This window comes from Peromyscus californicus, unplaced genomic scaffold, assembly GCF_007827085.1.
Source record: "Peromyscus californicus insignis strain IS unplaced genomic scaffold, ASM782708v3 Scaffold_17__1_contigs__length_78620276, whole genome shotgun sequence".
NCBI lineage: Eukaryota > Metazoa > Chordata > Mammalia > Rodentia > Cricetidae > Peromyscus > Peromyscus californicus.
Window position 1 is genome coordinate 13,417,070 of NW_026294469.1, and position 277,388 is coordinate 13,694,457.

The 277,388-nt window shown below is 41.9% G+C and overlaps 1 protein-coding gene across 1 annotated transcript; it reads left to right on the top strand.

The window, feature by feature from the left end:
• The first annotated feature begins 26,624 nt into the window (after positions 1-26,624).
• Dtna (dystrobrevin alpha) lies at positions 26,625-197,708 on the top strand. Its single transcript, XM_052741642.1, is given in 21 exon segments — positions 26,625-26,788; positions 69,502-69,569; positions 75,775-75,855; positions 99,974-100,187; positions 113,477-113,562; positions 119,153-119,307; positions 122,180-122,285; positions 124,782-124,948; positions 128,187-128,311; positions 133,312-133,395; positions 157,755-157,839; positions 158,874-158,971; positions 161,664-161,777; positions 169,360-169,456; positions 180,403-180,562; positions 183,766-183,855; positions 184,455-184,620; positions 188,891-188,958; positions 188,961-189,022; positions 191,242-191,290; positions 193,713-197,708. Coding segments are annotated over 19 exon segments (2,043 nt in total). The 5' UTR covers positions 26,625-26,788; position 69,502; the 3' UTR covers positions 191,260-191,290; positions 193,713-197,708.
• The last annotated feature ends 79,680 nt before the right edge of the window (positions 197,709-277,388 follow it).

Below are 277,388 nucleotides of genomic sequence, written 5' to 3' on the forward strand. Positions count from 1 at the left end.
CTCTAAGCACCAACATCGCCTTGAGTTTTAAAGCATCCACAGAGGTCCATTTGACAGAATCCTCCTTGTGTTGAGCAAATTTCCTGCCTTTGTCAATCTTATCTTTACTGTGAAGATACGGTGAATAAATAGTGCATTAGACAAAGGACATGCTACACAGGAGAACATTCAGAGATAAAGAGCAAGAGTATGGTTTTCAGTAGAGACAGCTCAACAGGGCATGGGCATGAGTAACGTGCCTCCATCTCATGCTTGTCTATGTCCTACTAAGGTAGGAGGGGAGCACTTGTTCCAATTTTGTATAATGAACTCATGTCACTTGCCATATTCACCACTGCCAAGGACAATGAAATCCCTGACTGGATTAATACCAAATCTCTGTGTTTTCTTTTAAATGACCTATTCAAATTATACATGCCATGCTCAAATTTGAGATAATTCTCTGAGTAAGCAAAAGTTTGCCTCCTTCAGCTTTCTTTAATACCATATGCCTAAGGCAGGGTATCAAAAGTCAACAAAACTCCTGTTTCTCTTGTGGCAGGCTGTGGGAAGATACCAACTTCTAATTTCAACATGAACCCTGGCTAGAAATTTCCCAGAGAGCTAAATAAAAGAGATAGCATTTATTTTATTTCGTGTGTGTGTGTGTGTGTGTGTGTGTGTGTGTGTGTGTGTGTGTGCCTGAGTGCATGTATGTATACTACACATTTTTTAACCTCCTTTGTGGAGGTCAGAAGAGGGTATGAAATGCCCTGGAACTTGAATTACAGGTGGTTATGAGCTGCCCACTGGGGATGATGGGGATGAAACTCAGGACCTTAACATGACCAGTAAATGCTCTCAACTTCTGCTCCATCTCTCCAGCCCAAGAGATAGTATTTTTATTTGATGTCCAAACACTAAATTTTAGCTTTACTTACACTAGAAATTCTGAGTTTCTGAGTTAGGCAACCTAGAATTTAAGTTAGCGGACCTATAATTTAAATAAAAATAAAAAGAGAGGAAGTTATCATTTTCTATTTCCACCTACCGTTCATGTAGGAATGTTTCTTTTCAATGTCCTGTAAGCTGCAGCATATCAGAGAAGAGGATTGATGACTTTAATTCACAGTCATTTGGGAGCCAGCCACTCTCAGGTTCAAGGGTAAAAAAAATTGTCTGCATTCAGTTCTGGACACGCTGGGCATGCCACAGGGACCAGAAGTCAGTAGTAGTAGAGACGGATCTACCTCTGTGTTAGACAGTGGTGTTTAATCACTGCCCCTGAGATACAGGCTGAAGCAGGGCCACTTCTTGGTGGAAGAGAAGACACTGCAGCCACCCTACCATCGTCAGTATATCACCAAGGTAGAATTTTTATCAAAGCTATGAGTCTTATCAAGGTAAGCTGCCTGTGAAATGCTTCAGCACAGTGACTCTATGTGGTTTGCTGCCTGGTCTCCTGAGTCGGCTGCAAAGTGCTCAAAGACTGACAGGGAAGAGAGAAACAGTCGGAAACAGGACCTAAGAAGTCACTAGTGATTCTATGCTGTCAGTTACAGCTGTATAAACTTATCTGTATATGTATATATATGAAATGTGTGATTGTATAGAAAATACAAGATTGTGTTATAAGTTCCCATTTATTTCCTCATCCTGTGGTTTGGAACAATATTAATGAGATTGGGGATGATATTTTAATATGTAGCTAATTTCCAAATACAGGGGAATTATTAGTCTATCAGAATACCAATTTTCAAAAGAATAGTTATGACATGTACTTTAAAAAAACAATAAACTAGCAAAATAATTCAACCACAATAGTACATTTAATTCAAATAATGCCAGATTATGTGTACCTAGAACGTAACACAAGGTGGAGATGGTGGACTCTAATGGACACAGGGTTAATTGCACTATGAGGAGTTACCTTCTACTGATAAATCTTAAGAAATAATAAGCGAAGTTGAGAGTTCCGATTAGAGGAAAGAAGGATTTTGGTTAGACAGTTTTCAATGTGGATCCAAAATCAAAAGACATCTGAAGCCAGGCCTAAGGCTCAAATCACTATGGTGGGTTTTTTAGGCAGCCCATGTGAAAGAAAGTTGAAGAGGAAAGTACAGGGCTGGCACTGGGGGCAGAGGGCACCCAGCATCCTCTGGGGTCCTTTCTTCCCATCCCGTCCCATCTCCACTCTCATTAGACACCTTCTGCCCTTCTCACTCCCTCACTTTATCTCAGTACATGAATGGCAGAGCTTCAGATTTCTGCTGCTCCAGTCTTCTGGCCCCTGGAACAACAATGCGAGCCACAGGTAGGGAGAAGAGAGCTGTACAGGAGATGAGGTGGAAAAGAGTGTTGGGAAAGAGATATTGATGGAGATGCATGTAATGTACCTGGGTCACTGTTACCGCAAGGGTCAGGGAACCTTCGACACCAAGTGCCCCAGTCACTTAATTATAAGTTCTCTCAGCAGGCAACATCTTTGAAAAACATTCACTTTTAAGAGACGTGAACTGTTTACTATTTATATGAGATTATTCCATAGCACAATCACCATATGGACTATTAAATAACTTTAGGCCGCCTTTGCGATCATCAGCTCCTGTGGGATATCTATTTAAAACTGCTCAAGTTTACTCTCTCAGAGAACATGTTGTTCTGAGGCATCTGACCTCCGCAGTAATTTCCTTGGCTTTAGTAGAAATTATGATGGTGCAATATTCTAGAAAATTGCCTATTCAGAAAACAGAAGAATCCATGTTCTCTCATTTCTCATTCTTAATCAACTGAAAATAAAGGGCTATATTAAGAACTCCTAGACGTTGCTAACCAGCTGCTCCATCCTGCATGGTGACTTCATGCCTCCAGGCCTGGCCATCCTCATCTGTCAAAGGACTTCTGGAATAAAAGTGCATTTGTCTTGGTTAATGAAAGCTGAGTTCCTGGGTATGGTATTCCAAGTTTTTAATAGTGTAGGAGGATTTGTAGGAGGTCATATATTCTAGAACTTCCAACTCAGGCCCCTGTTTCTCTAATAAACAGGTTAGTGTAAATGGCTCAAAACAGGTTTGTTTTTTTTATTACAGATAAACAGGATTTATAAGCCCTGGGGAGCACTTGAGAAGTCTTCAAATGCCACAATCAACTGCTATTTCAAAGAAAACAAAATAGATGGTTCTGGGAAGTCCATGCTGTTTCTTCATTGAATTTTAGGTGAGTGCTTAAGACAAAAATTTCAAGATGGACATTAATCTAATCTCTGAAAATGTGCTTTTCTTTCTTGCATAAAAACTGGGGTTAAATAGTATCAACATTTTTCGTTCAGTTCTGTACTTTCAGTGACTTCCCAGTTAAAGACTACATTTCTTCACTTCTGCTTTCTAATAACAGAAACTATCGGAACTGTTATGTGAGAGATGGTTTATACTGGAGGAATAATCCACAATCCTTTATTCTATTCCAAAAGTTGCCTAATATTTTTAAATATAGAAATATATTTAATATCAGAATAGCAAATCCAAATGAGGCAGCAGATAATCAGATTTTAATGGCATAAACCAAAAGGAAGGTTGATGGTGGTGATGTTGGCTTCCTAGCATGTCAATAACTAATTTCCAAAGCTTCCTGTTCAGGGATTTTATATTCTCTAAATTAAAAATGAGAAACAACAAAGGTCAGGTACACTAAATCTTACAATGTGATGTACAATGAAACATAAACAGCGCATGCACACACAGACACACAGACATACAGACACAGACACACAGACACACACACACACACACACACACACACACACACACACACACACACACACTGAGCTTTGTTTTGCCTGGCTATAAAATAAATCAACAAATCAATGTTGAATTATCAAATGTACTTACCCTTCATTGGTACAAAAGGCAAAGATCGCAAATTAGTTGTATAGAATTTTCCTGAAATTCACTGTTGTTACCCTTGGGCAGAATGAGGGAAAAGAAGAAGTTGAGTGGCAGTCATATTGAGAATTCCTACTTCATCCTAAGAGCAGCTTTCAAAGTAGTCTTATTTCTTTTATTATCTTCGTTAAAGAATGGCCATGCCCGGAACGTCAGAATGGAGTCATGTTCAGTTCTTAACTAAATAACGCAGCTGACAGCACCTACCGTGGTTAAATCTAATCCAAAATGAGCCCATGCTTCCTTTCCACATTAAAAATGATACAAGTGAAAACTGTTGCATCATTTTAAAGCAGTGAAGATACAACACAAGTCAACGTGACATTATTGCATGTTTGAAAACAATTTTGATTAAAATTCAGATTTAGATTCATCATCCACTTTAAGTAAATGAAATAAAGCATCAAAATCATGTGTATGGGGAAATGACTGCTTTCAGAACACCAAGATACCCTTTATTATTTTGATTAAGTTCAAAAGGAAAACAAGAGATTCTCTCATAATCTTAAGTGTGTATAAATTCTCTTTACTGAGATTGAATGTAGAACTAAAGTAATGATTTCCTTTATTTTCAAGAGATTTGTTTGCTGTAATTCCCAAGAGCTAAACTGAGTACATTTCAAAAGTCTTTGTAAATCAATTTGGCTCATGTAGCCATTACTCTAGAAAAGAAAAGGAAAATGAGAAGTGAGTTTCTGAGCTCTTGTCTGTGATGTCTTTATCTTCAGGTCCATTACTGGTTTTGCCCAGCTCTAGCTACATTGGGGACTGATCCCTATTGAGCTATATTTTATTCCAGTCATTGCCTCTAGCTTCCCTTCGCAACTTTTAGCCCAGACTTCCAGTGATACCACCTCTTCCTTTGTCCTTAAGAACTCTAAATGTCAGTGTCCCTGGCTTCTTAGGACTACTTAAATACCTTAAGGTTTCTTCACAATCCCCAGCTGTGGTGGTTTGAATGAGAATGGCCCCCAGAAGCTCATGCATTTGAATGTTTGGCCCCTAGTTGATGGAACTGGTTGGGAAGGATTAGGAGGTGTGGCTTGTTGGAGGAGGTGTGTCACTGTCACTTGAGGCAGCCCTGGAAGTTCCAAAATTCCACACCTTCCCAGTTGCTTTCTTGTCATCTCAACGTGTAAGCTCTCAGATGATGCTCCAGCAACACTGCTGCTTGCCTGCTGCCATGCTCCCCACCATGGTGATCACAGACTCTAACACTATGGAACCATGAGCCCCCTAGAAAAGACTTGCTTTTATAAGTTGCCTTGTTCCTGGTGTCTCCCACAGTAATAGAAAGGGAGCTAGGGCACCAGCTTAGTTTCCAATCTTCCAGCCTTTGTGGAACCATTTCTGTAGATTGAATTTTGTTTTAAATACTTAATTTTTCTTTCCGTGGCTAAGTTCTAACTGATCTACCCATGTTTTATTAATTCTTTATAAATTATTGGATGAAAATTTTAGAGAGGTAACTTGCTTCTCCCCCAACCTCAAGAAAACAAGTGATTCCCAGGAAATTAAACTTAAAGGTATAGGTAGGTTTTTTTTCCATTAACTTGCACAGGCTTTATATTAAAAGATTGAAATACATTATAGATTCAAATGATACCAAAAGCATAAGCCCCTGTCAATATTCACAAGGTGCTTATTATCCATCAAATAAAGAAATGGACATTGCCAATATCCTCAGAAGAGCACCTCACAGTCTGTTCTCTCAGCAGAAACCAAATCCTAGTTTGCATCACCACTGGCTGTCTTGTGTATTCATCAATAGAATCACACATTGTATCCTGTGGTTATGAATCATTCCTTTTTAAAGGGAAATAATTGCTATTTTAGAGCAATTTGTGGTTAGCAAAACTGAGAAGAGGGAACAGGCTTTTCCTGTATCCTGCTCGCCCCCACACATGCATGGCCTCCCCAGCTATCAATACCCACCACTATGGTAAGATGTTTATTACAATCAATTGATCGGCATTGACTCACCACCACAGATAATTCTGTGCATTAGTGAACATTATAAATTTTGACAGAATCGTGTGACACATTTCCATCACTGCTGAATCACTTACTTTTTACTGCCCTAAAAATCTTCCCTCCATGCTAGACCCACTGGTAATTTTAGTAGACCCAGAGTTTTACAGTTTCTGAATTGTCATGTCAGAATCACAGGGTGCACGGCCTTTTCAGATTGCCCTACTTCACTCAGTGACAAGCATTTAAGTTTCTTCCTATATTTTCATGTCTTGAAGACTTGCTTCTGTTTCAGCCTAAATAATGCTTTACTGCTTGGATGTACACATTGTATGCATCCTCTTCACAATTACAAATAAAGTTCATTTAAATCTCCATGTGCAGGATTTTGTGTAATCGTGGCATTTCATTTCATTTGGACAAAGAACAAGGAACAAGATGACTGGGCTGAAAAAGCATATGTTTAGCGCAGTGAGAGGCTGTGCATTTCTACCAGCAATCAACACATACCCTGATGCTTCCTTCTCTTGGGAGCATTTGCTGCTGTCAGTGTTTTGGATCTTGGTCATTCCAATGGCTGTTGTGTAGTTTTGGTTTTAATTAGCAAGTCTCTAATGGCAGATGATAGGGAGCATCCGTGCATGTGCCCACTTGCCATCTGTAGGGTGTCTTCCACGAGGAGAGCATTTGGATCTCTGGCCCACTTTTGAGATGGGTTGTTTGTACTCTTATTATTCTGTCTTACAAATTGATTGTACATTTTACATCTTTTACAGAGACCTTTCCTAAGCTGTGTTTTGTCTTGTCTTGAAGAATGGGAGCAGGGACAAGGAAAAAACAACCTTATATATTTAAAACCATATTCTAAGTTATATAATAGTGTATGAATTTGTTAGTATTAAAAACAAATGTTGTCACCTTTCCCATTTTCCATTCCAAACTAATTGAAAGATTGTTTAAAATTCTTTAAGTATACTCTAAATATGATTTTTATTTCTTTAATGTTTAAATATCATAAGCATCACTATATTTGACATAAGAATGTCTTTATGGGCACAGCCTCATCTAGAACTACAGCTTCGTGTTTGTTTATTCATAGATTTTCATCTATAAGTTGAATCTGACTTCTCCCTCTTAACAATGATTGTTTGCTGCCTTAAGAATTTTTATGATCTGAACGCTTCAGATTTTCTATAATAAAAACTGAATATGTTGAAAATCAAAGTGGTCAGGAGGCCAGTGTCTGTCTGTCTTGCTTAAAAGGTAAATCATCCGCCCCATCCCCACTGTCCTAGCCACTCTTACGGGCTCTTGTGGTGTGAAAGCATCTGCTCACTTGATCAGTTCAGTGCCTCACTTTGTTTTGTGAAATGTAAGGGCCTCGCTGTTCTCATTTCCTTCCCCTTTTTTTGTGTAGACATTTTCTTTTTCTGTCTTATCTTAGAGGGTATCGCAACTGCTCATCCCTCCATTCTAATGTACTGTGCTTATCCTCGAAAGGACACACTGTCCCTTCTACCAGTATTTTTCATCTATTCAACCAATGCTAATGTTGACTCGGAACTCTAATTTAGAATCCTTTCAGACAATGTCATCATGGACAGAACAGAAGTGCTTGGACCCTTTCATGCTCCTGCAGCTGAAAGGCACAAGGCTGAACAATTTTTTGTGTCTTAAAAGGTAGCAAATACCTGATATTCCCAAAACAAATCTTTTCTTTAGTTTGGTACAATACTGAAAATTCTAATCACAAGCATTTATCTCCAGATTATAGAAATGAGATGTTATACAGTTAATTAAAAAAAATCAACTGGGAAAGAAAACACATTCACTAAAATATGATGTTATTATATAATATATAAGATATTATATAACTGTTATATGTGAGTTTAAAGAATTGGCCAGGAAGACACAACTGGGCAATGGAGTAGACGCTTGGCTTTGGAATGCTGGGTACTCACACATGAGAGAGGGCTCCAAAAGTATCATTGCTGACATCGTCATGTTCCTGAGACTGATGGGAAACACCCATCATCGAAGATCACCTGCGCCAACCAGGTGGTAGTGAAGTCGTGGAAGAGAGGAGTACAGAGAGCAAAGGTCCTGGTTCTTAGACTGATGAACCACTTTCAGTGGAGGTTCTTCAATCACTGTTTCCAAAACCAGTTCATGAAAATGTTCTAACAATGACATAGTCCAGAGTCTAACGATGTTGAAGCGAAAACTGTGACCTTCGGGTGGGTAGGTGGCATTTCAAGGTAGAAATCTGCCTTTATCTATCTTTGTAACCCTATGAACTAGCATGGTAAGTGGCACACTAGAGGTAGTTTCTGTATAAATACCTGATGATTGATGAAGAAGACAGAACAGTACTGGACAATTCATGTCATATAATCAACTTCATGCTTGGTCACCTTATATGATAGGCAGTCTTTTCTCCTTTCCTAAATTTGAAAATACTGGGCCCAGAAAGATGTAATAACCTAGCCACGCTTCAGTGAGCTGGATATGAACATTCAAACCCAGACATCCTGGCTCCTAAGCCTGTGGACTTCATAGGGTCCACTTCCTCCTGTGTGACATAACCCACAGATAGTTTTAAACCACAAAAGCAATGTGCTTATGATTTTTTAAGTGATATCATTTTTACAGTACACCAATATCACAAGAGCATGACTGCATCTTACGTTTGTGTGCATTAAACACAAATTCGCTTCTCAATGTCTTTTCTCCATTTTCCTTTTAAAACTACCAAAACCAGCTCTTGAATTCACATTCAGGTCTCATCATTTCTATTCTTCAATGCTTTACCCTTAAGTTAATATTTTAAAAATATCACTGCTGCTTTTATGCCACTTAAAAAATGTGAAATTTTGACCAAGTTATCGAACTTCTGTGCCTAAGGAGATGCATTTGTTCCATTTTAGGAGCTAGGAAATCATACCCATGAATCAACAGAGCATCACTCCTGGCACATAATTAGTAGCTAACGAATAATAGATGGCGTGATCCAGCCACCCTTGCTGACTCCTGACTTCCGCCTTATGGCCACTCTCAGCTGCTCCATCAACCCAAGAACAGTATCTATGTCCTGTGTTCTTTAGAATTCCATTATGTGGGCACAGTAGACTTTTGTGGAGCTCATGACCTTTGCTGGCTAACAGCTGATCATTTCATTGCTAGGAGAAGAACATCTTCACCTTTTCTAAACTGTGTTCTTCAAGCCTTCACTTTTACACACACAGGTTCTTCTGTGCAGACTCTGCTCCTATCCGTACTTCTCTCCAAATGTCCCTTCACCTAAATGCACTCTTCAGTGACTTGCAACATCAAGATCCTGAAGAGCTGTGGCTGCTACTCTTTCACAGAGACTGTTGAGGAATCCCCTTGGGCCAACAGTTGGCCAGTCTCACCTGTGAGTTCCAAGTCTCTGGAGGCATCATGAGTAGATCTCAATGAGTCTAGTGTAGACAACAGAAAGAAAAGCAACCTTCTTCCTGTCATTCACAGAATCATATTCTAATTGCTCATATCATCTGTCTTTCTTCTTAGTTTTTCAGAAAAGATGAATGCCAGCTCTTTTCAGTCTCTGTGGCACTCCTGTGCCAAGGTCAATGTGATCTTGCTTTCTAGTTTATTGACAGAGTGGGAAAGTCTCTTATTTGAGGATGGGCTTGTGTATTCCCAAATTAGTTGATTATAATGTTTTATCTAGCCCTGGTAAGGGAAGAGGAGAGCTTCATCCTGTGAAGGAGACCTCCCAGAGAGGACTGCAGCCATCTGCCAAGACCAAAGCAGATGCTCCACGAACCTCCTAACTTTTCATCTTCATAATGATCCTCTGATTAGCTGCTGTTGTTTTGGCTGTTTTGATGTAATAACTAAGGTTCCGGTAAATTGAGTAACTTGTCAAGGATATATTTCTGATAAAGATGCTCTCTTTCTCCTATAGAAAAATCTCACCCTAAATCAGCTTTCCCATTGAGTCCTGTAAGCCCAATAAGCATGGTAGACACTTTTATTTATTACCCAGGACTATGCTATTTATAAGCCTACAAATACTTTCTTATTAGCAAGTACACATACATTCAAGTTGATGTCAAAATTAACACCATGTCTGTTTAATGGTTCTGAGAGCTCTTTGTGTAAAATCCTCCTCTACTGCTATACATATATGTATGTAAATGACATTGTCTGAAGCCGTAGACTGATAAGAACTTGGACTAACTTCCCTGGAACCACCCCTTGGGCCAGGGTCTTTAACATCAAGAATTTCTATCTTTCCCCTTTCTCCAGAAGAAACTGTATAAAGTAAATATGTATGACTAATTGTGGAAGATTTGTAAAGATGGAAAGCAAAATGTACCCTGGATTTAATGATACCATCAGCACTTCTTAAAGGAGTGTGCAGGGCAAGGGCTGTAGCATTGGATCAGCAGTTAAGAGCACTGACTGTTCTTACAGGGGACACAGGTATAATTCTCAGCACCACCAGCATGGCAGCTTATACTCCAGCTCTGGGCCAGAGCCTATGCAGACGCCAGGCACACATGCACTGCACAGAAATACATACAGGCAAAACTCTCATGCATGCAGAATAAAAACAAATAAGTCTTAAATGAATGCATAAATGTGTTGAATAAAGCATGTTTGTAGTACAATTCTCAGTACTGGGGATTTCTAACAATTTTCTCACAATGGGCTACGGATTGAACTCTGTTTGCTTTCAGATGACTCAAATAAATAGGTGCAGAATCTTTCTCAGTGAATTTGTATAAATGAGTAGGAGGGCTGTCTTTTTCCTATGAAAACATTTTCTGATTATCCCATGTCTTCTTAGTATGTATGCAACTCCAGGGTTACATGGCTTCTGTTCTGAAGTTGAAATTCTGAGGGAAGTAGCACCCATAAAAGGTCCATTCGGAGACAACAGCATCACTGAAGTCAACACAAGGTCACATTCTTCTTAACTGGACTCATCAGACTTCTCATGAGTTAACTAGGCTGTGTTTCATCTTGCAACACATTGAGCCACATTTAATCCATAGACTTTGTTTGAATTCATAGACTTTACATGTGGTACCACCACATGTAAGATACAGCCCACACCCCTGCAGCCCCTGGCACGTTCCCACTGTTCTTTCCTTTCCCAAGAAAGCTTTCTCGGGAAAAGTTTTCAGACACTAAGTACAATGTTTAAAACAGCCTAATGTAAAAGCTTTCCCATGCACTCCCAGATTCTCCTGTCTTTTCTCGTGGTACCTGAATAAGGTACCTATAAATGAGAGCTTATGTCTTCCTGTAACTCAGGTCTGAATAGGAACTCTTCTCTGTTGTAGACAGGACTTCTCCATCCTCTAGCTCTAGGGCTACAGTGTGCATGGCGGTAACCCGCAAGCACACAGGGCTTTTGAAGCATACAAAGCCCTCAGATTTTGATGCTTCTAAGGTCATTCTAGACAGCTCATGATCACCTTCTCGTGAAAATATGCAGAATCCCTTTTGTGTCCGTACCCAGAGGTCATGCTTAATGTATACTATCTGCAATAATCTACGGTTGCCAGGTAACCAGTAGAGGGATGTCAGGGTCCGCCAGTGCATCAGTGAATAACTGAAATGCTGATGATCTTTTCAGCTGGGTGACCTTAGCCTTACGTCTACACTCAGCCATGCCAGGTGTTTGTAACAGCAGGTGAAGCAGTAGCTCCCTCAGAAGTAGCTCATCAAATCATAAAAACGAAGAAAACTTACAATAATAAAGTCCTTCTCTTATCTGGTAGATTTCTAAGAATAGCTACAGTAGCAAAGTGACTCTAGTCTACCCTGTCTAAATGCTTTGTATTAAAAAGCTATTGCTTTAAAAAGCAATGTGGAAGGAAACAAGGAAAATAGGAGTAGAGAAAGGTGATAAGGAAGCAGCCATACACACCTAAGAGTGATGGTGGACATGAGGAAGTCCCAGCCATTATTTTCAGTCTGGGGTAGCACATGGAGATGGTGGCTTTCAAAGCCCAGGAGGGAATATCACCTCTTCTCTAGATGTTTTACATTTTAAAGGTTGAGAGTGTTATATTTTTATGAAAACAGTAACAAACTATTGAGCTGAAATCAAAATGACAATTCATTTTGAAGGGCAAAAATAAGATATCAAAGAAATGTTAGCATGGAGACATAGTTCGACCCTCAGACTCCACTCCTCTGACCTTTAGAGGTTTCCCTTCTTCAGGACAGACATGGCGAGATTGGAAGAGCAGCCAAGGGCCAGCCTTTCCATTCTTGAAGAGGATACTATTTTTCTTTAAGTAAGAAACTGCTCCTCACTGTGTACATTTTCCCATACAGATGTGAACAAGCATCTCTTCACCCAAGTAGTCACAAACAACAAGACAAAGATAGGATTTCTCTCAAGTCTTAGTGAGCTGGTGAGTTTACTGGGATTATTTCTGGGAGATTGGGTAAGGGATTATTTAAGGATCATGTGTGACTGAGAGGTAAGTGCCTCCCCCAAAACCTATCCAAGTGTAAGCAACAACTCATGAAAGGTACATCTCTGGCACTCCTGGCTCAACTTGCAGGTATCTCTGCCAATCCAAGAGTCCCCTCCCACCAGATGTTGTTATCACATCTATAGCCCAAGAGAGGGGCTTTGCCAGGCTGAAAAGTTTTAGGAACTTCCTTGGCTTTATTTACTTCATGAGTCCAATGAATCTCTCTCCTATATTCACAAAAGAATGTTCCAATTTCTATGAAATGGCTGTACAACATTGCCTATTCATAACAAAATTATTTGTGTGAACTCAGAGAGAGAGAGAGAGAGAGAGAGAGAGAGAGAGAGAGAGAGAGAGAGATGAGAAAACCATCTACCACTACTTCTTGGGCAGTGTTGGGAGACTTTCCCTCTCTACTCCAGGCAGGGGACATAAACTGCATGCACCCACCTCAGGGAACACTAGGCAATATCTGTTGATGTTTTTATTGTTGAACTTAGGGGCAGGAAAGCTACAAGCATTTAGAGGGCATAGACTGGAGTGCTGATAAGTGTCCAGCAATGCTTTGAAGTGTCCAGATCATTGACAGTGCCAGCGTTGAGAAATTTTGCTCAAAAATATTAAGAGCTGCAGTTGCTGTGTGCCAGGCACAGAAGCACCAGGTGCATTCCACAGGTTTCTCATGGAACCCTCAGCTCCAGTCCGTTAAGTATGTCATCCTGCATTGATTTGAGGATGCTGAATTGGGTGCTCAGGAGGTTAAATGGCTTACTTAAGGCCATGCAATCAACAAGCAGAGGACTCAGTCTGAAAGCAAGGAAGACACAAAGTCGGCTTCTGTCAGGTCAGATGTCCCTCCCTTCATCTGGGGTCCCTAAACGCTTTGTCTCCAAGGCATTCCTCTTAGCACGTGTGAGTGTGTGTGTGTGTGTGTGTGTGTGTGTGTGTGTGTGTGTGTGTGTGTGTGACCTCAGCATCCTGACATTGTGGTACACTGTGGCCCCACGATTCCATTCCTGGAGTGAATGACTGGCTTACAAACCTGGGCTAGGGAAGAGATCATGAGGTTAAAAGCAAAGACAAAGAAAGAGTTCTTTAAAAGAGAAAAACATGTAAAGCCCGTTTCATAAGATAACATCAGGGAAAATGAAGTTTCAGGACAAGAATTAAGAATCTAACCAAAGACAAATCAGCCACATGTGGAGATGTATGTCTGCAATCCCAGTTCATGGGAGCTACAGGCAGGAGACGCAGCAGCCTAGTCTACATGAGATCCTGTCTCTAACACAAAAGACAAAACAAAAGGCCAAATCTTGCACGAGAGGTTTGATGTATGCATGTGGCGATCCTGTGGTAATGGGTCGTAGGAGCTGCAGGGCGTGGGTGTGGGATGCAGCACCCTGGAAGGGTGACAAGTTACTTCTTCCTGTCATGGGCGTTTACTCCACTGCTGGTCACATGAGCAAAGAACCCAGGAAGTGTCTGTCATCACCAATCAGGAAGGCAGACAACTCAGTTTAGACAGCACGTGCCAAAACATAATAAATGGCTACCCACCTCAGCCCCATTGACAGCAAGGGGAAAGAGGTGTTTTCAGAGAATGACTTTATTGAGTCAAGTTCCCTTGACCTGCTTCGCGTGGTCTAGCATTCACCTTTCAACACTCATGTGGTAACTAGCTGAGCGCCAGCTCTTTGCGGACTCCTGCTGGGCTCAGCCTGTGCCCCAGTGTCACGTAGTAGTTATTCACCATTCTTCCAAAATGTCAACAACTTCATTTCTTCCTGCGGGGCTTTTGAGTGAAGAAATGTTTCCCAGAAGCCCCCTTTGAGTTTTCTGAGACAAGTTGCTGCACATTTGGTGAGATTAATCAACAAAAGTTTTATTTTACCACAGTCAGGAGCCTGGAATCAAGGTGTTAGCTGGGTGAGGCTCCCTCTGAAAGCTCCGGGCAAGAGTCTGCCTGGTTCTTCCAAGGTTCTGACATCCCCAGGCCTTCTCTAGGCCTGCATCATTCAGATCTAGGCCTACATATTCACATGGCTTTCTGACCTCTGCATGTCTGTGTCTTCACACCCTCACTATGATCCTTTCTGCTCCTTGAAGACTATTCTTAATGAGTTCTGAGTTTTCTCGTAGATAAGAACTATTTTAAAGATTTGTTTTATTTTATTCATGTGTATGTGTGCTCACTTAGGCACACGTGCATGGGCACAAGTGGGTGCCTATGAGCCAGAAGAGGATGTGAGATAGCTGGAATTGCAGGCAGGTGTGAACCACCTGACATGGGTACTGGGAACCAAACATGGGTCCTCTGCACCAGCAAACACTCCTAATCTCTGAGCCGTCTCTCCAGATCTGGATGTGACTTTTCTAGGGACATTGCTTGTATATTATTCAAGGTTCTACAAGAAGCAGAAATAATACACACATGGGTACAGTTGTACAAACACACACATAAAGAACGATATGTTAATAAGAATGCCTCAGATGATTGCGGAAACAAAGGTATCTCCAAATGTGTAACCTAAGAGCCTGAGCAAACAGGAGAGCTTGTAGTGTGAGTTAAATCTATGTTCAAAGGGAGGTGGAGACAGATGTCCCCACTTACAAGCAAACTGTCAGGCAGAGGTCTGTTTGCTTTTGTTCAGCCTTTTATTCTGCTCAGGTTCTCAAGGGATTAGATGAGAAAAGTCAACCTTGGCAAAAAAAATAAAAATAAAAACTTATTTTTACCTAATTCAAGTGTTTGTCTCATTCATAAATGTCCTCAACATGTACTCAGAATAGTGAAATGTCACACATTCATCTCACTCTACCTCCTCCAGCAGTTTTTCCTCGTGGTCCATTGACACAGCACTGTCAGGGGATGCCAGTGATTGACACAGATGCTTCCCTGAGGTCTACACTGGAAGACAGAAGAGAAAACTCTTAGTGTTCTGCCAGCCAAGGAAACAAGAGATGCTAGGCGGTGGTGGTGCATGCCTTTAATCCCAGCACTTGGGAGGCAGAGCCAGGTGGATCTCTGTGAGTTCAAAGCCAGGCTGGTCTACAGAGTGAGATCCAGGCCAAGCACCAAAACTACACAGAGAAACCCTGTCTCAAAAAAACAAAATAAAAAGAAAAGAAAAGAAAAGAAAAGAAAAGAAAAGAAAAGAAAAGAAAAGAAAAGAAAAGAAAAGAAAAACAGGAGAATGCATATTGGGTACATAACCAGCATATGCATTATGGATATATCTATTATTTATATGCTTTTCTTGGTAAAGAGTCTCATTTTATAGTCCAGGTTGGCCTCAAACTTATAGAAATCTTTTATCGGCCTCATCATCAAATGCCAGGGTTCCAGGCATGTATGCCATGGCTGACTGACTCATCATCAAATGCCAGGATTACAGGCATATGTACCATGTCTGACTGATGTATTTCTTTCTCATTATAACCACGTGTTTGTGCTTTTTCTTTTGCGTTTTTAACTTAGCCTGCAAGATAACAAGTTTCATTATGGAATTTTCATACCATTAGTTGTGGCTTCCCACCCCCCCACCCCAATTCCTTTCCACTTTCCATTGCCCCATCCATGATGGCCTCCTTCCTCCCCCACCCAGTATCCGCCATTCCACAATCCTGTCGAATGTATTCTAAAATGCATTCTTCTGCTTGGTGTCATCTACAGACTCTTCTCGTGGTGCTTTGGTGTCTGATTGGTTGATTCTTCCATTTCCAGAATTCATATTTGTTTCTTCTTTTTGGTCTCTGCACCCTTGCTCAGTCTTCCTTCCTGAGGAAGGAATTTTATTTTATTTTATTTTCTCCTCCAAATCAGAGGCTGTTCCATCCAGTTTAGTGACCTTCTCATCAGGGTCCTGAATTGACTTCTTTGCTTCATTCATTTGCTTATTTGAGTTCTTTATATGGTCGCAGACCCTCCTGAGAAGTGGGTCTCTGAAATACATGTCCTGCATATAAGTTGTCTCCTGAGCTTTGGTTTCTGTTGTTGCGGAGCTGTGAGCCTATGGAGGCATCCTGGTGGATTGTGATCTCGCAGTTTCCCGGTTCGATTTTGTTTTGTTTGGTACACCTTTCTTGTGGACCTCCTCCAGCTCCCTTCCACTACCCCTTACATGGTGTCTTCCAGTCTTTATTTCCCTTACCCTTTGGTTTGTGTGTTTTATTTTATATGCATCCTCCTGATGAGTTGTCTTTCCTTGGATTTATATCCCCCACTGGTAGTTAGGGGTAAGTCAATGGCAGTAACAGATGCAATGATTTGACAGGAATTCTAGTGGTAAATTGCAGCAGAGGACACTTGTGCCCTTCACTTGTGTCCTCTGTGTGGTTCAGAGGCAGAAGCTCTAGAGTCCTGGTGAGAGACTATAGTTTATAGAGTTGTTTTAGTGCCAAGAGTGTGACTATTTAACAAAGGAAGGGGGGGGGGCGTGTAGAATAAAGAAACATATATGGGCTACAATAACAAGAAACCGTAGAGAAACTATTGTCAGTATAGATAGAATATTACAGTTTTAGAAAGAAAAAGAACTATCATAAAAGCCGTTTCTGGTGAGATACAAGCTAAATACCACAGCTTAACAAAGGACACAGATTCTCAGTTATAGTACAAGATCAATTTTTTTTAAAAAAGCAATTTCATGAAATGTAAGGTACTATGTCCACTATCAAAATTTCTTCCTCACTAATATGATGTGGTTTCTCTTTCCTCTTGGTTTGCCTTTTCTGTTCCTTTCCACAGGTAGACAGGATGGCTGCTAGTCTTGGTAATTCAAACAAGTAAGTCATTGTCCTTGCAGATAGTTCTGGTTGCTGTGCCCAAGCCTTCTCTCTGCCACATGTGACTGGTCTGAGACTCCCCTGCTGTAAGCTGTAAGCTTCTCTACAGCCTGAGGATTCTCCTTGCCCTTTCTATAACTGGTATTTGGAGTGGAGGTGAGGAGGGGTGAAAGCCTGCCTTCTGAGTTTCACTGGAACTTCACTAACAATGTGGTTCTGGTTCTCCAGCACATTTCTCTTCCTCCTGTATGTCAACCTGGTAATGTCAGGTTAAGGGGCCAGCATCCGCACGTCCGTTTCATTCTTCGTAATACCACCCTTTCCCTCTTTCTCCAGTGCCTGCTCTGCTGTGGCCCACTCTCCGTGCAAACCTTCTCTAGCATTTGTGTGGTTTCCTCTGAGGTCCTTCTCTCTCTGGTTCTCAAGGCCCCTCCCTGCCTATGATAACAGCTATAGTTCACATTAGCCAATAAGAGCAGTTTATGGCTGCTGAGCCCCAGTAGTTTAGCTGCCTCATTATGGAGAAATCTCATCCCAAATTTTTCTCTGCTTACTTTGGTTCTTTCTCTTATATCACTAGGATTCGTCATACTTTTGTCTTAACTTTTATTTGTCTGACCACACAGGTGTGGTCTCTTACCCACTATCTCACCTGGAAGTCCTGTTGATATCTTACAGGACCGCCTGTCCTAGTCTGGAGTTTATATTTGCAAGTGATAAAACATATCAAAACAAAATAGAAAATCTCAGGTTAGTTTGAAAAAAAGAGACATTGATCTTCAACAAAGACTCAAAAGTTGTGCTCAATAGTGCCACTCTCCACCCCCCATATTTCCCTTTGGTTATAGATTTCTACTGAAGGAGGCTATAGTTCTGCATGGCTCCTCCCTTTCTCATTATTACTTCCTCTTCTCTCCACAGTAATTAGTCATTGTTTTTCCACTTACGTCAAGCCATACTTTCCTATTCTTCATTTAAGTGTGTGTACATCCCACTGTAACCACAGCTTATAGTCTGCCATCATCAGTCAACCTCCATTCCGGTGTGTCCACTTCCTACCATGTCCATTGTCTAAAGTCCACCGTCACCCATCACCACTTATTCCAATGTGCCCACTTCACTCCAAACTGCCTTCGTATTTTCCACTCTTGATAGACTCCTATCTGTTCTCCCTACCTTAGCCAGGGTGTTTTTAAAAGATGAAAATTAGATTACATTATTCTTATGTTTTAAATCCTTCAAAAGCATCTTGCTCCACTTGGAAAATGTTTTGGAATCCCTTGCATGGCCCACAAAATGCTGGTTTCTGTGGATTTGCAGATTCAAACCTGGCCCACTGCCTCCCTTAATGATCCATTCACATTGGACTGGCATTTCTACATCATACCAGGATCTCTCACTCCCCATGGACCTTTCATATGCTCTCCCCGCCCCCCCGCCCCCGCAGAAGTGACCACTCCCCAACCTTCATAGGTGCCATCTTAATGATATTTCCCCAAATGGAGGTCCAAGCTTCTACCAAATCAACTTAGAGAGGACATTCTTTCATCAGACCTCACTCTAAGCATAACATTGGCTTAATTATCAACCATGAACCTTAGACCACCAGCTCTCAAAGCCTTCCTAAAATCTTGATGGTGTTAGAGAGGTATTACAAGTCCAAATGTTTGAAATCAGCCATCTGCATGATTATCCTAAAATACAAACCATGCCCTTCAGGAGGGCGCCTGATTTCTCCATTTGCTCCCAGGGCATGTATTTTAAAGCCTAGTCTCCAGTCAGAGGGGCTTTCCTTGTTCTCTGTCTTATTCCCAGAACCAGAACATCAATACACACTATCCCCTCCCTGGACCTACTCATTAATCCTTTCTTCCTTTCAACTGATAATGTGCAAACCACAATAGGCACATCTTTACAGTCTTTTACAGAGAATGGCTTCATTCTCTTCCCACAGGAGTCCAACCAACAGCCCATTCAAGTTTATTGTGGAGAGAGGAGAGAGAAGAGGGGAAGAAAAGGGAGAGAAAGAGAGAGGGGGGAGGAGAGAGGAAGGGGGAGGGAGGGAGGGTAGGAACAAAGAAAGGAGGGATGGAGAGAGAGCAACATTTACTCAAAAATAACAAGTTGTACCTTCCTTAGACTGTGAGAAATCATTTGATTTCACAATTAACCATCCTTTTTACAATCAAGCTATGTGTTTATATAAGGAAAGATAATAGCAAATTAATTTCTAATGTTAACTCTGGTTAGTGGGGTTCTAAATTATTGTAAATATTTTTGACAATTTTATTTTCTAATTGGCCTGCAATGTTTAGAAACTGCTACTAGATTTAGAGAGAGCTCAATCAGTGAAGGGCTGGCCTTGCAGACACAAAGACCTGGCTCAAACCCTAGATTCCATGCTTATGATAAAGGAAGATATGATGGTGTAAGTTTGGGACCCTAGTACTCGGGAATGGAGACAAACATCCCTCAAACTCACTGACTCACTGACTAGATACTTTTACCTCACTTTGTCGATTCTGTGCTGGTAAGAGACTCTGCCTCAAAAATCGACAATGGACAGCACCTGAGGAACATCTGAAGTTGTCCTCTGGCCTCAAGAGATGTGTATGCATATACATGCACACCCCCATACACACAGGTATACCTCCAAACATGTGTGCACTTACACACACACATACACATACTATACGTATATAATACACACACAAAGGGGATATCAAAAAGCTTGAAACCAACAAAGCAAACAATATCTGTGAATATGACACTACAGAGCATGGAACACAGGGTTTCTCTATCTGCCTTTGCTAAGATGGATAATTCTGTGATATGTATGGCAAAAACAACTGACCAGTATCCTCTGAAACCTTTTCATGTTAATGTACATCAGTGTCTTTCCACCTGCACAATTGTTTATAAGCCAGAGTTCTAACGTTACATCAGGATGTTCTTTCCAGTATCCAACCTGGCCAAAGTAGGTTGTGTCAGCTTCAATAAGAAATGACGAACACCTGTTCACCATTGTTTACTCGTTGGTATCCTTTCCGAAGCTGAAGTCCCTCCCTGACAGGCTCCTATTCCAGTTCCCTTCCTGTTTATTGTTCGTTCACCTCTCTACCTTCTCCAGTTTCCCCACTGAACATGTTACTGTGAGGTTCTAAAAAGAAAGCACCGACTTCCTGAGAACTTGACCAGGCTGACCTGTGGAGCAAGCGTCCTGTCTCCCAATTGACCCCCATGAACCCTTCAGCATCAGGAACCGGCCTCTGAACTATCAGATGACTGTGGCTTCTGATGGTTGCCATGGATACACAGAAGTGTTTAAAGTGCCCCATATTCAGAATATGGGTCAAATTATACAAAGCATTTAACTCACAGAAAAGGGGCCTCCACATTCATTCTAATAATAGAATTCATTTAAGTGTATTAAGCAAATTTTCACTTATTAGTTTGTCAGTAATTTCAATTCGTACAATTTTCTCCATCGTGTACATTTCTTTCAGAACTCTTTTCTAGTCTCCTTGGGTAATTTTGCTATGTGTGCTCTTAAGCATATATGTTTGATTTTTTTTTTTTTTTGCTTTCCCTATAAACCACCATATTGTTTTGGTTAATCTCTTTTTTTGTAATAATTTATTATCCTGTAATATTGACCTCTTTTTTCTCACTTGCCTCATTTTCTGAAATCTTATTTTTATCATAGTTGTCATTAACAATTAATTTTTGCTGAGCCCACAACCTTGCATTGGCTTCCTAGTCTCCTCCAATGTCAGGTACAGGCACACATAGTTCTTGATTAACAAATAGAGTCCACTCCTCCTGCCCACTGACCAATAAGTGACTTGTCATTTAATAGCATAGCTTTGGAAAGAAGAAGCTTAGTAGCTTCTGCCATTCCTCTACAGAATATTGGGAACCAACGATGATGTGAGGGACCAATAGCATCCTCCTCCCAAGTGCAGTGGACTCTATGAGGCTGCATTCCAAGTCACTAGACACAAAGTAAAGCAATATGGGAAAACACACCTAAAACTACAATAACAAATGTTTCCCAAGCCTGATGGGGGAACTATATGTGTGGTTTCCTATCTAAATATTCTGCCCAGTTTGACCTAATTAAATTATCTAGCCATTCTCTAATCTATTGACTATAATCTTTCTTATGTATTGATAGCTGTCTTAGGGTTTCTCTTGCCATGAAAAGACACCATGACCATTGCAACTCTTATGAGGAAACAATTAATTGAGGGGGGGCTCTCTTACAGTTTCAGAGGTTCAGTCCATTATCATCATGTCGGGGAGCATGGCAGCATGCAGACAGACATGATGCTGGCTATATCTTGGCTTGGAGGCAACAGGAAGTCGACTGAGACACTGGAAGGTATCCTGAGCATAGGAGACCTCAAAACCCGCCCCCACAATGACACACTTCCTCTAACAAGGCCATACCCACTCCAACAAAGCCACACCTTTTAATAGTGCCAATCTTTAGATTATGGCGGGCCAATTACATTCAAACAACCACAATATCTAAAGCCCTATTTTCCCTATCTATATTCTTACTTCAACATCTAGATCTTAGGACCATTTATATTTCTTTGTGTCTAGTACAGAAAGTACTTTCAGGATGCATTTAATTAATATTCATTGAATTAGAGGAGGGCCTCTCATTCCGTATAAGCCACACAGAGGCAACCGTGAAGCAGTGATCCGTAGCACTGTGCAATCAGAATAAGAGAAAGAATTCTTCCAAGAAGGAGGTTTCAACTTGCTCAGTCAGTAACGTGCTCCCCTTGACACGTGAAGACTTGAGTTTGATTCCCAGAACCACGTTGAGGAAAACAAAATAACCACAAAAAGAAGATGTGGTAATGCTAACCCACATCTGTCATCCCCGTGCTGGGGAAGATGGACAGAGATCTCTGGGGGTCCGTGATGGACCCTGGTGGATCCAGAAGCCAGTATCAGCCCTTGCTCCCTTCAGCTGCTTCTCATCCAGTGTGTGGTTAGAGCAAGGAACAAGGTAACCAATGCAATCGCTCTTGATGTGGATTAAACCCAATTGGAAAACAAACAACAAAATGCAGTCACTTTCAAATAATTCCTTAGTCCTGATCCAGAACTCATATTATCCCAGGTAACACCTAAGGCACTACCCACATGCACAGGAAAAACAAATAGTGACAATATTGGTTACATCTGATAACTGAATTATGAGTGTTCTTAATGTTATTTCACAATTTTTCTTTTGTTTTTTTTTTTTTTTCACATACTGCTCTCCTCAGTGAGAAAATGGATGAGAAGCACAACTTTTCATGACTGAGTTTAAAGGCTGAGTGTGTTATTTCCACTTCTGGGTGAACACAGAAGTAACTATAGAATCAGAAGTTTGGAGGTCAGTTCCCATAAATAAGTACAATAAATTGGTTCAGAGCCCACGCAGGCTTTCTGTAGGATTCAAAACCATCAAGTTCACAGTCTTATTCAAGAATAGTTGTTTCTGTGACATGTCCATAAGTGGGGAAATAAACCTTTTTTTTATAAACCTATTAATAAAACTCAAAAGAAAATAGTATATTTTTAAAACACATGAAGTACTATTCATATAAATTGAGACTGTCAGCAACAGCCCCAGTCTTTCATTTATATATTCAGTCATGAATAATAGATCTTAATATCCAAAGAATACTTTAGGTCAGCTGCTCAATGTGGCCCAAGAAACTATGTGCTTGCAAAAACTGTTCAGTAGATCGCAATCTTCTTGCATTATAGTTAAGAAGTTTTCTCACTTAATATAAATCAGTACCCTAACAATAAAGGACTTTGTGGCATTCAAAAGGAAAGGGCAGTTTTAGAATGTGACCTGAAAAAAAATGGCATTTTCAGGGACCCAAACTGTTTTGTCTTGCTTTAGTCTTAGTAGCTTCAACAGTCAGTGTTTCTGTGGCCGCACAGCTTAGTTCAAACATGTGACCTCCAGAGGCAGGGTCTTTACCTTAGGTACATGAGAAATTGCAACCTTTCCCTCCAAGGAGGAGCAGTGAAGCATGTGACCTCCTAGGCTTTCTCCTACCTCTGTGGAACCAGAGCTTGATGAAAAGACTTCCTGGAGGCCCTTTCCTAATCATCATCCATGTCACCAAACATGGTGTCTGGCCAAGTGATTGGATTCTTGATGAGCAATTAATTGAGCCATACCGGCATCGATAAGTTATCTTACAAGTTCTGTTCCCACGGAGAGGTAAATTAGTCTTAACATGCATGAGAAGAGATTTGAAACAAGGCTTGTGAGCCAAGTACACTGATGTTGTATTTCCTACTGTTTAAAAAAGAACTAAGCAAGATGCTTTCACATTTGAGGAAGATTATGCAGCTGATTGAATGCTCTGTGTTCAGTGCTTATGGACTAGGTAAATGATGGACCATTTTAGGTCTGCAAAATGAAGAACAGTGAGACACCCACACGCTATGTATAGAAGAAAACACCAGGTAAAGACTCCTGGAAAAGATGGACACAGGCCCTGAAAGGGCCTCTTTTCAGCCCGAGCACATGGGAAATGTGATGAATTATTCAGAGCGTACTTCTATTAGCCTCTCCTCCAGCCATGACTCTGAAGAGGATTAGATGATGCTGACTCCCAGTGTGGCTGCCGTTGCCTCCTTCATGTTCTGTCCCATACATTTCATAGCACTGTGTCTTCCTGTGTCGCCACACTGGAGGAGTGTTCAGGGTTGTAGTAGAGCCAATCTATTTTGATAATCTCAACTGACATGTTGTGGGGCTTTTCTTCTCTTTCTTCGGTTTTAATGATAGAGGAATCTTACAAGGCATAATATTTTATTCCTTCTGGAAGCTTTCCTGTGGTATAAAGTTGTGGATTTGTTTTTGTTGTTATTATTTACCCTCTACTCTATGGCTCTTCTAACACTAGCTGCTGTTTTACCATTTTCAGTTTTTTTCCAAAAGATTTCCACACTAGTTTTTCTATGCATTTGAATTTGCTGCCCAATAATTTCCTGAGTTCTAGGATGGCAGAGAAATGTAGCCAAGAGTCTTGCTGGTGAGCAGTTCAAAGTACTTGTTACAGCTCAAGAGGAACTTGTAACGGCAACTACTAATCTAACTTGTTTAAATGCAGACAACATGGATAGTTTCTGTTTTGAAATCTTTTAGAGTGAATATCTTTTATGTTCCACTTAATTTGCAAAACTGTCACCAAATAAATGGCATGGCCACAACAATTATTTTCAGTGTTTATTTGTTTATTGTATGGGGCGGGGGGACACGTGCACCAAAGCGATGTTTGGAGGTCAGAGGACAACGTGCAAGAATCTGTGCTCTCCTTGCATCATGTGGCTTCCAAGTGGTTGAACTCAGGTTGTTAACCTTAATGGCAAGCTCCTTCACCCACTAAGCCATATTGCCAGCCTAACATGACCAGTTGTAAAGAATCCAATATGCAGATTGCAATAACCTTTGTTTTAAATGTTTTTTCATAGTTATAGTTTGAAAAATGTCAACTCCTAAATGGACCCTCTTTGCCCAGTCCATTTCTGACCTCCCACTGTTCAGTTGCTCCTGTTTGACAGGCATTGGGTAGGAGCAAGCTGCCCTCACTATTTACCCAAAATTGTTCATTATATTCACAGTGTTGTATCCCAAGCCCATATTATAAAGTATGTGAGTGGTATTGTGTATTGGGTTGAAAATGGCTGTTTTATCAGCAAGGGAAAGTCCTGTCTGGTCAGCTCTCGCATTGTTCCTCTTGTTCAAGAACATAAACTCACAAATTCATAAACGTCCTAAATAGTACTAGCCTTGAGGACTTAATGTGTTTTCAGCTTTGTGTTTAGCACTTTCCTTTAAATAACTGCAGAATTTTGCAGAGGAGTAAACTGAGGTTTGAAGAGGTCCCGTGAGGTATCCATGACCACAAACATGGAATAAGCAAGAGACAGATTTTTATTGGCTTTTTAAGAAATTGTCACAATACATTTTATCATATGCTTTGCCCTTCCCAAATTCTTCCAGACCTCTCTTCATCCCCATCCAATTTCATGTTCATGTTTTCTTTCTCCCTCCCTCCCTCCCTCTCTTTCTCTCTCTGTGTCTCTGACTCTGTCTCTCTGTCTCTGTCTCTTTCTCTCTCTCTCTGTCTCTCTGTCTCTGTCTCTCTCTCTCTCTCTCTCTCTCTCTCTCTCTCTCTCTCTCTCTCTCTCTCTCTCTCTCTGTGTGTGTGTGTGTGTGTGTGTGTGTGTGTGTGTGTGTGTGTGTGATTTCTAGCCCACATCTCCTGGACCCGATAGCTGCCCTTAGCACTCCTCCCCGCAGCCTCTAAGGGGGACTGTTAAGGACAAGCCTGCAAAGCCCTCGAGGATCTAGAGCAGAAATGCTGGACACAAAGTCCTGGAGAGCTGTTTCGTCCAAGGCACTGAGAAGTAAAACACACTGGCCACCCTCCCTGCTTTGGGCCATGTATTTCGATGTCTGGTAGGCATGGAGAAAAGCCCACATCCGGTGAGGGGAGACAGGTACGCGGACCAAATATCATGAAATACAAGTGACACTGAGAAATTAAATAAGGCTGTAAAGCAACAAGGAAACACCAGAGGGACAGAGTTACAGCCCCAGGGGACAGCTTCAACTGGGGGTGGCAGAGGAGGGGGCAGGGAGGACAGAACTGACCCTGACTTGGAGGATCTCCATCAACTTCCCTTAAAGGACAAGGTTCCACTGAAGGTAACCCCTTCACTGTGCCCTCGTGGACAGTGGTTTGGGCGTCCGCAGAGGTGCTTAGAATCGCTGTTGCCCCAACTCTACAATACAACCTCACCAGTAATCTAGAGCACCCAGGTTTTGTTTGGTCCATTCTGGCCCCCAAGCTGCGCCACCACACATCGGTTGAAATAGAAACTGATAGGAAGGAAAGAGGATTTTCCTCTCACATCTAAGTTGGTATCAAACTTGGCATTAGAAAAAAAAATATGCTTTGAAACTAGCATTCTCTGTACTGGTGTATATTTTCAGCCTGTTTACCGAATAAATGGATTTATTTTTAATGTTATAAAAGGGGCTGTGGGAATATTTCCTACTGTGTTAGTAACTGGTGTTTAAAAATATCTAGTAGGCTGAAATGAGGGGTCAGGGTTAGTATTTGGAGACTTTAGTGGCAATTTTAAAAATGAATATAGTTATTTCATTCATTTAAATGCTTTGGGAAACCTTGTATTTTTATACCTGTTATTCGTTTCCATCTCTCTTTCTCCTTGTTCATGGAGTTGAGTCAGCAAGAGAGAAATATTCAAATTAGGCTTGTCATACAGGGGGAGAAGAATCTGACTCTGTCGGGGTGGGCGGAGGGGGAAAAGCAACTTTTTGTGAGTCTTTTGTATCTCAGCAGCTGGATTCATTGCTGCCATGGCAACAGACCACATGATGAGGTGTATTAGATTGCTGTGTGGAGCACAAGGGGAGAATGAACACAGCTTTTTATTGAAGTTAAAGGTTACTTTGGAGTTTCTTCTGTGAAGTGTGTGAGGTCCGGTATCGGAGCAGTCAGCAGATGTAGCACTTTCGAAGAAGAATTAGGGGCGTGTTGGTGCGTTAAACTACAAAACCAGGTAAGGTGCAATCGGAGCTGCGGATCGGAACTCTCTTGCCTCTGAGGCGGTAGCATAACTTGCTGGTTGGAATTTCATTGTTGGCTTTACTCCCACCCCACCCCCACATGGGCACAGGAGAAATTTCTGCCGTCCCCCTCCCAAGTTCTCCACCTCCGATTTCACCTGGTTTTAGCTGGGAAGTCTCATGTTCTAATGCACTGTGCATTTATAAAGTTCTGTGGCTCTGTGTGTGTGTGTGTGTGTGTGTGTGTGTGTGTGTGTGTGTGTGTGTGTGTGTATGTGTGTGTGTGTGTGTGTGTGTGTAAGAGAGACATGTAGAAAGGAACCAGAAAGAGCAGTCGTTAGTGCCTTCAGATCAACGTGTGGCTGAGTGAAGCGTTTCCTTGTTTTGTCCTTTGCAAAGCTCTGCTTTCCCTCAGAGGCATTGGTCCAAAGCTACTTGTCTCCTGCTAAATTAAGCAGGACGACCACGTTCTCCAGCAGGTTGCGCAGAGAATTCACTGTGTACAGTCTTTTCTTCCCTTTTGCGTCATACCGACTTCCAGCCCTGTCCAGTATCAGAGTTCCATTTTACCTACAGTTTTTACCGTGTGTGTCAATTTATCGGCATTCTTTTCGTTCACATATTGCAACTGCATGTGTACTAGGAGAATAAAAACAGAAGTAAATACAATATGGGTGAGTGCAAAACGAACTGTTTTGCTTAGAGAGGAACTGCAAGAACTGAACGTAAACAGTGCAATGTGGTTTGGTACACCCTCGACTCCCGGAGTGAACACAGAAGCCTCCTACTTACTGATTGGCTCACGTGTCACCCTGGCTGTGTGCATCGAGGGGGAGGCTTTGAGATGCTCCGAGAAAGCCCTTGAACAAGAGAAAAACGTCCTTATTAATAACTTATTCTGGTTCCTTGTTCACATAGTTTACTGACGTTTTATGTTTTATTCCTTCAAAAGCGTAGGATTCCATGCAACTTCTCTCTCGTTTGTGAAAAGTTGTCTCGGCAGCTTGCAAAGACAAGATCTAACTAAATAATTGTAAAGTTTACAATTATTATAGCCTATTCACCATCAACTAAGGGCAATCTTTGAAAAATACTCTTGGTAAGGTAAAATTAATTATTTGCCACTGGTGACATTTAGAACAAAAACCGATACATTATTCCAAGTTGGGCCACGAGTTATGCTTTCTTCAAAGAGAGAAGTTTGGATTTTGTTAGAGTCATTTATCCTCTCTTTTTATTGTTTTTTCCTTATTTTACAATTCTATTGGATCTGAACTAACTCCCAAATTTCACCTTGGAGTTACAATCATTATTCTGAACACACTTGGCCATGATTTTTAAGAAAGTGGACTATTTTCCACGATAACAAATATCAAAAGTATTATAATCACAGCTCACACTTGCAAAAGATTGGTGCTCTCAGAATTCGTTCTTTTCTTTTTCCGTTTGCTGTTTAGCACGCTGAATAATTCTCTCAACAGGTCCTTCCAGACATGAAATATTTTCACAGCCATAGGTTGTTATTACTAGAGGATGAGGAGTTTCCCCAAAATCAGTGAAAAAATCATACCTCATAAAATATTTTAAAATGTGAAATTCTCAAAGCTGGTAGTATCTTAGGTTTAAGAAAGAATGCTTGGTGGAGGGCGGGGGAGGGGAGATAGAATGATCTGTCTTTATTGAAAGAAAAAATAAAAGATGGAGGAAAAGGAAAGGAAAGGGGACATGGGGAGAAGGTGTGACTGGAATGGCAAAGATCAAAGTCCCAGTGGTCCACACTTCTTATTTCTCACTGAAAATGGTCATTCTGTGTCTTTCTTAAGATTCCTATTGCTGTGCTAAGATGTCTGGGTAAAAGCAACTTCTGGAGAACAGGGTTTATTTTAGCAAACAGTTGTAGTCCAGCATGAACAGAAGTCAGGCAGACATCAAGGCAGGAACCTGGAGGCAGGAGATGAAGCAGGCCATGGAAGAAAGCTGTTCACTGCCTCACTCAGCCCCCTAGGGCCAGGGATGGCACCACCCACAGTGAGTGGGACCCTACCACATCAATCATTAAACAAGAAAATTTTCTAGAGACTTGCCTACAGGTCAATATTACAGAGGCATTTTTTTCAATTATCAAATATCTTCCCAGATATGTCTAGGTTTGTGTCAAGTTGACAAAAACCAATCAGTACAGTATGTATTAAAGAAAAGCACAGAGTTGTACAGACAAGGTTGAATTACTAAAAAGCTCTCACCTAAACTCTTCCAAGTTTAAAATACATGTACTACACAGCTCATCTTTTTTATTTCTTTTGTGTTTTTTGGTTTTGTTTGTTTGTTTTGTTTTGTTTATTTGGGTTTTTGTTTTTTTTGTTGTTTGTTTGTTTTTGAGACAGGGTTTCTCTGTGTAGCCCTGGCTATCTTGGAACTCTCTCTCTGTAAAATAGAGTGACCTTGAACTCAGGGATCCATTTGCTTCTGCTTTTCAAGTGCTGGGACTAAAGGTGTGCTCCACCACCACCTGGCTCAATATACAGTTCATTCTATTAGCTGAGATACACACATATACATATATGTGATATATTATATACATATATATAATATACATATGTGTAGCATACATATATATACATGTATATGCATGTATATCAGCTAATGGTGTCAGCCCTGCTATAAGCTAAGATTTAGCAAGAAATGTGCGCAGTAAACAATCCATATCCAAATGTCGGGTTATTATGTCATCTGACACTAGACTACATATGAGCATCTGTCTCTGCAGCCATTGTCACAGGGGTCAGAAGACAGAAGTTTCTTCTAGGTGGCCGAGTGGGTAGAGGCACTTGCCACATACACCTGGCTACTTGAATTTGAAGGGAATAATCAACACCACAAAGTTGTCCTCCAACCTCCATCCTGTCATGGCACTCATGCCTGCGTCCACACACAAATAGAAACTAAAAATGAAGACTATGTTTAAAAAGAAGCTTCCTCTCCAGAGCCACTTTGGTGCCTACATTCTGAAGACTCAGAATCACTCTTGATGCACTCACCACCCTCAGAAATACTGTCAAACTGCTTTAAAGGAGTATTTTCACACACATTAGACACTGTGTCTAACTTGGGCATCATCTTCATGTGCATGGTTGGCAGTGCTTTTTTACCATTTTGTCTCTAGTTTCTGGTACTTCATAGATGCTCAAATAGCTAACTATCTGAAAACTTTTGAGTATATATGAAGGATATATATTCAGCAGAGCCATGGTGGCGAATCAAAGAGACTCATATAGAGTCTTCTGAAAGTTAAAGATATGTTCTGAACCCCAAGACAACGTTCTTAAGATAGTTGAAGATTAAGCCAATGAGTGAAGAGTCAATATCAGCTCTTGCACCATGGTTGAGGGTTATTTTTAACATTCTTTCATGAAAATGTGTTTTATTAATGACCACTGTACTTTTTGTATGAAAGATTTGGAGTTCTGGCTTTTGTTCAATGGTTCTTAAACTTTCTGAATAAAAGTAATGATGCCATGATCATAATGCTGGTGAGGATGACATTGGTAATGTAGTGACTAAATTGGAGAGTGCAACAGACTTAGAAAATATGTCTTTATATCTCATAAAAGGGCAATATTTTCTATTAAGAAAATAGAAATTTCTAATGCATTTTGTGATTCTCAGAAATGTGCTTCCAAATTTAATTAATTCTATTTATAGCATTTATAAATCACTAATAATAGGTGTGCTTTGTTGTGTTCTTCAAAGACTGTATTATAAGATGATGCTGGCTTTGTTAGGTAAACACTAGAGGCTTTCATAAAAAAAATGATGAAGCTTATCAGGAATTGTACAATCAGTATCTGTTCAGAAAAGAATAAACTCATTTCTAGGAAAACGTCACTTGTTATAGTGTGTAAGGAGCATTCACCTGGTTTCCTTTGCGTGATAATTTCAGTCATATTACAGTTATTGACTCTAGTAAAAATTCTGTGAAATGTTCACAATATATACCCTTTTAATAATTTTTGCATTTAAAACTTTTAGCTTTAAACAGTATTTTTGTCTGAAACCTCTTGATTCTGGATTATTTGAGGAAAGATTATACTCAGAAAAAAAGCTTCTCACCTCTCTGCCTGTTTTACACAGGAGAGGCCATGCGAGGTGGATTATCCATTCCCAGGATTCAGTGAGGATCCATGCAAGTAATAGAGAAAATATAGAACTTGAGGTAGAAGAGCATGCCCTCAAAGGCAGAAACATTAGAAGACTGATGCTATGAGATGGGATTACTTCTGGGAAACGTTTTAAGGAAACTAAAAAGACCAATGACCATCTAGAAGTAGCATTCATAACATACATGAGAAAAGATGGCTCTCACCCAAGTGTTGTGCTGAGGGTCTGCAACCTCAGCACTTAATGAACTGAAGCAGAGAGATTGTCGGCTACTTAGCAAGACGTTGTCTCAAGGAAACAAAAACAAAACAAACAACAACAAAAAAAAATGGAAGGGAGGCAGTGGGAAGGGAAGAAGGAAAGGAACTAGAAAGGATAAGAGAGGAGGAGAAGAAGGGAGAAAGGGAAAGGGAAGGAGGGGGAGAGATTCATGATGAGGTCTCGAAAACCAGTAGATAAAAGAAACCTGTCAATTATTGTTTTCAAATAGCTACAATTTAAACAAGTGGTCACCAGCGCCACCGCCACCACCACCGTCACTATCATCGCCACAATAACCATACACTGGCAACTTGGCATCAGGCATTCATCATGCACCACTTAATTCTTACCACAACCTAAGAAGTCAACACGGTGCCAGTTTCCTAATGAGGTGAGTACCAGTAATTGCAGGCCTGGGATGTCAGAGCAGAGTCGGCTCTGTCAGCCATGCTGAGTCTCCACCCACCTGCTCTTCTATCCAGTTTAAACTAATTTACCCCAAATGCTCTGAAGCTGGGGGCACTTGATGAGTTTCAGAAGGCAGCAGTGTAGGCAGTGGACCAGAGGAGGTCATGCTGGAGGGGCAGAAATGAATCACCTTGTCAATGTCACCGTCCAAAACAAAGGCGAGAATAATTGGGAGTTCAACCGACTTTGTAAAGGGCAGATCTGAGAAAAGTTTTTTATCAGTTGTTTGTCTTTACAATCAGATAGGAAACATCTGACTTGGCTTTTTAAGCCCCCTTAAAAATTGTCAGTTACTGGATATGGCATTTGAACAAGATCATTATGGGCAAGGAAAGTGAGTGTGTCCTATTATATACAAGCTTTTCTAACAAGAATAGCCATAGTCATCCTGTTAGAAGGAAGTACCACTACATCATCTACATCCTCCAACTGTATAGCACATCACACATCTGCGGATGTCATATAAATGAGATGAGGTCTTTATGAAATTTTTTCTGTCATTAAAATCTTTTTTTAATTTTTACAAATAGTAGGGGTTTTTTGTTTTGTTTTTGTTTTTTGTTTTTTGTTTTTTTTTCTTCATAGGAATGTTCTCCTTACAAGTTGAAGGAACTCCTTTCTATTGAAATTCTGTCAGTCAGTTTGACTGACATAGTTAGGTCTTTACATCAAAGAATGTGCTTCATTGAAATAACCTACAAAGACACCTGCAGGGCTCTGACCTTCTGACGGCGATGTCTGTTGCTCATGGGAGTAATGAGAGAAAATGAAATCCCTCCCATGCTTGGGATTTGAATAATACATCACTTTGTTCATTGTCATCTTGCTAGGAACTAAATGCTCTGACATTTTTGTAACCTACGGGAGCAATGGAAAAGTTGGAATACCAAGTCAGAGACTGGACAAAGCCTAATCCTGAATGGCTAGGTAGTGGCCATCAGATCAAGTAGGTGATTCCAGGCAGAACTCAGTCAGACCCAAGTACAAACTTGGACTCTGGTCCCTTTCCTGATGCTGCAGATTGCTGGGTGTGGGTAGATTATCGGCCTCTGTACTAGAGGAATTCCATGGACAGTTCGCTGGCTTGAAATCTGACTGAAATGTGCATGCTGACAGATGCAGAATTGAAGATAGGGAAACATACAGACACGAAGCAAGGCAGCAACAACGCCTCTGTTGTCCTGGGTTTCCAGGGAGGGTGCTGCTGCTGTGGGCTGGGAGTGATGAATAAGCCACATATGGAGGCAGAGGAGATTTGAGGACACTGCGGCTTGGGAGAGCAGGAATGTGGGGGGTTCTGGAGGTGTACAGAAGACGACGGAATAGAGAGTAAGGGGAGGCCTAAGTCTGAGCAGCTAGCAGTTGCCTTGACACCCCTGTCTATGACTCCTCTGCCTTTATGCATGGCTTGAGAATGCAATGTGTTGACCAATGATGTCAACACCCAACAAGTGTGCTAGCCAACTTCCCCAGGAGGGATTTAAGAGCCGCCTGTCCTCTCACCCTGATTACCGGGGAAGGACTCTCTAGGGGTACAGGAGCGAAGAACATCTCTAGAAGCCTGTCTTCCTCATCAAGCATCTCAATGGATGTTTCTCTATGACCAAGTGGCTACTCTATATTATTTTGCCTTAGCTATTAGGGAATCTGTAGTTTACAGACCTCTGAAAGTATCTCTACAAATCTGTTTGTATGTGTGCGCATGCATATGTATGTGTGTGTGAATATGGAGGCCAGAGGTCGGCCTTGGGTATTGGTCCTCTGGCACTATGTCCTAATTAATATTAACTGTCAACTTGACACAGCCTAGAATCATCACCTGGGGGAAGAAAAAAGAATATCTATGAATAATTTTCTTTATCAGGATGACCTGTGGGCATGTCTGTAAGGAATTGTCTTCATTATTAATTAATGTAGGAGGATCCAGCCCAGTGTGGGCAATACTATTTCCTATAGAGATGGTCCTGGACTGTATAAGAAACCTGGCTACGCATGAACACAGAGCAAGCCAGCAAGCAGAGTTCCTCCACAGTTTCTGCTTAAGATTCCTGCTTGGGTTCCTTCCCTGGCTTCCCTCAGAGATGGACTGTGGCCAAAACTTAAGCCAAATAAGCCCTTGGCTCCCTTAAGTTGCTTTGAATCAGAATGTTTTATTGCAGAAAGAGAGACAACACCAGAATACGCCATCCGCTGTTTGGTTTGGTTTGGTTTGGTTTGGTTTGGTTTGGTTTGGTTTGGTTTGGTTTGGTTTGGTTTGAGATAGGGCCTCTCACTGAGACCTGAGTCGATTAAGCTAGGGTAAGCAGTTGAGCCCAGGGATGTGCCCGCCGCGCGTCACAGACAGCGAGCAGGCACCGCCATGCACAGCTTTTTACATGGCTCCAGGGACTGAACTCAAGCCCTCGTGCTTGAGAGAAAAGCACTTTCCATGCACAGCCACCAGCCCAGCTCCTGACACAAGCACTTTCCACGCACAGCCACCAGCCCAGCTCCTGACACAAGCACTTTGCACACACAGCCACCAGCCCAGCTCCTGACACACTTTCCACTCACAGCCACCAGCCCAGCTCCTGACACAAGCACTTTCCACACACAGCCACCAGCCCAGCTCCTGAAACACTTTCCACTCACAGCCATCAGCCCAGCTCCTGACACAAGCACTTTCCACGCACAAGTATTTTATGTGGTTTGTTGCTAGAGACACAGCAGATTTTCAGCAGCAGTGATAGCGAACATTTCTGTGCTTATTCACAGGTCACGAAGTATTTTCATTACATTAGAGCTGAATCTCCTATAGTCCTGGAGGAGACAGCACCACCACTTCCTTTTTTTAACTTATTTATTCATTTGCTGGTTTTCTTATTTAATTACAATAAAATCGTGGCATCTCCTCCTCTATTTCTCTCCTCCCTCTTGTCACTCCATTCCCAACACCCCCCCCCCAACTCATGGCTTTCTATTTTTTTATCCACTGTTATCACATATACTTCAATTCAAATAAACATATAAATACAACCTGAGTCCATCCAGTGTTGCCTGAATGTAAATGTTTCTCTTGCTGACCACTTGGTGCTGGACAACCAATCAGGGGGACTCACCCTGGGGAAGACTCATTCTCCTGTCAGCCTTTACTAATTGCTTTTATCTATTTCCTTTTTAAAGACGAAGGAAAACAGCCAGGCATGGTGGCACACTCCTTTAATCCCAGCACTCAGGAGGCAGAGGCAGGCAGATTACCTGTGAGTTCAAGGCCAGCCTGGTCTACATAGTGAGTTCCAACCCAGCTAGAGCTATGCAGTGAGACCCTGTCTCAAACAGAAAAAAAAAAAAAATAAAGGAAAGCAAGCTTGGTGATCTCAGCAGTTTAGATAACAAAGCATAGGTTCGAGTTAACCGATTTACTACTCAGGACCTTCTCCCCTGGCTATTTACCTCTAGAACTTGCAATTACTCGGCTAGAGCAATGACTCTCCATTGGTAAAGTGCTTGCCTTGCAAACTTGAGGACCTGAATTCAGTCACTAGAATCCATGTAAAAACCAAACATGACGGCATGCTTGAAAACTCAGTGCTGGCGAGATGGGAGATGGAGACAGGCAGAGCTTTGAGTTTGCTAGCCAGAGAGGCTGGCCTCCTTCATGAATTTCCAGGCCAGTGAGAGATCCTCTCAAACCAAAAGTAGAAAGCATCTCTGACATCATGTACACACAGACATATGCACACCACAGACATATGCACACCACACACATGGACAGATGTATATGTACATCACACACACACACACACACACACACACACACACACACACACACACACTAGTTACAAATAAACAGCACTTTTTATCTTTTCAGAATATTATTCAAGTTAATTCTTCTTTTCTTTTTTAATGATTTATTTATCTTTATTTTATGTGCATTGGTGTTTTGCCTGTGTATATGTCTGTGTGAAGGTGTGGAATCCCCTGGAGGTAGGGTTACAGGCAGTTGTAGGCTGCCATGTGGGTGCTGGGAATTGAACCCAGGTCCTTTGGAAGAACACCCAGTGCTCTTAACCGCTGAACCATCTCTCCAGCCCCTAAATCTTCTTTTCAAAGACATTTCCAAGCTACCCTGTGTACACATAGGTATTTTAAAAGTGTCAACTGCCCGACCATTGGTGCTCTGGACCCTTCTACATTTACATATTTGCTGGAAAGTTTGATTATTTGGGAATAGAAAAGACTAGTCATCAATGACAATTCCTGATATGGGGCAGGAATTTGGAAGCATGGGAAATTCTAGATGGGTGAACTGAAAATCAAATGGGCAAAACCAGGTAATGGGGCAGACATGTTAAACTTACACTAAACTAATAAAAAGACGTTTTACTGCCCCAAACCACTCTCTTGCCCACATACATGCAATCAGCAGACAATGTGCAACCTTATCCTGCCTATGAAATGCTTATTATCTTCCTAGATGTACGTTTATTACCTTTGCATCACACACCCTGTGAAGTCTTTACACCTGTCTTTTACCCAATGCTGCCCTTGAACTTAGACATCGGTTTTTTGTTTTTTTTTTTGTTTTTTTTTTTTGCCTCCCAGAGAGTTCAGAAATGCTCCTACCTCTGCTCGCTCTCCATGAGAACCAGGTATTAAAATCTGAGCAGGAGAAAGAAAAAGAGCACGTGACTGTCGGTAATAAAGTTGTTCCAGTTTAGTTAACTCAGGCTTCAGCCAGTGTGGCACGCTACAGTTTATTTCTTCTGATGCTCTTCTTTAAAGTGCAAATAGCCAGGCGGTGGTGGCGCACGCCTTTAATCCCAGCACTTGGGAGGCAGAGCCAGGCGGATCTCTGTGAGTTCGAGGCCAGCCTGGGCTACCAAGTGAGTCCCAGGAAAGGCACAAAGCTACACAGAGAAACCCTGTCTCGAAAAAAAAAAAAGTGCAAATAAAGTTTTAAATTTCAACCTGTATCCCTTTCAGTATTTAGCATTCTATTAAACCAATGCTTTGGATTTAAATATTGTCTTCTGATGTAATCCTTTGATTAGGGCAGGCTTGAGCAAGAGGGGAGGACTAACCTTACCAGCTATTGAGTATTTCATACAGTTACAGACAGATGAGCTAAACCGGGGCTGGAGAGATGGCTCAGCGGCTAAGAGCACTGGCTGCTCTTCCAGAGGACCCCGGTTCAGTTCCCAGCAACTCCGTGGCAGCTCACAACCATCTTTAACTCCAGTTCCAAGGGATCTGACACCCTCACACAGACATACATGCAAGAAAAAAAAAAACAATGCACATAAAAATAAATAAATAAGTATGAAAACATTGAAGTTGCACTATAACTAGAGAAGGCATTAATAGAGACAAAATCCTGAAGATAGTATGGACAATATGAGTAATACTTGCATGTAAACTACTGTATGCTGAGTAAGACAAAACTTATCAATAAGAAAGAAATTTATTGTGCAGTTAGAGTTTTGGGAAGGTGTAAAATAAGTGAAACTAACTCATTGTTGATGAGGTGTAATCAGGCAAACATAAGAATTAATAGGAAAAAACGGGAATTTTTAAACAGTTTTATTGTTCTATCATTGGTAATAAACTATATTACTTACATTACACAAATAAAAAAGTTGGTATATTGTACACAGACCAAGACACCTCTAGAATCCACACACTGGAAATATAAATTATCCCACACCGTCTCCTCAAGCCCCTTAGTAACGCCTCCCACTCACTCTTCCCTGCTCCAGGCAGACACAGATCCGCTCCAAGTCACCACTGTTCGTTTGGATTTTTCTAAAATTTATGTACACAAACCTATGCAGTGAATACATTTTTGTCTTATTTCTTTTATTTGGTACAAACATTTTGCGACCCATCCACATTGTTCTGTGTATCAAACATGATCATTTTTATTACTTTAATCATTTCTTGTTTGCCTATTCACCTGTTAATTGACATCAGGTTGTTTATAGTTTGTGACTAGGCAAATAAAGGTGCTTTGGAAATTCACGTAAATATCTTTAAGCAGATAGTTTGTTTCCTTCAGAGCAAATACCTAGAAGAATTTTTATTAATCATTGAGAGAAAAGGGGTTTATGATGTAAAAATTCAAGTTACAGTTCACAACATTAACATTTAAGCATTCCCATGCCAAAGAAATGGCTTTAGGAACATTCAAAAATGTGTAAGTCATAGGCAACAATGGCAGGAAGTTTCTTAAAAAGACATCCAGAAATGGGTGTATCAGTTAAGCCCCAGGACAATCCTAAAAGACAGATGCTATCGTGCTTTTTCAAGCTGGTCCAGTGCCACAGACTGTTCTGGACCACTGCTCTGTGCTGTCTCCCCATGTGAAGAGGAGATACAGTATGTAAAGGGATGGGTGTCAATGGCCTAACGTGCATGTGTAAACTAATAGAAATAATTTGTAAATGTATGTCTAACATACATATGTGAAATGATAGGCCAATAACCTTATATAAAGAATTTGTGGAAAAACATTAAAACTTGTAAAATCGGACTAGGATATAGACACTAGTTCATAAGCACATGACAAGAAAACCACTAAACTTCACTTTAATCAAAGAAATTAGAAATGAGCTCCCAGCCGACACCTAGCAAATCAGTGGGACTTTTACATATGTTGCTGTTGACTGGCTTTTGTTCCATGTGAATGCCAGTCATATACAGCGTGGTAGAGGCTGGAAGCCTCTCTCACAGCTTACTGCTGGGCGCAGACACGGATGCAGTGGTTCCAGGAAGTACGTCATACCCGTGTGTAGCAATGACTTGAGATAATTACGGTCTTTGATTAAAAAATGAGTTTGGGGCCCTCCTGAAGAAATCATCTGAAATGGATCCAAAAACTTACGCACAAGCAATCTTTTGATAGCATCCCTTATAATGGTGAAAGATGGTAAAAGGAAATGCTTCATAAGAGAGGAATGCATAAATAAATTCACTCCATGGATAATAAATACTTTGCCACCACGAAATGGGAGTTTATTAAGCATATTTTACCATAATGAGATTTACTACAAATTTCCTGAAGACGAGTTTTATAATATTTTTTAATTCATTTAAAATGTTTATGACCACTGACCCAATAATTCTACTTCTAGGAATTTCTGAAAAGGAAATATTTTTACCCCAAATTCATAAACAATGACTTTGATGGCAGTATTATTTAAAACAATAAAATTTTTAAGAAAAACTGAATACCCAAAAATGGGAAATGGTTAAATAAATTGTCATCTATCCATATAATGAAAAACTGTTCAAAGAACCTTATTAAAAAAGGGTTTCTCGAGAGACGATCTGCTTTTTATAAAATAACATGTGGCGTGCAACACTGTCCCAGGGGGAAAAGGCCAGGAAGAGGCACAAGGAGACTGAGCAAGATGTTAGAAATGACTGTGCACAGTGGATTGTAGTGCTGGCCTTTCCTGCTGTGATGGAATCCCTGGTGTGAGCAGAGCTGCATGAGCTACTTCTCCCATTGCTATGAGAAGATGCCTGGCAAGAATCAAACTTAAGGGAAAGAAGGTTTATTTGGGTTCACAATTCGAGGGTGCAGTCTATCATGATGGGGAAGTTGTGTTGGCTGGAGCTTGAGACAACCTGGCAAGTTTCCTGGCCTTCAGTCAGGAAACAGAAAACAAAGAAAGTGCATGCTCACCAGATTTCTCCTTTTCTGAGATGTCCAGAAACCAGGTGCGGTGGTTTGAAAGAAAATGGCCCCAAAGGGAGTGGCAGTAATGGGAGGGGTGGCCTTGTTGGAGAAGGTGTGTCCTTGTTGGAAGAAGTGGGTTTCTGAGGTGGGTGGGCTTTGAGGTCTCATATATGCTCAAGATACTGCCCAGTGTCTCAGTTCACATCCTGTTGCCTTTGGATCAATATGTAAGAATTCTCAGCTCCTTCTCCAGCACCATGTCTGCCTGCATGCCGCCATGCTCGCAGCCACCATGCTGCCTTAAAATGCCCAGGCATTTCTGAAACCAGCCAAACTGACAATGTAAGTTAACCATAGTGCCGGTGGTTTTTCCTGTTTACCTCCCTATGTTTTATACATAGACCCCGGAATATAACGTTTGCAATGCTGTGATATGAATTCGGTTAAAAAGTCAGAATTTGAAGCTGAGTGTTCAGTGTGGCACATCTGTGAGAACAAACAAGGCCAGAAGCCTTTCAGAAATAGTGTGGATTTTATCCTCTTTTCAGTAGCTTTTGGAATGTTGTTGTTTCTTTCTTTCTTTGAGACAGGGTCCCAACTATGCAGCCTTAGCTGGCCTGGAACTCACTATGAAAACCAGGCTGGCCAAGAGCTCATAGAGATCTGCCTGACTCTGCTTCTCAGTGTTGGGATTAAAGGTGTGGGTCACCATGGCTGGCTTAGAACTTTCCTAAATAGTAAGGAATCAGAGCAGAAGTTCTTCTTAGCATGACGTGGCCATTGCAATCACAATTCTGAACTCACGGCAGCTGCCGTTACCTGCTCTAGGTCTGCACAAGACTGGCATTGTCAACCATCAGTTACAGACGGGACTCTTGGGACCCTGCTGAACTCTCAGCTACTGAAGATTCTGGCAAAAGAGGAGTCATTGTCTTTAGTTGTGTGCCCACTGGTGTGTCCACTGAGCTCCAATGGACAGTTCCAAACCTGTAGTCATATATGTGAGTGAGTCTCAAAACACAGGAAATGAGTGTGGGGAAGAAGGGAGATTGACAGGGATGGGGTGGAAGAGTAATTAGAATGCATTTCACATGTGTAAATATGTCAAAGAAGAAATTTAATTCTTTTTTTAGAAAGTGATACAAACAAGTTACTTCGTGAAAAAGAAAAAAATAAGGCCTTTTTTGTGATAAGCAATAAAGGATAACAGAAAGAATTCAACACGCTTTTCCTAATGCAGGCTCCAGAAACACCCCTATAAGGGCTGGGATGTAGCCAAGGCTTTAGAGCACCTGTCTACCTTGTGGGGGCCCTGGGTTTGGTTCCTGGTATGATGGTGATGGTGGTAATGGTGGTGGTGGTGGTGGTGGTGGTGGTGGTGGTGGTGGTGGTGGTGGTGGTGGTGATGATGGTGCCATCATTATCATCCCACTCTAGTCATGTTAAGGGAGAAATTGGCTTATATAAATAAGAGGAGCCTTCATACTGATGACTTCAGCCTTGTTTAGATCCAGAGTACAAGGACATTCCCAAATCATTCCCTCTCCCTGTTTCTAGGCTCTGATTGTCTCTGCCTGGGCCTTACTCGGTACTATTCAAACAGCAAAACCAGACCCTGTGTCATTCTCTAGCTCCCAGAGAGGAGCTTTCCGACTAACAGGGAGTGATGCCCTTGCAGCCCATCATACTGCCAGACTTATACCCCTGCAGGGGCTTTTCCTGAATTACCAAAGACCCCAGCAAGCAAGTGGAAAAGCCTGGCTTAGGTTATGTGTTAGCCCTGGGCACCTAGCATGGCCAGGTCAGGGCATTCTGTCCCCAAGGCCCGGCTCATTTGTCCACCTTTCATCTGAAGGGAAAGGAAGTCAGTGTACAGCTGCCAAACGCACAGCTGCTCCGTGGGAATACTGGAAGGAGAGTCTGACAGATGTCAAGTGACAAAAACTGACATGTACAACACCAAGCATGGTTTATGACCGTCTTCTTCAGCCATTGTGGATGTTTATCGATGGTTGTATCTACTTTCAAATAAGGGAACTGAAAGTCAGGAAAACTCACTTGTGGGAACCTGATAACAGTACACAGCAGAGAGATTTTAGACAAATGTGTCTGACTCCCTGGCCAAACACTCTCTCTAGAATGTTTACCTTTCTTAACCTCCTAGGGTTAATATTGTTCAAACAAAGGAAATGCGGAGGGGCTCTCTGGTTTGTTTTGAGTGAGAAATACAAAGAAAGCATGCACTAGTTTTAATCCATTCCAAATTAAGCCCCTGGGTGACACATTGCTTCTTTGTCCCCAGGGAACAATGCTCGAGAACAGTTAACAAAGCCAATGTTGAAGTATATCCCTTAGGTAAAGCATTTATTCCTGCCCATACGTTAAAATCAAAGGCTGTGAGATAACTGGGTAAAGTTCTTGCCATTCAAGCACAAGGACCTGAGTTTTATCCCCAAAACACACAGGAGAAAACAAAACCAAAACCTGAGTGTGGTGCTGTGAGTCTGTAATCCCAGCACAGGGGAGGCGGACAGGGGCAGATCTCTGGGGCTCCCAGGCCAGCCTAGCCTAGCCTACGGGATGAGTTTTGGGTCAATGAGAGACCCTGTCTCTAGGAACAAGGTGAACAGCAACTGTGGAACAACACCTGAAGTTGTCCTCTAATATGTGTATGAATGCACGTACACACACACACACACACACACACACACACACACACACACACACATGCACACACACAGACACGCACACAGACACGCACAAACTTGCATGAGCACACACGGTGGGGAGGTAGTGTCACACTCTGACACTGATTTTTTTTTTTAATGTTTTTAAAGAGATTGAACACAACCCATGCTTGGTCTTTAAAGAATGTCTTTGCGAGCACACTAGGTAGTCTGAAAAACATAAAGTGAAGCACAGCTTAAGTTAGGGCACAAAGGGGAGGGGGGCAATCGGACGGTCAATGTGAAGGAAGACTAAATGACAGCCAGAAACAATGGCCTCTGTAGGTCTGGCCGCTCCCCAACCACAGCAGACAACCTAAAAGAGGCCTTGGGTTATTTATACCTGCTGAGAGTTCACCATACCTAGTGATTAAGACTCCAGGACACACTAGCTACGTTTATTGGAACCTTGAGATTTCAAGGTTTGTGGGTTTTTTTTTTTTAACCTTTTTGTTTCCTGTCCTTGGTTCTGAATGAAAATAAAAAGCAGAATCCTCACTTCTTCAGGGTTCCAAGGGGTAATTCTAAAAATAAATAGAAGCATTTGCTACTGCCAGGACATTATGTCCCCAGCTTTCTTCCCAGAACCCACAGGACACACGCACATGTTGCTCCTGAAGTCTGTCCACAGCACACCAAATGCAAGTCCTGCACTTGTGCCCGCTGAGTGGCTGCTCTTGCCAAAGCTGCATTTTGTAGATAATTCCTGAGGAACAGCTGCTGGATGAATGATTCATAGTCTAAGCGCTGGCAGAGCCTTGAGGTTTAGTTAGTACCATGCATTGAGTTCTTCACTCAAAAGGAGTAAAATTCCATACATTGGGTGAGATGGTAAAGGTGTCTTCAACTGTCAGTGTGGAAGCAGAACACAGTTAGTTGCATGGGGCTCTGGTGTGAGAGAATGGTGATATCTGGTACTCTTGCCAGGCAGGAACTAAGTAAGCTCTTTAGAACCAGAAAAAAATAAGTAAGTAAGTAAATAACTAAATAAATAAATGAGAAAAGTGTTACCTTAGAGCTCCCGTGCCTTCTTTAAAGAATGTTTTTTTAATGTCTTGTTATTTTTAATTATGTATACGTATGTGACCACAGTGCTCATGGAGTCCAGGGAGGCCACAGGATTACCTGAAGCAGGAGTGCCATTCAGTTGTAAACTGGAGTATGTGGGTGCTGGTAACCAAACATAGGTTCTCTGCAGGAATATCATTTGCTCTCAAGTGCTGCTCCATCTCTTAATCCTTGTGCCTTCATGACAAAACCTGATGAAGCGCAGCAAATAAGAATATTGTAAGCATCGATGTTGGACTGGGATGCAAATATCATTTTGACACTAGAACCGGCTTAGATCCTCGTATCTGCATCTGGATAAATGCCTCTGTCACCTGGAACTGCCTGGTCTCTTAAGACTCATATAAAGTTGAACTATCCCCACAACGAATGAGGCAATTCCACGGAATCTGTCTGATAGTCAAAAGGGTTTATTTTGGGTTACCTTACAACAAGCAAAAGGGAGTTAGTCACGGGGTCCAGGAGAGGTGAGGCGCGGTCCGATGCGGTTCTCTGGAGAGCTCTGCCTTGGTCCGCAGTAGCAGCATCCAGCATCCGAGATCACGAGGTAGCCAAGAGAGTGAGCACGTATGCATTTCAGGTCTTAAAGGGTCCCTGCTCAGCCACGTGCTGGGCTGAGAAGGCGGTGTTCTAGTACCTAGCAGTTATCTGCTGCCTACTAGGGGCAAGTAGGCACTCAGGAGTAAGGCACAGACAGCCATCCCTACACACAACCCTTGGGTGCTCTCAGGGTTACTATTCCCCCAATGCCTGTTGTCCCTTTGGCCCTAATATCTGTGTGTGTTGTGGTCTCTTCTTCCACTGTTCCAGACTCCAAGGGAAAGGTCTGCCTCTTGCCTGTATCCGTCCACCAAAACCTCTACTCATGCTGGTACATCCAACAACATCCCTGGAGGTTGGAGGTCAGCAAGGGTGAGAAGACCGGAGGAGTCACAACCGACTTGATTATCTCACCAACCTGTCTCCTCTATGTTCATTTGTTTGGCCTCAGTCACTAGTTAGGGATACGAACGTTCTTCATCATATCATTCGGAGAAACATGGCTCTCTTCTGTGCTTGTTCCTAACATTTCTTTCCAGTGTACCAAGATACTAGTACACAAAGGGTCTTTCAGGGGTCTCTTTGGAAGAGAGTGGAGGCTATACCCACAGAAAAGGAAGTCTCCCGTATCTCAAAATACTGTTTGCCATTTTTCCAAGATTAATTAATTGAGCTAAAATTGCTAAATTTTACTGCTAGAATTTTTTACTAAATAAAAGATTCACAGAACTCTCCATAGTGTCTGATATATAGAACATAATGATGGAGATGATGTTGGCAGTGGTGATGATGATGATGTGATGGTGGCCATTCTTATTGAATAATTAGTGTATGTAGTAACTGTACTTCCCTGAGTAATAGAGCAATTACAAAGAATTATTTTTGTAATCATTTTTAATGTCTGGCTTCTCCGTTGTGACTGTTAAGATCCCCGAGGGCAGCAACTATTTCTGTCTTGTTTACCACTGTGTGTCACCAATGTGTCATCTTGAGTCTGGCCAACATATTTAACTCTTTGCGGCCCTGAGGAACAGGTGAGTGGACAAACGGACAGCTATTAGTTACAGGGGGGTTTTCCTCTCTTTCAAGTTGTAGTTTTATAGAAATGAGCATGGGGCAGATGAGGAAGGCCTCAATACACGCCAGATGCTCTTGGGACCTTGTCAGTTCTGTTAGATTTGGGAACAGTCAGCAGGCAATTTCATTATTCACTTCTTCTTGTATGTATTTTCTGTGACATTAGCCTCCTCCTTATTTGTCTTAGGTTTATCAGAATGCTAAAAGCTTTCTAAAAATACACAGCAGAGCATTCATCTCAGTGTCTCATTAATATAAACGTTGGCTGTTAGGTTTTCAAGGTAATCCAGAAAACCTGGGATGGCCATAATTGGTTTGAAATAGTTGTAAACTTTCCCTACTGTTTTTCAATAACAGGTGTTTAGGTTTTATCTGCTTTGTTGAGTTACTTGTGGATCTGAGTCTGATGTTGCAGTATTTTCTGAATAGGAAGATGTGCTCTGTGCAGTGATGAATTTGTGAATTAGCTCAGAATAGAATGTGTAATGCAGTCACTTGTGTGTACCTGTGGAAACCCTCCCCCGTGATGGATGCTCCCTTTCTTGGCTAAAATCAGAATACTGGGTTAATACCAAACACACTAACAGCTGAAAGGGGATGATGTGTGTATAACAGAGTTCTGCCCGCCTTCCCTGACCAGAGCAGCTCTTGCTGACTCAGCCTGAGGAATTCATCTGAATAAAAAAAAAAAAAAATGTGTTGCAGAAATAATGGCTAGAAGGCTGGAGGGAAAACTTTTATTTTGTCCCAAACAAAGAAAATGAAATCACAACAAATATTTTCCAAGTCTAATGTGTTGTTAAATACATAATGTCCAGTGCATGTGTGTGTGTGTGTGTGTGTGTGTGTGTGTGTGTGTGTGTGTGCGCGTGTTGAAGACTGTATCCAGGACTTTGTGCGTGGTGCCAAACACTCAGACACTGAGCTACAGCCTTGGTCCTTTTTGTATTTTTTATTTTGAGACAAGGGCTCACTAAGTTGCCTAAGTAGGGATCGCCCTTGCTGTCCTCCTGCCCCAGCCTCCCAGTAGTCTGTATTATAGACTGTAACACCAGGTCCTCCTTAAGTTTCAATTTCAGATAGATAATGAGTAATTTTTCTTCATGTCTTTGGCTTAGAATTTAAAATATATTTGCTAAGTCTTGAATGCTTGCTGGGCTTTTGGAGAATAAAACATAGACATCATACACCAAGAAAACCACAAAGGCATTGTAAGGCTGAAATGTCTGCTATTATTTTTATCTGTCTGTCGTCTATGTATTTATTGTGCTGAGGGTGGAACTCGGTCCTTGTGCAGTCCTAAGTAAGCACCTGACAACAGTCCCAGCCCGATGTTCTTTTGTTACTGTGATCCTTCTTTCTAACTGGTTGGACTCTTGGAGACTCATTGCAGTACTTCCTTGTCCTGTTTCACGTGGCAACCCACGGTCACGTGGGAACTCGGCAGCCGAAAGCAGCAGCTGCCCTGGACCTCACATTTAAGATGTGCTCTTGTAGACCAATTTCTTATTAGTCTTATTAAATAGTCTTATTAAATGAAAAACACGGAGCCAAATATAGGGGTGAAAGTCTTAGATCAGGGAAACAGGGAAAGCCACTAGCCAACCTTACCTCACCAACTCTGTAGCTCCCAAATACGAGTTACTTCCTGTCTACCCATGCCTTTATTGCCCTGCTGTTCTGCCCTCTCATTGGCTCTCTTAGCCCAGCTACCTCACTTCCTCTTCCTACACAGCTCTGTCATTTTCTGTCTGTCTGTACAGACCTCCAGGCCTCTATGGTTGGTAATGGGATTAAAGGCGTGTGTCACCACGCTTGGCTGTGTTCCCTAGTGTGGCCTTGAACACAGAGAGACCCTGCCTGACTTCTTGTTTACTTAAAATGGCTGGCCTCTTCCCCCTCATCTCTAGGCAAGCTTTATTTATGAACACACAAATAAAATATCACCTCATTTCAGGACAAATAAAGTATCACCACATGCTATAAAGGAGACCAGTAAAATATCTTCCTCTTTAGCACTTCATTTTCTCTCAGGCAGGATCCTCACCTCACCCAACCACAAAGATACAATTCTCTGAGGCTTTAATCCCTTTGGAATTTACTTCTCATTTAAAAAGTGAAGTCAATGAGAAAAGAAGTGATCATCTCTAGAGCAGCAAAGACTCCCAGAAGACATCTGTGACAAGGGGTGGGAGGTGGCAGCCCAATGTCCTGCATGTAGAGAGTTCTCACAAATACACATCCATGTGTCCTGTGGTTCGTGGTTCTATCTCCTGGTTGGCTTACACTGGTAAAAAAAAAAAAAAAAAAAAAAAAAAAAAACTGTTATCTCTAATGCATGCCTACACAATATGGACATAGACATGCACTACTGATTGTGTTCATTTCCACTGCTCAGAGACTTAGTTTCTGATGAATTATACATGAGCCTTAATTAATATGAATAAGTCTGTCCAATAAGATACTTTATAATGTGTGTTTTCCATTGATATTATTGTAATTGTCATCCAATAGGGAACATAATGATTTCCTATAACATTAGGATCATGTGCTTACTTTGAAGTTGCAGGCAAGGGGGGAAGCACAGCCAATGAATTGTACAGACAGAACTGAATTTAGGTCCTGTATCACTAGAGTGGACAGAGAAAACCAGTCAAGATTATAAAGGGGGGAATGTCAGTATTTTGAAGTTTCAGACAATATTTTCATGCCTTGAGATACATCTTTCAAAATCATGCATTCATAATAGGAATGAAATTATTAACTGTCAGAACATATTCTTAGTACATTTTTGCCCTAAACAGTGTGAATCCACCAAGTCATTTGAATTCAATTTGAAAATGGGGATAGGAAATTCAGTAGTGACTTTTGAAAAAGTTGAGAGTTAGCTGGATGCGGCAGTGTGACTGGGACACTTGTGACTAGGAGGCAGAGGAAGAAGGATTGCTGACAGTTTGTGGCAAGCCTGGGCTACAATAGTGAGTTTAAGGCCATAGCCTGGGCTACATAGCAAGACTTTGACTCAAAAACAAATCAACAAATAAAAAGAAAAATTATCTATCTTGTTGCAGAAATGACAGAATCTGAGGGAGAACTCCATTATGTTCCTCGTGCGATTTTATCATCCTGCCTTGCTGTATAGACAGCCCCCATTTTGTCAGAAAAGCAGAGGATTCCACAAGAACAAAAGGACATGTGGGAACTAACTGGGGAGAAGAGACTGGGTAGGAGGCAACAGGCAGGAACCAGGGTGTATCGTCATAGTGTGTCATCTAACACTATATACTGGTTTAAACTTTTTCCATTAAAAAAAAAAAGTGAAAAAAAACTTTTTTGTATAGGTTTATTTACTTCACAAAATGTACTTATAAAATTTTCATTTTAATTAAAAGTATTATATGCACTTAAGCAAAGATACTGCAACACCATGTTCCTTCCTTTCTATGAGTTAAAGAGAAAGTGCTTTCATTCAAAATTCAGAATCTAAGCTGGGAAGCAAAAAGTAATGCGTTCATTTCTAAGCAGTGCTGTGGTGGAATTATCAGTATCTCCTGGACATTTGGCCTCTTTGAGGTTCTTCACAGTTATCCAAAATGAGGCTTAAACAGAACTGAATATCCCTGTTGTTTGTTAAACAAATAAACCAAAACCAAAACCTCTCCCTAAGGAAGAGATCACACCACAGGTGTGAAGAAACAGAGCCTGGTTTTTTGTGTGGTGGCTATGGTATGAGTCCACACCCACAAACAACAGAGTTTACATTTTTAAATGTTAGATGTCCCCAAAATTATTTTGTAAAACGATGGTGTAACCTCATTTATTTAAGTGAAATCTTCATTATTTCTTCTAAGAGAGTCTTTCTTCATTTCCCATCTCTTCAAAATAAGAAGAAGCTGTAAGGACAGGCGTGAGAAAGTCCTCTCTTCTTTTTAAGTATTAATCTGGTGTCACCTGAGTTCCTGGTACAGTTTTCTTCTCTCTTATGTGGAATGCCTCCAACCAAGAGCTGCTCAGAGATAGGAGCCTTTCCAGTTCCCACCTGAGTTCTCAAGGCTCCCTCTCTCTAAGGTTGGAGTCTTTCCCCATCGGGACTCCCTCCCAGATTAATACCCCCCAATCAGTGCTCTTACTATCTGCTACCCACAGAAATCTCTTCTCACCTTTTCCTATGATGCATCAGCCACTCTGACAGTCTGAGGTCACTGCCACGCTCTAATCTGACTGGTGTTCACTCCAGGTGTTTGTGGTACTGTGAAACTGACAGTCCTCTCAGTAGTAGGAAATAAGATAAAAGTAAAACCTTCATGTGGGCATTAGGGTAGTGCTTTTGGAAGACACAGTAGAAGTGTTGTGGAAGTGTGCAAACCGTTAGCGAGGGAATATCAGATAATTAGGAAATACTGTCCAGGAGCAGAGATGCTAATTTGAACTGAAATCTGGGACTGAATATTCCAGGCAAATGAACCAGCAGAAGGGAGGGCCCTGAGGCACATGTGACCACAGTACATTTTGTGAACAGAGACCCTGCCTAACAATAAACCTAAAAGGCAGGTGGCTCAGGGCCACAAAGCTGTTTTAAGGATCTGGGACTTTAAATTAAAGGCAGTAGGCAGTCCGTCCTGCTTTTACTTGCTGTTCTCTGAGAAGCATGTTAATTGACCACCGAGGCCATTTAGACACAACAGGCAGAGCAGCTAGATTAGATCATGTAAGACAAGCTGCAATAACAGAAGCCATGCGTCTTAACAAAGGAGGGCACTTACAGCGCAGTCCAGCTAGAGAGGAGAATCCCCAAGACATCAGAAATGGAATCACACAGCCTGGCTAAGAGCAAAGGCGGCCACGCTGGGTTTTTGCAGTTCAGAAGATGGAATTCACTGAGTGCAGCAGGCTCGCATGGACACTTTTCTAAAGCTGAGCTGCTGTCAGGGTCCTCTGAGTTCCTGTCTTCCTTCTCTTCCGCCTACTGTTTGGGCCTTTCTATTCTCCTTCTCCCTGCTGTCCTCCGGGGACATCCTCCACTGTTTTATGACTGTAGTCTGTTAGAAGAAATCTCCTGTTCTCAAACTCTTTACACTGCACTTCTGTGGGTTATTAAGAGCCCTGGAATAAACTTGTGTCTAAGAACTTGACAAAGCACAAAGCGTCAGCCGAGAATGCTACCTGCCTAGAGAACATTTCCAAGATCATGTTGCAAATAATTCCCAATAGCTTCATGAAGAAAAATGTTGTTTGTGTGCATATGGTTTCAAACAACAAAAACAGACTCAACAGGATGTATTTGTATATTTATGCATATATACATATAAATGCAACAATAATAAATTAAAGGAGACTGTCAAATTGAAAATGAGGGGAGACATGGAAAGAATTAGATGGAGAGAACCTAGGAGGGGCTGGAAGAAGGAAAGGGAGGTAATTATATTTTAATTTAAAATGTATAGATAAAAAGAAAAGTGTTTAGTTAGCTTGAAATTTTCAAATGAGAAAACACCACACTTAATATACATATGCCTGTGTTTCATATTAAATCTATTTCTTATGCTCACTGACGTATTTAAAACTAAAAAGGACTATCCATTTTTCTCTGTGTTCTCATTCCTCTTTGCATTATTACAAATAGTCTCCCTTTACAGGATACAAATATTGACATACGCCAAAGGTCCTTTGAAGCCAGTGCATAGGCCTTGGAAAATAATAACACAATTTTGAAATATTTTCCATCAGATGGCACACAAGAGCAGCGACTTTCTTGCTTGAAAGGATGTCTTCGGACCTTGGTGTGGGTAGTAATCACTTGCCAATATCAGGAGTCTGGGGCCTCAGAACCCCTGTTCCTGAAACCCCATTTCTATTTCCTCCTCAAAATTCTAGAAAGTGTTCATGAGAGGGGCTGGCTCTGTGGAGCGGAGCTCTAAATCTGAGAAGGAAAAGCCATCTCTACCCAGGAGCCTCGAGCTCAGGTCCTGGTGTTGACCTTTCCACTCCCCAGACAGCTTTGCCTCTAGACCTTGGAGATTCTTTGACCTTAGCAGGTAAGATGCAAAGTTGAGAAAGGTAGTTTACAGCCATGACTGACTGGAATGGGCTGCAAAGGAGCTTCTTGGAGGGACTCTCAATTTGCCTCATTCTTGTTTGTTCCCAAAACATGATACAGGTTCTGAGATTTGCTGTAATGACCTGACCTTATGTGCCCAAATAAGACATGAGACTCAATTCACATAGCAAGCCTAATAATGTAACAGCTCACAGCTGGAAAGAGACCACTCTGAAACTGATTTCTAGATGATCTAAGTTCAAAAGATACTGTGTTTCACATATAGGAACCTTCTCAAGTCCCAGAATCCCTTTCACTGGCCCTTTGGAGCCTGTAAATACCAGATTTAGTAGTCCTTTCTCTCCATGCCTAATTATTTCCAGGCATTAGTTTGGACTCATTCAGGCTTTGAAGTCACTAGGTGCAATTAAATTCATCCATGCATTGAGTAACAGTGGAGTGGTGGCCACTTGTCTGTATGCCCAGCACCTCCAGGAAATGGCTTGAGTAAGTACCCTTAGGGAAAAGGCTTTGTTAAAACAAAAAAAAAAACTGCTTGTTCAGTCTGGGACACAGCCTCAAGCTTATTAGCCGGGTTTGTGTTCTCACTAGGTCCAGGGACACTTGTCTCCCTGAATTCACAATTCTCAAACAAAGAAAGAATCTAGAATTTCAGAGTCCCAGAGTGTGCATGTGTTGATGTGTGGATTTTTTTTTTAACTCTAAAAAGTGTACCCAGGATGCTTTTAGGGATGGTTGGTTACAAATAGCTTCGTATTTTTCCAAAAAGTGTACCCATGATTAAAGCATGGTCACCGTGAATCAGAGCAACTGTGTGTGTGTGTGTGTGTGTGTGTGTGTGTGTGTGTGTGTGTGTGTGTGTGCATGCATATCTGTGTGTATCTGTGTCTGTGTATCTGGGTGTGTCAGTGTGCATATCTGGGTGTGTCTGTGTGCACATCTGTGTGCACCTGTGTCTGTTTGTATATGTGTCAGTGTGTATCTGGGTGTGCCTGTGTGTATCTGTGTCTGTGTGTATGTGTGTGTGTGTGTGTGTGTGTGTGTGTGTGTGTGTGTGTGTGTGTGTGTGTGTGTAGCTGTAAGTATAGCTGTGTGTATCTGTACGTATTTGTCTTTGGTTCATTTATAAGCTCTAACTTCGAGGAGACTATAATTCAAAAATTAGATTTGTTTTCTGAGTCTCTGTGTTGGTCCATTTCTACACAAATGTATTACATATTATTTTGTCCTTTAGAGCATGGTAACAAAACATACCATATGAAAAGATTTGCTATATTAGTTGGGATAATGCAGTCCACCGTGGTTCTGGTTTTGTGGATCATAAATCCCATGGTCATGATCTTCATTTACACATGCTTCAGTTAGAATATTTATCCTCCCATTCAGGTAGTCTGATATGTAGAATATTCACATATAAATAACTTTATCGTTATTTCTTGTGAACTGAAGTTCACAGAAAAACAGCCATGCTTTTGCTAAAGCTTCTACCAGACTGTCTGACTGATTGGAACTTTGATTATGGAAAGTCAGAATGTTGCAGATCCTGAACTAAATTGTCGTGTGCTATCTTTAGTCCCCTTCATAGGAAGTCACTGCCACATCTGCTACCTAACACCCTTGTTACTGTCATGTGAAACTGTGGGGGAATGTACTAACAGACTACTAGCTCCCAACAACCCAGAGGATAGAAAACCCTCAGATAGCATCTGGAGCCTATAGCAGAGATTTCCCCACTTTGCCGCAACCCACCTGCCTGATCTTCCCACCAGTGCATCTGAAAAGTGCCTTGATTCACAACTTTCTTTCATTCTGTCACTATAAAAATTCCACAAAACCATCGCTATATTTGAGCAAGGTATTTGGGGTAAAAGGAAACCCATGTTCTCAGGCTGTGACATCTCAGATTTGGCTCCAGAATCAGTAACCACAACCTATTAAGGATATTGTTAAGAAATGGTATTGGATCATATATACCCTGTTTTTAATCAAGAGGCCCCTAAGATTGGAAGAGCTTATGTCAATGATGACTTTGACCGTGACCATTTGGGGTGAGCTATACTTGGAGCATAGTTGGTATAGTGACATTTGTTTTACCTGTCTGGGTGTCTTCAAGAATATTCAACTTTGAGTTTGTTTTATGCTAGCTTTAGCATATACTGTAGTCAATAAATACTGATCAAGCATACGAGGTAATAGGATGAAGGAATAAAATGATGGCCTAGAGGTCATTTAAACTGTCCTAAGCCCAAATTTCAGTACTTTAACATCTGTGTACCTTCTTTCCCCATCTGCAAATTAGAGATGCTAGTACCATGTGCCCTGAGAACTGAATAAGATCATGACGGTTAGGGATTGGCATATAACATCTCAGAGTCTGGGCAGAAATAGGGAGATGGCCCAGCAGGGTGATCAATTAAGTGTGCTGCCTCTGGAGAGACTCCTTAGGGGCACACCCTGGTTCTGGGGCTCCCAGTGGTATGAGCCTGTGAATGCTTCTTAGCTTCTTGCAACTTCAGTGACTTAACTCCAAGCATAGGTACTATCTTATAGTTTTATAGGCCCAGAAGTCAGAAAGGAGTCACAGCATGCAGAACCAGAGTGTCCGCAGGGCTACCATAAAGCCACCTGTATTCCTGGGTGTGAGGGTCCTTTCTCCAGTCTGTAAAGACTTCTTGATTTTGTGGGCTGTCATAATTACTAGAGCTCAGTAATTAGTTAAAAGATAATGTCCTTACCTCAGTGTCTTTACATTTTTATCACATTTATTTTAGTGTGTGTCTCTGTTGTGTGTGTGAGCACACGCACATGTGTGTGCTCACGTGCACACACACACACACACACACACACACACACACACACACACACACACGGGCACATGCCAAGGTGCCTTCATGATCAGAGGACAAGATGTGCGGCTTGGTTCTCTTTTTACACCATGTGGGACCCAGGATTAGAACTCAGGTCATCAGCCTTGATGGCAAGCACCTTTACCAACTGAGCCAACTCGCTGGCCCTTAAATTCTTTAAAATAGTTAAATCTATTAGATCCTTTCTGCCACAAAAAAAAAAGCCATAATCACAAATTTGGAGAATTAAGATGTGAGTGCCTCCGGGGCTGAGGGCTCTGTTCCAACTACCTTATCACCTTCATCTTCTCGGCTGTAAAACGTGGTGATGGCTGGGGACCTGGCTCGCAGTTTAGAGCACATACTGCTCGTTCAGAGGACTGGAGTGGCATTCCCAGCACCTCTGTCAGGTACCGGTCACTCCAGCTGCGGTGGGTCTGACTCCATCTTCTGAACTCTTTGGGCACCTGCCCTCACAAGTGCATACATACCAATACATAGACACACACACACAGACACATAATGTCAATTTTTTAGTTAATCCTAAAGTGTGGTGATGAAATATGAGCTATCAGTTCAGATAATATATATAAATATATCACAGTTCAGATAGGAAACATATAAAACATTGTGCTCAACCCTTAGTTTTGAACCTAGTCATACAAAGGAGGCATTTAAACGCCGGTCATTATTACTACACGAAGTCCAGAAGCTTGAGAGGCCCTTCCTGCTACATAATCCTGGCCATTCATGTCTCTGCTGCAGCAGGATGACTCCGGAGGCCTGCACAGCCCCTACTGAAGAGAGAGCCATATTCCCAGCAGTTCTTCTGCTGCCTTCGGATTCTTGGCAGCCACCAACCGAGAGCCATGGCTCTCCAGTGAACGGACTGTTTGAAGTCCCCCCCACTTAATTTCAGATTGAATTGTCCTCAGTGGAAAGGCTGGAACTAAGGGTTTCTAACTCAGAGACCAGACCCAGAGGCGACAAATAAGGGCTGCTTCTGTTTCTTCTCTTCCCGTCCTCACTGCTTTCAGGACAGTCAACCCTCGTCCAGAAGAAAGGAGCATGGTGTGCAAAATGCCCCTGTTTACCGCTGCCGATCTTGGGCATGACTCTTGGCTGCACATGCCCTCGGCCTGTTTCTGCTCTGGGTGACCTATTTACTGCTGGCATCCGAACTCATTAACCCTCTGTGTCTAGCAATAGTTTCACTGGGTTGCAGTCGCCAATGTCCCTGAAACGCCTCTGCTGTCTTCTCCGTTGTTTCCTGGTGTACCAGCCTTGGATATTCGCCGTGACCAGGATTCAAACAGGCAGAAGAAAAAGTGGTATAATATTAACTAGTGTGATATTTAACTGCGTTGAACTATTACGTATTCTGTTGATGAAGTAAGATAGATTGAAAAATTGTTAAACCCAGCCTGGCATCTCAGGCATGTTAACTCCAGCATTTCAAAATCTGAGGGACAGGGATTGCCATGAGTTCCAGACCAGCCTGAGCTAAAGAGTAAAGCTGTCTCAAAGAAACAAACAAACAAAAATATTGTTAAGTGTATATTTGCTTGTGTCCTAAATCTAAATGTGTTTTTAAAGGTTAAAATGTATGTCTCTTTGTCTGTGTGTGTGTGTGTGTGTGTGCGCGTGCGTCTGTGTCTGTGTATGTCTCTGTCTCTGTGTGTGTATGCATGTATGTCTCTGTCTCTCTGTCTCTTTGCCTGTCTGTCTCTCCTCTGTGTCTCTCTCTCTTTCTCTCTCTCTCTCTACCCCCATCTCTGTATGTGAGTGTATGTCTGTGTGTCTGTGTGTCTGTGTCTGTGTCTCTCTCTGTCTGTGTGTGTGTGTGTATGTGTGTGTGTATGTGTGTCTCTGTCTCTCTGTCTCTTTGCCTATCTGTCTGTGTGTCTCCCCCACCATGCCCCCCCCTGTGTGTGTGTGTGTGTGTGTGTGTGTGTGTGTGTGTGTGTGTGTAGGTCAGAGGACAGCTTCATAGAGTCAACCCTCTCCTTTCACCTTTGAATGAGTTCTGAGGATGAAATTCAGTTTGCCAGGTTTGCCTGGTGAGCACCATACATGCTGAGCCGTTCCCGACGTCTTAAATGCATGTTTTTTAAGAATCGAAATTGGAGCCAAGGCTGCAGGTGCGTGCCTTTCATCCCAGCACTCAGAACGGAAAGGCCAGTGGATGTCTGTGAGTTCCAGGGCAGCCAGAGCTACATAGTGAGACTCTGGCTCATCTGGTAGATGGCGGTGCTTGCCGGTCCTGAGACCCACAGGGTAGAAGACGAGAACAGTTCCTGAAAGCTGTCCTCTGACTTCTGCATGCAAACTGCAGCATGCACCCCATCTTCCTCCCCCGTTCCCTCCTCCCTTCCCCTTTCTGTCTCCCCCACCTTCTCACCCTCTCTCAAGCACATATAATAAATAAGTAAATAAAATATAATCCTAAGAAATAACGCCTTCTATACTCTAGGATTTGTAAAACTTACACTTGAAAAATAATTACTCTAACCGAAGTAGATTTTTAGAGACATGTAGCTGGATTAATATGCAATAGGGAAGGGGATTTAAAAAAATCGGTAGGCACCCCTACTACGTGTACTACTCTTCTTATCCCTAGAGGGGAGCCTGTGTCCTTCCTTCGGTAATGGTTCTGGGTCTGTCACTACACTCCGGTGGGCTGACTGATCATCCCCGCCAGGCTTGTGCCTCATCTTCCATTTCCCTCCCCACTGCTCTTCCCTCGCACCCAGCTCTCTGTGCAGCCTCTGAGGGGCACTGTCCACACCAGCCTCCCCGGCAAGCACACAAGAACATTCTCTCTTCCTTCTTCCAGTGACTCACAGTCACCATCTGTTCCCTGCACGTGTCTGGGCCAGGAATGAAGAAGGAAGCAGCTAAATTCGTTATATGGTGAACTTCCTCATTTTCCCAAGGAGACTTGTACTTTAGAGAGCATGGGGTACATTTACCATAATGAAATTTTAATATAGCTCAATGACAAGTACAAAGTGCAGTCATTTGAGAGTTTTCTACTTCCACGAAATGACCCTCATACAAGGGACTACTCCCTCTCTCTTTGTGTATCCAAGGTCCCCGTGGGGATGCGGGCAGCTCCGTGCTCTGATAAATGCCCGTGGGCTTCTGCATGGGACTGTGGGAGTCACAGGTGCCTCCACGGTGTCTTGTCCCTCTTATTCTCTTTTCTCTCTGCTTGCTTCTCAGGATGAAAATCATCAAGTCTGGAGAGGATTTGGCTTGTATTCCCCAACACACACACACACACACACACACACACACACACACACACACACACACACAAGCAAGGGTGGATGCAGGAGAGAAGGAAAGGAATAAAAGGAATATATTAAGAATTAAATAAAAGAATAAGCAGAAAGGAGAGAAAGGTTGGCTTAGAACATGAAATTAAAGTGCAGAGAAATGGAAGGTGAAGGGGAGAGATGCCGAGGAGACACTTATCTGTGATCACGGGTCTTTCTCCTCCGCAAACATGCATCATACACAACCCACAAACACAGTCCTATCCACCCTCCTCTGGCCTCCACCAGCACACACTTTAGGTTTTACGTCAGCTCATTTCAATGTGTACTACTGGTAATGCCCCTGCACCACTAGGTTTGAGGAAGCAAAGGTATCTCTCTGAGCCTTATTTCACCCAATTCCAAATTGAAATCTTAAGAAGCTTGATGTGCCTGTAGTCTGACATACGGTGTTAAGTTGTGAATTGCCCCTTAGGCCAACTGCTAACTCTCTAAACCTTTCACATTGGCAAAGTGGGACTAATAAAACCATCAGAATTGGGTGAGCTTGTTGCCACTACTATGGACCATTGTTTGGTTAGCTGTGTTTGTGAAGTGACAATTATTTTAAGTAGTAGTACCTGTTGGTTATGCCGCCGAGCTGCCCCTCGTGGCTGGTCACCGCCCGCGGCGGCCATGCCCTCGGAGGAGCGTGCTGATTGAAAGAATCATAGCCATGATTACCTTTTTAGAGCTTTATTGGGGCCGGGGGGGGGGGGGGGGGGGGGGGGGGGGGGGAGACAGAGAAAGACAGAGAGAGAGAGAGAGAGAGAGAGAGAGACAAGGGGGAGAGAGGGAGAGAGGGGGACCGACGGGGGGGGGGGGGGGGGGGGGGGAAGGAGCGCAAAGGAGAGGGGACAGAGAGAGCCCACAGAGGGCCCGCCCCCTTTTTAGGCTGGGAAGCCGGCAAAGGCTGATGACGTAATTAAGGACGTAAATAAGGACCAAAACCCTACAGTACCTACTATTGTTGTTTCTTCTCCCAGTAGAAGTCTGACTTTAGTGCCCTCCTGGAGGAAACGTACACTTTCCTGCTTCCTCCCTTTGCTGCTGCTCACACTCAGTGCACCTCCACCATAAAAAAAGAACGGAACAGGAGCTGGGAACCTATCTCGGTCATACAGTGCTTGCTGAGCGTGCATAAAGCCCTGTTTGAATGCACAGACCAGACATAGTGATGCATGCCTGTCATCTTTGGGAGTGAGAGATGAGATGATCAAAACTCCAGGTCATCTTCAGTTATTTAGAGAGGTTGAGGCTAGCCTGGCTACAAGAGCCTCTGTCTCAAACAACAAAAGAACAAAACATGTAAAGACCACCGGCCTCCCTGGGCTGCATGTGCGAACCCAGCTCTGCCCGAGAGTCTTTTATTTCACCCACTTTTTACTCCATCTCCTGCAGGAAGAAGTCCAGATAACAATTAGCCCAGAGCAACCCTGGCATTTTGTTTATATTTCTTCAGCATATTAGAATTGATCAAGGGAAGACCTGTTTTTTTCCCCATACCCTTTCTAGTATTTTCTTAACAAAAGAAAAAAAATCCTATGAGTATCAAGAGTCGTGTTGATAACATAAATCATTTTGCATCTTCCAGATATTCACTTCTGCCTAACACGTGACTGTTGGGCTTATACATCCAAGGACTCTGATCCTTATGACATGAGAAGCTCCTTGGTACTTTTTGCATGAGTTTTAGATTACCTTGGCCCTAGCAGCCTCTTGCAGGCCTCAAGAATATATTATAGAGATTCAGCTGTGTATTAAAGCTACACTTTCACTGGCCAAGGGTCTGTCAAAAAGCAAGCCATTTATTATGGGATATTTGGTGTTACCCAGTTTTTAGTATTTCAGCTGTCTTCTGCTATGAAATTCTTGTGTGCCCAAGTACTATAGACCATTTGGCAAACAGCTAAGCTTCCAGACCTGCTGAACATCTAGGTAACTAACTACCATTCCCCCCCCACTCCACCCCCAGCCCCACCCCACCCCTTCTGAGCCTGGGAGATGAGCTGGCTTCTAGATGCACAGCTTTGTTTCTTGTGCAAATGAAGCTCAGACCAACCCCTTCCCTCAGGCTAGGGGCATGGCAGAGAGATTGACAGAGGACAATAGGGCTTTTTGCATAACCAGGTGCCGTAAGGACTGGAGCAGAATTCCAGAGACAGAACCGAGGGTCCAGAGAGAGAGAAGGAGACAGAGGTTCTGTAGAGGGTAAAGCAGACCTTAGGTAGAGTTTTCTGAGAGCCAGGAGTAAGGAGCTAGGAAGGCAAGATGGAGGGACAGAGGACATAGATAGGTCAAAAGCATAGGAGCTTACTAAAACTATGAGGACAGGAAAAACTGGGCACAGAGAGGAGCTGAGTGTGAGGACAGGGCTGAAATGGTGTGGATAGAATTGACCTAGAAGAATAAAGTGAATGGACTAAAGAACTCAGTGTGCTTAGATTCATTTGCTATCCCTCAGATTAGTGTCCTTAGCCGCTTGTAGCATCTGTTCTGGGCCTGATAGAAATCTCCTCAAGGCAGGCAGTTGGGGGGAATTCGTTACCTCACTTCCATATTCCCACAGGCAGGCACTCATCATAGGCTCAGTAGAGTTGGCTATATCACTTCATCGCTAGTTGGTATTCACATAAAATAAAAAGTGCCTTTAATCCTCATCAAATCCTGGCCTTCTCACCCTAAAGCAGTCCCTACAAGGATCTGCTTCATTGGTCTATGGATGTGAACAGTGGGGTGAGAGCCTGTACACTTTATCATTTCATTAAAAAGACTAAGTCTTCAGAGAAATTAAGAGACAAGATTATATAACATCTCCAGCTAAAGTCATTGGTTCTCTTGCCGCCACTTTGCCAGAAAACTAAATTTAGCCTAGTCACTTGAAAAAAAATAATTATAGTTCTGAAAGCTTTTCAGAATATTTTACTTCTAGATTATGTATAAATGTAATATATTCCCATTATGGTGAGATAAATGGAGTTTGAAAATTCAATTGCAAAATTTGAAATTGGCTTATTGCTAGACTAATGAAAAAGAATCTAATTTCACTTGTTTATTTTCATTCATTAGATATTTAGGAAAAGTAATCAGAGGTATGTTTAAGAGTAGGGACAGTGACTACTAAGTTGAGAAAGGAGCAGGTAATTTGAAGGCCATCATTTCCTAGTTCCTGCACAGAAAGTAAAGACTGAACAACCCATGCTGTGGATACAGCTGAAGGTTGTCACCTACCGTCTGAAAACCACTAGATTCAATTCCCTGCACTGACTTTTTCTTTAAAGCTGGAAGCAGAGAGCAGGGTCTGCTGGCACAGGTCTGTAATCCCAATCCTCAGAAGACAAAGGTGTGAGAAGAACAAGCTTGAGATCAGCCCGAGCTAGACAGCATGGCCCTGGCTCTAAAATAAATAAATACATAAATACTTCAAAATAGTTAGCAGCCCCACAGAAAGACAAGGCAATCTCCATCATTAGGTTCATCCATCAGGACAAAATAGGTCAATTCCTATGACATCTTCACCAAGAAAACATAGACACAGATCACAATCATTGTCCAAGGCACATGTCATCTGAAAAGGATCTAAGGTTCCAATGCCAGATGCACAGCAGCAGTCAGAGGACTTCTTCCTTATAATCATCTCCCCTTGGGGAGCCTTGAATTCCCTCCTGATTAACCTCACCCATGACTCTTGGGTCCTTCAGAGACGTCAGAGTTTTATCATTCTTCAAAAAACTTCCTCTTGACCTATGCCAATTTGTACCCAGCTCCATTCTACAGCCTGTCCTAGTAAAGGGAACAGGCATCCTCTCTGGCCAAATAAAATTAAATGAAACCAAACAAAAGCTCTCCTGAAACATCTTGTGCACCCTGAGTACAGAAGGTTCCTTCCTGACTCAAAAGAAAAATGGAAGTAGCTCTTTCTAGAATAAAAATGGTCTTCTTGCTTTTAAGTGGCATTTTCTAGCTTGTAAAGCCGGCCTCTTTAGGTGCCTGCATCAATATATGTATTATGTTTATGCATAGTCACATTCCCCAAAGGAATTAATTATCTTCTCCATTGACTCCAGGTACTTTTCACAAACTCTTATGAAGTACAGTAAAAGACTGCAAAGTAACCTGAGAATGCCACTCTTGTATACAAATAAGTTCATACTCAAACTCAACTAGCATCATATGTCTAGTTCAGCTTGTTACTAGGATTTTTAAGGTGAAAGCTCAGGCTCCAGTAGTCCCAGTAGGATATGCTCAATCACTGTCCCCAAATGGCCAATTAAACAGACTAGTAATAGTGAAAATCAGACGGAGATTTATGCAGTATGGCTACATAGGAACATATAATAGGCTCAAGTGACTCCAAGCCTAATTTTTCAGGGTACTGAAATGAGGTTTAGGTTTAAATCAAAAGCAAAAAATATGAGCTGACCCTCAGGGCATGAAAACAGGAGAACTGGCCCTGTCCCCTGCTCATTACTCCAAGAAGAGAACTAGCTGGGGCAATGCTGGAGAGCTCACCCTGGTGGTGAGAACAAGGGAAAGCTGGCAGGCTGACCAACCCTGCAACTACCCAGGCCCAGAAGCAGAGTTATGAGTTGGCCACCCCAACATCTACCCTATCTATAATCTGCTGGAGCACATGAAAGGGGCTGGTCCTGCAGACCCAAAGCTGCAGGATCTCCATGACACAGGGCAACAGCAGGATAACCAAGAGGAGTTCCAGAGAGGGCCCAGGATCAATAGTATACCAGAAACCAGAGGCCTCGAACTAGACCAATGACTCTTTGCAATGAACACTTGCAAGTAAAGATATATGGATAAAAGGGTTTATTGTGTGATTCACTGTGTCACACTACAGCATCCATGACAAGATTGATTTTTTTTTCCTTTTTTTTCTCTTAAATTTTATTTTAAGGGGGTTGCAAGGGCAGAAAGCGGTTAAGAAGGGATGGGGAAATGAGTGGGATCGAGATGCATGATGTGAAAGACACAGAGAATAAATAAAAAGAAAGTTAAAAGTAAATAAAAAGAAAAAAATAATCATGATTACAGAACCTGGCCAAAGCCAAGTCCCACCCATCATTGTCTTAGTCTTGTCTGTCTCACAAAGTGGCCCCTAGAATTGTTAATCTGTCAGTGGCTAAGAGTACACCCTTGCTCTTGTGAACAACTGTCCTCATATGGGGTCATGGGCTCTGCACTATGAGGCCTGGCTTTTCTTGAAATTCAAAGTGACTTGAGTAGAGGTTAAGGACAGTGGCTTATCTCTGTGTTTTCAGCTAACTACATCCAGAAGGAGAACAGAGGCCTGTGGACTTTACCCTACTTTCAGTATCTTATGAGGCATAGATGCTTTTTAGCAAGTGCAGTTTCTAAACATCTCTTTCAAATTCTAGCTGTGTACCAAAACCATCTGAAAGGCCCAAGTGTCCACCATGTCCACATCACATAGACAAAAGATTGGTACTCTGGATAAAGTCTCTGGACTTGGCTGATGGGCAGCAGAGCTGAGAAGCGCTACATTGGATACTTCTGATAAAACAAATTGCTGGGAACCCACCTGGCTGGCCATTACACTAAAGGAGTGTATCTGCCCCTCCTAAGTAGATAGGTAGGTAGACAGGTAGGCAGGCAGATGGAGAAATTATAAATGAATAGATAATAGATATAAGATAGATGATAGAAAATAGATAACAGATTGCAGACAAGTAGATAATTGATGAATGAATGATAGAAAATGATAGATGGTAGATGATAGATAGATAGATAGATAGGTAGATAGATAGATAGATAGATCCATCAAACAAACATTTATATAAACCACAGTATTTTCCAACTGCCATAGGCTCCTGTAGGAAGGAAAGGGAAACACGATTACACTTGGACTAAAAGTTCTGAATCCTTCTTTATACTGGTAAAAGTTAGGACTGGAACATAAATATGGAAAGGTCATATGAGAAGCCTTCCTTCATTACAAAAGTAGCAACAGGTGTTTCTATGGCACCAATAAACCAATCAAAGGAGGAAAGGAACTTGAGATGGGTTTCATTGTTATGAACTCCTGGAGTGCAATAAGGCGTGATTGCTGACCCCAGCATTTCTTTTCGCCCACCTGGAGCAAAAGGGAAGGAAGTGAACTGCTGGACGAGTGTCACCGTATTAAACACAGTCTGCAAGCACTTGCTAACGAGGAGCAAGAGCAGAGGCGAGCCAGACAGCTCTACAAACATTGCAGGCTCATGCAGCTTTCGATTGTGAATGTGAATTCATGTGTGACCTGGCATGTTCACATGTGTCTGGGGTTACACAAACCTGGACACCCCGGATTGTTTCACTCTTCTCAATGATTTCCAGTATAACAATACTTTCACACAGGAGGCAGCCATTAAGAAATGACACACAAAGGCATTTCCCAGCAGATTTGGGAGGTCTGGGATTCTTTTCCGTTAAGTCACCCAGTCTTATTACATTTGCTTCAGCTTCCCAATTTCAGGAAATCTTAATCTGCACCATGCAGAAACATCAAGAATGTTGTTACTGGCAGTTGGACCCATGCAAGTCTAGGAATTTAAAAACTAAAAACAAAATATACATGGAGTTAATGATGTGCCCTGAGAGAAAACTGCTGTTTAACTTTACCTGCCCGAGTCTTCAGATGTTCGGTTATAACTCAGGAACCATATTGTTCCCCAATTTCCTCTCAAGGTTGAGGTATTTTAGGAAGTTATGCAAGTGTAGGACACCATGAGTTTAAGTTGTTCCTTTCAAACTTCTTCTATATCATGCGTAATAAACTAAACATTTATTGTAGATGGTGTTGAATTAAAGCAAGGCCACTCCAGAAATAGCTTGAGGGTGTGGCATTTCAGTGTGAACTTATTCCCACTACTGCTAAACCATAATTGATACTTCTTCTACCATTCTGCATCTACATGTATTATTTTTATACCTTTTTCAGTTAAATTTGTTCTTTGATAGTTTCATACATGTACAGAATACATTCTGTTTACGTTCCCCCCCACTTGAGTCCCCCTCCACCTGTCACCCCCTCTTTTCCATAAGGGCTTCTGCTGTCTTTTTGTTTTGTGACCCACTGATTGTAACCAGGGCCATCTGTGTGACCATGGCTTTGGAACTGGCCCTAGGTGCATGGTAGGTTCACTGTTTGGTGCACAACTAAAGACAATGGCTGTCCTTCTCTGAGAATCCATCAGTTGTCAATAGATCAGCAAGGAAATGTGGGGCCCCTTGAGCCCCTCTGTGATTGATTGGCTGTTGACAGGCAGGGTCTTGGGCAGGCCCGGTCAGTTCAGGCATCCAGAACTGCTGTGAGACCACGTATACACGGGCTGTGTCTTGCCTAGAAAATAGCATTTTGCAACCCTTTTCTTTATGTAGCCTCTGTGGATTTATTCTTTATTTCTTGCTGGGTCTCAAGCTGTTTGATACTTCATTTCAAAGCTCCCCACAGTTACAGACAGTTGGGGCCCTTCTTAACACATTGTAGTTTTCTCATCTTTAAAAAAATAATTAGCATAGATTAATTTAATAAAAAAAATATGTTTGTTTTGACATACCATGCCTGTATATAATATACTTTAACAATATTTAGCCTTCTAGTACCCAATCTTGTCCCTCTTACCAACTTCCATTATCCTCCTTTTATTTACATGTCTTTAAAAACCCAAGTCTAAGTTCCATATCTGAGAGAAAACACACAGTATTTGTCCCTCTAAGTCTGGCTTCTTTTGCTTAATGTAACAGTCTCCAATTCATCCATTCTCCTGAAAATGACCTAACACAATCTTCCTTATAGATGGTTAACACTCCATCATTTATCTACGGCACATTTTCTTTATCTGTTCATCTGTTGATGGGCACTGTCTTAGGGTTTCTATTGCTGCAATGAAACACTATGATCAAAAAGCAAGTCAGGAGGAAAAGGTTTTTTGAGCTTACACTTCCGCATCACAGTTCATCACCAAAGGAGTCAGCACAGGAACGCAAGCAGGGCAGGAACCTGGATGCAGGAGCTGATGCAGAAGCCATGAAGGAGTGCTGCTTACTTGCTTGCTCTCCATGGCTTGCTCGGCCAGCTTTCTTATAGAACCCAGGACCACCAGCCCTGGGATGGCATCACCCACAATGGACTAGACCCTCTCTCATCAATCACTAATCAAGAAATTGCCTTAGCCGTATCTCATGGGAGAAGTCTTCTTTTCTTTTTTTTTTTTCCAATAGAGGTTCCTTCCCTTCAGATAACTCTAGCTGTGTCAACTTGACATTAGACTATCCAGCAGAGGCACCAACGTGAAGAATGACTATGTACATACAAGTCTTGTTCTAAGACACTGGAGCATGCAGCTAATTGAACATCTCCTGTAACCACAGGATCCCACACCGCTCTCCTGACTATCCAGGCTTTCTCCCACTTCACCTGATAGTTGCCTTGCCAAAATCTAAATCTCTGTATGTGAACTCTCTGCTTAGATCTTGGGTGGTACCCTGGCTCTCTCCTGTAGGAAGAAGGCCCCTATATGGTCTAGACATCAGGCTTGCCAAATTGGATGTTGCTTCGTTTCTCCACATCTCCACTAACACTTACACACAGAGACGCTGGCTAATTCTCAGTTCCCCAGTGGGCAATACCCTCTTGAAATCTATGTGCTTTCCCAGGATTCCTCCTGACTGTAATTACTTTTTCCTGCACTCTTCCGTCTTAAAAAAGAGAAGTGCTGTTTGTTCTTTATCGTGCTATGCTAGAGTCGCCCTTTCTTTGATGTCCTTCTCAGATCTCATAAATAAGCCACGACTTCTAGCAGTGCATGCTTTCACATGGTATGTGTTACACTAAGCTATAAATACTTACCAGAATTTTTTTCCATTTCTCAACTGAGATCTTAGAAAGCACAGAGCTCCATAAGGTCATGTCTTTTTAATCTTTGGATCTTAGGAAACTATGAAAGTGTCTGAATACTTACAGCTCCATTTCAAATGTTTATTTTTTTAAGGAAGGGGAGTTTTAGTGGGGCTCATAGTTCATAGGGGAAGTCATCTATCGTGGTTGGAAGACATGATGGTAGGAGCGTGGGACGGCTGTTCACACCATATGCAGTCAGGAAGCAGAGAGAGATGAATGCTGGAATTCCTACTTTATGGGTTTTTTCTTAAATTATTGGGTGAGGGTTAGTGAGTAAAGACAGCAGGTACTCTGTATAATCCTGGGAACTGAGCTTTAAGCAGGAGATGGCAGAAGGAGCTTATCATTCACTTATCACTGCTCTTTCCTTCCACACTGGCAACACTTATGTAAGAGCCTAAGTTTGCAAGTGTCCTTTCTACAAGGGGAGACATATATTGAACAAATGAGATGTATAGGTGAGCTACCCTTGTGACAAACAATAATACTGTCCCTTCCCTCTGCTATATGACTTTGGACAACTGTTGTTCTACTAAAATTCATGAAAACTAGAGATCCTTGCCAAGTTCCATTGCTCTCCAAGTAGAACTGCAGGCCTATAGAAGTACTCAGTGCATCCTCTATCGAGGGCCTTGCTGTTCTGTTTCTAAGGTGACAAAATGTGGTAGAGTATTACAGTGTCATTTTCATTGATAAGTTAGACTAGAAGCCACAGAGCCCACAATGGTGGTACTCACCTGTCTGATTCTGGAACACACTTCAAGAGCTGTCCCTGTTGAGGGGCTGGGGAGATGGCTCAACCAATAGAGTGCTTGCTACATGAGGACCTGAGATCCTTGTACTGATGTAAAATGGCTGGGCATGTGGTGGCCCCTGTGTCTCCAGCACTGGAAGGGAAGAGACAGGGGTCTCTGGAGCCCACTGGTCATCATTCTAGACCCATAGGCCCACTCCAGGTTCAGTGAGGGAGCCTGTCTCAAAGGATATTGTGGAGAGTGACCAAGGAAGACAGCATGAGACAGAGACAGAGACAGAGAAAGTCCCACACACCACCCACTCAATCAGTTTGAGATGGAAGCTAGTTAGCATGTCCATTCTTTCCTTGGCTGTAATGACTGAAGAAAGTAAGGATATCAGTTTTATCTGGCTTGGTGTGTCCCAGGAACTCTGGAGATAATGAGAAGCACATCATTTTCCTTTTTATCTGATTCTGTGTTTTCTATGCCTCCTAAGATTTAACACCAATGAATTTTCCCTCATAAGATATATACTTTATTCCAAAGTGAAAATAATTATCGTGTAGCTTATGGTTCTTTTATGAGTGAATTAATAACAGTAACAACCAACGTATTGATAAACCAGAAGCTGACACTCATGGAGTTTGCAACCTTTTCAACTTCTACTTCATGAGACATGATTTTGCTTAGACATTTATAGTCCTGGATTTTGATAAACATAAATAAACTTGTTTTCTCATTTTTCACATAATGAACCTCTGAAATGAGTACAATTTGAATTTCATATTTCTGTGTCAGGTTGTGGAAGTATAATTTGAAAGTCCATTTTATATAAAAAAAACATAGCTATCGTTTTTTCTCACCTCTATTTCTACTTTTTGTATTCCTTGTTCATTCATTTCTTCAATAAATACAATGTGAAGAATCTTAAATGAATGAAGTACTATCCTCAACTACCTTCAGAAAGGCATTAGCTTAGAAATGAGACATTTCAGTGCAAGTGAGGGGTCCAGACAAAGTGATGACCTCAGATGCCACCCTTCACCTCACAGTCCCAGCCTGCATTCCTTCATGTTTATTCTAAGGGTTCTTTCCATCCTGCCCCAGCACATAGACAGATACAGGAACGCAGGCTGGCTCTGTTCCCTGTCTCTCCCACTGCTTCTCTTCTGTTTCTGAGCCCTTGAAATAAAAACTGGAAGCTCTTTCCAGATGACTTCGTGGATGTCAGGTGTAATCTACCCACTTCCTCTGCAGTGAAGGAGGTGGGATGTGAGCCAGAAAGGGAAGGTTTTTCTCCAGATCACTATATGTCAACTCTACCTGCTCCTTTTGCTCTAGAGTAAGCAGTCTGCAAGGAGGAGCTGATTCAGCACCTGTTTCATCCAGGGCCTAGTACACGTCCTGGTGGTTGTTTTAGTTACATTTTTATTGCTGTGGGAAGACACCAGGACCAAGGAAACTTATAAAAGAAGACATTTATTTGGGCTCACAGTTCTGAGGAGTGAGATTCCAAGCTCGTGAGGCAGGAAGCATGGCTGCAGGCAGGCGGACACGATACCAGAGCTGTCGCTGAGAACTAACATCTGATCCACAAGTAGGCAGCAGAGAGAGAAAAAGCTAACCAGGAGTGCTGTGGGCTTTTGAAACCTCAAAACTCATCTCTCCCACCCCCACCCCCGGCCCTTGTGACACAACACACCTCCTCCAACAAGGCCACACCTCCTACTCCTTCCCCCCAAATTCCACCAACTAGAGACCAAATATTCAAATGTATGAGCCTGTGAGGGGGCCATTCTCACTCAAACCACAATGGTTGTGTTTACTTATAATATTTGGGTCATATGCTACTCAGTAATTTTAATATTAGTATAAACACCAGCACTTACTTACCAAACCTGAGTTACCTGGTTGTAGTCAGAGATAATGTCAACCAGGCTGAGTCAGAGGGGTCACCGGAAGACTGAGGCTGAGACAAGTTTATCGGAAACAATCAGACTTCTTATCCCCTTATCAGAAACAGAATATCATGGCGGTTGCCAGGAAGAATACAATTATAGTCGCCAGGATACAATGACGTGTGCAAGCCATACAGGGTCCACAAGGTTAATGTCTAAGACTAATTGTCCAGGCAAGCTTCTACATGCTTCGCTGACTTCTAGGGAACGCAGGATACACAGGAACCCTGAGTGCTGCTCTGCCTGAGGGAGAGCCTCGGGTTCTTAGAAAATATGAAAGGCACACAGTGCCATGGAGCCACAGACTCTAACCTGAAAAACCTATGACCCATGCCTCTCAAGGCAGCTAGACCAGGTCAATGCCATGATTCCCTGTATGTTAGGAAATGAAAACATTTATATCCCTTCCAACAACCGTATGACATATGGGAATTTTGCACAGTAGTCTAAAGGAATGGTATATCTCGTTTATAAATGTATAAAAGTATAACAGATATACTTTCGTGTGTGGATTATGTATTAAGCAGTCTGTATGGAGGCCCTAAGTTGGCATCAAGTGTCTTCCTCAGTTAGTCCTCACTTTATTTATTGAAGTGGGGTCTCTTGTTAAACCTGGGGTACTCCAGTGAGGCTCCCGCTGTCTCTATTTCCCAAGGAATGGGAATAGAGGCAGCAGCCAGGCCTGTCCTGTTTCCACTTCGGTTCTGAAGGTCCAGACTCTTGGTCTTCGTACCTGCAGGCCACGTGCCTTATCTACTGAGCCCTCTCCCCAGCACCCTGGGCTTTTGAAGAAACAAGTCCAACAGCTGATTCTTGTCTGTGGCACAAGTCCGTTTAATGTGCTTACATAGAAATGGCTGTTTGCCTGCTTAGCATCAGAGTAACACATGTTGTCACAATTTTGTCCCACAGAATGATTGAAGATAGTGGGAAAAGAGGAAATACCATGGCAGAGAGAAGACAGCTGTTTGCAGAGATGAGTAAGTATGGAACTTTTAAGGGAACTCCCCTCAGTGTGCATTGAATATTCATGAAAAGGCCAGAAATAACCATGTAGTCTCCTTAGTGCATCTGGGCTTCTCCATAAAATCCTCAGTGCCTTGCATAAACTATGCACTTGGCCATTTCAGCCTCTCATTAGGTGAGAATTGAATTAGTCAGAGATTTCTTATAATTTGCTTCTCCACTCTCATTTCATAGGTTGAAAACAATGTTTCTAGGCCTGTGTACTTGCAGGCCAGCGGACACACTGGATAGCACTGCTTAATGTTGACTTTAGTGCAATCCACTAATATCTGAAGTCTACACTCACCTGTCTGCACTATCATGTGGCTGCCATAGGATAAAACTGCTGAAACACATCTTTGAATATCTTCCCAGGAAAATGATATAATACATTCAAACGCTAAGTGGAAATACTGGTCAAACTGAACCGAAGTAATGTAACATTGTAAGCTGTCGTTTGGACCACCTTTAGATGGCAGTCTGTCCCAAAAACCATTTTTTTAAAAAAGCAAAGGCTAACAAAAGATAAAAGCAGTTGGGGTGACATCTTTAAGGGACCACAAACACTGATGGTATTTTCTGGTGGTTGGTCTATGAAGGTGCATGACTTCTATGTAACTGATGCTGGTGACATCTCCTCCCGTGTAGACCAGTTTGATCCTTCATAAAAAGAGGAGACACATCCTTCTCAAATTAAATGTTATAAAGAAAAACATTTTGGCTCTCTTGTTCTGTGAGTTTTAGTTTTTGAGAGCGCTCTGGAGTGACTTGTAAGCTCCTTCCCCCAGGAAGGTAAAGTGATAGAAAAGAAATTTTTATTGAAAATGGGATTGATAATATTGGCAGGCATAGGGGTTGGAAAGTAAAAGAAAAATTCCCTGATAATAAGGAGGGTTAAATAATTTTCCAATCATCTGCTGGCACTTGTGCAGTGTTAAAATTAACAGAAGAAACAGAGTTAGAATTGACATGGGGACTCCCAGACATCTGTTAGCCTTTTGTACTTACAGAGTCGTTTTGTTTTGTTTTGTTTCAAGACAGGGTTTCTCTGTGTAGCTCTGGCTGTCCTGGATCTCACTCTGTAGCCCAGGCTGGCCTCGAACTCACAGAGATCCGCCTGCCTCTGCCTCTCGAGTGTTGGGATGAGAGACATGCACTACAACCGTCCAGATGGCACTCACCGAGTCTTAAGCGTCTGTGAGAGCTTCAGCTGAGACGTCTCAGCATCCCCTGCTGTGTTTAATGCTGCCATCTTTACTTCTGGAATGACTGATCCCCCTGGAATTGTGGCTTTTTTGTAGGCACACATCTAGTTATGATCTGCCAAGATCTTGGTTAGACCAGAGGAATAAATTTTAATAAACTACCGCACTGCTGTTAATGATGTATTGCATCTTTCAAATTTTCTATAAGGAATAGATATATTATCCCCACCAAAAAAATTAATTAATTAAATAAGTGATGGAACATTAGTTAGCTAGACTATGTGGCTCACAAAAGTAAAGTGTGTACCATAAATATACAGAATTATTTTTCATTAAAGACAAAGTTTTTAAAGGAAAAATGCAATTTACATAATTAAAATACAAGGAGAAAATGTTAAAGAGCAATGTATTTGATGGAGAAAACCTGTTTTAATATCTGAGCAAACTCCATCATGGGCTAGACACAGAACAATTATTAATATTGTCTATACAAAAGAAAACCTGTCAAATCTTTTACCTTGCCTTTGAAATACTAAATATTGATCAGCTGGCACACTCTAATGTTTACGGAAGTGTGCTTTCTTAATGGTTTTAGCAATACTTATCTAAGTTTAGGTGTCTAGTTTCTTCCCTATCTGGTGCAGTTTCTGGCACAAGTAAAAAGCAATGTTACACACGTCCACTAAATTGAAGCCAGCAGACTCAAGGAATGCCTGACACAAATCTCATGTTCATACAAACAGAACAACCAGCAGCCAGACATGCTGACACCCATCTGTAATCTTAGCACCAGGGAGGTAGAGGCAGGAGGATCAGGAACACAAAGTCATCCTTGGCTATATAATGGGTGGGAGGCCAGCCTGGGCTACCTGAGACTCTGTCAAGGGAGTAGAGAACAGGGAGACTTAGGAGAACTGTGACTCTTTTATAAGTTTCCCCTTCCCTAAGAATGCCACAGGACTGCCATGAGCCCTTGTTAGATAGCTTTGTGAGCTCTACTGATAAATAATCAGAATAACAGGCAAGCCAAATACATAGGTATCATTCTTCCCAACAGGCTGAAGACTCAGGTATCGGCCAAGGCCTGTGAAAGGCAGCTGGCTGCCTTTAATGGTCCGTTGGTTCCGCCGGCCTGTTCAGCTCATCACTGAGACACCTCCTCAGTAGAAGGAAACAGTTGCTGGGGTGCAAAGGAAAGAAACACTGTTGATGGGTGGACTGTCACACAGCCTAAGATCTTCTTGACAATGTGTTAAAATAGCCAAGAATAAACATCTTCCAGGAATCTGTGATCTCCAAAGAGCAAAACCAGGACTAGGAATCCATAAGTGTGACTAATTATATTTTATCTAGAAATGATTTGTTTTTTTAAAAAGGAAAAAAACAGTGAAAGGGAGGCATATTTGTTGTTCTGAATATTATGGATGTGAAAGAATATTCTCACCTCACGATCACACAAGCTAAATGGGCAACTAAAGACTTATTAAAGTAGTAAGAACAAGAGATTACCTCCTACATCTGAAAGGTTTGTGCTAGGAGGCTGGTCATCGTGATTAGGTCACCTGATTGCTAGTGATGACAATTAAGAAGTTGGGCTCTTCTTCCAGGGAGACTGAGAGACAGTCCCGTCTCTCTCAATGATTAATTCCCTGGGGCTGACAGCCAGGTCCTTAGAAAGACACTCTGGTATCCACTTATGAGTGAGTACATACCATTTTTATCTTTCTGAGTCTGGGTTATCTCACTCAGGATGATATTTTCTAGTTCCATCCATTTGCCTGCAAACCTCATGATGTCATTGTTTTTCTCTGCTGAGTAGTACTCCATTGTGTAAATGCACCACATTTTCTTAATCCATTCTTCAGTTGATGGGCATCTAGATTGTTTCCAGGTTCTGGCTGTTACAAATAATGCTGCTATGAACATAGTTGAGCAAGTGTCCTTGTGGTATGGTTCAGCATCTCTTGGGTATTTATTTAAGAGTGGTATCATTGGGTCTTGAGGTAGATTGATTACCAATTTTCTGAGAAGTCACCATACTGATTTCCAAAGTAGCTGTACAAGTTTGCACTCCCACCAACACTGAAGGAGTGTTCCCCTTGCTCCACATCCTCTCCAACATAAGCTGTCATCAGTGTTTTTGATGTTAGCCATTGTGACAGGTGTAAGATGGTATCTCAGAGTCGTTTTGTTTGCATTACCCTGATGACTAAGGATGCTGAGCAATTCCTTAAATGTCTTCAGCCATCTGAGATTCTGAATTAGTGACTGATGGAGAAGGGCTCAGCCTATTGTGGATGGTGTCATCCCTGGACTGGTGGTCCCGGGTTCTATAAGCAATCAGGCTGAGCAAGCCATGGGGAGCAAGCCAGTGAGCAGCACTCCTCTAGGGTCTCTGCATCAGCTCCTACCTCCAGGATCCTGTCCTATTTGAGTTCCTTGTCCTGGCTTCCCTCAGTGATGAACAGCAGTATGGAAGTGTAAGCTAAATAAACCCTTTCCTCCCCAACTTGCCTTTTGGTCATGGTGTTTTGTTGCAGCAATAGAAACCTGAGCCAGATGGAATAAAAGAAGAAACACGGAACTTGAAACTGATAACTGTGAACACACACATTTTCTTATATACATCTTTGCTCCTGTTTTCATCACACCTTCCAACCATGAAATGGGCAGGAAAGATTTGAGGAGACAGAGCAGGAGCATCTTTCCTTAGACACGTGCACCTTATGGGGTTTATTATGAAAATATATATACAGATATAGAAGAAATATATACAGATATATACAGATATATATATATATATACAGATATAGAAGAAATTGTGTCTATCACTGCCTTTAATTATGTATCTCCCACTGTATATTAGTGTGAAGCAAGTCTGATAAATCATTTATGTGAGCTGAATTTTCAAGTTTTAAAGAATTATATACCACTGATGTAATTTAAAAAGAAACCAACACCATTAGTGGATAATGAAATATAATTTTAAAAAAAGGCACTACCCTCCCCAGAAAAGAATTCAATGGGAGAATGCTCACTCTGCTTGGTTCCTTTTATCATGTATTTAAATTCCATATTTTAATAAAGAAAACAAATAAACAATTTCCCTTTTTAATAAGATCACCAGAATCATAGATCAGGAAAATATCATTACATAAATATTAACCTTAATTTCAGCCAAGTATTAACAAAGGCTCTTAGACTGTACATTTGTTGGACAAATGTGAGCAGGGCCACAGTAAAGTAGACTTACAGGTAGTGTCATGATCACGCCTAGAGCAACAATTAATGGTTCAGTCAGCCTTGGAGGAAGGCTGACCTCCAGGAGCACAGGGCCTCTATTTGTGGCTCTGTGCAGGTCACTAGTTTTAATCAATGACTTGGACAAAGACATAGAGAACACTCATAGACATTCAACAAAAGACCACACAAGTAAAATTAAATAAGTTCATAATTTATTAAGTCGTAGATTTTTTCAGAGGTTAAAAAAAATGAACTCTATGCAGCATGCCTCAGTGTCTGGTCTCCAGATCCAACATGGCTCCCATAGCACTGTCCCCAGTGTCTGTGGGAAGCAGTGTGCTGTTGGACCTGCAAAGCTATATTTTGTTGCTTGTTTACCAAAAGCCCTTTAATATTAGAGTTTAATACCATCAGTCAAGAAGAATGTGCATGAATAGGAACTATTTACAGACATATAAGTCCGTTTGTTTTGTTAGGCCTAGAAAATAGTGATAAGGAAGAAGAGAGCTATCGGTGATTCTGTATCCCCACGCATCATTGTATCCTTCTTTACCACATCCTGTAGAAATGTACTTTGTAAAAATGCCCCAGGACCTCTACATGGGGGAGAGGCACAGAAGTACAATGGTTACCATTCTCAGACTCCGACTAAGGTCTTGCTGAAATTAGGAAACATCATTGTGTGATACATCACAATCTTGGTGTACTAACTGGTGTTTAACTCATTGCTCTTTGTTCATTTTGTTTGTTTGTTTGTTGTTGCTATTTTGATACAGGGTCTTTTGTTGGCCAGCCCAGGCTGGCCTCAGAATTGCTATGTAGCCTAGAATGACCTTGAACTTCTAATGTTCATCCTGCATCCAACTCCATAGAGTTGACTCACAATGCCCAGTGTGTGTGGTACCTAGGGATCAAAGCTAAGGCTTTGCACATGCTAGGCAAGTACCCTACCAACTGAGGTACATTTCCATCTTTGTTTTTGTTTGTTTTGTTTTGTTTTGATATAGGCTCTGTAGCCCAGGCTAGCCTTAAACATGTTCCTCCCACTTCATCCTCTTTAGTAATGGGATGACAGATAGATATAATCCTGACCAGCTTTAATTTATTGTTCTTGAAAAACATATACAAATAATACATACCCCTTATTTTTTTCTTTGAAAGCATTATTTACAGATATGGGGATTCTTTACTGCTAAGCCAACTAGACACCAGTAAAATTTCATGCAACATGAAAGCAGATTCAGCACACAGGAGTTTCTTATACTCTGCCATTGGCATCTTAGAGATCTTGTTTCCAACAGAGCCCTATCAGATTAACCAGACTTTAACCTGGGGAGGATGTTTGACATGCCAGTAGAAGATGATGAATTTTTTTTAAGATATACAGGTTAATTAGAACAGGAAATTAAAATAAAGAAACTACCTAAATAAATACAAAGTCTACCCTTAGTGCAAAGCTAGTTGGTCCAGAGTCTGTGATCTCCTATGAGCCCAGGTTCCCTTGTGATGACTTTGATGGCCCTGGATTGTACTATCCTTCCTCCTTCTCTTCAACAGGATTCCCAGAGCTTGGCCCAGTGCTTAGCTGTGGATCTCTGCATAAATGAAGAATTTTTAACAAAAGTACCAATAAGTGTATGGGTTATATCTACAGTTATATTATTTACAAACATTACAAGCTCCTATCTATACAAATGGCATACCATATGTATACTCTTTTTTCTCATACTAGGGGCTCAAGATCTGGATCGTATCCGACTCTCCACCTACAGAACAGCATGCAAGCTGAGATTTGTGCAGAAGAAATGCAATTGTAAGTGTGCCATTTGTTTGTGCTAATTACCTACATGAGTACTATCATTTATGCTTGTTACTGGGTTTATTAAAGCCTGGTTTTCCTACAAGGATTGATAAACATATGTTTACACAAGAATAAAGAGGAAATTGTGGTCATGAATGGTAAAGAAACTGTTGCTAAGCAACTCTAAGGTCTGGTTTAGTCTTAACTACCACAGTCCTAGAATGGGTGAGCCTCTTGAGATCTATATCTATATGTGTCTATCTCTCTTTCTCTAAATATATATAAATATATCTATAGATAGATATAAATACACATGTGTATATGTATGGGTGGATGTATATGGATATAGATAGATAAATAGATGATGGATGATAATAAATAGATTGATACAGATAGATAGATAGATAGATAGATAGATAGATAGATAGATAGATAGATAGGCAGGTAGACAGACAGACAGATAAAGGATAGATAAATCAATCTAGAAAGAAAGAGAGATATTTCTACACTCTACATGGAGTGTTTTCTCTCTTTACTACCCATGGCATTTTTAATGATATCCAGGTACTTTGTAAACAATCACACATAAAATCCTCTCTACATGCCCATTTATAACTATCAGTGTTTATAAACATCTAGAAAACTTTAGAACTCATTTCTGAAATTATAAAATCAGCCAAAATAATCAATATGTTGATTACATTTGTGGACGAGAGCCGCAGAAGATACAGAGCTTTAAAATACACAGGAACCTGCTCCTGTTGCTGCCAATTGTAAACGACATAGAGCAAGCTGAACGCCAACCACATGAGCAGTTCAATGCTCCCTGTGGGTTAGCATGCCCCTTCGTGCTGCCACAACTGTTTTCTCTGGCAAAATAGTACTTCATGGTTCATTTGTGTCAATTTATTTTGTTCATTTTAAAGAATTGACTCTCATTCAAAATTAATAACTTCTCATTTTCTAATTAGTAAAGAACAGGTTTGTCTTTGTTTTTTTCTGTAAGCCCTAATGTTCTACCCAGAGTGTACATATAGTTCTTGAATAGCTAACATGGGAATTAGACTCTTGGTGAATGCAGAGCTAGTCACTTCCCCAGGTCTACCCTGCCAGAGTCTCCACAGGTATTTCCCAGAGCCCTGGGTGAGCCATACAGCCCCACACTTCTGGGTGTACAGTTGATCATGACTACAAAGACAGCAAGGTGATTCAGTCCCTCAAGGTGCTTAGAGCAGTTCTCCAGCCAGGGGATAAGTAATCGGCCATGATTTGAGACGGGATGAAAGGGGAGAAAACAAACACACACACACATACACACACACACACACACACACACACACACACACACACACACACACACCAAAAAAAATAAAAAAAAATTGTGTGTGTGTGTGTGTGTGTGTGTGTGTGTGTGTGTGTGTGTGTGTGTGTGTAAAAAAGAGCTGTGGCCAATGCTGGAGATATAACTCAGGTAGTAGAGTTCTTGCTTAGCTTACATGAAGTCCCTTTTACCACATTAACCAGGTGGCACATGAGCAGAAGAATCAGAAGTTCAAGGTCATGCTTGGCTACATAGTGATTTTGAGGCTATCCTGCACTAAAGGAGACCCTGTTTTCATTAATTAATTAATTAATTGACCTGGATTTTTTTTTTTAAAAAAAGATGTAGCTATATTTGTATTTGTAGGCATGAATGAGCCAGTAAAAGCCTTTCCAGTGCTGGTGTTAAGGGGTAAGGAAAAGGCTTCCACAGAGAAAAAGCTCCCCTTCCCCCTAGATGCTATCCAAACTAGAGCAGATGAGGAATCTCCCAAGTGAGGAAATTCTCCCACATTCTTGTGACTTCTTTCCACTCCATGGCCTTTCCGATTAGGGAGGAGTGGGGAGAATGGGGTGAGAATTGCAGCCCCCTTCAAGTTTCTCTAGCTTTGCTTAGGCTTCTAGCAGTAAAGGTGGGCCCTTCCAGAAAGACCGCAAAATGGTCAGGAAGAATGAGACAATGAACAGGAGAGAAGAAAGAGAAAGGAAGGGAGGAGGGAGGAAGGAAGATTCATGGTGATTGGCATCCCTACAGACAACATTACAACACGCACACGCTGTGTGATCCCTGGCTGGTGTATGGCATCCTGTCGGTCATGTTCCATTCCTCCTACCCTGAGAAAGCCTATTCTTCTTGCATATTTCCTTTTTTCCTCTTCCTGTTGTTGTTTTTTTTTTTTTGTTTGTTTGTTTTGTTTTGTTTTTCGAGACGGGGTTTCTCTGTGTAGCTTTGCGCCTTTCCTGGAACTCGCTTTGGAGACCAGGCTGGCCTCCAACTCACAAATATCCGCCTGCTTCTGCCTCCCAAGTGTTGGGATTAAAGGCGTGAGCCACCACTGCCCGGCTGTCTGTTGTTTTTAAGTCTCATGTTTATTCTGCATCCAAAATTCATAACCCGGCCACACAGGCCTACTTGGAAAATAGTATGGAAGCGGCGGGGACAATAGTCCATTTAAGGGGAACCTAGGAACCCAAATCCTGTCTAGTGTCTTGTAGTGTCCATTCTCTTTCCTCTTAACTTACATCTGTAAGTTCCTGTTTCATGTCCGGCCCTGGGTCAGGAAGCAGAGCCAGTGTGGCTGACCATGAGATACAGCCTTAAAGTTCCTCAGAGTCTAACTGGGTGATTGGATTGTTGGTGGTGCACAAGTTCACATCAGGAATATGGGCACGGTACTCGGAAGTCCTGCAGAGACAGTGCCCTGATGTGAGGGAGACACTTTCTTAGAGAAAACTCTGGACTGGATATGACGGACTCAGTAGTTGAGCCAACAGGATAAGAAAAAAAAAATTGTATGTTCTTTGCAACCTGGTAGGCTTCATGCATTTTAGGATGAAAATTTTAAAAATTTAAATATTTATGTATTTATAAAAATATCATTTTAAAAAATTAGTCTAAAATAACCAGTTAAAGTTAAAGCTCGGAAGAGAAAAGCAGTCATGACTGGAATGCTGCACTAAAATTAAGCTTTTTAAAATGCTTTCAACATTGATTAGGGAATCAAATTCATAGCTACCTGTTTGCTCCAATTTCTTTCCTAACGATAAATGAAACAATGTGATGTTCAGAGTTGCTTGTGAAATGTTAACACAATTGATCTTGGCTTATCTTAATCAATGTTGGAGTTTTCGAGAAAAGTAGCTGAAAGGGGTGGTCATTTTGGCAGCATAACATTCCTCAACGGTGCATTTACAGCCTTGCATTAGGGGAAAGTCATTCTAGTCTCCAATTAAAGCTAACATGATGAATTATGGTGGAGTTTGACTCCACAACAAAGAGAATGCACCAGAATGTATTGGGTTGGCCTCTCCTGAGCACCAAGACTCTGGTCACCTCTGGGAGCCTAGAGGAGGAGCAGAGATTCACAACTTGCAGCAGGGACCACAAAGGAGATACGAGCTGGCCTGCCCTGTAACACACAGCAACTCCATGCTTGCTTGCAGTCAATAAAGGGGCAAAGAAGTGCTTGTCCCAGGAGCAGCTGCCTGACACCTGCTAACAGAGTTACTGAGGTATCTTGGCCATAATCTCGATAGTTTGTAAACAGTAGAAACATATTTGTTTTCATAGCTACAGTGGTTGGGAAGTCCAAGATGAAGGCCCCCATTTACTTGGTGTCTGCTGTGGGCCCAATTTCTGATTCCTAGATAACATCTTCCATTCCAGGAGACCTCATATGATTGAGACGGCAGAGTCACACACTAGGGCCTCTTTCAAAAGGGCCTTAGTCCCCATTATGAGGCTCCAGTTTAAGGGCTTAATCACTTTCCTAAAGGTCCCAACTCCTACCACTGTCACATTGGAGACTAAGTTTCCATGTGGAGTTGGAGGAGGGGAGCTAGGTATAAACAATTAGGCCATGCATAGGACAACTCCTTATAGCATTTATTTCATAGAAATCAATGGACTGTAGCCAAGAACAGGTTGTTTATTTTTAGGTACAAAACTTCTTTAGAGGTAAAATTTATTCTGCATATTAGGAAAACTAAATTTAAAACCCACATTATAGAAGAAAAGCATATAAAATTGGCTCTTATGAAATCATCCCATAGCGGAAAAATTGCCCAAATACAGCAGGAGTGTATGGATTTTTTTATTTCCTGAAATCAAAGACCACACATGTTAGTTAATTATCCATCCTACCCACACAGAGCACAGATTCCCATTACAGATGCCAAGTCCATCTCCTGATACAAATCTTGACAAATACTGAGAATAAAACTCCCAATACTGTAAAATGTTACTTAAAGACAGGCTAGTGCCTCTCTTTGTATAGACCAAGAACAAAGAATAGTTTTTAGAGATAGATATTTATAATAAATTTGGTAACAGGGAACAATAATATGTACCCCCAATTAAATAAATTGTGCCCCTCCCCCCAAAAAAGAATTTAATCCTCATTAGAAGCCAGCATTTGGGAGAAAATTTCTACTCACTCATTTAATGTTTGATTTCATAGATAAAAATGTTGTGACATTCTTTCTCTCTTACATGTGTCTGTGTAACATCCTTTCTTCTTCCTAGAATATAAAGTAGCTTGGCATCCCTCAGGCTTAGAGAAACCCTTCCTTGCCCAGGTCTCTTCATCCATCAAAGACATTCACCACTCTTGCTTATAAAAGAATAGCTGTAAGGAATCCATCTCCTTTTTTATGGGCAGAACTTCCAGCTTTTCTCCATTGGAATTGTTTTCCACATCACTACTTCCACTAATTGTTCATTCTTGTATTCTGCTGTAACTTCCCTCCCCGTGATATAATAACACACTCCTTAATAGAATAAAAAAGGATGTCTCTAAAACCTCAGGCACATCAAACTGGCTAGTTTATGTCCTGGAAAGAAGGGGACAGAATGCAGAAAATGAGATTCCTTACACACTCTGCTCATTCATAATCTTTTTTTTAGTTTCCAGATTATTTAAATGTCTGCAAAAACTAAACAGCCTGTAAACCATTGATAAGCTCTGTGAAATGACAACCTCGCCATCTTCATTTTAAGCAAATAAATGCTTCCGTCTAGACCAGTGTTTCTGTGGTCAGCCATGGCAAGCTTAATGACCCAGGTACCCTGCAACGTCAGCACATTTTTCTCCTTCAGAAATTACTTCGGAGTCAGTGAAAAGAAAGGCAACATGAGAAACAATTCAGAACCCTGGGGCCACTCCTGTTTAACAAAGAAAATAAAACAGGGCCACGGGATGCTCCCTCCCCCACCCACAGCAAGAGCGGCCCATCCCCCATCCCACCCACCTCAGCTCTGCTTTGCTTTCTCTCAGTAGCAACAATTAAATTTTTCTTTTAAAGTAAAAGAGGTGAAAGTGTCTATAATTGCATCTGGTCTTTCATAGTTACTCATATTATTATCTTTTCTTACCATGTGAAATGCCGTTTGAAAATACCCTCCATTCAGAAGGAGTCTGTGGGAACATACGCTTCTGTCTACATTAAGGTCTGTAAATGTTTGTCGGGATTTGTAGGCACCACTACCTGTTGATCTGTTTCTCTGTCACAGCAAAATCAACCTAAGAATATCACATCTCAAGTAGTTCCTAATAAAATGTCTTAGATGAGTGAGTGGATATGACGCAGTTTTGTTATTTCCCTAGCCAAGCAACCAGTCTTACACAGTTAAGAGAAATTCAAAGCTGTGTTCTTAGTACTTAGTACTAAGTACTCCTGCTCGTCTTCTTCAAAGGAGTGCGCTAGTGTATCCTGTCCCCCTATTTCACTGTTCCGTGTATCTACTTGTGACTCTCCGCATCAGTTTTCTGTTGCTACACACTCAGTTCTTAGCAGCACCTTGGGCTGAAATCTGTAGCTCACATCTGGGACCTGAGGTCCTCTTCCAAGTGCATTGGCGGTTGACGCCATTCTTGTCCTTGTGGTTGTGCGCGAGTGATGTCCTGTTTCCTCGCTGGGTGCCAGCCGAGAACTGTCTTCCGTTCTTAGAGCTTTCTTGACCGTTGGGGAACTACTCAGATGATTATGCTGGCGCTCGGTCTCTGATTTCCTCTTCTGTGAATGAACGGCCTTTGTGTTTGAAGGGGCAGGTTAGTCATTTATGCCAGGACTAACCGGATGATCTTCAGATTTTAAGGTTACCCAAAATCTGTCTGTAAATTTCCCTGGGATGAGTATCGGGATTAAGGTTCCACTGAAGAGCTGAGAGGCGGCCAGTGACACCAAGGGACCGGCAATCTTAGGGAGCTCATCTTAGGAGTCGACTCACCGTAACGCCCAAGAACATAGACTTTTCTTGTTTCCAGATAATTGCCTTGAGTGTGAAAATACATGAAGTTAAAGAAGAGAAGAGGAGAAGGAAAACAGAGGTCTCCCCTGGTCTAGGGAGGAAGGGCAGGGAGCATCACAATTAGGCACACAAAGGGCGGGGGACGATCTAGGGAGGAAGGGCAGGGAGCATCACAATTAGGCACACGAAGGGCGGGGGACGAACATGGAGCAGAGTCATTTTTGTGTTGTTTCAAATGTTTTCTGGGTATTTTTTTTATTACTGGTGTTCAGTGTTCTAGACACTTGTTTAGAATAAAGAAAAGTGCATTGTGCAAGAATACAGTGCTCTCAAAAATTCCCTGTGGGAGCAGTTGGTGGCAGCAGAGTATAAACAAACTTATTAATGACACCAATTTAAGATGAGTGTGGGGGAGGGGAAAGCTCTGAGAGCCCTGCACCTATAGGGAAGTGGTGTTCCCTTCATCAGAAAAAACCTCTGACAGAATAGAATGTAGCTATGACTTTAATGTTCTGACAGTTTAGATGTGGGTTTCAATGTAGTTGATTGTATTTCTTTATTTTTTATTTATTTGATACAGGAAATGGAGGGTTTGTTTTCCTGGTACTATTTTTAGTTTTAGAGAATATTGGCTGTTTTTCTCAGGGTCTCACTGCAGAGTCTGTGGACTAAACCAGGACCTGTGTTCTTCTTTCTGGAGGTGGGATGCTGCGGACAACAGCTCCCTTGCCTCTTGGCTGCTCCTGGGTGATACCTGAATACTGTGCGACAAGGCATGTCATCTTTAATGATCTTGTAGTTGGAGGAAAATGATGCATCTCTAGCATTTTAAACTTCCCCAACTGTATTTAACAGGTGCCAAGGCAAGATTTAGTGGCCTTCCCCTTGAGATTTCCTAGTGTTCTTTCTGGAAGTTGCTGCCACACACCCAAAGTCAGTCAACAGAATGGTGAAGGGGTGCTCGGAAACTGTTCTCTCACAAAGATCATAGATCAGAGCTCCGGAGTACACCGAAAGAAAGCAGAGATTCTCAGAAGGTCTGAGATACAGGTGGTCCCTCCCATGATGCCACATCAGTTGTTTAATGGAAATTCAATCCTAATGTCACCCGGGTTTGCTCTCCACCAAGGTTTCCTTAATGCTTATTATTGTTAACAAACAATTACTTATGCATTCACCAAATAGGGACTAAACATTTGCTGCACACCAAGCCTGACACCAGACCAAAATGTGTGGATGAAAAGTAGAGAATTCAGAATTCCTGTCCTTTGCATATTTCCCTTCCAATCTATTATGGTCATCTGCTAAAAATTAGAGGAAAAACGAGTTGGAAGTTGGTAATAGGACAGTGAGAGGTCATTTGCCCAGGTCATGAATTAGGGAATCATCTTTAAACTCTTCTCCCACCTCAAAATGTAAACATCATAATATCTCACCAGCTGCTGGGCTACACGCCTAAGTTCCTCATCACGTTTCTGAGTTGACACTATACCTCTGAGCAAAAATACTTCACAGTGTGAAATGACCCTCAAACTTTCCTATCCACTGGATAATCCCAGACAGGATCCTGAGGACTGTGAGTGTGAGAGAATTTACTACTGTTCCTCCATTATTTTATTGTACAGTTGACCTTAAAGTAGAGGAATTATCTGGCTTGTCCTGTCCTAACTATATAAGCCATTTAAAAGCAGAGAGTTTTCCCAGGCAGAGTAAAGCTATGATTTTAACACCCTGATAATTTAAATATGGGCATAAGTGCAATTACTTTTAGTTTTAAGATTACCTGGATTGTAGTCTGAAATGGCCCTCAAGACATCGTATCCCCTGAGAAATAATGCCCCAGGAAAGCCAAAGACTTCAAAGTTTGGACATGCCGCTGCTGTCTTGAAGATAAAGTGGAACTCATGCTTAATTCCTAACTGTTGATAGGTGCCTAGCAAGAAAGGCTGTAAGACACTGAACCCTGATAACAGAAAGAATAAATATTTGGAACACATTTTCTCCAAGGTATTTAAATGAGAATTCAGCTCATCCCCTGGTCCTACTGTTTACCTTTTCTTTTCTCCCTAAAATACTTACCACATTCTAATATACTCTGTGTTCTAGAATTTACTTAGTTGTTATATTTATTGTGTCTTACCCAGCTCAAATGTGAGCTTTTCAAGGACAGAGAGCAGTGTGTGTTTTATATATTGATGCATCAACAGTCCCTGGCACACAAGGATTTACAGATACTTATTCAGATGAATGAAGCTTTGAGACATTGAAGAGAATCCTACCATCAAGTAAATGCTAGCAATAGTATGCATGGTTTTATGCCTATTAATTTAAATGAGTGAAATACCACTGATAGTCTGCTCAGTAGTCATTAATACTGGTGTTTAGAGATGAAAAGTATTTATTGAAGCTAAGAGATGGTTCAAATGGTTATGAGTGAGTACTGTGCTTCCAGAGACCCCACACCTGATCTCAACACACACATCCAGTGTAACCTCCTGTAACTCCAGCTCCAGGAGATCCAACACCCTCTTCTGGCCTCCACTGGTACTGCACTCGTGCACAAATTCACATACAGACACATACATACACACATCGTTAAAACCTAAAAATAAAATCTGAAGAAAAATATTTGCCAATATCCTCTAGGCTTACCTCTGTGCTTGGTACCTCAAATTCTGTTTTCTTCTTAAACCACCCTAAGCTTTTCATGTGAATTTCCTTGTGACAAGGGTTTTCAAACATGTAACCTTTATCTCCGTGTTTGTAAGGAAGCCGTGATAGTTATGTGAAGGCATGAATGGAAGAGTGTGTTGCAAAGTCCTTGTAGAGAGAGGCTTTTTTTAATGAATTTCTGTTAAAGATTCTACAGCAGGCTGCTATTCCTTTTCCATGATTAGAGAATTGTCAGACTGTGACTGAATCTTAAGTGTATTCTAAAGCTTGATGTACACATTTTACTATAGGAAATATGGATGGATATAGTGGGAAAAAAACAAAAGTGTAAATACCCGTAAAACAAGCTACTTTATCGCCTTAAAAGTAATAGCTAATGTGTTCAGGCATATTATTGAATTTTTTTTGTTTGTGAAGGTCAGTGGAGTATGATACTAATTATCTCCACCTCGTTCTTACTTTAACATAGTCCTAAATATATCCATGGCTTTCTCAAAATTGTTTTAAAATATGTAACATAAAATTCATCATTTATGCCATTTTTTTAGTTTATACATTACTTCCATTAAATACATTCACAAAGTTGTTCAAACATAACCATCCATGCCCAGAACTTTTGCACATGCCAAATAAAACATAATGACCATTAATTAAAAAATAATTGAATTAACTTTTTAAAGATTTATTCTTTTTATTTTATGTGCATGAGTGTCTGTCTGCATGTGTATTATACACCATGTGCCTGGTGCCTGAAGAGGCCGGAAGACAGCATCAGACCACCTGGAACAGGAGTTACAGGGAGTTGTGAGCCACCCTGTGGGTGCTAGAGAACCGAACCTAGATCTTGTATGAGAACAGCAGGTGCTTTTAACCTCTGAGCCATCTCTCTAGCTCATTCTTTCACGTGTTTTTCTATTTGTGTCTGTGTGTGTGCAGGGGCTTGCATAAGAGTGCATGCATGCACGTGTGCATGTGCATGCTCACATGTGCATTCCACAGCACACATGTAGAGGTCAAAGGGACTAGTGGAAGTCAGTTCTCTCCTTCCACCTTGTGGGTCCTAGAGCCTGAACTCAGGCTGCCAGTTTTCATGGCAAGTACCTGGTACCTGCTGTGCCATTTCACATCCTGCGTATTTTTAAATGTCATAGAAATGTTGTCCTGAGTGGTGGGCACCCAACATGCTCTGCTGAAGTAGGTAAAGTAAGGCACCCCAGAGTCAAGGACATGTTTAAGTGCTATTGGATGTACTAGGAAGAAGATGTCCCTTAAGCTATTGCTAAACTCATTCAGGAAACATGTCTATCAGACCGCCATGCCGAAGCCTGGCGTTCTGCACATAGAGCAATAATAAAACAGAAAAAAAGAACACCTCCCATTACAAAGTCTGGCAAAGAGAATTATTTTGGATAGAAGTAAATAATCTATGGAAAACAGGCAAGAACAGAAAGACTTCTTCTCACCGCTTGTGTCCTCTGTGGTACACAGCAAACACTGAATCCATACTCACCAGCATGTAGGTTTATAACATGTCTACTGAGGGACCGCTCTGTATAAGACATCTTGCTTGGTACCTTGAAGGACATGAAGGTAATTCATATTTAAAGATTCGCCTTTAAGGAACTTGCAGGTGATCTTAAGAACCTGGTAGGAATGACACATTGCTAGCATTTAAAAGATAGCTGCTTGGTAACTTACCCAGCATTCTCTTTGGCCTAAGTTTTCTTCTTAATTTTTTACCTTTTTTTCAATTATATTCCCAGGCCTTTCCCAAATCTCTACTTGGCACATTCTGCACAATTTACTTGCAAAGCTTCTAAACGCTCAACAGAGCAGGCAAGCTGAAAACATGGAGTCCAAAAAAAAACTATTAGTTTGCTTCCCCCTTTAAGGTCTCCCTCCCCCAAAATAACATTCTTGCATCTTCAGGAACACTTAATATGGCCAACATTCATACTGCTACTTCTTGGAATTACCGTCTGCTTTCACAACTGGACAGTGTGATTGAAAACTTCACTGTGAGATGATCCCAGAACTTTAGAATAGCCTCCATAGTTATCTTCCTGAGTGTAAAAATGTAGAAAGAGAGTAACCTTATGGTTATTCAAGGGAAATAACCTAATGATCTGTTCTACTTAGTACCGATCCGGGTTTTATGAACCTCAGACTACTCTCTAAAACTTCACTGCATAAACTGATAGCAAGTCTATCAGTCCTGCATCAACTGGCATGTTTGATTTTTTTTTTACTTACGTGTATGTTTGCGTGTCTGCGTGTGGGTGGGTGCACACGAATGCAGTGCCTGGGAAGGCGACAGCCTCAGCTCGCCCTCGAGGTGGAGTTACAGGTGGTTGTGAACAGCCTGATGTGAGGACCAGGAGCTGAACTCGGGTCCTCTGCAAGAGCAGTAGAAACCCTTAAGTGCAAAGCCGTTGCTCCAGACCCCTCAAATGTCGATGTCACCAGGAAGAGAACTTTGCAAAGGTCAACAGCTCAGTTTGAAACACCAGCTGGAACCTGTCTGACTTTCACTGCTCATCATTATTTCCCAGTGCTATTATTTTTCATTTTATTGTCAATTGACAAATAACGTGCATTTGTAGAGCACCATGTAATGTTATAACTATATGTTTGTCTTGTGAGATTATCGATGATTAATTAACATATAAATTAGTTATCTTTCTTATTGTCATGACCAACTATCTGACAAAAAAAACCTTGAGAAGTGCTTTTTTTGTCTCGTGGTTTGAGGGAAAGCAGTCATCATGGTGGGGAGCATATGATGGTGGGCAGCTCCATGGCGGTAGAGACAAGAGACTCCATGGAGGTAGAGACAAGAGACTGGTTGCCCACATCTCAGCGGACAGCAAGTGGAGAAAGGGAAGCTCTATTGCTCAGCTGCCCTTCTTGTTTTGCATTTTTATTCAGTCTGTTCTGGCTGGGTCTTCTTTCTTAGTTGGTCCTCTCTGGAAAAGTCCTCAAAGATACACCTACAAGTGCATCTTACTAATATCTTAGGTGCTTTTTAATCCAGCCAAATTAATCGTCACACGGACTTCAGATGTAGTTCTGATGAGAACATTTAAAATATACTCTTTTAGCAGTTTTTAACTCTACAGTGCTTATAGTTAACTATGATCATTCCACTTGGCAGTATCTTACTAGAAATTATTCCATGACTTTTTTCAAACCCAGGCCTTGCACTTGGGAGACAAGCACTCTAAGCCATATCCTTTATCTTATGACTTTTGAAGATTTCTTTTCTAATAAAAGATACATTTTTATAGTCTTTATAGTATGTGGGTATATCTGTGACTTCACCAAGATAACCATAAATCCCTATACTGATGATTAACCACTTACAGACCTCCCCATTCCAGTGCTAGCTCCATAACCCAAGCAATTCCACATACACTAGGAAGCTAGACCATAGCTAGTTTCTGGGTAGATAGATGAAGTACTACATGTTTTGTTATTTGCTCTCACTGCACATACAATGATATATTTAAAGGATATAGTTTCAGAGCAGTAAAACTAATACTTCAATTTTTAGATGCTATTTACTTGTGGTTTCCAGTGACCCCAGTACTGTGTCTAGGTTTCATGTTGGCCAGATGGGCACTTCATACAGAGTCAGAAAGATAAAACACTGTAAAGGGAAAGCAGTAGACAATTCCTCATGGGTGCCAGAACTGTGGCTGCTCTTTCTCCCTGAATGTGGCCTCTGGCACCTAGGATTCTGACCATCTCAAGCCATAATGAATAGAGAATAGGAGGTAAACTAGAAGACCATGTTCAACAAAAATCATGGGGTTATGTAGACTACCAAAGTTCATTCAAAGCTTCCAGGAATTTTATATGGTACCTGATTTACCATGGGTGCTCTAATCTACTCAATTCACTAAGCATTATTGAGCATCTTATTTGAACAAGATATTATAAAGATTATGAACATAATCAAGACAGTCCCACAAACGTGTTTATTAGTTGCTGCTCTGGCCCATATGCTACTTATCAGCTATCTTTTAGAGAATCTGATAAAATCCGTACATGTTCCCTTTTCAAAATACATGTAACTACACACATAACATGTGGCTCATAAATCCCTTTCCTCCAAACTCCATCCATGGACTGATCTGAAGAGATAAAGAACAAAATCTACGTATTAATGACTGGAAAATTCAGAATGCTGTAAATGAGCAAATAGATACGTGAAAGTTTCTGGGAACTACAAAAGAAAGAATGCAGAGTTGTCTGAAGAAATCAGAACGGGCTTCCCTGGGGTATGGCATGTGTGTTCTACCTTGAAAGATGATGGATCAAAGGCTGCATCTTCTGGAAGGAACAGACTCAGTGCAGGCATTTATAAAAATAGCAAGGGCATCTTCTGGCATTGTCAAAAGTCTGGTATATATGGAATATAGGATACTTTGAAGAAGCTGAAGAATAGTGACAGGCAAGACTAACAATCAGTAAGCCAGAGTTCAAACACTGTTGTGTAGACAAATTTCTAAATGGTCTTATTAAATAAAAAAGCCAAATATAAGGATGAAAGCCTTAGATCAGGGAAATAGGGAAAGCCACCAGCCAACCTTACCTCACCAACTCTGCAGCTTCCAAATGCGAGCTACTTCCTGTCTTACCTGCGGCTTTATTGCCTTGCTGTTCTGCCCTGTCATTGGCTCTCTTAGCCCAACTACCTCACTTCCTCTTCCTACACAGCTCTGTCACTTTCTGTCTGTCTGTGCAGACCTCCAGGCCTCTAAGGTTGGTACTGGGATTAAAGACATGTGTCACCACACTTGGCTCTGTTCCCTAGTGTGGCTTTGAACACACAAAGATCCTGCCTGCTAAGGGATTAAGGGCATGTGCTGCCTGACTTCTTGTTTACTTAAAATGGCTGGCCTTTCCCCCCTGATCTCCAGGCAAGCTTTATTAAAGCACAAATAAAATATCACCACACTGATCTCATTGTCAGTCTCTTGGGTATTGTTCAATGGACAATGGAGAATGGCCTGGCCATAACTGAGCATCACACTGTTTCTCGGGATTAATAGAAAGGGAAAGAAATTAGATGTGAATGGGGGGCTTGCTTCCAAAAAAGCAGTAAAAACCCAACCTAGGGCATTATAATATACAGAATGGTAAGGCCACATAAAAGAAACATATACATAATTACCCCAAAGTGACCGGCCACAGGATAGTTAGTGTGTTAGGGACTCTTGCTTCTAAAATTATTAAGCATATTCTGTACAAGCTAAACTGGGCAAGGAGAAGTTAGATATTGTTTTTTTTTTCATTTATATTCTCTTACTAATTTTACAATTTTTAGCACAATACTTTGAAAATAATAGGCATAATAAGTGCTTGATTGGACTGAATTTAGTTAAATTTAATTTGTAGTGTGATGGTTACTGAGCCAATAGTTACTATCTCATTTTTAATAATGATGTCAGTCTGTAAACATAATTTAAGAAGCACTGAATATTTTTTCCTGATAGGCAATGTATGTTCTGGCGGGGCCTTTGAGGATTGGCAGGATGCTCAATTTGATTTTACATGAAACTATGTTGTAGACCTCTTTCATGACGCTTTATTACAACACCTTAGCCAGGAAATTAAAATGAAGCTGAGACATTATCTCTGTGAGACGTGATGTTTCTCTCTGAGGACTCTTAGCAAAAAATAAGCTATCTCGGTGATAAAATTGATTTCTAGGAGTAGAGGAGGGGTGGAGATCGGAAGCATAAAATAAAACTTGTAAGCTTGTTAGGGGTTATTTGTTTTCACATCTTATAAGGGCTTACCTCAAGACCACTAATCAAAAGCGAATCTAAACCCTTTGCTCTTACTAATATTTTCTTTCCAAACTAAATGCCCAGATGATCTGAGAGTGGTGTTCAGTACCTGCAATGAAATTACAGAAAATACCTCTGTGGACTCTGCCAAGGCATCCCATTTAACCAGTTCTCCCTTCCCACCAGATTTCTGAACATTATTTTGTGAAGGAGCCTTAGTAAGGCATAGGAATAAATTATTTGAGAAAAATACCAATAACTGGCTAATTATCACGTGGCTTTCTTGATCACAATGCTTCCAAGATTTTATTTTTTAAATAAATTCCTCTTGATCACATGAGCGTCAAGTTCCTGTTCTTTCGTTTCTAACTCCATCCTTTAAGTCATGCCCCATCCCCTTAATTCTCGAATTGTGTCATCCATCACAATCACCTGGAGGGATGCTTGAATGGAGAGATACCCTTGCCACACCAAGGTCATGCAAGACTTTGCCATAGTTTGAAATCTACCCACTGCTCTGAAGAACAGCTCTGGTTTACACCACCAATTCATTGGCTGCAAGTGTGGAAGTTAGTTGACATGACAGACAGAAAAGGAAATTAAGTGTTCAAATGTATAACATGCAAATTCTTAATAAAAGGTACAAATAAATTGCATGAAATTTTAAACGGAGCCATTTGTTTATTAGAATGAGTAGTAGAAGAAACGTCTCAATTACAGAACTTGCTTTAAGTGCCAGGTCCAAGGCCTCTAGCTGGGTCACGTCAGGACAGAATCTGAGGCACGCTCTTCCCTCTGTGATTTATGTGTTTCATCACTGGGTGATCTTCATCCTGGGGCATGACCCCTCCTCATCTCCAACTGTGCTTTCCTGCTGTGGTTTAGGAGTCAAGGTGATGTTTACTTCCTCCTCCAAGTGGTCCCAAGTTTCCAGTCAATGATAGCATCCCTGTATGTAGAGCTCCTCTGGCAGTCTCATTTTTTCATTATGAATATGGATTTATTATAACTCAGAGTTTTGTGTCAACCTTCAGGTGAGTCTGACTGTGATCCTCCCCGTGGGAATTATCACCTCTGTGGTTATGATTTTATGTCAATCACAGATAACATTTACCACAGTGCATTCCATCCCTAAAACTTAACCATTGGATTTTATTTCTTTTTAAACTATTATGGAATCGCATTTCTTTTTCTAACTCTGTAAATATAAGCATATGGCAGTCTTTCTCCATATGCTGCAGCCACAATGTGCAATAGATGTATGGTTAGTAATGATGCATTAAAATTTCCTGTCTTCTCATGAATGAGTTGAACCTGTAAATCTCAAGAGAAATGGTTTTTTAAATGTGTGTTTATTTATTCATTGGAGGGGCATTGCACATGCTTCCGGATATGTGCAGAAGTCAGAGGACAGCTTCACTGAGTTGTTTCTCTCCTTCCACCCTGTGGGTTCCGGAACTGAACTCAGTTAATCTGTCATAGCAGCAAGTGCCTTTGCCTACTGCACCACCTTATTGACCCCAGATAAGTGTGTGACCTGAAGATGAACTTAACCAGTGACCACAGTGACAGGTCTCATATTTACAACACATTTTTGCCTATGAAAAGCAGAACCAAAATGAAGTCATAGGAGAAAACTTACACTACGAGGCAAACATCTTTGTAACTGGAGGAAAGAATTGAAAGTATTTAAGGGAGACGGAGCTTTAATTCTACCAGAGAATGATGATGGTAAATTTCAGTGCTTCTCTGTTTTTTCTCAAAAAATGAGCATGCTGCCTAAATGTAGATAGTGCTTTATAGTTCACTATTTTCCTGTGAAATTTCTCATTGCTCCTCACAACTGAGAGAGGTGTCTATCTTTGTTTCCCTCATAAAATGAAGGTGCACTCTGCTGTCTAAACCCTCTTTTCCTATAGGAGGAAACAGATTTCTGCATAGAGTACTGATTACAGCACACATCAGATCATGTTGTTGTTGTGTTAGTTGGGTTTCCCGTTGCTGTGTTGAAACACCAAGAGCAAAATCAAGGTGAGGAGAAAAGAGTTAATTCTGCTTACCCTGCCACATCACAATTCACCATCAAGGAAGTTGAGGCATGAACCTAGAGGCAGAAGCTGGGGCCATGGAGGAATTCTGATTACTGGCTTACTCCTCATGGCTTGCTGAGCCTGCTTTCCTATGGAACCCAGGACCACCACCCCAGAGGTGGCCCCTCTGCAATGGACCCCCCCACATTAATCACTTATTTTAAAAAATGCCCTACAGGCTTGCCTAGCCTGATCTTACGGAGGCATTTTCTCAATTGAGGCTCCCTCCTCTCAGATAACTCTAGCTTGTTGACGTAAAAGTTGACGTAAAAGCTATCCAGCATGGTTGTATATGAAGTAATTGTATACACTGTGCACAATTAAAATGAAACAGAGAAAATACTTCCTTATTACGTCATCAGTATATTTTTTTGCTTGCTCTCTTTCTCTTTCTTTCTCTCTATCCTTCCTTCCTTCCTTCCCTCTCTCCTTTCCTTACCATACTTGCCATTTTGCACATTGTGGTTCTAGAACCCAGAACATCATCACTAAACAAGGCCTGTATAAATACTTATTAAAAGAAGGAAGGTTTGAGCCCCTGAGCTAGAAGGCTAAGAAGCTCAGGTAACAGCCTGAACTGAAGAGTGTGTGTGTCGGGGGGATGGGGGTGTCTTCATTGGTCCCTGACACACCATTATGACGAGGGGCTGAGCTCCTGTGGCCACCTGACACCCACCTCTATGAGACCTGTAAAGTCATTTTTACTTGATGTCTGCGTGTCTCTTAGAATACTGAATGAAATACTTAATTTGAGAATTGTCGTGTGGAAAAGACAATGCTTATGGTGTGTATGTGTGTGTGTGTGTGTGTGTGTGTGTGTGTGTGTGTGTGTGTGTGTGTGTGTGTGCGCATGCATGAGAGAGAGAGAGAGAGAATCTAAGGATATAAATTTTGTTTTATGGTTGCTTTTTTTCGTTGCTGTGACAGAGTGTCTGTCGGAAGGAAACTGAGGCAGGAAAGGTTGATCTTGGCTACTGACCCCCTTCAGCCAGACAAGTCCTCTACTCATAAAGGCTCCACAGCCTTCAAAATCATGTCACAATTTGGGGACGGAGCATTCAAAGCATGAATCTGTGAAAAATATTTCAATGTCGATCCATAACAGGTAGGAATTAGAATAAGTTGCTGCAGTGAAGTTTTCCACAAACTCACAAACATACTTTGCGGATATGCAGTGTGAGGACTGGAGTGAAGTTCCATTTTTAGAGTATTTGGTGAAGGTGCACAAAGCCCTGAGTTTGATCCCCAGTCGCATATAAACCAGTTTTGGTGGCACCCACCTGTAATCCCAACACTCAAGAGGTAGAGGCAGGAAAGAACACAGTTTGGCATTTCAAATCCAGCCCACAAACTACTCAAAACAATTACCTTAACTTGGTTCTCATACTCTGAAGATGATGGTTGCCATGGAAAATCCCCATGGGCAGAAGTGCACAGATTAGGAAATTAACATCTAAGGAGGGAGAGTTGCGTGGATTTTGAGGGAAGCTATCCCGTAGTTATGGAACCTGATTGGGTGACTTATCAACAGAACTCTCTCTGCATATTCCTGCATATATCAGAGGGGAGAAAGTCAATACAACCTCAGACACCAGTCACCACCACTTTAAGCATGAAGGGCAGGGGTAAGTGTTGAAGAGACAAATTTATTGGCACGTAAACACACTATGTGTTTGGAAGACAAATTGTATACATTCTCAGTATATCTCCAATTTTCTTTTTTCCTAATTAAAAAAAAAATCATACTGCAGTAGATGTCTTGCTTATAGATGTAAACATCAAATCTCTCTTAAATGATATGCACAAAATTATGAGTTGAAAACAATCAGATCCTTACAACAGTTAGCCTGTTAGGACATACCAGGCTCTCTTCATGCCAAAGGACTGAAGAAGACAAGCTGTGGGATGGTCTTTCTGTATGCTATGAATGTGTGTTGCTACCATTGGTTAATAAAGAAGCTGCTATGACCTATGGCAAGACAGGACAGAGGAAAGGCAGGGTCAGAGCAGACACTTCAAGCCACCACCCAGGAAGTAAGATGTAATGGGACACAGGTAATGCCACAAAACACATAGCAAGACATAGGTTAATAGAAAAGGTTGAATTAAGTTGTAAGAACTAGTTAATGATAAGCCTGAGCCATAGGTCAAACAGTTTGTAATTAAGATAAGCCTCTGAGTGTTTACTTGAGACCAAGCAGCTGCAGGACACAAGAAAACTTCCAGCTACAAAGACAGACTTCAGGCAGAGATTCCTATGCTCCAACATGAATATATTTGCCTGGGGATGTTGTTATGAGACAGCTTCTGGATCTCTGAGCATGGAGTGGGGATTTCTGAAAAGTTCTGGCTTTGCTACCTTGGCTGTCATGCAGTACTGTAACAGAAGCATCACCAGAGAGCTATTTTACAACCTTGGATGTGATCCCAGTGTGCCGTCAAAGTTGAGACTCACTACTTCAAAATGGTGGGAATTATGGTAGTCTACAATCGTTGACTTCTTCCATCTCCAGCCTCAGGCCTTTGAGACCCTTCACGGGTTGGACTGGAGAGATGGCTCAGTGGTTGAGAGAATCTTGGAAGGTCTGCAGCTCTGTGGTAGTGAGAGTCGTCTGTGAAGCTTCATCAAATGTTTCCCTACTCTCCTACATCTTAGACTTGAGATGATTCTGAGGAGATCAGCAAGTGCTTTAGAAAGAGGATGGCACTCACTGAGTCAGTGAGATGGACCGAGCCTCTCCATGGCCCGTCAAAGACTGGAACTACATCATGACTCACACTAACTCTCGATGTGTTTATATTCATCTCATTTCTGTCCCTTCTCCCTCGGGTGTTTATGACATTAGGCATCTCTATCTGGGCATAATTGAGCTTCCGCACATTATAAATTATAAGGTTATAAAATTGTTCCTTGGTGATGCTGCTCTGACTGGTCACTACCTCGCCTGATGCAGCAAAGCCAAGGTCTCTCAGAATACAGCATCTCTAACCCCACCTCAGAGGGGCTTTAGATCAGAGCTACTTCATTCCTTCCTTTCTTTCTTCCTTCTTGTGTCTGTCATTGGTAGTTTCCCCACAGATACCCGGATTTAAGTAAGCCTAACTATGGACTTACACTCTATCTCCTGTTTAAAAGGTGTGTGACATCAGCGAACAGCTTACAAACAACTCCATAGCAACACATTCCGCTAATTCTTTCACCCCCAACCTAAAGCTTCTAAATGCAATTGCCTGGATGTATATAAAACCAGTGGACCTGTGTCTGTGTACATTGATTTTTAAGGCCAGACTCTTCAGTTTAATAACTCATCGCTGAAATCAATACTAATAACTTATGATCATATGAAGTAGGATTCCCTTAAGAATACGTTTTTGTTCATTCTTGATATGGTTAATGTGGGGGGGGGGGTGTTAGTCAGAATGCTGCCTCACCCAGTGTAGCAGTATAAAACATATCTAGTTGCGTAGATGAGGAAGCTCGACTTACTCTCCCTTTTGCCAAGTAGCAGGTGCTCTTGAGTCCTTAACGCTTGATAACTATTTAGTAAAACGTGCACAGTGCCATCTAGTGGTCCATTGTCATGACTGCATATTCCTGAATCATTTTTCTGGAAACAACAGTAAGCAACCCATAGGTAAAACTGTTGGGCCTGAAACAGACTTCCGGCTGATTTCTCACTAGATCCCAACTTAACAGTTCTCACTGCTCCTACTTAAACGGGAGAAAGACTGATGAAAATAATTAGTATGGGGCAGTGAAGAGCACTGGGTGCTCTTCCAGATCACCCGGGTTCAATTCCCAGCACCCACGTAGCTGCTCACAACTGACTATACTTCCAGTCCCGAAGGATCCAACGCCCTCTTCTGAACTCTGTGAGTACCAGGCACACACATGGTACACAGACATACATGTAGGCAAAACACCCAGAAACACTGAAAATAAACAGCAATAACCAGAAAATTACAGAACCCTTGTGAGGTGATTAAAAACTAAGAGGAAACACGTAGTCACAGTGTCACAGGCACATATACAATAAAACGGACTGGGTTAGTCTACACATAGCAGCATGAGCCTCGGATCCCAGCAGTCCTTGAGGTGGGTTGATATTTGGGTTTGAGGCCAGTCTGGTCTACACAGTGAGTTCCGGGACAGTGAAAGGTGTTTCCCCACACAGCCATGTCCTGTGTCATTTATTTGGTCTCCAGCAATAGGTTTGGCTGTCCCTGCTTTCCTCCTGTCTGTCTCCGCGTCTTTCTTCCATTAGAAATAATACCTTCAAGCTGGACCTCACCGTGTAGCTCTCCTTACAGCCTGTGTCTTCGTGCTTGGCACAAAAATCAAATCCCGCTCAACGCCACGGTGTGTCCCCACTGCGACCTTGTCCTCCCGGCCACCACAGCTATGTCCTGTTTCTGTCTGTACCTAGTGCCCTGAGCCTTACCATATGAAATTAGTTCTTGCTGCCTGTGTGGCTGAGTGACACTTGTGTCCTCACCAGAGATAGGACCTCATGTGAAGCATAGTCACAATTTTTTGCCATACACCTTTGAGCCTCACAGTACCTTACTCATAATTTTAAACCCAGTTTTACTTAGATCCTTTGTAATTATCTGTCCTTACAATTGGCTAAACCAATTGGCTTTGCTTTTCAGTGTATTGAGGCCTTAGGTGTGGGGAAACACAAATACTAAGCACCTTTACTTCAAATGAGTTCAGTATGACATCTAGATGTTTTATTTGCCTGTAACAAGAAGTCCTTATTTCCTGTGACGTGCCGAGTGTTTTCCAGGGATTGACTCTTTTCATCCACATTGCGATCAAATGAAGATATTAGTAACATTCTGAAAATTGTCTGTACTGAAGGATGGTGATTCAAACCATCACTGTGATTCTTCACAACTGTGCTGTGTTGTCTCTTTTAATTCAAATATGTCCTTTGAAACCCTTGCTTCCATGGTGAGTTACTTTGGAATTTTTCTCACTTACTCGTCAGATGTGTGATTATACTGCCATGATATTAAGTGGCTGTGATGGGTGCTAGAGGGGTGAACATTTATCACAGCACACAGAGACGTACTGTGGCATTTACAGTACAGAAACAGACAGCCGTGTTCAAAGGAGACACACGGCAGAGGTACAAAACCTGGAGGTGAGGCCAGAAAGACAACCTTGAAGATGTGGTGTTGATGCGTAAGTGTGGTGAGTGAGACATAAATGAGAAATACAGAGGCCAAATGTAAACAGACAAAAGCCTTTTCAAGCCATGTTTAGATTTCAAATTAATGAGAAATTATGAAAGGACTTTACATCTCAAGCAAGTGACATGTTATATTGCAATTAAAAAATGAAGTCAGTCCAATCTAATTCCTGTTCTCCTTACATTTTGCAGATACATTCTGAGAAGCAGGCTCACAGAGTGCACAAATAATAATGATAGGAATCACAAATATTACACTCAAGAATAAAAATAAATCCCCCAAAACTTACATTTTTAAATGCTACTTCTCTGGGAGTGCCTCGTAGTGCTAATTAAACTTAGATAGAAGCCAGGCTAGAGAGATCACTCAGAGATTAAGAGCACTCGCTGCTCTTTTGGAGACCAGGATTGGGTTTCCAACACCCACATGGCAGTTCACAACCATCTAAACCTCCAGTTCCAGACAATCGAATGCCCTCTTCTGGCATTCATGGGCATTGCATGCGTGTGGTACACATATATATGTAGGCAAAACACCCACACCCATGAAATAAAAGCAAATAAATCTTTTTAAAAGAATAAGATATAAAATAATTCAGGAAAGACACTGGCTATCAGTCTCTGCCCACTACACACACACACACACACACACACACACACACACACACACACACACACACACACTGGCCTCCATCCAGACTAGCCTCTTAACTTACCAAGAAAACAGAAGCACATGATAATCCAAAGACTTGCACATAATTACTTATAGTGACTTTATTGGTAACAGTTACAACCTGCATCAACTCAAATACCCCTCAACAGAAGAGTTAGGAACCAAACTGTGATGTTTCCAGATAGGAAACATCATGTTACAAAGGAGCGAACTGTCGATACATGTCCAATAATGAGGACACTTAGAATAGTTATGCTAAGCAGAAGCATCCAGGTGAACAAATGGAATTCTAGTTATTTAGGATTCGATAAATTTGTAAGAGAAGGCAAGAAAAGCCGAGTTGCCTGATTGCAAAGAATGGATTGCAGGGGCACGCATGAACACTCTTAGTGGTGATGGCTGCTGGGATGTCATAGTAATACTTCAGTAGACAAACAGAAAAATACTTCCTGAGTATTTCAGGAGAAATAAAATTTTGACCAGGTTGGTTAAGCAGTCTGTGACTTAGTTCTGCTGTTGTGTGGCCTTGTCCTCTCTGCTTCCCTTCTTGCCCCGTCTCTTATCTGTGTGTGTGTGTGTGTGTGTGTGTGTGTGTGTGTGTGTGTGTGTGTGTGTGTGTGTGTAAATATATAGGCACAGAAATAAACTCATTTCAAATACTCAAAGTGAATTCTGATCTCCTTTGGGCACTTAGAACTTAAGTTCTTGTCTTCTTTTCATTTCAAGCAGTCACTGTGTTCAGGGGGGAGTGTTTTTAAAGCCCGGTCGACTTGAATTTGACTACAAATTTTGCTAGTGACTATTCTTATGTTGACAGTTAACTCGCCTGTCCCTCAATCTCCTTGCATGTAACATTGGAATACTGACCACATTTCAAAGGTAGGCTAACACAGAAAATGATGATATTAATCGCCAACTTGACAAGGTCCAGCCTCACCTAGGAAATACACCTGTAGGCATGAAGGCGTTTCCAGACTTGGTTGATTGAGATGGAAGGCCACCCTGTTGTATGGGCAGCACCATTCTGTAGGATGGGGTCCTAGACTGAATAAAATGGAGAAACTGAACTGAACAGCAGCACTGACCTCTCCCTGCTTCCTAATTGTGGGTGCAATGTGACCCGCTATCATGGCTTCCCCATCATCATGGACTTGTACCCTTTCTTCCTAAAGTTGCTCTTGTTGGAGATTTCATCACAACAATGAGAAAGTACCCAATACACTTGGTATTCGGTAAGTCATTTGTTGCTAAGTGCATGGTCTTCAAGTCCTGGAGATGGACTTCGACTCGTGTGCACCCCTGCAGCAGTTGAGCACAGTGCAGAACCTAGAGAACTCAGGGTCGGGTAAAGCAGCATGCTGCCCTCCAGTGTGCTTCAGGCTGATGTCTTCACTCTGCTTCCATTGTAGTGCACCTGGTGGACATCTGGAACGTCATCGAAGCGTTGCGGGAAAATGCTCTGAATAACCTGGACCCAAACATAGAACTCAATGTGGCCCGCCTGGAGGCTGTGCTCTCCACCATTTTCTACCAGCTCAACAAACGGATGCCAACCACTCACCAGATCCATGTGGAGCAGTCCATCAGTCTCCTGCTGAACTTCCTGCTCGCAGCCTTTGACCCGTGAGCCCCCTGTGACTGTCAATTACTCTCTCTGTGTTTGGGTTCTGTTTTCTTTTGTACTTTTCTTGGTCATTTTCCCAAATGATTTTCTAGATTCATTATGTTTTTTTTCTTCATCAGATGTTATGCTCATAAGTAAAACTTTGAAGGCCGCAGAGACTAGAGAGTAAATAACACACAGGAGTGGGAGGCAGCTATATTTTATAAGAAAACCTTTATTTACCTCATCATCCCACATGTTATGGTTTGCATGGGTGCTCCAGAATGCGGCATGATAGCTTGCATGCAGAGGAATTTGATAAAGCACAGAGAGGGAGGATGTGTCTAACTTGGTTCCTTGCAACTTAACCTAAGACCATGGTTTCTGAAGTATCGTGAGAACACCCTAGCTGACAGGAAAGAAATTGAAGTATCTTGGCCAGCCTAGAAACAATGATGGGCGTTACGTGGACTGGTCAGTTGAGTGCCACGATGAAGCAGTACGCCACTGTCATGCACCACGGCTGAAACGTGGCCTCGTTATCCCATAATTCCTCCCTCCTAGAATCAGAGAGCCTCAGAGCTGGCTGACATCTTAAAGAGCATTCATACAAATCTCATTTCACAGATGAAAAGCCTGAAGCACAAAGAGATTGTCACTTATCCAGTTCTCTGTGGCATGTCAGTGGAGGACCGGGGACTCAGGAATTCTGCTAAGGTTTCTCTTTCTCCGGTTACCTGACAGCCATATGACATGTGAAAACACCAGGAATTACCTGATCAGCCTGGCATTTCAAAAGGGCTTTTACCCTCAGCCCCTAGTGTTGGCACGACATCTCCACCTCAGCTTGTACCATGTTTTGAATATTAAAAAAGGGAAGTGCAAAGCTGACCTTTACGCAATCACGTTTTAACTTGGAACACCTTGCTTAGACCCCTGTCCAAGTGCTCCGAAACGTGTACCGCGGCAATGGAGATGCTCCAGCCATGCTAATGGCATTGTCCTGCTCACCCAAGTCACCAGCTGTCACTTTGGAACCTAGAATGGTAGTGGAATTGTCCCCACTGGGTTTGATCAGCATATATTATTGTCTCCGTGATGACTATATTGTGAGAAATTTGCAAGCTGAAAACAAATGCTTTTAAAATCAGCTGCCCAAACAGACAGATTTCTTTCCTTGTGCCTATTTCAGAACCAGACGATCTGCTCTGGTCTGACCACTGTGGAAACTGGGAAGGGACAGTGAGCGAGGGCTGTGGTTCCACGTGGCAGGTGATAAAATGGAACCAGGTCATGGAATTTCTGTCACAGAATTCCCATCCTGACCCCTTAACAAGAACACAATGGAGTCTGAATTTGCCACTAAAGGCTGAGTGGGACCCTTTTGTTTTTAATGTGCACTATCCAGCATCCTATTGCTGAGTCAAACACATGAGATAAATAACTTCCAGGGGTGGGGTGGGAGGGTTGGGAGGGGAGGTAATTTTGGCTCACAGTTTCTGTGGCTTTGGTCCAGGTTCACTTGGCACCACTGCCTTGGGGCCTGTGAGTGAGGCAGGGTACCGGAAGATATCTGTTCACTTGTGAAGTCTGGGAAGCAGAGAGAGGGTGTTGGAGTCCCAGTGTTCCCTTTAAGGGCTTACACTCCATGACCTAACTTCCACTCAATCCTATTTATAAAGATTCCATCATTTCCCAAAAGTGCCACAGTCTGGCAACCAAACCAACCAAGCCCTTAGTATATGAACTGGGGAGTGGGGGGTCTAAATCACAACCAAATGTGTTGATGGAAAATATTAAAATAAATATGGGACTGGAGAGATATCTTAGTGGTTAAAAGAACTTGCTACTTTTGCAGAGGACTCAAATTCCATTCCCAGAACCCACATTGTGGCTCACAACCATCTATAACTGCAGTTTCCAAGATATCGAACATCCTTCATGGGCACCAGGCACACACATGGTACACATACATAAGTACAGGCAAAACACTGACAGACGTAAAATATTTTTAAGGGAAATATTATCCCCTCCTAAGTTCTAAAATATTTCTAGAAATGCATAGAGAATCAAAGTTAAAACATAATTTGTACCCCATTCCATAAATACAGAAACAGGACCAGATTAGCAATAATGAAGGGATCGCCTTATGAAATACGTAGCATAGGGTTAGAAGTTCCCCCATTTGTTTAGAAACATTGGTTAGATTATTTTACAAAGCAAAGTCATAAGTGTTCCCTTGACAGCTACTGATAACATTGCATTTTGAGGCCAGATGAATTTGAAGTCCACTATCCTTTGGTAAGAAGTCATTCACAGAACTGCAGGGAAAAATGCTTGTCACTAGCTCTTCCTATAGATCAGCTGCCCCTGGGTGTTTGCAGCGAAGGAGATTTACAAACATATGCAACTAAAACTCTATTCTGGAAGCATCCGTGCTTTCTCTCCCCTGGAATAGAATAGCTACGTGGGAAGTTTTACTGGCGCCCAGGTTTTTCCATCTGATAGCTTTTGGAATTCCAACAAGAAATGCAAGCCATCAGGAAGTTCTGCTCACTCCAATTGTAACTTAAGTGAGTATAAGAAGAGAAACTAAAGAAGGAAATAAATGTTCATTTCTATTTCTTATAATAGTAAATTTATGCTTACCCAAACAAGCTCCAATATGGAGACATGATGTCACTTCCTGCCACCCACTACAGAGCCTGTGTTTAAAGCAACTTATTCTATTTTGACAGATAAGAATGAGCCTGATACTAGTAAAACAAAAATGTGCTGCTGCTGCTGCTGCTGCTGCTGCTACACACTTGCTGTCATCTCTCAGGGGTTGCCTCCCATTTTAAATGAACATATTTTTAAATTGGGAAATCAAATAAGAAAAATCAAAGGTACCTTAAGACCCTACACTCTAGAGAGGTCATTTAAAAAAAAATAGGTAAGGAAAGACGGGAGAGTGATTACAAGCCATGTACAGTGAGAATCTGCATTTGGAGAAATGTGCTCATTCTTTTGGCAGGGCCTTAAAATTCACCAGACTCAGCCATGTGGACTCTGAAATGATCATTAAAGCCCACTTTAATTGGCTGTATCCTAGGAAACTACATTTACCTTCCTACTATCATAGTTCCCCAAGAATAGCATTTCCCCCATGGCCCCAAAACCTGGTTATGAGTTCTCAGGCAGTGTGCCTCCCACAGACAACAAGCAGCTCTGTGGCCACAGGACATCTCTGCTCTACATCCAGGCCTTCCTCATCCAGACACTGATCCCTATAGAGGACAACTTGAATGTCACTGTCCTATCCCCACACTGGCCACTCTGTCACTGAGGAGATGAGCCCTGAGTCTAAAGAAATTCTATTCTTCTTGACTTTCTATCTCAAAATGCTGTTTCTCTGGGAGGGTCCCAAACACAACTATCCCATGGCCACAATCTTACTTTCCTGGAGTCTCTATTGATGGATCGATAGTCCTGGAGAGAATGGGGAGAGACGTGTCAAAAGATGGAAACTGAGGCTGTGAGGGAAGAGGATATATTAAGATGGAGTCAAAGCTTGAATCAGGTGCTTTCTCTTCTTTCTACAAACCTTCAGGAGGTGGCCTGCCACCTGACCTCTGCTGCCAGAGCCATCACCTGTCACGTTCTCCTTCAGAATTCACCACCAAATGCCAGCCAACTATCACAGTAACCTTTTGTCCCTATCCCAAAGGAGGAAATCCCTTTGAAGAGCTTAAAGGAGATTTGCTGCTGCTATTATGTTTTTATACTAGGATATAGTAAAGCAAAAGAGAAATCATGGGGCATAAAGTTGTAAGATGAAGAGAAGTCTTAGATTGCCACGATGTCCAGCCTTTGTGGAGGGTCACTGGCTCTGTGCAGGCCTTTGCCTTTCCCAGTCAGGTGGATCGTCATTCTCCTGTCCTTCTGTTCGTGCACAAGATTCTCCCACTCTCGTCTAGAGCGTGTTTAACTATTCACTTGGTGTTCTCCCACAAAATACTACAGGGTGGAACTGTAACTCATTCTTCTTCTCATGAATAGCCCCTGAGACCATGCACAAAGTGAGGATGAGTCAAGCAAAAATCAAAGGCTGGCCTCTCTTAGCTCTTGCTATGCCGATCTCCTTTCATCCTTCCTTTCTAGGTTTGATGTCTAATTGTCATGTCCCCCTCTAGAAACTAGCAAATGCTATTAGCGTGAAGTTCATACCCTACGTACCATGTGTTCCTGGCTACCAATATGGATAATTGTGGGTTTTCTTTTTCTTAATGTTTCAGTGTGTTTCTCTTGTTCTCTCCCACTTTCCCTGAAAAATACTAATGGCAACTCAATCATGATGATCTTAACTTTCAATCCAGTCATATCTTCCCCCTTCAGATGCTTCCTCACAAAGTTAGTTATGTGATGACAGTGCCTGGCCTTTGGTTTTTGGTTTTTAGCCAATATCATTCCCATATGTATCTGGCCACTCCAAAGCCCTAGTATCACACTGACCAATATTACAGGGAGTGGTGTTCCCAGTTTGCAAACAAACTTCCTTTTTAATATTGACTCTCAGGAGATAACATAGGGGTTACTTCCGGTAATAACATAGGGATTACTTCCGCTGATAACATGGGGGTTACTTCCGGTGATAACATAGGGGTTACTTCCGGTGATAACATGGGGGTTACTTCCAGTGATAACATGGGGGTTACTTCCGGTGATAGCATAGGGGTTACTTTTCTCATTCTGTGACAAGGCACCTTATAGAAGTGACCTTGGAGAAGGAGAGGTTTCTTTTGACTTGCATCCATCATGGTGGACGGGGTTGCACTGTCTGCAGCTGCAGGGGTTTGCAGCACAGGCGGCTGGATGGTGCTCAGCAGGCACAGGGAGAGCTCCAGAAGCAAGGCTAACCATAGTCCCATAGTCGTCAAGGCCTGTCTTCCCTTCCTCCACCCAGGCACCACCTTCCGTCCCTAACCAGCACCACTGGCTGCCAATCAAATATCCGAACACAGGAACCCGTAGGGACCGTTTCCCAACCACACATAGCTGATAACAATGTAACAGCTGTAATAATAGGTAAGAACCACCCAGCATTCACTGTGGGCCAACAGCGGTACTGATTTGGCACTGTTATCAGAACGTTCCGGGGAGAGGAGGTGATGCTGCCGAGACACACAGAGACTAAATAGTTTCAGGCGATGTAGCATCAGAGTAGATGGTGTGAATGGAAAATAATGATCCTTTTCTTTCAGGAATTGATTTCAGTTAATCTGCCTTTACATTTTCTGTTTCATATTTTACATGTGAAAATTAGTGTTCTTTTCCCCTCTCAGACTTAGTCTGTGTGTTTTTAGAACATTAGGATAATGCTCACAGGTGTAACCTTTCCAGTTATACTGGAAAGAGTGTGTGGGGAAGAAATACCTGAACTGTGTTGTGTATTTCAGCACTAGTCTGTTTTGTGACCACTGTGCGGGACTGCCCATCACATGATGGTCTTCTGTATAGAATACTGAGTCCTGGAAGGCTCTACTCTGTGTCACATGTCACACCTTGCAGAGCCTACTGATGCCCAGTGCTGAGCCCCAGGCACTTTAGAGAAAGGACCAGGGCACCCTCAATTGTTGGGATGTAAAGTTATCCTGAAATTCTACCAAAAGCCTTCTGCCTTTTGAATTTTAAAAGAGATTCTGATGTATACTGCAAATATACAACAAAGTACACAACCGTTCTGTGTACCAGCAAAACGTACTGTTCACTCATGATACTGCAAGGACATGGGACAACAAAGGAACTACAGAGGAGTGTAATACACCCAGTGTTCCTTATTTCTCCTGCTATCCCTATGACCATAACCAGGAGTTGTGAATAATGGTGATTTTTCTTTTCTTAGCACATCCTAAGTTCAAGATAGCCATGGAATGTTCTCTAGTTGACTGCCACTGTTTTTCGTCATAGAAAATCTTTTATTTGAGGTGCAGTAAAGTCACTTCCCAAAGAATATTTATAGTAGTAAGTAAGCCGAATGTACTTACTTGCCCTCATCTTTTGTCAGACTTACACTTTGAATGGAAGGAGATAGAAAGCCACGGGAGTGAAGGAGTCACAGTCATTGGCCCCACCCCAGCTGGAGAACTCCTGGCAAACGCACCTTGCTCAGGACCAAGAGAAGGATTTCCCTGGTGTTTCATTAACTTTGGCCTGGAGAGATGTCAGGGCCAATCAGAGGGCTTGTATTTGTTCATACACTAATACTTTCACTAGCCTCAAAAAAGCAAATATAGATGTCCTCACATCCAATTTTAAGGCATCGAGGGGTATAAAGTCAATCACTTAATTTTTACTCTTCTAACAGTCAGTCAGAAAATTGCCTTTTTTTATGCATTCACTGATTTAGCTAGCATGCTAAGAGCTTCCTATGTGTGCTATAGTAGCTGGGGATGGATAATAACAAGAAGACATGAGATGAGATGCCGTTTATAAAACGTGTGAACCAAACAAACCTTTCTGGTTTCAGAACTCCTAAATGAAGGATAATGTTTTCTGCCTATTCAAGAAAGCATCCGTCAGAATCCAGAGCTCCCTTAGGGAGGTGCAATTTGGCATTGGATTCTGTAACTGTGGAGAGGAAACTCACTTGGTGAGCTGGAGAAAGTGAACACTCTGGGCTGAGCTCAGGCTGCCGGTGCAGATCTATCCAGATCTGTTTGTTGTTTTCCTTCTTCTCAAAATCAGATCTCCCTTGCCAGGAGCTTCCCCTAAAAATACCATCCTAGCTGAAGCCAGGCGGTTCGTCTCTAGGTAAAGTCATGGAGAGCCCAGCCCAGAGGAAAACACTTGCTTATTTTTTATTATAATGAAGTCAACTTTAGCATAATTCATGGTTTTGAATATAGATTCCACAGTTATCTGTATATATTTTAGACAGAGAGTATGTATGCACTCTCCTCTTCCCACTGTTTGGGAAAACTTGCATGATTTCAGAGAGTGGCAACAGAGTATCCAGGAAAGCAAAAAAATTTAAGAAAACATGGATTTATGAAGCAATTTTAGATTGCACCTTGGATAATTTTTCTCAGGTTTAGCCAGCTCTCAAAAATATCTTGTTGGGTGTTAAGTACTAAGAGAACAATTTGATAGGCTACTTTGACATCAAACTGTAACAGAAAAGAACAGTTTGCAATAGACAAAAGTCTGAGAGAGCTGACATAAAACCAGAATATTTTCCATCGCATCTAGACAATAGTGGAGAAATGTGAGCAAGAATGCATCATCAGCTGTGGCCACTGTATATTGAAAAGGAAAAGATTACAACAAGGGCGATTTTGCTGCTTTATTTTAAAAATAAAAGTATTATCTAATGAGAATTGACACACTAGTTCTAATTTCTGTGCCTTTCACACTAGTGAGGAATCAACTGAGTTCAGAGCTTGAATTCACAGAGAAAAGCTTGTGTGGTCAGATCCCAACGTGCATGCCAGGATGCATGTCAGGGTGCATGCAGTGCTTTCAGGACAACCAGCTCTGTTCTGTCCTCACAGCCATGAATGTCTAATAAGATTTTTTTATGATTATTGGGATATAGAATTGACAATTTATTCCAGATGGTATATAGTTTTGCTGGAACACTACACTCCATATACTCCTTGTTATTTTGTGAATGACGTGTTCATTATACTTCCTAAGTCAATGACTTGGCAGCATCTCTGTTAGATTCAGAAGAAATGGAACTGTCCAAGCAGAACTCATACTTTTATGTATGTCAGGGTCATGTATACATGTTCATGCAAGTGTGTGTGTGTATGTGTATATGTGTGGATGAGTGTGAGTGTATGTATGTGTGTATATGTGTGTGTATGTGTGTGAGCATGTGTGTGTATGTATGTATGTATGTGTATATGTATGTATGTATGAGTTGTGTTTGTGTGTGATTGTGTGAGTGTGTATGTGTATATGTGTGTGAGTATATATGTGTGAGTGTGTATGTGTATATGTGTGTGAGTATGTATGTGTGAGTGTGTGTGTAAGGCAGAAGTTGATATTAAGGGCCTTCCGCTTACACTGCACATTCTTTTGAGAATTTTTTTTGTATTTACTCTTTTTAAAAATTTATTTCATGTAATGTATTTTTTATCACATTCTTTCCCCTCCCTCAACTTCTCCCAGATCCTCCTACTTCCCTATCCACCCAACTTCATGCTCTTTCTCTCTCAAAGAAAAAAGGTGAAAATACCAAAACAAAACAAAAAGCATGGAGTCTGTTTGGTGTTGACCAGTAATCCTGATCACACAGCCTACCCTGGGAGGTAAATTGCAAATAGCTTCTTAGGAGTAGAACATCGTGTTTACTTCCCTTCTCTGTGCTGGGATTCTGTCTGGTTTGACCTTGTGCTGGTCTTGCACATGCCATCACAGTCTCTGTGGGTTCACATGGGCATCAGTCCTGTTGTGTCTGGTGACATGTTTTCCTTGGAGTCATCCATCACCTCTGACTTACAATCTTTCTGCCTTCTCTTCCACATAGATCCCTGACACTTCAGGGGAGGATTTGATAAAGACATCCCAGTTAGGGCTCAGTGCTCCAAACTCTCTCACTCTCTGCACATTGTCCAGTTGTGGGTCTCTGTTGATTACCATCTACTGCAAGAGGGTTGAGTGGCACACTGGTGTATAGGTATAGCATTATGTCGTTAGGAGTCATTGTACTGCTGTGTACCTTTAGCAGAGTAGCAGTAGGAGGTGCCCCTAGGGCTCACAGTGTGTCTAGTCTCAGGTTCTTGGCCACTGTAGCAATGTCAGTTTCATCTTATGGAGTGGCCTTCAATCCAGTTAAAGACTAATTGGTGACTCCCACACATTTGTACCACCATTGCACCAGTAGACCTTGCAGGCAAGTGCTGTTGTAGGTCACAGAGTCCTTGGTTATGTGAGACTGGTGGTTACTTTTCATCCATAGCATGCATAGTAACTTCCAGTACCATGGACACTAGGCAGTAGGGATGACAATTCTCGTTGGGCACAAGCTCAATGACATACACCAGTGGTATCTTCAGCAATGAGGCTTTATTGTCATGTTGTTGGGGGTCACCAACAGCATGGACAATAGCCTGTGGTGTTGGGCAGGGTCTGTGGGACTCATTAGGCCAACAGCTCAACAAGATGCTACTCATTCCTGGGGTTGGATGTTTTATCTCATAACGTATGATGTCTAGTCTGGGCATTGTCTTCCCCATTATGTGGTGACTCCATTTAACTTCCTTTCATACATGTATGTGTTTTAGGGGTCTTCCACAGTGCCAGATTTCCATGTGGTTTTTCTAAAGGCCTTTAGTGTTAATTGTGGTGATATTTTATTTGTGCTGAAATGTGGTGATATTTTATTTGTGCTTTAACAAAGCTTGCCTGAAGATTAGGGGGAAAGAAAGACCAGCCATTTTAAGTAAACAAAAAGTCAGGCAGCACACGCCTTTAATCTGATCACTTATCAGGCAGGGTCTGTGTGTGTGTGTGTGTGTGTGTGTGTGTGTGTGTGTGTGTGTGTGTGTGTTCAAGGCCATACTAGGGAACAGAGCCAAGCATGGTGACACATGCCTTTAATCCCAGTACCAACCATAGAGACCTGGAGGTCTGTACAGACAGACAGTGACAAGGAAGTGAGGTAGCTGGGCTAAGAGCCAATGAGAGGACAGAACAGCAAGGCAATAAAGGCACGGGTAGACAGGAAGTAACTCACATTTGAAAGCTGCAGAGTTGGTGAGGTAAGGTTGGCTGGTGGCTTTCCCTATTTCCGTGATCTCTAAGGCTTTCACCCCTATATTTGGCTCCATGTTTTTTATTTAATAAGACTATTTAGAAATTTGACTACAGTTAATTGTCCCCCTCATGATCTCTCCGTGAGTTCGAGGCCAGCCTGGTCTACAGAGCAAGATCCAGGACAGGCACCAAAACTACACAGAGAAACCTTGTCTCGGGGGGGGGGGGGGGGGGAGAGCTAACATATATATGTAAGTAAAAAGCACACAATATTGTCTTTGGAGCTCTGGTATGCCTCACTCAGGATGAGTATTTCTAGCTCCATCCATTTACCTGCAGATTTCACAGTTTCATCTTTTTTAACCATTGAATAATATTCCATTGTGTAAATGTGACCACATTTTCATTATCCATTCATCAGCTGAGGGACATCTAAGCTGTTTCCAATTTCTGGCTATTATGAATAGAGCAGAAATGAACATGGATGAGCAAATATCTCTGTAGTGACGTAGAGTCCTTTGGATATATGCCCAAGAGAGGTGTATCTGAGCTTTGTAGTAGATACATTTTCAGCTTTTTGAGGAACTTCCATGCAGATTTCCATGGGCTGTACCAGTGTTGACTTCTACTAATAGTGAATAAGTTTGCCCCTTTCCTTGCATCCTCGCCAGTATGTGCCAACGTTTGTCTTATTGATCTTGGCCATTCTGATTGGTGTAAGATGAATTCTCAAAATAGTTTCAATTTTCATTTCTCTGGTAGCTAAGGATGTTGAAAAATTTTGACCGTAAGCCATTTGTGCTTCGTCTTTTGAGAACTGAAAACTCTTCAGTACTGTACTGCATTTTCTTTAAATTAAATTACTTTCTTGATGTTCAGGTTTTGTTTTTAGTTTTTTGGTTTTGTGTTTTAATTCTTTGTATATTCTAGAAACAAACCCTCTGTCAGATGTATAAAGTTTTTCCCCGTTCTGTAGGCTTCTGCTTTGCTTGAATGGTGGTGTCCTTTGCTATGCTGAAGCCTTTTAGCTTCACAGGTCCCATTTACTAATGTGGGTCTTTGTGTCCGTGCTTTGGGGGTCCCGGTCAGAAAGGCCTTTCTGGTGCCCATGTAGATCAAGTGAATTCCCTACTCTCTTTTCTTTAAGGTTCAGAGAATTTGGTCTTATGTTAAGATCCTTGATCTATTTGGAGTTGAGGTTTTTGTTCAGGGTGACAAATAGGGGTCTCTTTGTGTTCTTTTACACGCAGACATCCAGTTTGACCACCACAATTTGTTGAAGATATTATTTTTTCTCCAGTGTATATTTTGGCTTCTTTTTAAAACTCAGGTCTTCAGTTATGTTCCATTGATCAATGTGTCTGTTTTTATGCAATACCATACTGATTTTTTGCTATAGCTCTGTAGTACAGTGTGAAATAAGGGATGGTGACAACCCCAGCAGTTCTTTTGTTATTCAGGATTGCTTTAACTATCCTGGCTTTCTTTCTTTCTTTCTTTCTTTCTTTCTTTCTTTCTTTCTTTCTTTCTTTCTTTCTTTCTTTCTTTCTTTCTTTCATTCTTTCTTTCTTTCTTTCCTTCTTTCTTTCTTTCTCTCTTTCTTTTTTCTTTCTTGCTTTCTTTTTTTCTTTCTTGCTTTCTTTTTTTTTGAGTTTCCATATGAAGTTGAAGGTTGTAGGTTGTTTTCAACTGTGAAGAGTTTTGTTGTAATTTTGATGGGGAGTGCATTGAATCTGTAGATTGCTTTTGATAGGATGGCCATTCTCAAAATATTAATCCTACTGGTCCGTGATCATGGGATATCTTTCCATCTCCTGGAGTCTTCTTCAATTTCTTTTTTTTAATATCCTAAAGCTTTTACTATACAAGTCTATCACACCCTTGATCAGAGCTATTCTAAGGTATTTTTGAAACTCTTGTAAAAGGTACTGTTTCCATTATTTCTTTCTCAATACGTTTGTCATTTGTATATAAGAAAGCTACTGATTTCATGTGTTGATTTCACAGACTGCAACTTCGCTAAAAGTGTTTATCAGCTATAGAAGTTTCCTGCTGGAGTCTTTAGGGTCTTAATATAAAACCATATCATCTGCAAATAAGAACATTTTTCCTTCCTTTCCTATTTGTACCCTCTTGGCTTTTTTTCAGATGTCTTATTGCTCTAGCTAAGACTTCAGTACTATATTGAATAGGTATGGACAGAGTGGGCACCCTTATCTTGTTCCTGATTTTAGTGGAAATGTTTTCAGTTTCTTTTTCTATTTAGATTGATGTTGGCTATGGACTTGCTGTGTGTTGCCTTTGTTATGTTGAGGTATATCACTTTTATTCCTAATCTCTCCAGGACTTTTATTATAAAGATATGTTGGAATTTTGTCAAAGGCCTTGTCTGCATCTAATTAGATGAGATATTTTTATCTTTCAGTTTCTGTTTGTGGTGGATTACATTTATCAATTTATGTATGTTGAACCATCCCTGCATCTCTGGGATGAAGCCTACTTGGTCATGGTGGAAAATCTATTGGATGTGTTCCTGGATTCTGTTTGAAGTATTTTATTGAGGAATCCTGTATGTGTGTTCATAAGACATATTGATCTATTTTTTGAGACAGGTTCTCTCACTGATCCTGAGATCATTGGTTTAGCTAGGCTGGTCAGTGATCTGTCTGGCTCTGCTTCTTTGGTGGTGACATTACAAGTATGTGCCACCATACCTAGCCTTTATGTAGGTGTTGGGGATCCAAGCGCAGATCCTCATGCTTCCAGAGCAAGTGCTTCACCGAGCAAGCCCTTCTCTCCAGCTCCTACATTCTGACTTCTTAAGATACCAGCTGTCTTCTTAAAGTAGATATAGCAAACACACAAACAATTGGTTTGTGTTTAGAAAGTGATAGTTGAAAAAAACATGTTCTTAAAAGTTGTCTCTTGGAGGCCTGCTCTTTTCTGAAGGGAAACCGGCAGGGGGAGTGAATCTGGGGACAAGGGAAGTAGGGGGAAGCTAGGGGGAGTGTAGGGAGGGGAAACTGTGGTCAGGATGTATTGTATGAGAGAAGAATATTTTCAATAAAAAATAAAATAAAATGTCAAAAAATAATAAAAAAAAGTTGAACTTGGAATTAAAAAGTCCACATAGTTAGCCTAAGTTAAAATTTTAAAATTCTCTAAGGAAATAAAATATGAAGTTTCTGAAGTCTGTTTGAATAAATTATGGAGACTGGAATCATGCATAAAATTATGTCATGAAACCCAAAGAAAAAAATGCATGATCTGCTATTTAAACCCACAGTTATCTAGGGCATATTTCTCTGGCTTCCAGCCTATATTTTGAGCAAGTGACATGTACAATGAATAAACTAGGAGATTCTGATGTCTCTTGAAAAACAAAAGCATCAAACAGACAGTTCATCAGCAATGTGTGTTGAATTGTATTCACAACCTTTTCTAGAATGTGTCCACATATTGCATGCAGTCGTGTATCCTACAATTTCTACAGAGTAGAAAATGTCAACATTCTTTATTGGAAGTACCTTAAATAACATCATTTTTTTCTGCTATCATTAAACAGGGAAGGCCATGGTAAAATCTCAGTATTTGCTGTCAAAATGGCTTTGGCCACGTTGTGTGGAGGGAAGATCATGGACAAGTTAAGATGTAAGTTATCCTCCCCCACCTCCTTGTTTGTCTCTGCTGTGTGCCCTGCATCCTCTCTCTTAGTCTTGCCATGTCCCCTGTCTGTCTCCGCCTTCCCTCATTCTGTGAGAGCTGTTTCAAATGCAGTCTTCTTTGGCCTTTAGATTTTATAATAAAAATATTTCTGCATTAGATAAATTTTAATGAAATGAACATTTCCCCTCTGCTTTCAAATTACCATTATTTCTAACTGCCTGAGTATCTCCAACTAGAATCTTTCTGATACTCAAGTATTCAATTTTCATTAATTTAAAATGACGTTGGTATTGGCCATTTCACCCCATCTCTTACCCTAAATATTGTGAGTTTGGCATGTAATGCTGTGCGAGAAAGGGCAAGACAATTGGCATTGACAATCCAGGTCATGAGCCCAGCCATGCCCTCGATTTACTAAGTTACACTATGGACATGATTTTACTTCTTTAATCCTTAGTTTCTGTCCACATCTTAATCGGGGGGATTTATTAAGACTGGGGGGTGCCCCCTGGCTCTGACACCATGGAGTACCTTCCATGGTGTTAGAGAAGGGAAAACCCTTTGCTCCTTCAGAATCTAGCCAGACACACTGTATGAACATTTTCTCACTGGCTAACCAGATTAGTGACAGAAAGGCAAAACTGGGGTGCCATCTGCTTCCTTCACATTCGTGATTTCGTGGACCAGCCAATGCAGCCAGAATTCAGAGACTCTTTTCTCTGGTTAGCCTAGGAGATAAAGAAATCGAAAACTATCTACTTTATTGTTTGACTGGAAGACAAGAAATTAGAAGTTCCAGAAACCCAAGGCTTTCTCATCACTAAGTGGCTTCAGAATTATCTAAGAGGCGTTTTCTTCAAGATTGGGCTAAGAAAAGAAAGTTTAACGAAATGAGTGAAACCAACGGGGAAACTCCGAAGAGCCTTCATGTCAGAATCGGCCATTTATGCCGAGGACGTCAGAGAAATGTTCCAAAAATTAAAATCTTTGAAAGCATCTTAGAATACTCATTCAATGTTGTATTCATAGACACATGAATAAAAGAGTCCTATATTAGAATAAGTTTGAGGCAAACTGATGAAGGGTAGTTTTCTAAACATGAGGACCTTCTGAGCCTTTCCTGAAGCCAGTGAGTCCTTGCGCTGGAGGACCCAGGGTCTCCTGCTCGGCTCTCCTGCTTGGCTCTCCTGGTGTCAGACGTTGTTCTCCATTGGAAAATCTCAGCAATCTCCTCTCTCTCTCTGGCCTGTCCAATCTTATCACCCATCTCAAGACAGTTACTAAAGCAGTGACTGGTAAAAGAAAAATACAGCAGACCCATCATTCATCTTCAGATCGTGGGCTGGGAAGAGCCATTCTTCCTTTAAGACGGAGTCAGATTTGAAAGGAAGGCTGGCAAGATGGCAATGGCCAGAGGTGACTGCACACAGGCCTGAAGACCTAAATTAAATCCCAGGATTGCACAAAGTGGATGGAGAGAACCAGCTCCTAGGATTTGTCCTCATCTCTACACACACACAAGATGTACATGCATGCATGCACACACACACACACACATAATAAAAATATTAAATATACAACAAATGCGTAGTTGCTAGGCAAGCAACTAACAACATGAGCATGGCTAACAACAGAAAAATAAAGCAAATTTTATTAAATGCTTAAAATGCAATAAAGGGGATGCTAACTCCATTTTACAACTATTTAGGGCCACCACCAACCAATATGCATGGTGTCACCACATTACTCTGGTGACACCATTGGTACAGCCTATGGAAAGAAGGGCACTTGCTGTAGGCATATGGCAGAGCACTGTAAACATAAAGTGACCTCCTCTTCTGTTTACTTGTTCTCGTCTTGTAATTTACTGCTTTAATGGGTTGGAACACTTGTCTCTTAGACAGTCCTGTTGGGTGGCTTTTCTTAAGTGTATCTGTGTGTGTCTGTATACAAGCATGTGTGTACATATATGCATACGCACATCTGTGTGCAAATGTGCTTCAGTGCATGTGTGATAGAAGACAACCTTAGATGTCACATAGAGGAATTTTGTCCATCTTCTTTGAGACATGGTTTCTCATTGTCCTGGAGCTCATCAATTCAACTAGACTGACTGGCAAGTGAGTTGCAAGGGTCCTCCTGTGTCTGCCTTCCTAGTGCTGAAATAACAAGCGTGCACCACCACACCCAGCATTTTTCCATAGTTCTAGGTGCCAACTAAGGCCTCATGCTTGAAAGGTAAACACTACCAACCTGGGCAACTCTTCAACCCCAACAATCCAGATCTTAAGAAATTCCAAGTCCATGGCCATAAGCCTGGGATGTCTTATTTTGTCTATAGTTGCTGGGTACGTTTTTTTTCTTTAGTTTAGAAGACCCACACTATAGTAAACACCTTGTATTTATCAAATTTCTCTCTCTCTCTCTCTCTCTCTCTCTCTCTCTCTCTCTCTATATATATATATATATATATATATATATATATATATATACACATACATATGGGTTGATCTGCCTCTACAACTCTCTCCAGGGTTGTGATCCTAACTAACTGGCTTGATGTAAAGCCTTCATCATCTCCCTCGATATCTTCCAGACACAATCTGAACTCTGTAGCAGAAGTTTCAAGGCTTTTCTATCTGCTTTCACCATCCACAGTACCCTCTGCCTGTACCCCACTCCGAGGGTACTCAAAGATCCTTGAGTGCATGGTGCTTGCACTCCCCTTTGTCCTGACTCTTGTTTTCTTAAGCCAATTTCCTCCTCTGTGATGACTGCTCAGTGGCCTTTACACTTTGCCCTAACTAGTTCTTCCCTCTGCATCCCATCCACCCTGCTCTTCCAGTATTCTCACCACGGTGTTACAATCTGTGATGTTCTATGAGGCATCCTTCAAGCTTTCCTCAATCCACCAAGCCTCCTGGCGAGCAAGAACTGAATCCTGGTCTTCTGTATACTCATTGATTAGCACAATGCTATCCATTTAGTATGTGTCAGGTTGATTGTAGCTGAATGAACCCAACGAATGAAAATTCATGTTATCGTGCTATAGGAAACACAAAGGGAGTTATGTTATGATCTGGAGCCACAAGGAAAACTCCCACTGGGGATTTTATATGAATGAATGATGTCAGCAACAGAAAAAAATACAGAATGAAATTAATAATGAAAATATCTAAAATGTGTACACTGTGTCCCATATATGAAATGTTATTCTGAATGCTTTACATCTAATTAACTGATTGAATCCTTGAAATAATCCTTTTTATTTGTTATACATGCATTCATCAACTGTCCTAACTCGTATTTCATTACCTCATCACCCTTCTATGAAGGCTCTTTCTCTTGAACTTGTTCCTTAGCTATAACTACATATTCGTTGACGTGTTCGAAACCCTGCCTGTCTTTTAAACACTTCAGGCTCTGGTAATAACCATCCTACACTCTACTTCTGAAATCAACATGCTTATATTCCCTATGAGTCTGAACATGTAATATTTGTCTCTGTGTGTGTGACTCATTTCCCTTAACAGAATGCCCTCTGAGCTCATCGACATTGTTGAAGGTGGTAAGATTTCCTCCTTCTTTGGCTGACCAATGCTCCACTGGGGATGTGCCACTCTTACTAATCCATTTATTTGTTAATGGACACTTAGGTCGATTGTACATCTTCACGGTTGCAGGGATGTTATCATAAACACAGAAGCACAGATATTTCATCAACCAACTAGTTTCATTTAGATGGACCTTTAGATGGATGACCAGGAATAGAATTGCTGGGTCATGTAGTGATTCTGTTTTTCTAATTGTGTTTCTTACCTCCATAATGGCCGAATATTTTATTTCCACAACAGTTTACAACTATTCGCTTTTCCCCAAGTTCTCCCCCACACTCATTCTCTTTTGCACTTTTTTCTTTTTCTTTTTACTAGCGATGGTACCTGGCCATGGCTTTCATTTGCATTTACTAGGCGATCATGAACATTGAATATCTTTATAAACCTCTAACCAATTTGTATGCCTTCCTTCAGGAAATATTTACTTGGCTCCTCTGCCCACTTTCAGTCAGGTTTTTTTTTCTTCTTACTGTTGAGTTGAGTTCCTTGTATATTTTGAATATTAACCTCAAAATTTCTACAATCTCATGATTAATATCAATCGTGAAATGTCATTTTTATCAGGAAGATTTCAAATGAAGAGAGTCAATTCACATCATAAAACCGTAACCCAGTAAAAGTGTGTAATGTGTGACGTAGAATTACAGTGTAAATGTGATAGCCTCAGCTTGTGATAGCCTTGCCTACATTCTGACCTTGAAAAATTAAACTCAAAGTGAGTAGAGGTAGCATAATGAACTTACTGTAGTTTGTCCCAGCAGCTACCCTGGCTGAGTGATGTCTAATTAGCATTAGATAAACTAATGGCAAATCCTTTCTTTCTGATAATTCCCAGGGGGCGAATTAGGAAGCCCCTTGGGAACTGAGCTGTTAGTATTCATTAAGCTCCCATCATGGCGGAATGGAGCTCACAGGCTCAGTGAAGCCAGAGGTACTCCGGGGAATAACCTGAAAGCCTGCCTTTACCTCACAGAGCATCTGTGAGGCCCAGCTCCTCTTCACTACACACACGCCCCTTCTGATGAGTCACAGGCCCTCACCCTGTTGGGCAGCGTGGTTTACAACTCTTTCTGCCTCTGTGGGAACTTACTCAAGGGCTGGCTTTTTCCCTTTCTTCCTTCTCTCTATTGTACCCTTTATTTTTCAAAAACACTAAATCAAACCCTAAAATTTTAATAATGAAACAAATGGATAAATTGCTAATTAGGTAAATGATGCATGTACCTCCCCCAATTCTATAGTGACAATTTCATTCTGCTTCTGAAGATGTTGGCAACTTTGTCTACTTTTCTGTTGCCATGGTAAGATACCCTGACTGAAAGAACCCAAGGGAAAGGGGTTTATTTTGGTCCACAGTTCCTGAGGGATCCAGTTGTGGTGGTAAAGAACACACAGGAACAGGAACAAGAAGCCAGCTGTTACTTTGCATCAGCAGTCCAGTAGCAGAGAAAGAACAGGAAGTGAGACCAGACAACAGAACCTCAATCTGCCCCAACGATAGACTTCCTCCAGCAAGGTTCCACTGCCTGAGGGTTCTACAACCTTCCCAAAGCACCACCCCATGGCAGATAGGGACCAGGGATTCAAACTCATGAGCCTGTGGGGGACATTTCACCTTCAAACCACAACAGGATCTACCACATATACAAAATTTATCTTTACAGCATTATGCGTGAGTTGATAATTGACCTCAAGACAAAATCATGTTCTCTGTCTTATTAAAATATGTTAATATTACCCAAATTGCAACTCATCTTCAAAAAGACACCAGACAGATAGCAAGACTCTGTCTTGAAACAACAACAAGAAAACACTGGATATCATGCTGACTCCATTTCAGATTTCATATTATGTTTTTATAAATAATACACTTATTCTGTATTATTTGCATCAGAAGTGTTGAGATAAAACTTTAGAATGTTTATGTAGTAAATACCTTCATCCTATCTTCCCACCAGATATTTTCTCAATGATCTCTGACTCCAGTGGAGTGATGGTTTATGGAAGATATGACCAGTTCCTTCGGGAAGTTCTCAAACTTCCCACAGCGGTCTTTGAAGGTCCTTCATTTGGTTACACAGAACAGTCAGCCAGATCCTGTTTCTCCCAACAGGTAACATTCTTAAGGAAACCTTCCTAACACTATTAGTCTCTTTCTGTGTGTGCTTTCCATGTTCAGATGCCCAAATTCTTCTTCATGACAGCAAATGAGGTATGTTTTTCTAGCCTTTGACAAATGGCCTTCAACAAAGTGATCCAGCAACTAAATTATAAACTTATATATACCTGATATATAATATACTTATAACTTATACCTGAACAGTAATAATAACTAGTGCTTATCACTGACCAAAAGGCAGAAATCATGCAATTATATCTACTGTCTAATTTAGTCTTTGCAGCTATATATATACACATATACATCCTTAGTATCCTTGTCATTAATATATAAATGACTGAATTGTCACTCAGCCCCAAACGAGGCATACCTGACCCCGCATTAAGCTTTACCAATGTTCATCAAAGGAGAGGAGTCTCTTCACATGCCACATGACTGCTGAGGTGGTCCAATACATGATGAACACTGCTGCCTAAATCTTTCACAATATGGTACAGTGATGCTTTCAACTGACCTTGTTGCTAGGGAAGCACTTAGTTTACCGCATCTCCACCTTATACCTCTATGGAAAGACCATACGTTCATTCCCCAATACAAATTCATGCACATAACATTTGTTTACAATTGTATAGTTTAAACTAACCAAGTGTGCTTTCTCAAGTGGTCTGCCTAATTAAAACAGGAAACAAAGTTTAAAAGGGAAAGAAATGTGCACGGCAGCTACTGGAAATTCTTGCTTTTTTGGCCAAAGATACTGTAAGAGATGTGTCTCTTCTCTTGTCCCAGAACCAAGAGGAAGCCCAAATTCTCTTCCCTGCCCTTTCCTTCCTCTGTGTCTTCTCAATCCAAATTCCTGGCTTCTCTATGGCCAATTCTGGTCAGCTAGTCACTGCCTCCACCCCCTGATTCAAGGTATAACTTTATTGGGCAATCTTGGGACCATTATAGTGCTATCAAAATGTCCCACAACACTGGATCCATTGACTAATCTCTTACTAATAAGAATTTACAGTTTTAGTTTTTCCTCATAACATTAACTAGTTTAAGCTTTCTATTGGGTTGATATGTGTATTGCCTTTAAGATAAACACATTGTATGAAGTGTTAGTAAAGAGACAGTATTTTTAAAAGATATCAGAATTTATATTTCTAAAAGAAAAATTTCCTTCAAAGCTATTACTCTGCATTGTATAGACTTTTCCCCATTGAAATATTTCAAACACATTTGGAATTTCAGTCATTTATTTATTAATATGTGCATGGGTGTAGAGGTGCTTTGACTACGTGTATGCCTGTGGATATACACATGAGTGCCTGGTACCCATGGAGGCTAGAAGAGGGAGTCAGATCCCCTGGGACTGGAGTTACACAACTGGGAGCCTCCATGTGGGTGCTGGGAATTAAACCCGGATCCTCTGAAAGTGCAGCCAGAGCTCTTAACCACTGAGCCATCTCTCCAGTGCACCTCCTCCCTGAATCTCAGCCTTTTAAACTGTGGCTATAAAAACATTAAATCAAAAGTGAAGTGTTTTTGTTTTTATATGTGTCACTTTCTAGATTTTCCAGATGATTGTATCCACTTTGGTTACTCAGTCATATTGGCTAAATTAAAATTGATCCTGAAGTTTCCAAGATATTGCTATAATTTTTATGTGTATAAATTTCTCATCATTAAGAATAAATAAATAAATAAATAAATAATGATGTCATGGGACAATCTTTGGAATATTTTAGAAGGAATTTTTAGCATGAGATTATCTTATTTAATTGTTTTTGAACATACAAGTCCTTTTATGTTTGAAGGTCAGGTATAGAAAGACAAACAGATTTTCACCCCAGCCTTTGACTTCTGAGTGTTATTGATAAATAGAATGATAGAGACTTAATTTAAACCTACACAAAGCATCCGAGGTAGAGCCAGGGCCTAGGGACCTAAAGCCCTGCCAGGCCTCAGCCTGAGTGGCCAGCAGGGCACTGACTGAGGGGCTATGTGTCCACAGACAATAATTGAAACATCAGTAGAGCTGGGCAGTGGTGGAACATGCCTTTAATCTTAGCACTTGGGAGGCAAAAGCAGGCAGATCTCAGTGAGTTCGAGGCCAGCCTGGGCTACCAAGTTGAGTTCCAGAAAAGGCGCAAAGCTACACAGAGAAACCCTGTGTCAAAAAAAAAAAAAAAATCAGTAGATTCATGTGCAGTCAATAAGCCGACAGAAAAACATCAATCCAGAATCAGTTATTAGTGAGACATGAGGTTTATCCCACAATATGGGCCTTAAAAACACTACACCTCTTTGGGATTCATTATTACTAAACCTATTATGGTCCTATCCACCTTGATATCCTGGTTCAAATTTTCAAACAAAATAATTTTAGAATTTGACAACACAATTCTTGCTATTCCCAAATTCCAGTGGAGCCATTCACTTTAGTAACTAAATATGCAGTGTGTAAGCAATTGAGGAAACTCTGAAGGGAAATCATTCACAAACAGCCCAACCAGCAGGGAACTTCACACAGCCTGTGTCATGAGGCACTTGGGAGTTAGAGTCTATGCAGATTACAGCTCTCTACCTTTCCTTGTTTCCACACTGCCCCTAACCTCTGAGAGGGAGGCTCAGACTCTTCTGATTGTCTCCTGACTCAGGCTTGGTGCAGGTGAGCTGGTCTCATGGACATTTGGGCACCAGAAGCAGAGGATGTTCTCAGTTCTAAACGAGTGCAACAACACCCTTTGGCAAGTTCCGTTTCTCCCTAGAGAAGGAGATAACGGGATGCTGTGTGTCTTTCTCAAATGCTATGTGGCTAGCATGTGAGTTCAGATTATTCTCTGACCTACACTTGGGCGTTTTTCTTTTTCTGATACAGAAAAAGGTCACATTAAATGGCTTCTTGGACACGCTCATGTCGGACCCTCCTCCCCAGTGCCTGGTGTGGCTGCCTCTTCTGCATCGACTGGCAAATGTAGAAAATGGTGAGTGGTTACTGCTGAGCCAAAACGGCATTTAAACTGGTCAGCTTAGACCATCAAGTCTGTAGTTATGAAGTCCCTGGCAGTTTCAGGGAAATTTGTTTAGTGGATCATTTAACCAACCTACCTCCTGACCCACCAAACTTTAAACCCTTAAATGCTACAAAATTAGGATTATCAAGGCAAATCAAAATAAACAGACAAACAAACAAGCAAAAAAAAAAAAACCCCTTCAATTGCACTGTAACCTCAGTTAACATGCTGCCTGTGTGTTCAATAGAGAGATCCCAATAAAGGCCACTTTCTACGATTTGTTTCAGAGATGAATTTCCCGTGTTGGTATCTATGACACTGACCATTTTTTTCCAAAGCGATCAACCAGGAATAGGTGAAAGAAATGGCAAGGAAAGCAATAAATGAGCAACTTGTTCACTTTAAGGCCCGTGTTAAAGGTTATGCATGTCCCTTAAGATACAAGTAATGTAAACCTCACTGCATGTTTCTTTCCAAAAGTAGCAAAGCTTTCTAATATTAGAGATGTTTGCCATTGACGTACCCAGATTTAAATATAAAATACAACCTAGGACAGGTTTAAAGAAATTTACACATGGATCAGACTAAAGTCCTATCTATTGTTTGTAGTTTTATTGTCAAACTGCAAAATTTCTCCAATTTGAATAGAAAATAATCTACCCCATGTCTATGTGTTGCTTTAATTAAACATTAGAAATAAAGTTGGCTTCATTTTAAATTCCCATTTGGAATATTTAGCATCTGACTCTGTCTCTCAGGGGTTATAGGTTTATCTTATTTTGCTTTTGGACAAAATTTAAAGAATAAATTTATTAGTTCCTTTTCAATTACTAAGAATCATGTCGATATAAGATCCAAAGCCAGTGAGTGTTTACTGTGACACAGGATGGGTTCAGAGTTCTGGTCAGCATCCCAGAAGGCATCATGGACCAATCCTAATGCTGTGGTTTCAGTTCTGACATCTCAGTGTTTCCTGTCACAGGAGATCTGCTTCTCAGGGCCTGTCCAGAGCAGTTACCCAGACTTACCCTTAGCTTTCCTGGGCGCCAAGAGAGGGGTTCGGGATGCCGCTGAGACAGCAGCACCCAGAACTCATCATGCTCTTTTCTCACGTTTTACTTTGTATCATCATTACTCGCACCTGAAATACTTTCCTAATTGAAAAGGAACTGATAAATTCGTTCTTTAAATTTTGTCCAAAAGCAAAATAGGGTAATCTTATAACCCCCAAAAGACAACAGAGTTGGATGTTAAATACTCCACATGAGAATTGAAAATGAAGCCAACTTTATTCCTAATGTTTAATTAAAGCAACACATAGACATGGGATAGATTATTTTCTATTCAAATTGGAGAAATTTTGCAGTTTGACAATACTTTTCTTGCCCAGTTAATCAAATAACTTTAAAAATAAATAAGAAAGCTGGGCGGTGGTGGCGCACGCCTTTAATCCCAGCACTCGGGAGGCAGAGCCAGGCGGATCTCTGTGAGTTCGAGGCCAGCCTGGGCTACCAAGTGAGTTCCAGGAAAGGCGCAAAGCTACACAGCGAAACCCTGCCTCAAAAAAACCAAATAAATAAATAAATAAATAAATAAATAAATAAATAAATAAATAAGAAGTGCTGTTGTTGTGGTGGTGGTGGTGGTGGTTGTTGTTATAAATGTTGCTGCTGCTGTTTCAGTATCTTTAGCTCATGACATAAAGACAATTTGGATTTGATTATACATTACTTCAAATCTTTGAGATTTGAAGCTCAACAGTTCACATTTCCTGGCTAAACAAGTGAGGTGTCTCTCAAACAGTCTAAGTCGGAGCTGTGTCCAAATAACTTGTTCATCTTTTGGGGACCTGTCCTTCTGCTCCAGAAAAGCGTTTGTGTGCTAGATAAAGGCAATGTCACTATTAAATAAGCCCACTGGCCACGCCGTTTTTTTAAGGAACTCAATTCTCTCATCTAGTTTTTCTATTCCCATATTCCATTTCTTTTTCTTTTTCTTGCTCCAATTTTCTATTTCATTAATGTTTGCCCCTTGCCTACTGAATACTTAATGGTATTCACCATTGTGTCTTCACGTGTCTTCATGACCTCTGCTGGTCTCTGGGAGAAGATACGGGGGAAAGACTAGTCAGTTTGGATAATTTACATTCTTATGACATAAGAAAAAGGGGTCGAAAGAGCAAAAGGCATTACAGAGATTTGTGTGTCCAGAGGACACTTATTCTTCATCCCATTTCATAGCTATTCCTTCCCCCACCCCACCCCACCCCCCCCCTCCACAAACACATACACATGCTTAAAAAGTGCAGATCCAGGAATAAACTAAACACTTCTGGCAGTCAAAATTGATCATGGTCTGAAACCACCACAGGATACAGCTGAAAAATAGAATTCCTTGTAAGTTGTGTTTTTCTTTAGTTTAGTTCACACTTTTCCTGGTTTTCTTCCTCATTTACTTCCTTCCTAGTCTTCCATCCAGTTGAGTGTTCCTACTGTCACAGTGAGAGCATGATGGGATTTCGCTACCGATGCCAACAGTGTCACAACTACCAGCTTTGCCAGGACTGCTTCTGGAGGGGCCATGCAGGAGGTTCCCATAGCAACCAGCACCAAATGAAAGAGTACACATCATGGGTAAGTGAGGTCCAGGCGGTGTTTAAAGTCAGGTGTGAGCATTGCTGTGCCCTGGTTAAGTTTCTCTGCTGCTGTGATGAAGACCTAACAAAAAGCAGCTCATGGAAGAGATTCCCCGGTCACAATTCATCCCTGAGGGAAGTCAGGGCAAGAACTTCAGTAGGAACCTAGAGGCAGGAACTGAAGCAGAGGCCATGGAGGAACCTTGTTTACTGTCTTGTTCTCATGGCTTGCTCATCCTGTTTTCTTATAGCATCCAGGACCACCTCCCCAGGACAGCGTTCTCCGCAGAGGGCTGGACCCTCCCACATGAATCGTTAATGAAGAAAATGCCCCACACACTTAACGATAGGATGACGTGATGGAGGCATTTTCTTGGTTGTGGTTCCCTCTTCCCTGATGACCCTGACTTGTGTCAAGTTGAAAAAAAAAAACTGACCAGAACAGATGATGATGGAATGAAGGGCAAACTTAACTTCTGTCTCAACATTCCTTCCCTCTTCCCTGCATTCCTCCTCCTACTGCGATCACTTACTGTTTTTATTTGAGCGAAGAGTGGTTTTCTGAGTCTAAAATACTGGAAGAACCAAACTCTGAGTCTTCTCAGGATATAGACAGGTCAATACTGATCTACTCAACAGAATGGCAGGAAGCTCTGGGTCAGTCTCATTTTACTGTAAAGTATGTGTTTTACTAAGTTTCACTTTGTTTTATTTCTATGCAAATTGGTAAAAAAAAAAAAAATACTTCAAGGTTTTTTTCCCTAAAATCCCTAACTTCTTTCAAGGCATGACTCGACAGGAATACGAGAATGTGTGCTCAACAAAGCTGGTGCAGTTTGGGATTTCTTTTCCAGGAAATGGAGAGGGAGATTTGTGGTTTTAAATTAGCTTTTCCTAGTGTGAGTGGTTAACTTAGTAAAAATGACCTGTGAGTGCCCATGTAGAGGAGCATGTGGCGCTGGTCTGTGGAGTGAACCCCGTGTGCTTGCTCTTTACATGGCTCACTGTTTTCTGATCTACCTCAATTAAACTCAAAGTTCAGTTCTCACCCTGTCTCCGACATCTACTATTTTGGCCTGCATTGGTTGCTGTTGGCTGTACCATCAGCCAAGCCAATTGAACTGCCTGAAATAGTCCAGTCACAAGAATGCAAAGTTGTCTGAGTTATTATATATTTAAATGTTTCATGTAGGCTTTATGTAAAGGGTAACTTGCTAAATATTTTTATATATACACACACACTGTTTTTTCCTGAGGAGATGTGAACAAATATCTCTACCCAATGGGAATGTGGGTGCCTCCTATTTTCCTCTCTAGAGTCCTCCCACTGCTCTCTCTAGAGTCCCTCCACTGTCCTCTCTAGAGTCCTCCACTGTCCTCTCTAGAGTCCCTCCACTGTCCTCTCTAGAGTCCCTCCACTGCCCTCTCTAGAGTCCCCCCCACTGCCCTCTCTAGAGTCCCCCCCACTGTCCTCTCTAGAGTCCCTCCACTGTCCTCTCTAGAGTCCTCCCACTGCTCTCTCTAGAGTCCCTCCACTGTCCTCTCTAGAGTCCTCCCACGGCCCTCTCTAGAGTCCCTCCACTGTCCTCTCTAGAGTCCTCCCACTGTCCTCTCTAGAGTCCCCTCCACTGTCCTCTCTAGAGTCCCTCCACTGTCCTCTCTAGAGTCCTCCACTGTCCTCTCTAGAGTCCTCCCAGTGCCCTCTCTAGAGTCCTCCCACTGCCCTCTCTAGAGTCCTCCACTGTCCTCTCTAGAGTCCTCCCAGTGCCCTCTCTAGAGTCCCTCCACTGTCCTCTCTAGAGTCCCTCCACTGTCCTCTCTAGAGTCCTCCACTGTCCTCTCTAGAGTCCTCCCACTGTCCTCTCTAGAGTCCTCCACTGTCCTCTCTAGAGTCCTCCCACTGTCCTCTCTAGAGTCCCTCCACTGTCCTCTCTAGAGTCCTCCACTGTCCTCTCTAGAGTCCTCCCAGTGCCCTCTCTAGAGTCCCTCCACTGTCCTCTCTAGAGTCCCTCCACTGTCCTCTCTAGAGTCCCACTGTCCTCTCTAGAGTCCCTCCACTGTCCTCTCTAGAGTCCTCCCACTGTCCTCTCTAGAGTCCTCCCACTGTCCTCTCTAGAGTCCTCCCACTGTCCTCTCTAGAGTCCTCCCACGGCCCTCTCTAGAGTCCCTCCACTGTCCTCTCTAGAGTCCTCCCAGTGCTCTCTCTAAAGTCCCACTGTCCTCTCTAGAGTCCTCCCAGTGCTCTCTCTAGAGTCCCTCTACTGTCCTCTCCAGAGTCCTCCCACTGTCCTCTCTATAGTCTTCCCACTGCCCTCTCTAGAGTCCTCCCACTGCCCTCTCTAGAGTCCTCCCACTGCCCTCTCTGGAGTCCTCCCACTGACCTCTCTAGAGTCCTCCCACTGTCCTCTCTAGAGTCCTCCCACTGTCCTCTCTAGAGTCCTCCCACTGTCCTCTCTAGAGTCCTCCCACTGCCCTCTCTAGAGTCCTCCCACTGTCCTCTCTAGAGTCCCTCCACTGTCCTCTCTAGAGTCCCACTGCCCTCTCTAGAGTCCCTCCACTGCCCTCTCTAGAGTCCTCCCACTGTCCTCTCTAGAGTCCTCCCACTGTCCTCTCTAGAGTCCCACTGCCCTCTCTAGAGTCCTCCCACTGCCCTCTCTAGAGTCCTCCCACTGTCCTCTCTAGAGTCCCTCCACTGTCCTCTCTAGAGTCCCACTGCCCTCTCTAGAGTCCCTCCACTGCCCTCTCTAGAGTCCTCCCACTGTCTTCTCTAGAGTCCTCCCACTGCCCTCTCTAGAGTCCTCCCAGTGCCCTCTCTAGAGTCCTCCCACTGCCCTCTCTAGAGTCCTCCCACTGTCTTCTCTAGAGTCCTCCCACTGCCCTCCCTTTACAGTTGCTATCCTCCCATCTGGGATTACCCTCCCTTCCCCTGACATTTTCTCAGCGGGTTCTAGACCTCCTAAACATCAATACATGTTCTCCCACGCAAGGACTTCTTCCCTTCGGCATAGCACTTCGCAGAGACTTTGCAGCAAGGGGCGGGTAGCTGGATGGCTTGTTCCAGCATGTAGTCGCTTGCTCTAACAAACTTCCTGACTTAGAGGGCAGGTGCTCGAAACCAAATTCTTCAATAAATGAATCCATCAAGAAATGAGTGAATGAGTATTGCAACGATTAGTAAGAATTTTAAGTTCATCTGATAAAGTGTAAGATAAAGGTCGTCATTGTTCTCCTTCTAGAAATCACCTGCTAAGAAGCTGACGAATGCGCTAAGCAAGTCCCTGAGCTGTGCTTCAAGCCGCGAACCTCTGCACCCCATGTTCCCAGATCAGCCCGAGAAACCACTCAACCTGGCTCATATCGTGTGAGTACCTCTGACCCCAAACTGGCATGTGTTTTCCTTCACTCTCACATGTCTGCAGCATTCATACCAAGACAACTGCACATCATTTGTCAGTACCAAGTTTTATTTGTTCTTTTATTCCTTTTTTTTTTTTTTTTTGGTTAGCATACAAAGAAATGAGTTTCAGTGTAAACTCTTTATATATTTATATATACCATTACACTTGGTTCCCATTCATCCCCATGTCCTTCCCCTAAACCTCTTTCCACTTCTTGCTGGTCCCGTTCACACAAATAATTTCCATCCTGTTTCCATCACACACACACACACACACACACACACACACACACACACACACACACACACACACACACACTTGTAAGTTTTAATTTTTTTTAAGTATAAAAGCAATATAATGCTGACATAGGCCAAATCCCATAAAACCAATATAAAACCCACTCTGTAGACTGGCTAACTTAATTTTTACCTTTTTTTAAAATTATGCTCCAATAAGTAAACCAGGAGTACAGAAACAAGGGGAGTCTCCCAAGGGACCACTGCTGGTAGTGATGACTTACCTGCCCAGGAGCTGCTGAGTTAAAAAGTCTGTTCTTGCCCTTGGCATCACCAAGGAGACAAGACATCCGAGTTGCTCGTGAAGGAGCACAAGGTGGAATGAGCCTGTGCTGTGTGAGCTCTGTGGAGACTCGCTTTCCACCGACGGCTCCCACTTCCAAGCTGCCGGGCATGAGGCAGAGAGAGAGTGGCCAGGAATGGATGCTGAGAGCAGGGCAGTATAGCAGAGTGGGGAGGGTGCTGCCACAGAGAAGTGAGTCACACTATGCTTACCCAACCCAGGGCCCTGTGCGGTCAGAACTTGGGATTAATTGTGGTGTGTGTGTGTGTGTGTGTGTGTGTGTGTGTGTGTGTGTGTGTATGTGTGTGTGTGTGTGTGTATGTGTGTGTGTGTGCATATGTATGTGTGTATATGTGTGCATGTGTTTTTATGTATGTGTGTATATGTATGTGTGTATTTCTATGTATATATGTGTATGTGTGTGTATATGTATATGTGTGTGTGTTTCTATGTATATGCGAGTATGTGTATTATGGGTGTGTATGTGTGTATGCATGTGTGTATATCTGGATATGTATGTATACATGTGTCTATGTGAATACATGTATTATTTTAACATGCTTTATAAAATGTATGACATTTAGTAGCAAGTTCTCTCATCACAAGTACTGTATCAGGCACTAGAAAATGAAAATAAGAGAATGAGCACTTTAATAAATACCAAATACTAATACCTCCCTGCACACCTAATGCTTTTAATATGTTATTCCCAAATATGCTTGAAACAGGAAGCCCTGGGGCTGGAGAGGTGGCTCAGCAGTTACTAGTACTGGCTGCTCTTGCAGAGGACCAAGTTTGGCTCCCAGCACCCACCCAGCAGCTCACAACTATCTGTAACCAAAATTCCCATTTCAAGGGACCCAGTTCCCACTTCTGGCCTCGCCAGTCACCAGGCACTATGTGGGACACTTATATACAGCTAGACAAACACTCACACACATAAAATAAAAATTATTAATAACGTATCTTTCTAAAAACCAGAAAGATCTCAAACAGAGCACTATGACCATAGCACAAAAACAGAAGTAGTATGAATTTTTAAATTTTTTCTCTAACAAAGACCATCCTGAAAAAATTTATGATTGTTTCATTAATTGTGATCCCAACCACATCTTTCATTGTTTGGACATATGTTCATATACATCAGCCGGTATATAAATATCCCAGTGTACCACCTATGCACACATTAAACCCACAGACAGAGGCAGAGCGGAGGCAGTGGGTGGGGATCGGGAGTATTAATGGACACAATGTGTCATGCATTGAACGTCCTAGAGGTTGGGTCACAGAGAATTACAGCATGAACTCAAAATAAAGCATGTGTTGCGTGTTAGTATGAAAAGTATATTAATTTTTAAATTGCTATCAATTTTTGGAAAAAAATCACAAAAAATGAATATTTATGAGAAGATAATTACACATCTTCATGTAATATGGAACATGTCTGTGCTAGGAAGCCCATGTATTTGAAATGTAATACTGTCCTCTTCAAGGGGCATCTTGCTGTGATTGTGCTAAAACCTGATGTTAATGTCTAAAATGTGTATCCAGTCACAAGCAGAGAAAAGTCGTTCTAAGTTCCATAAGTATCAACTGAAACAAAAACACATGGCTTTGCTTAATTATACATAATAAATTAATTAGAAAATACTCTCATTAAGACTTTTTAAATCTCCAGCTTTTAACTATGGAAAATGGCAAAATTATAATGATGAGAAGACTGTGTAACTAAATAAACATCTTTCAAGAAGCCTTAGGTAAACAGAGACTGAATCAATAGGACTTTAGACAGTCCAGTGTAGTGGTGCAGACCTTCAGTCTCAGCACTCAGGAGGCAGAGGCAGGTAGATCTCTGTGAACTCGAGGCCAGCCTGGTCTATGTAGCAAGTTCCAGGCCAGCCAGGGATACATAGGGAGACTCCAGCTCAAAAAACAATAATAATAGCAACAATAACAACAACATATCAGGTTAGGGTACTACTAACTTTGCATATAGACATGAGTCACATGACAAAGAAAATGTTATTGCCTTCAAGAGCAATTTTATGCACGTGTAGCTAAATGACACTGCCAGTCATGAATTAGTTCTTAAGTAGAAATGAGCAGGTGGTGGCATTTGGGTATTTCAGCATGTGTGCTTAACTATCGCATTGCTTGTAAATGTTGCCATGATTAACATTTTCTATTCTGTTCCACTTCCTTGCTGCCAAAAAGTGATACTTGGTAAGTGATTAACACCTCACACACATCCTGACACAAATTTACAATCCTAATGATAAGTAGTTATGAGATGGAGAACAAGTGGGTCGTAGAAGGCTAGTGTAAAACCAATCCAGCTTTGAGCTGAACCCTTGCCCTTATGAGGAGGATATCAATGTTAAATTTTTTTTATAAGTTCTTTGCTAAGATTTATGCAGAAAAAAAATCTTTGTGTGTTGCCTCTGAGGCTCATTGTTCAGGTGAGGCTATCTCATTTTATTAAGAATAAACACGTTAACACCCCCCAGGTGGGGCTTGTGCTGAGGATGAGAACTTGCCATTTGATGATGGAGGAAGCTAGGAACTATAGTGACTTTCAAAACTGCCATCTTCTGCTCCCAGTTTGATTTATTGATTGGTGACCCTTAAACATGAAGCAATTTGCTAAGAAACTCCAATTTTAGTTTTTTGGTGACCAGGTTCAATAAGAAAACTGGCAAGGTTAATTAAAATGCATTCTCCATTCATTTGTTTTCCATCTCCTAGATATAGAGCAAAATTGGAAGGTTTTTTCCTTTTGTAAAAAGAAAACAAGAAACATGGGGTCAATTTCAACTTTTCGCAAAGTTATAATGAACATATTTCATCCCGATTGCTGTTTTAAAATGCTAATGTGCCTACCTTCCTAATTACAGAGGACATTTGGATGCAGTGATCATTCCCTTATAAAATTAAGTCATTCACATTAAAGCATAATTAGTTTTAACTACTCTTTTGTTGCCTCCCCCCCATCACAAAGATGCATCCTAGGTAAAAAATCCAACACTCTCAGATTGTTTTCTGAACCTTGGTTGATAAATCTAGAGTGAATGACGTAGTGAATCTGTTATTCTGACCTCCTCCAAGAAGTGATGTGCCACACAGAATCTTGGAATGTAGTGCAGCTCCAGATGCCAGGACGAAGTTTCACTGAATGTTCACAGGGAGTGCTGATATTTTAAAACCTGTAGTGCATCACATCAAACAGGATAAACAAGTCCGCTTTTTGCTGTTAAAGGCAAAAATCCAAAACTAACTTGGATTAATGTTAATTAGCTAACTGTTAATCAACTCTCATAGACTACTGAAACTAATGTCTCCTCTCCATGATATTCTATCTTGTCGATTTCAAAAGTAGAATTATAGTAAAACTAAAACTTCCTCTTGGGTCTCGAAATCTAACTCGGTCGGTAGAGTGCTTGCCTAGCATGCACAAAGCCCCGAGTTGGCTTCTCAGCCCCACATCAACCTAGCACCTAGTGTGGCACATGCATGTGATCCCAGCATTCAGGAGGTCAAGGCAGGAGAATCAGAAGTTCAAGGTCATTCTCAGCAGTGAGTTTGAGGCTATGCTATGGTGCATGAGACCCTATCTCAAAAGGTAAATAAGTAAGTTTCCTCTCACTATGAATGACGCCCCAGTATATCCTCCATCTTCTGAGCGCTAAAATAGTGTTCAATATCTTACGTTTAACCTAAAATAAGACAAATATGTCAAGGAGATGAGATAGGGATCTGGACTCTGGTTTTAGCTGATGTGGGTGCGACATACATGATAAAGACAATGACAAAATGGAATGGAGAGAAAACAGGAAGGCAGACCCAATGCATGTGGCGTACCAAGCCATGGGTGGTTCTGAGGAATGTGGCCACTATTTTCCCTCACAACTATTATGAATGCAGTGAATCTTATAGCATGGTCAACACCACATAGCCTTTCTCGTGGGTCTGCCAAGCAGCAGCACAGGAGTCTTGGCGCTGCATCACTGTGTCTGCACTCAGACACAGGACAAATAAAACAAGATGGGATTTCATTTTGGTGTGTGTCCTTTCAGACCAGCGTATTAAAGAGGACCACCATCATGAGGAGCACACAGAACTTTCAGAATCCTTGATCTTCTCAGAAACCTGACTCAAAGCCCATGGAAAAAATTCCCATCACCAACCAGTTCCCTAGTGCTTAAGTCTCTGTGTGCTCAAGGAATTGTTATTTTATACCGTAGAGTAACTCAGTTGGCATATATAAGCTTTCCCGTGGACCTTGGACTGGAGACAACTCTGACTCTCCTCCTTTCCCTCCATGGATGGTGGGAAGCTTGAGTTTACTTTGCCCTAACGTTTTCACACACATTGTGCTTTGTTTCAGGCCTCCGAGACCTGTAACCAGCATGAATGACACTCTCTTCTCCCACTCTGTTCCCTCCTCAGGAAGTCCTTTCATCACTAGGAGGTAAGTTCCCAATCCTGGCACTAAATAACCATCCCTTTCTGAATAAGCTTGATACTGTGTGAGATAACTATTCTATTGTACAACAAATGCAGAGTATTATTATTATTGGAAACAAGTTTGTAAATACCCATCATTTGTTCTCAATTTCCCTCACATGGACATATGTAGAGGGCTGGGTTGGCTCTTGAGGTTTATGTAACTTCTGCATTATAGCCTTCCCCACAGGAGTAATTAGGGTATGCTTCAATGTTATTACTTATACATATGCAGGGGTATATTATTAAAAGGAGCCTAAAATGACTCATTATTTAAGACTCCAGGGGTAAATGAATACTCTCTGGAGGACCTCCAGAGTCCCTGAGACCAGGGCTGAAGACCAAACCTAGAATACAGTTTCCATGCCAATAATCACATGGATAGTATCAAGAACTTTTCAAAGATGTGGTTATGTGTCTCGTCGTTTTGCACAAAATCCACTCTATGTGTTTAAGGAACAGGAGACCCATGCACTCCTCTGAGCGTTAGTGTTAGGAACACACAGGGCTCAAGAGGTACTCTGGTTCATTTGATGAAAAATCACAGATCAACACCAGTGAGTTATTTGGTGCACACATGGAGAGTCTCACAGGAAAGCAAGAAGAAAGGTAAGGAAAAGGACGAAGTGATTGAGCATAAGACCTGACTGCCTTGCAGAACAATCCCCCTCCTTTTCCCTGAGAGGATGAGTAGGTGCCCACTTCACTCCACAATGTTCTGGCATGTTCTAGAGAAGGTTTATGTGAAAAACACTTATCAATCCTACTTCTAATTTTTTCCCATGCATCCCTGTATATGCCCATCAGCTGGAACCTGAGAGGAAAATGTTCCTCTTAATTATAATAAGCAGAACAAAGAGAATATGTTTCCAATACATAAATTAAATCTAAGTACAAATAGTGAGACAATCATACCACAGAACATGCACAGCATAATAATGAGCTTTAGACATTCAGTAACTTCTTGTGACCACCCTTTTTCATAACCATCAACACATAAAGCCATCCTTCCTAAAGGAAAAATCATAGAGTCAGTAGGAGACACAGAGCTGTGCATCTGTCTAGTGAAGACTCGTTGTGAGGCTTAGAAAGACACTGTGTGTTTTAGAAAGCTCTGCATTCTGCAAACGCCACACCGAGGCAGACCCCATCCTTACTGAAGGTCATTTTATATCATTTCAGCTTGGACGGCGCTCATGGTGGATGCGTCTAGATGGATAACATGACTTCCTGTACCCTAAAATATTCCTAGAATACTTTGAGCTTTTCTGCTTCCTCTATTAACCTAGAATTTGATTGCTTCCCTTTCTTCCCATTTTCAGTCCTTTTGTCTTGTTCCCCGTGAACCACAGAGTTGTATGAAATGTGTGGTTCTCATCACTGCAGAGATTGGACTTCAGTTTTTGTTCTTAGGGTGCTGCTCAATAAAGCTGTGTACACTGAACATCCATCCTCTCTGAGTGGGTCTCACTCTGTCCATGGGAGGTTTCATTGTCTGCACCCCTCAGGTCACTTGAGTTAAGAGCATCCAGGCCCACAGCTAAGCATTCACTCAGAAAGCTGTGTGTGCAAATCAGCTTAACCTTGGGGCATGATCAGGAGCCCCCATTCTGAGTCTTTAGCAATAGCGGCCATTAAGCAGTTGTTAGAAAGCTGATGTTTTTACCCAAGTATGAAAATTCTTAGTCTTCTAGTGGTGGGTCTTCACGGGAAGGCTGGACTGATTTCTCAGCCCTTCCTCTTCTTCCTGGTTATTTTATAACTTTTATACCTTTGTGCTAGTATGAGGTGCAGGTATATAAAAAGTACCAAGCTGGGCCATGTATAATTTACAAGACCCTAGATGGTGATTGCTAAGACTCTTGAATTAGTGATCCTTGAGGAATGGTCCATCACTAAATGAACAAAACAAGAACAAGGGCTCTGGCTAGACCTTAGTGCAGCTAAAGAGCCAAGGGTTTTTTTTTTTTTTTTTTTTTTTTTTTTTTTTTTTGGTTTTTCGAGACAGGGTTTCTCTGTGTAGCTTTGTGCCTTTCCTGGAACTCACTTGGTAGCCCAAGCTGGCCTCGAACTCACAGAGATCCGCCTGGCTCTGCCTCCCGAGTGCTGGGATTAAAGGCGTGAGCCACCACCGCCCGGCTGAGCCAAGGGTTTTTAACAAGCCAAAACTCCTCTGTCCCATTGAGCCAGGGGCATTTTCACGTCAAGGGGAAATGATCTGAATCCCACTGAAGAAGTGATTTTGGAGTCAGTTTCTTGTTGCTGGGGCTTCGTTTCCCCCACTTGATGATGCTGGTGTTGACTGACTTCCGCTTTCTTTACCACAACACACACTAAGGTGGATGCAACTATAGTATACCAAAGGCAGAAGTTAAAGGTTCTCTTCCCTCTATAACGAGAGGCAGACTAATGAAACATGACCTAGAATTTGGTCCCCACATCTTGATAGCCCCTTTGGAGTGCCACAGTTTTAGGAAAACTTACACAGCTGTAGTAGGAAGATTTCCTGTGTCCCAGCCAGCCAGCAGTCAGGACAAATCTCTCCTACTCTCATCACCCAAGTAAACACACAGAAGCTTATATTAATTAAAACTGTTTGGCCATTAGCTCAGGCTTTCCATTGACTAGCTCTTACATTTAAACTCAGTCCATTTCTGTTAATCTATAAGTTGCCACATTTTCCATGGCTTTACCTGTGTGCTATTACATGCTGCTTCCTGGATGGCGGGCTGGCATCTCCTGACTCAGCCTTCCTCTCCCCCAGAATTCTCCTTGTTTGCTTATCCCACCTATACTTCCTGCCTGGCTACTGGACAATCAGCGTTTTATTTATCAACCAGTCAGAGCAACACATATTCACAGCATACAGAAAGACATTCCCCCATCACACAGCTATTTTATTTAAAAAAGCTGTCAGTTGGTACTGTGACTTAGGAGTCTCAGTAATCGGAGAATGATGTTGTAGACTGTGAAGAAGCTGAAATCACTGTAGCAAGATCCTCACTACAAAGACCTGGCGTCACCCCCTCCAGTCCTTTACAAGCCTGACACTTTGATCTTCAGAAGGCGGTAGGACGTGTCTTTAAAGTCCTTTGGCATTCTAGTGATCTACCTCATGCAGACTGGAGCACTGGTTCCACCACCATCTGTTATATCCCCTGTTCTTATACCCTTTTTCCAACTAGATACTCAACTCACTTTTCCATTAGCTAAAAGGAAGATGAAATTCTTAAAGGGACTCACCTGCAGTTCTGGGAAATCTTCAGGCATAGTATCTGTGTGTTGTATGAACAAATCTACACTCAATAATAGTTAGCAACTAAGTCGGAGTGGGTCAAAGAACAAATTCATAGACCATTTCATTCATGGTGTAGTGCTCCAAAAGCTCAACTTTCTCTTTTGGCATCATACCTTCTTTGTAAAATCTTAAGTATCTGCCCAGATCCCTTGCTTAGTGTGTAAACATGGGTTATCTACCTCTTTCCCATGTTGAATAAGCTGCTTTAATCGTGGCTGTCTTCTTCCATAGCTATGATGCCTCTTAAAAGTATGAATGGATAATTTCTTTTACTTTCAATATTAAGTACATGGTTTAAGGGTTTCACAAGCATTTTCATAGCTATAACTTTGAAAGGGATAATATTCACAAAAATAACCACGTTGGCTATTATATATGGCACCTAGCCATATCTTACCCTTCTTTAAATATTAGAAAGTTGCTTATATAAATTATATAGTGTTCTGAATACAATCTAACATACTTTTTTTCATTTTCCATTTTTTATTACTGACACTACATGAAGCCCTACAGTACCTGTGAGGAGGGTACCCACTGTGTTACACCCCAAGCACCTCCCAAATCCTGGTTCTTCCTAGCAGGACAGCCTTTATGTGACATTATTCTTGCCTGACTTGTTGGTCATTTGGTTTCCTGGATTATGTTTTCAGAAAAAAAAAATTTCTTGTGTCTCTTTTAATTCTTCTCAAACACTTCTGCTCACCCAAAGATTCTTTATTTAATGGCCCAGCTTTTAGCCTGACTTAAAAGGGTCAAACTATGTTATAGGTAGTTGTGATTTGGCCATCCAAAGTAGTTAATTAAATTATGCTGGATTCGGCCTTTGCTTCTGAAAGGTTCTCCCATGGCTGATGTTGTCTTAAGAATGGAACTCAAATGCTGTTTGAATCTTAGAAAAAAAACTGGTACCAGATATTGGGGTAAAAGCTGAAAGATCAGAGAAGCAGAGCAAGCCACGGCCACCACCTGTTACCTCACCAACTCCATGAATCCTCTGACTGAAATCCTCTGAGGCTGAAATCCTCAGCTAAACTGCTTTAGTTCCTATTTCCTCAGGCCTTATATATAACCTTTCTCCACCCTGCCATCACTTCCTGGGATTAAAGGCGTGTGTGCTTCCCAGTACTGGGATTAAAGGTGTGTACCCCTACTGCCTGATTCTGTTTCCAGTGTGGCCTTGAACTCACAGAGATCCAGATGGATCTCTGCCTCCCAAGTGATAAAATTAAAGGTGTGTGCCACCATTGCCTGACCTCTATATCTAATCTAGTGGCTGGCTCTGTCCTCTGATCCTCAGGCAAGCTTTATAGGGTACACAATATATCACCACACTCAAGCACCTTCGTTAACAAAACCAGGCAAATTCCTCCATCAATACCTGGCACTGCCTTAACGATTTTCCCAGTGTCTTCACAATTCCTGTGTATGTTGCATGAAATTCTATAAATAAAATAACCACACTCCATAGGTAATCTTTATTTCAGTTCATTTATAAGATAAAATTAACAGTCTTAACAAAGTTCTAATTTCCATATAAGCATGTTGGCACACAATTAAAAAGCTAGAACTAACAATCTTCGAACAAAGTTCTAATATCCATAAATGTGCTAGCACATAATTAAAACCATGGACATCTCACTTCGTTGACCTTTCTTCCCTTACTGGGATGCTTTAGTTAGTGTTTGTACATGTTCTGTACACAGAAGACTTTTCTATAGACTCTCTTAACAAAAATACAGTTGATACAACTTGGTGATGATATTAGGAAACAACACAATGAATATGATCAAGCAAAACTGACCTCAGAACTCTTATTTCTTCTATGATGCCTATTTAAGATGGCTTGGTGTTTATGCCAGCCTGAATTTATGGATAATTAATTTTCTTTTTTAAAGATTTGCTTATTTTGCCGGGCGGTGGTGGCGCACGCCTTTAGTCCCAGCACTCGGGAGGCAGAGCCAGGTGGATCTCTGTGAGTTCGAGGCCAGCCTGGACTACCAAGTGAGTTCCAGGAAAGGCGCAAAGCTACACAGAGAAACCCTGTCTCGAAAAACCAAAAAAAAAAAAAAGATTTGCTTATTTTATTCATGTGTATATGTGTGTGCTGTGTGAATTTATATGCACCACATGATTGCAGATGCCCATGGAGGCAAAATGAGGGCATAAGATCCCCTGAAACTGTAGTTACAGTCTATTGTGGGCTACTGGGTGGGTGTTGGGAATTTAATTCAGGTCGGCTGCATGAGCACTAAAAGCTCTTAACTACTGAACTTTCTGTCTGTCCCCATGGGTAACTAATCTTCCTGCTGAGACACTAACCTATTTTAATGCATAATTTTAATTTGCAAATACCAGAGTTTTATATTTCAATCTGAGCTGTTGTAATGTAGGAAAGTAAAATAGAGTGTTTCAAGAAATTTTCTCCTCACTAAAGTAATTAGAGGACTCTTATTATTGAGTTTGTCAGTTTGAGGACCTTATCACTGTTGAATAAATTAGTGAGAAGCAGGTTTTTACTGTTGAGGATCTCTTGAAGAAGCAGCTGACTTCACAAGCATTCTTCACAGTCTACCAGTTATTTAAGAATTCATAGAAACTAGATTTGTGCTTTTTAAAATCTACAATGGTTAAAATACTGTTTTTCTTTTAGCCACTGTGATATTAAATATTCTACATTCCATGAGATCAAATACAATCCTTTGATACTATGTTCAAAAAGAGAAACAAATATCCTTAATCAGTGTTTAAAAGAGTATTCCAAGATAAGTAGAGTTGTTTTAAAACACAAATTTCAGGTTTCAGCAAAATCCGACAAGTATTTGTATAGAATTTTACCCTAAGACACCCCAAAAAATTCTTCCATTAAAGCAAAAATCATGACATCAGTTGTCAGCCTTCAAAACTAACAATTGCATTTTAACTATATGTGAAATATTTTCAAAGTGTTTGATCTTCCAAAACCCATTAATTGTCTCTACTGGGTCTTTGTTTTAAATCTTCCATTCAACATCAGAAGATGTGCCTGAATAATTGAATAGTAGTCCTTGGTTTAAGGAGTTACTGTTATAATTTCTGATATTCAAAGAGCAAGGAGGTGTTAGAGGCAGTGAAGTCATTTTTTGTGGAGGAGGAGTAGTTGAAATTTCTCACAGTATAGTGAATGGTCTGTGGACATCTGAGATCTGTAACAAATGTATCTGCCCTCACCTAGAGAAAATGGTTAGGAAAACACTGAGAAGAAGGAAGAAAACTGTGATTGTTGGATAAGGAATGTATGTTGAGTTGCTTTAGGGGACAAGATTTAGAGGGCTGTTTTGGTGGGATAATGGAACATTACAGTAAACACCAACTATAATGAGTTAAAGTGGTTATTGGCATGGTAGGAAGTTCCTTAGAGCTCAGGGGATAAAAATCAATATCCTGAAAAACATCATTAAGACCATAGGAAAATCAGGTCCTCTAGAACATTAATCTAATGTATCAGTTTTAAAGTCATAGCAATCTGTTGTAGGCATTGTGACAATCATTAATAATAACATATTCAATGTTTCAAAGTTGCTGGAAGGGTAGATTTTAAATATTACAAGTATACAAAATAAATATGTGAAATGTGGCTAATTTGAAACAGGCTTTCTTTGGGGCCACCAACCAGCTCCCAAATCATGACATGGAGACCTATTATGAATGCTCGGCCTTAGCTTAGGCTCATTTCTTGCTAGCTCTTATAACTTAACTGAATCTGTTTCTCTTCATCTACATTTTGCCTCGGGGCTTTTTACCTCTCTTTCTTTCTGTGTGTCCTACTCCTCTGCTTGCCCTGTGGCTGACTGGCTGTCCCTGGGCATCACCCTTTTCTTCTCCCTTGTTCTCTTCTCTCCTCCTACTTGTTCTCTCTGCTCGCCAGCACCTCCTATCCCTCCTCTGCCTAGCTATTGGACACTCAGCTTTCTATTAGACCAATCAGGTACCTTAGGCAGGCAAGGTGAAACAAATGCTACATATCTTTACATAATTAAACAAATGCAGCACAAACAAATGTAACACATCTTTACATCTTTAAAAAAGGCAGTATGAACAAATGTAACACACCTTCACATAGATAAAGTAATATTCTGCAGCATAAACAAATGCAGCACATCTTTGCCTGGTGAAAATAATATTCCACAACACTAATTAGCTTGATTGAATCAGTCTACAATGTACACATACAACAAAATATCACTTTCTCTGATTTATTTTTAAAGCCAATTTCATGTATGTGTGGTTGTGCTTTTTAAACACAGCAACACTTAAGGGAATAGATGTTTTCCTGATAAGCTGATTAAAAGTATCATAACTTCAACAAACATGATTATCTGCTAGGCTCTTAATGAATAAAATTTGGTTTAAATATACCAGAGACTTTGACTATTTAAGAAATCTTTAATTCATACTATTATAAACCATATAATTCTATCCTAATTGTAATGTACATAATTATGATGTGATATTCATCACACAGGTCAGAGAGACTGGGAACGAGATGCAGAGTCAGCAAGGAAAAAAACACAGACTTCTTTTCTGAGGGATAAAAGTTTCTCTTCTATTTTATTCTTCTTTCTGTTGCTTGTTCTACTCTGTTCTTTTTCCATTCTGTTCTTCTATCCTGATATTTCTCTTCTTTCTCTTTCCCGATGACTTCCTTCTGCATCTTTCCTGGTGTTTTCCTCTAACTTCTTTATTTTTTTTCCCTTACAGCTTATATACCACAGCAAAATCTTTCAAGCAGTATAAAAATTACAATGTGGTTACATTCTATTTTTCAAGTGAATAATTACAATGCTTGCAAGTAATAAACAACACGTTTTCCATATCCCTTACATAATTAAACATTTTATATGTTACAGGTGAAAAACAAATTATCCCAAAAACCCACGTACATTCATACACAAGCAACTTGTTATAGATTACAGAGTGTAAGCAAGCAATGTATTTTTCTCAGTCAGTCCTTTTATTAGCAGGCTGCATTTTTTTTTTTTTTTTTTGGTTAGAAAGGAAGAATCAATTATTTTATTATTTATCTTAAATGGTAATCTTTTAAGGAATCTTAAAAGAATCACAAATCTAACCTTTTATATATGAAAAACAATTAGTCAACTCTACTTTAAATCCTCAAAGTACATACCCATTCATCAACAGTTTTTTATGTCAAGAAGCTGAAGGCAGAAATGGGTACAAGGAATTAATCATCATCTTTGATCAGCAACTCATCCTAGCAAGAAAGGTACGTCAGCCAGCAATAGCCAGGCTGCCATTGTTTTATTCCCTGGCCTCAAATGAATCCCTCACTCAACTATTCAAAGTGTACCTTTCTAAACTTTGAATTGTCCTTCAAGATTTTCTACTTCAAAGCCAATAACAAAAACATCTTAACCTAGCCTTCCTAACAATCTACATGTCTAAATTCTTCCTAAGTGTGATGGTTGAATCATTGATCTGCTCCAGCAGCAATGCTTGGAAAAAGTCAATCACTATTATTGTAAGTACTGGTAGCACTGCCCAGTGAAGGGCTAGAAACCCCCTCAGAGTTTTCACACAACCCATAGATTATGAGAGATATGGTGACCATGGAAGCAACAATCAGAGCTATGCTCAATAACAGCATGAGGTCCTCAGGACACGTAGTCTTCAGGCCTTTGCCTCTCGAAGGCTCACTCAGGCATGGTTTTGCCAAACACCCAGCCATGTATGAGTTCTAATGCTGCCTGTTGATGTTTTCACATGGCCCACAACAAATTTCTATGTTTTTAGGATTTTAGTCTGAAAGAGTATGGTACATTGTGATACAGCCTTACTGTATATTTTGCATGGTTTTAATTATTTTGTAATATCTTGTATGTGATATATGCCTATGAGATATATGTGGTATATATACATGATATAGATATGATATAGATAGAACTTCCTGGAAATTTGTTACATCTCGTAGGTTAGATCTCAATTGTTAAATATTTGTATCTAGAACAGTCAGGTGAATAGGGAAATGGATCTATAGTTAAGAGCATTGGCTACTCTTGCAGGACTGGATTTTGGTTCCAAGTGTCTGTACGGTGGCTCATGACCACCTGTAACTCCAGTCCCTGGGGATCTCACACCCTCTTCCAGCCTTGAGGCCAATGCATGAATGTGGCGCATAGAATTCATACATGCAGGCAAAATACTATACCCACAAAACAAAAATGAATCTTGTAAACACAGAGTTTAATTTTGTATTTTCCACAAACATGAGGACTAAGTTTTAAGTACACTGACGTATAGGCTACCTTGCAAAGGTTGACCTTTAGTAAAAACCATAGTGAAACCTTAAGACCTCCTGTTTAAATTACTAACAAAAATTTCCCTCTTAATAAATGGAAAATGTGAAAAATTACTTTAATCTGTGCACTAGATAGCTATTAATAATCACAGAAGAAACATCAGCATTATTAAAATTGCTCCAAATTGTATTCCTTTTTATCTGAAACTTTCCTTTGTAGCTTCATAGCCAAGACCAGGTAACTTTCATCGTTGAGAACAGTAAAACATATCTGGTATGGCATCATCTTTCTGTAATGCTCACGTCTGGATTCTAAAGATGACTGAATAATTTATGAAAAACCAAAAAAACCCTTTTTTCTAAGATTTATTTTATTTTTAACTATATATATTAGTGTGTGTCATGTGTGAACATCTCCGCATGTGTTCTGGTGCTCAGAGAAGCCAGAGGACAGATCCCCCCAGAGCTAGAGTCATAGACAGCTGTGAGCCACCTGATGTGAGTGTTGGAAACAAAACCTGGATCCTTTAAAGGAGCTGGACATGCTTTTAACAGCTGAGCTATTTCTGCAGTCTGGAAGCAAATCTATTAAGAGGCATCTAAATGCTGGCAGGGCTTTATGAACTATTGGACTGTTTCCATCATACCCTGGAATAAATGTTTAGATGGGTTCTAATGATGTCTAGCCACATGCAATATAAGTGTTCCTTGTCAAGTAAATAACAGAGGTCAAGTCTGAGGTCATGGTAGCTATTATGGCTCTCAAATAGGTCTCTTCTCTTAGATAAACTCTATGGAAATCTGGAGACATCTTGAGCATTTCAAAATCCTAAGCCGTCTGTCCACACGGAGTGTAGATCTAGACTAGGGAGTTTCTGACCGATTTCTAGTCTGGATGTGTCGCTGTGTTTACCCTCTTCTTGGCTTTCCCATCTTATTAACTAGCTCTCCTCCCAAGGACAGTGAAGTAGAACAGAACAAAATGCTGGCTAGGGCTGCTCCAACCTTTCTGAAGGGCAAAGGGTAAGTTGAAGCCAGAGTGTGCTGGGATCCTCAATTAACTCAACTAAAGAGGGCATTGCTGTAAATGGTTGCGTGTGAAAGACCGTTTGACCTAGAATAGCAGCTGTCTTATAACTCACTAACAGCACCAAGTCATTATTCCAAGTGAACACACTTGTGTTATTACTTTCTCTGCTTCCTTTTTCCTTTATTCTAATTTTATAAGACTAACCCAATTTCCCAAAAGATATTTAATCTTTGTTGTGACATGTTTCGATGTGTTTTCCATGCAGACAAGTTCCTTGGTCTTTGTGGTCAAAGAATGCAAATCTGTTTTCTAAAGAGTTACTTAATGTTTTGAAAGTTAGTAGTACCAAGTTCTGGATCCCCTTGCCTGAGTTTTGCTTGTGTTTTTCGTAGAACATCACATATAGTCTCCCTTTACTGGCTTGGTTTTCTGAGTGCTTTTCCTACCACAAACTCACTCCTCCTGTGTCTGCTTGTTTCTATCCACCTCTCTTAATTCTTCTTTCCTCCTACCCTGTTTTAGGATACAGTACAGCCTGAATGTGGCAGACAGGCTAGCTGATGAACATGTTCTCATTGGGTTATATGTCAACATGCTCCGGAGCAGCCCATCATGGTTAGTGCATCATGGTTAGGCTTGACTGCTAGCCTGTCCTTACAGAGGGGAACAGCCTGGGTTACTAACAAGCAGTGTTAGCAAGGAGCTAGGGTCCTGCAAGCCAAAGGTAAACGAGGAACTTTTCACCTACTTCAATTAACCAAGTCTTTTGTGATGTTGTTCTGGATACGTCCCACCACTGCATCACAGAGTTCTCATCCTTGCTTTGTCTCGGCTAAAGTGAAAACTGTTGTGAACAGGACCAATGATAACTATTACCATCTAGTAATCACAGGAGTCAGAGGCCCACCAGAAGGTTCTACTGCAAAGTGTCACATTACTACAAGATGGAGGTGATTCTTACTTCAAGGGTGTGAAGCTGATCTGAGAAACAATTCATTTCAGATAGAAGCAAATCCTCATAAAAGTTATGTGATTATAAAACAGAAATCATTTAACAATGATAGCATGGGAGAAATTGTCTTCCAAGAGTTCTGGCACTGACAAATATATCAGAGTAGCCATCCTGGTAAAGCCTGCTTCCAAGTTACAGAAAATGTAAAGTCTGTCTTAGAGAGATCCAATATTTTCACAGCTCTAGTATTAAGATAAAAGCATTGGCAAAGCTTTATTCTCTTTTAATTGTGATACAGGAGATTGATTAAAGTTATTTCCCTTAAATAATAAATATTCATTTGAAATTTGAATAAAAGTAAAAGTAGACTATATTCTTATTGTGTATATGTTCTAATTTGTTTTAGACTACTGTCACACAAACATATTTAGCCAACGAATTCTTTACAAACATCTTAAAAACTCCGATTGTGTCTGACTTGAGGACCTGTGGGGTTTGTGATGTTATAATTATTTGTTTTTTTTGTTTTTTGTTTTTTTTTTTTTGGTTTTTCGAGACAGGGTTTCTCTGTGTAGCTTTGCACCTTTCCTGGAACTCACTTGGTAGCCCAGGCTGGCCTCGAACTCACAGAGATCCGCCTGGCTCTGCCTCCCGAGTGCTGGGATTAAAGGCATACGCCACCACCGCCCGGCGATGTTATAATTATTAAGAGACGTTTTGGGTTCAGTTCCCAGAATAACAGCTCCTTTGCCTTTTCTTTATTGCAAGGTATCTGTCTTAGTGGCTCTCTTTTCCAAATGCCTAGCTGAAACAGTAATTTATTTTAGCTCACAGTTTCAGAGAATGTAGTCCATGCTCACTTGGCATGGTGTCTCTGATCCCACTGTGAGACAAAATAGCATGGTGGCAAGAGTTGTCACAAAATAGCACGGTGACAAGAGCATGTGGTCAAGAGTTGCTTCATGGCATATAGCATGTAGACAAATAGGAATACAGGAAGGTAAAGCTCCTGTGGACCTTCTCCTGGTGGCCTACTTCCTCCAGCTAGGCACCACCTCCCACCTTTCATCACTTCCCAACAATGACATCTTATGAATCCATCAAAGGATTAATCCATTAATTGTTTCAACATGTCTAGAATTTAGTTGTCTCTGGAAGTATCCTAACAGGTACATCCAGGTGTCCTTCTCCGCTCCCCTGGGCATTTCTTAGTGCAGTCAATTTGATAGTCAAAGTTAACCATCTTATGAGGGGAACCAGATGGAAAGGAGGGGTCATTAGGAGTCGGGGAGGGTGACAATAGACAGTGGAGAGTGAACGTGACCACAACACATTGCATGATATGGTCAAATTTTTTAAATAATTTTTTAAAGGAATCCCCATAGCATCTCTCAATCACACAGCAGATCTGTGCTGTGGCTCTCACCGCTCTGTTGCTGGACTTTGTTTCTAGAACGTTCTCCTCCCATGATGGTTTGCAGGCTTCATTCCTATCACTGTTTCTGACTCCTTAGGCTGTTTTTGCAGGATTGGTGCATGAGAGAGTTTTATAACTGATGAACTAGTGAACAGTATTTGTCTCAATACAAAATGAACATATTATTTTGCATTACTCACATGTGGTTTAATTTCATCCTATGGTCTATTCCTTGAAGATATAAAACTTCACTCTCCACCATGCTCAGATTTGCTGAGCTGATAAATTCAGCAATGTCTGCTTTCTCCTAACTCAGCCTCTCAAAGCTGTGTATTACTTTAACCCTATTTACAACAAATGTAGAATCCAGTGTTCCACAGTGACTGAAAAACTGAAGCTTAATAGTGAATTACTTTTTAAAAAATCGTATTAGTCATCTTCACATACTGTCAGTATGGAGCCAATGAGAAGACATCAATGGTGATTTCACCCTGTCCCCACCTGAATAATTCTACACACGTCCCAACCACTTCAACCTCATTCCTTTGGCCTTTCCTTGATGAAGGTTGCAACAAAAAACTCTCCAAAGAGAAAAGCTCAGAGTTTGTCACTTCCCATCATTTTTCCCTCCTCAAGCGATTAATCATATTGACTCCATGGTCACTTTAGACCATAAGGCTATCCAGCAAAGACACCTTACATCTGCTTGGAAAAAGCCAGGAGGGGTTTGCACCGTGATACAAAACAGGCTTTAAGACTGACGGGTGAGGCGGACTCCGTGGGAGCTGCTGCCTCCATGTTACTTACAGTTTGTGTCCTTATGAAGTTCCAACAGCTTCAGATTTCTCGTGGCTTCCTCCCTTCCCTATGTGTTCAGTCGGAAGTTAGTGTCCTGAGATGCTAGCACCTGTCATGACAATAGAGGTGAGACCATGATCTCTCGCCAGGGTAGCCAGAACCTGTGCCATCAGTTATGGTGAGAAAGAACGATGCATAGTAACAAGCTTTAAGTACATGACTTCTGCTGATCCTGAGAGCAGCCCACAGAGTAAATAGACTCGTTCCCATTAGTAAAGAAGATATCATTTTAGGGAGTTTAACCCCGCCCCCCATCTCACAGCTGCTAGGTAAAGCAAACAGAGATTTTAAACATTGTCCATCCCAGTCCATAACCACTATCCTGTATCCCTTCTTACAAAACCTTTGTCAATGTGTTTTCTCCAGACAGCTTCCATGGATAGCACCTCCATCTAGCTGACAGCCTCTATGTGTCTACTTACCAAATCTGCTTTTCTTAGTATATTATTTGTATTTCCTTTTAGCACATATTTTGCTCACATTACCAATAAGCATAGTAGCCACTAACTTGTTACCCTTTATGAATTAGTACCATAGTTTTTATTTTTATTTTATTTAATTTTAATTTTAAGATTTAACTAGGCAAGAATTTTCTCTTTGATCTCTTTTGTGGACAAGGCAGCCAGAATATCAGTAAGTCTTAAATTTATAAAATGTTTCAAAAATTACAGATCTGTTTGCCACACTGCACTATTTAACTTGCTTCTTTAGAAGGCTAATTTCCATTTTACTGACAAGAAAATGTGGGCTTCGCCCCTTGCTCATCTCTGCAAGGAGTGAGCTCACCAGGGCAATACAGGAGAGCTCATCCTGGTGGTAAAGACTAGAGCTGGAGGGCTGACCAACCCTGCAACCACTCAGGCCCAGAACCAGGGTTGTGAGTTGGCCCACCACAACATCCACCTCATCTGTGAACTGCTAGAGCATGTGAAGAGACCGGTCCTGCAGACCCAAAACTGCAGGATCTCCACAACACAGGGCAACAGCAGGATAACCCAGAGGAGTTCCAGTGAGGGTTCAGCATCGATAGTGTAGCAGAAACCAGAGGCCTCGAACCAGATCAATGACTCTTTGTAAGGAGCACTTGCAAGTAAAGAAAAATGGACAGTAGAGTTTACTGTGTGACTCACTGTTAGACTACAGCTTCCATGATGAGACTGATTTTTCCTTTTTTTTTTCTTTTTTCTCTTAACTTTTATTTTAGTTTATTTGGTGAGGGGGGATGTTTCAAGGGCAGAGGGTGGATACAAAGGGAAGGGGAAATGATTGGGATTGAGGTGCATGATGTGAAAGACACAAAGAATAAATAAAAAGAAAGTAAGAAAATATAAGCTTAATGCAAGATGTGAGGAGTGGTCCAAGGCTGAATGCTGGTGAGGGCTTGCACACAGGCCTTCTCACTCAGAAGCCCATCCTCTTTCCACCCTTACTAAGTGTGAGATACCCTATATTAATTACTTAACACTATGGAAAACTGGCTCATTCATAAATACTCTGCTTCCAAGTTAAAGAAACACTTAAGTTGAACAAGTAAACGGCAGCTCAATGAAAATGCATGATTGTAGATGAATTTTTCTTTGGGTCACCAGCTCACCAAAAGAATGACATGAAGACATATTTTTAATTATAAAAGCTCAGCCTATAGCTTAGGCTTGTCCCATTAGGTCTTATAACTTAACTCATTTCTATTCATCTACAAATAACATATGACTCGTGGCATTTACCTCTCCTCCTGCATGTCTTGCTCCCTCTGCCTCCGGCTGGAGACTCCACCTTTCTTCTTCTCCAAGACCTCTCTGTCCCCAGAAGTCTCACCTAACCTCTTCCTGCCTAGCTATTGGCCATTCAGTTCTTTATTAAGCCAACCACAATGACACATCTTCACACAGTGTAAAGGAATATTCCACAACACATGATGACTTCCTGCTTGTTTTTAACAGTGTGTGATTTGTAAGGGCCTTCTCCAATGAGGGAGATGGAGTCTCACAAAGAAACACACTCAGACCTTGTACTCTCTTCCCTCTCTAAAGCTTACCAACTACCTGGACACACCAGTGATTTGTGGAAAATATCTCTGGCAGGCAGAACAAAAGATGAAAAAAATCCAGAACTTCTGCCTCTAACCACAATTGCATCCTATACACATACTGTTCAGACAGTCTAGCACTTTGTTCAAAACTCTGTGAGGAAAGAAGGGGAAATAGCTAAAGGCTGTCAACTGTAATTTGCTGTCACAATCAGTTGCTATCTCTTGATTAGACTCCTGATCTCCTATAACAAAGTTAAAACTGGTCTGTTCTTATTCTTGAGTACAAGAAATTTTACATTATATTACAAGAAGATTTATTGCTAAATGGATTTGTAATACAACTAGTTTTAACTTGTCCCCCAGGACTGGGTATGTAGCTCAGTTGGTAGAGTGCTTGCCTAGCATGCACACATCCCTGGGCTTGATCTCCAGCACTACATAAATTAGACATAGGGGCACAGGCTTGTAATCCTAACACCCCTGGAAGTGGAAACAGAAGGATCAGAGGTTCAAGGCCATACTTAGCCAATCAATGAGTTTGAGGCCAGCCTGGGCTATAATGAGACCTTGTCTTGAGAAAAATAAAACAATAAAATAAAAAAATCCCACAATATTTTATATTGCGGGAACCTCTTCTTGAAGGGCACCAGTCATGTTGAATTAGCATCTATGGCTTATGATTTCATGTAACCTTAAATATTGTTTTAAAGGCTTTATCTATAAAGATAACCATAGTCTTAAATTAGTGGGGTATTGGGCAATAATAAATAAATTCAGAAGAAGATGCATTCACTCCATAACATAATCCAACCTAAAATCCACTTACCCTATGTGTCTCTATTTTTAATGTGTAGGCTAAAAGTTGATTGAATGTATAATTTTTCTTATACCTTATCAGGTTAAAGGTTAAGACCTTATTAAGGTCTTAATAAAGGAGTTTGAATACATTCTTAAGAGAAATCACTTTAACAAGTTTCTATTGTTATGATCTAATAATACTGTTTCATGAGTTCCTGCCTTTTTCTTACAAACCACTGATTCAAGAGTCTCAATTATAAACTTCAAAACTCAGCTCTTTCCCTCCTCAATTTCAGGTCCTTAAAAACACCACTCAAGCTCTAAGATTACTTCATTCTTTTCCATATGCTCACTGTCTTCCAATTTCTTAGACAGTACTATCTATCTATAATATTTTGTTCTCATCTACCTGTAAAATACATAATATAATCTGATTTTAAAACAAAATGAAAAAACAACAAAAAACCTTCCAACCTGGTGAGATAGTTCAGCAGGTAAAAGTACTTGCCACCAGGCTTGATGACCTGAGTTTGATCCCAGGTACCTGTTGCTGGTTGTTTTGCTCTTTTGGGGGGCCTGGCAACCAGCTCTCAAATAAATCACACACAGAGGCTTATTCTTAATTATAAATGCCTGGCCTTAGCTTGGCTTGTTGCTTGTCGGCTTTTCTTAACTTAACCTGTCTGTCTTGCCTCTGGGCTTTTACCTTTCTCAATTTCTGTATACCATTCTTTCTTACTCCATTGCTGGTTGTGTAGCTGGGTGGCTGGTCCCAGATGTCCTCCTCCTCTTGCTCCTAGATCTCTCTTCTCCCAGATTTCTTCTATTAGTTCTTTCAGCCTTCCAGCCCCACCTATCCTTTCTCCTGCCTCACTATTGGCTGTTCAGCTCTTTATTAGACCATCAGGTGTTTTAGACAGGCAAAGTAACACAGTTTCACAGAGTTAAACAAATGCAACATAAACAAAAGTAACACACCTTAAAAGAATATTCCCCAACATTTCCCCCTTTTATTCTAAACAAAAATGAAAGGCTTAAACTTTAACATAGTAAGTCTGTGTACAATAATAACAATTATCAACTAAAGATTATAGTCACAATGTACTGAATTCCAATTCATTTGTGTCTGTTGCATTTAAAGAAAATACTCCATAGTCTATCCTATCTTAGTAAATCCAATATTTTATACCTGATTTACTTTCTATCATATCTAAGGAAAACTGCAACTATAACTATCTAGTCTTCAACTCCATCAAAGGCCCCAGAAGGATATAATATTATTTAAGTAAACAAAAAGTGTATTGCAAACAATTTCCAGAAACTCTAGAAATGACAGAGACATCTGACTGCCTAGACAGTCACCCAAAGTTCCTCTGCAACATTGGGGCATCCATCTTCAGTCTACAGGCCCACAGTATCTGGAAGACTTATCAATGAAGCAGGAAATTTGAAAGACTGTCCCACCTATATTGGCAAAGTTTGTCAGTCACTTTCCTCTGTATCTTGAAAAATATCTGACAGTTTCCTCTGTGAAGCAGAAACCCTGAAGGGCCATACTGCCTTGTTTTGGTGAAGTTCAGTGGTCCTGTATGTCCAGTTTATACAACATACTGTCAAGTAAAAGGAGCTTCTTGCCCAAATGGCTAGCCTTGCCACATTGAAAGCAAACTCCATAAGGAGTTTCTTCAATTCCCATCATCTCTGAAGTAAATTGGTGCTACCAGGAACAGATGTGTCTCATTGTCATGAAAAACCTTAAGTTAACAAAACATTTTAAATTACATATTCTCTAGGTCTTTGAAAGGTTTGGAGACCATATATCTATCTAAAATATATCTCTATATGATCTGCAAAGCATACCTAACATATCTACAATTTTGATTATTATAAATGACTAATCACTAACCTTTGTTCCTGATTATCCTATATAGTTTATAATAATAGCTTTCAAAAACTAGAACTTCACCCTACATTTCCAAATGAATTGCATAGGCACAATACCTCAAACAAAAATAGAAATATACATACAATGTGTTGTAACAAAAATTACATTAAATTTTTGTCAATATACAAAAATCCTTTAAATAAGAGTAAAAACATGTATATAGTGTAACAAAAATAACTTTAAATTTGTATCAATATTCTGTATTCCCCTAAATGATAACAAACATCCATAACCCATCAAATAACCAAAAACCACCCATACCCTCCAACTCTTGGGAATGTGGGTGTAGTTTTCTCTAAACTACTTCCTGCTGGCTGTGGGCAAGCACATCTTTAGGGTTCCCAGAAAAAAAATTGAGATAATGGCCAAGTCCTGGAAAGACCAGCAATAACTTTTGCTGATAGAGATCACCTGTCAAGATTCAGGAGATCTTCCCTGATCAAACTTGATCCATACTATTCCTGAAGGAATCCACAGCCCCTCTTCTCCCATGGGAACAAAACTCGAAAGCATTTTTGATTTCCATTTGACAAATATATTTTTTTACTTCTTTTTTAAAGTTAAGATAACCCTAAAGTATCTAGGTTAGTTCAATTTTGCAGTCCTGTTCACAATCCCATGTCTCCCAGCAGCTGTCTCTTGCCCATCAGCCATCAAAAAAATTTAAAATCAACACAATAATATACAGGTTCGAGACTCCCTGAGTATTTCACAGTTCTATGTGGCTTATTCTTTTTTATTTTATTTTATTTCTCTCTTTAAAGATTTTATTATTTTTAAACTATTTATTTCTTTCTATGACTGTCCATACCCTTTTCCTTTCTTTCTTAAACCTACACACATTGTAAAACACACTGGAACCTGTTTAGAGGTTTTTTTCCATCTGGACCTCTTTTACTATGTATCTTTTAGCCTTTTTAACCACATGAACAAACTTCATGTGCCTCTGCCCATGGCTTTGGTGGCTGGCTCCTCCTGCTTCTCACGTCTTGAAAGTCAAGCCTAAAGCTTGCTGCCTGGTTGGAGGTTTGACCAGGAACTGTGTTCAACCTCCCTAGAGCTCTAGAATGCCAGTTCTTGCACTGTGGCAGCATTTTTACTTAGTTTTTTTTGTTGTTGTTCTTACTTAACATACTAGCTTCTCAAGGGCTTGCCAGCAGGCAGAAACTCTTAAAGGAGCCACATCCTCTTTTTTTGTTGTTGTTCCTGGTTTTGTTTTGTTTTGTTTTGTTTTGTTTTTTTCAGCTTTCTTCAGCCCTACATGGAAATTCAGGCCCACATTGTTACGCCAAAATGTTGTTGGTTGTTTTGCTCTTTAGGTTGTTGGCCTACCACCCAGCTCCCAAATGAATCACACATTTATCCTTAATTATAAATGCCTGCCCTTAGCTTGGCTTGTTTCTTTCCCACTTTTCTTAACCTAAATTATCCCCATCTGTCTTTTGTCTCTGGGCTTTTACCTTTCTCTATTTCTGTATACCATTCTTTCTTACTCCAGGTCTGGCTGTATAGCTGGGTGGCTGACCCCTGATGTCCTCCTCATTCTCTGGCTCCTAGATCTCTCCTCTCCCAGATTTCTCCTTCTATTAATTCTTTCTGCCTGCCAGCCCTGCCTATCCTTTCTCCTGCCTCACTATTGGCTGTTCAGTTCTTTTTTTTTTTTGTTTGTTTTTTTTTTTTTGGTTTTTCGAGACAGGGTTTCCCTGTGTAGCTTTGCGCCTTTTCCTGGCATGTTCAGTTCTTTATTAGACCTTGAAGTGTTTTAGACAGGCACAGTAATACAGCTTCACAGAGTTAAACAAATGCAACATAAATAAAAGTAACACATGTTAAAATAATATTTCCCAAGAAGTACCCATATGGTGGAAGGAGAGAACTGACTTCCACAAATTGTCTTGTGATCTCCACATGTGTGTGCTACAACATGCATATGAGCACGTGTGCATACACACACACACACACACACATTATTTTAATCTCCTACTTATGAGTTATAATACCTTCTTGGGTGAGCCTCCCATTAGCTGCTTACATTTTAATAGAAGAATAACACATCAGACTTGATAACCTTAAAATCTATCTGTAGCGTCTTTATCCAAACAAATAGAAAAGAAAAGCCTATTCAGAGGGAGCATGAAAGTATTTCTTCTATGAATTACATCATGTTTTTCACTAACAACCCCACTCTGGAAGTCAAATCAGGCCCACCCACCCCCAAAAGAAACAAAGAAACGGAACAAACCTGAGTTTTCAGAAATCTTTGCAAAACCTCAATTTAGTAAGTCCTGACTGGGTGTCACCTGAGATCCAAGGAATGCCATCTGAAATCCCTTGTAAAGGTCACTGACCATGCCTTTAAGGTTGAAATCAAAGAGATTTCAAGATAATGGCTCTCTCCACTCCAAATTGCAGCCAACAGAGCTACCCCTTTCAGTATACCATCATCTTGTAGGTTACAGGTTGTAGAGTCTTCAAATGAATAATTGGCACTAGAGAAGGTACTCGAGTTGGCATGTATTTTATGATCTACAGGTTATTGGTCATTGATTTTCAACTGTATGTAACCGAAGTCTTGAAATAATGGAATTTATCATAGGAGTGTCCCATTCACCAGTGTGTGATTTAAACATCCTGAAAGGCTCACGCAGGCTCATAAATCATCTGTATGCAGAACTGAGCAATATATCACCCCAGTGCTCATTCACACCATGTTGGGGGAAGAAAGGCCTGGGATATGAGTTATCACTTATGAGACAGAATCTCATATCTTTATGGCTTACATTGCCAGGAGGCTTTTTTGTATAACCTTCATACTTTATTTGCTTGCAGGTCATTCATAATAAAAAAATACTTTTATCATGAAGTTTTTTTTTTGTCAAGGTTTTTTTATTACATATTTATCAAAACATTCACAAGTGTTCATGACAAAATCACTTTCTAGCACTGAGATGGATGATCATCTTGAGCTCAGAACACTGGGTACTTTAACCCGCATAAACTATGTTGAATTAGGCAGCTGTTCTCTAACATACCAGCCAGAAATGATAGACAGGTTAAAATCAAACCGAGTGGTCTCTTTGTAGGTCAGGCATTTGTCTAAAGCAAAGACAATGTAACTTTCCCTTTCTCTTGAAGTTATAATAAGAAACATGGCCATCTTAAGCCCTACATAATGCAGACATTATTTTATAATGATACAATCTACTTTCAAGTGTCAGCTTCCCAGAAGTAACTCTAGCTTACTCTGTTAAAATTTATGTTCAGTCAACTTCGGGATTGATATTCTGCATTCTAGAATTCTTGTATCAGAAAAATGTCTGTAAAATATCAAACAGTTATGTGAATATCAGTCAAACATTCACAAAATGGTATATTTTATATGGTTTAGATATGGTCATTATTTTTGGTATGCAGATGTTTTGTTTAAATTGTTAGATCTTCTAGATTGTTCTGCTCAGGAATCTTCTGACACCAGGAGTATCATCTTCTAAAACTTCATCAGAAATACAAATTCTCAGTTATACCCCCAAACCTCAGCCAGTCCCGCCAACCCCACTAGAGAGTTCAGAAACTCAAGTATTGTGCCACTGAGCAGCATGTTTAGACTTTAAAGTCTGAGAATCCCCGCTCTGGATGGTTCAGATAGTAGCTGAAATTTTTTTAAGAGACAAGAATCATTAATGTGATTCACAAAGTTATCAAGAGGCAAAACAATGTAGTAGCTAATATTTTTGAGCACATGACATGTTCCAGACAGTGTGGTGACTGGATGCTTATTGCATGTATTACCTTGGATGAACAATCAGAAATAAAATCCTCTTTCTGTGGATGGAGACAGGTTAGTACACTGGAATTCAGGAATGTTTACTTATTGTAAAAAGGCTGTCTAGAATGGAACTGTTCGAGAATAAAACTGATAGGGTTGACAGGTGTAAGGGATCTAGATAAGAACAGAGCTTAAATGATGCAGAGGATAGTCCAAATTCAGCTAACAGGAATGAGTTCCTAGCTTAGTAAACATGAATAGATCCACTCATCTTCTTACTTTAAAATAAAGTTTAAGATACCATGTTGCATGTTACTTTTATATACAAATATACATATAGAATAACGGTGTGTTACTTTATGGATCTGAGTCTTCACAATGGAAAACTCTTAATGATATTGGCATAGGAATATGTATTTTCATGAGCAATCACAAGTATCATTATTATTTGATTTTTATTTATTTACGTATATGAGTGCTTTGCATCCACAAATGCCTGTGTACCACATGTGCCTGTTTCCATAGGCCGAAAGAGAGTGTCCAGTCTCCTGGGACTGGAGTTACAGATGGTTATGGATATCATGTGGCTGCTGAGAATTGAATCTGAGACCTCTGGGAGAGTAGCCAATGCTCTTAGCCGCTGAACAATCTCTCTGGCCCTTATTAGTTTTATTTTAAGAACAAACGTGGAAGGGCCAGTGGAGAATGATATAAACATGCTTGGGAATGAGAAACAGTAGAAAAGTTTGATTCTGGCCTCATCCACATCATAATAATGGAGAAAAATAAACCAAGAGCTATCTGTTAATGAGATTAGTGTCACTGAAGTGTCTCATTGAACTCTCCTCAGTGTCACCCAAACAGAGACTCAAATGAAGAATTTCAGAAGATGAAGTTTTCTGAACGCTGAGAGGCTCATACTGCTTGTGCTCGTATACTTTTCAGGGATTCAGACAGCCTTATCCTAATGTGAGCAGTTCCTATGACACAACAGGAGCCACTAAATACTTTCTATCCATGCCATTGGGAAGCACCACTTAACCCTGTGTCTTTGGAAGCAAATAGAAATAACGTTATAGTCCACAGCCATGTAAGCCAGCTCTTCAAGTGTAGCATATTACCCTAGAGATTATTAGCCAACTAAAGAAACAAACACCATCTCGCAGTTTCATGAAGGAATCTGAGCTTGACTTAGCAAGATGCTCTTGACTCAGGATGCTTGTGGGGAGACGGTCCATCTCTCCCCTCTTGCTCTAGGATCAACAGCAGCCTCACCCAGTAGGGATTCATTCACATGGTTCCTGGTTGGCTTGGGTCCTCGTCCTACTGGCAGATTTACGACATGGGATCCAGAGTACCTCAGGACAAGTGTCACGAGAGACCTTAAGAAATAGGGCACCCAAAATGGAAGCCACAGTCTTTTAGAACCATATGTTAGAAGTGACATTCCATTCCTCTGCCGTATTCTGTTCTTTAAAGTCAGTAAGGGAAGACCACAGGAAAGGGGGGAGATTACATAGGATGTGAGTGCCACCAGTGCCACAATACAGCTGGGTCTTTCCCCTTCCTGAATACTTCCATATGTATAATACTGTCACTTTTTGACATGAGTTATTTGTGAAATGAAATGAAAATATTAAAAGCAATAAAATTAAAGAGAAAGCATTCTTATATCTGAAACATCAGAAAAGTCATATCACTTCTCATTGGAGCCTTCTTCATAAGATAACTGAACTGCCTGGGCAAAGGACTTATTGACCTTCTCAGCCACATATTAGATCATGTCATGAACCCAAATTGAAGATCGTTGATCTAAGAGATATGTGAGAGCTTGAAAACATTTGGCGTTGCAATGGCCGAAGGCCCTAGTGGTGATAGGAATACATGAATCTCTCCGAGTGGCCTGACAGTTCCCTCTTTGCTTTGTTCTCTCTAGTATGCTTGAGAGTTCAAACCGCCTTGATGAAGAACACAGGCTGATCGCCAGGTACGCCGCACGCCTGGCAGCAGAATCCTCCTCCGTAAGTAGAATGAAAGGACACTCCTGTTGGCCTCCAGCGTCTTTGAATTTCAAAAGCCCCAGTCCATTGTTGTCATTACACCTGGTGCTAATTACAAAGAAAACTGGTGCTTTTCTTTTTCTTTTTCGTGTCTTTGTTGCTATGATTATGACGTCTTGCTAATGAGTTCCCAGTTTTGAAAATATGATAGACTAAGGAACACAACCTCTACTGTAACACGAATCTTAAAAGGTCTTATTAATAAAAACAAACCCAGGGCCAGGTATTGGGGTGAATGCTGGAAGATCAGAGAGACAGAACACAAGCCACAGCTAACCTCACCTCACCAACTTCTCAGCCAATCCTGTTTCCTTGAACTGGAAGCCTCTGAGTCCTCACCCAAATGGATGTCAGCTGAACTGCTGCTAAAAGCCTAAAAGCTTTAAAAGTTTCTAGTTCCTGGTCCTCACACCTTATATACTTTTCTGCTTCCTGCCATCACTTCCTGGGGTTAAAGGCATGTATCTTTCCCAAGCAAGACATGAGATCTCAAGTGCTGGAATTAAAGGTGTGTGTCACCATGCCTGGTTGTTTACGGTGTGGCCTTGAAGCCACAGAGATCTAAATGGATCTCTGCCTCGGGAATGCTAGGATTAAAGGCGTATGCTACCACTGCCTAACCTCTATGTTTAATATACTGGCTGTTCTGTTCTCTGACCCCAAGATAAGTTTATTGGGGTGCACAATATATCAACCACACTCTACAGTAGTGTGATATGCCCAACTGGGAGCCCCACACGCCTCCCCTTTACCCAATCTCGCTCCTGTATCTGAGAACCTGAGGAAGAAGTGTTTATTTTCCATTGTGTAGGTATATTGGAGATCTGGAGAACAGTTTGCTCTTAGAATGAATGGCAATTTAATTTCCTATTCTTCCTCTCACTCCTTGCCCCATGGGGTAGTTTCTCCTTCCTTGTCTGCATATCCCGTGACGCCCATCTCACATGTGAATTCCCATTCCTAATATGAAATCGTGTCAACCCCATGTTTTACAGCAGCCAACTCAGCAGAGGAATGCCCCCGACATCTCCTTCACCATCGACGCAAATAAACAACAAAGGCAGCTGATCGCGGAGCTAGAAAACAAGAACAGGTAGGGCTTGGGGACATGGGCCTTGAGTTTTTCAAATTTCCTTACAGGCCAGTTTAAGGGAGGATAGCGCAAGGCTGTAAAGATGGCTATTGGAGCTTCATTATAAAAGTGTGGGTAGGGGACTGTGTGTGTGTGTGTGTGTGTGTGCATGTTGTGTGACTGTGTGTGTCTGTTGTGTGTGTTTGTATGTATATGTGTATGTGTGTGCCTGTGTGCATGCATGCCTATGTGTGGATGTGTGTCTATGTGCATGTTTGTGTGTGCCTGTGTGGATGTGCCTGTGTGTGGGTGGGTGTGTTTGTGTGCATGTGTGTGTGTGTGTGTGTGTGTGTGTGTGTGTGTGTGTGTGTGTGTGCCTATGTGGGTGCACCTGTGTGTAAGTGTGTATATGCGTGTTTATCTGTATGTTTGTGTGTGTAGATGTGTACAAGCATGTGGGGAGGGTGCCTGTGTGAAGGGGTGTGTATGTTTGTGTGTATGTGTTTGTGCATGTATGTCTATGGGTGTGTGTTTCAGAACTATCAACATGATGAATGTTAGACAACCCTGGATACTCTGATTTCCCTTTTTTCTAGTTTTCTTTTCCTTTTTTTTTTGTTTTTTGTTTTTTTGTTTTTGCTTTTCAAGACAGGGTTTCTCTGTGTAGCTTTGCGCCTTTCCTGGAACTCACTTTGTAGACCAGGCTGGCCTCGAACTCACAGAGATCCACCTGGCTCTGCCTCCTGAGTGCTGGGATTAAAGGCGTGTGCCACCACCGCCTGGCTTTTCTAGTTTTCTTAGCTGTAGTTCAGGAGGATCTTCCTGGGTACAAGGTGGAATGTGTCTCTGTTGCTCAAGGATGAGTAGGAATCTCACCAAGAAGTCCTCCTATAAGGCTAAAGAAACACTAGGGGCAGCGTCACCATCATCCCATTGTTTAATCCAAATATCTCTACATCAGTAGGTCTCATCTCTGCTCAATACAGATTAAACCCACTTACTCTGTCTCTGCAGCATCTCCCCCAAAGCTCCCATAGCATCTCCACCAGCAGCTACCGACCAACCTGTCATTTTTGAAACAAATCATGTGGTATTTTTCCCAAGATGAAACCCTCTTGATTTTCCATGACATTTTGATTAAAACCCTCTCCTGTCATTATGGCTGCAAGGTGCTAGCTCCCCGGAGTCCTGCATACCTTTTCAATGTCAGTGCCCATGACCATCACGCTCCAGCCTCTGATGGCTTCTTTTACTTCCTAATAGCCCTCCCTTCAGCCTAGAGAGCTTTTCTATGGGGCTCTACAGGCTAGCCCCTCATTGTTAGGGGGCATCACCCCCTAAGACTACTTCCTGTGTATGTGTGTGTGTGTGTGTGTGTGTGTGTGTGCGTGCCCCCAATGTCCAAAATAATGCCACTTACGCCTCTACTTCTTGTTTTAACCCCATCATCCACGAATGAAATGGAAGTTCTCTAGGAACAGAGGTCATGCCAAAAACCTGCATGGCCCAGAAGGGCACCTGAAATTGTAGGTGCTGAATAAATGTTTTTGAATGAGAAAATAATAAGTAGCCAAGGCAAAGCTCAAACCCAGTTCTAAGTAAGTTCGTCATGGGGAACAACTTGTCCATTCTATATCCTATCTATATTCTAGGAATGATGCACGCCCGAGGGTAGGGGCAGGGTGAAGCTCTCCTCTGCTCTCCTCCCCTCTCCTCCCCTCCCCTCCCCTTCCCTCCTCTCCCCTCCGCTCCCCCTCTCCCCCTCCCGTCCCCTCTCAATTTAAAATTTTGAAACATGGAAAGGCATCCTACCCCCCAACTTGCTCAGAAAGATTGTTCTCCTTTCTCAATATTTTGTGCTGTCTTACTGGCCCTTTTGTTAAGTAGAAACCTGATGCTTCCCTGTCCCCCAAGAGTATATAACTAATAATCCTACCTAATGGCTTCAAATCTCCTTACATATAATTGACCCTGCACAGTTCCATGTCACTGGTGGCCGACCTAATGCTCACCCAAGTGCAGGGCATTCAAGCATCAATAATGTCCCATTGTGTCACATGATCAATTACAATGAATCCTTTTAAAAGCCTTTCCTTGTAAGGCTGCCTTCTTTGAGATTTATTGCTAGAACTGAAGATATAAAGTAAGAAGATTTTTTTAAATATGACTTTGGGATTTCTCTGATAATTTCAGCAAGAGAAAAATTTTTTCTCAGTAAAAGAATAAGGATATGTATTTTTGCCAAGGGAGCATCATTTATACTTTCTTCTCTCTCAAGCATCTCTCATTTGGTATTCATGGGTATTCTGTGGTGTCAGAGTGTGATCATAAATAATAAGAGATACCAAACATTGCACTCACCAGTGTTGGATATGTTACCACAGCACAGCATTACTTACTGGACAGGTCCTAGAAATAACAATCAGCAGCTCACTGAGCAGCCTGCATGGTTTGGGTGTGGTAAAGATAGGGTGAGCCTTCCCCTCACCTATCCAAACTCCATGGGTACAGGGCATCCCCTGGCTGAGGAAGGTCAGCTCTGTTCTTAAGCACAAGACAACCCACTTCTCCCTGTCCTGCTGGCCTGGTGTGTTCACATGTCGGTGTCACAGGACAACCCCACTTCTCTCTCTGTCCTGCTGGCCTGGTGTGTTCACATGTTGGTGTCCAGGGAAACACTGACACCAGTTCTTCCTTCTTTCTCTCTCCCAAGAGAAATCTTACAAGAGATCCAGAGACTCCGGCTAGAACATGAGCAAGCTTCTCAGCCCACACCGGAGAAGGCTCAGCAGAACCCAACCTTGCTGGCGGAACTCCGGCTCCTCAGGTAAGAGAAGGACCCACATTTCCCCAGGGAACATAATGTTAGAGACTGGTTTCCTTTTTTAAATGGGTCTTGTGGGGAGGTCTGTATGCATGCATATATGTACACATGTGTACGGGTGCATATTTGGGCATTTGAGGTTAGGTGTCGGGAGTCTTTTTCCATCACGCCCTGCCTTATATATGGAAGAAGTGTTCGTCACTCAACCAAAGCTCACTGATGGGGCTAGTGTGCCCAGCCGGTTTTCTCCCAGGGTCCCCTGCCTCTGCCTGAATAGTACTGAGATTACCATGGGGCACCATGCCCACCCGACACTTATGTAAGGGCTGAGAGTATGGCATCTGGCTCTCCTGCGTGTGTGACAAGAGCTTTATGTGCCAAGCCATGGCCCTAGCCCCAGGGTTTAGCACCGTCTGGCAGCAGCTGGCCAGCACACAGTCCTGCACCAACCTAGCTGCTGATCTTTCTTTTTCAATAAAACACACAGGATCACTGAGATCTGGAGAATTTTGAGAGATTATACTTTTTTTTCCTAGACAGAGAGAAAAGGACAAAGTGTTCCTTAGATCAAAAGCAAAATATCTTCACTGGAATAAAAAAGTTTCACTTGGCTGTTTTCAGTCACTTGCACCATCAAAATGTGTGTACGTTAAAACCAAACACCTAAGCAGCTAAATAAACATCGCAGGCTTCTAAACTGAAAGATTTAAAATGTAGCCCACAGACAGAATCTGATTTTCTCTAAATCATGTCTTCAAAAGAGCCATGCTTTGTGGTGCACATCTGGAATCTGAGCCAATATAGACCCTGATTCGGGAGGACCAGGAATTCAAGACTAGCTAGCCTAGTAATATAATAGGACCTTGTCTCAATTGTTTTTCAGAATAACATAATTAGCTCACTGGTAGAACTCTTATATAGCACATATGAGGGCTGGAGTCTGGTCCCCAGCACCTATTTTAAAATCGATGCTATGCCTCTGTGTCCATTCATGGATGAGAAAGCCTAGCCTTGTCTACTCTGTGTCCATCCATGGATGGGAAAGCCTAGCCTTGTCTACTCTGTGTTCACCCATGGATGGGAAAGCCTAGCCTTGTCTATTCTGTGTTCTTCCATGGATGGGAAAGCCTAACCTTATCTACTCTCTGTCCATCCATGGATGGGAAAGCCTAGCCTTGTCTACTCTGTGTGTCCATCCATGGAATGGAAATCCTAGCCTTGTCTACTCTATGTTCTTCCATAGTTGGGAAAGCCTAGCCTTGTCTACTCTATGTTCTTCCATAGTTGGGAAAGCCTAGCCTTGTCTACTCTGTGTTCATCCATGGATGGGAAAGCCTAACCTTGTCTAATCTGTCACCTTAGGATATTTGAGTTGGAAGGGACTGTGGAAGGTCATGACTACTCTCTTGGGTGTCACTGCCTTCTCAGGCAGAGAGCTGAAGTAGTCTGCCTTGGATGAGGGCTGCAATTGTTCCCACTACTTCTATGCTGAAAAATGTAGGTATTATTATAGGTTCCTCTCCTGAAACTGACTTGGCACCATGGCTTGAATAAGTCTATGACAAGTATTCAGGTATTTATGGAATAAATAACAGAGAAGTAAATTCCCTCAAAGAAGACCATATTTATCTTTCACAAAAAAGCTTTAACTATGGAAAACTACATATTCTTATCCTTTGGTTTATATGCTGAGTCTACTGCATGTGTACCTCTAGTGATCGATAGTTTCTATGGTGAGTACAGGTGTCTCTTCATAGAAACTCATCAAAATGAAGTTTTAGAAAAGTCTCTTTTCTAAAGTCAGTCGGTTCCTCCTGCCCTTGTTATAAAGTCCCTGTTGCACGCCACCATGGGTGCTTCTCAGGGTTCCATCCTAGCTCGGCTCCTCAGACACATGAACACCAGAGGAGCCCTGCAGCCCGCCTGGCCTGAGCAGCAGGTCCTGCCTCTCCCATGCCTATGACTAAAGCAGACCTACCAAGGCTTCACTTGAAAAGAGACTGGCAAAACCTACGGATGCTGCTTCATGTAGAGTGATTGCCTTATACTTCTGAATAACTAAATAATTTAATCAATAATTAGTTACTTCATTAACAATTTAATTATTAACAGCAAAATGACTTAATTAATGAAATTTCTTCCAGATACCTCTATGGTTTCTATTTGGACTGTGTTCTATTCTGACCACTATAAGTTCTTACATACTCTACTACACAGTTTCCTAGAGGAGATGAAAATAAATTGATAAGAAAGATGATGGTGTTTCCTTTTTTTAATTTAAGAAGTTTTTTGGGTTTTTTTTGGTTTTGGGTTTTTTTGTTTGTTTGGTTTTTTGTTTTTGTTTTTGTTTTTGTTTTGTTTTGTTTTTTGGGTTTTTTTTGTTGTTGTTTTTCAAGACAGCTTTAGAGCCTGTCCTGGAACTCTCTCTGTAGACCAGGCTGGCCTCAAACTCATAGAGATCCCCCTGACTCTGCCTCCCGAGTGCTGGGATTAAACGTGTGCACCACCACTGCCCAGCCTTTAGAAGTTTTTTTATTCATTTTACATACCAACCACAAATCCCCATCTTATCTCTCCTCCTGTCCCTCCAGCCTACCCCCCTCCTCCAAAAGGATAAGGCCTCCCATGGGGAGTCAGCAAAGCCTGAGGCAGTACCAAGCCCCTCCCCCCTGTATCAAGGGTGAGTAGGTTGTTAGACCATAGGTAATGGGATCCAGAAAGCCAGTTCATGCACCAGGGATAGATCCTGATCCCACTGCAGTGGGGGGTTGGGTGACCTCAAACAGACCAAGCTACACAACTGTCTCCTGTATGCAGAGGGCCTAGTCCAGTCCCGTGCAGTTTCTACAGCTGTTGGTCCAAAGTTTGTGAGTTCCTATGAGCTTGGTTCAGTTGTCTCTGTAGATTTCCCCACCATGATCTTGACCACTGCCCCTTACTCATATAATCACTATTCCCTCTCTTCAACTTGACTCCCAGAGCCAGGCCTAATGCTTGGATCTCTGCATCTGCTTCCAGATGATGGTGTTTCTTATCATCTTCATCAAATACATTGCAAAAGCAAATGACTGCTTGACAGTCACGGAGAAATGGAATTGTCATTGGTCTGCCAGGATCTGGGTCGCACCTGTGTCTGCCTGAAATGCCACTTATATCTCTTCTACTGCTCACCCTGTTCTCTACAGGAGAGATTTGGGAGAGGAATTTTCATAGGCAATTTTGATGGTTCTCCTGTATGGCTTTTGTTTCTCAAAGTGTTCTTTCTGTTCCACGTGGAGGAGAGACTAGAAAGAAGGTTAGATGAGGCCGGGTCATTGATGTTTTTCCAGTTGATATTTCCCTATCCCCCATGAAGCCATCACGGAACAGGCATAGTTCTAACCAACCTCCTGTACCCTGAAGGTGGGCACACCATGACCTCAGCTGAGCACAAAGCCTTACTTCTTAAAAAATCTAGAATCACCAGTAACTTCTTTGCCATTGGCACTTCCTGTCAGCTGGTGCCCAGCTGGCCATGGTCTTCCTCTATATTCTGTTTATTTCTTTATCCTGAAGGAAGCATTATCCTCTCTAGAAGGCTATTTCTCTAGATATCTGTGCACCCGCCACATTTGTCAGTGGCCCCTTCTTGCTCTATTCTAAGCATTGCCAGAATTTGGAGATTTCACAACTACACAGACACCTAGATTTAAATAGGTAGATAGATAGGTAGGTAGGTAGGTAGGTAGGTAGATAGATAGATAGATAGATAGATAGATAGATAGATAGATAGATAGGTCGATAGATAGATAAGTACCTGGGAATTCTGTGCTTTAGTCTCTTGTTATTTCAGACTTTCAAGAGGGCTCTAAGACAGTGGCCTCTTACAAAGTTGCTTTGGTCGTAGTCCACAGGGATGAACAGCATCCATGGGAGTCTTTACTGTGTCTTTCGTACTCCATCCTTCCAGAATCTTCCCTTGAGAAAACAAGAAATCAGGAACTTGCTTGAATGAATACTCAATTTTATTTTTAGTCTTAAAATCACTGTGACTTTTCTAAATGCTTATGTTTCCCTTTTTACTTAAGCCACGGGGAAACTGAAAGCCACATTAACAGACCAGATGGGGTTCTAAACAGGCACTTCTGTGTGCTAACCACCTGGCACTTATTGGGTGCTAAGCTGCATATCTGCTGCACCACTGAACGCAATAACAAACCTGGGAGGAAGGCTCTATTGTACTCTATTGTACCCCTTTATAAATGTGGAAACGGAGATTCCGTAAAGTTAAACAAATGTGGCAGACATCATGACCCTAGAGCACTGAGTATCCATATGCTTCCTAAGAAAAACGCATTATTTTATAACCACAGTCCAATCCTCAAATTCAGAAAGTTACTGTGGATGTATGTTATATCTTCTATGTAATTCATATTAAAATGTTGTTGTCCTGAAACCTATCTTAAGAGAAAGTAGATTCTAACACATAGATACTACGTTAAAAATAATCTTATAGAATTTCAGAATAAAAGGCATTTGTTTACAAATTCATACACTTAACAGAAGGAAATCCAAAACATTATTTAGCCTTCATGCTGTCTGATGACCTTGAATGTGGAGGCTGCAACATACATTGATAACTGGGCTTCATCGGTAACTGTTGCTCTGAACACTTGGAGAGCAGACTGAACAAAGGCATTATTAAGTGACTTTGGTGCTGTGTTTTTAAGACTGCTGCTATGTTATGAATGTGCAATAAGATTGACTTATGTTGGCTAATGCTAAGTTAATAGTAGTTCGCTTTTTCTGAGGTTTTAAATGCCTCTCTTAGTATTTTTTACCTACAACAGTAGAATTTTTCACTGATCTTCTCAGTGGGCTCCTGTGACCAAAAATCATAAAGAAATCATGAGGTGAAAACTAAGTGTAAATCAGGAATATTACCAACTCTTGTCTCAAGTCCTACTGTAAATATACAGAGAACACTGTGTGCAGATAAGTCTAAAGAAAACCAGTCGAGATTTTTGTCACTGAAGGAGACTTTGGGATGAGACGAAGCACACAAAATCAGAAAGCTTCTGCCCAAGGAGGCAGCAGGCAAAAGAATCTATATAACATGGGCTGTTTCCTTGTCTCTGGATTCAGAAAGAAAGTTAAAGGGAAAATGGTTTAAGGAAATAGGCACCAGTGTCAAAAGAACACAGGGGCTGGAGAGATGGCTCAGCAGTTAAGATCTATGGTTGCTCATCCAGAGGACTCACGTTCAATTCCCAGCACCCACATCATGGCTCACAACCATCTGTAACTCTAGTTCCAGGGGATCTGAAGGCCTCTTCTGGCTTCTGGGGCATGAGGCATACACATGGTGCATAGACATGCATGCAGGCAAGATACTCATACACTTAAAATAAAAATTTAAAAAGGAAAAGAATCCATGCATACATGTTATTATATATGTGCAGCAAAGGTTAAGATACTTGTAAGTTTTATGTTTATAAGTCCTTGTAAAGAATTTCTATATAAAAGCATATTTAAAATGTTTCATTTATGTTCCTAACCTGTCCCCCTCTGAATAAATATCTTTCAGCTGAATAAGTCACAGCCTAACTCACTGTGATATTTATTATGCTGTCAGTTTTTCATTTCACAGGCCCTGCTGTAAGTCTACTTAGTGTGGTGTCTGTGTAATTGAGACATGTGCATGCATACATTAATGCATGTTGCTAAGGAATCCAGTCATTTTTAAAAATATAAGCTTTGATATTTCAATCCATGCAAAAGATCCCTTTGGGGACAAGGAAAATACATATTAATTTGCTCACTAATTATCACGAAATAATGAACCTGGTGTCAGTTTGGAAAATATGCATATGTGTCACCAATCTGAAGCAATATTTTGTTGCTTCATTTATTTTTCATGATTTTGTATTTGTTAATTTTATTTAGTTTTATTTTATTTTGCACACATGGGTGTTTGCCTGCATGCGAATATATATACTACATGCTTATAGTGTCCTCAGAGGTCAAAAGAAGGTATTTGATCCCCTAGAACTGGAGTTACATGTAGTTTTGAGCCACCATGTGGGTGCTAGGAATTGAACCCAAGTCCTCTGGAAGAGCAACAAATGCTTTTAAGCACTGACCCAGCTCTCTGGTCCCATGTTTGATTTTATTTTTGTAGTCCTGAAAACTGAGCATAAAACCTTGAGTCTGACATTTGATAGAGCTCAGGGAACCCTGCAGAAGAGAAAGAAAAAGGATTGTAGGAATCAGAGGGGTCAAGACATCTCAAGAAATCCCACAGAATCAGCTAACCTGGGCTCATAGGGACTCACAGAGACTGAACTGACAGCCAGGGAGCCTGCACAGGACTGACCTAGGCCCTCTGCACATATGTTAGAGTTGTGTAGCTTGGTCTTCTTGTGGGACTCCTAACCGTTTGAGCAGGAGCTGTCTCTGACTCTTTTGCCAGCTTTTGGGACCCTATTCCTCGTACTTGGTTGCCTCATCTAGGCTTACTACAAGGGGAGGGTGCCTAGTCTTACTGTAACTTGTTGATATCCATGGGAGGCCCGTCTTCTTCTGGAAAGGGTCTTTTCTGGGGGGGGGGAGGTTAGAGGAGAGTGGGGGGAATTAGGAGGAGAGGGGGGAGGGAAACTGTGGTCAGGATGCAACATAATAGGAAGAAGAAGAAAAAGAAAAAAAACCTTGAGTTTCCTAGACTTACCACTAAACCACACCCTCATTCTTCTTTTTACTTCTCATCTTGAGAGAGGGTCTTGCTCCCTTCTCTGGGCTAGCCTTGGACCCACTCTGTGTGTAGCCCAAGAAAGCCTCAAGTTTGTGACTCTCTTGTCTCAACCTCCGAGGTCACTGAGATGACAGCCTGCACCCCTGGGCCTAGCTAATACTACTTTCCCTGCGGTTTCATTTCTTTCCCTCCTCTGGAGGATTTTTTCATACCCCTTAATGTCAACATAAATGATAGAGTGCAGATTGGTTTCCATTCTGCTGACAGTTTAATAGAAATTCCGTAAAACAAACACAAGCTTTATTCATCATTTTTCAGTTATAGAGCAAGTACGTGGGAACATGCTATCCTGACTTCACTTTATGAAACCAAGCCCAAACCAAATACTTCAGAATGATCATGGCCAGTAATGGCCATTACTATTTCATCTCAGAGGAGTACCAATTGTACACATGCTAGAACAGACTTTAAACTACATCCCTACATCAGATTTCCAGAGGTCGTAGCAAATTTTATGTGAATTTATAGTAATTGTTTTGGATTTAGAAGATCTGCAGGGCTACCTCTTTTCAGTGACTGTTAGGTTTGTATTTGATTTCTGAAGCCCATAGTGCAGAACAAGGCAACAAGATAGTAAACACAATGTGGAAATGCCAAGAAGGATTTCTATCCTGCTTCTATCCTGTGACTTCTTTCAAATAACAGTACCCTTCACATTACAGTCATTTACCCATTGAAAAAGTATCAAAAACTAGACATACCCTCTTGGAGACAGTCCACCACACACCCACAGAACCAGGAAATAGAATTAGCTCAACGTGACTGTTTTTCTGATGATGGTGGCTTCTTTCTTAGACAGCGCAAGGACGAGCTAGAGCAGAGGATGTCTGCTCTCCAGGAGAGCCGGAGAGAGCTAATGGTCCAGTTGGAAGGTCTCATGAAACTGCTGAAGGTAAGTCATTTCACATCAGTGTTTCTGACCTACTATTATGCTGTTTTAAAATTGTTTGCACATAACTTGCAATGGCTTTTACAATACTATATGCAATTTCCTCCCAAAATGTTGTGAGCTCCAATATGGAACTATTTCTTACGCGTGTGAAACAGTAGCAGTCAATCAGTGGTAGCTCTCATTCTCTGGAACTAGGCTGCTAAAGACCATAGGGCAAATTCTTTGTTTATTTTCAGTCTCTTTATGTCCTTTAATATTCTAAAACTGGATTTGTTTATAAATGCTTTTGTTCAGTTTTAGCAGTTCTGACTAGCTTGACACAGACTAATGTCTAATTTGTAAAATTAAGAAATAGTGACTAAACAAATCTGAGCAATAACAGCAAATCTTTTATTGCATTTCTGTGGCTCCAACAAGTCACATGACTTCCATGGGTCTCCAGTGCAAACTGAGGGAAAAGTATTAAACGGTAGAAGTCCTGCAGAATGCAGTCGGTTATTATTTCATTGGAAGTGGCAATCTCCTTTAATAAGTTCTCGTTTCTGTCACCAGTGTATGCTAAATTACTTTCCAAGTTAACAGCAGATAGACACGTGGCCACTTGGGCAATAGTGATGTCGGTGCTGTGTGGTCGTCTGGCCTAAGGGAAACGTGGGGACCAATATAAACAGGAGCTTCCATGTGCCACAGGCCGCAACTGGGACTTCTGATGGGAGATCCGCAGGGGGGATGTCCCTGTGCATTCACTGTGAGACAGGAGTTGCAGACTAGTTTTCAGTCCACGCATTTCCAACCCCCCCCCACACACACCAGCATCTGTCATTTCTCCGTTGTCCTTTCTTTTTTCTTTACTTTCTCCTTCTCTTTCCTTTCTTACTCCCTTTCCTCCTGACTTTCTCTCTGTTTAAACACTTTTTTAAAAACAGTTTTGTGACGCTTTCTGTCCCAGACACTGCCCTTGTCGCATTTTTTCTTTTGGTTTCTTTGCTCCGTTTTATAACTTAGCCAACATTTTGGCCATAAATCCCTTCTTTAATAATATGTTTGGGAAATGCTTTATCATTACTCAACAAGATTTACTTCCAGTGTGCTAGACATATGAAGTGTAGAACTGGGGGGTTGGTTGGTTGATACTGGTTCTGTCTTTGATAAGACTGGATCATTGGTAACCTGTTTCTAGCCTATTATCTCATTTGATGCAACAGAAAATCTCTTTTCTGCTTCCCTTTGAAAATATGTTGGATGAAAATATCTGAGCCCATCTTGCCCTTCCCTGAATGGCAGGAAATTTTGGCAAATCTCTCTGCTGGTGTTCCTATGCTTCTTCCACTCAGTGATGAGACAGGAGTCTACTGGCCAGCAGCCATTATGGGATCAACCCCACCCAACTGAACACAGACATTGTACCAAGACATACAAGTACTGGAATAGACAGATCAGACACACGGAGGAAAGGAATGGGGGTCTGTTGTCTCAAATACCTAAATAGGCTTGGAACTAAACTCACAGGGGTGGCAGAAGCCAGGAGAGGTGTTCAAGCCATGTGGATGCCTCCCCGCTCTTGCCTTCCTTCACTGTGTACATGCTGTGGTTGGAACCTTGGGTAATCTAATTGTTATTGATTCGATCTTTCTGTAGGAAGAAGAATTGAAGCAGGGAGTAAGTTATGTCCCCTACTGCAGGTCTTAACTAACAGTGGAGGGCTGTCGTCCTGCTTTGGCCTCTAATGTATGTCCGTGCTTCAGTTTGGAAAGAAAAAAAATACTAATTTGCTTCCATTTCAACGTAGTGCTTGAATTGAGATTATAAAATTCAGCATTCTGTTATAAACTGTCACTGATGTCGGCAACAAATGAAGACCTGTTTCATGTCTAGAAGAGAGAACAACTTGTGATTCGTTGGGAAAATTTTAGATCCCCAAGGGTGTTAAACTTCAAATCCATGTCATGCTCTTTGAGGTTATTGACCAGACCCTTCTCTTAGCAGAAGGTCAGTTGCTAGAGCTGCACAAAGGTCAATGTTGTCTCCCCAGCTGCAGCCCACAAGAGCAAACCTCCACACTGTGAACACTCAGTTCAGCTTCCATTTCTTTGAAAAGGTGTAGAAACTCTTTTCATAAGAATCAGGTAATAAATCCCTTTCCATCACATAACTACGAGACCATGCCTTCTACCCTGTGTTCAAGATATGTTCAACTGTGTAAGACTAGGCTTGATAGCTGAATGTCCACCTCGTATCTCTTTAGTTTCCTCCAAAGCTGTTTGTTAACAAGTTTCTATGAAGACTAGGCAACTTTCTTCCCTTCCATTCTTACCAAGGACCCTTCTGCTCTGTGGTTTCATAAAGTCATTCCACACATCTTTCTTCTGGGCATAGAGGCATCATGACTGTCTGACTGTGTCATACCCTGAAGCCCTGTGTGTGACCTTGTGGTCAGGTTCAGAAGCAAGCAGAAGGAACAGCACACTGAGAGAAATTACAATAAACTAGAGCAAAAGAAAAGCAGCTTGAATACCTGTGCATGTACCAAAGTATATGATGATATATCCCAGTTCCTCGTATTATTTAAAGATTTAACATTTTATCCATGGTTAATTAGAACTTCAACCTGTCCAATCTCAACAGATCTGTTAATTCTTCTGTATGCTCTTTTCTATTATTCATTCTGTGTGTTTATGTGTAACAAAGAATGTTTGCAAAACCCTGGAAACTTTTTAACTCTTCATTCCCAAGGTCTGTAAAAGAAAAAAAATAAGAAAAGAAAAGAACCGTGTTAAACTAATCTGTAACTCAAACAATAAAGACAATATGCGGCATTATTTTGTATATTATGAAAAAAATTACTTTATTGAGCTGACGCCAAATTGTCACCAGGGATGACTCCCTTGTGTTAAAGATGCACTGATGTGTAGCCTGTATCACTGTCCATCCCTGCATCCCTGGGGTATGGCCACTGGACTTAGATCATGGCAGAGCAAATGCCTAGTCTTGATATCTCTCTTTGCAAACAGGCTTTTCCCTGCATGCACATGGAACCAGAAAATGCTGTTCTAATCCAACTCTCTCCTCCCACTGGATAGAAAGGGTAGTTGCCTTGCTTTAGAATTCATTTCTCTCAGAAACCCTTCCCTCCATTTCCCAAGCAGTATATTCTGAAAGGCTTCTGTGGACCCAGACAGTTGGTGGATGCATGGAGCCAGGCTGTGGAAGTGCCCTTTAGGTAGATCTTTGTCACCACCTCCCTCTCTAGCCCTTTCCTGTGGAACCCCTCCCAGCCTCTGCCCTTTGAAGGGTCACAGCTGTGGGCACTGCAGCGCTGATGGAGGTCATCTGTCAGTGCCGCCCAAATGTGGGGAACACATTGCTTCACTCTCATCTGCTTGGTTTCTACTCAGGCTTGTCCTTAAACTGACCTGGGGTCAAGGTCGCTTACGCCACAACATAGAAACAGCAGCTTCATAAAGCAGAAATAGAGGAATGTGGGACCAAGGAAGAGAAAATGGCACTGTGCCCCGTAAAGGGTCAGAGGGTTCTTCTGAACCCTTAGCAATAAAACAAGAGGGAAATAGTAATCCAGGGTTTTATCAGCATAAAAATACCACTTCTCAAAGCTCAGAATATCTACTGTGTTAAGTAGTAAAGCAAGCCTTCCTTAAGAGCTTTATAGAAACGTGTTGAACAATACAGTAGAAAAAAATGTAGTCATAGTTTGCAAGTGGCCATGGCTTACATTGACCTTTAGTCAAAACTAAAGACATAACCCCATAAAATCCAGCCCCTGAGTTGGATCTATGAAAAAAGTGAACAAATTCCTTCCAAACTGAGTCCTTGTGGGATAGCATGATCTAAGGAGAGAATTTAGAGGTTTTAGATTGGCATCTACTTCTAAATTCTGTTTTATGAGTCTTTCCCCTTCAGGAACATTCTTTTTGTAAAAATCAAATTCAAAAATGCCCCATACAACAAATCATGCTTGATTTAATAACCTCTGCTTTGTTATAAATTCGTGTGGTTCAATGTAGCGTTTTATTATGCTGGTATTTATATTCCTTACATATACTGTTTCTTGTTATAGGTAATGCATGAAACTATGCCCCATGAGGACAGAACATGAATTTTAAAAATAGTGCCTGTAATATAATATGATTATGGTATCACAAGCAATAAATTGTGTTTTTTACAAAACCTGAATCCAAGTTATCCTACCCTTTTTCTTCCTTGTGCACCCTTAAGATTTACTGGAGGAGCTATAAAATGAGCTCTCATAAAAACGATCTTAAGGGGGAAAGCAGCTGCCTGTAGTTGAAGTGGCAACATGTTCTAGAGTTTCTGGTATAGTCCCAGTTCCAACCATTGTGTACAGGTCTAAAGCCGAGTATCTTAACTTTGAGTTTGCAAAATAAAGCCTCAGTGATTTTCTTAGCAAGATTACAGCAGATAGGCCTGAATTACAGAGGCCTCTGCTTTAGCTCACAACGGTAAGGAAACTGAGAATGTAACCTAATCTGACCATTGCAAACACTACAGTAGTGTGCACCTCCCAAGAATACCGGGGATATTCTAAAGGACAGTGAGTGTGAAAACCTTCTATGAAAATGCTATCTGAACATCAAATATATAGCTAGACATAGACAGTCATCTATAAACTCTTCAAATTTTTGAACACACATACCTATTCACTTATTTTTTTTCCTAAAAGTTAACTAACAGTCTCAGTCTGTGGAGGAAATGTGAACATGACTTTCAATTTGTTTAGATCTCTTGTAATTGCTTTTAACAGTAGGAAACTATCCTTATGCTTCAGAAGTTACAGAAACATCCCAATAAGATTGCCTTGCTTCTATTAACATCAGATATGTCCCTAGATATGAATGTCTGTAGTATTTGCTGTCAATACATTCCTGAGTACATTTTCAATAGATAGTAGAATGAATGTCTGAGAGTGTCAATGTCCTGTATGTTACACAACATACCACAGATACTTCCTGGAGGAGTACATTGCATAAGAGAGGTAATTGATATAGGGTACTTAATAGTCAGGAACCCAAATCAGGTTGTGTTTATTTTCAGGAATCTTTCTTTCTTTGGATTCATAACAAGGATTAATTTGAACGTTTTAAACCTTGGGCTCAAACTGGTCCCTATTTGGTTGGGAGAAGAGTCTGCCATCATTCAAAATTCCATGCCTTAGTCCCATTCAAATGCAATACAGAATATGAGCAGGCCACAAAGAGCCAACTTTCCAGCCTTGGTTTCTCCTTCCATGATTAGCCTTCCTTATTCTTTTGATGGACTTCCCACAGAGCTGATAAGTCCTCCACAGAAAAGTGAGGGGCAAAGTTCACCTTGAGATGCTGTCTGCATAGAGAAGCTAGTATCTAGTACTCAAGAATATACAGTATACTCTATCAGACTATAACACACACACACACACACACACACACACACACACGCATACACACCCACAATCTTATTTTTAAAGTTGTGGTTGATTGATTCTAGAGAAGTGGGGGAAAAGATCTTTTGTTCAAACCCAGTGGCCACTGACCCTCTCATTCAGGAGCTCATCTACACTGACGGCTCCCAAGCCTCGCTCCCCCTCTCAGCTTCCTTATTTTCTCTGCTCCTCACATGGTACCTGGTACTAGCTTCAGCACCAACAGTCTCTCTGCCATGTTTCTGATGCTCTTCACAAGTCCTAAGTCTTGCTCAAGCTTTCCCAAAACTCAGACACTCTTCTCTCCTTTCCATACTATCACCTTTCCTGCCCAGATATCTTCTCGATAAACACCTGAGTTAAACATTGCCTCATTCTTGACCATTTGGAATCAACCATGTCCTCAGTCGCCCATTGCATTTTGTACATAGCAGCCCTTTTAAAAGCCCAGGAATCAAAATCATGATAATGATGATGACATTTGGTGACTTGGTGCTTCCTCGTTTTCCCAGGCTGTGGGACACAGCCAGTCGGGGTCAGGCTGCAAGATGCAGGGCCAGGTAGTCTCCTCAGCCAGACCTTGGAGGCAGACTGTGCAGGTTCTAGTGAGAGGATGGGTAACAAACACACTGCACTTCACCAGGGTCGGTTTAGTCCGCAGTTACACATTGGCCCCTTTCCTTGAAGCATCCTTCCTGTATCTCTGGAGCTCAGTAGAAACCAAAATACTCCCTGTAAAACATGGGAAATTTATGGATCTTACCAGGCTTTTGAAAAATTGATGGGAAGCAGGTGGAGTGGAGTCAGAAGATGCATGTAGAAATTAATTTTTCATTTATTCTCTAGGAAGAGAGCTATTTAAATTGCCAACTGTGATATATGCTTTCCTTCATCCATAAATCAGCCCTCCTTGGGAATGTTGGATCCATATATTGATCTGCATAGACCACTGTCTCTTATGTCTTTCCTCCATTAATCACTGAGTAATTTCTAAGGAAGAGTTTTCTCGGGGAATTTGTGGGAATTCATCCTAAAGTTCGTATCAGACAGCTATGCTGGATGACCAGCAACAGAAAACATGTGAAAATGTAACTCAGTGATCTGTCCCATTGCCCTTTAAGAGTGGGACATAAGCAACACCAGAGATGCCGTTTCCTATAGTAGGTGCTAAGTATCAAACGAGGCAGTGTCCTGTCATAGAGAGTTGGGGACATGGTTACCAGGCAACCAGCATTCTACTCTGAGAACTCTGGGTAAAAGATGGACATGACTTGGGAGGTCCAAGTTGCAGAAAAGATGTAGTTAAATCTTTTTGTCAACCACAGAATCTCCCACCAAAATTATTTACATAATCAGACTGCTTGAAATTGCAGCAATTAGATATTTGCTTGGATATGACTTGGGCATGATGGCTATTAGCCGTTCATACATTGGTGTCATTTAGATTCAATCAGCGATTTTTCTCTTAACAAATAACCACACCCAGTAATTTTTCTCTAACACAGATCCACTGTTGGGAGTTTTAGAGACAGGAAACAGAAGAAGAAAGGGAAAAGTTACCTGAGAAATGGGTACTGAGCAGGAAGATATGGGGTTGGGAATGTTTCAGACATACAAACATCTAAGAGAGCCCAGTGCACTATAGCGGGCAGGCTCTGACACCTCCCTACAGATATCAGCAGAGGTAAAAGCCCCATGAGGACTCTGTGCTAAAGAGTGTGGCACAGCCAAGAGGACCCTGGCACAGAATACAGACTATAAGCAGAACTGGGTGGGACAACCCTTGCAGAGCCTGTCAAAGACTGCAATGTGGCCATAACCACCATAGCTGAAAGCACTGGGGGGTGCCACCATGTTGCCGAACTCTTAATTTGTTTCAGGCTTTTGAAGAGTAACATGATGTAACTACATCAGTAGTTTCGCAACTTCTTGTGGCCAAATGCACAGTGCAATGTGTGTCTGTTAGGCTTGCTTAGATTTCAGACTTACAAATGAGAGCTTATTGGCCCTGACTTCACAGCCTAAAGGCCCTCCTTGCCACCCTGGGCACCCACACCTCTCTACAACCCAACAAGGAAAATGTGTTACCTGGCCTGCCATGAGGCCGGGGGCACCATGCTGTGGCCATGGTGGAAGCTTTCAGCCTTTAGTTGCTAAAATTTCCCAAATTTAATAAAATATGGCTGGAAGTGTGCAATGCTGGTCACTTCCTGAGAAGACCCTGGGACGCTGTGGGAAAGCCCCAAACTTGTGATCCGCCACTTACCTCCGCCACTTCTTCACTTGGAGATCTTGCATATGTCAGCTACCTTCTCTGAGCCTCCCTGTGTTTACCTCCTGGATGAGAATAATAGCACCTCATTGACTTGTAAGAGAGTTAAAGTGCTTTATAGATTTCAAACGGCTGTTCAAACATAGTATTATCTTTGTTACTATATTAGGAAAATAAAATAGAACAGTGTGTGGGAAAGTGCTCGATACCCTGTAAAGTGCATACAGAAAAATGGAGTTCTTTTTTGGGGTGTGAACTTCCTAACACAAAAGATCTGGCTTCCCAGGGTTAAATTGGTGACCCATGCTGGACAGCCAAGAGGAGCCTATGGCTACCACCCTCTGTCCCACTTCATTTCCCACCCCCAGTCACCAATCCCTCCTGTGACTGAAGTCTATTGATGAGGAAGACAGACAAGAAAAGCCCAGGAGTGCTTCCCAAGCCCTACCTTGGACAAGGTGCACAGCAGGGGTAGCCAGCACCTGACTAACATCTGTTTCTGTGATGGACACTCCACCAGCCATGGTTCATAAAGAGTTCTGCAGCCCAGAGGACTCAGAGACCCTGGGCTCAGTGACGGGTCCCGCTACTATTCGCTACCTCTCCGGGGCAATCATTTTTGCTCTCAGAGCCCTGAGATCCACAACTGCACACCCAGGGTGGTGATAACCACTTCACGGGTCATGGGGAGAGATCCACAGGCTGTAGATAAAACCCTCTGGGCAGGAGGATGTTCAGCTCCACAGAGAAATGATTCATCATTGACACGGGAGCTTGAAGTGCAGGGTTAGCTCAGACGCAGAAGGTTTCAAAGAGAGGGGGCTGAGCTGCTGGTTTCTGGAAAACCCAGGCCCCTCTTTGAGCAGGCTGAGGAAAGCAGGCAAGCATCAGCACCCAACTCCTCCTGCCTGAGCTTGGACAGACCATTGCAAACAGGTACTGTTACAAGTGTAAGACGGATCCACAGCCCATCGGGCAGCACACGAGTTCTGTGCCATGCTCCAGTTTGCCTTGTTTTTGTTTCTGGATTTTCTTCGCTTTATAGATTTGACAATGATGTATGCTGCTGAGCCCTGGAGAGCTAACAGCATGGCGTTTTACAGGAATGATGTGTGTGCGAGTGTGTGGTGGGGGTGGGGTGTTTAACTGCAAACAGCTGAACCCAAAGCAAAAGTCTAAATAGAATATTCCAGAGCAGTGCTCTTGGGCTGCAGGTCTAAGAGTGTGAACAGGTAGGCAATTTCTCTCTGGCTTCTTCTGTAAAAAGAGTTCTCACTCTGACTGGGAGGGAACTACTAAGAGTGCATGGTCGGCTACATGTGTTCTCCAGGCTCTCCCTGCATGTTTTACATGCATGTTTGACTTTCTACTAATTACTGAAACCAGGAGTCTATTTTCAAGGACCTCATTGTAAAAACGAAGCTTTAAAATTCAAGGTCTCACACCAAAGATCTCAACGCAGAAATAAGTGTTCTAGTTGATTTTTACTTTTTTTTTTACCCCTTTCTAAACCCTGCTAATCTCACTCTTCTGCTAAACTGCATCTCTCTCAAAGGTCTAGAGAAAAGGGTGTTGCCCTCAGAAAGCAGTAACCAAAAATTAGAAACCACAACCCTTGCAAATCAAAACCTCAATGAGATAGCACCTCCTTGTACTAAGAATGGTGATTATAAAAAAGACAGAAGCTGACAAGTGTGGGCAAGGATTCAGAGGGAAGAGAACACTGTTGGTAGGAATGTAAATTAGTACAGACATTGCAGAAAAGAGTAGGGTTAGAACTGCCCTGGGAGTCAGCAATACCACTGAGGGAATTATCCAAAGGAAATGAAGTCAGTATATCAAAGAGACGTCTACACAACCATGCCTATCACAATTCTGTTCACAGGAGTCAGAGAATCAAAAGTGACCGTCAGCTCATGAATAGATAAAGAAAATACAGTGAATGTGTGTGTGTGTGTGTGTGTGTGTGCGCGCGTGTGTGTGCGCGTGCGTGCGTGCGTGCGTGTGCGTGTGCGTGTGTGTGTGTGTGTGTGTGTGTGTGTGTGTGTGTGTGTGTGTGTGTGTTAGTGGAATATGATTCAGCCCACAGAAGTCCTGTCATTGCAGCAGCAGGGGTAGAGCTGAAGATGATATGTTAGATAAAACAAGTCTGGTACTAAAAGACAAGCCCCACATAAGCTTACCCATATGCCATATGTGAAATATAAAAAATGGATGCTAAGAGATGGAGAGTGAAATAGTGCTTTTCCGAATCTGGGGAGAGGAGAGCAAAGGAAATGATGGAGGAAATGTTGAAGGGTGGGTACCAAGACGCAGTTAGACAAGAGGAAGACTCTCTGGCATGCTACTCCATGGTAGGAGGACTACAAATATCCACATCATTTCCAAGGCAGCCATAAACTTGAGTGAGAGCAAGGGTAGAGGGGTACATGGGAAAAAGGGAAAAGGAGGGGCAAATAATATAATCACATTATAATTTCCCAAGATAAAAACTTATTTTTAAAAGCCAGAAGAAAGCATTTTGAATGTTTTTATTGTGAAGAAATGATAGACACTTGGGGAGGTAGATACATTCACCTGGGGTTGAACATGCATGATATGTACATATGTAAAATCATTAGTTAAATTTGGTTAATGAAGGAAAGAATAAAAGACAGCAAGATTTCTTTTCCTGCTTCCCCATTCAGATCACTGATTTGCAGAGTAATTTCACAATGTCAGCGTTTATTGTAAAACAGAGATTAAGCAATGTACATCTCAATGCAATTACCTGAGACAATATGAAATATTGTGAGACATGATCTGAGTTGTGCCTAAAGATGAGGCCAAAGCAGATTGGAAATTAGGGAACAAATGTACCATATCTGTACTGAATAGTCTCCTAATCCATATTGAAGACTTTCTCCTGTGTGTCTTTTATTCTATGTAGGACACGTTTCCCAGAAAAATATACACACCTTGCAATTATCTGTTTAACAACAGCTTTGTGGCAAGGACAAAGATATCATATTGTAGAACAGTCCATATGAACACACACTTCAGATTATGTATGATAGATCCCTAAGACAGTCTACACCTGCAGATAGGTTTAGGGGAGTCTCCTTGGTTTCCTGAGGTTTGCTCCTGTTTTGGAATGTTGTTGTCACCATTTTTTTTTAACATGGGACCTGAGACTTTAGAGAAGGTATGTGGGCATTTCTTGTGAAAGCAAACTAACGATATGTCTTGTTTCTGCAGACCCAGGGGGCAGGGTCCCCTCGCTCTTCCCCCAGCCACACCATCAGCAGGCCAATTCCCATGCCCATCCGGTCAGCATCTGCCTGCTCCACGCCAACACACACTCCTCAGGACTCCCTCACGGGGGTAGGGGGAGATGTGCAAGAGGCATTTGCACAGAGTAAGTACCCTCTCCTTTACTGCGTTCTGCTTGTGCCTGGCAAACAGTTCACCAAGATCCGTTGAGCAGTAGGTAATCAGAGTCGTTATAGCCCCGTATGGACACTGGTGGCAGCGTCCAACCCTTTGGCTTCTCAGGGCCACATTATTCATCTACAAAATTGATACTTGAAAAACTGTGGAGTCAGGTTACAAAGAAAACCTCACAATGTTTCAGTAGGTTTGTAGCTTGGGGTTGTGCTGTGGTCACAGCTATCCTGAGCTGCATGGGATTGCAGATTACGGGTTGGTCATCTCTGTTAGGGAGTCCTCTATCTTCTGTCAGAGCTGGCCTATGCATTTTAGAAAGTCACTTGGTGCTCTTCCTTGCTTTACTGTTTGGTCTTCTTTTAGCTTCTGTTGTCCTGCTCCACTTTTTAGTAAATCTTGGAGTCTCGGGCACAAGAACTCCTTTATAACGTTTCATGAAGACATTTTAAATTCAATCCAGTCTACTACTCTTATTTCATGTCATCATCAAAAAATCAAGATACAGATTAAATAATCCCAACTTTGAGGTGATGGAAAACAAGTCATTTCACAGATTTCGCATTGAGATGCTCTGTAGAGTTGTGTCCTGGCTTCTGTAATCAGAGCTACCAGGCTAAGACTGTACGGTCAGAAGAGCAGAGCAGAGCTGGTGACCAGCCTTCTCCACAGAGGACCCTGTCTCTTGATTCTTTTTCCACTGATAGATAAAAATTTGACAAAAACATCAGAAGAGATAAAGCACGAATTTTATCTCACAGGTTGAGGTGGGGAAGTCAAGGCATCAGGAGCTGAAAGCAACTGGTCACACCCTGGCCACAGTCAGGAAGCAGGCAGTGAACACACGCATGCTGGTGTTACATCACTCTCCACTTTATACAGCCTAGGATCCCCTTTCCAGGGAATGGCGCCAACCACTATTAAGATGGGTCTTCCCACATCAATTTAAAAAAATCAAGATAACTGTAGATGGAGTTTTCCTGTCCCCCAGCTGCTCTCAAATCAACACTCAGAGGCTTAATATTAATTACAAATGCTCAGTCGATAGCTCAGGCTTGCCACTAGCTAACTCTTACAGTTAAATTAACCCATATTTCTTATCTGTGTTTTGCTTGGTACCTTTTCTCAGTATGGCATGCCCATTTTTCTCTCTCTGCATCTGACTCTTCTGACTCCGCGGCTCTTCATCCCAGCATTCTCTCTGTCTCAGGCTGTCTCACCCAATCTCTTCTTGCCCAGCTATCAGTCAATCAGCTTTTTATTAACAATAAGAGTAATACATATTTACAGTGTACAGAATGATTATTCCACATAAGATGATCCCTCACAAACATTCTAGGAGGCTAATTTAATCTGGATAATCCTTCACAGGTGTGCCTAAAGGTCCATTTCTAGGGTGACTCTAGTTTTGTCTAATTGAAAAGTAACACTAACCATCATAGGCACCCCCAACCAAGTGATTTCAGCCTTCCTCTTTCTATCGTTTTACAAGTTTATAGGTATTGAGAAATCCCCCTCCTGTGAGTCTTTCCAATCAAGCCAGTTTCACTGCTGGAAGAAACCACTACTAATGCATAGGCTCTTCTCAGCATTTTTTTCTATGTATAAATAGCTGTGTTCATGTGTGTTTATAGTTCATAGACTCTTCTTCCTTCACACAAATTAGACTGTGTGTTGCACCTTGGTCTGCAATTTACCTTTCCTTTACATTAGAAATATATTATGAATATCCTCCAAATAGCCAATTGATGAACTATGGGAAGAAAACATTGGACTGGCTACTTTAAATCAAAGAAAAACATAAACAAAGACAGAAACCAAATAATAGATTCCAAGGAACCATCTCTGATATATGTGCCAATCAAATTTCATAAATGCATAAAAATATGGAGGCATTTCTCCCAAACAAAAACATGATGAAGGAGAATCAGCAGACAGAAGAAGTATAAATGGCCAACAAAGGAAAAATGTGCGACCTCACTAGTGATTTCAGAAATAGACATTTTAATCGGAATCATCGTTTGCCTAGCAGTATTTTTAAAATGTTTTTTGACATCAGCCATGTCTAAGGATAGCAACCATGTGTGAAAACAAGCCCTCTCATCCATCATATACAGGGATAAAATGTTAACACATTTTAATGGGCAAAGCTAACAGACTGTTTTCCTCTATAGTGGAAAATGGAGGCTCCATGTCCAGTTTCTTCTAAGCATGAATATCATGCAAGAGCTAGCTACCTATGTAATTTACAAAATGTTTATTTTTTAATTTTTTTAGAAAGAAAAATGTTCTTCATCTAAATCAGATTTTAAAGACCTGCAGTATGTTATCTGTTGATGCTTTATATTATGGTTAATGTTTTTACTTAGTCTCTTTGGTTTTCTGATTTAAATATATTTATTGTTTTAGTCATTTAATGTTACTTTATGTAATGTGAGAAATTACAATGGTATATCACCTACAGGCCGCCCCTAGCCCAAGAAACACTCATGCTATGTAACTTTTTTTGTAAGTGGCATATTTGGAATCTTGAACCCTTTCTTCCGAAGATACTGTGGTAATTAATGCTCGACTCCATCTCCACCTTCCCCACTCCCACACCACCCTACAAATACCCATTTAACCCTTAGTGTGCCTGGGATGTAAGAATAATCTTTTCTGCCATGGACTACCTTCCAACAGTGGAAGTCCAGGTTAAGGTACATCATCTGCCCAGCACCTTAAGAGCAGAAGCCAAAGTCTTTACCCCTTCTCCACCCTCTGGGAGTGTTCAGTACATGGTATCCTGATCTCAAAAGGCATCGGTCCTAGAATGGAGATCACTGGAAACCCCAGTAGGGGACAGAGCCTATGCTGGCAGAGGGCAAGGCTCCAGTGTGCTCAGCCACCAGGGAAGGGCTGGGACCACAACTGCTTGGAAACTACAACCTCCTGACAATGTGAGTTGTCCTCAGTAGGGCGTCCACACCTTCTGATTCACAGGGCGTGCCGAAGCTCGTGCCAGGTCACCATGCTGATCCTCTCATGTTCAAAACCTCCAAGTTGGAATGACGAACTCTACAAACCTCATCATTCTCTGGGTCTTTTTACCTCAGGAGGAGTTGATAGACAAGCAGCTTAAAACTGGTTGTGAAGGAAGGGCTGTAACACTTTCAAATTGTTGCTTCTTCATTGAAGGTTCAAGAAGGAATTTAAGGAATGACTTGCTAGTTGCGGCGGATTCCATCACTAACACCATGTCCTCTCTGGTGAAAGAGCTGAATTCAGGTGTGTTTCAGTGTTCTCTCTCTTGTGGGCCTGTTGCGGAAGGGTCCTTATGCTCAGGGTCCCTCTTGGAGACCTGATCATTGTTAAATGTAGATTTTTAACGTTTTAAAGTAAAATTTTAATTTATATGTATGCATGTATGTGTCTGCACGTGTGTGTGTGTGTGTGTGTGTGTGTGTGTGTGTGTGTGTGTGTGCCTGTGCACATGCTTTGTCTACATGGAAGCCAGACAAGGGATTCTGATCCCCTGGAGCTTGGGTTGTGAATGGTTGTCAATCTCCCAACATGGGTGCTGGGAATGGAACTCTGTCTTCTGCAACGGCAGAAAGCACTCTTTACCACCGAGTTACCTTTCCAGCCCTGAATAAAGAAAGAAAATGTTGTACACCAAACTATTTTATAGTTAATTCTTTTCAGTATCAACTATCACCTCAGGAAAAAAAACAAAAAACTGGCTGGTGTCAGACGCACTGATGTTGCTACATGTGGGACCTGGGGACTTGCTTCTGGGCCCTAAGCTTCCTGGGGAGCCTGGGCCTTTATTTCTGGGTTATAAGCCTCCTAAGGAGTCACTCTCTGTGTCTTCCATTGCCCACTAGAGGTGGCAAGTGAAACAGAAAGTGCTGTGGATTCTGAATTTGCAAGAACTCAGTTTGAAGGTCTGGTTCCATCGCCAACCTCTGAAAAGGCTTTTCTAGCCCAAATCCACGCCCGAAAACCTGGGTACATTCATAGTGGAGCTACAAGAACCATGCATGGTGACATGTAAGTATCCTGTTCTTGGGGGCATTTTCTCAGGTGCAGAGCAATTTGTGGGTAGCCTTTAGAAAGTTTAAAAAAAAAAAAAAACCACTAAAAGGGTTACAGTTCCTCTAGAGGCAGAAGGGAGCTGCATTTAAGTTTGGTACTGGGAACTCGCCCTTCTTAACAATTTCCGGAGAGCATCAGTGACCTAAGACAATGAGTGCTTAATGAAAGCATTGCTCACCTGAGGCAGACATACTCCAGTAAACTTCCTGTAAGTCAAAAACACATCTAATGCAACTAAGCCCTAGTTTGTTGTGGCCTAGAAACACTGGTAGCACACTGCAGGGTGTCAAGCATTACCCTTCTGACCCATGTGACCGACAGAGGGCCGCAACTTCTTGATGATGCCAAATCACAAGACGGTATCATACACATATTGCTAGTTTTTCGGGGAGATACTAATTCAAGACTCAAAGTTTGGTCTCTAGTGAATACATATCACATTTGTATCATGGTAAAATTGGAAACAAACCCTAAGTCACATGTCACTTGCAGTAAAGAAGAGGGAAAGCATTCTCCCAGGCCACATACACCACTTCAGAAGCGAAGTCATCTTGTCTTCTGACTTTACTTAGGGGACAGTCGTGATGCTAGAATGGCATTGGAGAGAAGTCGTTAAATACATGGAATCTCTTTATAAAGGAGCCCAGTTTGATTGACTCATCAAATATGTATAAAGCTGTCCTTCAGAAACCGTTTGCAGAGGTTGTTATCACAAATAGCTGGGGATTATCTCCTCTATATGAATAAAAGTCACAGATGGGCAAGGGGCAGCTCCCCAAGCACTGGTGGCCCTGAGTTCCAGAGGCTCAGGGCTCGGCTTACAGATTCCAAAGTGTCTGGCAACAAGCCTTGAGAACTAAAGGCTCCACTGTCCAATGTGGAGGAGGCTTGCAGCTCTGGGCATAAGTATCAGTGCTCAGGGGCTATAGTGACGCTTCCTGAGCTGGAAGTCAGAACCCTCGGATTTTTGACCCATGACAGCACTCACAAACTGTAGTCTGCTGTGGGATGGTCTGTATGTCAAATTGCTCTGATTGGTCAATAAATAAAACACTAATTGGCCAGTGGCCAGGCAGGAAGTATAGGCAGGACTAACAGAGAGGAGAAAGGAGAGAACAGGAAGGCGGGGGAGACACTGCCAGCCGCCGCCATGACAAGCAGCATGTGAAGATTCCGGTAAGCCACGAGCCACGTGGCAAGGTATAGATTTATAGAAATGGATTAATTTAAGATATAAGAACAGTTAGCAAGAAGCCTGCCACGGCCATACAGTTTGTAAGCAATATAAGTCTCTGTGTTTACTTGGTTGGGTCTGAGCGGCTGTGGGACTAGCGGGTGACAGAGATTTGTCCTGACTGTGGGCCAGGCAGGAAAACTCTAGCTACAGTAGTCCTCACAGCCTTGGCTCCTGCCATCAGTTCTTCACGGCTTCTCGTCTTCTAGGCTTCAGCTTCTCCACTGTCTGTCTTCCTCTCAAAGCTTTCCACCGTTTTTTCTGATCTTAGTTCTACGCAGCCTTCTGCCCTTGGTCATTTTCTGGAACTCTTCAGAAGCCTCCTGGTGTTACAGCCTGGAGTTTTTAACATTGCAGCCAGAGCCTCAGCTCCTGGTGACTCCCTCCAACTCTTCAGTCACCCCTTTATTATTGCTACCATTACAGCGTTGGACTCTTTATGCGACCAATACAACACATCCTACCTATGACAGAACCATAAGTAGGCAAAAGACCATTCAGGAGAAGCATCTATTGGGATAATGTCCTAGACCAGAAGACCCTGACAGGAAAGACTATCTATATACACACATACATGCACACACACACACACACACACACACACACACACACGTACATATGTCTCTCAAACGTTACTTATGAGCCAATCACAAGCCTCAAATTGCAGCAAGCACCGACTTTTTGCTGGGTCATGGGACAGGTTGTCCCTTTCCCCTCCTGAGTAAATACTGCTGTCAGTTGAGCAGTTATTTAGTGTTACAGAATTCAAAGAATGGAGTCTTCCAAAGTCATTGGGAGTTGCTTAGAATCTGTGTGACTGCACCGAGGACTCTTAAGACAGGAACTCTGGCTCTCACAGCTCCTGTGGTTGTAGAAATCCTTGGCTGCTGGAGTGGTGTTCCTTCAGAGTAATGATGCAGAGTTCAGAACAGCCAGACTTCCAGAATTGCAGTCTGGCCGCTTGCCAACGATGCTGCTGCTTGGCTGGTAGCTTCCCACTCAAGACAGCCAATAAGAGCAGGGTCTGGTGGCTGTCATTCAGAGGCCCAAACAGCCTATTTCCAACAGGTTTGCTCATTCACAGGAGAAAAAGTGAAGACTGCATTAACATTCCTAACGGTATTTAAGAATGTGTGCCTCCCTTGGCTCCTCTCATCTGTCCCCCTACCTGAAGAGGTCTGTGTTATTCAACCGAAGCCAGCAGTATCAATGGCATCCCCACTAGGCTTGCTGTGACCCTCCCTCCATCAGCAGAGGAAACGAAGGTTGACTATAAGGGCAAATTCGGGGCCTAGCTGAAGAGCCCAGAGAGAGAGGGAACAAAGTGAGAGGAAGGAAGAGAAGGAAGTGGGGTGTTGGGGGCTAGAGTGCTGATAAATGTGGGCAAGGGCTGGACGCCCTAACATCATGACAGAAGGATAAGGCTTTATGTGACAAGTACTTCACACTCGTCTACAAAATAAACCGGCTGTTTTACAGACCCAGTGATGAAGCTAACCAGAAGTCCTGCTGGTGTTCTGGCTCTCATTCTAAGTAGTGAGTGAAAGGCCAGAAGTAACAGAGTTGTACAGAGACCTGGTTTTGAAAGCCAGCTGCGAAGCAGCGGCCTGCAAGAGCACAACAAAACCGCTGCATCATTTAAAATGGCGGTGTGTGACTCCTTCTGGGTTTAGTTTGTCTTCTTGTCCTTTCTTATGAAACTTAGAATTCTTTGATATGTTATTCAAAGCAGTGAACTGACATTTTTCTAGTAAATGAATAAATACATATATGCATATCTTATTATTATGTATTTTATAGTGACTATGTAACACATCTTTACCCCAGTCCTAAAACTCAAGACTATGAAAGGTCTCCCCACTTCTGACCCGCTCCCCCTTGGTCGCCAGGGACCAGAACCAGCTTCCAGCAAGTGATCTGGTAGTTGAAAATGGGGAGCTCATAGAAGCCTCATGGACTCTTTTAGGTTGGTCCTAAGCCTCCAAAAATAATATGTCCCATAGATAAGATAAACATGAACAATGACATTTAATGTCCATCCTCAAAACCTCTCTTTAACGCAACTTTTCATTTTGGAGTGTGTCGACACTGCCTTTAAAAAAAAAAGTGCTGTTTTAGCCCCAACAATGTAGTTTGATTTAGGTAGTGATTCTGTGTTCAACCCTGTAAGTCCTTTACACGTGGGAGGAATGGGTGGAAAAAGTCTCCATTACTGAATGAGGTCAATCTTATTTGCTTATTTCATAACAAAATTGAAAAATGCAAATGGATTTTCCAGATTCGGGGCTAGTAAAAATTTGTAAGGTCAAGAGCTGTAGTGTGATATCGTAGTATCAAGTCACTGGTATTATAAGACTTATTGCACCATAAAGTGTTTTTACATATGTGTGCATGTGCTCGAGTGTGCTTGTGTGCTTGTGTGTGTGCATGCATGTGTGTGTGGGTGTGTAAGTATGTATGTAGTACAATACAAAGAGAGTTAAATCATGCACACATTTCCTTAAGCATTATTTCACTAGAGGGCTCACTTGCCTTTCAGAAAGGAAAAAAAAATCTCATGTTGTGAAACTATACAATACCTCTAAAGACAGATCTGCCTTGTTTAAGAACATTTTAAGGGCTATCGTTCCTGTATGTCCTATAAAAACATAAATGGCCAATGACTTCCTCACTAGGTTTGATTAAAATAAAACATTTTAATCACAATTTCTCCAAACTTCTCCTTCTCTTTCTTCTCTCTCTCTCTCTCTCTCTCTCTCTCTCTCTCTCTCTCTCTCTCTCTCTCTCTCTCTCACACACACACACACACACACACACACACACACACACACACTCTCTCTGTTTTGTTTTCCTTTGAGTCGAAGAAGTCATGAAGGTGAACTAGGGGACTCAGGGAAAATACATGAAGGAAGACAGCGAGACACAGCACAGGAATCCACCCACTCTTCTCTGTTAAGACTGTTCCCAAACACCTCTTACGTTTTTTCCCAGCGTCCCGGAAGACGGGGATCCTTATGTCCAACCCGAGGATGAGAACTATGAGAACGAGTCTGTGCGGCAGCTGAGAGTGAGCTGCAGATGGAGGAATACCTGAAGCAGAAGCTGCAGGATGAAGCCTTCCAGGTACAGGAGGCAGCAGCAGCCCTGCCCCTCCCCACAGCCCTCCACAACCGGGTCCTTCCCATTCCCTGAAAACGCAGGCCTTCCTCCCTCCTTCTTCCCTACTTTTCCAGAATATTCTGCTGGTACCCCTCAGTCCATGCATCTCGTACAGTGATGTTTTAGATGCCTCTTGTAGCTGTCTGTTCTTCCAAATTCTGATCTGGAAAGTGAAAGGGGCCTTTGTGACATAAGCAGAATCATAGTGACAAGCAATCCAAACGCCTCAGGACTGTACGAAGTCTTTTCTCCTAAGTTAAAATGTAGGGACCTGGGGAGACAGTTCCGTAGACAAAGGACTCGTAGAGCAAGTGTGAAGACTGGAGTTTGGGTTTCCAGAATCTGGTAGGAGTGGTGGCCCAGCCCATAATCCCAGCAATCAGAAGGTAAAAACGGGGGGGCGGGGCGGGGGTCCCTGGAGCAAGCACACTAGCCAGGCTAGCCGCACCAGTGAGTCCTGGCTTCAGTTAGAAGACCTCAATAAATAAGGTGGAGAGCAATAGGGGACCCCCAACAGCAACCTTGGACTCTCACATGCTTGCACCAATACATGCACTGGCAAACATATGCACATGCGCACACACACACACATGCACACACACACACACACACACACACACACACACACACACACACCACATGCAAACATATGGAAAATAGAAGCCCACATATCAAATAAAAAGCCGAAAAATAGTGACAGTTATATAAATAATATATATATATATATATATATATATATATATATATATATATAACACATGGCACAAGAAAAATGAACAAACGCCAGTCCACTTCCTCCCCTGAATTGTCCCCGACTTCCTCGTTGCCCGCATCACATCAAACATAAGCAGGAAGGTAACAATACTTACCGAGAAACTGTGGGGAACTGGAAGCCCCTGTTCAGCAAGGCAGACACTGAAAGAGGCTGCAGAGCCCCATCCCATATGAGAATCCGCAGAACATAGCTCATGCAACTAAGAATAATAAAACTGCTTACTCTTGCCAAAAGTAATGAATTTGCCACTCAGGGCTGCTCCACTGCCTGCTTCTCCACAGGTGTGTGGTTGGGCTCTGGGCCTTCAGGGATGTTTTTCTGGTAGAGCCCAGCTGGTCCCAGCCCCAGCGGGTTATTGTTTTCCTATCAGACCTTTTGTCTAGTGGCCACGCAAGCTTTTTCCACAGTCTGGGGTCACCAGTGGCCCTCTCTCACTGTCAGTGAAGGACAGAGAATCAGTGAGAGCCAACTGGGTCTGGCTCCTGTGTTATGTGTAGAATGAGCCTTAAAGTGTTCCCAGGAGGACTGTGGCAGCAGAGAAGCCGGTGCCTGAGATCACCTGAACAAAGTGTTGTTTCAAATGTGCTGCAGCCCTTTCGGCCTAGCGGCTGCCTTTCAGAAACAGTGAAAATCTTTCCCAAGCCATTTCAAGAAGAAGAAGAAAAACAGTGTGTAGAGCCATGCTCCTAAGATACAAATGCGTTCACCTGATTGCAAAGCCATGGTGAGCCTGTTCTCTGAGCCTTCTGTAGCTCACCCATAGAAAGGAACCAGCCTTGGATGAAACCAGCTGGGAGTCTCTGGGAAGCCTAAGGGGTGCCATCTCATGTGGGTCTGCACAAGGGGGACAGAAATGTGGCTGGATCATCAACATCTGAGTTGGGCTGTTGGAGATGCCTGCCAGGCCCTGTTCTTCAAGCTCATCTTCTGTTTCTGGGGTTCAGGGACAACAGTAACTCTAATTCTAATTTTTTTTTCAGGTGCCTTTTCTCCAGTTGATAACAAATATCAGATTCTTAATGAATTATTAGCTAATGTCACATGAGTAAAGGGAAGGGGGGCGTTCTATGAATGACAGGATCTAACTGGAGTTTTTGCCATGCCCGGTAAACCTCTGGTTCCTCTCTCTCCTTGCCTTTCCATGCTTGATGGTCTCAAGGAAAGGAGCAGGCAGGGGAGTGTGCTCTCACTCAAATGCAAATCCTGGAGCACGGTGGAGTGGTTTTCTTCCAGGGCTGTGTAAGCCGAAGGTTGGCGACAGGATGGATGGAATGCATCTGTCGTTCTCTGGACTCTCTCCCTCTCTGTGTGTCCCTGTGCATGGCTTCCAGCCAAATAATTCACCAGCTTGACGGCCTCACTGACTTGACATGTCACCTTTCTTGTTTGTGTCCTTTGTCACCCACAGGTCAGCTTGCAAGGTTGAATGCAATGTCCTTTTCTCACTCTCCTCTCAAGTAAGTACCTGTTGTTTGGGAGGAAGCATGGACACTGTAGGCTGTGTCAACACTGAGCTGTGACAGCTCTTAGCCTAAGCTCACGGTCACTCTTTCCATGTGATGTAGTACACACCTTCCCTGCTGCTATCAGAGTGGTCACTCCAACCACAGCACTCATTGTCATCCTGTGTAAATCCCCCAGACGTCCTGAAGTCGACTTTTTACTTGCTGATTAGAGAAGTTGTCACAGAAAACTTCCGTGGCCCCTGAGGTGCAACCAGACGCTCTGTGGCCACATCACCAATGGCATCAGAGAAGGAAAAGACCAGGTTACCTCAACATCTCTAGATGTCAGCTCCTTAGTCCCCAAAGAACCTATGTGTCCACTGTAGCAAGGGACAACACCATCAAAGGAAAAAAATCCTGTGGCCTTGTGTTTTGAGGGTGACTAATTCAAATCCACTGAGGTGTTCAGTGTGATAAAAGGTAACTTAAGGTGTTATTTGGGTTATTTCATCCCACTCTAAAGATTTACCTAATAATGGGCCGAATTCTCAAGTCATTTTTTTTTCTTTATCATTGAAATACTAGTACTTGACTGTTAGAATCACTTGGGTGTCATGATCTAAGTCTTGATCTCTGCATTTTATTAGAACCATTTTGAAATACAAATCTCACTGAAACTTTGCATAATTTAGACCAATTATTAAGCCTTTAAGGGTTTCACTTTCCTCTTGTACTTCATGATATTATATCTACCTCACACAACAGGAGGTGGGCACGTGAGATATAGTTTGAAAGAGCTTGACACACCATAATGAGCTGTGGACACGCACATGTCTGCGTACCTCCACAGGCTTCAGATCCCATGCGGTCCTGGGGAGCTACTACAGTGCTCACAGAAGTGTAGTGGAGCCACGGACTCAGAACGACTTTGTTATTTCAGCTTTTATAAACAGGCCAGGACTCAGCACCCTGCAATGACAGTGGGACCCACTGTCCCGTAAGTCTAGACGGCTTCTCTAGCTCTGGTTAATGGCCATTTGGTGGTCCCTCGTCACAGCCTAAGTTAGTGCACATCCTACAGCAATCAGGACTTGTGTCTAGTGTAGTTACATAATCCTTCCCAACTGTGGAATCACATGAGTCTACAGTGTAGCTGATAATGCACTCGGACAACCCCAGCTGCTAATTTGGGGAATGAATATGTTTCTTCAGCTTTAAGTAGTAATGGATACACGCTAGCTCAAACACTACAAACTTCCTCACTCCGCCCCCAGGTTCCATCAAGTGAATAAGACAGCACTGATGGAACAGACCTTCTGAGCTCTAAGAAGGGATCTTACAAACACACTCTGGTCACCCTCCCTTGCATTTGAAAATGTGACACCACACCCTCTCCTAATTCCCGATGACTACACTGAAAAATATTCCCAGGAGCTGTTTCTGAAAATATTCACTCCAGTTATAACCAATCTAGTCCCGAAGGAAAAGGCTTTTCCTTAATAGCATTTTCTTTCTCTTAGCTCCAACAATTTAATCATTTTTGTTATGTATATTATTTAAACATCAGGGGCTTGATCTTAGAAACACATTCATTTTCTTTAAGGTAATAAAATGGCCTTGCTATAAACCCACATAAAAATTGCATCATGTTCTTTTTGTACCTAAAAGCCAATTTTTTTCATTTTTTCCATACTTGGAAATTTGGTAGTGAGAAATGAAGCAGGGGTGCCCTCTGTCACTTACTGTGGAGATACACTGACTAGATAGCATTCTGAAGGAGCCTAAACACAAACCAACCTGTTGCGAAAAATCAGCCAGTCGGGCAAAATGCATTCACAGTCTTACAGAGTGCTACAAAAAAAATAGCAACATTTCACCTTATAACTCCTTTTACCCTGATAGGATGCTCATAATGAGCTCAATAGAATTGGAATTTCAGAGTTACCTGTATGATTAGTATGGTCTTGCTTGGACTTTCTGAGTATACTACAATCCCAAAATTATCCGAAAGGACATGCCTGTCTTACACAAGGGTCCGGAAACAATTCATTGGCTCAACATCAGTCAGTCAGCTGCCAAGGCAGAGTCCTTCATGAATGAAGGCAGAACATAGAAGTTAAGGAGCAGACCGACTCTTCCTGTGTTCAAGTCAGGCTATGGGCCTGTTTGTAAGCCATTGTGTGCCTTTAACTCTTCGTGAGCCTCAGGGGTACCCCAGGGATTCCTTAAGAAGAAGGGTTAGTGAAGAGAACTCTAAACCATCTCTTCCAGAAGACACGCAGTGTCTAAGACATTGCCCCCTGATTTTCATAGGAAGGTAATACCATGAGTGTGTGTGCGTGAAGAGGCTGGGTGGGGGACCCTAAGCTACTGAGCCCTAATTTAGAAACAGTTTCCACCTGTTTAAAAAAAATTACACACTCCTTATTCCCAGGCAAGCTATAGTCAGACAGATGATGAAAGTAACATGACATCCGGTGATGGAGAGAGCTGTACCTACAAAGAGGAGGAAGACGGCAGCGTGGCCACAGCCTCACCCTCGCTCGGAGAGAGGAGCCACCACATCCAGCAGCTCCAACACCCCCCTCCCCTAAGATGTGTTCCGATGCCTGTAGTGCAGCTAGCTTTCTGTTCTAAGATTTGTAGTTCATAGGTGTGTGTTTTAGAGTGGGGGGTGGGGGGGGGACGAGACTTCTGTTCCTAGACAATGTATCAACTCCATCTCCTGTAACATGGCTCATCCCTGGTTCAAAGCAAACATCCACAGGCTGAGAGCCTGCTGCTGTTAACACCAGGCAGTAGTATTAACGAGCGTTTTAAACCTTTGCACACAATATTGAACCCGTTCAGTTTACAATGACAATATTAATACTGTTTGTAGCTAGGAGTTTCATTTCTGGATTCTTTGAGATTTTAGCAAAGACGGTTTTATTATATACTATACATTTTCAAAAAAAACCCCAACAATTTGCAATAGGATTTGGTTTCTGAGTGTCAAGACTCAGAACCCAGAAGCCAAGAAGGGTCCTTGGCCTGCCCATGTCTCCAAGTCCCTCTGAGAAACAAATTAAACCTGCCACCACCAGAAATGATGGGATTGGGGGAGGGGGGCGTATTTCCAACTTTGGGTTGTTTTCCTTTAAGATATTCTAATGAGTCAGCCATAGAATTTAATGTAAATACTTTTTCCAAATAGATATCATATTCAAAAAAAAAAAAGAGAGAGACAACATTCAAATGATATAGAATCTAGTTTTTAAAATCAGCACAGATCTTCTTAAAAACTGTGAACTATGTTTTTGGAATACTCGTTACTAAAGCTGTTTATAAACCACAGGTGCCATAAGATCCCCCAACGGACTCCAGTTATCTGCACTCTTCCAGGTCTTGCTCTCCACATTGTATCCTTAGGAAGCATGTCTTACCCAGCACTGCTCATTGACCAAGTTCCCTCATCGGGTAGTTCCGAGGCCTTCAGCTTTAAAAGTATGGGCTTAAAGCGCGCTTGCAGACATTCGCTCGCCCGCCCTCCGCTTTTCCTTTCTGGATGTTGATTGCCTTACCTGGCCACCTGTTGTTCTGCATGCAGCCGTGTGTGGTCATGTGGGAGGAGGAGACAGGTCTTCCATGTGGTATTGGGATTTCACACTCAGTTGGAGGCTGGTGTGTGAAAGAACTCTCAAAGACAAGAGGATAAAAGCCTGTGGATGGTCCTTCACGAGGCCCCTCAGTAGAGAGACCTCAAAAGGGCCTCCCTTAGTGATCCTGGGGAAAATGGAAGCGAAATTGGTTATTTCAAGATCTGATGTACAAGGAAAAGAAAGAGCCAGACACCTGTCTTAAACTCGCAGCCTCTCTGGAATTCCTGGGTTTTTTTCTTCTAAAAGAAAGAAGGAAATATCTTTGCAGAACAATGAGTCTCAGAATGTGTCCCTCAGACCAGCAATGTTCGAGTCACCCAAAAGTCTTAGCAATGCAGTTTCCTAGGCTCCAAACCCTGACTGACCCACTAAATCTGAAACTCTTGGGTCTGGGCCTAGTGATCCATGTTTTAATCAGCCCTCCTAACAGTTCTGATGTATTCTATAAGATGGAAATCCTTGTTCTAGAGTAGAGTTGTATAACAAAGACTGAAAAGGGCCTTATCCAGACTAGGTTGTAGCTCAGTTGGTCGAGTGCTTGCCTAGCATACACAAAGCTCTCGGTTCAATCTTCCAGAGCTTTGTAAACCTGGCATGGTAACACATGCCTGTGATTCTAGCACTCAGGAGATGGAGGCAGGAAGATCAGGAGGTCAAGGTCATCCTCAGCTACATAGTGAGTTGGAGGCCAACCTAGGCTACATGAGACCCTGTCTTGAAGGAGGGGGAAAGTGCTCAGCATAAATGAGAAATGTCCTAAGTGGACCACAGATTCAATTTGCTCAGTAGGCTAGCAGAAGCCCCCTCCCATCCCATACACCTAGACTGTATTGAGTGGCTAAGAACTCCCTTTCTGACCCCATTGTCTGCAGAGGGCTATTGGGTGTTCTTACCTCTGCATTCAGTCAGAAACCTCCTTGGCTGCCCTTTAAACAAAATCATTTGCCTTGAGGATAGCTGAGGGCTTGATTGGCATCAGTGGGGGAAGGGCTTGATTGATTGGCATCAGTAGAGGACCCCGCGCTGTCCCTGGGTGTTCTTAGTCTATCTCTCTCGAGAAAACCCGCCTCACAAAATTCCCTGAGCACAGGCTAGCACCAAAGTTTCACAACTGCACAGTTCTCTGATTTCTTTGCACAGGTGGATTTTATTGCGGGTTTTGTTGGTATGTCTTAATGTTCATCTCTCTTCCCCTGCCCATCCTCTGTGAAATCACACCTCTCTAGATGGTGCAGGTGGCCATTGGTGCCTCATACTCAGTACTGAAAACCACTACATCCCAGATCCCTGCATTTCTGTCAGCTCAAATCAGAGCCACATAGTACATCCGAACTCAGACCCTGCCGGTGGCCCTCAGCCACCGACAGGGACTGAGCTGACCCATGTTGTCTCTTTGGTTTTCTACATCAAAATGTGTGTCTAAGGTTGGAACCATTCTACTGAAAACCTTCCCTCTTGTCACTGCCTCCGTTGCCAAGCAGCTCCATCCCATGATATTGACTCCATCGTACAAAGCCATTCCAGGAACTCTCTGGAAACCACTACCAGCGAGCAATTTCTCACTAACCAGCCACCTTTTCTTTCTCTTAGCTCCACGTCAGCACTGAGACCAGATTCAAGCACCCCTGTCCTGTAACCGAGACAACATGGCGTGTGTTGTTTTGGGGTTTTGTGATTGTCGGTGGGTTCCTTTCTTTGGCTCTCCAAATTTACTTTTGGGGCCTGTTCTAAATGCAAACCCAGCAGGTTTCGTCTGTCCTGTCCATTCTATTCAGCTATATCTCGCAGGGTTTGTTCTTTCTTATCCCACAATGAATTGCACATCCACGTCCATCAGCGCTGATGGCCTATGAATGGGCAATGGTCTAACACCGCCAAACCTCTCCCACAGCACTGTGGCCAGGAGGTGGGTGAAATCTACTGTACAGGATTCAGGAATTGGTTGTGGTTTGTCAGGATGGAAGTTGGGGTAAGTCTGGTTGGTCAGAGGGAGACGTGTTGGAGATTATGAAGATGGATTATCGGATGATCTATAATAAGGCAGGGAAGGTTCATTTGTAAGTAGTAATGTGAACTGAATTGCATTAAGATTGTGGCCTTTGTGTGATATATATTATGTATTTTCTTATATGCATGAGCCAAACTGTTGCAATATAATTTAGCACTGGCATCTGCTCTTATTTTGACCATCTTCGTCCACCATTATTAGTTCTTGGCTGTTAAGTGTAGATAGATCTTGTAAATACGGCGACCTTTGGTTGCTGAGTTCAGTTTGGTTCAATTCCACACAAGGAATCACAAGCAAAGAACTCCACTGTGTCCTCAGAAGACAGGACACTTTTACCTTGAACCAAAAAAGGAAAAAAAAAATCGGAAGCATTCATTGTATCTTGAAGCTAATTAACATAAGACATTTTAAATTGTGACTACTGCAATTTGACCCCATTTGAAATAACCAATTCAGAAACACTAAAGAGTTCACAATATTCATTGGTATTGTAACAAAACTACTATAATATGTTGTTTTGTTTTGTTGATATTGCTGTTAAGTATTGTTTTGTGTGTGTGTATATGTGTGTTTGTGTATGTGTGTATATGTATGTGTGTGTATGTGTGTGTGTATGTGTGTGTGTATGTGTGTATGTATGTGTGTGTATGTGTATGTGTGTGTGTGCGTGTTGGAACCTCCTGGGGACATGTTATATTTTGAAGTGATTAAACTATTTAATTGTGTGTCTATATTTTGGAATGGAATTATTTCTTCATTAAAAATGTTTTTTAAAACACTATTATCTTGTGTTGTTGTTGTTGTTGTTGTTCTTTTTTTCCCCTTGGTGTTAATGGACTTTTCTTACAGCAACATGGAATCTTCTCAAGGAAGGGAAACAGGTCGGTTCCAGCACACAGAACATGAACCACTGGTGGAATGCTGGATGGCTAAGGTGAACAGTTCCCATACTCCCTTTAAGAAAATACAAAAAAAAATGCTAAAAACCAAATTCTCAACTGTGGCATTATGGATGATATTCCTAATATTGGTGAAATTATTAAGGCCACTCCACGTAGTTAAAAGGGAGGTTTATTTTGTGGGGTAACTTACAAATGAAGGGATAGGCTACAGGGTCTGGGAAAGGTGTAGTGCAGTCCAGCGGTGTTCTCTGGAGAACTCTGCTCCATCTACCTCCATCATCCAGGATCCAGGAACCAAGAAAGCTGGCGCATCCGGATCTCGGGTCTTCAGGGTCCTCTCTGGGCCCCGCCTTGTAGGCGTGACAGTTACCGAAGCCTCAATGGGGGTTGGAACTTCCAGATCAAAGCTGGAATGGCTACCCACTACACTGTGGCATTATGGATGATATTCCTAATCTGTTCATTAGGCTACTATGTTTTGCCCAGGCTCCCTGCCATAGATGTTTAGAGCAGCTGGGCAGATAGATACGAGATCCTTGAGTTAGACAGGCTTCCGTTTGCTCACAACCATTCCTGCACTCACCTGCACCTCTAGAGAGCAAGTCTGATGTCAGAAGTTGTCTTTCGAGGGTGAGCAGTTAGTTCCCTTCAGTTGTATTGTTAGGCCATGGAGCACTGAAAATTATGTGTGTGCTCACTTTATTTTAAAGAAAACATTAAAAAAATATCAGATGCGTACGGGTCAAGTTACATAGCAAATTCGTTTTCCTCTTTCCCATGCTAACCGCTCTAGTCTTGGACAGAGCAAAGCATGTGATATAATGCAGGTCACACATGTTTTGCACCTCTGGATCTGCTGTCTTGGGTGCCCAAGTTTCCAAATAATGCTCGTGGTTGACCCTTTCACTTCCTGGTGGCTGGCTGTGCCATCAGCCCAGAGGTAATGCTGCATGGGGCGGCCGTCCGGCCATTGGGACATAAATGGCCCTCAGAAAAGGACTTCTTTGACATCCTCTTTTGCTGGCACTCTCTTGCGGCTGCTCTAGCTTAGAAGCAGGCACTTTTTCAAAATGCAAGGGGAGAGCCAATTAGACCAGCTTTACGATCTAGAAGCTGAGGGGAATTTGTGGCTGCTTTCCATGGAATTATTTCTTGGCAAACACCTTTCCTTCCAGTGACTGGATGCCAAGGAGAAAAGTATTCACACACATACGCCCACTATATGCTCAAGTCTCCTCTGGTGTATGAAGCTAAACCTTTTGGTAATAATGAGCTTTTATTTGTGGCAGACAGCATTTCACACACTATGTGCCAATTAACATATTTATAATCAATGTTAGACTTCTGTCTCTTAATTAATGCAAGAAATTACGTTCTTACGTACTTTTTAACGTATTTTTGTTTTTAGTTATGTATATGCAGGTGTGCCTGTGTGCAGGTATGCACAGGATATGTGCCTGTGAGTTTGGTGCCTGCAGAGGCCAGAAGATGGCATGGGGTTGTTCAACAGGTGGTTGTGAGTCACTGGACATGGGTGCTAGAAACCAAACAGGTCCTCTGTACCAAGAACTAGTGCTCTTAACTGCTGAGCCACCTCTCCAGCTCCATTACCAGGTTCCTGACATCCTGTTCAAAGAATTGAAAAGGCACACCCAAGTAGCAAAGTAGCAAGGGGATTTTATTTAGAAGCAAGCATGCAGTGTAGATATGCTGCAAGGGAGCAGTGGGTGCTGGGTGAAATTGCTCCACAGCCCCAGGGTACTTTTCAAATGCTTCCTTTGCAGGACCCAGGAATAAGAGTTAGTTGCTAGGGGCAAGGTGTGGATGACTTTCTGTTTTGATTGATAGGCCTGGATTAGCATGTCCTTTCCCATGGTGCATCTGATTTTAATAATATGCTTATCTAATCATACACTGGCATGAAATGGCAAATAGGGGGTTCTCCCTAAAAGTTCACTCAGAAGTCAACATTTGGTTTACTGAACATGGACCCAAAACTACTTCAGGCTCAACTAGCCTGCCAACTCTAATTCTAGAATGTACTCCAGGATATATTTGACCATAAAAGGGAAGTTGTTAGGAGTTCCTAAGGAGACACTAAGGCAAAGGAACCAGTTCCTTTCTGTGCATGTAGCTCCAGCGGATCCTAGGACGCTAAGCTATCCCTTCAAACTATCTGCTTTTGTGGCTATTCTGAGATTGAATTCTGACACTAACCATTCAGTTAGAACAGGATGCTTGGTGAAGGATTATTAAGATAACCATTGTAAGTCATAGGACCGTCCATACTTCCTACTAATCAGCTGTGAATTCAGGAGTTCTCACGGCTTAGGTAATTCATTCAAACAATTCACAGAATCCTTTGAAAGGACTGTAGGAGAACTCAGTTATAGTTTTTATTATAAATACTACAAATCAGAAGCAGCTAAATGAAGAGACATGAAAGGCAAGTTGGTGGGACGCACACAGAGTAATCATGTCCTCTGCTTGGGAACTATGATCATTCATTTGCCATCAAGGAGCGCTCCACAGCCTTTGTGTGCAGAGGTGTGGGGAGAGGTTTCCATGACAAAGGTCTAACTGATTAAGTCAGTCTCGAGCCTCCTTCTCTGGAGGTTGGCCTTGCCCAGAGTTTCCCTTATATATGGCGACCATCCTGAAGGCATGCGATAACCCACAATGACTTGTCTCAGTAGCATAACCAAAACATTTCTATCACACAAGAAATTCCAACAGTTTTTGAAGTTCCATGCCAGCAGCCCAATGCAAAGACCCAGTATAGCATCCCTGTGATAGGATGTGTTTGTCCACACAGTTTCCTTTACTGAAGTCTTTGTTTCTTCATACAACTTCTAGTTACTGTTTAATATCCTTGCATTCCAACTTGATGATTTCCTTTAGGATATATGGTAGAACAAGTAAACCCCAGGCTTTGGTTCATCTGGGAATGAGTATATTAACATCCTCATTTCTGAAAGACGGTTTTACCAGATGGAGAATTCTTGATGGATAGGTATCTACTGACTTTTGGCCTCTATAGGTTTGGATGCGTAATCAGCTGTTAACCCTTACAACTCTTCCTTTGTGATTAACAGTATCTTTTCTTTTGCTACTTCCAAGAATCTCTCTTTATCTTTGTCTTTCCATGGTTTGGTTGTAACAGGTCTGTAAGTTTGGTTGAATGTGGCTTTCATTGAGTTTACCCCACATGGAGTTCATAGGGCTTCTTTGGGGACATAGGAAGAAGCTTTGCTTGTTGACCTGCTGTATCTTTCATAAATTCTTTTATTGATGAGACCAAAAACCTAGACATAAAGAGTCTGGATTTCCTGGGTTAGCCTCCTTTATAATGATACCATACGTTGAGAGCTTAAATAGCTGGGAGAAAATGGTTTCATTTCTGAAGTAAAGGAAACTAGAAGGAATACCCTTTGGATGTGGATTTTTCAGTAGCTTGAGTCTGGACATTATATTTGAAATGCAGATTAAACATACAAAAGGCAGAGAAGTAGTATATTGACAAACTAGACTTGGGATCCCAGAGTGAAGTGTGGTGGAGCTATAAATCTCAGGATTGTTTCCTATAGATGATACAGGAGACCAAAGGGAATGACCAGAAAATCAGGGGGAAATCAAAAGCCAGAGACTCAGCGATGGTCAGTGGTTAAGAGTGCCTACTATTCTTGCAGAATCACATGGTGACTCAAACCACCTGTAACTCCAGCTCTTGGGGGCCTGGTGTCCTCTTCTGGCCTCCTCAAGCACCCACCCACCCACATGGTGCACATAAACTCACTCAGGCACACACACACATACACTTAAATAAAATAAGTATCTTTTGAAAAACCAGAAGCCAGATGGTAAATGTTTCCAAATAAGTGAAACAAGTGTCTTGAATGCAGCTGACAGAAAAGGTAAAAGAATAAGGGTCTATCCCTCACTCATGTGTTCATATGAATTAACATGGGAACTTCCAAGGACTTCTTCACTCTTACCATACTTTCAGACCTCCCACATGGCCAGTGAAACCTTGAACAATGGGTGACTATTTGTACTGTTTTCTTGCTGAGGGCCTTAGAGCAAATGTAGGGCTACATAATAAATCCACAGAGTAGACTCTACCCCTCAGCTCTACCCCACCTCCACCACACCAGCTCCATGTTTTCCTTTGCATTTGGGGATATCAGTCCACAAAGACAAGACTGAACATTTACACATTGTGATCGGCTTATATAACCAAGCCAAAGCAGAATGCTCCCCATCAGGTCCAGTGGGGGGGGGTATGCAAGTGTCAGCTCCCCACAGGTCCAGTGGGAGGTGAGGAGGTGTCAGCTCCCCCACAGGTCCAGTGAGAGGGTGTGGAGGTGTCAGCTCCCCCACAGGTCCAGTGGGGTGTGTGGAGCTGTCAGCTCCCCCACAGGTCCAGTGAGGGGGTGTGGAGGTGTCAGCTCCCCCACAGGTTCAGTGGGGGGTGTGGAGGTGTCAGCTCCCCCACAGGTCCAGTGGGGTGAGGAGGTGTCAGTTCCCCCACAGGTCCAGTGGGGGGATGGAGGTGTCAGCTCCCCCACAGGTCCAGTGGGGGAGTGGAGGTGTCAGCTCCCCCACAGGTCCAGTGGGGTGAGGAGGTGTCAGCTCCCCCACAGATCCAGTGGGGTGAGGAGGTGTCAGCTCTCCCACAGGTTCAGTGAGAGGGTGTGGAAGTGTCAGCTCTCCCACAGGTCCAGTGGGGGAGTGGAGGTGTCAGCTCCCCCACAGGTCCAGTGGGGGGTGTGGAGGTGTCAGCTCCCCCACAGGTTCAGTGGGGGGTGTGGAGGTGTCAGCTCCCCCACAGGTCCAGTGGGGTGAGGAGGTGTCAGTTCCCCCACAGGTCCAGTGGGGGGATGGAGGTGTCAGGTCCCCACAGGTCCAGTGGGGTGTGTGGAGCTGTCAGCTCCCCCACAGGTCCAGTGAGGGGGTGTGAAGGTGTCAGCTCCCCCACAGGTTCAGTGGGGGGTGTGGAGGTGTCAGCTCCCCCACAGGTCCAGTGGGGTGAGGAGGTGTCAGTTCCCCCACAGGTCCAGTGGGGGGATGGAGGTGTCAGCTCCCCCACAGGTCCAGTGGGGGAGTGGAGGTGTCAGCTCCCCCACAGGTCCAGTGGGGTGAGGAGGTGTCAGCTCCCCCACAGATCCAGTGGGGTGAGGAGGTGTCAGCTCTCCCACAGGTTCAGTGAGAGGGTGTGGAAGTGTCAGCTCTCCCACAGGTCCAGTGGGGGGTGTGGAGGTGTCAGCTCCCCCACAGGTCCAGTGGGGGAGTGGAGGTGTCAGCTCCCCCACAGATCCAGTGGGGTGAGGAGGTGTCAGCTCCCCCACAGGTCCAGTGGGGTGTGTGGAGGTGTCATCTCCCCCACAGGTCCAGTGGGGTGAGGAGGTGTCAGCTCCCCCACAGGTCCAGTGGGGTGTGTGGAGGTGTCAGCTCCCCCACAGGTCCAGTGGGGGGGTGGAGGTGTCAGCTCCCTCACAGGTCCAGTGGGGTGAGGAGGTGTCAGCTCCCCCACAGGTCCAGTGGGGTGAGGAGGTATCACTCTGGAACAGGAGCTCTCCTTTCCTGACTTTCAAGGTCCCATTTACCTCCACCCTTCTCAGAAAAAGAAGGAATAAAATTACAAAACTCTCCTTCTCTCTGAACACATATAAATAAAATTTTAAATTTAGTTTTGTCATTTATGGTAATATACATCTGCTTAATGGCTCCTACTGGTTGCTGTGAGAACATATTAAAGGGACAGTATGTGTAAAGCACCTATAAAACACCTGTAACAATACATGTAAAGCACCTAGCAAAACACCTGAGCATGTTAGAAGCTCAGCACAATCCATTCTCCCTCCTTTTGTTTATGTACTTTCCAATCCTCATCGACAAAATTGGGGCAAAAGTTTTACTTTCAGAAAATTCACACAAAAATAAGTTAACTTATGCACAAATTTAAAAAAAAATCTATTCAACCTCATTAGAGGACCAGGCATAGTACTGAATATCTGTTATCCAGGAACTCAAGAAGCTGAGGCAGGAGGATCCCATGTTCAAAAACCAGCCTAGGCAACATAAGGACACCCTGCCCCCCAAAACAAGTAATCCAAAATAAAAATGTAATGACATGACTAGAAATTAAACATTGCTCTAGTTAAAATATGTTAAACAAGCCAAGCTGGGCGGTGGTGGCGCACACCTTTAATCCCAGCACTTGGAAGACGGGCAGGCAGATCTCTATGAGTCTGAGGCCAGCCTGGTCTACAGAGTGAGTTCCAGGACAGTCAAAGCTGTTACACAGAGAAACCCTGTCTCGAAAACAAAAACAAAAACAAACAAACAAAAATCTGTCAAACAAGGACTTCAGTAGAGTCTGCAAAGATTACCAAAGGGAACATCCTGCTTCTGAGAATGCCCGCTTTTAAAAACTGAGTGGGGTGGGGGAGGGGAGAAAAAGGGTTAAAAACATGGTTAGTGTGTCACCCAATAAAACCACAGCATGTGTTCTTTTATCTTCTCTTCCTGGCTCTCACTCCCCCAAGAAAGGCCATAATTTTTTAACTACAAGGACAGATGTCTCTTCAGTCATGAACTTCCTAGAAATACATGTTGTAAAGGCCTACGTCAACACTGACAAGTATAAGGGATAGTTGTCAATCATTTTTTCTTAAAATGACACAACAATCCTACATATGGTCACTTAGCATAATGCTAAAACGGGTGTCTTTACAGTAAACAGTGTAAAAGTATTAACTGGAGGACAATAGCTTTGCCATGGCCTGAAGAAGAGAGATGTGTTAATAGTGCATGCTCAATTTGAGATCATATGAGAGCAGGGTCTGTTCCCTATTTAGGATCACTAAACCCAATTCCTGATGCGGGTGCTGAGGGAGAAGTATGGAGGAAAATAAGATGTAGTGCTCCTGTCTTCTCTTCTGAATGGCAGGAGTCACGGTCGGGATTCTTCACGACTCTAGAATAGATAACCCTGTTCAGACTGTGCACACTAGAAGTGGAAGGTTGCCCAGGGGACTCCATGCTCTGAAACTCCGTGGACATCATCCCTGTCCTGTGAGGGAAAGACACTGATGTATTTTCTGATGCCAAGCCAGCATTTTCTTTTTTATATCAGAATGTAGCTCAATAGCTTGAGTCTGACCCTGTTTTAGTACTGGAAGCCCCAAATCCTGAGAAACTCCTTAGTTCCTAAGATAACAGAATGATTGGTCTGCCCCAAAAACACGTAAGGATGTTTCAACACTGAGGCAAGGAAAACGTCTCCATTGGATTCTGCACAATAAAGCAAGTACGATCAGGGCCGTTGAGCTGGCTCGGTAAGTCAAAGTGTTTTCCACCAAGCTGCATGACCTGAGCTTGACCACCAGGACCCACGTGGTGGAGGGAGAGAAAAGTTATCCTATGACCTCTATGTATATGGAGTGCCAGTGAATACACAGAGAGAGAGAGAGAGAGAGAGAGAGAGAGATAGAGAGAGAGAGAGAGAGAGAGAGAGAGAGAGAGAGAGAGAGAGAGTCGTGGGCATAAATAAACTAATGTAATTTAAATTTTTAAGTGAAAGGATACACAGAGCTGGTTGGTTGGCAGAAGAGTCACGAGCCACGGTTATCAGAGTTAGAACAGGCTTTATTAGAAAGAAGAGGGGATAGGACGGAGAAGCCAGGCCTGGCAGAGAGGAAACAGAAAGAGGAGCACAGAGAGAGCGTGGGGGTCCGTGTGTGGCTTTTTAAGGCGGGGACACAGTTGCCTGCGGATGACGTAAGGTGACAGACAAGACCCCAAGCTGCGCATGTACAGAATCCTAACATCAAGCATATAAAATTAATTTAGATTAGGACGTTTTAAGGACAACGTTTACTCTATCATGAGTTAATCTTTTTTCTTTTCTACCATGAATTAGTCTTTTTTCTTTTTTAAACAGGACTCGACTCTGACATCCTGTGGATTCCCTTGGGGTTTCTAGAATGAAATAGCTATGGGTTAGAGCTATTTAAAAAAAATCTAGATGTTAAAGAACATGTTAAAGTTAAACTAAATTTGGGGATAACTCATATTGTGTTTTTCAAAAAAAAAAAAAAATCCAGGGATTGGCCATGAGAATGAATATGTTCTTGAGGTTCCCTCATAAATGTTGCCCAGGTTATTAACCAATGTTCCAATTACCTTTGAAAGGAAGACATTGTTCATTCTGTCAAGATTGGAAGCAAGTGCTTTAGACACATTCAGACAGAGAAGGTCGGGATCCAGTCTTGTTTCTATCATTGTTCCAACCATTGCCCTGTTGGACCATGGAACAATCTGGAAAGAAACATTAGAGTTTGAGCTCTGTTGGTTATTTTTCTCATTTCTGTGACATAACCTAAGGGAAGGGAGACCTAAGGTGGAGCACAGTTTCAGAGGGCTTAGTCTATCATGCTGGGGAGGTGCAGGTCATGGTGGAGAAGCAGGTCATGGTGGCAGGAATGTGGGGTGGAGGATTCAACATCGTGACAGACCAGGAAGCAGACAGAGAGACAGGAAGAGGGCAAATGCATGCCAGCAGGTGACACCAGTAGCCTACTTCTTTCAGCCAGTCCCTACCATCTAAGGTCCCATGGCCTCCACCAGTGTGCAGAACACAAACCTGGGCAGGGGATATTTCAAATTCAAGCCCTAACAGGCTCTGAGTGGGAACATGTAATGGGACCTGTAGAGATTTTCTCCATCAGTTCAATCAAAGAAGAATAATCACTGTAAAGACACATATACAGCATGAAGCAATGAAGAAACCATCTTCACATGTCTGGAATAGCTACCGCCATATAGTGATATTTGCATGAGATTATAAGATGTCAGAGTCAAAAACAAATAAACTGTGGCAGTTCAGAAAACTGGAACACAACACAGAGTCCATAATACATCACCCAGACTTCCAGGGGAAGGGGCATCAGAGTTGGCAATGGTTCACCCTTGAGTGCTCGCCACTGATGGTGCATGAGTCAAAAACTCATCTGAAAATGACTTCAGCACAGTAGCAATCGCCAATACAGACTTATTATTTTGTCTGAAGATTTAAGCAAGTACAAACCAGTTTCACAGCAGTTTTACTAGGTTTATGTTCCATACAGCAGATTGTCCTTGAATGTGCACACACACACATATGTACACACACACACACACACACACACACACACACACACTGAGAAATCTTTGCTGCTCTCACATCAGCCACATTATCTTCCTGTTACACATAGAGCCACGTTCACCACAGTGGCTAAAGGCTATAATATCATGGTGCTGTTATGAACCCTTATTTTAAGTAAATCATCAGTGGAATTGCCCCCTTTGGGATCTTGTGTTAATAGTCCACATTTTTTGATTGAAAGAAATAATTTTAAAACTACCAGGAGCAAAGTTTATATCTGGATTTTAGATAATATGGCTAGCTGGACCAGCAAGACGTCTTCATGAGTAAGGGCAATGCTTTCCTGTGACTCGGGTCTTGCTGCCAAGCCTGATGATCTGAGCTCAGTCCCTCAATTGCTCCTTCTGACCTGCACACTGGCATCATCATGTACATATGCTTGTGCATGCACACACATAAGTAAATAAGCACATAAATAAATGCTTAAAGAAAAGGACGTGCTGATAATATACAATAACTTGTAAAATTTACAAGTTATTCACTCACACATAAACATAGACACTTCACCCTGGGAAAGCCTAATTTGTAAAGTGAGAAATACTGGTAGAAAAAGAAAAAATGTTCTAGAGTAATTGCTTTATTCTAGATAAAATTATGCCCTCAAAAGAGCATATCTCCAAAGACTTGTTCCCAGTCCTAACTTCAAGCTCATACTTTCCACAGTTAACATTTACTGAACAAATGTAAGGGGAGATGTGATAACCACTCCTCTATAGGAACATCTGTTGCTGAAGGAATGCTGGCAGCATACATAAGTGATGTCAGTCTGCCAGGCCAGGGATTACAATCTGCTTCATTCTCGCCCTGGCAGCCATTGCTCAGGGAACCCTTGTTGAGAGGCAGGCAAGGCAGTTTGAAGTGGGTTACTGTACATTCTCACTGGAGAATAAACAAGAGATTGGAAACTGGAAGTTCTCATAAATTTGTACCTTAAATATTTATATTCAACATTTGCAAAATGTCCATTTATAAAAAAAAAAAATCTATAGAAAATAAGATACAACTCCAAAGAAAACCATTCCTATTCACGATGCTCATTGTCAACCAATATTTATTGAGATAACTAATTTCTTTGAGTTAAGGTGTCATCAAGCTCTTTAAGGACCAACACCTTCCACATTTTCCATAAGACCTTTATACTTTACCCATCTAGTTGACTAATTGGAATTTCACAAGATCTTTTAGTGACCTTTCTACTCATTAGCTTTTACTGGGTTTTCAAATATTTGGTCAGCAAAAGATTTTACGTAAAATACTTAGGCTAGGGAACCCAACAACCAATTCTAACTTAGAAGACAATCTAGTTTTAATATTGATGGAAGGACACAGTACTTGGGTTTGGTTGTATCCTGTAAAACAATGGCAGTAGATAACCTACAGTGAGAACCTTAACCTCAAAGTTAAGATTTGAGGATGAGAGGGACTTTGCTTCAAGCTAACTTAACACAACACTAAACAAAGGCTTGTTGAAATCAAGAGAAAATCAGTTCTAATGGCAGAAAGCAACAAAGAAAGGCACAAACAATATGTCACTTATTATGTCCATAAGTATTACCTAGACTTGATATGTTCATTGCAATCCAGTCGTGAACTTAACAATAGTCACCTATGCTGGGTCCACACAAGACAGGCCCTGCCAACAGTCAGTCAAGGAAGGGGTAGGGGCTCGCGGGGCCCTACCTTTTACCTATGAACTATTGGCTTTTAATGGATTCTGGGAAAGGAAGAGTCGCTGTCTTTAGTTGTGTGCCCACTGCTGAACTCAACAGGTTCCCAGGCACAACTTCAAACCCAAGGTCACATAGACGGCCTTGGTTAGTCTCAGTGGATCACGAAACAAAATCAATAGATATGAATGTGAAAGAGAGATTTGTGGGGAGGAGGAACAGAGGTGATAGGGATGGGAGATGTGAGATTGGCCAGTATGTACTACATATACATGGTAGAAAATGTCTAAGAGCTATTTTCATAAATAAAAATACAATTGTTTTCCCAAGTTACAAGTAGGTGGCATTAAGGAACAGAGGTGTATTGTGTAATCATTTCATTGTATTGGAACTGAGGAATTATTAAACTTTATCTGTGTGACATTCCACAAATTCAGAAGACACCGTTGAAAACAGCCTAGTACCCAGACCAATGTGACACTATTTTGACACAAGGCCAGCCATTTAATTTTTTAGTTTCAGCAAAACTCTCACTGAGAATACAGAAGTTTATTTTAAGTATTCAGTTATGATGATCAGATAAGCAAATGAAATGGAGCAGAAATACAGTCATATAGTTCTGTGGGATGGTCTGTATGTCAAGTGTGTTGCTGATTGGTCAATAAATAAATCACTGATTGGCCAGTGGCCAGGCAGGAAGTATAGGCGGGACAAGGAGGAGAATAAAGCTGGGAAGTGGAAGGCTGAGTCAGAGAGACACTGCCAGCCGCCATCATGACAAACAGCATGTGAAGATGCCGGTAAGCCACGAGCCACGTGGCAAGGTATAGATGTATAGAAATGGATTAATTTAAGCTGTAAGAACAGTTAGCAAGAAGCCTGCCACAGCCATACAGTTTGTAACCAATATAAGTCTCTGTGTTTACTTGGTCGGGTCTGAGCGGCTGTGGGACTGGCAGGTGAGAGAGATTTGTCCTGACTGTGGGCCAGGCAGGAAAACTCTAGCTACAATATAGTAATTTCTCATGCAAATGAAAAGAATTTTGTAAAACTATAATATACCCTTCAGTTCCAATAGTGTCTCTTAGCTAATTTTTACATTCAGAGATGTGTTGTGATCAATTTCCCTCTCATCTTTTTATTCAGTTGTTTGTTTGTTTTTACATCCCCACCGAAGTTTCCCCTCCCTCCTCTCCTCTCAGTCTCTTTCCCCTCTCCCCCACCACTCCTCTGTTTCTCTTTAGAAAAGAGCAGGCCTCCCATGGATATCAGTGAGCCATGTTATGTCAAGTTGCAGTGAGACTAGGCACCTCCCCTTCTATTAAGGCTGGACAAGGCAATCCAGTAGCAAGAACAGGTCCCCAAAGCAGGCAACAGAGTCAGAGACAGCCCCTGCTCCCACTGTTAGGAGTCTCACATGAAGACCAAGTTACACAAATGTAACATATATGCAGAGGGCCCAGGTCAGTCCTATGCAGGCTCCCTGGTTGTTGGTTCAGTCTCTGTGAACCCCAATGAACCCAGGTTAGCTGGTTCTGTGGGTTTTCTTGTGGTGTCCTTGACCCCTCTGGCTCCTACGCTTCCTCCTCCTCTTCCACAGGATTCCCTGAGTTCTACCTAATGTTTGGCTGTGGGTCTGCATCTGTTTCCATCAGTTACTGGGTGAAGCTTCTCCGATGACAGTTGGGCTAGCAAAATACAATTAGGAATCAGTACATTGACTTTTTTTGCCGTTTATGTTTGGTTTTATCCTAGGTCTCTGGGTTATCCTGCTTCTAGGTCCTGGCTCTCAGTGGTGAGCTCCTTCTCATGGTATGGACCAGTCATTGGTTGGTAACTCCCACAATGTCCATGCCATCTTTACCCCAGCCCATCTTGCAGGCAGGACAAATTGTAGGTTGAAGGGTTTGTGGCTGGGCTAGTGTCCCTGTCCCTCCACTGGTAGTCTTGCCTGGTTACAGGAGATGACCAGTTCAGACCCTGTTTTTTGAGACAGGGTTTCTCTGTGTAGCCCTGGCTGTCCTGGAACTCCCTCTGTAGACCAGATTGGCCTCAAACTCACAGAGATCCACCTGCCTCTACCTCCCAAGTTCTGGGATTAAAGGCGTGCACCACTGATGCCCGGCTTCCCTCTCATCTTTTAAGAAGTCAAATGTGTAGGGCATTTCCGTGAGTCTGCTCTGCTCTGTAATGAGCCTTGCCCACTCATGGGTATACTGGAGTCATGTCTCCTCTAGCTCTTACTCAAATGGTTAGAGTAAAGCTGATGTGACTACAGCAGTTCCTCTCCCCAAGGCCCATGTAGCTACTACCAAGATGGAGACAAACTCCACAATGTCTGAACACACACACACACACACACACACACACACACACACACACACACACACACACACTTTGACAAGAAATGCCCACCCAACCAGAAACATGGGAGCACAGGAAAATGTGCTTGCACAGCAAGGGAATGTTGTCCCCTTGCTCCAGGCAAATCCAAATGTGTGTCTGTTTATGACTGAACTGTCCGGAAGGGTTAGTAAACTCATGTGTCAAGGAGCCCTCAAAGTGACTATTCTCACTACCTTCCCAGGCCCAAAGATTCGGACAAGAAGTCAAAGGACCCGTGAGTAGAAACTTTAGAGGTGTGTTGTTTTTATTTCTGGTTTCTTCTTCTTGCTTTTCTAGGGGTGAGATACTAAAATCTGTCCTCTATTTCATGGCCAGGAGCCTCCCTCTGAATGTAAACAGCACCAAGTACAGAAAATGACGGCCACACTTGAATGCCAAACAAACACAAGATGACAAGCACAGATTTTTGGCTTCATATTAAAGCTTGGTTTTTTCAACAAAGCCTTTTGTTGGCTCCGAAGACAATCGTCCCACTGTTTCTGAGCCAGATCCCTGTGACCCTGGGCTGAGCCTCCCTTTCCACAACCCGAAGGAGCTCATTGTACACATAGAGCTAGTGTCCTCTTTGGTTTGAAAGCCAGCTATCACTTCCCTCCTGGCCTGCTGCTGCAGAGGGTTTCTTTACTGATACTAAGAGCTATGCTGTATGAAACTGGGACTTTGCAGACCAAGCCCAGGGTGATGAGCTATGTGCTTGGTGGTTTCTGCCGGGGCAAGAAACGGTAGCTTCATTGTGGTCTCTGCACTGTCTCTGTTGGAGGGAGCCAAGGATTCTTCAATGTAGGTTTCAGTTTTAATTGGTTTTCTTGTTTTGGGTCCATATCACTCAGTAGTATCAATAACTGGCTTCACTAGATGGAACCTATGGGCATCTTACTCTTTTGCAGTCCACAGTTAAGCGGATGAGTATCCCTGAGTAGCCCTAGCATGCACACACATGAGAAGCTCAGCATAGACAGATGATGGGTGGTCCTCCATGTCCCCGTGATGGTTAATGTGGGAAGAGGGAACCTCAGTTGAGGAATTGTCTCTAACAGATCGACCCATTAGCATGTCAGTGGTGCATTTTCTTAATTATTGATGTGGGAGGGTCCGGTCCACTGTATTGCCGTGTTCCTATCACTTGATATTTGTGATAATAAAAACTTGGGGGTGGAGACAGCTCAGAGGCTAAAGGCACATGATGCTCTTGCAGAGGAGCAGAGTTTTGGTTTCCAGCACCCATCCCAGGCAGCTCACAACTGCCTGAAACTCCAGCCCCAGAGATCTGACACCTGCAGTCACATATAGACATGTACACATATGCACACATACATACATAGAGACATATGCATACAAAAAGTAAAAACAATAAAAGTAAATCTTAAAAAAAGAAGAACTAGTGGACATCACACTCAGCCAATGCCACAATGACATTGTATATATAAAGAAAATGATGAACCAGACATGGTGGCTCATGCCTTTAATCACAGCACTCGGGAGGCAGAGATAGGCAGATCTCTGTGAGTCCTAGGCCATCCTGCTTTACATATCGAGTTCCAGGCCAGCCAGGACTACATGGAAGACTCTGTTTAGGGGGGCAGGGAAGCAGGGGAGGAAAAGAGAAGGAAGTGGTGGTCACCAGTGCCTGTTACTCTTCCCACTTCTGCAGCTCTGAAGACCACAGCAGGTCCCTTGTCAGCCTTCATCCTCAACACCGTCCTGACAAGAGACGACTGTCATTTCTGTCTTCGATCTGAAAAAACTGAGTGAGAAAATTGGATGAGTTAGCAGTGGCCATGCAAATAATATGGCATACAAGAATTTGATTTCTGGTATCTTGACTGTGACTCGAGTGGAACATGCCAGATGAGATGGAAATATAAATAACACAGTGTTCAGGAGATACACTGTGTTGTCTTGTCGATGCTTAAGAAAGAATCCATTTACTCTTCAAGTACAATGAGCTATTTTCTTAGAAGCTTAGCTCCTCAGTCACATCATGGCTTAGTCACTGAGAATTATCCCAAGAAGTCATCCCCACTATGTTTCCATTCATTCATTCGTTCTTTCATTCATTCATTCATCCACCTACCCACAAATCTTTTAACATATTTATCTACTTACTTATTTTAGAAATAATAATTTTCCTTCCTTATACTCTCAGCCCTGGCATCATCCTTAGTAAACCTGATTAAATAATAGCCAACCATCAGAGCGGAGGGAATTATACTACAGCCCACTTCTTGTATTTATTGAAAAGGATCATCAATAAAAATGAATGTGGCAAGTAGCATAGTTGGTTTCAATGGAACATGTTCTTCCCATTCCTGTAGCTCCATTTCAATTTAAATTTCCCTCTGGCCGGGCGGTGGTGGCGCACGCCTTTAATCCCAGCACTCGGGAGGCAGAGCCAGGCGGATCTCTGTGAGTTCGAGGCCAGCCTGGGCTACCAAGTGAGTTCCAGGAAAGGCGCAAAACTACACAGAGAAACCCTGTCTCGAAAAACCAAAAAAAAAAAAAAAAAAAAAAAAAAAACAAATTTCCCTCTGAAGAAGAGATAATTGCTCTACCACAGCTTCAACATTTGTGACAGAAGAGAATTCAATTCACAAATGCAAAGAGTTTTTGCAGCCTCATTATAATGAATTAAAAAGAAACAGCATTCTGCACGAGTAAAATTCAGTTCAGTACATCTTCATCTTCAAATAAGAGACTTGATAAGGTGCTCATTCCCCATCCGAAGTTGGTAATATCCGGGGTGAAGCTCATAGAAAGGGGTAGAAAATAGAAGCTGGTAGTATGAGATTTGCCAATGTGCTCTACTTGAGATGAGCAAAGTGGAACTGAACCCTGTGTGATAGAGTGCAGACAAGTGAGTTTCTACATGAACACGGTGAACTATGGACCAGAAGCTCCAACAACAGCCAGATTCTTCTGTGCACATTTGTGATGATCAGTCTTGATGGCCAGCTAGGTCATTCGACCACTGCTTTCAACATCCGTGACACACTGGCTCATTTCACAAACGTTTAGAAAAGTTTGCAGCTGACTCACATTGGATCAAAAAGAAACTGCATTCTACATGAGAATCACCCAGGAGACACCTCTGTGGGTGCTTCTAGAGAGGTTTGCCTGAGATGGGAAGAGCCACCCTGAGTGTGAGAGACATCATCACCACACGGGCTGGGAACTCAGGGTGAATAATAATGAGGAGAAATGAAACTGAGCATCTGTATTCGAGGCTCAGTGTGATCACATCCCTGCTGCCGTGACTTCCCAACATGTGGGTCTGTACCCACAAACTGAGCCTAAAGCCATGGCCTTATTTAAGGTGCTTTGTGTGGCATTTTGTCAGGCAACAACAACAAAAAAAAAATCAACTAACGCGTTTAAAAAACATCCTAAGTATTGTTCTTCACTTAGTATTATCTGAGCAAAAGAAAATACCAAACCAGAACAGCATAGCAGGAGCTGGGATCCTGTAGATCCAGATGTGCTCTGAGACCTGAGCAATAATTTCCAGAAACTTGTCACAAAGTCCTTTAGGAAGGTGTTTTAAGGATCTGGAGAAATGGTCCCAGAATTAAAGTGCTTGTGGCATAACATGAGAACCAGAGTTTGTACTCCCAAACTCATGTAAATGCCAAGTGGGAGAGGCTGCTCCCCTATGATTCCAGCCTGCCCCTGAAAGCAAAGACAGGGGATCCCCAGAGCAAGCTTGCTAGGAGACGACTCATATCGGCTAGCTCTCCATTCACCTGAAAGACCCGGCCTCAGTGAGTAAAGTGGAAACGCAACTGAAGAAGACTCCTGACATGAACCTCAGGCCTCCACAGCTGCTCACACTCATGTGTGCATGTCTGCACACACACATGTGCTAGGATCACACACAAATGCACACACACACACACACACACACACACACACACACACACACACACCAGAGACAAAAGGGAAAGAGGGAGTTTTGATACAGCTTTAAGTAGAGACATTAAGGGAGAAGGGTGCTTAGGAAAAGGATCACACAGTCCTTTAAAAAAGCAACTGAAGAAAGAAATGGTTCATCATAATCCAAGGCAAAGTCCGACATGGCAGGGAAGGAAAGGTGGTAGGAGATTGAAGCAGATGGTCACATCGGATCTACAGTCAGAAGACAGTAATGAACCCAAGGTCACTGCTCAGGTCCTCCTCACCATTTACACAGTCCAGGACCCGGTCAGGGAATCTCTCCACCCACAGTGGGCCAACCGTTCCACATCAACCATGGTAATCAGAATATGCTAGCGCATACATCTTGCTCAGAGGCTTTTCTCCCAGGTGATTCTAGATTTTTGTCAGATTAACAACATAACTGCCAATACCCTAGTGCAGCCATAACGCTCATCAAGAGAGAGTCACACTCGCGTCATCACGATAGCCACATGAATGATTCTGGGGGCCTCTGAAGTTCCAGCTCAAAGCGTTTTTTGGGAACTGTCTCTTCTGGCAAATGAGCCTAGGATGGTTTCTGATGTCCATGGGTCACAAGGGTTGCACAGGGAGTTAGCCTGCCATTTCCTGCCAACACGGTTACAGCCTATCTGTGAGAGCCTCAGAAATCACAGGCTTGCATCTGAACAGGAGAAGAGCCATGCTTGGGGTTACACGGGCTTAGACCTTCAGCATGACTCATTGCTGTGCAACATGACTTAAAAAGGAAGACTGTCTCTGTGCTGACGACCTTCACAGAGCGTGTTGATTGTGACAGGATCCTTCAGGCTTTAGCTGGACTCCAGAGTGGTGGCTCCCTTTCCATTCTTGTGTCCCCTGACCTTTCTCCTTTCTAGCCTGCCTCAGAAAGACATGATGTGTCTTTTCAAAAGTTGTTCTCGCTGATCTCATGCCGCCTTTTTACATTTTTAATAACGGCAATGCCACAGAATAAAATCAGGGCCCCACATGAATAACAATTTTTTTTCACAGCCACCCAGCTTTTTAAGTAAACTTTTTAGTTGTAAATAGTTTTCAAAACCAAGGAAGAGGGAGGGGATCAGATTTTTAAAAAATAATTAAATAAAGAGAGCAAAATTGCTAACGTTCTGGGCTTGTGTTTAATCCTTGTGCCTCCAGTACCTCCTTCCTATTATCTCCTTTTTTCACTTAGAAATTCCCTTTTGAAGCCCCCCCTTCTCTCCCCTTGGGCCCCACCCCGTTTTAGCCCAGAAGTCCAATCTGTCACTACAAATCTTTGAAGTTTGCCTGTGTACAAGCTCTGCAGCACTCTACCAAGAATCGGGCTTAATGAACTTTAACGCAAAGAATTTGGAGAAGCTGATGAAGGGGGGTAGGGGGTCCCCTTTAGTTAAATCAAACAGAAGGAAACTTCCTTTGCTGTAGCCCTGAGAAAGGAAGTTAAGCAGATTAAGACCATGATCTTTTGATTACATTTCTGTCCCTAGCCCCCAGCAAAGCAACATCCAGGCTTCAAAATCTCTCCCGCTACCTGACTTAGCTCTTTGTAGTCTGTCTGGCACGGGCTGCTGCTTCTGCCAGTTTCCTAGAGCTTCGACTACTGCAGAAAGCATCCCTTTGATCACTGTTTGACTTTCGATTCAGCTACCAGCTGGATGCGCACGTCCACAATTCCAGCTTGGCTTTTCCGCTGTCTAGGCTCATCACACTGCCCAGAGAAAGAGTGAAGATGTCAGAGCAAATCTGGGTTCCGTTTGCAGCAGAGAAAGTGCGTTCTGCCATGTGTCCACGGAATCCAGAAAAAAAGTCCCCATTGGAGAATACACACACACACACACACACACACACACACACACACACACACACACACACTGAACTTGGTCTTCAGCCGTGACTCAAGTCCTGACCCTATTCTGTTTATACCAGTGTCTTCCATCTGAGAAGTTGCATCACCCAGTTGTTTTGATTCACACTTTTGGCCTTCACATCTCAGATTTAAAACATGTCCTCCCTTTTTTCATTCACAGTATCTACCACTAGACACAAGAATGTTTTGCATCTGGTCACCAAGAGGTATGTGGCTTTCTCCCTGTACACCAATCAATCATGGGTCCTATCATTTAATCTCATGCCCAGAGATGGATTCAGACCCTAAAGCTGTGGACCTAATCTGATAAGACTGCCTCCAACTCAGGTGTCAATCATGAGCAATGATTTTTGTCATCTATCTATGTTTCTGTCAGCTGAGTATACATGGGGGGTTCCCATGTCCCCTCCTGAGACTTCCCAGTTATTGTCAAGGATATACAACAAATGATATGAATGAATACCCAAATGTCATCAGGAAAGGCATTTGGGAAGAGATCACGTACTCCCATACTGTCTCTGGTCATCACTCTTTAGGAATCTGTCCATCCATCATCATATCGTCAAGACATGATCTTCTGGGGCCTTATACAGGCTTAAGTCATAGAGCCATGATGGATTATAGTGCCTATCACTGGTAGTCAGTTCAGTCTTTACCCCTCACCCTTCTCCAGGTTGGAAGATGAAGCTGAAACTTCCAGCTTTTTAATCACACAGCTGGTTTCCCTGGCAACCAGACAGATCCTAGGGTTCCAGAGACATGCACCAAGAATCTGTTCATTAAAGTCGGAGAAGATGCTCCTGTCAACCAGAAAATTCCAGGATTTAGGGACTGTGTGTTGGACATCCCTATCACTGGACAAATCCTTAAGTCTTAGGAGCGCTGTGTCAGAAACTGGGACCAAAGAACAAACGTTACAACAAGGATTCTATTCTATTGTCAAGGTTGTTAGCAGCTAGGAACCTTAGAACTAAGGAGGGACTGGAGATATATTTATTTGGTTGGTTGTTGCTGTTTCTTTTTTTTTTTTTTAATGCTTATGATTGTGCACCATACACCCAGCTAATACCGCTTACTGTATTACGCTATCCCAACTTTATTATGACTTCTCTTGGGCTTTGGAATCTAAACCTTCCTTATCATCTCTGACTTAGCTTGTCCCCTAACTCCATTTCAACCCCATGTTTTCATTCCTAATCCCAGGCCTGATTGCACCCGGGCAGCATTCTCTACAGCTGTTTCCCCAAACCTTCATGGAGCCATGCATAATTGCCTAACACACACACCCCTCTGAACACAGTGGAGAGGTTTACCTCGCACCACAAAGCAAGGGGTTATACTCAAAAGAGCTTTCAGCCCGCAGAGGAATGAGGAGTCCAGGAGAAGCCACCAGCCTGTCTCCACGCCTGATAGGAAAACAGGATTCCTTCCCAACAAAATGCCCCAGGGCAGTGTTTGCTTCCCCATAGTACCTGTGTCCTCACCCCTCCCCTGTGCTGGGGAGACCTTGCCAAGTCACCAAATGTACCACGGCAAGCTCACTGGGAGGTTTTGCCAGTTAGTCAGAAAATAATGTCCAGCTTCTTTCCTGAGGTCAGAGAACTACTGCACACAACAGAGATCCAGGTTGCAGAAATGAAGTGAGGATACAAAGAGAAGCATTTTCTTTCTTTTTTTTTTCAACATGAAGAAGAAGAAGAAGAGAAATATATATATACATATACCAAGTCCAATTTGTGTTGCCTGCTGTTTACTCACTGGAGCATGGTCAAACTCCCAGGGACCAACTCCTTAAAGAAAACTGAATCCGCTGGGCGGTGGTGGCGCACGCCTTTAATCCCAGCACTCAGGAGGCAAAGCCAGGAGGATCTCTGTGAGTTTGAGGTCAGCCTGGTCTACAGAGCGAGATCCAGGACAGGCACCAAAACTACACAGGGAAACCCTGTCTCGAAAAACCAAAAACAAACATGTGGGGCATTTGCCCACCAACCCCACAGCTCCCCAGAGTTTTCTTGAATATGAACAGCAGGAAATATTAGATAGGAGTACTTAGATTGTGGAGATAAACAGATAGAAAATAAAGGATAGCCTGGAGAGGGCCTGGAACCTATTCCAACGGGCCCCGACTGTCTCTGCCTCAGGGTTTTTATAGAGACGCCAAGGGGTGGAGCAAAAGACCTCCTCCCCCAGCACAGCCAAGTGCAGACCATCCCAGACACCTGCACTCAGGCCCGTGGTCCTAATCATCCTCTATTCGGACCTGCTGGGTAAAGCCACAAGGAACCTGAAAACGGGCTCCCACACAAACAAACAAAAAAGAAAACTGAATCCTTCCCCACTGCACCCCTGCAAGAAGCCATCAGCTATGAAAAGCTACATTTCAGCATCCCTATCACAATTGTTTTTTGTTTTTTGGTTTTTTTTGAGACAGGGTTTCTCTGTGTAGCTTTGCACCTTTCCTGGAACTCACTCTGTAGTCCAGGCTGGCCTCAAACTCACAAAGATCTGCCTGCCTCTGCTTCCCAAATGCTGGGATTAGAGGCGTGTGCCGCCACCATGTGGCTCCCTATCACAATTTTTAAGAGTTCTTCTCAATGGCTTCCTGTCTAGATTGTTTCAGTGTGTGTGTGTGTGTGTGTGTGTGTGTGTGTGTGTGTGTGTGTGTGTGTGTGTGTGTGTGTGTGTATGTGTGTGTGTGTGTGTGTGTGTGTGTGTGTGTGTGTGTGTGTGTGTGTAGGTGAGAGATTGTCACAGAAGCCTTTTATGTCTCTCATTCTCAACTGTGAGTCTACAGTTATCAACACCACTGCAAAAGAAACTTCCTTGCCCTTTATAGTCAGCGGCCATATGGACTTCCACACGACTTCTGGTGCCAGCACAATCCACTGATTTCAACATGGTCTCCAGTGGCAGCACAAATCACAAACATCAACACAGTCCTCAGCTGCAGCATGGACCATGGATACCATCATGGCCCTCAGTGGCAGCACAGGCCATGGAACACTAAAATGGCCCACAGTAGCAGCATGGACCACAGACATCAGCATGACACCCAGCAGTAGCACAGACCAAGGATGTCCACCTGGCCTCCAGCAAGAGCATGGACCACAGACATCAACATAGCCTCAGGGTGGCATCATGGTCCACGGACATCAGCATGGTCTTAGACAAGCAGCATGGACCACAGATATCAACATAACCTCAGGCAGCAGCCCAGGCCACAGACATCCATTTGACCTCTGGAGGTAAAACAGACCGTGGACACCAACATGGCTTCCAGCAGCATCGTGGACCAGCAACAGATGCCACAGACACCTCCTGGGCCACGGCCTCCAGGGGCAGCACAGACCATAGAGGCCTTTCTAGGAGGCCCAATCCAGAAAAGGAACTGTTCTCCATCTCAGACATCCTGTCCTTGCTCAGAGCCAAGGTGATTGTATGTGTGGCTGGGCAGAGGCAGAGCCTGTGCCAGCTCCAGGTTGCTGCACCCCACCCTGCCAGCCCTCCTTGGCAGCAACATGTTCCCTGCTCCTCTGCAGTCTTCTCGCACACCTGTCACCACCATAGAGTCTCCAGTTTCTCCCCTCTCCACCAAGCCCACACCACTCTGCCCTTTCATCTTTCCCACCTCTCCATTACATATTTGTTCATCAAAGTGGCATTGCAAACGGCAGTGTGTCACACGGTCTTTCTCCCCCCAAACAGCTTTACATGCAAATACTCATTGCAACAAGTCACTGGTCTGGTTCAAGGTCTCTGGTTTCTGAAGCACCGTAACTACTGGACCATCACTGAGACTCTCTTGGATATCTGCTGTTGTCCAGAGTCAGGATGATCTTGTGGCTAGGAAGGGCATCCAGGGACAGGATCTGAGCAAGCTCCAGGCCACTGCACACCTCGATGCCAGCTGTGCAAGGCTCACTGGGCACAACCTTGTGCTTGTAGCCTGTGGGCAGTGCCGCAGCCCTGCTCTCCCCTCCTCCCAGCAAGTCGAGCAGCAGCAAGGACAGCAGAGGGGCCCACACACCTCCCTCCCTGCCCTTGCTGCGGGCTGCCCCATGGCTCACGGTGCATGGCCCTTGTGCTTGCAGCCTGCAGGCAATGTTCTTCTACTAGGGCAAGCAGCGGTGGCTCCATGCTGAGGACCAGCCCTATTCAGTAATGCCACGGTCTTTGCTCCGTCTTTTCTTCCAATTTCATGTGTCCACTTTTTAAAAGCGTCTTCCCATATGGTCTGCCTTTTTTAGCTGCTCCAGAGATACTGCAGGCTCTGCAGACTCCTCCTTCACTTCACGTCCCCTCAGAACCTCTATGGGTCTCTCAGGCTCCTTGGAGTTGCTCTGGGGTCCTCCGGGTGCCAGAAGCAACCACCATCTTAAGTCAGTTCTCAGCATTTTCTGTTTTAAAAGTGACAAGCCAATTTGTAGAAGTGTTAGCATGGTTTTATCTGATGGTGGATAATTAATTTAAGCGAAAATATTAGAAAGAGTACTAACTAAAATACTAGTCTTATTTCCCTCCTCTTTCTTTTTCTTCCTTCCTTCCTTCTTCCTTCCTTTCTTCCTTTCTTCCTTTCTTCCTTTCTTCCTTCCTTCCTTCCTTCCTTCCTTCCTTCCTTTCTTTCTTTCTTTCTTTCTTTCTTTCTTTCTTTCTTTCTTACTTCTTTCTTTGACAGGATCTTACTCTGTAGCCCAGGTTATCCTGAAACTCACTATATAGCCCAGGCTGCATTTGAACTCACAGCAATGCACTTGTCTCAGCCTCCTGAGTGCTGGGGTTACAAACACAAGGACAGGAAGTGGTGTTTAGACATCTCCTAGACAATCTGCGGGTTCCCATATGAGAGCGGCAGAGAGGGCCACCTGCTGTCACATGTTCTGCACATTGTTGATGTCTTGCTGTTACATATGCATGTAAGTTTTCAACCACAAAATCATGATTTCCTGGTTAAAAAATATTACTTTTTCATAAAAATGCAGATTTTTTAAAAATTCATGATAAATGTCTTAATTTTACTTATTTAAAATTTAAAAAAAAAAAACATGGTTTTATTTTAAATAATTTATCTGTGCATATCTGTGCAGGTACCTATGGTGGCCAGAAGAGGGCAATTCCCTTGGAACTAGAGTTACAAGTGGTTGTAGCCACCTGTTGTGGGTACTGTGAGTCAAACTATGGTCCTCTGTAAGAGCAACAAGTTCACTTAACCACTGAGTCATCTCTCTGGCCACAAGAAGAAGAAGAAGAAGAAGAAGAAGAAGAAGAAGAAGAAGAAGAAGAAGAAGAAGAAGAAGAAGAAGAAGAAGAAGAAGAAGAAGAAGAAGAAGAAGAAGAAGAAGAAGAAGAAGAAAGGGAGGGAAGGAGGGAGGAAGTCATGAGTTTTTAAATGAGCATTTCATACAACTGTCTTACCTATAGAGTTCCCTATAAAATGCATCATCTTTTACAACCAGATCCCACCCCACCCTATGTAATGGAGACTTCCCAATATACTTCACAGAGAGGGATGTTCTGAACACTAGTCATGACTCCATCGTTAATTTAACTGGGGATATTATTCAGGGTGTTTAAAATTTCCGAGTATGTTAAGATAGTTAGCTGTGTGACAAACAGCAAATTTCACTGGTGACAATGTTTCTTGCCCATAGGACAACTGAATGATGATATTCTTGGTTGGCAGGCAGCTTTCCATCACATGCTGATTCAGCGATTCAGGCTTTTCCACGACATAATTCCTCCACCGACCAGGACTTCAGAGTCCTCTGCAAAGCACCCACTGCCCACTGTCTCTGCTCTCTTGTCTTCTTCAGGAAAATATCAAAGGAGTGCCCAGAACTTAGGTATGGTACAGTTAGAATCACACCGAGAGAGAGGAAGCACCAGAAAGAAGCTGGCCTCCGGTCAGAACTTGGCGATTTCTAGTACTAGGCGAAGGAAAGCAGTGGAGGATGTACAGGCACTACCATCTCTAGAGAGCGTTGCTGGGCCGTGAGGGGCAGAGAACATGGAGGTTGAGGCGGGGGGAGGGGCAGAGAACTGTTGTGCAACCGGAGATGTAACTTTTGGAAGCATGGGAGTGATGGAGAAGAAAGAAGTAAAATGAAAATGTAAAGCCTCTACTAAGTTAAATAAAACACACAAAAGAGAATCAAACTACACCAACCATTGCCTTCCTGACACACCCACTCATCCGTAAAGCACCACCCTGGGAGAGCACAGGGCTGTCAGGACAGAGAGTCATCGAAGCAGGAGCACTGACCACAAAATAAATGGGAATAAAGACAGCACCTGAAATCCTGACCCCCAGATCAGCCACAAAGCTGAAGAAGCTGTGATTCAACACTCCAGACTGAATCAAGTCCCATGAACGTTTACAAATATGGAAAAGCTCCAGAGTCACAAAGACTCCGAACCGAAATTGGGGAAGGAGGAAACGAGACAAAATATGTCAGAAATATATAAGACTGTCAGTCACAGGCTACCTGAGATGAGATTCAAGTGAAAATTTAAGAAAAGAAAAAGCAATCTGTGGTGGTTTGAATAACAATGGCCATCACAGACTCACAAATTTGAATGCTTGGTCACCAGGGAGTGGCACTGTTTGAAGGGATTGGGAGGTGTGGCCTTGTTGGAGGAAGAGTGTCACTGGGGGTGGGCTTTGGGGTTTCAAAAGCTCAAGCCAGGCCTGGTGGCTCTCTCTTCCTGCTGCCTGAGGGTCTCAATCGGATATAGCACTCTCAGCTACTACCTCTTCAGCACCATGTCTGTCTGCACGCCACCATGGTCCTGGCCATGATGGCAATGTACTAAACCTCTGAAACTACAAGCCAGCCAACAGTCAAATGCTTTCCTTTATAAGTGTTGCCATGGGCAGTGTCTCTCCACAGCAATAGAACGCTGACCAAGACACAACCTGAAGAATAAAGGTTCAATAAGTTAAATAAAACCATAAAATAAATGATAAGCAAGTAAAACACTCCAGATAATAGAAAACAAGGAGAATCAAACCTCAACACACAAGCCCTGCAATAAAAACACAAACAGAAAAGTTTAAAAACATAAAGAAAAAATAACTTGCCCTTACATAGGAACTCAATAAAATGAACAACTGCCTTCTTACCAGAGTCACTGGGATGGAATATCCAAAGTGCTAAAATAAACTGTCAAGTAAGAGTGCTGTATCTAGAAAGATTACCATTCAAAAGTAAAACTAAACAAAGGTGACCCAAGAGAAACAAGAAATGAAAGTACTTGGTGCTTGAAGAGTACATAGAGCAAAGACTGACATAAGACGCAAGAACACACCCAGGCTTGGGAGTGCGCACCCATAATCCTGCACTCGGGAGACAGATGTCTCTTGAGTTTGAGGCCAGCCTGGTCTACTTTAACAAGTTCCAGGCTGGCCATGGTTACACAGTGAGACCCTGTCTCAAAGAAGTGTGTGTGTGTGTGTGTGTGTGTGTGTGTGTGTGTGTGTGTGTGTGCGTGCGCGTGCACAACAAACTACCATTTTCAAAAAGCTTAAAGAAAGAACATGTAAATCAACAATACTGCATCCACCTAAGCGGCCTTCAGAAATCAATGCTGTCAATAAACACCCTTCCGTATGCAAAATCTCACTGGACAATTTGCCCATGTGCTCAAGATCCCTTCCTGGGAGTCCACAAGAAAGCAGACTGAAAGTGACAGTAGACAGCCTGTACGTAACAGCACAGTCTGCTGTGAATTAGAGACATCTGGTACCACTGGGGTAAGGCACTCCTGGTGCAAACAGCCTACCCTTTAGACAGACGTGTCGTCCAATACACAATGAAACTATACATGCATTGGACCTTTTACCCAGCATTCTACATAAAGAAATTTGTCTAAAGCCATCTCTTCAGCCACATGGAAATATCTGTGCAGGAGATGTTCACTGCAGAATTATCCATAAATGTAAACACCAAAAAACAAGTTGCATAAGAGATTGATAGAAGCCATGGTACCTTACATACAAATGACTATTATGGGACTATGAAAAAGAATAAGGATGGTGTTTATGAACTGGTATGTAGGGTTTCTGATATGTGTTATCTTAGGGGAAAAACAAACAAATATGCATCCTTATACACGTACAGCATAGACCTTCTCTGTAAAACAGAGGGGAGATGGGGACAGGGAGGAAGTATGATTTTGCCGTCTTGTTCTGCCTGACAGAAGAAATTCAGACACAAACACACACACAAAAAAGTAGAAGGCAGTGGTTAGCAGCACAAGAAACAGGCAAGGAAGGATGTACATTTTGTAAGTATAATAAAAGAGAATAACGTTTTGGTAAGGATAATTTTCGCTGTGATTTAAAACAATTCTGTGTGTATATGTGTGGGGGTGGGTAGAGTGTATATGCAGGTGTCTGTGCAGATGTGCACCATTCGTGCATGCTTGGGTCAGGGAGGACACTGGGTGCCCTCTTCTATCACCCTCTTCTTAGGTTCTGAGCTGGGGGCCAGCGAGCCCCAGCGAGCCCCACGAGCCCCAGGGAGCCCCAGGGAGCCCTGTCTCTGCACTCACGGTGCTAGGGTTCCAGGTGTGAGTGGCCATGCCCTGCCTTTTATCTGGGTACTGAGGATTTGAACTCAGGTCCTTACACATGCACAAGAGCTCTTAGCACTGAGCCATCTCCCAGCCCTTTCCTGCCATGTTTGCTTCAGAGAGATGTTAATGCTCGCATAAGTAAAAAAGGATGGGAAAGAGGAAAAGCTGAAACTAAAGGCAAACAAATGAGGCCCGTGCTGTTCAAATGAAGAATGTAGCCACACAGGAGGAGAAAGGGAAGAGGGACCCAATCCACGTCACTTGTAATGCAGTGTCTATTCGGTATCTTCAGATGTGGGCAGCATCTAGGGAGGAGGAAGGGGGCAGTGACAAATCCTGAGCCCTTTAGTACACTGGGTTTGTTTAGGATGGAGAGAAGCAGTTTCAAAGCTGCTTCAGATATATTGCCAGCTTGTGCGCATGAGCAGAGATTCTGGAAGCCAAGTTCAAACTGTTGAGGGGCTGAGGATGAACATCATGCCTATAGGGGGATTATGACTAGCAGTGTGAAAATATATGTTCTAAAACTAGAAATCATAAGCGTTCGTATATATGCATGCAAATGTGTTAAGAAATTAATATGCATGAGTGTATTGTGCACATCTGGATCTATATTTTTGAATGCATTCATATTTCCTAGTTCTTTCTCCAGAGCCAGGCAAATGGTGATGTGCACACTTCAACGCTGAGACATTGGTCTCTAGCACCATTCACACAAGTACCAGCCATCCTCACACAAACAGCTCATTCCAGGCCTGACTCAGGAATGAAAAATTATGCTGTTATGCTCAGAAGTGAAAATGTACCAAAACAATTAGACGTAGTCACCAACTGTAATATTGGGGAAAATAAGATACCTTGAGTCCATGTCAATAACCAAAAGAAATCGTAAAAGAGGGGAGGGTTTCCACTTAGAACTGAAGATGGCTGGTAAGTGTGTAAAGGATTCACAGTTATTCAACACCATTTTCCACAGTCATGATAAAGACTGGTTTGAGTAAGTTAACTAAATCGGATAGAAATTTCTGAAGAGAAACAGGACATTTGCACGATCGATTTGGGGGTGACTTCTCAATTGGGAACCTTGTTAGTTTCAAAATAAATGAAGAGGAGGACACGAGAGGTAAGAGGAGAATGCAGATGAATAGGAGGAGAAAGAAGAGAAAGGGGAGAAGGAGAAACCGGATCATACTGTGACCAGGTAAACAAAAGTAGCATTACCTTGAAGGCAGATGGATGACACAATGTGCCTGCAAATATGGCACTCTAAGAAAGTGACATCAGTTCTTTTCATCTTCCAGCCTGACACATGCATCTCATTCTAAGCCTGGAGAAACTTCAATGGACCCTAAAATGAGGAGCACACCGCTTTTACAAAAGGGGGCACTGTATTCCTCACAAATGTCAATGTCCTATCATAGAAGACAAAGAAGGCTGTTTAAATGTGCCAGACTAAAGAAAGTCAAAGAGATATGACAACCAAATGCCATATGCAATCTCACACCCTCCTGTGCATGAGGAGCAAGTCTCTAGAGGACATTTTGGGTCAACTAACAAAATTGGAATAACAGATGTTTGATTCTATCATATTGGGTTAATACTAATTGCAGTGGGATTTTATAAAAACACTTTTTTAGATGGGGTCTTACTGTGTAGTCCAGACAGTCCTTCCTCTGCCACTCCAGTGTCAGGATTCCAGTCCTGTGGCACTAAACTCATCTTCCATAAAGGAATGTTCTTATTCACACTGATCAGCTACATAGTAAGTCCCACGCTAGCCTGAGCTACAAGATCTTGTCTCAAAAACAAAACAAGAAGTAAACTGATAGGAATTTTAGCCACGCCTCCAAGATCTAGCACGTGCTGTCGAGATGCTTAGTCATTTCTGGGACTGTACAGCCTACGTAATCTGTGTGCTGTGTGGTCACGTAATTTTCGAGCAGTGTGATCACGTAATCTATGCGCATGTGTGGTGTGGCTACGTAGGCCCATATGCACATGCTTGGGGGAGTCCATAAAAGCGGGTTCCATGTACCCTTCCCCCTCTTCTGCACATGTCTCCCAAATAAGCCTAGCTTATCCTTTCCTGTCCTTCCCTTCTCCTAATAAACTCTTATAGTGGATATTGTCGTGCCTCGTGACTTTCTCTCGCAGGGCAAACAGCATTGCATAAAACTAACAGTATTCACTAAATTCTTTAGGGGTATAGTACTATGATGGAGGAAACTTAGTCTAAAATTACTCAGAACATCATTTATGTGTGTGTGGAGAAAGAAACAGAGACAGAGAGAATCATAAAGGCCCAGGTGGAAGAGGCAGCGGTCTACTGTGGGTTACTATCAAGTGATGTGTGTAAAGTAGACATGAGCACCTTGTGTGCTATTGTCCTTGCAACGTTTCTACAAAGCTGAAATTATTTCCAAAAGAAAAGTAAAGTAAGACATTTGACAATATAAAGTATGAAAACAGATGATTTTATTACTCCTTAAAACCCTCACCAGCTCCCAGACTGCATCTCAGAGAACGCGATTCAAGCACTTTCCCAACACATGGGAGACTCAAGACACACTGCTACCTCCCCTGGACACTAGCAATTGAAAGACACAGACACAGTTTCCCCCAGGAACCCAAAAGAGCTGAGGGAAGAGATATCTTAAAAGTGAATCAGTTCCCCCTTCCTGGAGAGGGTGAAGTCAGGTGTTTTCAAAAGAACAAAGTCAGGATGTCTGGTGGTGACCGATTAACCAGAGATGCCCCTCTCTGGAGATAACATGACCAGACCCCGGAGATGAGTTGTAAAACTCCTGACAGGGCAAACAGATAAGCTAAAATAAGACAAAGTCCAGGCCCGGGAAAGACTGGACCAATCAAGGATGGACCCGTACTAACCCCCTCCCCTCTAAGAAATTTTATGGGTTTTGCCTATAAAAACTAACTTCCCCAAGAAAGAGCAACTCCTCCCTGCCTCACTGTGCTGAATCCAGTAAGTGCTTAAGAGGAGTTCCCTGTCATGACTTGTAACAGATAAACCTTGCTTTTGCATTCTGGTATGCTCGTCCTTGGTGGTCTCTCTGGGGGTCACGATCTGGGCACAAGAGCAATGCCCCACCCTCTGCCTGCCAGGCTATAAGAGAAGCTGCCATGAGCTGCCACATAGTTTTTGGTCCTATAATCCTTTTACTAGGTTGCAAGCTCATTAAGAAGAGCTTTATTGCCTTTTCTCCTTGTCTGCTCATTCCCGATACCTTGCACAATGCCTTAAACCTAGCATGTGTATAACAGTGTAAATTTTGCCCCCAATTACACTGCTGACTGGGGCAGTTAAGGAGCCAACCAGTACTAAAGGAGAACAATACATCTAAAGCTGGAGTTCTGCCTTCTGGCCTTTACTGGGAGAGTCCCCGAGGCCAGGTTGGCATTTGGGGAAGGAAATTTTCCAGGCAAGTGGATTAAAGCATTGTAAATATTGATTAAATGAGTCAGAAGTAGTTCCAGCTAAACAAATTCCACGAAGTGGAGACGATGGGGGAGGGAAGGGGAAGAGGGTGGAAAGGAAGAAAAAGGGGGAGGGGGAGAGGAGGGCAGGAGAGAAAAGTTAATCTCCATATTCTCGTGTTCAACAGGCTTCTTGAAGACACTCTCCATAGAATTCCATTGCCTTGACCATCCACCCTCCGGAAAATGTCAGAACCAAAAGGGTATTATGATGCTCAGGATATCTTGCATGGGGTGAGGAAAGACGGCAATAATAAAGAGGAGGGGAGAAGGAAAAGAGAAAGAGATGGGGGAGGGGGAGGAGAGAAGGGGGAATCCTCAGTCACAAAACAGGGAGATGGTTCAGGAGCTGAGAGCTCTGGTACTCTTCCAGAAGATCTGAGGTCTATTTCCAGCAGGTGAAACACCCCTCACAAACATAAAATAATGGTCAGGTCTCAAAGAAACTCCGACTAACTGTGGTGCCTATTAGCATACCAAAGGGCCTGCTTGGCCCCTAGGCTTGTTCAGTATCTATGGATCCTCAGAGCACTTCTCACCCCGCCCCTACCTTAAGCCTCTCCAGCCCAGGGCTTCTCAAACTTCCCCCAGCTTCTCTTTCCTACATAACCCTGCCATTTCCTTGGCTCTCTCTCTTGGTCCACTTCCCCTCTCTTCTCTTCCTCTCTCACTCTCCCGTGTCTCTCTTTCCTCTCTTGGCCGGGTTCAATCTGCTGGTCACATCTAGTCGACTACTTTCTCCCCCTGCTCTGGACTCTTCCAGATGCCTCTGGCTGGGCTCTTCCTCATGTCTACAGTAACAACTCTCCTCAGCCACACCCTGGTGCCGTCATGTCCTCATTTTCACCGAGTAATAAGTATTTTTTAAATGGAACTCACATGCAGCTCCACCACAGCCACGAGCGCTGTGCTTTCTGCATTTAAAGTCTCCAGATCTGACAAACAGACGATCACTAGCTTGTGAAAGCATTTCTTAGGATTCCCCTCTTCTGGTCCCAAAGGCCTTCATGAGGCTAGCCACAGAGCACTAGTCTGTGAAGTGAGGGTTAATAAGAACACCCACTCTAAGCTTTACAAATTATTACTGCAAATACAATTATATAATACACCAGTAAAGGTAGTCTAGGACTGAACAAATATCGAAATTCAGTAACTAAATAGTAGCTTATTGCTAACACGAAACTAAACTACAGTTTGCACTTTCCTCCCTCTAAGTACTCTCACTGGTCCAAAAGATTCTTTCTCTCTGATAATCTAATCTGTTGTTTGTACCAAAAAGCTATTTAAGAGCTATAGAAACCTAGTGGTGTATGGCTTTAATCCCACCACTCAGGAGGCAGACCTCTGTGAGTTCAAGGCCAGCCTGGTCTAGAGTGAGTTCCAGGACACCCAAAGCTACAGAATGAAACCTTGTCTCAAAAGAAAAAAAAATGGGAGGGGGAGACAATAATCTGTAATTAACAAAATAATCATAAGAAAAACTTAGAGAAAAGAGCTCCAGAAACTCATTAAACTAAACAGAAATTCAAATTCTGGCTTTCCTTTTTTTCTTTTCAGTTATTTTATTTAGTGTTCACCTCAGAATATGGGTTCCTCAAAAATTTACCAAAGTGAGAATCATGAAAACAAACTGATGCATGAAATATCTGGACAGGTAGCTCATTTGGCCTCTTTGACTAGTTGAGAAATAAAACAGTCTCTGTGAAGGTCCCATTGCTAAATTTTGGATCACACCTCATACCTGAGTTGTGGGTTACAAGGAATTCTCAGAGAAAGGTGTGTTCTCCAGCTTCCCATAGCCACAGTGGACCAGGAAGAAAAAGATATTTGGGTGGAACAGAGAGAGAGAGAGAGAGAGAGAGAGAGGATGAGGGAGGCGGTGAACATTACTCGGCCTTTAAAAAGAAGAAAATTTTGTCATTTGTAACACAAGGACATTATGCAAAATTAAATAAACCAGGCAAAGAAAGAAAGCATCTCATGACCTCACTCACTATACAAGACATGTAAAATAGTGGAACTCACAAAGCATGGACCAGAATGCAGTCTCCAGGTGTGGGAAGCAGGGGCGGGGTGGGGGGGTATGAGATGAGTGAGATGCCAGTCAAGTGAGCAAAGCTTCAGTTGTCCAGTGAACAAGCTCTGTGTTTGATACACACAGTGGTGAGTAACTCAACAAGACCAAATTACAAGATGGAAACTTGCAGTGAGATAGACTGGCGTGTGCACTGGGACACATAGCTGTGTGAAGTGATGGTGTGTTAATTAGCTTATAATTGTGGTGGTCATTTCACAATGGATGAGCACGTGAAAACTTCAGCTCAGACACCTTAAATGAGATGTGTGATTCTCATCTGCCAGTTACAGCCTAATAAACCTGAGGAGAAGGAAAGAGAGAAAGAGAGAAACAGAAGCAGAGGAAGGGAGGGTGCTGTGGGATGGTCTGTATATCAAGTGTGTGGCTGATTGGTCAATAAATAAATCACTGATTGGCCAGTGGCCAGGCAGGAAGTATAGGTGGGACAAGGAGGAGATAAAGCTGGGAAGTGGAAGGCTGAGTCAGAGACACTGCCATCTGCTGCCATGACAAACAGCATGTGAAGATGCCAGTAAGTCATGAGCCACGTGGCAAGGTATAGATTAATAAAAATGGATTAATTTTTTCTTTTTTTTCTTTTTCTTTTTTTTTTTTTTTTTTTAGTTTTTTGAGACAGGGTTTCTCTGTGTAGCTTTGCGCCTTTCCTGGAACTCACTTGGTAGCCCAGGCTGGCCTTGAACTCACAGAGATCCACCTGGCTCTGCCTCCCGAGTGCTGGGATTAAAGGCGTGCGCCACCACCGCCCAGTGAAATGGATTAATTTAAGCTATAAGAACAGTTAGCAAGAAGCCTGCCACGGCCATACAGTTTGTAAGCAATATAAGTCTCTGTGTTTACTTGGTTGGGTCTGAGCGGCTGTGGGACTGGCAGTTGAGAGAGTTTGTCCTGACTGTGGGCCAGGCAGGAAAACTCTAGCTACAAATGGCGCCCAATGTGTTGGCAAGAGTTTCCACCTAAAACCTGAGAAAAGATTCTAAAACAGAGCTAAAAACAGCTTCCTAATTGTCTCTCTCAAATGAGTGGCAGCTGCTGGTTTGAGCTACTGGCAGGTTCCTAGCATATGCATTTGATCTGCAGTATGGCAGGAATGAGGCCTCTGCAAGTGGCACATTAAGCTGCGTGGTAGATTTAGCCTTTACTAGTACAAAACAAAATAAGATGTTTCTGGGCTACACGCAGCTTGGATAAAAACATAGACCCATGATAGCTCCCAGAGCTGGAGGAAAACGTACCACCGCCATGTCTGGAAGCTGAGGTGGGCGGAGCCAGCAGCCATAGCACCGGTTCAGTCTTACAAATGCTGCAGTTTAAAGCAATAGATTCACAATAAGACAGATTCAGATGCAATAGTTTACAATGTGTGTAAAATATATGTAGGCTTGAAAGAGACAAAAAGGTGATATATACAGTTATATAAGCAAATACATAGTTTTAAAAAAGAAAGTCTTTAAAGAGACAGTAAAATTAATATAAAAAATAAGCCACGTGAAGATGAATATTGCACAGACAATCTGGATTGTGTTGTCTTTGGGATTTTTAACTACAGAAAAACATTTGATCGTAAAAGATGTTGAATTAAACCAATATGTATATTTTAAAGATACCTTGACTTCAAAATTTGAATATAAGGATATGTTGCTTTGGAAAAGAGTCTCTGCTTTTGTTCCCACAGAAAGCCAAAGGCTATGGATTTGTTCCAGATTAAGATACATCAGGTTTGACCAGCCAAGACCCCCTGAAAGGTCTCCGATGACACCATGGCCCAGATGATCCAACATCCAGAATGGTTTCAAGGCAACTGGCTCAGACAATACAGCCTCATGGACTATTCCATACTCCTAAAATTTTCTTTGTGTCCCCATAAGATACAGTGCCCCCCTCTAGCAGGAAGTAGTAAGAGAAGCTACACCCAAATTCCCAAATTACATGTAATTTTACTTTGTTAAGGTTAAAACCTTCCTTTTTGAAAGAAAAAAAAAGAAAAGGGGAAGTGCTGTGGAATGGTCTGTATGTCAAGTGTGTTGCTGATTGGTCAATAAATAAATCACTGATTGGCCAGTGGCCAGGCAGGAAGTATAGGCGGAACAAGGAGGAGAATAAAGCTGGGAAGTGGAAGGCTGAGTCAGAGACACTGCCAGCTGCTGCCATGACAAACAGCATGTGAAGATGCCGGTAAGCCACAAGCCACGTGGCAAGGTATAGATTAATAGAAATGGATTAATTTAAGCTATAAGAACAGTTAGCAAGAAGCCTGCCATGGCCATACAGTTTGTAAGCAATATAAGTCTCTGTGTTTACTTGGTTGGGTCTGAGAGGCTGTGGGACTGGCAGGTGAGAGAGATTTGTCCTGACTGTGAGCCAGGCAGGAAAACTCTAGCTACAGGAGGGATGGGACAGAACCTCACTCCCAGTGTGAGGAAACTACAATGCATAGATATGGTACTGGTGTGTGTGTGTGTGTGTGTATGTGTCTGCATGTATGTCTGTATGTATGTACCTATATGTGTCTGTGTGCATGTCTCTGTGTGTGTATATGTGTGTGTGTTCTGCACACACATATGTGCAGGCACACATATAGACACCAGAGGAAGACATCAGCTGTCCTGCTCTATCACTGCCGGCTGTACTCTGTTGAGACTGGGCAATCAGTGAAGCTGGAGGCCACTGTTTTTCCGGTTGAGTCTGGCAGCCAGGAGTTCTGAAGACTCCTCCTTTCTCCCCTCTCCCAGCATTGTGGTTACAGGCATGCATGGCTATGGCGAGTTTTTACGTGGGTGACTAACTCAGGTCCTGTGTTTGCAAGGCAGCATTTTTGCCCACTGAGCCATCTCTGCAGCTCACAGACGGGGTTTTATGTCACTATGTGACACTGTGACATGGGCAATTTGCTCTCTGTGCCTTTCTTTCTTCAGCTGTTAAATAGAGATAAAGGATCCCCCTTCAAAGGACCCAAGAAAGATCGATTAGGCAAAAAGTCCCTGAAACAGGACAGGGACTTGATAAATGACTGCTATCACTAACATCACTAACCATAAACGTTAGTTTTCATGTCCTCTTTAGATTTTAGGGTCCTAAAGCCATAATGCTCTTGCAGTTCACAACACAATAAAGAATGTTCTAGCTGTTCCTTGGATGCCCTTTGAATCAGGTAATCTTTACATATACCACAGTGCCTCTTAGTTTAATCTGTTGGAAAATTTTCACAAAGTATTGATAGAATCACTGATGCTTTACGTAGCAAAGGAAACCTTCTCTTTCATTATTTGTTCCTCTTATTAAATAGTAAATAAAAGCAGTGTGGTCTTTTTTTTTTAATTCTTGGTGGAATTCATTTTATCTTTTTAATTATTTTTTTTATTTTTAAAATTTTCATTTTGATCATGTTGTTTGTCCTTCTTCAAGTCCTCAAAGATTCTCCCCAACTTCATGCTTTTTCTCTGTTTCTCAAAAACAACAAAGTAAAACAACAAGAAAAACAAAAACAAAACATGTAACCATAACAACAACGACAAAAGCACACCAATAAAATGGAGTACGTTTTGTGTCGGTCAACTACTCCTGAGCATGGGCCCTACTCTGGACTGCTAATGAACATGGTGTCACTCTATTGCAGAAAACCCATTTTCCCTCTTCCAGCACTTATTGATTGCAAAACTTCTTGATTATGAATGGGACTTTGTATCTACTTCCTGTTTTCCATGCTGAGATATTGTCTAGCTCAAATATTACAGGTTTTGTGCATGCTGCCAGAGTCTCTGTGAGTTCATATATGTCTCAACCCAGTTGTGTCTACAAGACACTGTTTCCTTGGAAACAAGGAATTTCTGGCTCTTAGTCTTTGTACCTACTCTGCCACAAAGATCCCTCAGCCTTGAGTAGAGGGATTTAATGAGGACATCCCATTTAAAACCAAGTGCCACAAAGCCTCTCACTCTGCACTTGTCCAGTTCTGAGTCTCTGTGTTAATTGCCATCTACTGCAATATGAAGCTTCTTTGATGAGGACTGAGTGATAGTGATCCATGGGCATAGCAATATGCCCTCATGACTCTTTTTGTTACTATGTTCATTTAGCCCTATAGTAGTAAGTTTGCCCTTAGAAATCATGACCTGTCTACTGCTGGGTTCTTGGCTTCATTAATAGTGAGAGGCATAGGTTTCATTGTAGCATGAATTCTAATTTATCTTAATAATAAAAACCTGGAATCAGATATCAGGGTGAAAGATGAAAGATCAGAGAAGGAAAGCAGTCAGCCCCACACTTCACCATCATCTGAATCATCATCATTGACAAATTTGGTGAGACAACTGAGAATTCTTAAAGGGGAAATTAGTTTAAAAAAAGTGAGAGTTTTTTTCCCCATGTCAAAAAATGGAAACATTGCCGGGCAGTGGTGGCACGTGCCTTTAATCCCAGCACTCGGGAGGCAGAACCAGGTGGATCTCTGTGAGTTAGAGGCCAGCCTGGGCTACCAAGTGAGTTCCAGGAAAGGCGCAAAGCTACACAGAGAAACCCTGTCTTGAAAAAACAAAAAAAAAATGGAAACATTATGATGGAGAGAGTTAGGTCACTGTATGATTACCCAATGCATGATTTGAAAATGGAACAATCAGATGAGAGGATAATTAATTTATTTTAACATCAATTATAAATACAATCTGTTTGATCAGTTTTGTTTTATCATTAAAAAAGTTAGTAAATATGAGTGCCAAGATACAAGTTTTAGAAAAACTTATTAAAACAGATCACAGAGATATTCAGACCCAGACAGAGGAATTTAAAGAAGAACCTATCTCAGCATTGCATTACAAGGTTACAGAGGAACAGCCTAAGGTTTTCAAACAACCAACCTTAATTTATCCAGTAACCTTACAGGAACTGCCAAATAATAGATATCCCCAAAGCTGTGTAAGAGCTGAATGGACTCCTGCGCAAATGTTAGATTTGGGGAGATTCAAGGAAGCAATAGTTTCATATGGCATACATTCCCCTTGTGTGAAGCAGATGTTAAACTTGTGGTCAAGACTGGAGAGATTTGGTTACAGTAGTCTTGGAGCCTGGTCCTCAGTTACAGTGGAGGACCTGGTAGAAAGATGAGGCTAAGACCATTGAACAACAAAATAGAGCTAGAGGTATGGAAATCTCCCAAGACCAACTTCTTGGAGAGGCAGAATATGCTAATATAGAAAGGCAATATCTATGTGATGACTACACCCTGACTTTATGCTGTTATAAAAGTCCCAAAAGAAACCTTCACTGATTTCTCTTTTTTTTTTTTTTTTTTTTTTTTTTTTTTTTTTTTTTGGTTTTTCGAGACAGGGTTTCTCTCTGTAGCTTTGTGCCTTTCCTGGATCTCGCTCTGTAGACCAGGCTGGCCTTGAACTCACAAAGATCCACCTGCCTCTTCCTTCTGAGTGCTGGGATTAAAGGCATGCACCACCACCGCCCGGCCCTGATTTCTTATAAAGATTGACTTCAGCAGTAAATAAAGCGATACCAAATTCAGAAGCAAATAGCAATTGAATCTCTGGCTAATGCACAATGCCAAAGGGTAATTAGGCCATTAAAGGCAAGATCAGCACCCTTGGAGGAATGGATCCAAGATACAATTAATATTGAATCTCATGACCATGATGATGCTTGGATAGGAGAGGTGATTTCCAGAGGTTTGAAGAAAAATTGAAATGCCAAGTGTTTCAATTGTGGTAAACAGGTCACTTAAAAACAAACTGTAAACAGGGCTTTCCTAGAAACAATGCTTTTTCTAAGAATAATCCAAACAGAATGCCCTCCCTTCTGGAGTATGCAGAAGGTGCGGCAAAGACAGACATTAAACTATTGAATGTAGATCAACAAACAGTTAAGGTAACACTTTGCCATTGGGAAACACCTTGAGGGGCCTCACACAGGCCCCCCATGCCAAACTCATTTCAGTCATTTCCTGTCACTATGGAGGAAACTCCTTCCCAGAACAATTAAAAAACCTAATGTCAGCTGGGCGGTGGTGGCGCCCGCCTTTAATCCCAGCACTCCGGAGGCAAAGCCAGGCAGATCTCTGTGAGTTCGAGGCCAGCCTGGGCTGCCAAGTGAGTTCCAGGAGAGGCACAAAGCTACACAGAGAAACCCTGTCTCGAAAAACCAAAAAAAGAAAAAAACCTAATGTCTATTGTAAAAAAAGGCATACTGCTCTAGATGATAGAACAGCTATAGAAGAGAGAACAAAAAATTCAGGAGAAACCATTAATCAAAATTGATAAAGATTAGATTTGAACAAGAGAGACCTCTTAATTAGAAGAGATGATAGTTCATCAAACAGCATGGCCATTCAATCTAAACTAACTTATATGACTAACAAGTGCTTTTCATTTGATCAAATATAACTTGCCAAAAGGGAAACTCCCCAAAGTTAGGGTTGGGAAAAGGTTTTGTTTTTGTCTTTTCAGGAGAATGAAGGCATCCAGTTAAGGAATCTGAAGACCACTGACAAATGAGACATATGAAGAAAAAGGACAAATCATCCCCAAAAAAATGTCCCAAGAAGAAGAGTAAATTGGCCCATTGGTGTATCATCTCTCCAACATGATAAAATTTCATAAATCTTCCCAAATGTTTGTTTCTGCTTTTCTCTGCAGACACATAATGCAAATGGTCTTTTGTATTCCCAGTTCAATTGAAAATTAAAGCTGGTTTTGAAATTGGAGTGTGGCTTTCTCCTTCTCTAAACCCAGGCACACTTATCAAAGTAAAATCCAAAATCTCTGTATCATGTCAGAAGAGCCACCTGATATGGGACAGAAGAAAAACCAAAATTAGGGACTATTCTATTGCTATTAATCTCATAATCCTTTGGTTTTATTTTAACTCTTTAAAGTTTTTCTTAAAGTATAAATATTATCCCAAAACTTATAAGATTTACATATGTTTGTATTTTTTTAACTTCTTGTCATGATATTAATGGTCATATAAAGTACTAACTAATTCTAGAAAAAGGCTTCATCTAGCTTTCTATACACAATTTTGGGTTTGAGTCTCTACCAGGTAACTAGGAATTAAGTTTTTATACTATGGATATACACAACAAATATTGATCCTTTAACCCCTTTGAGATCTGCTGCATACAGCATTTAAAATGTTTAAGTTTTCTAAAATGAACCATGACCCTGTGTCATTATTAACATGTTCATTTAGTGATGTACAAGTCCTAATTCTATATCTCCAGAAATGGTACCCAACCAGAGCTCCCAGAAAATCCTGATGGATAGCAATGAAATCTGGTCATAGTTCCAATCCATTATTTATCAAATTATACTCCCAGATGAATCACAATCACCTCCACTTTAAAAAAAAAAAAAAGTCCTAATGCTAAAAGATGTATTGATTTCAAATTCCATCAAGAACACTTATCTTAGAGACATAATCAATAATGCTGCTGGGTAAACCGCTCAGTCCAGTAACGTCTGTATGTTGCCATTAAGTAAGGTCTTGTGGTGTCACTTTCTACTGCTAACTGCACATTCCTGAGAACTCATATTACTTGGATGTTTGCCATAGCCAGGTCCTCTAAGCCAACGGTCAGTAAGTATGCTACCAGAATAGAGCTATACTTGGTAATTAGGCACGAAGCTTGCTGCAGTACTGCGGGCAGTAAAGTACCCATGGGTTCTGTTTTGTTTTGTTTTGTTTTTAACTCTTTACATTTTGTACGATAGACAATTACTTCAAGTATGTCCCAATACAATCTGCATGCACTTGCTTTGGCTATGGGAGCCCTTTCCAGAAAGACAGCTTATCCTGAATGCAGTCCACAGTTTGGCACATCCACTACAGAGTTTGAAAATTTCTGAGAATTTTTTTCAACATGAATTGTTCAATGAAAGCCTGTCAAGTATGTGAATATTAGGGTTAGGAGTCATCCCACGTAAACCTTGCTGAATATTCCTGAAACCCACTTTCTAGTACTTCCGGTCCAAGGCAAATATACTTTTCCACTTACCTTCAATTATTACCACCCATTTTCCTGTTTTGTTAATTTCTACTGGAAATGTTTAATTCATATTAAAAGGAATAGTAATTCTTCAGAAAAATTACATTTTTACGTGTAAAATATTTTCTCTGCTGTGTTTCTTCGGGCTTCATTGTTGTTATTAACTTTGATTTGTTTGATTCTTTAAAGACAGGGTCCCAGCCAGGCGGTGGTGGCGCACGCCTTTAATCCCAGCACTCGGGAGGCAGAGCCAGGCGGATCTCTGTGAGTTCGAGGCCAGCCTGGACTACCAAGTGAGTTCCAGGAAAGGCGCAAAGCTACACAGAGAAACCCTGTCTCGAAAAACCAAAAAAAAAATAAATAAATAAAGACAGGGTCCCCCTCTGCAGCCCAGCCACTTAATTCACATCTATAATGCCACATTAATAACTTGGTAGCTTGTTTTCTCTCCTCTCCTAAAACCTTTTTAAAATAGTTCATTTCTTTCACTGATCGTACATTCCTTTCACTCCATAAAACTAAGCAACCCACTGCTTTCAACCAACAATGTAGCTAATCTCCTTCTACATCAAATAGCAAATAAAAAATGGACAAGATTTCAGTTCAAATTATTAATCAAAGGACTTTAAGAACTATCCCAAAGGCCCATTTATGATGATATATGATGTCAGTTTAGACTTAGACCCTCAGAGCAGCGAGGAGACATCCTGACATAAATACATTTCTTAGGAAATCCGACACCTGTGCATTCTAGGAATGCTTAGCGCCTGTCTTTAACACAAGCACACAGGTACTCATTTAGCTGACAATAGACTTTCAAAGACAATTCATATTCCAGGACTCCTCAACAGCTCCCATGAAAGCGTAGTTAGACTGTATATTTTGGATATTGTTTTCTATGTTTTGCCAGCAACATATTCCCATTCTGTAGGTCAGAGAAAATGACCAACTTAATGTGTAACATATCTCCACATCACTCAAGGGCACTTCTCTCGAGAATCCCAAGTTGCTTTCAAGCAATGAGACTGGGTGTGGAAAAATTCTAGAGCATTGAAGCAATTGTAAATTGTCTTAGAGCAGAAAAGAGTCTGGCTGCAAATGTATGTTCTATAGGCAGCAGTTTAACAAAAGTCAGTGAAGAGGAGAAAGAATTCCCAACACATCTGAAACCACTTATACCTCCCACACCACAATCAAAAGACCAATACAAAATTCACTTGAGTTGAAATGCACATGTCCGAGAATACCATTCATGAGAGTATTTATAGAAATGCACAAGCCCTCAAAAAATATCTGTGCTTGTAACATCAAACTTCGCTGAGCTCCTTAATTTCAAGGCTTGTCAGTTGACAGTTTGTCACAACCTTCCTTGGGACAGAAATATTGGCTTATAAAAAATGCTCAAGGATTCTGCAGACCACTTTAGAAAGGCCAGTTAGTAAAAATGCTAAGTGAGAAATTCACCTCAAATTTTTTCCATATGGCAAATAGATCCTCAAACCATCACTGATGGTCTGAAATAGTTTAGTAATAGATCAATGGCTCTTATCCTTTCTGTATAACATTCATAAGCTTTAGTGATTTTGATAACCAAATTTTAAATAGATGCAGTAAGGGCTAGGAAGATGATTCAGTAGGTAAGAGCAGTTGCTACAGGAGGACCTGAGTTCAAATCCCCAGCGCGCGCGCACACACACACACACACACACACACACACACACACACACACGCACACACGCGCGCGCGCACACACACACACACACACACACGCGCGCGCACACACACACACACACACACACACACACACACACACACACACACACAAATAGACCTAAGAAGAACAGATTGGTGCCTAGCCCTTCATCATCAAAGTGGCTTCATCCAGCTACTGAAGGGAGCAGATGCAGAGATCCACAGCCAAACATTAGGGGAAGCTTGGAGAACCCTGCAGAAGATGAGAAAGGATTGTAGGAGGACACCAGGAGAACACAGCCCACAGAAGCAACTAAGCAGGGCTCAGGGGCTCACAGAGACTGAAGCAGCAATCACGGAGCCTGCATGGGTCTAAGCTAGGTCCTCTGCATATATGTTATAATTGTGCAGCTTGGTGGTTTTGTGGGACTCCTAACAGTGGGAGCAGTGGTGGAGCATCTCTGACTCTTTTGCCTGCTCTTGGAACCCTTTTCCTCCTACAGGGTTGCCTTGTCCAGCCTTGATATGAGGGTTTGTGCCTAGTCTTACTGTAACTTGTTATGCCATGTTCAGTTGATTTCCCTGGGAGGCCTGCTCTTTTCTAAAGGGAAATGGAGGAGGAGAAGATCTCAGGGAGAGGGGAGATGGGGGCCATGGCAGGAGGAGTGGAGGGAGGGGAAACTATGGTAGGGATGTATTGTGTGAGGAAAGAATAAATGTAAATAAATAAATAAATATTTTTTTTTAATGGCCAGACATAGGCATGCCTGCTCCTGTAACCCCAGTGCTGTATGGGGCAAAGACAAGAAGCTGCTGGGATTTGCTGGCTGATAAATTAACTCTAGATTCAAGGAGAGATCCTGTCGCAAAAGAATAAGGTAGAGAATGACAGAGTAGCACATACAACAACCTCTTCTAGCCTCCTCAAATAATGTGCATGGATGCATACACACATGCACATAAAGCACACATGCATACCACAAGTACACACATATACACAAAAAATACATTCACACATAAATTAAACTAATAAAATGGAACAATAACAAATAGACTTCATAGGATATTGAGTTTTAATGACAATTGTGTTGATTTTGATGTAAGAAATTACATGTGCTGAGTGTAGAGCAGTCATACCAAGCCCTAGTCTTAAAAAATATAACACAATAAAAGCCCAAGCAGAGAATAGTGGCTTCTCTTGCTTATGCCCACCTACACACCCAGGAACCACTTTCCAGGCACCAGTCATCAGGCCCTCCCTCACCCTTTTTCTCCTGTTCAGGCCCAGCTTATAAACCCAGGAACTACATATTAGGCAGAGGTCATCATGGGCTCCTGCTTCAGGAACACAGCCTGTAGAGGCCCTCTACTTAGGCACTCCTATGTTACCCAGGAACCACATTCCAGGCACTATTCATCAGTCACTAGAGCTTCCTGAATGCAGCTTCCCTATGCAGCTCTCTGGAATTTTGTTCTGGCAGCCTACCTCACACATACCACCCAGGGATCCATGCTGTGTTGTCAGAATTTTCCTTTCCTGCCTGCCAGTTCCAAAATAACCAACACAGAGAATTAATATTAGTTATGAATGCTTGGTTGATAACTCAGGCTTGTTTCTAGTTAATTCTTACATTTAAGTTAACCCATATTTCCTCTGCCACGTGGCTCATGGCTTGATACCTCATTTTCTACATGTCCTATTTCCTCTGTATCTGCTGGCATCTTTTTTCCTCCCAGCATTCTCTCTGCTCCAAAAATCCTATCTATCAGCCAATCAGCTTCTTATTAAACCAATTTGAGTGACAAATCTTTACAGTATACAAAATTATTATTCCACAACATTTCCTCCTTTTTGTCTAATTAAAAAGGAAGGTTTTAATTTTAACATAGCAAAATTATATACAACAAAAACAATTATTAACTAAGAATTACAGTTATAATATCTAGTCTATTTGTATTTGGCAAATTTAGAGAAAATACTCAATTATCTATTCTATCTTGGTGAGTCTAAAGTTCTGTATTTAATTCACTTTCTATCCTAACTAAGGAAAACTTTAAGTCTAATTATTTAGTCCTTAACCCCAACAAAGACCCCAGAAGGGTGTAATGTTATCTAATGACAGGGACAGCTGGCTGCCTGGACAGTCACCCAAAATTCTTCTGTAACATTGGGGCATCCATCTTTGGCCTACAGACCTGGCATATCTGACTGACATTTTTGAGAAGCAGGGAATTTTGAAGGACTGTCCTACCTTGTCTTGGCAAAGTTTGGCAGTCACTTCCTTTTGCATCCTGCTGGTCCAGTTTGGACAGTATATTGTCAGCAACTGGGGCAAGGGAAGGTTTTTGCCCAAATGGCTAACTTTTGTCATAAAGAAAGCAAATTCCATATGGAGTTTCATCAATGTCCATCATCTTTTTTTGAAGTAAATAGGTGCTGTCAGAAGCAGACGTGTCTCACTGTCATGAAAAGCCTTAGGTTATTAAACATATTAAATGTCATATCCTGTAGGTCTTTGAAGTGTTTGAAGACTATCTGTCTATCTATCTATCTATCTATCTATCTATCTATCTATCTATACCTTGAAACATACTTAATATGACTGTAAGTTTGATTATTATAGATGACTAACTACTAACCTGTATTTTTTAACTATACATTATTGTTGCTAGAGTTTTCCTGACTGGCCCACAGTCAGGACAAATCTCTCTCACCCGCAAGTCCCAAGCCGCTCAAACCCGATCAAGTAAACACAGAGACTTATATTGCTTACAAACTGTATGGCCGTGGCAGGCTTCTTGCTAACTGTTCTTACAGCTTAAATTAATCCATTTCTATTAGTCTATACCTTGCCATGTGGCTTGTGGCTTACCGGTATTTTACATCTTTCTTATCCTGATGGTGGCTGGCAGTGTCTCCCCCACTCAGCCTTCCACTTCCCAGCCCTATTCTCCTCCTTGTCCCGCCTATACTTCCTGCCTGGCCACGGACCAATCAGTGATTTATTTATTGACCAATCAGCAACACATTTGACATACAGACCATCCCACAGCACATTATATTTTTAAATGAGTTGTAAAAGCACAATATTCCAAACAGGAGTAGAAACATTTATATAGTATAGCAAAAATAACTTTAAATTTGTATCAATAAATCAAAATCATATCAATGTAAAATATTTTGAGATTAATAGTTGTTTTTTGGATTAAAGTAGATTCAATACTTCTTTCTAAGCATTTCTATATAATATCCTCCTTTTTTCCTTTAGAAAGAGATCTTTGAATTTAACTCTTTTGTTTAGCTCTTTTTCTGACTATGACAATTAACAACTTGTAACCAACCCCCATTAAATGATAACAGACATCCATAGCCCATCTTTTGGGAATGTGGGCATTGTTGTTTTTTTAATATTGTTTCCTATTGTCTGGGGCTCTGGCATCTTTGGAAAAACATTGAGAAAATTGGAATAATTGTTAAGTCTTGATTGAAGTACTGTGTGAGACTGGATCATCTCAACCAGCAGCCTTGAAGCTGTTTTGGATGTAGAATTTTGAGGAGACTGTAATAGAGGCATTTTGAAATGCTGGATCACTTGGGCCATCCACTTTCATTGGTGTTTGGTCCCCTTCTGAAAATACATAAACTTTTAAAGGTAATATATATTTCTATATTAATACAAGTATAGATTGTATTTTGTGCACAAGTTAACCAAAGATAATTTTGTTGTTGTATGTTTGAGCAGGTAAAATATACATTGCATGTTTTGTAGTTTTTCTGGGTTTATTTCTTTATTTTGTAGTCACAATTTTCAGGGGATCTTCCTTGATCACACCTGATCATCTTTAACCTGGAATGAATCCACATCCTCTCAGTTCCTGTGGAACTAAAAGCATAACCTCTTTCCCAAAGTAACGTATCTTTTGATTTCCATTTTGAAGTCAAGACATTTTTAAAATATATAGGTTGGTTTAATCCAGCAGTTTTCATAATCCAATCAATGTGTCTGAGCAGCTGTTGTGCCTTCATTATCAATTGAAAAATCTAAAGACAACACAATAACATACAGAATCCAGACTCTCTGTGTATCCCCATCTTTACATGACTAACATTTTTTTTTACTCTATTCCTTTTCTAAGGACTTTATTATTTTTAAAATATTTTTTAATCTATGGCTGTCTGTACCCTTTCTCTTTTCTCTTCCAAGCCTATGTGTATTTTTAAACACACTGTACCCTGTTTAGAGGGTTTTTTCCCTTCTGGATCTGTCTTTAACTGAGTATCTGTATTGTTTTTTAATTGCATGAGATGAATCTTAAACTGCTATATTAGTTCTTGGCATGGTTCAGTTTACCACAGGGCATTGGCAGCTGGCTCTTCCCCACCTTGGTTCTCTGAGAGCTTAGCTTCATGGTGGAGGTATCAGTGGGAGTCAAGTATACTGCTCCACCTCTGGGAAGTTGTTGGATCCACACTGATACCAAGTAGCAAGGCACCTTTTCCTCATAAACCCTTTTTAAGTGTTTGGTAACAGGACCTCTTTTAAAAGAGTCATGCCCATTTCTTGCCCCTAGCACTGACCCAGAAAGCCATCTCTTAAAGAAGCTATGTCTCTGCATGTTGCTAGCAAACAGAGTCTACCTGAGAAAGAGTGGTTACTAAGAAGCCATGTTTGACTCTGTTTTTGTGCATTTAGAATCCTTTTTTAATCTTTGTCAGGTCTTATGTGAAAATTCTGGTCCCACATTGGAACACTATTTGTAAGCAGACTTCTCTTTGGCTGATCTGCTGCTTCTCTCATCTTTCAGGTTCTTACGCCAAAATTTGACTCCCTATTTTTTAATTGATAAAGAATAATTAGATAAACATATCAACTGATGCCCAATGTGGGGTGCCATTTGTAGTTGGAGTTTTCCTTTCCCACCTGCCAGTTCCCAAATAACTGACATGGAGACTTAATATTACTTGTAAATGTTTGGCTGATAGCTTGGGCTTGTTACTACCTAACTCTTACATTTAAATTAACCCATATTTCTTATCTACCCTCTGTCATGTGGTGGTGCCTTCTTTCAACAGGGCATGTTCATCTTCCTTTTCTCTGCATCTCTCATAACTCCTCTGATTCTACCCTTCTTCTTCCCAGAATTCTGCTACTCTGACTCTCCTACCCAATCTCCTCTGCCCAGGTATAGGCCAGCCAGCTCTTTATTAACCAATGAGAGTAATACATATTTACAGTATACAAAGATTGCTCCACAGCAATGTTGTCCCAAACTTCCTACAGTTCCCAGAAAGCAGCTGTACCCTCAAACTTTCTACTGACATGTAACTTCTATGATTGTAGAGAGCTTGGAATGTTGCAAGTCCAGAACCAAATGATCTCAGGTCACCTTTAGCACTGATAGCCATATTTTGCCCTCCTCTATACCTGACCAGACAGTATTGTAGCTATCAGATAAATCATTTGGAATGTCCAAACAGTGCACTGGCTTTCCTTACCCAGACAAAGTCTAAGAATGTCATCAGACAGTGTCAGAGATTTCCCAAGTGCCTTGCTTTATAGCTTTCTTTGTTCTGTTACTATAACAAACAAATGTGGATAACATAAATTGCTGGACCATGTTCACTCATATTTAGCTCTAGAATAAACTGGGGTTTTTTTTTGTCTTTGAGGTAAGAGGTTTGTTTTTGCATCTACAAGACCCTTAGAGGAAAATGTACATCTCTATTTTACTAAGACATAGTTCTTTCCTAAGCATGGTAAAAAACTTCCATTGAAAGAAGAAGGCAACTTGAACTAGTAAAAAAGAAAGAGAGGGGTGTGGATGGGGAGAGGGAGGAAGCAAGCTCAACCAACAAACTACTCCAGATGGGCATGTCTCAGCACAGAATCAACAGGATAAACCAAGATAACATGTGTCCTTCCATAATAATGGCAAACTAATGGAAATGACCTGGAAGTACTACTAGACAAAGAATTCAAAAGAAGGACCTTAAGTATGCTTAAACAACTTCAAGGGGGTAGGAAGAAGAAACCCAAAGAGATAAATAAAATAAGAAAAATCAACCCAGTTGTGAAACTTGAAATCAACATAGCTAGAATTGCTGGGGGAAAAAAAAAAACAAATGCTGGAAATTGAAAATCCAATAAACCAAATAAAATGTAATATAACATAGGATAAAGTAGGTATTTTGACATTGATTTGGGCAGTTCTACATGATTTGTATCTTTGGACCATTGCACCACCCAGAACACTCCTCTCCCCCAACCAGACATTTCTAGCCAAGATGTCTCAGCGTAACACTCCCATCTCCAAACCTTTAGTCTTGAGTCTTAACTGCCCCACGTCCCCGTGTTCATCCTGTCGTGGCGCTTACCACTCAAAACACAATGGTCTACTTGGTAGTGTAACGCAGCAGCAGGAAGGCTCTGATGGCTGAGGCTGTCTTTCTTTTACTGTGTATTTCTTGCTCCTAGACTCTAGTAGGCAGTCAATAAACAATTATCAATTACTATTTAATTGTAGATACCAAAAAACATGTCATATTGATATAATGGCATATGGCCTGGCACCTGAAAACCATGTAACTTTAGTGTCAAGAACATACATATTTATCCTGAAAATTAGTTCTGCTGTTACCCATCCGACTGAGAAGCAGGCTATGGGATTGGGGAAATGTCACTTCAGGAGTCCTCTGACCTCTTAGACACACTCCACAGTGGTTCCCACAAACCTTGCTAGTAAACTTTGTTTTTCTACGTGAGCGTAATGAACCACAGCCATAAGCTAAGCTTGTGTTGCCAACCCTTCCACAGTAGATGCCATTTTATTTTTCAACCTGAGGTTTTCTGAGTGACTCGGTTGTTTATGACCTCTTCTTGGATCCCCTACTAACACTCTTACCATCTTAGTAGAAGACTTCAGCTCCTTGAATGTGGCTTTGCTCAACTTTGCCGTCCCACTCTGCCTTCACGTTTTTCTTACCATGTTACTCCGTTATGTCTTTCTCCATAATCTAAGATGAAAAGGTGTCTGGATTGGTTGCTTGTCTTGTGGGTGTGACCAAATATCCAACAAGCAACAACTTAAAGGAGAAAAGGTGTGTTTTGGCTCACAGTGTGAAGGCTTCATGGAGGGGAAGAGGCGTAATCACATGGTGGCACAGTGTGCATGCAGCTTGGGCTCCTCTCCTCATCACAATTAGAACAGGAAGCAAAAGGAAGATAGAACCTGGGACCCATCTGTCAAACCCAAAGTACACCCTACTTCCTCCAACAAGGCTCCACCTCCTAAAGTCTTCACAATCTTCCAAATAAAGTCATCACCTGGAGCCCAAGTATCCAAGCCTATCGGATACATTTCACATTCACCCCACAGTGACATCCCATCTCCTATGCTTCAGACTCCTTTTATGTTTTCTGGCCTCTCTCCATCAGTTAAGATGACTAATGTTAATCTTAATGGCTTATATATGTTCTTAGTTATCTTTTCACTAGATCTTTATTTCCCCCTGAATTAAGAATCTCCTATTGGGGCTGGAGAGATGGTTCAGAGGTTAAGAGCACTGGCTGCTCTTCCAGAGGTTCTGTGTTCAACTCCCAGCAACCATATGGTGGCTCACAATCATCTACAATGAGATCTGGTGCCCTCTTCTGATGCTCAGGCATACATACAGACAGAACACTGTATACATAATAAATAAATAAATATTTTTTAAAAAAGAATTTCCTATTATTCATGATAGTGTGTTCTGTAAAATCACCATTAACACTGACTTAGGGCCATTTTTCCTATGGAAAATACAGGACTCCGATCCTGGAAGCCTCCAATCACATTTCCATGAACTGGCCAATACACTGCCCAGTTTTATGTGCATTTCTATTTAAACACCTTATTTCATGTATATAGAAAATTTAGTAGCATGGAGCTCAAAGCCAACAGCAGTGACTCAAACTTGAATAAAGCTTGTCCAAGACATAAGTTTTCTGCCGAAGACACAGTACAGCCTTTTTGAGTTTAGAGTTGACAGTACTCCAACACTACCCTTAGTCAGGTCTTCTAAAAAGGACACTGTGATGATTAATTTTAACTGTCAACTTGACACAACCTAGAATCACCTGGGAAGAGACTTTCAACAAAAGATTGTCTACATGGAGTTGGTCTGTGGCTATGTCTGTGGGTGGTTGTCTGAATCAAATTAACTTATGTGAAAAGAACCAGCCTACTACGGGCAGCACCATTCCCTAGATAGGGTGTTCTGAACTGTGCAATAGGAGAGAACCAATCTGAGCACAAGCAAGTGTACATGCATGCATTCATTTCTCTCTGCTCTTTAGTGTGGATGTGATGTGACTAGTTGGCTGAAGTTCCTGCCTTAACTTTGTCACAACCTTGGGCTGTAATCTGTAACTGTAAGTTAAAACAAATTTCATAAGCAGATTTTGGGTATTTTATCATAATAATAGAAATGAAATGAAGATAGATACTTACCTATAGTATGGCAGTTAAAGAAAGAATGCAGACCTTTGCCTTGGTTGTTCATCTGGAGACATCATATCAGGTAACAGATTTTGTGTCACTCAGCACATATCCACAAGGATGGTGAAAACACAAAAATTATTTCTTTGAGGATTAAGAATAAAGTTTAAAAAGATGGCAGATTTATCAATGTAGACAATGATGGAGCTAGACAGATGGCTCAGTGGTTAAAAGTCCTTGGTGCTTTTGCAGACGACCCAGGTTCAGTTCCCATCTCCTATACCCCAGTTCAGAGTTGCCTCTAAATCCAGTTTCAGGGGATCCAATACCCTCCTCCTCTTTGCAGGCTCCTCTGCATACAGGTAGCACATATACATACACTCAGGCAAGCATGCACACATAAAGCAAAAATATGTACATCCTTTTTTAATGCAGATGATGATGACTAGTTGAAACACATGCTTATAATAATAAAAAATTGTGTATCTGAGTCTGGGTGCTTGTAGTTTCTAACTAGATCAATTGAACTCAGGAATGTCATGTGTTGGAAAAGATGTTGGGTTGACATGGAGCCGGCAGTCCTGTGTAAGCAGGTAAGAGTCATGCCGACAACAGTTATCGGATTATTCTCCATGTAAGTTCATTAGCATCCACAGACTAGTGATATCTAGAAAAATCTTGTTCAGAAGGAATTATATATAGAAATAAGGAATGAAATTTACTTGGAATTTCACATACTTAACAGTCAGTTTTCTGAATGTTTTTTTGTCATGAACTATGCAGTTAATATTTAAAATGGTGTCCTGTGCTCTTGCTCCCCCATAAATTTCAACACAGTATATTCGTTCCTGTGTGTGTGTGTGTGTGTGTGTGTGTGTGTGTGTGTGTGTGTGTCTCCGTGTATCTCTGTGTATCTCTGCTATGTATACACATGTATATGTGAAGGTACATGCACCTAATCATGCATGGAAGCGAGAGGAGGATGTTGAGAGTCTTCCATCACTTTCTGCCTTACTCACTTACGTCAGGGTCTGCCATTGAACCCGGAGTGAGGCTGGCAGCCCCCAAGCCCCAGCAATTATCCTGTCTCTGCCTCCCTCCCAGCCTCCCCACCAGGGCTAAAGTTACCTGTACTCACCATGGTGCTCAGGTTTTTTCATGAGTTCTAGGGATTTGAACTTTCATCCTCGAGCCTATGCAGCAAGAGTTATTACCCACTCAGTCATCTCTTCAGAAACAGTCATCTCTGTCTTTAGAACTTAATAGCATTTATAATCCAGCGTTAAGTCTCCAGGGCCTAATCAGTGGCTGACAGGGTCCAAGATGCCTAGAGAAGGATGTTACAGACTTGTCAACAAGCTGATAAAATTTCTATAGAGCTTGTGAGTTGGTTTTGAAGGGCAAGTTTAACTTTTCTGAACAAAGACTTCCCAGTCAGCTCACTTATCTCCTCTTATGACCTTAACACATCCAGAAACTCTTCAAAACTGCCATAAAGATCACTTAATGTCCTGTCACATAAGCAAGCCAAAGAATAGTATACCTATAAAGAGACCGGAGAGACTATCCCGTTCATTTCCCATCCATCATCTCCCCAAACATCTGGTATGTCATGCTCTTATTTTTACCGTCACTGTGCATTTTATAGTCAAGTAGCATTTACTCATGTGGGAGGGCAGGGACCCTCGGGCCTTGACCTGACTTAGTATCATTTAATAACGGAGACTCTGAATGTTTAGTCCCTTCAACTGAAAATAAATACCTGGGGGAGGGGGGAATTTATTTTTATTTTATTTCTGGGACATTTCAAACTGACATACCAGAATAGAAAAAAAAGTCTCACACCCACACTCGGAGTCACCAGTAGTCCAGTGATAATAAGGAAGGAATCAGTACATCCCCCTTGCTGTCACCTGAGAAGGGCCAGCCCAGACCTGAACTCTCCATTTTGTTCCCCGTGTGTTATCTGTTGTCGTCTGTCAGTCCCTTGCCTGAATCTGAATCTGTGCCTGCTTGAATGCTGTCCTGTGAATTATACCCATGTCTGTGTGTCTGTCTGTGTCTGAGTGTCTGTCTTTCATTGAACCGCACAGAAGGCATCACACAGGGAAGGCATGAGGGACACATTACAGAAATCTTTAGCAAAGTTTTACAAGGGATTAAGTCATGGAGTGCAACTGTGACCCAGGTTCTGTCCGTGAGGATTTCCATTGAGGTGGTTGTTGTTGTTGTTTAGTTTTTGGTTTGTTTGCTTATGTGTCTTGGCTTATTGAATTTTTCACTTCCAGCTTCATTTCAGATTGGATTTCCTTCAGTATTTCTACCTCTTATTAAAACTTCATAGCCCACACTGTCTTCATGACTTCAGTCAGCCGTTTGTTTGTGTTCTGACTTCACTCTATTTATTCCTCTCCTCTTTAAGGTCATTTGGGTGTTTATCTGTGACCTCTTCAAATTCCTTGAACTTTGTGTGACAACCTGACTTGAACATGGTACAAGGTATGAATGTATGGAACATCACAGTATTACAAATATCATAGTTTATAAGGAAACATTCCTGTGTTGCGTCCAACATTTATGGTGGAAATTCTTTCTATAAGTCTACTTCCAGATGATTTTCTGTTTCCCAAAAATGATTGCCGTAACACACACGTGGTACTCTGGGCACGGGAGAGTACCTAACTTCAGATTACAGCTATGTATTAGCTTAGGTTGTAACAGCTGACTACATGGACAATCCAAAGCATGTAAGGTTGATTGTTGCATTGTTCTCTTCAAGCAGGTTAAACACCCACCATACCACACCTGCCTCCGCTGCCATGAAGATGTCCCTCACCCCCTTGCTACCTGCAGCCAGGAGAGCTGGCCTCCTCCAGGACATGAAAACAGGAGAGCTGGCCTCCTCTGGGACATGAAAGCGGGAGAGCTGACCCTGCACCTCACCAACTGCAGCACTTCAGGGAGAGAGGGCCCTGCACTGTGCCTGGGCAAAACAGTAGAGCTGGCCCTGGTGGTGTGGGTGCAGGCGAGCTGGCCCCCAAGGGCATGGGAACAGGAGAACTGGCCCCTCTCCTTGCTGCCTGGATGAGCTAGGCAGAGCAGTGCTGGAGTACTCACCCTGGTGGTGGTGATGAGGGAGAGCTGGCAGGCTGACCAGCCGAGCCAGCACCCAGGCCCAGAACCAGGCCTATGTGTGGGTCCACCCCAACGTCCACCCCATCTATGAACTGCTGGAGCATGGGAAGGGGCTGGACCTGCAGATCCAAAGTTGCAGGATCTCCATGACACAAAGAAAAAGCAGGATATCCAGCAGGAGTCCCAGTGAGGGCCCAGTATCAGAGTGTAGCAGTGAACACTTACAAGTAAAGCTGTGTGGACTAAAGGGTGAACTGTGTGATTCACTGTGTCACACCAAAGCTTCCACACCAAGACTTCTTTTTTCCTTTTTTGTATGTTTGTTCCGTTTTGTTTTTGTGTTTTGTTTTTCTTTTAAATTTTATTTTATTTTAAGGTCTAGGTTGCAGGGGCAGAGGGCAGATAGGAAGTGATAGGGAGATGAATGAGATAGAGATGCATGATGTGAAATCCACAAAGAATAAAAAAAAAGCAGGTTAAACAAACAGAGTACAGTAGGTCAGCCTTAAGACTTAAGTGACCTCACAGTGTATTATTAACTCTGGCTGTGAGATTCAGCAAAAGTTCCATTCTCGATTGTTGGAGATATTTTTATAATAGCATATCACCACATGAAATTATTGTGATTCACCTATTGGAAGTAGCTCCAAATCAATTTATTTGTTTTCTCTACTATGACTTCCTGTTTTCAAAGCCCTTCTTTCCTGACATATCATCCCTGGCTCCACCTGTAGCTTCTCTATATAGGGCCCTACTCTACGTAATTTATTTTTCCCAATTTGATTTTTTCTTCTGAATTCCAGTACTTCTGAGTTTCAAATGCACTGATATAAAGCAGATCTTTCCAAAATAATCATATCTGGAAATATAATTTTAAATAAATTAAATTATTTTATTATATATTTGTGAGAAAATACATTCAAAACCTCTATAATTTGAAACACCAGTTATGGTGTATGAAAGAAGTGTTTGCCCAAGTGCATCACACTGTGAGGAAGTGGGCCAGATAACTGTGTGCTCCCTGTCTGAAAGGGGAGAGATTACTTTCCAACTTTTGCTAGTTGCTTTGGAATTTATATTGTAAATTTTTAAAATATAAAGTCCATTCTCAAGTATCATTATTGCTACCTACTTGAGATGGGGTTTCACTGTGTAGCCCAGGCTGGGCTGAGACTTGTGATCCTCCAGCCTCAGCCTCCCAAGTGCTGGGGTTACACATGTGTACCACTACACTAGCTTCAAATATTATTCTACATCCTCACATATAAGGATTCCACAGTTACATTTCAATTTCCCCACCCTCGTTATTATGTTAGTTTGGATCTCATTTCCACATATGTTGAAAACTACAGACTACATTTTAAATATTTTGCTAAATATGAAATTATATCTCAAACATTTTTTCATATTCTATTTTGTTTTATGTGCATGGGTGTTTTGCCTGCATATATCTCTGTGTACCATGTGCATATAGTGCCCACAGAGTCCAGAAAAGGGCGTCAGATGCTCTGGAACTGGAGTTACAGATGGTTGTGAGCCACTGTGTGGGTGCTGGGAACCAAGAGCAAGTCTTCTGTAAGAGCAGCAAGTGCTCTTAACTGCTGGGCCACTTCTCCAGCCCCTCAAAAACAAGTGTTAAATGAGAATATTTGTACTTGTCCTCTTTTTTTCTTTGTTCGGTTTTTTGTTTTTTGTTTCTATAACCACATTTTTTTTCTCACATAATATATCCTGATTATAGTTTATCATCCCTCTACCCCTCCCAGTTCCTCCTCAACTCCTGATCTATCCCCTTTCTGTCTCTAATTAAGAAACAAAGCTTCTAAAGCAGTAGTTCTCAAGTTGTGGGTTGCAATCCCTTTTGGGGTCGACCAACTCTTTCACAGGGGTCACTTAAGACCATCTGAAAACACAGATATTTACATGATGATTCATAACAGTGGCAAAATTAGAGTTATGAAGTAGCAACAAAACTAATCTTATGGTTGGGGGTGAGCACAACATGAGGAACTGTATTGAAGGGTCGCAGTATTAGGGAGGTTGAGAACCACTGTTCTGAAGGATAATGATAAAATAAAATAAGATAGAACAAAAACTAAACATCAGAATAGGGCAAAACAAACAGAAGGAAAAGAGCCCAAGAGAAGGCACAAGAAGCAGAGACCAACTCGTTTGTGTGCTCAGTAATCCCATAAAACACTGAACTGGGAAACCATAAAATATATGTAAAGGACCTACCTGGTAAAAAGAAATAAGAAAAGTATAAATAAAGTTAAATTAAAATTAAAATAATAACGTAAAATTAACAATAATAAATAAGGAAAAGCCGAGCAGACACAGGTCTGCACCAGAAGGGGGTCCTAGAACTGAAGGGAGAAGTGGACACAAGCCCCATCCCTAACCCAGAAGCTATCTCTGATTGATAACCACTTGAAAATACAAGTTTTGTTTTCTCCAAAGGAGTCTCACTGGGGAACAAACTACTCTTAAGGGCAGGTTGCAGGCCCTGCAGTAGACGGCTGACAGAAAATGAAGTCAAAGGCATCTTTGGAGGCTCCCTGTCCCATTATGTCGTGTCAAGGTTTTACATGTCCTCTTATTTACTGTCTCTGTGCTCATCAGACCTTTGCATAGATTCAGAATTCCATCTTGTATAACTTCCTTGCTTCATAAAAGATTTGCTACATCCTTTCATGTAGAAAAACATCTGTGATGAATTACTTTAGGCTTTGTGTGTTTAACGTAATCATTATCTCCAGTATGGATTTCAAAACCATTTTCACCAAATATGCAATCTAATTTGACCCTTTTTCCCATTTAACCCCATATATATTGCTTTTCTATGTTTAGTGTCCATTGTGATCATTTTGACTATCAAATTTGCAAAATCTTCCGTTGTTTTATTGCTATTGTTTTTTTAAATAAATCTAAGATCTCTTAAATTCAAACTTTATATATTAAAGTTACTGATGTTTAAGTGAACATTATCACGGGTATTATGTGATGTTTCCATACATTTACACCTTGTATGATGTTCAAGAAAGCACACAAAGCTTAAGAATTCAGAGAGGTCATAAACACCCAAATGAACTTAAAGAGAACAGGAATAAACTGAGTGAAATAAAAAACACTGCAAACAAATGACTGGCTGAAGTAATGAAGACAGTGTGGGATATGAAATTTTAATACAATAAAGAGGTAGAAATACTGAAGAAAACCCAAACTGAAATGAAGCTGGAAGCGAAAACTCCAATACAAAAAAAAAAAGAAAAGAAAAAGAAAACCTCAGTAGAGAGCCCCACCAACAGAATGGACCACATAGAAGACAGAATATAAGGCTTGAAGACAAAGGACAGGACTTGAATCACTGAGTCAATATACATTCCCATCCTTTCATTGATATGAACTAGCAGCATGCCTTTCACTGCTCTGCATTCTTAGCAATCTTTATGATTTAAGTGGACAGCAAATTAATTCATACTTCTCACCAATAAATGATTCATGTTTTTCTCCTCTGGTACTGGCTAATAGGATTTCCAGGAAGTATGGAATGGACTTACATTTGACAGGCATTTTCATCAGGGAACAGAAAGCACATCCTCTTAAACGTCACTCACTGGGCCACATTAAAACGGGAGCAGACCAGAGACAAGGGAGGAGTCATTTAAGTCCAAGAAGTGCAGAATGTGAGCTCAGAACTTTTAATTAATGTAATGCTCTACACACAGGAATGTCTAATCTGTGTCTTATATTTATAAACTACAGTTAGTTGTTTATTCAGTTGACATTAAGAGCCATGAGTACATAGGTACCAGGTCACTATATAATATTTAAGTCTTTCTTTTATCCGCTCTGCAACTGAGAGAAACAACACATTCCACATGATGGCATGAAAAGATGGCATTGTGCTGTCCTCTTTCTTACACTTTGCCTGATAGCTACTCTGAAGCAAAAATAGTCAGCTGTTGCAAAACACGGTCTGGTTTTATAAAAAGACCTTTCATCGCTTCCAAGAAGTCTGCCAATGATCTCAGCTTACCCAAGGCAGGCTATCCCACAGCAGCCGGGTGAGGAGCTGGCCACGCAATCAGGCCACCTTCTGAGGAGTGTACCAAAGATGCTCGGACAATGGGTCTCAATTTCTGTATGAAAGTGACTTTACCACATTTCAAAGTTTTGAGGGGCATTAGTAACTGGAGTGCCCACCGCTGGTATCTGGCAGACAAATGCAGTGTCTTAAAGAACATTTAAATGTGTCTATCATCAGTTTGTCTTGCAAATTGATCAATTCCCAATAAAAATATGTGTCATTGGGACTTGAAATGTAGCTCTGTGGTTGAGCACTTGCCTAGCATGTACAAGACCCTGGGTTTCATCCCCAGCACCACTAAAAATATCTGTAAATGTATACATGTGTACATGTGTGAAGGCATATGTAAGTGCGTGGCTGTTTCTGTATATGTGCATGTGTTTGTATATATGTATGTACATGCATATATGTATGCATGCATCTATGTGTGCATGTGTGTGGTTATGCAATGTATATGTGTGTGAGAGTGTGTGTGCATAAATGTATGGCATTACTCAGATAAAGAGTTAGGTGGAAAAGTTTCCAATTTAGCTCATATAGTATATGGGCAGCACAAATTTAGGTTGAAGGTGTATTCAAAAAAAAAAAGGATATGAAGGAATAGGGAGGTGAAGAGGGACCTGAGAGGCATTGGAATGACTATGATCAAAACACATTATATGTAATTCTCAAAGAATAAAAACATTCCTTAAAAAAGAAAGGCTCATGTAAAACAAAATACTTTAAAAACAAACAAAACTGTATTGATTCTCTGAATAAGCTCCGTGGCCCTGCAGTCAGGCTTTCTTTAGCTGTTCAGTGTTGTTAGCACTATGATATGGTCAGTGTTAAGATGGCCGATAACTGCTACTATTTCCAAACTTCTCCAGACTCATTCATTTTGCATGGGAGTGTTTTACCTGCATGTCTGTGCATACACCATGTACATGACTAGTGCCCACAGCAGTCAAAGGGGGCATCAGATCCCCTGGAACCAGAGTTATGATGGTTGTGGACCACTATGTGGGTACTGAAAATCAAACCGGAGTCCTCTGCAGAAGCAACAAGTGCTCTTGATGCCCAGCCATCTCTCCAGCCCCCAAAATAAACCTTTTAACAATCTCCTCAGACTAAGTCTGAGGAGACTATGTTTCTTTAAAATACATTGAAGTAAAAGTCAAATAATACTCAAAAGAAAATACAAAAAAAATGTGGCAAAAAATATGACATATATCCTGTGACCATGTTTGCCAAAGTTTTGTGGTGTTTATGCACCAAATGGAGGTCTTTAAACTTCAGATTCCGATTCTATAGGCTTGGGTGAGACTTGGGATCCTGTGTACTCAGTGAGTTCCCAAGGGCTGGGCTAAGGTCTCGGCTATGGACAGCGATGTTTTATTACATTGGAAGCTGACTTTTCATGGGGAAAATAAAAGAGCGATCCATCTAGAAGAGTCTTGTCACCAATGACTCAGCATGCTACCCCTGTCTTCCAGCAACGTCCTCAACCTACTTCTAAACCAACATTTAGCATGTGATATGGAAATAAGTCAGTCAGTTCTGGGGGGAAGGTTGACTTTTAAATGTGTGACATGGTTTATATTGCCCAGGACACACTTATGAATGGCAGATATTACCATCTTTTAAAGACCTTGAAGTTAAAGCAGGACAAAGCTTGTGCATCAACTCATTCAAGTTTAGTGACATCCCTTTACTGTTCACTGAGCCAGGGAAACGTAATGTCTGCCCAGGTCTTTACCAAGGAGGGGAAGGAATTTTGGTTCGAAGCCCCTTAAATACATACACATGTTTACTGACTTGAAACTAAAAAATGTGATGGCAACTTTTGCCCTTGACGGTCTAGGTAGAAATGGCATGGTGGCTTTGCCTGGCCTCTGCTGAGCACTAGCGAGTGTCTCTCTCTGTGCTCAGTGCTCCTGCATCTCTTGGAAGATTCACGGCTATCACTAGAATTGTTTATAGAAGTTCAGTCTCCATGTTTCAGAACTGAATTTGTATGTACTTCCGAATTCTCCAAGTACAGATTGTGAGTACTAAACACAGCCAGTGCTACCGGCTGGTGGAAATGCTTTATCAGGAAGAATATGAATGTCATGGCCCCACAGACCTTTACACTGTTTCTGTGGGCAATATTCATCATTCTAAAAGTTAAATAGGCCGGGCGGTGGTGGCGCACACCTTTAATCCCAGCACTCTGGAGGCAGAGGCAGGCGGATCTCTGTGAGTTAGAGGCCAGCCTGGGCTACAGAGTGAGTTCCAGGAAAGACACAAAGTTACACAGAGAAACCCTGTCTCAAAAAACAAAAACAAAACAAAACAAAAAGTTAAATAGAAAAAAACTCAAGCAAACCCATCATACATTAATTATGTAACACTGAAAATAATTATATTTTTAAAAAATCAGAGAGGAGAGTAACATTGTCCTGTAATTTTGCAGATCTCCTTACAGCCTAGGTTGGTAGATGACATCTGGATTTCAATAACTGCTTCTACCTTCACCCTTTCTACAGTGTGTTTTTTCAGCTGAAATATATTAAGACCATGTGGACCCACAGATAAGAAGTTGGAAAATGTAAGGCTAACTAAGAGTCTTTTTCAGATAATTCTGAGTTTTCTCTGTGCTGTGCTAAAACTCCGAAAATGATTGTTTCTTAAAGGGTAGTCACCATATGAAATCTGAAATCTACAAATGAAATCCACTTCTCCCCTTTAGTTAAGATGCACTGGTCTAACTTGCTCGGTGAATGTAGAGTATAAACTCATGACATCGTGCACCAGTCACTTGGGAATGTTGGTTATAGATTAATCAGACCTACTGTATTCGTTACTTTCCTGTTGCTGTGGTAAAAACCACAACCAAAAGCATCCTGGTGAGGAAAGGGTTTCTTTGGCTCACAGATCCTGATTATAGTTCACCATTGAGGAAAGCTGATGCAGGAACTCAGGGCAGAAACCTTCAGAAACTGAAGTAGAAGCCATGGAGGAACACTGCTCACTGACTTACTCCCTGTGGTTTGCTCAGCCTGTGTTTTTATATCATCCACGACAACCTGCCCAGGGGTGGCACCAGTCACAATAAGCTGGGCCCTCCCAAATCAATTATTAATAAAGAAAATGCCCCCAGAAACCTCCTTCCTACAGGCCAATCTGATGGAGGCACTTCTCAGTTGATGTTCCTCTTCCCAGGTAGCTCTGGTTGTGTCCAGTTGACAAACAAACCAGGATACTTTCCAAGTGCTGATACCTTTCCTTATGTGCTTTAAAGAACAGTGTTTATAAATAGCATCCTCATCAGCAGAGTATTGGAAAGCGACAGCGCTCACTTCAGCAGACTGAAGGTTCTCAAAGTTCTAATTTGCTCTCGGAAGGCCTTTTTTGTTGACAGCAGAGCTGCTAGCTCTTTCCTCAAAGCATCCAGCTCCATTCACCCATTTATTAAAAATCCAAAGGCCAAATCGGTATTCATCGCAGAGTATTCTGAAGTAAAATAGTGTGTATCATGACACAAAACATGTAGCTCAGCTCTCGGCACGGCCCACAGAAACACTCCAGTGAAGTAAGGTAGAGTAATGGAGGAAGCTATCCACTGTCACCTCTGGCTTACACACACACACACACACACACACACACACACACACACACACACACACACACACACACCTGAATCTATTTGCATAATCCATGCTGAGATTGGAAGACAGAAAATGCAGCTAGATTGATGATCCGGTGTTCTGGTTTAATATCCACTATTGCCCAGTGCCAGGCCTGGCATCTCTAGGCTCACATGAGACACTCCTTCTTCTCTGTCTGTTCCCAAGTGGTTCCAATGCACAGCCAGAGTAGTGGGTATAGTTGGGAATATGTTCAAGTATATATTTGCATGCAAATGGCCAGGTGGATCTGTGCATAATGAAAGGGGGAAAAAAGGAAAAGTTCTGGGTTTTGACTTTGCCTTTTTAAAACTTCACAGTCAGCAGGAACTGAAAGAAATGAGCTTTTCCTTAGAATAAAGTTTAGCTTTGTTTAACTTTACCTTTTTTAAAGCTTATTGGCATGATTTACTTGATCTCTGCATCCTGAGCATTCCTATGGGTAGTAAAAGAGAGGGTAACCTCCAGAACAGGGATGTGCTGGGAAAGTCCTGATGCCAACACAAAGAGCTCCCTGAAGACAAGCTGCCCGACAAGCTGCCTGCCTGCTTCATATCATCGCACAGCTGGGCGGGACTTGACTCCTCCATAATATTACTAATCTCAGACAGGGGCTAATAAGCTGATCTGTTCACTTACCACCAAGAAGTGGGCTAGAACAGTTGACTGTAATCATATCTAATGGTTTGTGTACACTGGCTGCACATAAGCCAAGGACCCAGCAGAGATGCAACCATTTCATGCAGTTTGTATCTGCTAAAACATATACTCAGTGCTACTAGGATTTGTGGGCATCACCGACCACTCAATCCACATCTGAAGCCACTCAGAGAGGCTGGGAAGGGAAAGCAAGCTTCTTTCCTAATGCGAAACACTGTCTGCCTAAGAGAATTTCCATTAAGGGTGGATCTACCGAACATCTGATTTTATGATGGAGTCCCTCGCTGTTCTGCGAAGTGATGTGTTGTGAAGTTGCTGTTTCCTCCACACTGAACCATTCTCTCCTGGAAAGAGACTTCCAAAGGGTCCAAAAGTCAACAAAACTAACAAGATTTGAGACTCGCAAGGCATCTATCTCCACAAGGCTATCTAAGCAGCAGGTAATTGCTAGCGAGATAGGATTCTGGCTGGTCAGGCTGTGCAGTGGTCCTCTAGGGAGCTCCAAGGATGTAGCTTTCCTGAGTTGTCACTCATGCTGGTGATGTAGCTACCTGTGAATCATGCATGCATAAGTAACCCCTCACCCATACTCTTTTGGGTAACCCCCAATAAACACACTGGCTCAGTAAGATAAGTGTGGATAGAATTGTTCCTTTGGTCTGTCTGTTGTCAGGGCCCTAGCTGGGTGAGCAGAACTTTGTTCCTATCTCCCCAGGTAAAGTCACGCAGTGTGATACTTCTCTATAGACCTCTGAGAAGCCTCTTGTGCCTTGAATAACTGAGTTGGGATTTTCCCCCATCTTGGCTGTAAGCAAGGTATCCTGGCAGCTGGGAGCCAAGGAACACCACAAAGTCACACTGCACAACAAACCTCACATAAGAGATTTGGGGAGAGGGAAAAAACCAGGGTGGTAGCTGCCTCTAGGGTGAAAAAGAGTAGCAAACTGAACAGGATACAGGGCTTATATAGGGAGTTTCTTGGGAAGTAGGTGGAACTTTCCAGGTTGGAGACTGGTAGGATTTCACGGCCAGAGAGTGGGTTTTTCAGTCTGTAGGGTTAGGGCAGGGTCCAGCAATTAGGGCAGTTAGAGTGTTCTGTGGGTGGAACCTGGCAATTAGAGGTCCTTGGGGAGGGGTCTGGCCACTTGTGTGGCTCGAGGGACTTACATTGGCCACTAATTAGCCTATATGCCATAGCCGTTCAACTTGACTTTGTATTGCATGGAGACTAGCAGAATACTTTGCATATACTACACACTGAATAACAGTATTGATTTCAGTGAACAGAAATCAAATGTTTCATGTGTAAGAGCATAAGCTATCCAATGAATGGGAAATCAGAAAAACGATTCTGCCCTTTCCTATACACAACACAGATACAGACTTCATTGTGGATTGTGCTTCTCCAACATATCTTCCATGTTGGTTCTGGTCATCGAACTCTAACCATCAGCCTAGGCAGCAGGCTTTACTCCTTTACCACTGAATCATCTCTCAAGCCTCTTGCAGTATATTTTATGTGGGCTGTTGTTATATGGCCATCTCACTAATTCCAACAGTTATTCACGAAGCATCAGTAACCTCTCTCCAATCTCTACCAAATCTACTCCTTTAAGATAATTCTCTCATGGTAAATGCTAAAGTAAACATTTCTAGTCTCTCTGATGTTGTCTTGTACTGCCAAAGAGTCCCAAGCTCCAGGGCTAGTTTATTTACTTGTTCTAAAAAAAAAATACAGATCTACTCATCTGTGCTAATGCCTCTCTAAACAAATGTCTACATAAGCATGACTCATATTCCTTCCTTCTTCCAGTGAGCCAAGAAACATGTTTATTCTCCATCACATCTACCTCTGGCAGTCTTATTAGCAGAAGTAAAAATAAATAACTTAGCTTAAATAGATCAGCTGAACAAATCTGTCTTCCTTAGCAAAACCACGCTTGGTACCCAACATTCTAATGAGGCTTTTGTTTAAAGGGTTTTTGACAATTTTGGAAATTCTAATGAGCTAAAATTCCACTTTAAAAATTCTCATTTTATCTAAATACCCACTATCAAATTAGAGTAAAATCCTCCAGAACAGTAAAGTCAGCTTATGCCTATGTGCTTTTTAAATCCCTCCCACCCCTAACACTTCAACGAATGTGTGTTTGGCTTCCTACTTTCAGCACCTGGATTTCTTTGCCTGGGAGCTTTTTCCAGCCACTTCATTGCAAGTTGAGAGTGCCATCTAATTAGCACCCTTCCTACCCACCAAAGTGGAAGGAAATTAGTAAGTGAACGCCCCAGAGCCCTCTCTCCTGGAGGCTGAAGATGAACAAGAGGTATGTGTGCTACACAAGCTTCCAGAGACGCTACCCTACTGTGTCTAGATCCCAACAGCTCACAGTGGTAATGGGTAAGAACGCTCCTGTGTGTGAACTCCAGTTCTTCTCCTGATGTTTGCTTCATTCTCCCAAATTAGTTTTCTATGCTCACATCTCTCTCCTAAGGATGATATTAGGGACATTGGTAAGACAACAAGCCCTGAGAAGTGGATCCTGAGACCAGTCTCTAGACCTAAATGATGCCCACAACCCAGTGTCTGTCTAGTGGCTGACAATTCGCTGCAATGAGCTGGGACATGAACCAGAGAGATGATCATGATGATGTGTTAAACAAAGCAACATCTCCATCACTGATAGACTTGGAGTTAATGGTCATTATAAACTGAGAAAATGCTGTGCTGTTTAGTGCAACTGACATTTTGACAGAAGCTAAGCAGCAGGCTGGTGACCACACAGCACAGCCCCTTTCTCTCTTTGCTCCCAACCACTGAGCCCACTTGGCCCCCCTTTGCAGTAGGTTGGAAGTTCTGGGAATTCAGGAACTTCTACAAAAATAATCCTCAGTCCTTGGATGACACTGAGACTTGTGTCCTATGCTGGCTCCAAGAATTTCCCCATTGGCACTAATCTCCAATTCTAAATAATGACCTCATAAAGCAATTATTGTCTGGTTTCTCCTGTCTCACTTCAGTGTCTATTTTATTTTCCACTTAAACTCTAGTCCCTATCCTAGGGCCTTCTACAAGGGAGCACCCAAATAAATCAGATTGTCTTACTGATAATTAACAGAAACTTCAGCATGGTTGCTAAAGAACTGGGCAATGCCATGAGGGTTGTGCAGAATCTAATCAGATATCATTTTAAGCATTCATAAGATTTGGACGCTATTAGGTAAGAAAACTATGAAATTGGTTAGATTAAATTAGAGTAGATAAATTCGGGGATAAAAAGAAATTAAGAATAAAGAAATTAATTCTGTCAACTGGTAGAAAAGTTATGAAGGAGAAATGGATTTTATATTAATAGAATTTTTAGGACTTGAGTTGGCTGTAAGACTCAAGAATAGAAGAAGCCCTGTTGAAGCTACAGAGGGCCCACATTGCTTCAGGCATGCAACCATGCTTAAAAGTGTACTACCCTATGATTCAAACAAATGACTCAGATACATACCTTGTCTACGGGGTCTAAGTGGGGCAGCTCAACGCTGGTAGAAATCTCCCCTTGGCATGGTTTGAATATGAAATGTCTCCTGTGGGCCCATGGGTGTGAGGATGTGATTCCCAATTGGTTATGCTCTTCTGGAAGGCTGGGGAACCTGTCCGAAGTGAAGCCTCCCTGTGAGAAGTGAGCCGGTGGTGGCAGGCTTTGAGATTTTAGATCCAGGTTTTACTTCCTATTCACTGCCTCCCAACTGTGGGCACAGCATAACCAGTCATCTCTGCCACCACCTGAGGTCCTGGTAGACCAAGAACCTTCTTAAACTATGAGACACGACAAACTCCTCCCTGCTTAAACTGCCATTGTCAAATATTTTGTCACAGAATAGAGAAAAGGGACTAACACACCCCCCTTTACTCAAAGAAATTCAGATTTGAAAAACACTATGAAGTTGTAAATACATATTCCTCCTGCATTACAAGGTAGAAAATATATCATAATTTGGACTGAGAGTGATAATGAAGGGACTAATGGATCTGCCTGATGAATCTCATGACTCAATATTAAATGTGCATGTGAGCAATTCTTCCAGGCTTGTGATTTTAAGAGAAAATGCTTTAACAATTGTAAGTTCATAACTAATACCATAACCTTGAGAAAACTTGCATTTACATATTCTTAGTGCTTATAAACACAGCTTTACAGGTTCTAAGAATAATTTAAATGCTTGTGAAGCACTGTTTTATCACATAAGGTAATTACTTTAGAATGTCTGATATAGTACATTTACATTTGCCCTCAAATTAATTTTTTGAATAGTCTAGATATGTAAACTAAACACTTAGATTTTTAAGTTTAAATAAGGAAAAAATTAGAGCTTGGATTTGTAGAATTAATACAATAATTATTAATTTTTAAAAAGAAGAACAATGGTAAGTAGACTTATGGAAAAGTTGGGTTTTAAGGACATCCTTTATAGGTCTGGGTTAGCCTTGCTAGCCTGTGCTCATACCCACTGTAACTGTCGGTCTTATGGGGACAAGCACCCACAACCATCTTGAATTGTCCGTTCTCAGGGTGTGTATTTTGAATCTCTCCAAGTTGTATCTAGGTCTCATCTAATGCGTGCATTGTCTGATTCACTGGGGAGTCATTTCCTATTCTTTTTATGAGGATAACTCCCCTCTGAGATGAAGTTGGCTGGGCTCCTCAACTCTCTGCTCTACAGCTACAACATGTAGTGTGACTATGAACTCTAGCAATGAACTTGGGATTGTATTAGTGACACACACTTCTGAGTGTGACTGCAAGGCCATTTCCAGAGACAAATCATGTGGGAGGGGGACTCTCCTCCCTGAGCACAGTGGCACCATCCAATAGGCTGGGTCCATGATGGGTCACAATCTAAGGGATGAGGAGGCCAGCCTGCGTTACAGCTTGATTCTCCCGTGTGTGGCATCACCCGTGGGCATCGGTCTCTGGCCTCCTCGTCCTTTCAATGTGGACTTGCATGGCAGCTCTCCCTGGAGCTTCCAGGTTTTAAGCTTGTGTCATTGGTGTCTCTTGTTCTGAGGCTTCCAGCTTCTTGAGCTAACTAACTACAGAGCCCTCTGGCTCTCCTACCTGCGGTCAGCCATTGGGTACTACCCAGCCTCTAATCATACAAGTCAATCCAATAAAACCCCTTTGATGATTTCATGCATGAGTGTGTGTGTGTGTGTGTATGCATGTGTGTTCACATGTATATAATTGCTCCTTTCCTCTAGAGAACCTTGACTAATGCTGCCATACTGAGGGCCTTCTCTACATCTCACCACCCAAACTTTATAGTAGGAAAGGCATTTTATATCTCCATTGCTTCTCACCCTATTCCCAAATCCAGAATATCATCTCTCTGTTACCCCAATTAACTAAATTTTCACAATTATAAGCAGAGAAGCATCGATGTCTTTAAATAAATAAAATGGCTTGGTGTTCAGTATTTGGGATGTATACAGAGATTTTTCATTTATTTTTATTCACTTACCTAAAGTATTTTCTTGCCTCATTAGATGGAGTCTTTGTTCCTGTGAACTTTCTGGATGGTTGCAGTGCCTTACCCAGATAAATAAAACAAGGCACTAGATCATACTGAGTAGTTATATTTAATTCGCACAAATAGGTTTCTAAATAAGATACGCAAACTTTAAAAAATTCTGTTATACCCTTTTATAGTCATAAGCCAGTAAGATGTTTAAAAATCACATATATTCTATCTGTCTAGCTCACTGACACTCTTATGTGACCCAAAGCATCAGCCAATTTGTTCTTCTGCTCCATAGGATGCTGGGGTGCCCCCTTCTCTTCTGCTCCATAGGATGCTGGGGTGCCCCTTCTATTCTGCTCCATAGGATGTTGGGATGCCCCTGTCAGGGACTTAGCTAGATTAGAATATCCAATAGTCATTTCTATGTCTAGCATTTGGAGGGTGATTGGGAGATGGGATTCAGTAGGGATACTAGGGTATCAGAAAATGACTCTCCAACATATTAGACCTAACAAAGATTACCAAATTGCTTTTCCACTCTAGACATTGATTGAAATATTCATTACACCACAATAATAAAAATAGAAAAATCATTCTGCTTCACCAGTTTGCTGGGAGAAAGATAAACAATGAATTTAAATAGTTACAGATACTCTGAAAAATGATATATAATATATAAACAACATATATATGACATAAATAACAGATGCTATAAAAATGAGTGAGTTGTGTGTAATGGATGCTTCTTGAATTACTGAATGAGTGAATATTTATTTTTAAATCATTTTCACAAAAATAACATCATTACCAAATTAAATAGAAATAAGAAAAAGGGAAGCTGTAGAGACAGCTCAGTGGCTAAGAGCACTTGCTGCTCTTATAGAAGACCCATTTTGGTTTCCAACACCCACGCAGTGGCTCACACTGTGTGTAACTCCAGTTCCAGGAGATCTCACACTCTCTCTGACCTCTGAAGTACCTTCACTCACATGGTACATATGTGCATAAACATAAAAATAAATCTTAAAGAATAAGAAAAATATTTCACATTGACATCTTAATTCAATTAACACATTATACAGCATGTCTCAAAGTGCAATCTCTATTACTATAACAATTCTTTATACTCACTGACTAGAGAATTTGAATTGATAACAACTGATTGTATATTCAACAATAAATTTAATCACAGTTGCTGGTTGAATCTATCAGCATCTACCACTAAATCGCAGAAATGATTTTTATGCATTATCATTTTTTACAATTTTGACATGACAAAATAATAAAATAGATATAGTTAATCAATTTCATCAAAGTCATAGTCTAAATCATTTTAAAACTTAACTTAAACTAAGAAATTATAATAGCCTGAAGACCTCAGTTTTTATGGACTGGAGACCCATCTCAATGGTAGAGCATTTGTCTAACAAGTCCCCAGGTTTAATCAGTCCCCAGTACTGCAAAATAGAGACTTTAGTACATGAGGTAGTTCACCATTGAATTATTTATAATATAGTGTGTGCCAGCGTAAAATAATAGGGCCTTTAAAGATTAGTGACTCACAATAACTTTAGTTCACCAATGCTCATTGTTAGTGGAAGGGATGTATGTGTGAGCAAACAGGCTTTTGTGAATTAATAATGACCATATCCTTGAACCGAGTTCAAGGACACCCAAGCTCTATTGTGTCTTTGCTAATGAAACAGATCATAAATTCACACTGTAAAGCTTCATTTGTCAGAAACTTTGTTCTAGGCCACTGGAAGTCCCATCTCCACTACCAACTAGTCTTTGACAAGTCTCCTGAATACAAAAGGAACAGAGTATCCTGTCTAACTCACAGAAGTGTATGAGAAACAGCTTGTCATAGCAGAGGTCATTAATATTAGGTAGTATCTATTCCTAGTATATATTGTCATTATTAAATATCATGTATAGAAGAATTTGAAATGGTACAACAAGGAGAGTTGGTTTTGGAATGATTTAAATTCAAAGTGATACAAAATCATGGAGTCCCAGAAAAAAGAAAATAGATATTAAAACCTCTATTATTTCTAGGCTATTTCAAGCATTGTTTTCATAAGCACATTATGAAAGAAACTTCTGTGAAATTAAGGCCTGCTGTGAATTGTGTGACATGTATCAATTGCAGGAACTTTTAGATGAAAAAAAAATCCTTGTTATAGGATCAATGAATGTGATCATTATTTTCCAATTATAAAAATAGTCTTTATTTTGCCAGGCTGTGGTGGCACACGCCTTTAATCCCAGCACTTGGGAGGCAGAGGCAGGGGGAATCTCTGTGAGTTCAAGGCCAGCCTGGGCTACCAAGTGAGTTCCAGGAAAGGCGCAAAGCTACACAGGGAAACCCTGTCTCGAAAAAAAAAATAATAATAATCTTTATTTTAAAAAGTTCTAGAAAAAAATTGGCACTTGCAGAAGTGTGGCAGCAAATAACAACAAAAAAAAATAGACCCACTGAAATTAAGTTGGGGGCTCAGGAAGCACGGAAGAAGAGTGTGGGGGGAAGACGATAACAACTGGGGGATGAGGAAGAGGGCTGAGAAGCACTCTTTGCTGAATATGCCAAGGACATTGTGCCCAGGGACTCACAGCATCTGTGGCTACCTGTGCAGGTCTGAGAGCCTGTCAGCATTCCACCATGGATAGCCGAGGGGCTCCTGAGACACTGGGGAGCTCTCTGGGTACTTCATGGCTAGCAGAGGAGGAGGGTATTTTTCTTACATGCTGTAGTCCCTGGCAAGTGTTATTTACTCCGGTGAATAGCTCCACACCTATGCTCAGGAGGGCAACTCTATTAAATGCAGTGGTTACACACACAAAGGAAAAATATATGACTGTAGAAGTGGAACTTATTGGGAAGATAAAGGGGCCCAGGGTCGATGGGAAAGGGACAAGAGAAGGCAAGAGAGAATAAATGTCATCTAAATGCAGTATTTATAACCAGAATAAACAATATGCATGAAATTGCCAAGGAGTAAAGAAGGAAAAAAGACTTTGCATTACTGAAAATCTAGAAGTTAGGGTCAGTTTCCAGGTGTCCCATCTGCTCTACCACATTCCTGTGCCTCCACAGCATGTCCCATCTGCGCTGCCACATCCCTGTGCCTCCCTCCACGCCGCCTAACCCCATGCCACTTGCGTCTCCGCTCTGCAGCGGGACTTTTCATGTACTATTCAAGCAGGAATTCAAAGCTCATCTTCCAGCCAGGTATACCAAAGTTGTCTCATGTAGGGTCACAGAGGTCTTTTGGACTCATAGATGTTCCCTTTGGGAATCTGAAATGTTAAACACACAGGTATGTTCCTTCAAGGGAAGGAATGCAAAGCCTGTTTTCTGCCCAGAAGGCTGAGGATACATGCTTTCTAGCAGGTGACCTTCGAACAGTCTGTGTGGCCAAAGACCTTCCTCACTGAACCCTCCTCCAGACCCAGTCTCCTAAACTCGTTTCTTGCAGTCAATCTATCTTTATGGAAGATCCACATGTACTTTACAAAGAGTTTCAATACTGCCCTGTCAAATCTGTCTTTTGTTCCTTTGTTCCTCAAAGAGATTTAGGTACGCTTTGCTGTGCATTCATGATTGAGTTAATAACACAAGAATAGTTTTCACCAGATTGTGTTGTGTTTAAACAAGCCTAAAATAACCAACTTGGTGTCAAACTCCCGGAACCCACACGGGCTACTGAGTCATGTTGCATTGAACTGCCTTCTTGCTTCCTGAGGCATGTGCAAGTCACAGAGACCCTTGCAGTCTCATCTCACCTGAACCGTAACTGTTGGTAAGAAAATGAAAAGTCTGTGCCCAAAGCACATGGACCACCAAGAGTAGCTGTTGGGAGAAACCTCCACCAGAATTGAAAGGGAAACAGGGTGCTTGAAAGTTGTGATGGTTAATTTTTTTCAGTTTTTTATAGACTATATTTTGATCATGTTCTTTCCCCTCCCCTAACTCCTCCCAAATCCTCTCCATCTGCCTACCCATCCAATGTCATGTTCTTCTCTGTCTCTCTGTCTCTCTCTGTCTCTCTCTCTGTCTCTCTCTCTGTCTCTCTCTCTGTCTCTCTCTCTGTCTCTGTCTCTCTCTCTCTCTCTCTCTCTCTCTCTCTCTCTTCTCTCTCTCTCTCTCTCTCTCTCTCTCTCTCTCTCTCTCTCTCTCTCTCTCTCTCTCTCTAAAAAAAACCCACAGGAAAAACAAAAATCTAAAAAGTAAAAAAATTCAAAACAAATTATTTAAAAAATGGAGATAAATAAGACAAAAATCAATAAGACAAAAAAAGACCGAAACAAATTATAAAGTGCACCCCCGAAAAAAGGAATAAAAACCATGGAGTCCACTTTGTGTTGACCCACTCCTTCTGAGCAAGGGGACTGCCCCAGAGTGTGACTGATAAACGCAGTGATGCTCCATTGGAGAAAACTCAGTCTGTGCTTTCCCAGCAGGTGTCAATTGCCAACAGCTTCTTAGACGCTTCTTCTTCTTACAGTAGATGGTAATTCACAGAGAGATCCACAACTGGACTGTGCAGAGAGTGAGAGACGGGAGCACTTGGCCCTAATGGGGCGTCTTCATCAAACTCCTCCCCTCAAGGCTCAAGAATCTATGTGGAAGAAGAGATGGAAAGGTTGTAAGAGCCTGAGATGGTGGATGACGCCAAAGAGACAGCATCTTCCGGACACAACAGGACTGATGCACGTATGAGATCACAGAGACTGTGACAGCATGCAATGGCACAGTATGCAGCACATGCTGTGGCCTGCTGTAGAAGGAGGTCAAATAGTCCATCCTCAGGGAAAACTCACATAAGCTTCAGAAGTAAACAACTCAATAGCTTCAGGAAGTCCTCAAAACTGACCAGATTCACTACAAAGTGGACTCCATGTTCTGTTCTCTTCTTTCTCTTTTTCCCCCTCTCTCTCTCACTATATATACTCAAAATCCAACCCAAAAAAATCCAGTTAAAAACTGAAAAGCATAAAAAACAGAATAGAAATCCCAACAACCCAGTAGCATTACATTATAAAATACTTCCTTCAATCTTGTTTGTCCATCATAGAATATAGAGGAATTTATTTTTCTCTAATTGTATCATGCCAGAGATACAAAGTTCAAAACTTCTGAATCCTGTTCATGTCCTTTATATAGTACAGTGATTGTTTTTCTGTGTCTATAAATGTTTAGCATTGTTTTTAGGAGTTATCACATAATCCATCACACAGTTGAACTACAGTCTGCCTAACTGTTGACTGTGTCTGGGATTTTTGATGACTTCTCCCTATTCTTGAAATGCACAGCCCTCTCTTGGGACTTGGAAAGCCAAGTAGGCACTGTGTCTATAATCTAAAGTCTCCAGAGGTCAGGGTCACACATGCTGCACTTGGTCCCAACTGTGCAGGCTGGAGCTCATTAGGATTAAACAACATGTTGCCAACTCAGCCTTTACCCAGAATGAATCTGACCTGGCATCAAAATAACATTAAACCAGGGAGATCTGCACCCAAAAGGAATGACTTTGTGGTAGGGGTGCTCCTTTGAGCCTGGCCGCTCTGTATTGCTGCTGTAAGCACGCTTCTCTCTTTAGGAACAAATTAGTGTTGTGACTTGACCAACATCTCTCGAAGAAGAAAGGCAACAAAGACAGTAAGGAGAGGAGCTCTAAATGAGACTGCAGGAAATCTCAACAGGAGCGTATTTTGTTCATTCTTTAGTCACTTTTTTCCAGTCCTAATTAGGAGACAAAACTCCATATGTACTCATGAGCAATGAACAGTATAGATGTTTTGAAGAAAAGGAAGCACATGGTGGCGAGGCAACCACGTTGGTGTACCTCCAGAGCAACCCGCTTGGGAATGTCAGGCAAGGCTCCCACCACGCAGGGCTTGCTCTCCATCCTTTGTTCTTATTTCAGAAAGTTGAGCCGAATCCCCAGAGCCAATGCACAGCCATACGCGGCAGCTGGATTTCTCAGAAGGTCAAAGGGCATTGTTTCTAATTACTCTATTCAGAATTGGATGGAGACAAACATTTTTTAAAAACGGTAATAGTAAACACAAGAATTCACCTGAGGGTGTGGTTTAATGTACTATGTAAGCAATGCTCTAAGTGGAGTGTGAGTAGCATTTTGCTGGAACAGTTGTGGCCCTGCAGAAGCTTATTTCAAGGCTATCAGTTCTGATATTCTCATCTATGCTGTATTTCTTCTTTTATCTCTTATGTGCCATATTCTAAAGAAAACTGTTGTTTATCAATTCTGGATTGTAATTTGGGGATTAATCTTAATCTTCCTACCTTAGTGTTGCGGGAGACACACAGTATTGCATCTGTGGTCTCCAGTGTGTTCACTAGCTGAAACAGTAAAGTGTGTCTATGACTCAGCTGGTAACATGCTTGTCGTGCAATCCTGGTGACCTACCTGCGCTCGATTTCTGAAGCCATGTAAAGATGGAAGGAGAGAACCAGCTCCATAAAGTCGGCCTCTAACTTCCACAGGAGCACCAGGGCACACCCACACATCCACACCTACACAGCATACAAACAACAGTAATGATAAATGAACACTTGTCAGAGAAAATGACTATTTCAAAGGCTGTTAGTGAGGGAGGAGGAAGAGGTATAAAGGGAAGAAGGAGAGGGGATCGTGCCTACTCTATGGGAGCAGACAGGGTGGGGCAGGGACTACTGGGGAAGGGAACCAGCAAGAGAGCCTTGTACACCATCAACCTTCTCATTGTCTGGTGGGTAACTTTGCTGGTGGGAGGAGTTTCTGTACATCGAGAAGACACCAACTGTGTGTCCTACAATTTAAGTCAGCCCTAGCACTATTTGAAAGTAGTTTCAGGTCCCACAGGCTAAGGGCACAGTCTCAGAAGACTAAAGACCCCAACCTCAAAGCCAAGGGCAAATACGAACAAAGTCTAATGATATGGATGGAAATGTCACAATGAAACTGTATCTTTGTAAATTACTTAGGAATAATGATAACTAAAATACTTGGTGATATACTGCATAAATGGTGTGTGTGTGTGTGTGTGTGTGTGTGTGTGTGTGTGTGTGTGTGTGTGTGTGTGATGTGCTTACAGAAAATTACACTTATAGCAAACTTATAGTAAGGTCTTTTTAATAAATAATTGTTGCAGAATATTTGTACACTATGAAGATGTGTCTTTGCCAAGGTGACTTCTGATTGGTTTAATAAATAACTGAATGGCCAATAGCTAGGCAGGAAGTGTACGGATAGAAAAGAAGAGGATGAGAATCTAGGTGCACAGGAGACATCAGGAGACACAGAGGAAACAGGAGGTACAAGATGGAAGAGAGATAATGCCACATGAAAGAATGTAGATTAATATAAATATGCTAATTTGAGTTATAAGAGCTAGTTAGGAACAAGCCTAAGCTAGAGGCTGAGCTTTCATAATTAATAAGTCTCCATATCATTATTTGGGAGCTGGCTGGTGGGACAGAAAAAGACTCATTACAAATAAATGCAACTGTTAAGTTACAAAGAAATAACAAAATGTAGCAATGATGATTTGGATTGAAAAAGAATGGGAAGAAAAATAATTCAAATCCAGACATATTTGTGTCCCTTTTTATGGATTCATCTGTTTATTCAAAAGTGCTCATTTGGCATCTGTCATGCCCAGACAGAGTTCTGCACTCTAGAGATAGGGAAGGAAGCACTATTACAGAAATCTTTGTCCCTACTGGCCTTACACTCCAGGGGAGAGTTACTCCTGCTGAGAGTCACGCCTGCATGAAATAAGTTCCAATAAGGAACGCAAGCAGGAAGGCTTGAAATAATGAATGACAGCAGGCTGCCATATACAACATAAGAAATACAAAATTTTACTTTATTTTTTAAGATTTACTTTTTTATGTGCATTGGTGTTTTGCCTGCATGTGTGTCTGTGTGAGGGTGCTGGATCCCCTGGAACTGAAGTTAGACAGCTGTTAGCTGCCATGTGGGTGCTAGGAATTGAACCCCAATCCTCTGGAAGAGCAGCTCATGCTGAGCCATCTCTATAGCTTGAAATATCAAATTTTAAAGAACTTCATGTCCCATTATTAATCACAAAACTGAATGAGGTAAGTGGTTAGGAACAGGATTGTAAGAAACCTGAAAAATCTACCTGCAAATAACCTGCCTGCTGGTACCTAGTTAGCAGGAGGTGGTGGATAAGAACAACAAACTCTTTTCTTCCCTTTCATGGTCAACATCCGCACATTTCTACTCAGCAAAGTTTGGGGGTGAGAGGAACTTCTGTACCTCAAGCCATTCCCCAGGAAGATCAACTCATGCCTACCATCAAAGTCGGTTCTGACGCACTTGGGAGTGGCATCAGGTCTCCCCACTAAGGGTGCACCCAGAAGACTCCTTCCCACTTCAGACCCCAACCGCAAATCCAGGCCTCCAGATTGTAGTTGGGTTTTTTTTTTAAACTCTTTGCTCTTTGGGGAGCAACCCCCCAGCTCCCAAATAAATACACAGAGATTTATTCTTATGAATGCCTGGCCTTAGCTTGGCTTGTTTCCAGCCAGCTTTTCTTAACTTAAATTATCTCATCTACCTTTTGCCTCTAGGCTTTTACCTTTCTCTAGCCTATAGGCCTTTCTTCTTACTCCGTGGTTTGCTGTGTAGCTGGGTGGCTGGCCCCTGGAGTCCTCCTCCTTCTCTTGCTCCTTCCTCTTTCTCCTCCCAGATTTATCCTTCTATATATTTTCTCTGCCTGCTAGCACCACCTATCCTTTCTCCTGCCTCGCTATTGGCCGTTCAGCTCTTTATTAGACCATCAGGTATTTTAGAGAGACAAAGTAACACAGCTTCACAGAGTTAAACAGATGCAACATAAAAGAGTGCAACACATCTTTGCATCATTAAACAAATGTTCCACAGCATGAATGAATGTAATCCATCTTCAACTAATATTCCACAACACCAGATTCTCTGCACAACTGTTATAAATTGGAAAGTGGGTTCCCACCATCTCCACCCTGGGTTTGACTATTTTCTACAATGCTCACAGAGTTTAGAAAAACCAGTTTGCTAATAGTTACTAGTTCACTACAGAGGAGACTGCCAAGGCTACAGATGAATAGCCAGGCAGAAGCTGGGCACAGAACAAAATACAGAGCAAGGGACTGGAAGCTCCCCTGCTTTCCCTGGCTCACCACCCTGCTAGCATCCGCATGCACTCAGCCATCTGCTGGTCAACCCTGAACTCCATAGTCCAGGTATTTTTATGTAGGCTCCATCATGAGGACATAATCTTTTATTCACAAAATCCTTAACACTTCCCTTTTCTTGAAGGTGAGGATGTGTCACTGAAAATCCCAACTTATATTCATGGTTTGGTCTTCCTGTTCATCTGTGCCATCTAGGCGCCCAACAAAAGTCATCTCATTAGAACAATAGATGCTCCTGTCATCCAAGGGATAGATGCTCTGTGTTAATCTTTAGGTGGCAAAGAATGAATATCAGAACAAGTGTCATTGGTGGGCTTGCTCACGCCTATCCTAGGAAATAAGTGGGGTTTTAGGGTTTTCTAAACCTGTCAGCCTGTGTCTTTTTATTGGGGAATTGATACCATTGATACTGACAATTATCAATCAGCAATATTTATTGATTTCTGTTATTATAGTGTTATAGTGTGGGGTTTCCCTCATCTTTTGATTTTCTGGACTGGGATTATCTATTCCTTGTGTTTTCTTGGGTGTGGTTAACCTCTGCAGACTGAAGTTTTCCTTCTGGTGTTTCTGTGGAGCTGTATTGGTAGATAGAAATTTTTTGAATTCAGTTTTATTGTGGAATGTGTTTCTTTCTCTGTCTATCGTGACAGGCCTTAGGACATCTGACACCATGTTGGAGGCACCATTCTGACCTTAAAGCCAAGCATGTAGACCACAACATCTGCCAAAATGGGAGCCAAGACTGCTGTGGTTTGAATAAGGCTGGCCCACATAGGTTCGTAGATTTGAATGCTTGGCCACCAGGAAATGGCACTAATTGAAAGGATTAGAAGGTGTGACCTTGTTGGCAGAAGTGTGTCACTGGTAGTGGGCTTTGAAGTTTCAAAAACCTATGTCAAACCCAGAGTCTCTCTCTTCCTACTGCCTGGGGATCCAGATGTAGAACTTTCAGCTCCTTCTCCAGTACCATGTCGGCCTGTGTGCCACCATGCTTCCTGCCATGGCGATAATGGACTAAACATCTGAAACTGTAGCAAGCTCCCAGTTAAATGCTTTCTTTCATTTGAGCTGCCTTGGTCATGGTGTCTCTTCACAACAGTAGAACACTGACTAAGACGAAGACTTGATCCATCAAAGACCAGGTCTGCAGATCCAGGATCCAGGAAAGCCCCTACGTGCATTAGCCTTGCCTTTGGCTTCGGGAGTCTTTCTGCTTCCCAACTGTTCTGACTAACTGAAGTGTGTCAACCAGGATGTGGGTTTTGCACATAAAAGACAAAGAATGGTGAGACTTGGGCTGCGTGATTGGTACAAGATCCCCATGTAACCGCCGGCTGGCATCATAGACTTTCTATTCAGCTTTAAGAGTGTCCATAGTGTTCTCTAGTGGACTAACCTCGCAACAACTCATAGTTTTGCTTGATATAATAGTCTGGGCTGACATCTGTGGTTTCTCAGAGTTTGCAGAACATCCGTCCAGGCCCTTCTGGCTCTTGGAGTCTCCACTGAGAAATCAAGTGTAATTCTAATCGGTCTGCCTTTATATGTTACGTGGTCTTTCTCCCTTACAGCTTCTCATATTCTTTCTTTGTTCTGCATGTTTAGTGTTTTGATTATTATGTGCTGAGGGGAACTTCTTTTCTCCAGTCTATTTGGTTTTCTTTATGCTTCTTATACCTTGATAGGCACCTCCTTCTTTAAGTTGGAGACATTTTCTTCTATGATTTTGTTGAAAATATTTTCTGTGCCTTTGACCTGGATTTTTCCTTCTTCCTCTATCCCTACTATTTGTAGATTTGGTGTTTTCATAGTGTCCCAGATTCCCTGGATGCTTTGTGCCTGGATTTTTTTAGATTTAAAATTTTATTTGACTGAAGTATCCATTTATTCTACCTTGTCT